Source organism: Ciconia boyciana, chromosome 1 (genome assembly GCF_034638445.1).
Source record: "Ciconia boyciana chromosome 1, ASM3463844v1, whole genome shotgun sequence".
In the NCBI taxonomy this organism is placed as follows: Eukaryota; Metazoa; Chordata; class Aves; order Ciconiiformes; family Ciconiidae; genus Ciconia; species Ciconia boyciana.
The window spans coordinates 56,076,785-56,357,276 of NC_132934.1; the positions used below are offsets into that span (position 1 = coordinate 56,076,785).

Sequence of the window (280,492 nt, forward strand, 5' to 3'; positions counted from 1 at the left end):
ACCGTACGCTGCAGAGTCGGGGGTTAGAGGAGTCAAAGAGATTGTGAATCCTCAGAGGTGCGTGTGTTGCCGCTGGCTGGCTTTCCAGCAATGGGGGATTGAGCTGGTCTCTGACAAGGCAGCAAATCCAGAGCTGCCGTGCTGGGGAATGCTCTGAAGCGTGCTCTGCAATCAGGCTCGTTGAGTTGCTGCAGCTCTTCTCTGCGCCAAGCGGTGTTTCTCTTTTGGATGGTGGTGGTGTTAAACGCTTCAGCAATAAAGAGGCTTTGTTGTGGTCTCTGCAGCATTGCTTTTGCCTTGGCTAGCAGCAGCCTTTTTGTTTGAATAAATGCTTTCCCTGGAGTTGGCTGTGGGGGCATGTGTGGGCACGTGTGTGTGTGCCTTTACTTGCGGGTGTACATTGGACACAGCTGTGAACAGGCAATTCTGGTAGGTTCAGCACTTGCCCAAACTTGTTGTTCGTGCGCGCCAGAACAATGTGCTTTTCCTCACAGTTGGGAATGCTGGCCACTGTTGCGGGCTTTTAACAGCGCTTGAGTGAAATTAATGGCCGCTTTCCAGCTACAAGCAGAAACTGTTGCTAGCACCTGGCCCAATCCTGTATTTAGTCTCGGGAAGTGATTAGCATTCGCTGCATCAAAGGAAGGACCAAGCCATACGAATCCTGGCCAGTCTGTGCTGTGGTGGGGCTACAGCTGGACAGGCAGTTCCCTCCTCGTCATGCTGCAGGGACCAGCTCACACGCAGCAGCGTACTGTATAATGCATGAGTGAAGGTCACACAGTGACCTATTCCTTTGGAGCTTTGTAATTTATTTCCTTTGGCACAGGTATCCTGGTTAGTTCCACCTAAGTTTCGGGGGGATCAGTTCAGCCCTGCTACAGGCTGGTAATAAAAACACACAACTCTCTAGCTTTTCCTCATCTTCCTCCCATTTATGTCTCCAGGGTTAAAACCCAGTCCAGAATCCCCAGACCAAATTGAATTAGAATTTAACATTCAAAGATTCAGGCTCCCTTTAGGCTCTAAGGAACAGAATGTCATCCTGTCTCGCAGTTAATAGCTGCTGGGTAGTCGTTTCAAAGCCATTTCTTTTCAGCAAGCTCTACCATAGCAAATTCCAGCAGTGAATGTATTTCTGGCCTGGCCGTGCCTCTAATCCCACAGCTGAGTCTTATGTGTGATCTCTTTTGAAATGCTAGATCTATATATATTTTTTTTTTTAAATTCCAGACAGTGATATTTCTAGGACTTGGCATTTAGAGTGGCAACAGGGTTGTTTATAGGAAGAGAAGGGAAAGGACGGAAGGAGGATGTTGACCTAGCACCCCTACAAACCTACCGCACTTAATCCACTTATCACTCTGAATTCTTGAAGCAGATAAATGCTGATAACAGTTAAAACACATCACTGACAGGAGCAGCATGTTCTGTCCTCTAGAAATACATCAATGCTCGAAATTGCAAAGCGGTGCGCTACCATGGGGATGAGTGTGATATAAGAGCTGAGGAAGCCCTCACAGTTCAGCAGAGTTCTTCCACAGGAGGGTAGTAAGCCCCTGCCCCCTTCTCCCTCCCTGCCCCAACTACCTTGAGATGCCATTCAGGCCTGAAAAATGCTGCCGAGCACTGTTGTAACCCCACAGCCCCCCAGAGCCACAGCTGCCTGATCTGTGCCTACATATCTGAAATACCAAGTGGGCCCCAAGTGTCTTGTTACCGCTCTTGATTGTCCTTGCTGCTCAGCGTTAAGACCTGCGAGGAGCGATTTCCAGCTGAGACCAGCCCCGTGCAGCTCATGTCAGCATGTCTTGGGGAGAGGAGTTAGTTTTGGCTAATCTGAGCTAAACCTTCCCTGGAGGAGTGCAGCTGCTGCACCAGCCTTGCAGAGCCACACAAAGCCACTTGCTCCTCTCCCCATCTGTCAGGGCTCTCAGCAAGGTACTGGAGCCATCCCTGGGCTCCGGGGGCCACAGCGGCCACAGCTGCGTGCCACCCCCTGTGTCAAGACTCCTTCCTCTTGAGGACCTGTCCCAGGCTGAACAGGAGGAAAAATGCTGTAAACCAAAGGCTGCTTTGGAGCAAACCTCTCTCCTACAAACTCTAGAGGGACGAAACAACCGATAGAGAGTGCTTTCGACTACGCGCAGTTTACAGGCTCATCTGCCTTCTTAGGTCTTTCCCAGCATGGTCATCCCACACCAGTCTACACAGCCCAGCACCCCGTGTGAGCAGGCACCCTTGAAATTGCAGCAAAGGGCTGTCTTGTGGACAGTGCAAATGTCTCGCAAGAAGTGCAAAAGGAGGAAGCTGCCTAGAGAGAAGTGAAGACCTCTCAGACATCGGGGGTTTTTTCTGAGTCAGATGCTGCTCAGCTGTTGCATTGCAGATGTCTTAGCTAAAAACAAGCTTTCATTGAAATCAAAGACTCTTCATGAGTATAGGCGGCAGGATCCTCCCACAGAGAGGGTTTTCTTCTTCAAAGGGCTCTCCTTAGATTTCCCTACAATAGGTTTCTTAAGGCTTGCCTGCATTGCGAAGCTGATTCAGAGCCAGCATCATGTGGATCTGAAACATCACAGCTGTTAGGGATGAATTTGCTGTCCGGTTGTTCTCACTTCTGGAATATGAGTGCCTTCCTCCAAAGTGACCTAGTGGAGGAGTTGACTGTGGAGGGAAGTTTTGTGCAGTTGGGAGGACAGTGGAGCTGTTCCTCTGTACTGACTGCTGGTGCGGGTACTTGTTTTTCATGTTGAAGGCAAAACAGGTGATCCCACACTTGAGTGTTCACATAAAGGAGGAGTTTGACGGTGCTACTCTGCCCTGAACCCGCACCCTGTGGCACTGCTCAGTAGCTTCCCCATGTGAACAAAGCACTCAATTAAGATAAAGTAAGGTGCCCTTGTTCCAAAACTTGGATGGTCCATGCAGTGAGATAATCAGGAATAGCTGTTCCAAAACAACTGTGTAAACAAATCCTTGCAAAATTATGGTAAAAATCCCACTGTGCCACTTTTAAGCTTGTCCATTGCTCCAGAGTCAGTTGAATCCTTCACAGAATTTGACCACATTCACCTCAAATGGCCTTGATCTGCATCAGTCAAAGCTCATTTTTTTCCATATTCCAACATGGGGCTTCAGTCACTGTGGAAGGTGACAAAGTTTGCTTTAAATGCATGTGATATTTTACAGTCATCAGGAGACAAAGTGTTAAAGAGCTTATGGTCTAATCTTTGGACACCCACTGGTAGGTGTAACACCATTGCAATAGTACAGAGAAATTAACCCTGGTGTGGGGAGGAGTCTGACCGAAAAGCAGAAGAGCCTGCATCTGCCAGGAACAGCTTGCCAAAAGCAGTGTGTGTCCATCCCGCCTGTCCCTTCGCAAATGGGAGGGGATCAATCAGCTGACTGGGCGTGGAAATACCTGACAAACCCCCATCTCTTATGCCTTTTGGATCTTCATATCTGGTTGCTTTCTTACAGCCTTTGACCCCCATCATGGCCTCTAATCTAAAAGTCATCTTCCTGTTTCTTTGGTTGCTTCAGTGTGAAGGTAAAAAAGTGTTTTTTAATTCCTTTTGTTTACTCTCATGTTTGTTCATATTGGAGCATTTCCAGCTGCTATCTTTTGCTAATTTCCAGAGATCCCCTCTAGGAATTTGCACGCTGCTGCTATTTCTGTCTTTTAAGCATTTCAAAGCTGAGAGAGAGAATCCTCAAGAAAGGGGGAACATGGGAGAAGGGTTAGATAACCTAAATAAAATGGTTTGGCTTTTTCCCTGGCATGTTCTTCTCAAGCTAATGGCTCCTGGGATACTGTAAGAAGATGGATCTCTCCTCTGTTTTGTTACAGCAGTGCTTAGCCATGTCTTGTATAGAAACTATATTCATGTGTGTTCTGCCGGGTAGAGATGAGGAGAAGGATGATGAATGATTTTAGAAAATAAGGCCCAGAAGAGACCACTCGGGTTATCACTCCCACCGTGTCTGCAGAATTTTCTGTTACTGTCTTTCCATAATATTGTATCTAGCATACACAGGACTGTGCACTCACAACGAATGAGCATGTCCCTTGGGACTGTACTGTATCTCAGTTGCTTTTACAGCTAGGAACCTTCTTTGAGTGATGTAACCTAAGCTCTTCCTTACTCTCAGGCTATTGTCCCTGGCTATGTCATCTGTAGAGGATTTTCCTTAACTGAGGTTACTTCCCAACAGTCCTTTCTGGACAGTGGCTGTGCCCTCCTGTTATTGCCCCCCACAACGCTTCCTCAGTGCTCGGCATTCAGTGGCGCTAAGTCTGAGTTGCCTTTTCCCATGCTAAGTCCCACTGTGCAGAGGTGATGCTGCTGTTGCGATGCAGTGTTAGCGCACAATGACAGGAAGCAAGCCTGGCTGTGATCTGGGACAGCTTTAATGCCTTGTTATGAGCCTGTTCATAGATGCAGAACCCCAGGGAATCCCATGAATGGAAAAACCTGCCCATCCCCTACTTTCTCTCTCTACTTTTTTTTTCCCTTTCTATTTTCATGTCTCTGAAAGAATCCTTCATTTTGTAAGAAGACTTGTGTGTAAGTTTCCAGTTCCCTTTTTTAAAGACAACAATGGTTTGCATGGGCCTCCTCTTAAGTTGCTTTATGTGTGGTGTTATGTCAGCTGCCAAACAAATAGATCCAGAGACTGCCTGATGTTAAACCCAGATTTGGCTGGGAAGCCAAAGAGGTCCTGTACCCCAGGCTCCTTACTAGCCCATGGCTTACTCTTAGCTTTTTTTATTTAAAAAAAAAAAAAACAGGGAGTGAAACACAGTATGGTTCCCCATCTGTGCTTATTCATCCTCTCTTGTAACTCCCGACATCATTGTCTACTGAATTGTAGCGATAGATCACTTTCAACAGCCCTGTCTGTGTAAGGAGGAAGCACATGAAGGGCATGATCTCCCATCTCTCTGCCTGACATACTGTCACGTATAGATACTTAAGATCTGCAGTCTTTTGCAGATAGTTCCCATATCTAGCATCGAGTCTTGCGCTTTGCTGCCCATTTATGGCAGCAACAGTTTGGAGTGATTAGGCTGTGCCTTATTTCTCATGGCCCCGGTGCTGGCCCCTGTGCAGAATATGCAATTTCCTTCCTCGCTCATGCTTCAGAAATACACAATCCCCCCGATAACACCTGCTTGTGTACAGCACCTTCACTGGTGCGGAGTCATCACACGGGCACACGTAGACACCCAAGCAGAGGTTTGTAACTCAGGAGTTTCAGGAGATGTCCAGCTAGCATTTGTCTTGGAAAATTGCTTTCTATTCATCTGCTGTAAATATAGTCTCACACCACTGCAAAATCAGTTCGCTTCCTCCTTCATTTCCTGTCTTTCTGTGTGCTGGTGTTGTACAGAGGAGCTCACAAGGGAAAAGGGGAAGCCTGTGAATGCAACAGGCTATCGCAAATCACACAGCAATTACCTAAGAGATGTGGCAAATCGCACAGGGCACATGCTCTGAATCACTCAATTTCTGACAAGGGCCAACACTGTATGCTAAGGGCATGCTTCCTGACATAGGGTTATTTTCACCATGTGATCCTGTGTTTGGGGCAGCAGTCCTCTCCTGACTTAGTGATGTTAGGTGACTGCTAACAATTATTACCCTTACAGGGGGAAATGTCGATGTACAGCAGACACCTCCCATCCAGGTTGCACTGCTCAAGGAAGGAATATCCATCCCCTGTACAGTCATCTTCCCTTACATGCCGCAATACACCAAATTTTCAATCTTCTATTACTGGATTAATTCACTGGGCCAGGAAACATCCATCTATAGTAGGTCGGAAAACGTAGTCATCCCTTCTGGAAAAGAGAATAAGAGTGCTGCCATACCTTACAACCACAGAATCATGCCACTTGAACACACCTCTTCTACTGGCACATACTACTGCAAGGTCAAATGGAATAACATCCAGAAAATGGGAAAGGGAGTGTTTGTCCTTGCTAGAGGTAAGTGAACAACCAGAAAGGAAGGGCAGGTAGGTAAAAATCAGCTGGATCTGGCTATGAGAAGATGATCTTTGCCCTTCTTTTCCTCTACCCAAACATGCTATAAAGTCAGGTGGGAACAATACTTTATGCCCAATACTTAATGCCATCAGAGTTGAATGTGTTTTACATAGGTGACTTGTGCTACTGTTCCCAATGCACCAATGGGGACATGAAGATGCAGTAATTTATATCTGCCCTGCCACAGCCTTCTGGGAACAGCAGGTGTAAAGTCAGGGTCTAACCAGGGAGCCTGGGCACTGGATCAGAGGATGCTTTTAGGTGTCAGTGCCCAGGACACAGTGTGGTTTGGCCTTTCGCAGTGTGACAGAGACGGTTGAACACAAGGTCAGTGGTTAGGGTGCTTGCTGTAATCAGATGTACAGGTTAGGCGCTCACCGTTAGGGGCTCACTGTAATCCCTCCCCCTTTTCCATGTGGTACAAGGGGTTGGTTGTACCGTTAGTGCGCAGACTGGAAAGCGAGGGAGAGCTTCAGGCCATGATAAGAGGAATATTATTAAGAAGTGATAAGGACATGCATGCTGCTGACTGGCTGGATTTGCATTACTGAATGCTAGATATGAAAAACTTCTCAGAAAGTGGAAATGCAAAGAGCTGTGATGAAAGAGCTTTGCTACACTGGTTAGAGGATGCCTACAGTACCTACCCCACTAGTTTGTGTGGCCTGTGTGCTTTCCACCATCTGTCTGTCTGCCCCTATCACTAAAGACCTTTGCCAGCCTCTAACTACCACCTTTCTTGGCTCTCATAGTTATGTCACTTCCCTCTAATCTACATGAAGTGCAGCTGCTTATATCCTGTCTCTTTTGTGTGATTCTTCAGCTGCACCCTGCTCTCCGTTCAGTCAGACTAGGTTTTGAAGGGTGTGTGCATCTGTGCCACCATATTCTGCACTGCTTCTGTATTTTAGTGCTCTCAAGGCTCTTTCCAGGGTTACATATGCAGCAGGATTGTAACTTCCACTCACACTGTGAATCTTTTGCTTTCTTTCTTACAGGTACAGGGTACGTAGAGACCTCTTATGGGTGGGAAATCCTTGTTACTCTTACCACTCTTCTTGCTGCATTGAGCATTACCGCAACAGGTCTGCTTCTGTGGAAAAGAAAGGCAAGTTATAACCAAATAAAAAGCAATACCTGACAGGACCTATTCTAGGAATTTATTTCACTTGCTTCTAACTTGGCTGGATTGGAAGTCCCCGTGCTGAAATTTTCCATGCTGGGTGACTGCCTCAGGTTCATTTTCTTTTTTTAAGTTCAGTCTCTCTGAGAAAAAAGATTACAGGAAAGACAAAACGAGTCATTGATTTGTCTATTAAAGAACTTCTGGTAATCATTTTGACTCTGGCATGCTCTGCTTTAGAGCAAAGATCTAACACAGGCCAAGAAGTCACACCAGCAGTGTGCTGGCCCTGAGAATATTCAAGGAGATGTAGGCTTGTGATGGGTCTTTGGAAGATTGTAGTTTGTGCATGCTCAGTCGTGGCTCTTGTCAGTTTAGCAGCTCACTTGTCTAAAGGAGCCCCTGTGAGGCTGCCTTTCCACACAGGTAACATCCTGTGCACCCAAGCAAGTCTGTTGCAGCCCTGGTGGCAGGAGGAGAGCAGGACTTTCCCTGTTTCTAATCCTCTTTCAAGATGAGGGCTATTCTGGTGCAAGGGCATGACCTGGTTGCAAGGAGACTGTGCAACGGCATTCCTGAGCCATGGCTCGGGCACCACAGAAGAAAACAATCTGCAGTGTGGAGGGGATGGGGACCAGAGCCTTGGGCATGTGTTTGGCAGAGAAAACATTGAGAGACAGAGTGAGAGGGGAAGGTCAGGACAAGGATCCCAAGGAAGCCTGCGTGGAAGTCCCAGCTAACTGGAAAAAAAGAGAGAGACAAGGACCTGAGGAGCAACCTGCTTTAGTTGACTCTGCTTTGAGCAGAGGAGGCTTGGACTAGACAATCTCCAGAGGCACCTTCCAACAGCAGTGATTCTGTGAGGCTGGAAGAAGGAGCCTCGGGAGGGAAACTGGGACTGGAATCTGGAGCGAGGAAGCACTGGAGCTTGGAGGAGGGTGTTTAAGACTGGACTGACAGGGCCTCTCAGGTGAGCAGACCAGTGGCACAGGTTGGGACCAGCTGGGTGAGGAAGTGGAAGCTGGGACGAGTAGCTGAGGGCAAAGGGGAAACCAGGAGTGGGGAAGAAAGGATGTAGAGAGCAAGAGAAGAAAAGCCAAAAGTAGGGCTGAAAGAGCTGGATGAGACAGGGGGCCTGTGGAAAAAACTGGAGTTGTAATACTGGAATCCCTGTTGTCTGGGGAAAACCTACTGCTCCTAGTCCTGCTACCCTCAGGTGTTCAAAATAACATCCTCTGCATTCTTCCAGAGATTTTAAGGCTGGCTTAAAGAAACCTGAATGTAATTTAGAATGTAATTTGGGGATTGTTGTTTTCTAGGTGGAGTATCCCCCATATTTACTCTTTCAACCTGCTCTCTGCCACCATGACAGCAGACTCCCTGCATGCATTGTTATGTGGAGGCTGTGCTGCTGGTACAGTCCTATGACTCCAAGGAGCATCAGGCTTCAGCACACACAGTCAGAGATCATGAGGTTGAAAACAGAATGGCAGCAGTTGGCAGACCTGCTAATCTCGTGAGACTTTCGTTGCAGGCACTCTGATGGAGGGGGAAGGAGTGTAAGCAGCAGAGTGACTAGGCTGGAGACAGGCCCCCATCTCTGCTTGCCTCGACAGTGTCTCCATGGGGATGAGGAGGGAGGCATTGTCACAACTTGCCGATTGGCATCTCTAGGTTTTGAGGTGGGCCAACAAGTCTCAGACCTGCGGGCTCCCCTTGGGGCCCGAAGAGATTGTGCAGTCATTACATTTGCCCTCCTGCAGAACACAGCCCATATTTCTCACCACAGCTTGCTCAGACCTGCTGGTTTAAAAATGTTTATCTTTAAGAGAAGCTATTTAGCATCCTCCTTAGTTACTAATGGACTGGAAAGCAGTTCATCGTTTTCATGTGATGTGAATATAATCATCCCACTTCTTTCCGAATTAGAACAGAGATACTTAGCAAAGCCTTCTGCCGTTTCTGCCTCCTCTCTTGCTTGCTGAGCAGGGCTAACCCTTATCTGTGCATGAATGGAGCGTGTTCAAGGAGAACTCATCCGATGCAAGAAACGTTTCAGAGGAAGAGACCTGCTTCCTTCAACTCCATGCTGGACTTGCACATTAGTGTATCACTGACTACATGTCATCATTAATGGTTGTCTGGTTCTCTTCTCTAGACTCTATGTATTAGCAAAAGCTTCCCAGCCAAATCCTGACAAGAGTCACTGCATTTTGCTTCTGTGAAATTCCCACACACACTTTGAACAGGGCCCTGCTTTACTCCCTGTCCTACAGCACTGTTGTGTGCTGTTAAATGCTTACACCCTCCATCCAGCTAAGTTTCAGTGGTTGTCGTGGTTTAACCCCAGCCGGCAACTAAGCCCCACACAGTCGCTCATTCACTCCCCCCAGCTGGGATGGGGAAGAGAATCAGAAGAGTAAAAGTGAGAAAACTCGTGGGTTGAGATAAAGACAGTTTAATAGGTAAAGCAAAAGCCACGCAAGCAATGCAAAGCAAGGAATTCATTCACTACTTCTGATCGGCAGGCAGGTATTCAGCCATCTCGAGGAAAGCAGGGCTCTATCACAAGTAACAGTTACTTGGGAAGACAAAATGCTATAACTCTAAACATGCCCTCCTTTCTTCTTCGTCCCCCAGCTTTATATGCTGAGCATGGCGTCATATGGTATGGAATACCCCTTTGGCCAGTTTGGGTCAGCTGTTCCAGCTGTGTTCCCTCCCAACTTCTTGTGCACCCCCAGCCTCCTCGGTGGTGGGATAGTGTGAGAAGCAGAAAAGGCCTTGACTCTGTGTAAGCACTGCTCAGCAGTAACTAAAACATCCCTGAATTATCAATGCCGTTTTCAGCACAAATCGAAAACATAGCTCCATACTAGCTACTATGAAGAAAATTAACTCTATCCCAGCCAAAACCAGCACAGTGGTGGAAGTGATTTCTGTGTACACACAGAAGCCAGTTTCTCCTTTCCACTGCTCCAGTGTAAGTCATCAGACTCCTCCATTTTGCCCTGCGGTGAGGAAAAGGACCAGCCCATGTTGTGCAGAGAGTGCCAGCACTCTGCTGTGGAAACACTCAGGGGTTGTGTGAGCAGCTGGCTTTGACATGACATTGGTGTTCACTTCATCTTTGGGGAGATGGTGTTTTCTCCAAATATGTCATTTGGTGCCTTGTCCTCAGCAGGTGTTGTGCCCTAGAAGGAACCAGCTAAATATCCTGAGACAGAAGGTGGAAACACAGCCCCCTTCAGCCAGCCCACCACCACCATCTCCCGTCTATGACGTGAGTACCAGAATCGCCCTCCATCCCTTCTGTCCGCATCATGGTACAACCCTTCCTTTCCCTGCCCTGCTGTGGTACAGACAATGCCAGTATCATGATGTGAAACATGAGCAATACCTGCGTACCAGCCTGGTACTGGTGACCTTGCTTCTGTGCTCTGCCCTGCTTAGCTCCTCTCAGGACTGTGCATGTTGCATGTCTCCATCCTGGTCCCACTCATGGCCTCCCCAGTGCCAAAGCCTTGCACCGTGCCCTGCTGGGCAGCACCCTTCCCTCTGCCAGCAGTGTGGCAGCACAGAGTAGCAAGTATGGGGCCAGAGAGGGTTCCTGGTGGTAGAGATAGAATGGTCTCCAGGAGTCAGGAAGGAAGAAGGGATCTCAGCCCCACTTTGTACTGCAGAGTGTCTCAAGGACATGCCCTCCCCAGCTGGAGAATGATGGATCAGGAAAGGGGCAGAAAGAAGTGCTCCCCACAACAACCCCAGCTGTTTAGAGCTCCTGCTGTGACACCTTCACCGGTGTCAGTGTCACAGACCACTACAGACCTGAGCAGGCTGACTAGCTCTCGGGGGGGGGGAAGGGCAGGAAGAAAGCAAAGGGAGTCTCTTTTTTGGAACATTTCCCTATTCATTGCATAGGATCTCCTTTTTCCATTTCCCAAACTGGGGAATGCTGACTGCTCGCACTCCCTGAGCCCAGTAGCGGCAGCGTCATAGGTAATAGGATTGGAGTGGCTCTCCTGAAATGTCAGGCCCAGACCTCAGCTACCTCAAGTAACCATGACCCCTAATCCCATTTACAACCCATCCAGCTCCATTTAAAATGGATTCCTTTTTCTCCTTTTACTCCCATGGGAGGGCTGCTCCACTAAGAAGGGAAGGGGTTTTTTTTCCCCATGATCTGTGGGACAAACGAGGAAGAATAAAATGAAAAGTGAGTAGAGAAGGATGTTGCCTGAATATTAGGAAACCTTTCTGACTGCGAGGTCTATAAAGGCTGGAAAAGTCTCTCCGAGGAAAACCTGTAAGCTTTGCTGCATTAATCATTTAAACTAAACAAAACGAAGCTCTGGAGAATGTAGCTCCAGACACAAAATGAAGCTCCTCTGCAGAGAGGAGCCAAGCTCTGCCAGGGAGGCAGGAGACCTGATGGGGGCAGATATGAAAAAGAGGATGGGCCTGCTCCCTTCTCATTCTCACTTCGGGGAGGGGGGCACCGTTTTGTGGCCCTTTCATCTTTGGAGTAGAGGTTTAAAAGAAAGCACTATATATTGTAAGTGACATTTATTCTGGGCAAAAAGCAATGCTTTGGGTAAAGGAGGTTGCAGGTTATAAACTTTTTCATGGGTACCAAATAATTTCTTTTTAATTTGGGCTTATAAAAATCTGAATGGGTAGTTTCCTGCTGAAGTGGATGATTTCTGCAAGGAGACAAAAAAAAAATCAAATCCATTTCTCGCTCAGTCGGCCTCGTCATGCATCCTTAGCTCTATCTTAATTACATGTTTCATCATGTTGTTCTGTTCAGGAGGCCCCACTAAGGCTAATATCGCAAGCCAGCAGAGCCAGCCTTAGGCACAGGCAGTCCCGGGAGCTGGCTGGGCCCCTTGCTTGCAGGAGCCCTATGGACCTGGCCCAGCTGGCCTTCCCCCCAAGCCCATTCACTACACACCAGCTGTGTGGGGCTCTCAGCCAGCCCGGTGTGCAGGGCAGGTGGCTCAGCCCTCTTTGGCAGAGCTGCAAGCAGCCTCAGACCGTCTCCTGCGTGCTGGGGGGTACCAGCCCGCCCACCAGAGGTTACTTTACTGTGAAGCAGCTGCTGCAGGGTGACTCGTTCAGACGTGAAGCAGCAACTCCCACCGCAGACACCGCACGTGGTGAGAGCAGGGCTGCAAGGTGAGGAGGGGGAGCACAGCGGGGCTGCGAGGTGTAACAGGGAATTTAATGGGGGAGAGAGGGCGAGGGCCCTGGGATGGAGACCCTGCATTGGATGGGTGAAGGGAGTGGAAACTCAACAAACCTTATTTCCTTTGAAAGATGACTCTGGTGCCCTGCTGCTAAATTTTGTTGGGACTCTGCATGGTGTAAACCCAGCCCTGCAAACTGCGTTTGAAATTAGGTGTGTTGTGAAAAGCCGTTGGTGTTAAATCGGGTGTTGAACACTTAGTACTTAATTCACGAGGAGGGCAGAAATCTGTAGTCAGCATGGGGGTAAGCTAAGGCAAGGAAATGGAAAGGACAAGTGAGAAGCAATTCCAAGCAATGAGACAAAGAAGGAGATCAGAGATTAGGGGATGGGACAGGAGGCCAGCACGTGCCAGATGTGCTATCTGTGGGGGAAAGCAAGAAGTCAGAGTCTGGAAAAAAATCAGCTCAGAGAACCACAGTGTCCTTGCAGGCCTGGAGCTGAGAGCAGGAGCAACAGGAGGCAGCACTGGACATCAAAGTAAGGGCTTTGAACTGGCTGGTGCAGCTCATTAAATGTTCTGTGTTACCTGACACGGCAGCAAGGCTCACCCCTGGTGTGGGAAGGGTCCTAGCACACCTTCCGCAAAGCCATCCTGCTGAGCATCCCTAGGAGCAAATGCCTTCCCCACTGGCTTTTTCAGGTGCCACCGTTTACCTTGTGGTCCCTGGGGGTGGGTGTATGCAGTGAAAAGCAGCAGGTAGCAAAAAGTCCTGGTAATAAGGGGGCAGCTGGGCACCCACTTTGCTCCCACTACACTGCCAGGTGTTCTAGACCTCTTTGTCCTCCTGCAGCCCCGGAGCAGCTCTACCTCACTGCACTGCCCAGACCCAAACCTGTATTTTCCTCTGTCTTCCAGTTTAGCTGCCTAGTTAACAAGCAGCTTGGAAATAACAGTCCGAGGGACTCGCTTCATCCACTTTACACTTCAAGCAAGCTTTTTTGAGTAGCAAACAGAACTCCTGTGGTGCAGGCAGGTTCCAGAGCAAAGGAGCTTTTCCTGGTGCGAGGCAGAGAAGGAGGCTGCTTGGGGATGGGAAGGCATCTGCCAGCAGGGAGGAGAGAGGCCTTTGTGCCTCTGCTGTGACAGTAGCAGGTGGTCAGTGACCAAGTGAAAGTAAGTAATTTGCAAATGGCGGTTGGAGACACCAGCTTTCCAACTGGCCAGCAAAGGACCAGCATTGTCAACAGCCTCCATGGGAAGAGGGCTTGTGGAGGGAGGGAATCTTTTTTGGAGGTTAAACACCAAAAGGATCCTTCTTGCTTGCGAGTGGCTTCAGACTAGAGCAGTGAAAGAGGCTGTCTGTCCTGCCAAGGGGACATGGAGCCAGGCTGCGAGCATCACAAAGAGAATTGAAAATGAGGACAGGGAAATGGGATTTTCCGTGTGCGCATGTGCACATGTGAGTAGTTGGGAATGTCGGTGTGGGCAAGTGGGTTGTTGGGACTGGGAAGCAGACAGGTGAAATAATTTGACTGTTCTGGAGGAGGAGTGGGAATGGGAGAGCCGTGTGGTGCTCCATTCCCTGCGGCCCCCTCCTGTCTGAGTGCCTGTTTGTTGCAAGCCCCGCTCCCAAATGCTGCTCCTCTGTCATCTGGTCCTGTTCAAACCACCGTCCTGCTGACTATGAACCTGAAAGATGCTGAGCGTTTGCAACTCCGGATGAAATGATGGGCGTTCAGGTGACTGGCAGCCCCAGAATCAAGCCTCCATGTTTGGCTCGTCCTCCTCGCTGTGTTGCAGGGCGCCTCGCTCCCTTTGCAGTCTCTCCACTAATACCATCTGCCCCTCTTGCGGCCGGAGCTCCTCCCATCTTCCTGTTGCCAGAGAAACAGCCACCTTGGCAACCTGCTGTCATCCTTGAAACACACATGGAAAAGTCCTCCTGATTGTTATGTTTGATCCTTCAGGCAGATCTGGAACATCACTCAAACTGACACACATCTCCTGTGACATGATTACCTGGGGGACCAGCGGGTGCATACACATGTAGGGCGTGTGTGTGTTTTTCTGTGTAGCTGTGTGGGACCATGGATATGTTTGAGGGCCTGGGAGTGTATTGATTTTTTTTATTATTCTTTGCTCACTCTAAGAAGAAAGGAGAGTTCTGGGTTGGGAAAAAAACCCAGAAAATAAATAGAAATCATGCCCAATATAGGGTTTCCCATTTTTGACAGCCCCTGTGCTTCTGGACCTCAGCCTCGCCTCTCTTCTCACCCTTGTGTGCCCAGAATAATCGTGAGCAAGAGCTTGTGGATTTCAGGCACCTAAAGAGTCTTGGGCAATGCAGAGCACTGCTGGTTACCTGCAGTCCCCATGGTGCACAATATCCTTTCATGTGGCAGAGGGGTCTTTATTCTGCATTCTGGGACAATTTGGAGTGGAGGGAGGCAGGGGCATTGGCATTGTTCTCCACTGCCTTACACAGGGTAGGTAACATCAAAGCCCATCTCTGTGAGCCTGAAAAAGGAAGATGATGCAGCTGCACCGTAAAGATTTCAGGGGAAAAGGATTTTCTTTTTCCTGAAGTTCAGGTCAGGAACTTCAACATTTTGGAGATGGCAGGGGTTTCTAAAAAATGTCAGGCATGAGATGGGGAACAACCCAGTGAGCAATTAGTTGTCTTAAACTGAAGTAATTTATTTGACCCCTGCTCTCTTCTCTCTTCCCTGTGCAGTGCCTGGATTTGCAGCAAGTTGATGTCTATTCTACCCTCGAGAACAACACAAACAACCCATCACCCAGAAAGAGTCCTCCAAGAAAGGTAAGGGCTGGGACCCTGTTCTTGGAGAGTTCCCTTATGCACTGGGCACATGGAGAAAGAAAACCCACAGAGTCGCCATGGCCCTAGCAGGCAGTAAGTGTATCTCCAGTCCCACCAAAAGGGGAAAATGGGATGTGGCATCCACTTGCCAGCTAGGCTGCACATGTAGCCTATCTTCCCTCTTCCAGCAGAACCCTTGCTCCTGCAGCTCTACCAGTTCAGGCAGTCCCGGTTTCATGCAGATGCTTTGCTGTGTGACGTATGCTGAAAGGCATTGAGGGGTTTGGCGTCGCTGCTCCCTCTGAATGGGACGGACATTCATGGAGAGTTGGCCAGATGCTGATCCCCACTATTGCCCTTTCCAGATTATTTAGGCAGCTGAGAAGTCCTCTGGGGTAGAGGAATCTGTGCACTGGGGGCAGACCCTGGACACAGCTTTGCTGTCACCGGCATTAAGCATCTGAGAGACATTTCATCGTAGCAGAAGCTAAGATGGTCTGAACAGAGGCTGAACTAATACAGTCTCTGTCAGCTCTGGGGCTCAGGAAAAGGCAGCGTGGGTACATTTTGGGTTTGGATCTTCTTGCTGGGCTGGGAGTTACGAGTTAGAGACAAGGAACTAAATCCACTCATAGTGAAAGTAGCTGCAACTTGGAATATGCAGGTGCAGATCAGTTGTGGGGGCCACATGAAGCAGACCAGAAGCCCACACAGCCCTCTACCCTGCCTTTGGCAGGCATCAGCTGTTTCATAGGGACAAAACTTGCATCAGGCACACCAGGGAACATTTCCTTCATGTCCTCAGAACTTCGTTGTTCTTTTCCCCTGCAGACCTCTTATCTGCTTAAAAAATACATTCACTCTTCTAACGTTGGAAAATGTTCCTGAAAAATGTCTCCTGCTTCCTCCCACTGATGTCCTGTTGGGGAGAGTTCCCCAGGTTGCCTGTGCAGTGTGGAGCATGCCGCCAGCTTCAGCTGGCACCAGCCCTCTGTTTCATGAAGGACAGTATTTTCCAGTGTCTGAGGCATTTTCACAACTTCCACCTTTTAGGAAAAGGTGGTCTAAAATCAAGCAGCCTCCTCTGTGCCAGACCTACTTGCCATGTGGTCTGGTCCCAAGGCTACTGGCCTCCTGCAGTTACTGCAGTGGCACCACAGTGGTTGGTGGTAGCAAAGGCTACCTGATTGGTAGCCTTTGTTGGTAGCAAAGGTATCTGATTATTGAGGGGAAGGATGGGTTGTTTTATATAAGCTGTTTTATACCCCAGTGCATCATCTGCACTGGAAAAGACAGCATCCCTGGTTTTGTGTTCTTGCTGCACTTGGAATTAGTTGGATAGGGAGAACAGTAGGTCCTGATCCCTCTTCCCTGTCCTATTTATTCTTCTGTATACCTTTACCAGCTGCCCCCTTAGAAATTATTCAGTCTGGATGATGAGATGTAGTATGTGTGGGGTTTTTTCCCTCCTGTGGAGCTGTCTGGGCTGTGCTGAATTGCTTGTGTGTGGCCCACACCACTCAACCGCTGCTTGGGGGGGCAGCGGGTCTGTAAAACAGAGCAGGAGCAAAGCAACAAAGCAGGAGCAAAGGAGCATCTGTGTATGAGTGGTTCTGGTGATGGTAGTCTCAGACAGGTAAAGGTCAAAGCAGAGATGGGAGAAACAAAGGAGAAGAAAGCAAAGAGAGGGGATGGGATGAGCTCTCGCACCAAGAGCAGACACCACCAAATGTCCTCCGTTCTTGTGCTGGACAGAAGGAAGCGTGAGTGGCAGGGCCCCATGATCGCAGCACAGCAGAATTTGACTGCGCTTTCCACTACTGTTGCAAGCATCTTGATCAGCTTCCCTCTCAGTCATCCTGGGCTGTGACCGCCTGGGACACTCGTCCTCCAGCTGGCTGTGCCAGAGTATAACAGGGTGTTTTCCCTAAGAGTGAGACTTGTGGGCCAGTGGGTTTGGCCTGTGAGTGGGAGCTGGGATTGCTGAACAGTGGCTGACTCTGCTGCAGAGGGTCCAGGACAGCCCTTGCTGTGGGATCCTGCACATAGAGGGGGAGCTGTAAAGAGAAGCAGAGCAGAGAGCCCCTCAAACAAGAGCCTGCTGTCGTGCTGGACTGTCGGCCAGCTTGGGTAGCGAGGGGTTAATCCTGTATGCTTTGGAGGTGCCCACACTCAGCATTTTTGTAAAATGTTTCCCTTTGGTGGTGGCAACAGAGAAAATGCTAGTGTAGGTAGGGCTTCATTCACCCGGTGGCATTTCAGCTACTTGCTGTGTAACCTTGCTTACAGCAGGCCTGTGCCACACAGCGCTTAAAATATCAGTCTGTCAGCGCCTTGTCTACACAAGGAACGGTTGTGAGGAATAGACTCAACTGTTGAAGAAACAGGATTGAGGAGGTCAGGGAATTCCTCCTTCACAGAATCCAAAGTGATTTATTTTTTTACCAAGTCCAATTTTCCCTCCCCTCCCTGTCTGACAGCTTTTTGGGGGAAGAGTGACAAGTAAAGGAGGCATCTTTATCCCTTGGGCTGGATTAGTCACGTTCGTCTCTGGCGGAGCAACATTTCTCACTGTAGTGGCTTCCGTTTCAGTGGATCACTTATAGCCGTTTCTAACAGAACAAATGTCAGCGTCTGCTTATTAAGAATTAATTCATCTTCTTTTGAATAATTTTCCTCCATTTCTTTTTTCTCCTTTTCATCATTCTGCAGACACCTAAGAAGCAAGCAACTCTAGAAGAATCCTCTGATACATTGTATGAGAATATCTAACAGGGAAAATCTGACCCTGTGTGGACCAGACATCTTTCTATATGGCAGAACTACTCTATTACATCACTAGTTCTCTGCAGAGATCCACAGCGACTTCAGGGGGCAGCCACGAGGGACTTGTGAACCCCTGGCTCCTTCTAAACTGCCCTTCATTAACAACAGAATGCATCTGTTCAAATCCCACCGGGGCTCAGTCTGCATTGATGCAGCAAAGCTATTTTGCAGCAAAGCCGTTTGATGCAAAAGAAAAGCTGCTTTTGTCGAGCACTCACATGTATCTTAGAAATGGTGCAGATGGGATCTGTGCAGGTTTCTCTCACCTGGCCTGGCTGAAATACTTAAACCTCAATCCTCTGTTAATGATAGGACAATCCAGAGACCTCCCTGCTTGCTGGCTTGATCTTCCAATCCTGACCTGCAGCAGTCCTGATCCTGTGCCTACAGCTTTCCTGACATGGCCATCAGGCCTTCATGCATAGTTTAACGGAGATCCAAGCATCCACCTGCCCATTTTTCCTTTCTCAGGAACCCCACAGTGAAACATGCTTTTTCATAATCTGCTAATCCCATCAAGTAGTCACAGATGCCTGCTGTGATCATACTCAGTCGACTCAAATCAGTGCCTCCGAGTAAATGCTTTCCCTTCAGCAGTATCAGCAGTATACGGTGAGGACTGGATGCACAGACAGAGATAAAGATGGAGAAAAGGAAAACAGAGAAAATATCCCTGCCTGGCAACATGTCTCAGTGGCAGTGCCCTTTCCAGAACAAGGAAGAGGAACAAGGAGGTGGGAACCCAAGGAAACTCCCTTGCTAGGGCTGCGTAAGCCAAGTGGATCTGGGGCCAGGTTCCAGCCCAGAGAAGTTCAAGCCAAGCTCCCCAGTTTCCTGTTCTTCTGGGCAATGGGCATTATTATTGCTTGGGATTTTGAGCCTCTGTGGGAGCAGGCATGGCACCTCTGCCCCACCAAAACCAATAGGTTTGCCTTTGTTTCAGCTGGCTGGTATTTCCCAACAAGGGTGTAAGGCTCCTTTACCCCCATCCCCATATGTTATTTGGCCAGGTAGACCAGTTCTGAAACTTAGAACAACTGGAGGGAGGAGGGAGGCCCTAGAGGTGAATTTTCTATCCAAGCTCTTCTCTCTCCTGTCAGCTGGAACTTACCTACCATTTGTGCTGATGCATATTCTAGTTCTGATAGGGAAGAGGTTACATTAAATATCCATATAACATGATCAAACCAGTGGATCAAAAAGCTGAGGCTGTTTTATCTCAGATTAAAAAACAACAACAAAATAAGAACCAAACAAAACCAACCCAAAATAAGAATATGCAGCATAACTTGAGAGGAATCATAGAAACCTCTTTAAAGAAGAAGATCAAATTAAAATTGAGCTCCAGGGTCATAGGACCCTCTCTAGTTGAAGATAATGTTGCTATGCATCAGAGATAGAGGCTATGGAAAATGTCTCCGGGGCCTCCAGCCTTCCTATACTATGTTTAAAGAGATAATCCGCTTATTGCTTTGCTCTTTTTATTAGAAGAGATTTCAAACATGCAATTTGGACTTTCTTTAACCACAGGAAAATGCTTTTTCTCTTCCCAGTGTGGAGGAATTCATTTCAGAAAGAGCAATGAATAGACAGCGTGGCTTATTAGACCTGTTTTCCCTTTGTTAAGTGATCGTGACAATTATAAATAAATATTTTTGAAGTCTACAATTTTAGTGTTTACTAATATGACCAGAAAACATTTGTGTTCACAGAACACAACAAATTTCAAGAAATGAAATTTCTTCCTTTCCTTAACAAATTTGAAGAAATGATGAGGTGAATTATAAATATGTTGCAGTATGGCAATAAAATATTCAGCAGAAGCTGGTGAATTAGATGAAAAGTGAAAACTTGCAAAATAATGCTGCTTAGTTTTTGTGGTTTGCTTTTTAAATTTTATAAATGCTAAAAATACTGGGTGCTACTGGAAATTTCCTGGCAAGGATCTCACTTTACAGTGAATTGATTTGTCTTGTTTTTCTGTTACCTTTTTAAACAGTGTGTTTCTTACATTTATGCCTGAACTATTCTATATAATAGGTAGCTGAAGCTGTTTAAAATGAAACGTGAGAGGAAGCACGGTATTTGGAATAGAAAAGGCTATTCTAGAACAGTCAGTGCTAAAGTACTGGAAGAATCACACCAGGTTGTGATCAATTAAGTGAAAAAGTAAAAATTTCCAAGAAACACTGGCAAGTCTGGGGATTTGGGCTGTGTGCCAAAGCTTGCCAAAGTCGGGGGGAGTCGCTGTGTTGATTTCAATGGGTTTTGGATTGGCCCTGCAAGGGTAAACGGCTGCTGCATGAGAAAAAGGAAGTTTTGAAGCTATGTGGCCACAAGCTAATATAACTTCTTTAGCATCGTGCACCATGGGCAGCCGCAGTAGCATCAGAGTGTGTGAGAGAGAAGGTATAAAGCAGAAGACTGTGAGAGCATATTTTTAAATGGTATGGAGTTTTCCAAGGAGGTATGAGGAAATGCCTTCAGGCACAGGTAGGAGAGACTAGGAAATATAATTTATATAATATTGGTATAGCTACTTTGTAGCAGAGATTTGTTCAGGAAAAAAAGGCAGTCATTTAGTCTTTTTGTCTTACCTGACTCTATGGTCCATGAGGTTAGATGCAGAAAATGAGTACTACTAGCAAGAGGAAAGGAGTTCATTTTTAAGTGTTGAGCAATTGAAAAAAAAAAAAAAGAGAGAAATTAAGGATCGGCTCCCCCAGCTCCACAAAGGTGAGAAGTGATGACTGGCTTGCTGTGTTCACTCTAGATGTTTAGCTTTAAAATGAATGTTGAGAATGGATTTATCTTAAAAACTGTGTCCCTAAGGGCCTCAGCTCCACTTGCTTCCCGCAGCATGGTGCTGTTATGCACAGAGCATGCTCTCAGGTTATGGTGGTATAATCTTTGATTCCCAGGTGTTGAATTACCCCTTTGTATTGACAGGATTTCAGGGAAGTGGAGACCCATTATCAGTAAAGTAAGCAGAGGTGTGAGGTGGAAATGTGCTGCCTGTCTTCTTCTAAAGGAGGTGCTGTGTTAGCACTAGGATCCTTTGCCCTCTGCACCAGGTGTGAGCCTTTGGTCTTGAGAGATGCGGTCTCTCACCATGATCATCCTCAATGTGTTGTCTTAGCTGGCATTGCTGCAAAGGGTGTTGCTGACACTGAGGTCATCTAGTCCCTTTAAAACAACTCCTTCACAATGCTTTACAGCAAATCGTAATTTGAGAAGGCAAAAACTGGGATGAACTTGAGTGGTCCATTGGTTTATTGGTTTCATCCTTTTCTGCAGAGGACAAGCTCTTGCATGGGTATTGTTCTGTTGTATGAAACACGCCAACTATATTTTGCCTTTATCTGTAGATAAGAAAGACCTTGTTGTGGTGGATAACAACAATGAAATGTGTGTCCAAGGTGTAGTCCAAGGTGTTCTCCTTCATCGCTCTTGTCTTCTACTCCTCTTCTTTTTCCTTGTCAGGGGTGTCACTACTGTAAATCATATCTAAATACCTAGCTAGGGCTGGTTCTTTATCAAGGGAGGTGCTTGACTGAACAGCACCCAAGTGAAGTGGTTATTACTGCTCTGGTGTGCACCGCTGTCCCACCCAGCAGTGCGCTAAGGGTGTGCAAGTCTGGGCCAAGGGCAGGGGTCTCTTCTTCCTGCTGGCCTGTCTCTTGGAAAGACCTGGTGTTTCTTCAGCCCTTGGCCATGCAATACTGTGACCCTGTGAGACAGGTATTTAGGGAAGGCAGTGAGCGAAGCCACCAGATGGTGCCCTAGGTCCTCTCTGTTCCCTTTCCTGTCCCCTGCCTGCCCACATCCCCCTGCCGGCTCCCCTGGTAGCCCCCAGACCACAGACTCCCGGGGATGGGCGCCTAGAGCCATGCAGAACGTCCCCAGCCATGACTGCCTTCTACCCCTGGGGTTGGTGCCTCTGACACCCTTCACAGCTCTGCGCTATGGCCCAGGTGCCACCAGTACCTGTGAAGAGATGGGGACAGGACAGGTTCCCCTTCTTTGCATCCATGAAGTCTGGAGAAATAGCTTCATCGGATACCAGCGTCTTGGCATGGGGCTGCCCATGTGAGGGACAGGAGAGTGGCTGCTGACACCATCATTGGGTCACACTGGCATCTGAAATGCAAAATTGGCCAGATGTTGGGGGCTGTTTGGAGCTGCCGCCACTTTCTTTTACTGTTTGGAAATGGCATCTTATCTTGGGTTTGGGAAAATTTACTGTGTGTCCATGGTGAAAAAATCCTTTGCAGCATATGCTGCTCCTCTTCTTTGTTGTGTCAGGAAGCTGATGAAGGCTCAGGTACTGCTGTTTCTGTGTTTTGGGATTCTGTGGTGGTCAAGATTTGCTATGCACAGTGAAGTATCATTAAGAGTTTATAAATAAAAAAGAAGGTCAGAGAGCACCAGTGACTGCCTGATGTCCAAGGGAAGAGGAGAATGTGAACCTTCAACATCTTCTCTTGTTTGATTCTAGGGCAAGCCAGTCTCCACTTACTGTCAGGGATAAAATGTTTTTCCTTGTTAATGATAAAATAGAAATGCAGGTTACTATTAGTAACTAGTATATTACTAGGTACTTCACTATTAATAACCAGGCCTTTAAGCTGCTAAACTGTGTTATGAGCTGTGGATCTGCAAGGTTCACAGCACCAGTGCTGCAATGACACAGCCACCTGGGCACAAAGCGTGATGGCGCTTTGACAATACCAGGCAGGTTCCCATGAGAAGTGACACAGGAGGGCAACTTGTCAGCTCCTGAGGCAAGGACTCTTTAGGCAGGAGGGGAGGGCTCCCATTCTGGGAGGGAGTCTTTCTCCCCACCAGCCAATGAACCTCTCCTGAAGCTCCTCTTTCCCTTCAGCTCTTTGAAATATGTGAGTTGTGTTGTATTGCTCTGGGCCACATGAAGATTCGGATATACAGCTGGTAGGGCCAGGCAGGTCAGCCACCCTGCTTTAAGGAGTCAGAATGTAATTATCCAAATTGGAACAGGGTGAACATGGAAAAGCTAACATATGGGCTTCTTCAAAATGTTACGTTTTTTAATAACCAGTCAGGGCCTCTGGTTTCTATCCTATCTGAAAGATTTGTCTGCCTACAATTTTATGCAATGATATCTGAGCACTTCCAGGGGTAATAATGGTACCCAAAATATCTGTACCACATTGAGCACATTGAGCTTCCCTCCCTTGTGAGGGAATTAGCCCTGTAATGCTGCTAACGGTACTTTTGGCATTGACATGTGCCATTAAAACCAAAGATTTGAGAAGTCCTTGCAAGGCTCAGTACGACATTTCAACTTCATACATGGCAAAAATGGAGACTCAGGAGGTTAAATGACTTTTCCACAATTGCAGAGGGTCAGGGGTGAAGTCGGGAACAGAATTCAGGTTCCTATGTTCTTATTTGTATCAGGTTGTCCAGGTAGGAGCCAGTAGCTGGGTAAGTAGGGGCTGCTGAGCTCCTTATAGTTTAGGGGAAAAAAAAGGTTTCTTCCTGAGTCATCGGCACCAGTTTCTGCAGCACTTTGCTTTTCATTTTTGATTTCTCGTGCAGGTATTGATCAGGCTCATGTCTGCCTGGCTGGGGTCTGTTTGCTGAGATAGCAGAGCTGCAGGAGAAGTTACTGCTCTCTTTTATGGAGGTATCCACCATTTTGGCAATCAGGAAAGCTTGTCAGAGCCAAATTACCATGGAAAGCCCAAATATGTATGCTGCAATTCCCCAAATAAATGTGTTTATGGAGGGAATGTGCTGAGTTGCTGCTCATCCACCCAATAAAGTCTTCCTGACTGCTGAAGAAGTTCCTGAGCTTGTTGAGAGGGTTTAGACAAGGAAGAGCAAATGGCTGAAGCTGAGTCGCAAAGGCGCTCTCTGCTTGCACGGAAAGGAGGCAGGGAAGTCCCTACCATCCCAACAGTTAGATGCTGGAGAAGAAGGAGGTGTGAGGAGAGGTGATAATGCTGATAATTACGTGAATGGAAATGCTTGCCATTCTTTTTAATGTTTAAAGGAAACCACAGTTTTGAGGTGATGTAATTCCTGCTCGGTTGGGTTGTTTATTCAAGCAGTGCAGCGCTGCACTAGCACATGGGGAAGAGAAAGTAAAACTTCAGCTCGGCTTTTGCTCTCTTGGGATTTCTGTACGCTTTCAGACTCATTCAGGGCAAGGCAGGGTGTGAATGTGAAGCACAGCAGCTCTTCCGGCATGGCCCTCTGTACAGACTGGCCCTTTGCTAAGGAATGTGTAAAACGCAGATGGGGGTTTTGAAGAAACCAGTTTAATAGAAGGAGCTGTAACTCTTCTTCTTCTCCTCCCCAAAAGATTTAAAATAATCTTGCTGTCCATAAAAATCAGGTTAGCTATTTTGGGTTCTTGCAGAGCTAAAATGAATGCAGTGTCTCATTTCCAGTCACGATAAGTCACTAGATATCAATTCTTAATTGCTTGATTAATCTTGAATTTTCAGAGCTGACAGTGCCTGCCCTAGCACTTAGACAAGAGCTACATTTAAAAGAAAGGAGAAAACACTTCCTTTTTTTTGTTGTTGTTCTTTAAACATAGCCTGCAAGGTAAGAGCATGAAGTTACAGAGGTTTGTAACATACGTTGTCCTGAGAAAGATGGGCCATTAAGCAGAGTGCAAGTGAAACGGTCAGAGGTTCATGATAAACTAGGGGGTGTGATGAATTAATTTTAGCATATGCTTCAGCAATTCATTATAAGACTATCTCAAACCCAAATGTTAGTACACTTATATTTGCTGTATGCTCGTGTGTGTTAGGCCATGTTTTTCATTTAAATAAAAAAGCAGAAAGGTTTCCTTCATGAAGATCGTGACATTTCTATGTAGAGAAAGGCCATTTAAGGTCAAGAGTTATGGGGGACTATACCTTTGTGTGCTTTGTGTATGGTTGGACTGATAATTATCACTGCACATGCCTCCCTAAGGGGTGTTGTTAAAAATATAGAGACCAAATAAGAAAGACATTTAAACTCCTTCTAGAACATCTATGAAATTGTTTGGGCTTTTTTTTTTGTTCTTTTTCCCCCAGCAACGTGTGTCTGGCACATCCAGGATGAGCAGCAACATGGTATATCAGCCGTTGCTTGGGAGGAACATATTATACTGTCAGGTCTCCTTTTCTGTATGACAGGCAGGCCAGAATATATGATGGCACAGTGCGATGTAAAGGTGTTATGGGTACAAGTTCAAGTTGGCTTTCCTATGTTAGTAAAAGGACTTATCTTGATCTCATCCCTTTAACTGAGGAATACTAAAGCCTCTGATTTTTTTCATTCCATTTAAGTGCTGTATCTGGATGCCACAGACTTCTTGGGAGAGGTAAGTGCTGTCCAGGACATCTACTCAAAGGTCTGTGTAATCCAAGGGAATGTTAAGGTGACAATATTAAAACACAGGAGTGCCATTGCCGCTGTTCTTACCAGATGATGAGCCAGTGACCTCTCAAGAAAATCCCAGTGGTAAAAGGGAAAAATTCTGACAATACACACCCCCCACACCCCCCCAACCTCTCTGAGTACAGCAGTCCCTCCATGGTTACCTGCTGGAACTAAGCATGGTTATTTTGGTCTACAAGTGTCTCCAGCAATGGTGTAGAGAAGGGAAAGTTTCCACCGTGTACTGGGCTGAGACCTATTGCTCTGCAGATGTCCCAGTTAGTGGGCAGTTAAACGGTCCCAAAGGCATATTATGCTCATCTAATCCCTTCCTACAGTCAGGGTTTCTTAAGTGGTTTCTTGTGCGCTTTGCTCCATCCAGTCTTGTGTGAATCAGGTGATGGGAGCTCCTCTGGGATGGTGTCTTGCAGTCTTGTAGATTAATGTTTCCTTCGCTTAATTTAATTTACATTTATACCACTTATACTCCCTCAGACAACCCTAAACAGTCTGTCTCGCTCCCTGGTGCTTCTGCACCCCTGAAGTTCTCGTACGCAATTCCCGTGATGCTCTTCACAGTTGTTATTTGGCCAACCTACACACGCTGTAATCCCTTCCAGCTTTTTTATCATTTTATGTTCCCCCTTTTTTTTATTTCCCTCCAAGTTGTTGACATCTAGCTAGCACGGAGTTGTCCAGAACTAAACATGTCTTCAAACAGCGGTCTCACCACTATATTAAAAAATGGGACTATTGCCTATATCTCTGAGAAGAGGTCTCTGCCTTTACAACCCCAAATTAAATTAACTGCATGATTTTTGCTGCCATATCACATTGCAAAAACATATTAAATCTGCTGTCTACTGTCTCCCTGCGGTCTTCTGGTATTTCTGCTTTCAGTGCTTGAGCACAGATGATTCCTCTCTTCACCTCAGTTTCTATCTTTCAGTAGCTCGTATGTTGTACCTACTGCCTTTTTAGACACGTGGGATCATTCAGGGTTCCTCTTTGAGGAACAGCAGTGTGATTCCTTACACATAAGTAAATTCTCTCTACTTTTTAGCATGAAATAGTCTGTCTTCACCATTTCCCCTCCAAGCTGTCCTATGATAGTCTGCCTCAGTGCAATTAAAAGGCATGTTACTCTTTTTGGTTTCCAGATTTTCCTATTTATAACTGTATAGAATGCTGGCCTGTATGTTAATAATCTGCAACAATCTGTTTGAACATCACATACTGGGGATCACGGGTTGAAACTCTTTTTCTGGAGAAAGGGAAATGCTGTTCTTTCCTTAGGAAGTTTCTGTCCCAAATGTCAAGAATATGGCTTAGCTTTTCTTTGGTGGGGAATGACATATTAAAACATCTTTCTACAGGTGGCTCAATGCTCTGAAATTAACTTCCCTGGGAAATAACGTCTATCACAGAAATTGCCATCATCTTAATTTTCTGTGTTATAAACGCAGAGCAACAAGAATAGAGGAAAGGAAAAAACCATCTCTCAAACCCAAAACACTTTGCTCCATGCATCATTTTTTTCCTGGGGAGAGAACAAGAACAAGAAAAACAAACCCTCCCTGTGACAGATGTTAGTCAGATCAGCTAATATAGTCCTAGAAGGTACTTGGATATTATGTTTATGAAAACAGTATAAGAATTGATACAGAACAGAATACATTTTATCATATTCTATTTCACAGATAAGAGAATCTGGAAGAATTGGTTAAAGCAGGCAAGACATTAAAAGTAAAAGTGTTGTTGTAGCCGTGATGGTCTAAAGATCCTAGGGAAGCAAGGTTTGCGGTGAAAGGCAATATCTTTTATTAGATCAACTGATAGAGCTGGAAAAAGCAAACAAGCTTTTGGGCTCAGGGTCTCTTTATCAGATCTGACAGAAAGCAGCAAAATTCAAGCTAACTACAGGTTAGATGCAATTGCTCTTAGTTTAATCTAATTATATTAATCAATTTGACCACTTTAGAAAAAAAAGGATCACCTATGGAGCGGAAAGGGGTGTGAGCAGAAGTGACTGACAGGCTGCTGGTTCTCTGCTGGACCCCTAGCGAAAAAGGCTTGGTTGTGCTGGTGACAAAGGGAGAGGTCAGCAGGGAGGCCGTAATGGGCTAGGAAGGCAACATCTCTGTTAAATCCACGAGCTTTAGTGTCTAAGGATTATAAGTTTTAGCTCTGAGCTTTATCTTTTGGGAATATTTCGTAGGTCTCCTTTGGGATAAGGATTGAGGGGTTCGAGTTGTTGCTGTCTGACAAATATTCTAATGATGAGTACGTGTTTCTGTCCTTTATTGGCTGGCTGTATGTGCTCGTTCAAGACAGTAATTATTTAGTTTCATTCACATGGTTTCTGTGGGGGTATCTCATGTGCTGGATGAAGTGATGAACTGTAGAGATTTGGGACGAGCACACACAGGAACAAAGAATTTTGGCGGTTTTGCTGTGGGAGGAAGGGCATTGATTATGCTGTCTGTGGAGCGGTACTGGCGTATTTCATGTTTGATGCTCTGGTGGTGTCTGGTTCTATTTCATGTGTTTTCATCTGCGGATTTGCTTCCTGTAATGAGCTGGGAAAGGCAGAGCCTGAAGGTTAGGAGAAGAGGCACTGGGAAAAAAAAATCTTTCAGAGACAGTAATTTAAAATATTATTTTATGTGTGGATTTTAGTGTGGAATATTATTGCTGTCAGGGGCACGTGGTTGCAGGAGGGAATGTTACAGTAGAGACTCTAAAATAAAAAGCAGAAAAACAAATTTGCAGAAAGCTAATGTGGTGAGAGACTTTGCCAGTCCTTGTTAATTTTGGTTGCACTAGACAAACACCAAATAAACCTTGATCCCTTGAAAACTGATTTTCTAAAATTGCTGTTGTTGCTGTCCTATCTTTATTGTAGTAAATTTGTATCTATTTTGCTGGAAGAGTGACCTTGTTGGATAAAGCAGATCACCAGTGTTCCTCTCAGAGCAGGTGCAACAATATCTGCAGGGCTGGCTGAATCTCACAGCTTCTTGGTGCACTTTGGATGGCTGCTGGTCTTATTGCATCCGCTTTATAGAGGAAGTTTTATGGTCTGTAGGTTCTTGTGTATGTGCTAGCTTGCAGGGTGCCATTTATTAATGTCAATTGTGGTGTCTAGAAAGCTGATGCCAGTGTAGGCACAATCTTGGGACTGACTAGAGCAGCAGGGAAGCTGCTCATTGAATTTGCGGTTGTATTTGATGAAGGAGTCCAAGGTTTTCTGAGCTGTCTGCATTTCTAATAGAAGTGTCATCTATGTTTCCTATATACGGCCTGGCTTGGTGGTGTAATGTTTTTCAGACTTGGCTTGTGAAGAAAAATGGCATATTGGGGCATTAAAGAGCTGCAGAAAGGTGATCTTTCTCTGCCCCCCACTTAGAGCTTGGCAAACAAAAGGAGATGACTAAATGCTGTCTGAAGAAGAGAGCTGGATGCTTGCTGCATGATGTAGCAGATACGAAAATTTCACATGGTTCAAAAAAAAAAAAAAGGGTGAATGCATTGAAGAAAAATCCTTTGGAAGCTGTTAAATACGAAGACCCCAGCTGTGGGTCGGGAAGTGCCTGACTGCAGGATCACTAGGTCATGGGGGATTCTTCTGGGGCAGTGTCGCGGTCCGCGTGTTGGAGCTGACAGTCTGTCTTACGGTTTGTCTGTTCAGCACTCTCAGAAGCAGGATGCTGATCTGACTCAGTACTGCTATTTCTCTGATCTCTTCTAGAGAAAACGAGGGGTTTTCCTCTCTTCTATTGCGAGCCCCAACTAGAACGCACATAATTACATTTTTATTTACTTTCCAGACTGCTGCGGCAGGCCCAGGCCTATGCATCAGGGCCCGAAGTGCAGCAATAGCAGCCTCAGGAGGGGAACAAACGCACTGTTCAGGGGTCCGTTTTATCCGCTGCTCCCCCACGCTGAAGGAGGCCGGCGAAGCCCCTGCCTACCTGAGTCCCCTGCGGCCCCCGTAACACCCCACTGGCCGTGAGGCGGCCGCCGGCCGTTCCTCTAGGAAAGCCGGCGCCTGCCCCGAGGCCCACCGCCGCTCTGTTTCCCCCGCCGCAGCGGACGGGCGGCGGGGCCTTACCGCCCCGGAGCGGGGCCTGCCGGGCCGGGGCAGAGGCCGATCCCACCGAGGCCCCGGGGGAGGACGGGCCCGCGGCGCCGCCTCCTCTCAGGAAACGGGGGCGAGGGCGGGAGCGGGGGCGGGGGAGACGACACACGACGGGGCGCAGGGGCCTGGGGCAGTGTCCTCCCCCGCCGCCTCCCCCTCCAGGCAGCGCTGTGAGATGCCAGAGCCCTCCTCCGCGCCCGGCCCTGCCGAGGGAGCCCGCCCCGCCGGCGGCTCCTCCTCCTCCTCCCCCGCCGCCGCCGCTCTGCCAGCAGCCAGTCGGGCCTGAGACCCGCGCCCAGCTGCGGGGTCTGCCCTGAGCGCCGGCGGAGGGCGGGCAGGGGAGAGTGGAGGAAAAACCAGCAAGGAAAAGCCCCGGAGACCGAGCCCACCGCGTCACATGAGCTGACAGGATCCGTACCCGCTCCCCTCCGCGCAACAAAGAATCGGGAGCCCCTCTGCCCGCCGCGAGACGGGACGGGGCTGCCATGAGACCCTGAGGGCCGGCCCCCACAGGTAAGCGGCGGCCGTTACGGCGGTTGCCCGCCCGCCTCACCTTGCGCGCGAGGGCGCCCCCCCCACCTCGCGGGAGGGGCGGGGGGGCAGGTGAGGCTGGGGGCGGGGCGGGGGTCTGACCCTGACGGGGGCGGCCCGCCTCGGCGGTGTGGGGGGGCTGGCACCCCCCTTCGCCTCTTCCCCCCCCGGTTGCTCTGAGGTGACTTTTTTAATCTCTTGGGTTTTGTGTCGTGTCCCCCCCTCCCCGGCGTGCGCGGCGTTTACTGGGGGTTTTATTTGTTTTTAAGCGGGCCGTAACCCGAGCTGTCCCCGCGCCCCCCGGGGACGCGGCGCTGCGGGAGGGGGACCCGCCGCCCTCGCGTCTCGCGTTCCTCAGCCGCCTTCCCCGCCTGTGAAGGGCAGGCGCCTCCACGCCGGTGCGCGGGGGGCTCCGGCAGCCGGGCCTGCCGGCGGCGGGGAGAGCGGGCCAGTCTCTCTGGGGCCGCTGAGAGCGGGGGAAAGCGCTGATGCTTCCCGCAGGCTGCCGCTCATCCCCTCGCGTGAGTTTCTGTCCGGCTGTCTGTGTGCAGCCGTCGTTAATCTCCCATTCCTTCATATTATTTTCTTTTTATGGCGAACAAACAGTTAACGCCCCGCAGTTTTGTGCATTGCCTCCCCCCTCCTTCCCCTCCCTTCGCCCATCTTCCACCCCCCCACTCATGGACCACCATGTCGTGACCTTTCTGGCTGTTAAGAAGAATATTAAGGTGATCTTTATTTTTGTTAAAGCACCATCCCGCTTACGAGCTGCCTTTCCCAAGCCAGATTACTGCTGGCGGTGGTAGGCAGCCCCTCGCCCACCCGGAACTTGCCCACCTGGACCGTGACTGGAAGTTGTTGACAGTGGCGGGGGCGTGCACATGTGCCACAAGCTCCTCGAGTGAGCGGCCTCGCAGCCACCGAGGTTTACGGCTGGAAACTCCTGGTGGGAGCCCCGGCAGTGGTGTGGCGAGACCTGCCGCCGGGTGAAAAATACCCCAGCAAGGCTGGCGTCTGAAGCCTCTTCTCATTTGGGAAGCGCTCTCCCCCGGTTTTGCTGCGTGTAGGTGCTGAGAGTGTGATGCTGGCAGGGGTTTAGGGGGTGTAGAGGTCAGGGGAAGTTTGTAGGTAGGGGAAGAGGGTCCTGGAGAGGTGGGCTAGGGGTGCAGGAGGGGCTTGCAGGGAGCTGGGGTGGCGCGGGGACACACTGGAGGTCAGGGAAGAGCGGACAAGGGGAGAGCACGAGTGATGGGAACAGGGGGCAGTGGGCAGCCTGGGCGGGGGGCTCGGCCCTGTGAGCGCTCTCCCCTCTTTGTGTGTATGGTGCAGTGTGATGCTGCTGAAGGGAATGGTTTTATGTATGAGGGTTTGGGTTTTTTTCCTTTCATTTTTTTTAATTTTATTTTTGACCCGTGACCCTGTCTGCTGTGATACGAAAATAATCTGGTCCTGGGCATGGCTAACATCTTCCTTCATATGCCAAGCAGCCGCCTAGCTTGAGTCTTCACTCAAGGGCCCGTTAGCCCTGGCTCTGTCCAACTGGGAGTGTCCCTGGGAAGGAGTCTTCCCCTGCGCGGTTATCTTGGCTTGTGGGGGGACAGAGAAGAAACCACAGTTCCTTTCAGAGGGAGGTGCTAGGCCGGCCTCGATAATTGTGTTAAATCTCTTCTCTTAAGTCAAAATTAAACATAAGTAAAGCTACGAGGTGAGGAGAAACAAGCCACCCAATGCCCCCTGGGTGCCCGGTGCCTGTGAGGGCAGAAACAGCCCTGGTGAAGCCATTTGTGTTCAGGTGGTGGGGCAGGGCTGTGGTTGAAGCAGCAGGAAGCCGACTGCATGCCAGGGAAGGCAGTGGGGAGAGGGAAGCTGAGGGTGTGTAGCACCTTCCAGTGCAGCTAATGTGTCCCGAAATGTTTCACATCTCCTCTCGCTGCAAGCTTTGGAAAGAAAGGGGGTGCGTGAGCGAGGAGGTTGGGCAGATACCACTGTCAGCCTCAACCGTTCAAAGACTATGAGTTAGCCCGCTTGTGCCACCCCCACCCCGGCGTTTTTAAGGAGTGGTGTTGGGGTCCTTGTTGGCGTCCTTCAGGGTGAACCAGATTTGCAAGTTCATGCATATCTTCATACAGACTTGGACCTGGAATTTATTTTTAATGAAATCCACGAATCTTACGTATTGTGCCTTCAGTTAAAGCAGCAAATGCTCCAAAATACAGGGCAAGACTGTGAAAGCAGGCAATACTGATTTTAATTGCTCATTTTTCCCCAACCCCTTCTTTTTCTAAGATTTCTGTCCTGACTCCCCTCCCTTTGCAGGGTGTTTCTTGGTTGTGATGGGGAATAGAAGATAACTTGTCAATAGCCAGCTCAAATTCTGCTGATTAGTGCTGAAAGTATGACTGATTTTTAATGTAACCAGCTGTGTCATGAGGGCCTGGACTGGGACCCTGGCTGTTTCGTGTGTGTCATTAGCTGCAGTGGAAGACTAATGACTGTGGCTGACAACTTGTGTCTTCACAAAACAGGAGAAAAGGTTGGCTTTTCCCCTAGAGTGGACAGGAGGTTTGAAGTGAAAGTTAGTTTGTCTGTCCCTTCCCTTCAAAAAAATGTACAGCACATTTTTGAAACTGAGTCATCAGGGACAATTTATGTCAAGTATTTTTAAGCTATTGTGAATTTGATGCACTTTGGCCACATGCTCACTGGAAATTGTAAGGCAGTCTTGCTCAGATTTGCCCTGGCTGGGCTCGAAAAGGTGATGAGGGAGTTTACTTGCTGTGGCCCTTTTAGATCCAAGCAGAGCACAAGTGTCTTAAGGGCAGGATGAGCGCCACACAATATGCTCTCTACAGAGGTGGTATAGGAGCAACATAAACTATCCAGTGCCATCTTTCTGGGCAGCCTTTGCTGACAGGGGTGAGCTGGCAGCAGGTGAGGTCGGAAGCAGGAAGGGGTGGAATATTTTGATGCCCTGTGTTCTGGACAAACTGGGAAGGCTCTTGTCCATCAGCCAAGCTTGTGCCGAGGGTCCTGCTACCTCCCTGACCGACCAGCGTTACCTTTCGGCTCTCTCTGAGCTGTGCACCTTGAGAGGTGTAGCACAGGGTCGGATACATGGTGTGCGGGGGGGCAAATCCTGCCCCCTCCACCCCCCCCAAGTCACTTGTCATGGAAGTCATAACAGGGATGCACAGCTTCAGGAATGATTATTAGTGTCTGATGACCTGGCCAGGATTGTGTAATGACACAGAGTGAGAGATAAAAGGTTTTATATCCCATAAACTTGGTTCTCGCTTCAGGGTCAACCGCAAGGCTTTTGAAAATGTGTGAGTTTGACGGCTTTCTGGTAACTGCAAATAGGTGCAAACCTTAATCACTTGAAAAAAGTCCTTAAACATAAGAACAGACACAGATGCAGGCTATAGGCAGGAAACTGAAAGAAGAGCTAATTGCTGGTTTTTTTGGTGTATTTTTAAAATCACGTTTAATCCTGCATATATGATTCTGTGAGTGACCCAGCAGCTCCAGCAGTTTATTCATTTATTTAAAACAGCTTTGTAGTTCACCTTGAAAACCACTTCCTGCCATATGGTTATATTATTTCCCTATGCCACGTTTTTTGCTAATTATCAAGACCATTTGCTTTAAAATAGGTGTTTTTAATTTCACAGCCTTGTCTGCCTCTCCTGCTTGATCCTGCCCTGGAGTCAAGAGGCTGTGTCTGTTCATTCTCCATGGCAACAGGCTGTGATTTACTTATTTCAATTTAATTAAAAAGCAGCTATCAAATTCTAGGCATCTTATATGTTCCTTATATTAGAAAAATATCAGTGGATCAGTCTCCACAACAGATCTACCAACCTCAAAAATAAAATTCTCAGCCTGAGACACTGGTTTCTTTCCCAGTCCATCCCATTTAGAAGAGTTTAGGAGGGGGAGGACTGTGGCCTGTCCTCAGGTGGAGCGGATGGTGGCTGCTGGACTGGGGTCATGGTAGGAGTTAAGTTCTGGACTCCCGTAGCATTGCTGATAACATTGGGGTGCCAGTTTAAACTGCAGGACTACCTATTCAAGCCCATTAGGTTGCCTCTCTCCTCCTGCTGTTGTTGTGCAGCTGTTCGGAGGTTTAGGGACTTGATGGGTTGGCAGGAACACCCCAGACCTTGCCTGGAAAGGGGAGCGTGGGTTGCGTGCTCTGTGCATGGACTCCTGCTTGCTGGGGCAGGTGCCTTCTGCAGCAGCTACATCTGCTGAGCTATTTTTGGGGCTAGTGTGAGGTTGTGATGCCATTGCAGGCTTGGGTGAAAAGGGCACAAGTATCAGTGGGCACAAACATCTGTACTTGCTGCAGTGAAAATGCAGAAAATGGCAGTTCTGCTAGAAATGTTATTGTGTTTATCAGCTCTCCCTATGTGAGAGGTTTTACAAGTCCAAATCCTTTGTGTTGTGTTTGGTTTTTTGGTCCACCTTGAAGCCTATCTGTTTTTTGACGCGTGCATGATACGGCTTTTGGTTTTAAGCTAGTCACAGCACAGAAGCCCACAACGCCCTGTTGGTTTAAGCATGCCTGGTATTTGTATGCAGGCTAGAAATGAAGGCCTTAATCCTAAATTAGTTTTCCAAGCGCTGTGGTTGTACAAATACTAGTTTGTGTTAGTCAGGGATAAGGAAACATACGGGCAATGACAGGTGATTGTTGGCTAAAGAGGGGACAGCATCAGGAAAGCATCTTGGGGATGGATGGAGGAGCGTGGTGAATTTACTAACCTACAGATGTTAGGTTCGGTAGTAAATGGATGGAGTGGAACCAGTGTAATTAAGGGGTGCCAAAATTAACACTCCTTTTTGTCTTTAATACCAACACCCCAATTCCTAATAGGATTATTTCCCCTTCAAGGGACTGTTTGGATGACTCAGCCTTCAGAGTACCTGCATGCTGGTAGTGTTTTCTTCCTGGGAGAAGCTGGGCCTGCTGAGTTGTGTAACTAGACTCAGGTGCTATTTCTGAGCTCTACTAATGTGTGGAAGAAGAAACGTTGGCCATGCATTTTTATTAAGCCTTAAGGAGCGGTTATCATCAGAAGAGTGCCTGTACAAAACTGCACTTCCCCCCCCCCCCCCGCCTTTAGCGTTGCTACTCCTGGTGCTTTTTCAAAGTCACCGCTGGCAATTTTAACAACAGACGTAGGTTTTTGCTCCTCCTTGCCAAGCCAAAGCCAGTGAGGCTGTGGCAGAAAACATTGGACTCTCTTCTGGTTTACTTATCTTCATCAATTAAAATTATGTGTAGAGTTTCTAGCTGCAGATTCCTGGTGATCATGCACCAACTGGGAAGACCCAGTCCCCTTTGAGTCTGTGAGGTTAGCAGTTAAGCATGTGTTTACTAGTAAAGCAAGCATGTTTGGTTTATGGGATGCTGAGCAGTAAATCTGAAATCTCATGATGTTGTTCCCAATAAAAATAGAATAAAAACAAGCAAAACCTCAAAGGAAACTTTTGTTTGTTACTGTATTTAAGGAGATACATTCATGGAATTTATATCCAACTGGTAACATCCTTAATTCTTTATTACTGGTTTTACTAGAGTACAGGCATGATCTGTATTCTTTAAGAGTTCATCTGTTCCTCTTGCTTATCCAGCTTTGAAGTAGACCTCGCTGATATTAATTTCTGTATAGCCTGTAACCTCATCTATAAAATGAAGGGAATACTTCATACAGGCAGCTGTGAAGTTACATTTATTGTCTGTAAATTGCTTTTAGTAATTGAGCAGAGGAGGTGGAGAGGAATAAAGACAGTGGAGTAATACGGGCTTGGGTTTGGTTTTTTTTTTTAATCTAAAAGAACTGCATTATTTTTGTTCATCTGATGATGTAGAAGGTGATGGGGAAAGGAAAATGCTTTTATCAAGAGCACCCTGAAACTAACTCTGAAGTTTATAATGAAAAAGACATTTCTGAGCATAGTGATGAAGGCAGCCATCTTGTTTGATAATAACAGAGTCCAATTTAGAAATAGGCACGATTATTACTGGAAATCCTGCAGTATGTCTTATGTTTCTCTCTGGTTTGGGTCTGCTCAGTTTTAGTGTCAGTCTTTACCTACATGGCTGCCTTCATCATCCAGTTCAGAAATGCTATTGATAGGTAGAGCCTAATAATAGGTAAAACTCCCTGTTTTAAGATTATTAACAAACACCTCTGTTGCAGGCTTTTCAGATAGGCCCCTTTTGTGCTGACCGGTATACTTGCTGGGTGAAACCACAGTTTCATGTGGGTAAAGATGGATTTTCTTGCTGTGGCTGAACCAATCTAACCACTTGCTCCTTCTAAGAGGGGTGGTCATGCCTCGCTCGTGGCTCTGTGGCCGTATTCCTTGCCTTGTGCCCACTCTGGTGCTAAACGGATCCAGCTTGTTCAGCTTTCAGAAAACTGACTTGCCCCAAAATATAAGAGAGTGAATAGTTTTCTCCTGGGACAGAGAGCTGAACCTGCTCACCGGGTTCAGGCTAGTATCAGAGCTGCTGTGCAGGAGGGGCAAGATTTGTTTTGCCAGCAGTGAAAGGTAGGGAATGAAAGAAAGGTGGAAGTGGGGCCCCCCTTTTTTGGCAGCAGTGAACTATTAGCCTGGTTCAGCTGTAATGTGAAACCTCACCCTCAGCCTTCATTTTCAGGTCCCTCCCTTCCCCTCCGCTCCTCTCATTCTTTCCCCGGGATATACTTGTGTGTGTCTAGATGCTGACTCCATTCCCAAGCAGTATTTTCAAAAGGGGAAAAAAAGGGAAAACGTTGAGTTTCAGTGCCTCTGCAGTAAGAGACATACTGTAGTTCCTGAGAGCCCATTGCTAACAGCCCATTGCAATAAGCCCAAGAATTATTATTATTAGGCTCATATATTATTATTAAAGGGCTCAAAAAATAGTAGCCATAAACCTCCCCTATGAGAGGGCAAAAGGAGACTCCTTGAGGAGATAGCTGTAGGGTGAGTTTGTGAAAGAGCTTCACCATGGTGGTGGCGGCCGTTTGGACTGAGGCCTCGGAGTTGGTGGGACCAGGTGGTCCCTGAGGCCTGGGATAAATGGCAAGGGCAGGGAAATGTCTGGAGAATTGTCTGCACGCCTGTGGTGAGCCAAGCCTGAAGCTGGGTACCACAGCACCAGGAGGAAGTCTCTCCATCTCTGAACTCTGACTTACAGTTGCCCCAGGTGTTACTGCCTAACTAATTTTCCAGCACCAGCAGAAATTGGGAAGGCCTTGTGCAACCTGCTGTGGTATTGCAGAACGGTGCCGTCTTGCTATGGGGATGCAATGAAGCCAGGGGTGTGCTGAAGCTCAGACTCCGTGGGAGCTGGCCAAGGCGAACTTTGCTTCTGCTGACCAGCGTGAACAGTGTTTCTGCCTCAGCTTTGCTGTTGGTGTATTGGTGTATCTGTATTAGCCCTTGCTGACGGTGGGGAAGGAGGGATGTGTCACCTAAGTAGACGCTGGGGCATGCATCTCGTTAGCAGGGGCACGGTGCAGGTCAGAGTGTGCATTTGGGAGACTAGATGGAGGCGTCTGTTGGCCTACAGTGATTGCTTTATGGCTAAAGGAGCAGATACTGTGTCTGTCTGGTGAATGAGGGTGAAGATGATGTCAGTGAAGAGTAGTGTGCCAGAGGCAGCAGGATGCAGTGAGCCTATGCATGTGTGGACCGACTTGAGCGGCCGTACCTGGCGGGAGGGGCAGGTTGTAATTGGTGTGGTGCACAAATTAGAAATGTTTGTGCAGCTATTTTCAAATAAGGAAAGTAGGGAGGGCTGAGGGAATTTGCTCCAACTTGAGAGTTGTTAGAGATTTGTTTCATGCTGTACTGCAGTTGGTTGGGGGTTTTTTTTAAGCATTTAAGCCTAAATTCTTCTTGTTGGTATGTGAAGACATTATGGCAGGAGAAAGATTATTGTAGGGTTGTGTTGCTTTGCATGGTAAGATTATACACTGGGTGGCTGTTACAGTGGCGTTGTGTTCCAAGGATGGAGTGAATAAAGGAAGGAACCAGTGTATTGATATTAAATAATGGTGCCACTGGATATGCTGAGCACAAAGTGTCTTTGTTTTCAAGGATATATATATATTTTTTTAAATCTGACACACTTAGAAGCCAGCTGCAATATTTTTTTTTAAAAGACACATTTATAAGAGAGGGGGCAATATAGAAAATGCTGTAAGTAATCTCACTTCTGTTTTTCTTCCATCCCCTTGCACATGCGTGCAGCCTCTGGGGAAGATGTTAGTGAAGAAGCTGGATAATCGGGGTCTTCTCCAGAGCTGCCATTGTTCTGATTGATGTAGTGGGTATTAGCTGGGGGATGTGTACAGATGCAGGGGCTGTCTGGGGTTTCATCTCTGCAGTCTCCCTTTTTTTTTCCACTCCTTCTGGATAGAGATATGTATCCTGGCACTTTTGTCTTCCACCTACATCTCTTTCTCATCTCCTGTAAATACTTGCTGATTTTTTTTCTGTTGTTCTTCTGGCAAATCTTCAATTGTGCTTGTAATGGGTGACTCTCCTCCTGCGCTGCTTAACCTGGCTCATGATGATGGGTGTTCCTGTAAGCCAGTCTTTTCCTGGATCTCTTTGCTGAATTTTCATGCAATCTGCCCAGTCTGGGGCCTTCTCTGCCATTGCTTTGGTCGCTCTAGTGAAGATCAAGGTAGCGTAGCTGACTCTAGCAATGCTCCAGCTGCTCTGTGGAGTGCGAAGGAACGCAGTGAAAGCAGCAGCCGTTCCAGGGCCCTGTTTGTCCTCAGACTGTAAATGCTGAGGGCACGTTAGAGTTCCCGGGTAGCACTGCAATAATTAAATAGTGCTGGGGGAGAGGGGGGAGGAGAGCATGTGATGGTCACTTCAGATATATTAACAAAGAGGGGCTATTACGGTGCCAGCAGAAGACATCCTTCTGTGGAAGTTCCTATCCAGGAAATATTTTAAAAAGCTGTCCCAGAGAGTGAGAGGAAAGCCTGATAGGTCTGTGCTATAATTAATTGCCCAGATACCACTGGAGGAGCAGTTTGGAGAAGGGAACTCATACGTGAGCCGGGTGTGGTGTAGAGAGGGAAACGGGAATTTCCTGACTTTTGTTTGCAAAGCTCAAGCATACAAGGAATTTTAGACATAATAGGTGGAAAGAAGGACTAAAATTAATAGGTAGTTCCTTTTTTTTTTTTTTTGCAGTGCGTGCTCCTGGCTAGTGTTAGTTGAACATCAATTGAAGCAGTACAGAGCATGCTTGGGAACTGGAAACATGAAGCAGAAAGAGAGAGTGAATCTGATTAGCTCTGCTTTTCGTGCATTAAGCAGAAAGACGGGCTGAAATGTGATTGCAAACAGATAATAGCAGCAGGCTCCTGAGGCACCACCACGACCCAGCATATGGGGTGATGGATCTAACCATGCCATAGAGCCGTTTCTTGTAATAGAAGCCGCTTGTTTTTATGTTGCGGTTTCTGTTGTACTTTCTAATTATCCTATTCATCGCTGTCTGCCATTTTGAGCCTGGCCACACGGGATGGCTCAGCCCCCTGGAATGTGTGCCCTGCTGAGCACTTCTGCCCTGAATAGTAACCGTAGCTCTGGTAGCCAAACGGTGGGAGGGAAGAGGTGCCAAGGCTCAAGAGTCCTAGCTATTTCCCTCCTTATTTCCAAGAATAATGGAAGTAACAGCTGCTGCTTTTGCCATGCTGTGAAAGATGAGTGCTGGTGTTGCGTGTAAAGCTCTTAACTTCCCTCTGAAAGTATTGGAGTTTGCTGGGAGAAGGTTCCTAGTGACTTGAAAAAAAGGTGCATCTATCAGGACTACTTATAAATAATAAATAAAAGCTGGCTTTGCTACACCAGCCACTTTCTCAGCAAAGTAGTAGAGATCCCAGAGCCACTTCCAGTCCGTGGCCTCTCCTCCACACGGAGCAAAGGCAGCAGAGAAAACAGGCTGGCAGAGGCTTGGCCAGTGCAGGCTGGAATTGGCACTGCTGATAGAGCATCCAGCGTCCCTGCATGCTGCTAGGGGAGTTTTCTGTGTCAATGTGGTGACTCCTTCCCTGAAACAAGCTGCTCTCCTTTCTCTCCACCCGAGGTTTTCATTGATGGAAAGCCTAAATAACCATTTCCAGAACTGGTGTGGATTGGAGGAATGCCAAGGGAGTGGGAAGAGCAGAGCTCTCCTTAAAATGTCTGAACAAAGCAGAGTAGTAAGAAGCTCACACATGTGTGTGTATATATGTATTTTAAGGCCAGAAGGGGCGGGTCAGACTAGTGTTTCTGTGACCTTTTCTCAGCTGTGTCTTGCCTTTCCTGCCTGCTGCCTCTCCTTGCCTGTCAGGGGACTTCCACTTCCTTCCCGCTGACCTGCAGGGCTGCAGGCAGCCTCCCTGCCCTTGTGGCAGCTCCCAGCTCTGGCTCTGAGCCCAAGCTAATAATCCCGACAGATTTTACTGGCTTGTGCTCTGCTCCATGCCTTGCTGTAGGGGAGATGATGTGCGAGGTTGTGGTTTGCATGACTTTCGGCATCACGCTGGCCCTGGGATTCCATCCGGCAGCATCCGTGTGAAACCCAAACCTTGTAATAAGCACCGGCTGAGCCTCTGGTAGAACCTGGCTTTGCTCAGCAAGGCCTCTTGCTTCCCCTACCTGCAGATGACTGGCTAGCATAGATGTCATCCAAACACACCTCCTAATTGTCTCTGGCTGTCCAGATGATTGCCAGCAGTATGGGGTTCGGGTGGAAGTAGGAGGTGTTGATAGCCAGGAAAGGAAAAATTCATCAGGTATCAGAGAGGGTAATGAAGATCTCCTCTCACCACTCTCCCCATGCATCAAAGCACACTTTAAAAAAATAGAGCGTTCATCTTTGACCCCCATTAATGGCTGGCTTGGTCTGTGTAAGAGTTTTATGAGTCTGCTGCTGCTCCCACAGAGTTTAATTATTTAGAGCATGAGGTGGAGGTTTGTGCTTTCACTGCTGATGGTCCAGGGTTCAGGCCCTCCTGACGGGCCGGGGGGGTTGGTTACAAAGGCAGTCTGGCTGGGTATGCAACCGCGTGCTCTGAGGAGCCTAAAGGAAGCGCAAGCTGCAGCTGTGCAGTCTTTGGCAGGGCTGGGAGCGTATCCTTCTCTCATTGTGCGAACTCCAAGTGACCGCGTCGAACTCAAGGTCTGTGTCCTTATCTTCAGGGTACTTAATGGTCTGGACCTGAGATCTCTTGAATGACTACCTGAAGCGGCTGGGTGGGCACGCTTGTGGCAGATCCTGCTTGTTGCTGAGCCTGGAGCCCCCTGGTCAGCAGTAGAGGCTTTAAGGGCTGGTGTAAGACTTTGGCAGTGATACCTGATTTATCAGACCTGGGCTACATGCCCTTCCTGCTCCCTGTGGTGGCGTGCCTTCGCCTGCCTTCTTTCTGCTAACAGCCCCCTCCTGTTTCCCCCAGCTCCTGCTCCGCACTGTAGCAACCACTTTTCCTACTGCAAGATCCCATCTTCAGCCTGCTGCTCCCTTCCCTTTGCAGTACATCAGCTTGTTCTTGCCTTCCCTACTTTTCCCCATCCAGCTCTTCTCTGCTGCTAATCCTCCCAAGACTTGGGAACACAGAACAGATGTAAGGAACAACTGGGCGACTGACTGATGTGCCCGGAGACCTTTGTGCAGCTCGTATTCCCAAACAGGCGGCTGGCCAGCTAGACCAGGGGTATTTCCCAGCTGTCCTGCTGACTATTCAGCCATGTTTCCACTTCTAGTGGGAAGGTGCCTGGCTCCAGGTCAGTTGACTGGGACATGGGCTGGTCTGACGCATCAGCTGGCCTGCTGGAAGGGTCACACTGACGATGCTGGCTTTCTGGCCATGGCTGGAATGTGTCAATTCTTCTTGGGGTTGTGCTGCTTCTTACATTGGCGGGTCCTGAGGGCTTGCAGTGCTCATCAGTGCTGAAATGAAACAGCGGCAACTGTTCAGTGCAAGACTGTAAGTGGAGGCTTGTTTCAGAGCAAAAGTGGTTGATATTGGTGGATCTGGATTTGGCTGATAGCAAAATGAATTTATGGGCAGACTGGGAACCCTTGTTTAACGTGGAAGGTTCACGCTATATTTCTCGTACCATGCCTGTCGATAATGAAAATGCCTATCACAGCAGACACCAAGCTAGTGGGTCACCTGGTGTGTTGCTGCTTCTGAAGGCTGAGCTCGTTGTGCATGCTGGGTCTCACTTCTGTACTCTGCCTGCTGCCATTTCTTACCCCCTGAGCTCAGGGACCACTTGAACCTTCACCTTCTCACATCTGCTCTCCTGCCATCTCCTCATATGTGCCTGATCTCCTGTTTTCTGCCGTAGCAAGAGCCTGTGCAGGCTCTTGGTTGCATGCCAATGGGCTCTTTATGCTGCCCCTATTTACCCTGGTTTATCTCTTCCCACTCCTTTCCCTATTCCTGTTTAATTTCCTCTGGTATGGGACTAATGTTCCAGGTTGTGCTGGGAGACTGCGTTGAGCTGAGATGGCAGAAAGAGGGTGGAGGGGAGGAAGGGACTTATACTGGTAGATGTGAGTTTCTGCCATCAGTCTTTAATCTGTTGATTATTATGAACCTAGCTAAATCAGCTGGATCTGCTAGACAAACATCAGGTGCTCTGTGTCCTGCCTCCATATTCTACTCTGTTTTTCTATTTTTTTTTTTTCTGAAAATTAATAGGATTCTGCCCATTGATGATTAAAACATCGCCTGGAGTTTTGGAATGGATCAGATGCGTCAATCAAATGTTACCACATTGCATCCAAAGAGAGGAATGCCATCCAGCTGGGGGTAGGGTCTGTTTTTTCTTTGCCCCCATCAGTGTCTAGAGTTATTGGAAACCTTTTTGTTTTTTTTAAATGCAAGAATTTTTAATAGAAAGTACTAGTTTTCAAAATTAATTGCTTTATTGTGTGAAAATTTGACTGCTTTCTTTTTTTTTTATTGGTATAGAGCAATATTGTACCTCTTTATATTCAGAATGTTATTAATAATCTTGAGACTTTGCAGGGCTTTGGTAAAGAAAACATTTCAGTAACTACTTCAAATATTTTGGGAGGGAAATTTGGTGTTTTAAATGAAAAGTAAATCTATTCTGATTACTAAGAAAGATTAAAATAATTTAACTTTTTTCAGAAATGTCAAAGTTCAGGTCATTTGTCCCAGTTCTAGAAATTAATGTAAAGCAGATTAATACCCCTGCATAAACTGTTCCTTTTGCAACAGGAGAAAGAAAGCAAATAGATCAGTAGAAAGCCACATCTCTTTGTGTGCTGCTTACGGGTACTTGGCTACTGTGGCAGCAGGTATAGCATGAGACCTGGAATTAAATAAAAGGTTGGAGGGAATGTGAATCCAGAGCCTCTCACGGGCTTAAAGCACAGGTTGCAGCCCAACCGTCAAACTGAAGTGGCTTTTTGGCTCCCTTCCACTTGCTAGTGCACGGCTACCCATTATTCTCTCACTGGTATGCCACCCGGCTGTTTCAGCAGAGAGGCTGCAGAGACAAAACACTTATCTGGCTCTCAGAAGTGGGATGGACTTTCCAGGTGTTGTGATTTAACCCCAGCTGGCAACTAAGCCCCACACAGCCGCTTGCTCACTCCCCCCAGCTGGGATGGGGGAGAGAATCAGAAGAGTAAAAGTGAGAAAACTTGTGGGTTGAGATAAAGACAGTTTAATAGGTAAAGCAAAAACTGTGTGCACAAGCAAAGCAAACGGAGGAGTTCATTCACTACTTCCCATTGGCAGGCAGGTGTTCAGCCATCTCCAGGAAAGCAGGGCTCCATCACGAGTAATGGTTACTTGGGAAGACAAAACACCATAACTCTGAATGTCCCCCCCTTCCTCCTTCTTCCCCCAGCTTTATATGCTGAGCATGATGTCATATGGTATGGAATATTCCTTCAGCTGTGTCTCCTCCCAACTTCTTGTGCACCCCCAGCCTCCTTGCTGGTGGGATGGTGTGAGAAGCAGAAAAGGCCTTGACTCTGTGTAAGCACTACTCAGCAGTAATGAAAACATCCTTGAATTATCAGCACAGCACAAATCGAAAACATAGCCCCATACTAGCTACTATGAAGAAAATTAACTCTATCCCAGCCAAAACCAGCACACCAGATCAGGCATGAGAAGAGGTGTGTTAGGGTTTGTGTCCGGAAGTAATGCTGTTCCAGTGTTGCTCACTTGAAATCCGAAGTGCCTTATGCTTCATGTCGATTTCCTGTTCTTGTTAAAATTGCTTTTGCTTTAGAAATGAAGGGTCTTAACGCTGAGGGGTTTGACAGAGCATGCTGCAGAATGATTCTTTTCTCCTCAGTGTGTAAGTTTCCTGAATGAATGATTTTGAAGTAAAGTAATATTTCCCTGCAGAGCCTGCCTCTGTTAAGTTTTCAGACTGTCACAGCAACAGCGAGACTACTAGTGCAATATTAATAATTTATGTGTGTCCCTCATTTTGGACCTTTGTCAGTCATTTCAGCCGCGGCAGGCTGGGAGAGATGAGAAAAGCACGTATGTGTTTTGCTGCTGTTCTCTCTGCATATCTTCTCAGGGTAGGCAAAGGATTTTGGTCTCCAGAGAATGTCTATCTGGAACCTTTTAGCAGTGCTAAATTTACAGAAATAATACCAGAAAATAGCGTAACGGTGTCACATTTCAGTCAGCTCTGCATAGGGTTGTACTGCTTTCATTGGACGTCTGCAACAAGTGTGGTTCAGATGTTTGTGAGCTTTGCCTGGCTGCAGTAGGTGAGGGAGAGGTGAACCTTTTATGGGTCCCTTCTGTGGGATGAGTCCAGCCAGGGTGTTGCTGTGTGTGTATAATCAGCCCCAAATGTTTCTGTGCTGCTGCAGCTGCACATAGCTTTCTTCAAAACTGGGCTTCATGTCCTCGATTCTCTCCCTCACCCTCTTCTAAAGGGAGAGAGATGGTCAGGTAATTTGTGTGTTTCCTGAGTGGGTCTTGCTTGAGATGAGGAGCAGAAGACTCTAAGCCAAATGAAAATGGGTCTTCAGAAGTGAGGCTGATGAGAGGATGTCACCAGAGAATTCAGCTGGTTTAAATACAAAGTGTTAGTGAATTCTGGAGTTAACTGTTGCAGGCTTGCACTTGGTGTTAGCAATCATCTGAACACCTTCCAGCTTGGCTGTCTACTAGATACTTCTCCTTCAAATCCTGTTGGAAGCACGGCACTGCATTTCGGGAAGTTTTGAAGAGCCACTAGGGTAGCATGCATGAACTAGTTGACGTGTTTCAGCGAGTCTGTGTTCTTGCAGGCAGGTACTGAACAGTTTGAGTCAGATTGGTCTACTTCAAGTGGTATTTAGCAAGTGGGTGAGTAGTTTGCAGGAAGTTGGAGAGTTAGCTCCCATATGTTGCTCATGGTCCAAAGTGGTTGATTCACCCCAGGCAATGGGGAACCTACAGGTTCTGTGCTGCTGGGTCACGGATGGATGGATGGGACCGTCTAGGAGAGGAGAATGTTCTGCAAATAATTTAATCTGTATATTAAACCTGAAATAGCTTTACTGAGGAAAGACAGATTTCTAGAATCATTGTTGGGGGAAACTAATGTTTTTTTAAAACTGGATTACATTGTTTCAAATTCCATTTTTGAACATCTTGGCTTGGAAAAAAGTTTGGCTCAAAAATTGCTGTGTGTGTGCAGAAGGATCTGAAGAAAGATTAACGGATAAGATGAAACTTGGTCTAATTGTTTTGTGTTGCACTCATTAAAAGATCTTTTCATTTGAGACTGAATTTTTTGCCATGGTTTGTACCTTTGTAGTTCAAACATATTCTCCTCCCGGATTCTCTGTTTTGTTAAGTCTCCCTGAAAGCTTGTATGTACAGTTTGAAGAAAACAAGATGTAACAGAGTTAAGATTTCTTGAACTTAATACTTAAATTGCATAGCCAAATGGCTTGGCTGCTGGTGAATGGTTATAGTTCAGAAAGAAACTAAGATGCCTTGTTGGACTTCAGATGTCTTGGTTGCAGCAATGAGATTTTTTTTTCTTTTTCTTTTTTTTGGACTGAGAAGGGGCTAGAGTCTTACTCCTGGCTCTGCACTTGCGTGCTTCGTCTAATATACATATACATTTCTAACAAAACGCTTCTTGCAAAGCAGCACTGATTTCGTCTGCGAAACAGAATTGGGAAGCTCAGTTGGAAGACTCTCCTTTTTTTTTTTTTTCTTCTTCACCCCCTCCCCCCCTCTTTACAAGAAGTTACTTTAAATAGGGAGCTGTTCAGCAGGTTGCAACCAGAATTCTATAATAAGATCTCTGTTCGCTCTCCCTACTTTTTCACATGCAAAGTTGTGGCTGTAATTATATGACAGCTGCCCTCTTGGCTGACATGCAGCAGATTGAACTGGGGATCTCCAGAGCTAAAAGTGTGAGCTGCTACTCTGTGAGCTAAAGCTCTATAGCTGGAGGCTGTAATGATCTATATCCTTCATGACTGAGTGTAGAAGGGAGCTGCAAAAAGCACTTGCTGAGTTATGGTGTGTACAGGGTACTACTCGCTGTGTACATGGTTACTTCCCGGGTGTACTGGAAGCTTTCTTTTGGTGGTTTGTGATAATTGTACAAACTGTTGTCAACTCACAGGTGCTTTAAAATGACACTCCATTTTGAAGCCTTTCTACCTTAAATAAAATAACTTTACTAGCCTGTTAGTCAGGCACAGATGTTTGTTGCTGTATGTGTACGTTGTGCTGAGCATGAGGGACCCTGATGTTACTGAAGTCCTCCAACTCTAATGCAATGTAAGGAATTGTTACCACTACTAAGCGCAATATGAAAAATTCTACAGCACCAGTGATGTTCAGACAAATTTGTCTTTATGCTTTGCCATTACAATAGTTTTTTTAGAAATGGCACCATGGGAGCTTTGTAAAAGCAAAGGAAGGAGAAGCTGGAATTGTTGGAATCTCTCCTGTTTCTTAAGGACCAGGAAAACCTGAGCAGTGCCAAAGTTTGTCAGGCTGAAGAAAAATGAAGGGAAGCAGAACCATATGGAGCTTCATGAGTAGTGTCAGCCGTGGGTAGCTTCTGCAACCAGTGTTGCGGGAGAGGGGGAAGTGTGTTACAAGTTGAGACACTAAGTTTGAACTTTGTGATGTTCTTAACACCTCCTTTCTTCCCATCCCCAAACCAAAAAAATAACAAACCCAAAAAGGGAGGTAGGTGTCTGCTAGCTTTAAATGGGGCAAAGTATGCGTTCCTGTCGATCTGCACACTTCAAAACCAAGCTGATCTTTCCCCCATTCAAAAAATATAAAAAGGAAACGTTTAAGGGAGGCAATTAAACATTAAATAAAGTCAAAACTGAGACAGTCTTTCAGACCTGAAACACTAAGTTAGTGCCAGCTCAGTGTGTCAGAAACTTACTTGATACCGTATATATTATTAACAGGGACATTCTCTGCTGTAAATGAAGATATTTTCCATGTATGTTAGGTCATGTCCAATTACACAAGTCTGACCGTACTAAATCATGGTTTAGTTAACGCCCTCCACCCTAGTTGCATTCTCCACTGCCTTTCCTTGCATGAATTCATGCACACAGGGTTAGTATAAAAATACCTGTAGCACGGCCTAAGAAATTCCTATTTCCTCACCTACCACCTCACGTTCCTGTCCTGTACCACCACTGTCATCCCATTGGTTGTGTGGATGCAACCATTGGTAAGACCATGGTGTAAAATGCATCAGTGACCTGCTGTGGGTCAAAAGCCCCCTCCCTCCAAATAACGTGAAATGACCCAGGCTACAGTCATCTAGTCCATGGTGCTGCCTTGCAAGCAGCAGTGTTGGCAGAACTGGGGAGGACATGTTGCAGGAGGGGCAGAGGGAATTTCTTAAGTTGGTCTTACTCCTGAAAGGGGCGTCTTGTGGGACTGGCCCCATCAGGCCGTGTCACCAGTCCTGGGGCTCGATTCTCTACTGCCTGCCCCATCGCTCTGTACAGAGACAGTGGGATGAGGCTTCCCCCGCTTCCTGTGGGAGCCTGTTCCACAGCCTAATAGACTTCACAGTCAGGAAACATTTCTTGATTATGCTTTAATCATGGGTGTCAAACTCCTGGTCCCTGGGATGACCTTAGCCTGCATCAATACAAGTGCCTTCCTTGCACGTGCTGCCTAAAGCCTGCCCCCCCTTCTCTTCTGGCATTTATTGCAGGCCTGTTTCAGCTGCAGGCAGCTGTACCTTGGCTCAAACTCTGCTGTCCTTAGCACTGCTGTTGGAGGCCATTGGAGAAGTACAGATCTGGTAGCCCACATCAAGGGCGTGAGTTGCGATCTGAGATGGGCTAGTCACTTGGAGCAGGTTTTCAAGAATCCAGGCTGCTGGCAAGTGAGCAGATACAAGCTGAAGCAGCATTTGTGTGCATGTCTACCTTGGATAGAGCCAAGTCTGAGGAATCCGTTAACAGCACAGCTATCCCCTGACCTAATTACATTGCTGTCAAACTTGGGAGTGCAGGTAAGGCTCCAGTATATTCCTGCAATCGGTTTAAAGCAGGTCTCAGTTTCTTTTACATGACAGAGTTTGGGCCATCTGTGTTGAAGTGGGTAGGGAGAGCAACCCAGCCAAGCCGTTTGTCTGTGAGCCTGTGGAAATACCAACCATGAGGCTCCTCAGTGAAGACTCTGCGTGCAGTGTATCCAGTTTGGCAGGTGTGGGGAAAGAGTCTGCCTTGCTATCTGTTCAAGGGATGGCTCTCTCCCATGCCTGATGGCAATTACTGCCAGGTTGCGGTGGCTGGCGGTGAGAGGATGGATGGGTTTCCTGGGGAGAGCAGCGTGCACCCACTGTGTCGCAGCCCTGGTACACAGTAATAGTCTGGTTGCACTAGAAGACTTTTTCCCCCCCCTAGGACATAGCTGTTGTTCTGCACGTGTGTACTTCACGTAAGCATTTGCTGTCTTCCAAGTCTTTTCTCTTTGTTGCCACTTGCTGAACCCCCTCAGTTCCTTCTATTCCCTTTCCAAGGTGAGTTGAGCAGGTTTCAGTGCTGCAGAGATGAATATATCTTTTGACTTGTATCATATCATTATGAAATCAGCACTATTTTTCTGGTCTGTTCCTAGTATGGTCAGACATTTTGCTTACTCTCCCATCCGCTTCTGTGATATTGGTAGACCTCATTATGTGATGTCTTTTTACAGAATGGATGTAATTACTCCAGAACCAGGGGGTGTATGAACTGTTCAGATAATGACCTGTTAAACTCTTCACAACGGGAATGGTTGTGACACCGGAGATCTGAAGTAGCTTCCTTAGTGTTTCTCCTGATCCCCTCCTCTGTGCCCAGGGTGGACCCCTCAACATCCGCATCCTGCCTCTGTGTAATGCAGTTCATGTCCTGGCTTCCTTCTGCTCCTCACTGCTCTGCCAGGGAGCTATTTCTGTGGTGTCCTCACACAGTTTCCACTCCTCACCGGCCATGGGTTCTCATCCTCCTCCTTGCTCCTCAGAGGTCCTTGTCCACCTTTCATTGGTGCTTTGCCATGGTCAGCTCTTCTGCAGAGCTCTGCCTTTCCTGACTGTACTGCCTGCTTCACAAGGGCGAGCTTTTTGCTTTCCCCCATTTCCATGGGAGAAATAAAACTTATGTCTCATCTAGAGGTGCATAAAACATGGCCACACTGTCACCAGATTTTTCTTTTTCTACGTCCTATTTGGCTCAGGTCATCTCTTTCCAGTTAGCTGTGCATGAAGTATCCCTCTTCCCTTGTCTTTGTTTTCATGGGGTTTGCATGCAGCATCTTGCTCTCCTGGGGCTAAGTGCCATGCCTCTTGAATCCGAGGGTGTAGTTTTACGAGCGTTGTTTTCTGCAGCCGCTGCTGCTGCTGCTCCTGAGCTGCTTGTTCAGCTGTGCCAGTGCAGCTGAACGTGCTGCTGCACACTGAACTGGATCAGGGAATTGATCTGGATTAAAGTAGCCAGGGTGGAGAGGAAAGCTGCTTGACCCAGCGATTTGCCCAAAGAAATACTTGAGAAACTACAGTTTAAGGGCACTTTGACTTGATAGCCCTTTGACTAACACTCCCCTGGTATAGAAATCCCTTGTTTAAATGTAGAGTTGCTGCCTCCTGCCTTTCAAACCCTCCTCCCAAACTAGTAACACCAGCAGCCACCTGCTTCAGGCATAGAGCAGCTGCTGCAGGTTAAGAAGTGCTGTGCAGCTGCTCTGGGAAGCGTGGGCCATGATGCTGTTCAGAAGGGTCGAGGACCCCCTGGAGTAAAAACGGATGTGTGTCAAAACCATCCTTGTTGTGCAACATCTTAGAAAAAGCCTCTTGCTTATCGTAGTTGCTGGTCTAGTTTTACCCTAAGCCTTATTAATGTTCCAGGATGTTGCTGTGTCACTAAGTTTCTGGGAAATACAGCATACCTCTGGATGCTGGCTTGAAACTTTGAAAATACTTGCCCCTGCCCCGCTCTGCATGACATGTTTAACCTGCCCCATCCCTCCCGAGCTGCTTGAGTGGAGCCCTGTCTGGTGGCTCTGCTCCTGCTCTTCCACTCAGCTTTCACGCACCCTTCCCTGCCTTATCTGTTTGTGTGCTCCCAACTTCATGCTGTCCTGGGTTTAATTTTTGTTTAAGATCTTCGTTCCTTTAATGACAGCAGGAACCGAAGGCTGTTCTCTGTGGGGGCTGTGGTGCGCGGCTGTGCTTGAGGTAATGAGACTTGATGAAAACCTCTTGTTACTGTGGCAAGATTTCTTCCCTCTCTGTGTTGGGGGGGGGGAGGGAGGAAGAGAAAAAGTGACAGACCCTGCTGGGTATGTTAATATATTTTTAATGGCTTGCATGTGGCTAGCTGAAGACTTACTTGTCCAGCCCCTGAGAAAAGTGGAGCAGCGTGTTATTCTTGTACACCTTTGACTGAGCTTAGCCAGGAGTTGAAATGGGAGAGAGGGAGAGTTGGGTGAAAATTTCACAGAAATCCTGATGATACAAATGAAATCTGCTGGAGATGGAGGGGGGTTGGCAGGGAAAGGAAGAAGATTGGATCCCAGATACCTCCTCCCCTCCCCCTCCCCAAATCTTCCTCTTTTTCTGGAATATTCTACCGTCTGCGATCATCAAGAGAGCTTCTGTCTCAGACTGTGGTATTTCTACCAGTGGTGAGGGGAGAGATTTTTCTGAAATAATTGCCATATTTCTCACGAGAAACAAAAGGGTTTATGCTACGGTGGCGAGCTGGGGAGGGGAGGGAGCTGGCGGGGTTGCAGAGGGAGGTGTGGGTGGTGGGGTGCTGGGTATTTTCCCCATCCAGCCTTAACGTGCTAGTTAAGCTGCAGGCAGGATGAGGCTGGCGGTCTGAGCTGGCTCCCCAGGGCGATGGGGGGGTTTGCTGCTTTCTTGTTCCAAACGCACACAGAGTGCCACCGGGGCTGGGGGGCAGCTGGGCTGGGGCAGCTGTGGGTCCTGGGGGTCAGGAGCCCGGTGGCCGGGGCTGCGGGTCAGAGCAGAGGTGTGCTTGATGGAGCCGTGAGGAGAAACATGCACGAGGAGAGCGAGAAAATTAATGCTGCATAGCCCTGGTGAGAGGGGGAGAGAGCAAGCAGCGAGGAGCCCTGGCACTGGTGCATGCCAATTAGATAGAACAGCCGGGAGAGGATGGCCCTAACATCTTTGACAGGTTGGCTGGAAGGGGTTGTGGTATGGACCGGTACGATGGACTGAGGACACCCCCAGCTGCCTCCCAATGCAAGAGGGTTGGGGGAGCAGTGGCATCTCTCTTCCATCCTTGCACTTTCATTCTTATAAAATCCCAATCAAGGGTGATGTAACCCTGGGGCAGGAAGGACAGAAAATCTGGTAAACTATAAAACAGCATTTTTCTTGGTGCCAGCAACTTGTTGTTCCTCAGGAAACAGCTACTGTGCCAGCTCTGTATTTCCCCTGTATTCAGCGATGAGCTCTGACCCCTGTGTCTACTCACAGGAGGTCTGTCCACCCAGTGTTGAGCCTGCGTGGTTTGGGGGGCCTCCTCCAAGTGAGGAAGCCAACACGAGAGGCATCTTCTCGTCAAGGCAATAAAGGCATGCTAGCATCTCTTGAGGCAGGGGCACAGCTGGGGTCACTGTTGGGAGGAGGTTGGGAAATCATTCTCTTGAGTCCCTGCCCAGTCCTGGAGTAACGTGCGTGAGAGTTGCCAACAGCCCTCGCCTGGCTTCTTGTTTCTGTCAAGTGACTGTGGTGCTGGAAAATGTCCTGCTGCAGATGAATACCCCTTCTTGGTGGCAACATCTCTGGGTGTTCCTGAGGCAGCATCCCAGCAGGGTCAAAGCTTTCTGTCTTTTTTTAGGAAAATTAAAAGTTTGACTGTCTATTTAATTTTGGAGCTGAGGAACAGTGCTAGACTGGCAACTCTAGGGACATCCTTTGTAGCATGCCCCTGCCAACGTACCAGATTGCTGACTCCCAGCCAAACTGTCCCCTCTGATTTTTAAGTAGCACAAAAACAGTTTGTGGGAGATTTCTTTGAGGATACTGTAAGTTTCTTTGCGTTACAGAAGACTGGAAGCACATATGGTGAGTTACCGATATCTAACTGAAAGGACGGCAACTTGTTAGCCTGCACTGACTGGATTGCTTGGCTGATCTGACCATACCCTTATTTAGATTTAAATTAACTTTCAGCTGATTTAGTAAAAATCGGTTTAGTAGTGAAGCAGGCAAATCAGGGACACATTTGCATTCTGTGTAAATCTCTCCACACAGGGGTTTAATGCCATTTTACCCATCTGCTTAAAGTGCTCCAGCTTGCCTCTCCTGTGTGTCCCCGTGCAGGCAAGCCCTAGTTTTCGGTGAGCGTCCACTGCTTTCTTAACCCAGTTTTCCAGCTGGGCTGAAGTTGCTGACGGCATCATGACTTATCCAGGAGCATAAGTGAATGTGAATTGGCACAAAATCAAAACCAGAGACCCACCAGGCTCCCAGTCCTGTAAATTCTGGGTTGTTGAAGCCCTACTTTGCTTGAGTAGCCAACAATAACAGTCAGCTAATACCGTCATATAGTATTATTTTTACTCGGGCGTCTTCCACTGATAGTATGCTTATAAAACAATTGGAAGGTTTTTGTTTGTCTTCTTAAGTGTGCTTTCTAGTGTCATGTCCAGATTAGTTTTAAAGATGACCCAAAGGGAATGCTTGTTTCACACTGGGCTTGTACCAATTTATCTCCCCCCTCCACTCCGCCATGATGGATTTAAAAAATGGTACTGTCATCAACCCTGATATAGCTAAGGCTACAATAAAGAGTAATGCGTGCTCTGTGTTTTAATTTTTTGGGGGCTTAGTTAGAGAACTGCTGCTGAGGTATAACGGATGTTTCTGTGAGCTCTAGTACTTTAATTGTAGGTAGGAGAATTTTTAGTCTACTGGCTGTCTTCAGCTTAAAACAACTGAATAAATACAAGTCTTGGTATAGACAGTAGCAAAAGCAAGTGCAGACCAACCAGAATTTGACATAGGCTGAGTAAAATCTCATTCCCTTTTAACATCACAGCTTTCAGCTTCTCGCTGTTCAGGAGGACGTAATTTTCTTGGTCCGCTGATTGTCATAGTCTTTCAGCCTAGAAAAAACTTTTGTTGCTAGATGGGGAAGATGGGGGAGGTAAAGGAAATGGCCAGAATTTTTGTGTTGATGTTCTTTGTGTAGTACGTTTTAAAAAATAAAATAAAATCCCCAAACTAAAACAAAAAACAAACCACAAAGTCACATGCACCTGTCTATTTTTAATTTTAAAGATTATTTTAAGGTCATCTCTAGCAATCTCATGCCATAAGACACTTGCTGTACCATCACCTCTGCTAAGATGTATTGTCATAGCCCTGCTTTTCTGTAGGCTTTACAAGCACAAGGCTGTGCAACATGGTTTTCTTGCTTTCTGGTTGTTTACTAAGGCAGAGCTGAAGACATTGATTTGATTTCATAAAAGGAAGCCATTGGGGAGTGTCTCAGAAGACCATGGAGTATCTTGCTGATGTTGCATGCAGGTAAAAAGTGGGCATGTTATTTCTGGGAGGGGAAAGGAGTCTTCTGACTGCGGTGTTTAATTCCCTTACGCAGGAGGGGGAACACACAAGGCTGGGGGAAGGCAGCTGACATGGGTGCCCATCGGGGTCCAACAAGGGTGTCCCAATGAAGTGGCAGTGACATTTGTTCACTAATTTAATAATCCTGCACCCCAAGCGTGCCCCTGCGCCTCTTCTCTCACTCCCGTTAGCCCTTCCCCCTCCTTGGGAATCTGCAGTCCCGTTGGGGGGAGTAGGGAATTGCAGCCTGTGAACTGCACCCAGCAGCTCGTGGTGACGGTTGCGGCTGCTGCTAAATCAGACAGCTGAGCACCTGCTGTCTGCCAGCTAAGGGAACTGAGCAGCCAGCTATTTGTTGTTAAAGTGACATTGTCAAAATAAAAATCCTATTTTAAGCAGCCTCTTCCTTGCGTTCCTGAATAATGCACTGGAGTATTAAACTAAATGAAATTTAAGAAATCGCATTGGTCTCCCATTTGTAGCCAGAGGGGATGGCCTTGAGCATCAGGTATGAATTACCTACACGCCCTGCAACCACAACTTTGAATCCCAGCAGGCTTGACTTAGCCCTGTGTGCCGAGGTCGATAAATTGACTTCCATGCAGCTTATTATGTGGGGCTCTTTCAGATGTGACCTTATTAAAACCTGGAGTCCTCTCTGGACATTAACAATCCCATGGCTGTTTCCCTAAGTATAGGGGAGGGTGTTGCTGCAGTGTCCTTGACAAAAATCTCTTCCTTCCCCAAAATCTCTGCTGAGACTGGCACGTGCTGGTCATTCGCCGATCCTCAGACTTGACTGCAGCATGTTGCTGAGTGAACGGATTCTTCTGTGAGGGGCATCAAAAGCAGGTGTCAGCCTCATGCTAGTGTAAGGGCTAGAGCTACTATCAGGGAGGCTCTTCCCTGAACTGGTAGTTGCGTACTACACTTGATTACATTGTATTGTTGGTGAGATTCCTGTTTGTCATTTAAAAAAAAACAAAACCAAAAAAACCAAAAAACCAAAACCCCAGCTCTAGTCAGCTGTTGTATCATTTCGTAACCTCAGACTGTTTCCTTCCCTTCTCCTGACCTATCAGTTCGTTTTTGTAGTGCCCTCAGAGCCGCTGCCTTCTCGGTCTCCTCTTGAACTTCCTACCCCCATTCTTCATATGCTTGGCCACAAGTCAACATCAAAACGCCTGTGTGCTCAGATGGGAGTTTAAACTGCTCTGAGATATTTAATATGTGGAAGACAAAACTGACTTGCCACAGACATGTGGGAAAGAGAAGGGAGTGACCCAGCATCCTAGGCTGAGGATCGAGCTAGCGCCTGCTCTTTTCTCCCCTGCCTCCCAGCCTCCTGAGAAAGTTGGAGGTTTCTGCCAGTGTGTCATGTCTTTGCTCCTGCTTATCTTCCAGAGCTCTTTTTTCCTGGCCCTTTTCATCCTTGCTCAGAGCATCTTGGGTGGCACGCAAGTAGAGAACAGGCCTTTGTACCTGACGCTGGCTCTTTTGTCAGGAGGGAAAGAGGAGCACCGTGGTTAGGGCACTGTCCCTGGCTTTGGTTCCCCTGTTCAAATGCTCTGCTATCTGCAAAATGGGGCTGTTGCAGCCCACAGGGCTGGAGGATGTGCATGCTTACAGGCTGCGAAGCACTCGACAGCAGGAGAGGGGAAGGCTGGGGATCAACAGCTGCAGAGCTGCCCCTGTCCTGCGGTAGCAAAGTGGAATTGGCACCTTGGGCTTCGCTGGGAAACAGAGGGTGAGAGCTAATAAAAGATCAGTTTCTAATCTTCTGTTTTGGGGGAAACGCTGAGCAGCAGCAGAAGTGCTGGAGCTGCTGATCTACAGATTGCAGTGGCTTGGCTTAGTCTTGTTTCACATTATAATGATTTTCTACGAGCTCGTGTGTGTGTGTGTGTGTGTGTTAATTAAGGCTTTGGTTCAGTACAAGTTGTTATTACTGGACCACGATTTCTTGGTCTCTTTCACAAGCAAGTGAATTTTCCCAACGTCCTGCCTCTCTGTATGCACATGCATGCACATGTGTGTGCACTTGGGGATCTTTCAGGATGGAAAGTGCAGTGGAAATGTAAAATACTATAATTACGTGCAGCGTTCATTTCTATTTTTGCTCTGCAGTCAGCTTGGCAAGTGGAACTCTGTGTCTGGGCAGTCTCATATCTGATCTGATCTATTTGTCTGTGCTTTTTTGCATTGTGGTTTACAAGCCCTGCAATTGAAACCTTCAAGATTACTTAAAGATGGAATGAGAGTGTGCTTCCATTGAGCTTTGTAAAGGCCATTTCTTCTAGTGCAAAATAATGGGCCTAAATAACTTGACAGTGCTCCTTTTAAATCCACCACTTGGTTCCTGAGGGGGCGGGGGCGAGGAGGTAATGTATAGGTCTTACAGGAATAAAGCCAGTGTTTTGTGCTCCCCTGCGGCTCTGCAGCAGTAGCTCACTGACTGACCCTATTAGCAGAGCCGTGCTGTCATTGCGGGTGAGTCCGGTGTGCGGACGGGGAACTGAACTAAACACATAGCATGAAGTTAGGGGATGCGGTGAGGCTACGACAGTGACGGCCAAGTGGGGAACAAATGAAATGCTGGTGGGGAGGAAGGGATGCTCCCTTATAGCTCAGTAGTAAAAAAATATCCAAGTCTTTCCTTCTGTCCAGTTTCTTTTGGAGGTGCAGCCATGGGAATGACAAGTCCGAGGCGTTCCAGTGCAGGCAATGCCACGCAGTGCTGTAGAAAGGCAGGTGGGAGGGTACCAGAGGGGTGCATTTCTTTCTGAGCTGCTCCTGAGCCCGTGCACCAGCATCGTTCTTGGAGAAGCTGCAACTATTGCTGGAACCTCTTATGGATGAGAGGTAGAGCCGAGGCCTTGATCAATCGATTGTTAAAGATCCCACCGCACTTTTCATGAGATGAGGGGGCAATAACCTCTGTGTCCTGGCCAGATTCCAGTTCATTACTTTCTGCCCGTCTAAAATTTCCCCTTCCCCTCCCCCTGCCGTTTATCCTGGAGAAGTTATCATTTGCTTCCTCTCCTAATGACTCACGGGTAATGCTGCTGGCACACAACTGATGCTTTATTTCATCCTGGTGATGAGGGAGTGATCCCTGTGATTTGGGGTCTTTGGGCTGAAAGAGGTGCTATGGAAACACAAAGATGTTTGGAGTGTACACATATATGCAAAAGTGCTGTTCCCTTCAGCTGCCGTTTCGAAACAGGTAAACAGGTTTTCCAGCTGCATCTTCCAGCTAAATCCAAATCATAAATGTGCGTGTGTCTTCAGTGTATGTGTGTGCGCAAGCCTGTCTCTTCCCCCCCTTCCGTCTTGGAACAAGAAGAATGTGTCAAGCCCTCTGGCTGCAATCCAGGACTCTCCGTGGAACTATAAATCGACCCGTCAGGGAGGGGGAAAGAGATTAACGTTGGCCGTCTTCATTAGTGAGTCCCCAGAGGAAACTGGGTCTGCCATGAGCTGTGAATGAGACCAGCTGAGAGAGGAGGGGGAGAATTTGCGGTTTTTATCACTGCCTCCAGAGACCCTGGAGGAGTGGAGGAAAAGAGTGTGATAGGGATGGGAGGATGTAAAATGAAGGAAGCTGGAGCTTTCCAGCACATTGCTCGCTCCCTCATTGGAGGGCAGGTAGCTGGTTGCTGCTCCTCCGCGCCAATCCCTGACCCGTGAGCCCATGTGTGTGGCTGGAGTACTTGGCATGCTAATTGGGAGCAGAGAGGAGTGAGCCCAGTGGCAGTGCAATGCCCTGCCACGCTAAACAAGTGCTGGTAATTGCATTCAAGGTACTTTCATTATGTCAGATTTTTCACAGAACCAGAAAAGTGCATTTATCACGAGCGGCGTAATTCTTCCTGGGCATTGCTCCGGGTGTGTGTGTGCTTAATTCCCTGCCCCCCTCTCCCTCCCAGAAAGATGAAAGTAATTCTTGCCTGTGTTTCATTCTCACTTGCACACTGATTTTTACAAATAGCTTCTTTGAGCTTCAAACAACAATCTCTTTCTTCCTCACTCTGTTTATTGTATATGTTTGCACTGCAGGCTCATGCAAACACATGCATGCACTAACGCACACGTGTGCTAACTGTTGTTTTTCCAGGCTGAAGGAGGGTACGGAGGCTGCAACTGCAGCTGGTAACGTTTCAGGTTCCCTTGTAAAGTCCCTGAGAGCCTGGATTGTGGTGGTGCTCCTACCAGTAAAATCTGGTTTAAGCTGGTAGTTGTCTCCCCCCCCCGCCCCCCCCGCTTCTTGCAGTGAGTGACGCAGGCTCGACAGCTCCAGATAGTGATGCTCTTTATTCACGGAGCAAGCATCACACACATTGTGGCAATACCAGCTATGCACACACACCATTCCTACCTGGGTACCTAGCCGTGACCTGAGGGGACCGGGGAGAGGGAGGCTTCTTGTCTGTGCCCATGTGGTCCTTGTCACCTCTGCAGCATGACAACAAGAGAACCAATTAGTGTCAGTTGTGGTGGCTGTTCTTACTGATAGGGACACGGACCCAGCTAAAATGTGAACTGAGACATCATATGTCTTCCTGCTCTGCCTCCCCATGGGTCTCTGGGGTGGGGGAGTCGCACTTGGGAGCAAGGGAGCTCCTGGGAAATACAGCCAGTGCCTGCAGCCACTCTGCTTGCTGGAGGTGTGAGAGACCTTTGCAGGCGGTTGCGGTTACCAGTCTGCCTGGCACAGATTCCCTGCTAAAACTTGTTGTCCTCTTCTCCCTCCCCTCCTCACCGCTGCATTTTTATTCTCTTGCTGTTTTCCCCTTAGACAACTTACTGCCCTCAATACGTGCACAGCTTCCCTTCTCCGCTCTACCTTGATATCTGCAGTCCTTTGTAAAATACAGTGCAAGGCTTCGCCTTTGCCTTTACACGCCCCGCTGGTGCGTAGACACCTCTGCTGTGGAATTTGTCAGCTTCTTGAAATTGTTTTCTAACTAGCATTTGCAACACAGCTGTGACTTGTGGTTCTAAGCAGTTAATATTTACTAAGTTAAATGATGCTCCTTGGTAGTAAGTAAATGTAATAATCCATTTTTCTGATATTTATAAATTTTTTAAATGTTTTGTTTCATAAAGACCAACCCATAGCTTATAGGTCCCTAGCTTCAGGTGTTTGCAGGCAGAACTGGAAAAACAACTACTAATATTTGGAGTAGAAATGTGGGCAGGAAGGAGAACAGAAAGCTGGGGGGAAGGAGCTGCTGTTGATGTGAAAGGAGAGTACTACTGGTGCTAAAAAGTGGCATTTCAGGTGAGTCAGCCCCAGAGTTGGTCTAAAAGCCAGGAATCCTGCTGCTTCCTAGTTCCCGTTTACACCTCTCACTGTTCCCAGGTGAGGAGCACGCACTGATGTTTTGCCATACCTTGGAAGGAGAAGAAATAAATGATGATGAGTAGAAGGGTAACTGCACTATGGTGTGTCATAACACAACACCAGCTACAGTGTCACTAATGAACAAGCTGATGGATGAGTTATTTACTCCACGGTCCAGAGGGAAGAGGCCACCTTTGCGGACACCCACCTCTGAGCAGCGTGAGGGCTCTGCACTGAGAGTAGTACTGTAATCTGCAGCAGCAAAATCCCCCTTTTCCTTGTGCAGCTGGATGCCCTTTGGAAACCTCCAGTTCAAGCCTGATCCTGCTTAGCTTGTGGTGTGGTGTGAGGTGGTTTGGCCTGCGAGGCAACCTGCTGCCAGCCAGGGTACAGCTCTCTGCTGCTGGGGGACTTCTGTCCTGGTGGAAGAGTGCAGGAGGGACAAGGGGAACACAGCCTGCTGTGGGGGAGAAGTGCTGCGGTAGATTAAAGCAGCTGCTGAGGGACTACTCCAGTGAAGCTTGAAATCAGATTGTTTGACAAACATCATGTTAGAAGCACCTGGCTGGTTCTGTTTGCCCCACAGCTCCCTACCTCAGAGAGAAAACAAGGATTTTCACTGCTCCAGAATTACTTTACTCTTCCCTCTTCCCTTCTTTCGCTATGCCCCAGAGGGCAGATTGCCTGCCTGCAGTGAGCCACGGGTGTCTGCTGCAGATGGAGGGTGGTAGAAGGCTTTGGGAACCCCTCACCCTGATGGCATCCCCCTGTCTGAGAGACAGAGAGCTTATGGAGAGGTAGGTTTGTTTGGTGTGATTTTATTTTTTCCAGCTCTGATTTTTGTTCTGCCTCATTTGCATATTGTGGTTTTTTTTCCCAAGCCTCTGCATCTCCTTTCTTCCTTTTTTTCTTTTTTTTTTTTTAAATTCTCTTCTCTCTGCTAAAGATTGCTCCCTAACTCTCAAATGTCCCTCCCCCGCCTCACTCCCCCCCACTGCATTTTTCTTTCATCCTTTGTTCTTGATTGCTTGTGCCCGGGAGCAAAGAAAGGAAAAGGAAAGGATACCATCTCTCTGTGAAATACAGGAGAGAGAGAAAGGCAGGCAGGCAAAGTTGTCAGCCTGGCAGAGTGAGACTGAATCCATCTCAGGAACACGCCGCGCGCCTTGAACACACAGGATTCACCTCCTCCATTACATTTGCCGTGCCATGCCATGTGATGAGCCTCTGGTCCTGCCAGCCCTGGATGGGACTCCCCTGCAGAAATGTTGCTTTTGGCATCTGCTGCCCCAGGGGAATGAAATGGGGATCAGGGATGGACCAAAACCACCTGCTCTGCCAGCCTAGATTACTGACAGGGTCCCATGCACAGTCCCCTCCCAGTCCTGGTCTCACTGTGAATCCACTGTGTCTCTCTCACACAGGAGTGTAGGTATTCATCTGAAATGTGTGCGCACACTGGCTGATACATCACATCGTCTCTTTCCTTCCATCTCCTCTCCCCCTGCATCAGCAGCGCTGCCGTAATCTCTCAAAATCAACAGGCCATTACAGTCTGATGTAACTCAATGAGTACTCTGAGACAGAAATCCTGCAGTGTACTTAAAAATCCTAAGGTAGAAACACAGCGCTGTCCTGCATTCTCCCTCCACCTTGTTTCCTGGTTTCTAGTGTAAAATCAGCATTGTTCTGTGCCTGCACATAGGGTTTTTAGCAGAGTGGATTGCTAAGGCTTCAACTAGCCTTTTATTCTCTTTCAGCTCCCAGAATCTCAAATACAGAGTCTGATCTCTTCCCTCCACCCCAACAGTCTCCCTTTTTTCCATTAGGTTTTTGGAGTGATGACTTTCAGCTCGTGCCTTGGGAGAGCGGAGGTCACAGACACCTCGCAGAGGCCCTCTGTTTTGTCCGTCTTTACCCATCTGGCCTGTCCCTCGCCAGTGGAACATGTGCTTTTGTTGATTAGACCCTGTGGGTGGGCAGTTCAGGTGAAGATGGGCCATGCTGGGTTTTGCACAGCAGAAATGTCTTTCTGCTATTTGCCTTGTTTCTCTAAAAGAGCTTTATCTTAGATGTAGCCCTACATTTCAATCCTTCTTCTTAGTCCCCTCCCCCAAGTTTTTGTTGTGAGCCACGTTTCTGCCCGAGAGGACTGTGATCTGTAAGCCTTATTGGGAAGGAACATCTGCTTTCCTGATATTTGCAGGTTATTCCTATTTCTCATAGGACTCTTTTGTATCTGAGACCTAGGTTGCAGGTCAATGCAATGGGGTAGCCCAAACATCAATGTCATATCCCACAGAACTGAATTTTTCATGATTCTTTTGGTTACATAAGATAAACATGAATGATGGACAAAATTGAGCGAGATGCTTGCTGTATGAATCACGTCTACTGTCAACTGTTCTTCCAAGCCTCTTACTGTGGATGGGAGGACTGAGGTATCACAGTTCGTGTGTCGCTGCTCTATCAGTGATGAGATGCTGTTAGTTCTCCTTTCTGACCTGGCCTGAGAAGGAGCATAAATGAGTTGCCTGAGGTGGAATTCCAAAACTGGATGCCAGAAGATACCTTACCCCATAGCTCCTCTCCAGCCTGCCTGAGGTCTGAAGACAGGCATCGAACTGCTTATCAAAACCTGTAAGGTAAGGTACATCCTGAGATGTAGAGAAAACAGTTGGTTTTGCTGTCTAGGATCCTGTGCATGATGCTGGTGACTTGGTCCCCTTCAAGAGCAGTCTCTCTTTTGCTGCTGTGGTCCTCTGATGTTGACTAACTGCAAGCAGATGACCAATACAAAAGAGCTGGCAGAGATGCATGATTTTCATTAGCTGTCAAAAAGAGATGAGCAATTAGCAGAGTCTCTTACCTCTTCTGCCTCCAGGCCTAATCCAAAACTCTCCTTCATGACAAGAGTGAAAATGGTAGATTAGTGATGTGGTCCTCTTGTTCAAAGGAAGTATTTGGGGTTCTTACCAGTAGCAAAAACATCTGTTTTAACCAGGTAGTTCACCACCCAAAACTTTCTGTGATGGGGTGGGTGCTTGGTTATCTCAGTGGAACCGAAGAAGCATGGTCTTTGCTTCGTGCCCATGTTAGCATAAGGTGCCAGAGGCACACCGTCATGCTGCTTGGACCACTCACCCGTTTGGTCTGATATGCTGTCCTGGATGCTGGAGCTGGCTGTGATGCTGGAGCTGAGACGAACTGTTGGTTGGAAAGTGAAGAGCAACTCCACTGTGGTTAGTTTGGAGCAACAAACCGGAGACAGAAGCTGCTGCTTTATGTCTCTTTTGGTTGGCTTTATTATACTTTGAAATGCAAGGGTCTGTACTAGTTTATAACTGATTTCCTATCTGATACCACTGTGGATGTTTTCATTATCCTTAGAAAAGTCTAATTGAATTAAGATACTGGCCATTTTTTTCTGGACTGTCTAAGCAACTTTATCACTCCATGTGCATCTATCCTGTGGCTGCAGAGGCTGTGATTTGGCAAGACCACCTCTCAGGTGGTGCCTTCATCTAAGAACCTTCACTTGTCCTCCATGTCCAAGTATCCAGGGAGCCTCATGCCAGAACTGCAGGCACTGGCGATGAAAATGAGGGACCCCTCTGTTTGTGCTTATCCATACATCCAGCCAATGTGTTTTACAGCTTATTGTCCACTGGTCCCAGTCACAGCATTACAGCTGCTTGAGCAGCTTGAACTTCCCTTTTCTTTTACTTTCCCTTCTCTTCACCCCCCTACCTTGCACTCCTTTAGAGCAGCTTCTTCTCTGGCTTGCTATAAAATCTGTCCTCTGGTACAGAAAGCTCCTATACAGCTGCATGACTCTGGAAAAGACTTGCTGACCATATCTGTTTTGTCAGTTCTCTCTCACATTCCCCATTTCATCTGAAAACACTCTCCTTTCCCTCTCTTGTCCCTCTTAGCATTTCTCTTCTCCTTCCGTTGTAGATATGAGCGCTTGAGCCAGTTGGGAATATTGATTAAATGTTTTTTTTTCTCTTTTGGAAAGTGTAAGTTTAAACAGTAATAAGTGTCTGTCTAAGACACAGCATTTCATACAAGTTTCACAGGGAAAGGAATGCGGTGTTGTCCGGCTGCCCAGAATATCCCCTAGCCTGCTGGCTTAAAGGCCCTCCTCTGAGCTAGAGCAAGGCTTTGCGCCTGAGGTGGTCGGCAGAGTGGTTTTTTGGTGGTTGTCCTTACCGAAACAGATCCTGCTTCCCAGTCACGCCTGGGGACAGTGCGAGGGGATGGAGGGAGCACCAGTGGCTTCGTAAACCGGCTTTGTCACCAGCAGCCAGGATCCAGCTGTGCCTCCGGGCCCTTCTGTTAGGAGGGGGAGGAGAGGCTTGTTTTGTTTTGTGTTTTGTTTCCTTAAGGCTTTGAAAAGGTGTGTGATCTACTGCAGCATAATTAAGGCATTCTTACATCTGTTTGAGTTTGGAAGTTGGTGTGCAATAAGTTTTTCCTGGAAAATGCCGTCAAAAGGTGTTGGAGGGTGAAAGGACAGGATTGGGTGGCAAGTTATGATCCAGGTACTTGTTGATATGATGCACTAAGCAATTGCTTGTCAAGCTGCAGGTTTGTATTAAGTTGTACTGGCAGTGCCGTGGATGCGGTATCGTTTACAACACATGCAGCTCAAGGAAAGGAGAGAAGGTATGCCATAACACTGGAGGGAAGGTGCTGGACGAGGACTCAACATGCCATGGTTCAAACCCAAGCTTGCCTCTGCTGACGACGTCGTTTAGCTTCTCTGCATCTCCAGAGGAGGATGTGCCGGAGGGCTCCCCTTTGTAAGCTGTGGCTGTGGGCGTCTGACAAGGAAAGCAGAAATTAGGCTTGAACCCCTTCCGACTGAGCTGGGGGAAGGGAAGCAGACAGACAAACCCGAATGGAAGCAGACTTGCGTTTGATCTGTACCGTTCACGATTTGGAGCTGAAATCTACGACTCAGAGATGAGGCAGTATTGGGGTTTGGGTTGCAGGTTTCAGGGTGTTTATAAGGGCATGGTTTGTGGTGGGTTGAAGTAGATACAGATCAGCATGGTTGCCAAATAGAATGGACCCAGTTGCCTCCCACGTTCCTGGTTACTGCTGCAAGTGTTCTGTGGTAAACTAACCTAGTAAAAACATCATTTTTCAGCCAGATCTAGTCAGGGAAATGTGCTGGGGGAGGGAGGGAAGAGGCAGGAGGGGCTTGATTGCCCCTCTCAGGAGAAGTAAGGACTTGGATTGTCTCGAGGTGTTATCTGACAACTTGTTTTCAGATTATTTAGATAACTCGCCTGCCTCTACCCTTTGCCCTCTTCTGTTATCCCCATTTAATAGTATTTCCCAGCTTCACGAGGGCGTGATGAGGGTATCGCAGGCTGTGAAGTGATCAGATGCAACATGCGCGTGTGTGTATACGTGTGCGAGAGGGAGAGAGACCTAAGATAATGATCTCCTCTGGCAAAACCTCTGCGGGGCAAGAAATGGCATTGGCAAGGGCTGCTGACGGGAGGGAGCGGGCTGCCTTGGCATGGCCAGGTCTGCGCAGAGCTTTCCAACACACGGCCTGGCCCGGTTGTGTTGTGCTGACCGTGCGTGACTCAGCCGAGCGCTCGCATGCCTCGGTGGCATTTTGCAGTTTGTCTGTAACACAATAGCGCCGGAGCGCTGCCGCCCATCAATTCTGAAACTAAAGGGGGTGGCAGCAGTGGGCAGAAACCTATTGATTGTGCTGTAAATCAGAAGGCTAAGGGAAAAAGTCCGATTCCCAGGAAAATTGCAGGTCCGTCTCTCACCTGCTGCAGGCAGAAGAGTCTTTCTGCCACCTCGTCTGGGCACATGCCACATCAGTACTTAAATCTTTTGTGTACAGGGACAATTGGTAGTCCAGGGTCTAAGATCAGTGCTAATTCTTTCCATGTTTTGTGCAGGCAAAGGATGGGATTTCAGCAGGGCTGAATTAGGTCTGATAACGATGCTAGAAGGTTCAGCCTTGCTTGAAAAGTAACCCCGAAAAGAAATGGGACAAGTGAGCTACTGGAGCTAGTGTGAGCCAGTGTAGAAAGGAGGCAGAACTTGATGTCTCTGCTTTTGGGATTGATGCCTGTTTTTGCAGCAGAAGACAAAGGTCTGTGCCATAGGATTGCCCCTCTCCCTTTTGCAAGCAGTGGGCTCTGCCCCTTTGTGCCCTGGGTACCACCTGGCTTTTGGAATGGAAAAATGGAGAATTTCCCTGGTGTCAGTCTGTGAAAGGAGACAAGAGAGCTCCAGGAAGAACAAAGATGTTGCTCTAGGGTGGGATGTGACCGGATTAACGTGGGACGGAGATGGGAGCCAATGTCGGGGCTGGAGAACGCAGTAGAGTTAGAGATTTGGGGGACACGAATTGCTGGGCAGGAGATGGACAGATGGAGAGAGATCTTGGAGGAGGTCCCAAAATTGCCCTATTTAGTACATTTGGGAGAGTCATCACTCTTCTCATCACACATATGTTTTGGGAATGGGCCAGGGGAGGTTTCAACAGAATCGGAATCACAATCTCAGCTTTTTTTTTTTTAAAAAAAAACCCAAACAAAACCAGACTCATTATTTTGGGGTCATTTTTATAATCATTTAGAAGCTTTTTTTTTTTTAAAAAAAAAATCTGTTAACTGTTAATACCTCTTGGTTTTCCTACCCTTCCATTCTAAGAGGGAATTTTTGCCACGCTCTGGATAGAGTATAAACAGGACTTTCATATAGATTCATGACAGATGTAGAGGCAACCTGGGAAAAGTGGAATGGCAGGAAATTATGTTGGTCACAACTGAAATGCTCAGCACAGCCAAAGCACTTGAGCTAGTGAACCTTTTTTACAGCACGTCTTGCCCCTGTGCCATAGATTGTTAATTTTTTTTACTGGGAGCAGATGGAGAAAACCTCTGGGGATGGGATATTTCTCCTGTGACTGGAGAAGAGTCTGCGTGTGCTCCAGAGAGAGGAGTCGCACCTCTTGCTTTGCATACATCTGGGTTAGCAGGAAAGCTCTGTGAGGATCACGGCTGTACCGGATCCGTGTTTGCTTAAGGTGCTGAGGGATGCTGAGGTCAGACGAGCTTCCTCTGCTGCAGTGGGGAACTGTTATAATAACTGCTGTTTCTGCTGTTACAGGCCACACAACGATGAGATATTTATTAGGCTAATGAGCAAATTATGATTCAAAGCTTCAGGATGAACAAAAAAAGAAATGTATGTTAGCTCCCAACTGGTAATGGTTGTAGGATCAGAGTCACAGAATCCTTGAATTTCAAAGTTTTCCCAAGTGACCAGCGCTTGGATGAGATGCAGCTATATACGAGTATGCGGTTATATTCTTAAACTTAGAAATGTGTGTGTGCGTTGTGGTCACAATATAGAGAATGAGGGAAAAAGCAACCTTACCTCATTTCCTGCCTTTTTCTGTGTGAATTCTCATTCATAAAGCACAGAGAAGGGATATTTTTATACAGTGTTTCCTAGGGGGATTTTCCCCCCCCCTGCTAAAAGAAAATGCAGAAAACTTTGGTCATGCATTCAAATGCAGCTGTGTTTGGTTTGTGGTGTAGAGGTCTAAGCGTGCATTAGGACACGACCTGCCTAGTGTACCTGTTTTGTATCACCTCCGTACACAGAGAGGGGTTTTGTGTAAACTATATTGACCTGCTATCCAAAGGCAGTTTTGGATTACAGTTTGTCTGGGCTGGATTCAAATGGTGGCCTCAAGGAGAAAAGCTCTTTAATCATTTGAGCTGGATGCTGCCTGAGTTTTGGAATCTTGCAAATATGTTGGCATTTATGTAATAAATACAAACTTTAAGAGTATTTCTTTTCCTTGAGGAACTCTTGACTTCATAAGCTTTTATTGTGAGCTGGTTGTTAGGGCTGAGAATTTGCCAGTGGCTCCCTCTCCCCACCCCAAAACAAACAAATAAATAGAGCCATATGTAGTTGACTTCATCCTCCAAACAGCCTCTTAGGCTACTTCCCTATGAAATCAGCAGCTTTTTTTTTTTTTTTTCTTTCAAGTTTTGAGACATGCCAGACCACTGTAGGCTGTGCGGAGAAGGAAGGTGTTAGCCCTAGCGATGACTCTTAAGTCAGCTGTCAGCTCAATCCAAAGTATCAGTCATTTTCCCATAGCTAAAGTCACTGCAACATGTTTTTCTTGCCTTGTTCCCTGTGTGAAATGAGCTGCTGTAGCAAAGGGGTTTTAAAGACATTCTTTGTTGTTTGTTTTTTGGGTTATTTTTTTCCAAAATAGAAACATTTAATCATCTTTTTAATCATACTTCTCGATGTACAGCCAACAGACATTATTTTTTTCAGTGGCTGTTTCTGGTTTAGACTCGGCATAAATCTGTTTCGATTTGTCAATTGTGCGATCCGGTTCTAGATGATGAAGTGACCCAAGTACAGATCGGCCTGATTCTGTGTTTTATTCCGGCCGATACTACTGACTTCCCATGTGGTCTTTGCTCAGTCACTCACAAATTTATCTTTTATTTCCATTAGCTTTGAAATCAGGGTAGCTCCTGGTAAACTCTCAAAGGTTTTGTGGCTCTTTAATTCAGTTGATATTGGTAGAGTGTGCACTGGATCCTAATATTAGAGAAGGAGGGAAGCACCCTGTGACCCAGCAGAATTAGGGTGAGAGCATGAAGGAACAGAAAGGGACCAGTGACGGAAAAAAAGGAAGAGGAAGTTCAGACCAAGGGGTACTGGAGGGAGGCTGGTGTTGAGCTGTGGGGAGTGTGGAGGATTATGCAGAAGGGTGACAAGAAGGGAGATGCTGCAGATCAAAGAAGGAAAGGAAGTGGAGCACAAATGAAAGCAGTGGTTTGGAGAAAGGTGGGTTGAGTCAAGGAGCTGGTAGAAAGAAAAAGGAGGAAATAAGGAAAAAGGTTCATTTGGGTCAATTAGCTTTATAGATTACATTTATTTGATTTTTACTTTTGAGGCACTACCCTATGTTTCTAAACTTTGCTTTAATGATGCTTTCTTTTGTTTTAAGCATCTGACCACTCTAAGTTATCATGTTAAATAATTTTGAGTAGGAAGACCTCTAAAATTTGCTCCTGAGGTCATATGGTGTCTGATACCACCCTTCTTTCCCTAGGAAATAGCCCCTTGAATTCTTGAAAGTTTTAATGGCTTGGCACGGTCACCTGCCAATTTGTCCTGGTGGCTTTCAAATTGTTGTCCTGTGTTGTAGATGAGAACTTCCTAACCTGTAAAGCATTTAAGAACGTCAACAAAAAGTAACTACGGAAAGATTCTTGTGTGTGGATTTTTTTTCCTTTTACTTTTCAGGGAATAATGTGCCTGGTTTACAACTGTGCCCGATAACGCCTCTGGTTTTGTTTGTTTGGGTCTCAGTGGTGGTTGTCCTCTTTTTCCTACTGCCAGCTGTGAGGAAGGAGGGGTGAGGAGAAGGGATGCAGCTGGGATGGTTTGCAGTGACTTGTTTCGGGAAATAAGAGGGGGGTGGCTGATGCTGGTCTGAAACAGGGGGGCTGGGGGGTGCTGCTGTTCCTATTGTTCTGCCAGACCACGGGGTTCAGCCACAAAGCAGCTGATTTTCAAAATTAAATCTTTAAACTTTCCATTTTGAAAGATACCAATTTAAAAAATAATGAAGCACAATAAGAAATGTTAAGACCAGTACTTTCAAATGACCTGAGGATAGATGAATCACTTGAAAATTCTCCCAGTAAAAATATTTGTATTTTCTCTCACTGGACCAGTATGTTGAAGCATAACCTTTGGGTCTCACAGAAGCTTCTGCAGTGACTAATTAGGCAGCGGAAAAGCAGAGAAATCACCTCACCTCTGACTGCAGCACTAGTTAAAAAAGTTGTGGAAAATATAGGCAACTGCTGCAATCCCAGCCTGTAAGAGGGGGTGGAGATAGAGGGGCTGTCTTCCCCAGGGCTCGGGTTGGTGTTGCACTGACTAGCAGCACTCATAACTGCTGCTTCCAAGACTGATAGGGAGGAGAGAGACTGTTCCTTAATGCACGATGGTCATCTGTAGGAGCCAAAGGAGGCTCCTTGGGGGTCCTGCTGCCACCCATCAACAGTGGCACGGGATGGGGCAGGTGCCTTGTGCTGTCAGCGGTGTTGGGCAGCAGCCGCCTGCGGGACACGGTGGGACGTGGCGTCCCGGGCAGGACGGACCAAAGGCCTCACTGGAAACAGCAGCTCCCGTGTTGGCCTTTTATCTCCTCCTTCGCCGTTGGCTTGTCTCCTTCAGATGGTGACAGCCCTGTGAAATCTTCCAGGAGCCGCAGCATCTGTCTCCCTTGAAACTTGGGAGGGCAGGGGATTGGGGGGGGGGGGGAGAGGATGGGGGCTTTTTTTTCTTGTTTTAGGCTTTTATTTACCTGTTTTTTTTCCCCTGGAGAGCCCACAGCTCAGTATTTCAGGCTGGTTTTTGCCTTCAAGAAATTCCTGTGAAATGATCAGAGGATTTGAGGTTCTGTGAGATGCTTCTGTATTTTGAGTCCTAATCACTTAGGTGAAAAAGAATAAGTAAATTATATATTGAACCGCTAACTGGTGCTGAGGCCTGGTGGTTTCCATGGCAACCGGGCTGGAAATAGCAGCCTGTGACGTCACCAGCACGGCACAGGTAGAGTCGGATCCCGCCGCTGTCTCCCCCCTGAAGAAGTGAGCGTAGCAGGCACAAACACCTTGACATTGGAATTAACATATGCAAATATCCCAGCCACCCCAGAGTACCTGTCCATCGCCAAGGATAACCGAGTTCGCCTCATGCACAGCAGAAGTGTCCAGGCCCTCTTGCAGGTACTAAGGGAGGCCGGAACCCCCCATCCCACACCTGCCCTCTCTGCCTTGCCTGCGTTGGGGTGCGGAGCCACAGGGTGAGGCCTTTCAGCCCATGCCAGCAGCCCTGTGTCTGTGTTGAGGAGCTCAGGTCTTCTCCTCCAGTGCCCTGTGATGCCCCAGTTGCCCGAGTTGCTCCTCTAATTCATCTTCCAGCTGCAGTATTGCACGTGAGAGGGGAGAGGTTTCTAAACAGCTCGGCTTGGACACCATTTCTTCTTTCTGGAGATGGATAAAAGACCTGGTATGTTTGGTTTTGGTCTATTTTTTTTTATTTGATTGGTGTGTTTTGTTTTGTTTTGTTGTTTTCTGGAGGATTTGGTTTTATTTTCCCTTTCTCTTTTATCTTTGAGATGCCAAGAATGTAAACTCTGCTCTTTTCTGGCATTGCTGAAGGACAAGTAGGAGGTGTAAATGAATCTAGGAATGTGAACATTTAAAACCTTAATTGAAGGGGTGAATATGGTGAATCTTTAACAAAGGCCTTCTCTACTCAAAATATTTTAATTACTTGTTGAAGTAAATACGTTTTGAGCAAAACAAACAACCAGCCTGATTCAGCATGGTTATTTGATTATCCTTGTAGAGTCAAGAATGGAGGTTCTGCCTGAAGCCTCTTGCACTGTACTGTATAGTAGGTAAAGGTGTGTCCCACTCCGTGTGACAGGGACCGTCCCAAACTGGAGCCTGGGTAGACAATGGCAAGGTGGAAGTGAAGAGTAAGTCACTGTTGATCTGTGGAATTGAATATCCTTTAGCCAGCAACAACAAAAAAACCCACCCCACTGATCTGATTACCTAACTCTACACATGATCAAAACACAGTAGATGTGATACTTCCTTCCGTGCGTTTTCTGGTGTTTGCATTCAATTTAGTTTGAGCTGTCCTGAGTGATTGCATTTCCAACATTTTCCTGAGAAGACGAGACCATATGCCTCCCTGTTAAGGTGATTTGTCCTCTTTTCCCCATGCAGCAACAATCCTGTATTTTTCCTTTCTTGGTTTCCACTGGACCTAAGCACAGTCCAGGTAGCTTTGAACGATTCCCGCTTTTGTTTGTGCCTGTCAGAGGTTTGTAGACAGTTCAGTTCCCAGCTCACTGGCCGTTGCTTAGCAAACTCTCATATTTAGTCCTTGTGTTTGTAAATTGATTTCTGGTTCTTGGTAATGTACTTGTTGCTCTTCTGCAACCTTCTGCTTTGTCATGAGCTTTTTGAACAGGTTTAGCCCAGAATTAAATACCAGCTTTCAGGTATGGTTACAACCAATACAATTTGAGGCTTGTCAGCTCTAGAGACTGCTAATAATACTGCAAGCACGTGCAGCAAGTGCAGCTATTTGCTTGCAGCAGTGCCCACCTGTACATAGAATTAGCTCTGTTACAACAGTCTTCTCCAGGAGACCGCCCACCAATGCATCCTGCATCTCCTATGCCTGCATCATTGCAATGACTGTGAGTAGAAAATGCTGGTGTTTCAGTGATGATGGCTGGCTCTCTCAGGAAGGGTCTCATACTGTCTCTTCCCTTTGGTCAAAATAGATGCACTCTGGATGGTGTTTTACATTTAGATGTAAATGCTTATCTGTCATACAGGCATAAAAACATTCAGTGTTTATAATGAGAAAAATGACACAGGGCAATGGATGGGGAGTTTTATTAGGTGCTGTGGCTCACTGAGTGTTGTTTGCAGATAGCGTGCTGCATGGACCACCTATTGTTTCACAGGTCAGCAGTGACCTGTGGACCACAGTTTGGGTGATGCTGTTCTAGGGCCTTATCTATACTAGGAAAAGGAAGACAAATGATGCATGGTTTATCATCTCATTGTAAAGCTAAATGACATTGTGGGGTGGTGTTTTTTTTTTTTTTTTTAATATCAGGAGTTGATTCTTGAGTGTGCTGCAGCTGTGTTTCTGCTGCCAGAGGTGAAATAACTGTCCTGATTTCATCAGTGTAGGCGCAGATAAATGTGGAACTACAGAAGACTCCTACCTTTATCATGTACCTCCTTTTGGAAGCATCTCCAAGTATTAGTAGCTCCTTTTTCCTTCTTTGGATGGACTACTTTAAATCATTCATATTGTGGTGACTTCCAAGGGTTTTTTCTTCCCTAGATACTTGGTTTGTAGGCAGTGCCACCAAGAAGTGAACAGATATGAATATGAAAAATATGAAGATCTCCAAAAACTTACTGACAAAAGGGAAACCTTGCAATGCATTTCACTGCTGCCATGCCTAGTTAGCTGTGCTACCACTAGTGATGAGGCAGAGGAGTTTGAGATCATCTGTGGCTCATTAGAGGCAACAGAATTTAGAAGAAGTAAACACCTACTGCTCATGGCTCCTGAGCGGTTGTGAAAACCTGGTCTTTGTTTAGACACCTTAGTGTTAGCTGAGCTTTTAGAAGATGCTTTCCCTATTTAGACCTGCAGTGATCTGGTATGGTAGGATGCGTGAAGGACTACCTTAAGGTAGTTCTTACTTCTACCTTAAGGTACCTGCTGCTATTAACACTTGTAGCATTCCTCAGGGTTTCCTAATGCCTCCTATCTTTTATGCACCTTCTGTCTTTCAGAAGGTGAAATCTTTGGACCAAAACCGGACACAGTTTTGTCATAGAGGCATATTGATAAGATGAGAAAGAACAGCACTGCTGAATGTTCCCATCAGTGTCACTGGCAAATGCATCCATCAGGAAGGATTTGGTGATGGGTATTAGGATAATGAGCCACAGGGAGGTGGACTGACTTTTCACTCCTTGTCGCCTCTACTTTTCTCCCAGTTCATAAGGTCTTCACAAAAAGGAGAAGCTGTTACTACTTCTGGCTGCTCAACACGTAGTTCTTGGTCTCTGCAGATGCTGTGTATAATACCTGTGCACTGCTTGGAAAGGGTGAAAGCTGAGAAGATAGGAGTTTATTGTCTTCTACGCTGAGGCTTGCTCCAGTCTCAGTGGCTGCAGTCTCCAGCATTAGATGGTTTCTGTTTGGAGTTAGGATATCATCAGTGGGGCCTACTGAGGTGAACCAGCTGTTTATGCACCCTAAAAACACCACTTTGTCTTTCCTCTGCCACAGGGTGGACGGGAGGGGGAACAGGACCGAGTGCGGGGCTCAGGGAGTGAGAGGGACAGAGGGTGGGTGGGGGACGAACTTCCAGGAGTGAGTCTGGCGGCTGGAAGGAGTTGGGCCCAGTTTAAAATGGCTGCCGCCGCATTCAAGGGGCCATTTTAAGTGCCTGTTATCCTACTCTCGCTTAAGGGTGTAATTTGAATGAATGCGAAGCCAACAAAAATGTTAGATTCCAGTACAAATCTGTTCTGATTTGGGGATTCATCTGAGTCCCAACAATGCGTAAAGTACTGTGGGATGAGAGGTGATATATTGTGGAAATGTAAGATATGGATTTTATATTTATTACTGACTTGGCAGGGTGCTTTTCACGTCACCATTCTGGTACAATTTTGATTAGATTTTTATGCTGAGCATCGGAGAAACACTGCTTGTGTGTACGTAATTCTCTCTCCCTTTTGTGCTTCTCTTCTCTGATAAGGAGAACTCTGTGCTGATGAAAGAGACAGGGTTGACAGTCCTTGCACTGTAACGATACAGTTTAGACAATGCCAGTAAAAACTTTCTCTGCCAGAATGGAGGACGTGTGTTGACACGGAGCAGAGTGCCGCTAGCAGCGGGAGGACAGGTAAGTTTCTGTCTTGCCCAATTCCTGACGTCTGCAAGAGTTCAGAAGGGTGATGGTAGCTTCCCTGATGTTGATGTGTATGGGGACTTGTTCAGCGGTCCTCAGTCCATGTGTTGCTCTCATTTGTCACAAATTGTTGTCTCGTAACGGATTTTGTTTACTCCCAGCATGTGCTGGCTCTGAACTAGCATTGAAAGCAGATAAAATTCATCTGCAGATGGAGTGCTGTCTGTTCTCTCACAGGTACTTGTTTTCATTAAATGGGTAAGCATCAGGAAAATAACCCTTCTCTACAGACTACCTTACAAAGTCAGAGTTCTGAGGCAGTCTGAGGTAAATCTGTTGTGTATATTTATATTTAGTTATTTATACAACCCTTGTCTTTTGTACAGAGCTTTCTACAAGCATTGATGCATGTATTCTACCTTGCTTTGTGTCAAAACTAGTAGCATCCCCATTTTATAGCCTCATAAAGAATTGTGTTGTGTGGTTCAAGATGGTGCAGAAGGTCTGCATCAAAACTGGGAACTGAACCCAGACTTCTGGGATTCTTGCTTCGGTGTCCAATACCCAGGAAGAATGCGGGAGGAGGCAGGATGATTTTTGTGCTTACTTAAAGATATACTTACATATGTTTGTGTTGAATCTGCTTCTGGAGATGAACAGCTTTGGTGTGGCACTTAGAATAATTGTCTTGAGAAGGGGCTTAAAAGGATACAAATGTAGTACATTTTTGCATCTTCACCACAAACAGCATTGCAATTGTACTGCAGAAATGCATTTGGCTTGTGGCATTTGGTGGAACCAAAACATTTGACTCAGTCTGATATTGGCAGAGCAAAATGTATGAACAGACGATTGCCAGCAAGGTGGTTTACCATGATGAGATTGTAAGTTGTCATGTGGGCTATAGTAGTTGACTCTGTGATCCTTCTTCATTGCAATAAGAAGTAAAATGCTTGCTTAAACCATCAGGAGGTTGGTTGGTTCCATGTTACTGTGACTCAGCTGGCAAATGGTAACTTGTTAGTCATGGTAACTCAGTTGCTTACTTCTGTGTTTGCATCTCTTGGACTGATTTTGGTGGGTAGCCATTGTCAGTGGAAGGCAAGTGACAGGAAAAGCCTGGGAGTTACCTGGTTGTAATCACTCTCCTCACCACTAGCCTGGATAGAAGCAAATCTGCCTGCAGAGCTGCTGGCTGGTTGGAGAAAAGAAACGGAAAAAGATTTGTCTGGGTCTAAGTTGCTGGCCTACTAAAGTAAATTTGTCACCCTTATCAGAGCTGTGAATTCTTATATTTTAAGTTTTGGCAGCAAATGGACAAGGCTTAAGGTGGTGTCACAGGGGGTAGTAGTTCAGTCCCTGCCCTCCCATAGCTGGAAGACTGACTCTTTGCAGCAAAGGTGGAGAACTTTTCCCCTGTTGAGAGCCAAGCTGGCCTTTTGGGCAGCCACGCGTTAGCCCGTACCTTCATGTGAAGTGATGTGTGAAGTCAGGAGGCTCCAGCCTATGCAAAATGAACCTGTGGACTGTGCTCAGCCCCTGGGCTGCGGATCTTCTACCCGAGGTCTAAAACCTTAAATAGCCCATGATGAGGGCCGCCTCTCCAGGCGGAAACCTTGCTTGCAGCGTAAAACCACTACGCACTTAAGCCTGTTTATGCAGAGAAGTTAGCATGCAGTAAGCTGGGGTGTGAGTTTATAGCTCCCTAGCTGTTCCGGACTATTTTGTGTGGGCATCGTTCATACGCAATTAAGAACTGAGCTGCTAGCTCCAGTGGCATCGAGTAAGAGTGGCTACGGCGTGAGCTGATGTGCAGTGCTCAGCATGCTGTCTGTTCAGAGCCTGGCTTATTGCCCCCTTCCCAGGGCGAACAACCCCTTGGATAACTTTTGGTTTTTACAGGAGGCTGCACAGGATCAGAGCAGCAGCGAGGTGATGGGGTGGGACCAAGGAACTGTGTGACCAGCAGGGCTGCGCGCACCGCACCAGACACAGCTGGGACAAGGCTGGCTTAAGCGTGCCATGCACAAGGCATGAACATCGGTAATGCAAGTGGAAAGCGCCTGTATGGGGAAGGCGGCAGCGTCCCAGAGAGCGGAAGGAAGGGGAGCCCCCGGATCCCACTGGCTGCAGGTTGTGCCGGTGGGACCCTGCCTCTCCCCTGCCTTTGCCCCGTACTGGCCTCGGCAGAGCCCACCAGCAGGCCGCTGGTGCTTGGCGGAGGAAGGAGAGGAGCAAGCGTTTCTTGTGGTGGAGCGTGAGCTGGCATCTGAGCAGCCTCCCCTCTGCCCCGCTGGCTCTCGCCGGCCCTTCCTGGCTGCCTGCCGCCTCTCCCTGGCTGCCAGCCCCCTGCCCACCGGCAGACACCCCATCCCCTGCCCGGCCTGGGAGTGGGGAGGTGAGAGATGGGCTGCAGAGAGGACCAGCTCCCTCGGGTCCCCGATCCGCCCCAGCAGAGCAGCCGGCCTCCCCCTGGCTCCCCGTGTCAAGCGCGTGTTTAAGCTTGTGCTAGTCTCCTGGACACCTTCCCGGTGAGTTTTCCAGAGAATGACTACAGATGAAATGCAATTAGACACAGATGGACGGGGGGTGGGGGAGGGGTGGGAGACGAGCCGAGTTTGAAAATGGGGGGAGGGGAGCGATTAATTGCGAGGCCGTGAGGCAGACCGGCGCGTGCAAGAGAGAGATGTGCACGAGGATCAGAGGTCCCCACTGGGAGATGCTCGCTGGGCCGGGGCCGGGAACCTGAGGAGGTCTCTCTGCTCTCAACTGCTGCCGCCGCCGCTGTTGTGGTTGTTGGAGAGCCAGAGGGAAGCAGCAGGCGTGTCTCAGGGATGATTAATCATGTATGGCAGCAGCGAGGAAGGAGGACGCGGTGCGCACACGGAGACCAGCACCTCCCCTACCCCTGCGCGCCTTTGGCTCGCTGACAGCAATCTCTTCTGCTCTGAAATCCAGCCCTGGAGGAGGGCAGGCAGAGGGGGACCGAGTTTCGCCTGAGCCAAGAGACGGCTCCATACCCACCCCATCCTCCGGGAGCTTTGAGTCTCGAGAAACTTAAATCTCCTGGGTCTGAGGAAGAATGAAAAAAATGTGAAAGCAGGGAGTTGAGCTAGTCCAGGTGGGAGGAGAAGCAGACCTGACTGAAGGTTTAATTAGCGAGGAGCATGGAAAAAATAAAAGGGGGTTTGGCAACAGCAGGCTGCGAGTGCTTCCCAGTTGGAGAGGTGGGGACAGGGCACAGAGCAGTCCAGATTGGTGCAGGTGTCCCTTTGCCTCAGGACTTGTCAGCCTCCACACCCTGGCACTACCTGAAAAAAAAGAGATTTAAACATAAATTGGTTTCTGGTTGGGGGAAGGAGTTTGGTTTTAAGTCTCCAGGATTCGACTTCTTACTGCTTTGAAGAAAAGCTTAAGAACCAGAACCCTGCTTTTTTTTTGTGTGTGTGCAATTTTTTGAGAGGTCAGAGTCCTGCACAAGGAGAGAACCAGAAGATGAGAATATCAGAAGCTTCCGAAGTAGGAGACTTTGGTTAAACCGGGACAGCTGGCAGGCCTGCAACTTTTAGCCAGGCTTCCCAGCCTAATGGCCATTACCTGCAGTGGTCTGCACACACATCTTCCCCTTGCAAATTCCCCTCACAATTTCTCCTGCAAGTAGCTGACAGCGTCCCCTTTTCTCTGCATCCCCCATCAAAGCTAAGGCAATATTCTTCCCACTGTGACTATTATTTACAGTGGAATGTGTCAAAGTGTTCATACTTTTTCCCCTTAACCTCAAAGACTCCCGTTTCACGGTCTGTAACAGTTCTTTTTGGGACCTTTGGACTGAAGGCAGGTGTTTGATCATATTTTTCTGCCCCTTATTTCCCTGTGCTCAAGACTTGCTCAGACACCCTTAACTACAGTGCTGTCTTCTGTCACTGAGGTGGGATCTCTGGGCTAATTTTTGTAGAGTTGCTTGGGCGCGCTGCCTTTACGTTTGTCCCTGCAAGCCTGCTAGAGAGTGTTATTTAATGCTTATAAACAGCTCCACATTTTCCATGTGCCACTTCCTCATGCTATGCAGAGTAGTGGCCAGAATATGGAATGTACTAATTTCTTTAATGTTCCTCCTTTTTTTTCTTAATTCTGCTAAGTGTAGCTAAGTATTTCACAATGCTAAATATTATCACAAAATAAGAGAGGAGTAGGGCATACAAATTGTTCAGAGGCAGGACCGGAGTGGGTCTCTCCAGGCAGAGTTCAGTTTGTTGTGAAACATGTGCTGCAGAGCTATGGAAAGCTAGGGTACTGCTGATGAGGTTGGAGGTACCTTTGCAGGGTTGTTTTGGGATCCCTGGATTAAAAAAAAGCCATGTAGTTTTCCAAGCAGAATCGAAACACGTTGGTGGCATCAGAAGCTGACAAAACTGAGAGCTGGAATAAATACTTAATGCTCCTCCCTGTGAGACCTCTGCTCACAGCCAGTAGTCATGGAAAACAGGACAAAACAGATGTGGATGCCCGAGTGAGTGAATAGTGCTCCTTTATTCGTCGCTGTTGTGAAGCGAGGTGTTTTCCTCTCCTCACCAATTTGGCGAGCCTCCTTTGTGGTGTTGGTGGCTTGGGGTGGTGGCGGGAGGAAGGTGCTGGAAGCAGCTGGCACATTGTACCCGCAGCAGCCCAGCGGATTTAATTTTGGGATCTGGGCAGCATAACGAGCTCCTCTGCTGAGGCTGTGTGGAGGGACGTCTCTGCCTTGCCTGAAAGGACTGTCTACCTGTTTTGAACGGAGGGACCAAGAGCAGGCGGAGGGGCGGGAGGGTGTCCGTGCACTTGAGGCCGGTACAACATCAATGTTTTCATTTGGAGCTCTTCCTGAGACAGCTTTCTCTAAGGGTGAGCAGCAAAGGACAGGGCAGCTTGTCCTCTGTCTCCTCTCCCACGTCCACCAAGGGGGCAATGGGAGCGGGGTGCTCACGCTAAGGCTTACCTCGTGGCGTACGTGATTTAAGAGAAAGGAAGAAAACCAGGGACAAGAGGACATAATTTGCTTGCTCAGCTGGCGGATGGGCAGCAAGAGGAGTGTGTTGCTAATTAATGTGAACTATTGATCATGTTTGGACAGAGGGGATGCTGTGATGGGGAGTAGCATTCACCTTTGCACCGTTGGACCATCCCAGGGGGTTATTTAGTCCTTTCCCAGTCCAGGGATCGTTTTGGTGAGCTCTCCAGCTTTGTGTTGCCCTCCAGCACCAGCACCGGTGGCAGTGGTGGTGTCCCTGGCTCCCTGGGGACCACAGCTTGCCAGAGTGGGGACAGACAGTACTCCCCCCATCTCAGGTGGCACCTTGGGGGTCATCTGGCCCCCTTCCCTGCCTGGGGGTGCTTTCTGACAGTGTAAGGGGAGCTTTTTGAGGAGCCGGGGGCTGGCTGCCAGGCTGCCTTTAATTCCCCCAGCTGGCAAACAGGAGGCCTGTGTCGGTTGCTGGGGCAATGGCGGGAAGCTGTGTTAGTTTAATGAAGCATTGGGAAGGCTGCTGTTTATTTGAGGGGAGCGGGGGCTCTCTTGCCTGCGAGGATGCTCCCCCGGGGCAGAGGGGCGGCTGCCACAGGGCTCCTAGGCCACGGGCACCATGCTCTTCCCCTGGACTGCCGCCCTCAGCCCTTCCCGGGGTGCGGAGGCCGGCCTCGGGCCATCCCTCAACACAACATGTCTGCCTGCTCCCCTTCCACCCGAGCCCAGCGTGTTTGGTGCCGTGCCCTCAAACTTGTCCTCCTCCAAAAGTGCCTGCCCCTTCCCAGGGAAGCCCCCCCTGCCCCACTCATGCGTCGGAGGACCTGGTCCTTGCCCCATGCAGGTTGCCTCCTTCCCTGGCACCGGGATGCTGGGATGGATGCCCCTTCCCTTTTGTTGCCCACCTGGGATATGGCAGTTACCTGATTGGGGTGTTGAACTTACTCTTGATTTACGCAAATGAAGACTTGAAGCATCAATGTCTTCATAGTAAAGGTGACCTACAAAGGAGAAGGGCGGGGGGGGGGAAGCCTTGCATTTATGCCCCTTTTCCAGTGTCTCTTTATGATTTAAAAAGGACCGAATGTGGGGCTTGGGCTTTTATATCCTTCTTCGCTTCTTTTCTTCCCAGTGTGTTATTTCAAGTACAAAAGGATTTCTGGTCTTGTTTAACCTCTGGGGGGGAGGGGGAATTCGATGGACAACTCAAGCACTAATAGGCTTATGACTATTCAGCTAAAACTTCATAAGCGATTGTTTAAAAAAATAAGCCTTATTCAGACCTTAAAAATCAAGGAAGTGTAAATGGGTGTGAACAAACAAATACTAGGTGGAGAGCTTGTTTGAAAGTTCAGTAAGCCGTGTCCATTTAGGCTAAGAAAAAGCCTCTCAGGCCACAGACCCATGAATTTTCAGCAAAAAAATGGCAAAATAAGACTATTGTCTTGCAAAGAAAAAGCAGGCCTTTTCATATGTGAAAAGAGAGATGTATTTGGTAAAGATGTACAAACAGAAATGCACCTGATTTTTTCCCCTTTCCCCTCCCCCCCCTTTTTTCTTGTTCCCATTTCAAATGCCATATAAACAGACGCTGTCCTGGATGGTGCCTTCTCAGCTGGTGTAGCAGAGCCACCCCTTGTCCTGCAGGAGCAGCTTTCCGCATCAGCTCTTGCAGGACTGAATCACCCCCCTTTCCCCAAACACAGCGGTCACCCGCCCTGCACCTGCCAGCGTGCCTGTGCTCGCTGCCAGGGCAGCAGCATCCCGACGGGGTTTGCAGGTTGCCTGTGCCAGCCCTGCCATGTGGATGGAGGACAAGGAGCCCATCCCTCGGCTGAAGCCCGCATCAGCCCAAACTCTCTGACCCCCTGTTGCAAGCCTCCCTCTCCGGCCCGTTTCTCTCTGTACGTGCGAGTCTCGCGCCCTGTGCACGGCTGGTAATTAAAAAATCTTGGAGGGAGATATTATTGAGTTAACAGTAGTTATTTGTCAGGCTGCTGGAGGGGGGGGAGAGTGATCTATCCCCAGGGAAAGCGGCACTGACGAGGGGTGGGGGGGAGCAGGAGGGAGGAGGAAGTGGGGGCGAGATTGGCAGGTGACTGCCAGCTCTGAGGAGATGACAGCGGCAGCAGCTCCGCCAGTCCCACTTGAACACTGCACTGCAGGTACTGGGTTAATGGGTGGGAAGTGGTGAAGAAGAATATCAGGGTGGGTGGCTGGAGGGGAGGGTGTTGGCGTGGGGGAGTTGATTTCTGCTAAACGCCAAGATAGAGATGACACTCTCTATATACATGTAATCATTAGACTTTTCATTCCCAAGAATATTTTCCTTCATATAATTTTTTAAAATGCAGAGAAAGCTTTCCCCAAACCTGACAGTATTCTACCTACAATCACTTCCCCCTTGCCAATATTACCATGCTCTACAAAAATGGTCTGAAATGCTGTACTATTTTTGACCATTTCTTTAGGATATTTGTAGTGAAATTTTAATTTTTAAGGTGCTAGGAATAGGCTCCTCAGTCCCACATCATCTCCATGTAGCAAGGCCTTTTTACTGAACGTGAGACTGCATTACAATCTAAACCTCACAATTTTCTTGTTTGATGATACTGACTATCCAACTAGAAAATTCATGTATCCTCCTTTTGCAGGACTGGCAGGTTAGACCTAGACTGAAGTCCTGATTGACATCTGCAGACAGCATTCTTGCTCATGCTCTCTCTCTCCCCCCTGCCCCCCCCCCCCCCCCCCCCCCCGTGCTCGCACTCTCTCTCTCTCTCCCCCCCCCTCTTTTCCCTTTCGGAGGGCAAAACATCTGTTTGCAAAGGGCTGAGGACATGCACTGCACAGGGAGATAAAAGCAAAGAGCCCTCATCCCATGTAAGAGTTCATAGATCTGTAACTCAGGGGCTGGCGACAGGGTTTGGCAAGGGTTGAAATCCTTCTGTCTTTCTCCCTTCTCATATGTTTGAGTTTGAAAAACAACAACCAGGGTTATCTCAGATGTGCAATAGTGAGGATTTAGATGTCAGTTTCGCTATCAGCTTCATTCTTTGTGTACAAAGAGAGAAAGAGGATCACAGATTTGCACCTAAGCTACACAGAGCGATGCTTGGGTTTATCACAGCGAAGGAAGCCCATGCCTCTCCCCTTCCACTACAGCAGAGTTAAGCCCCAAGGGCCTTATGCAGGCGGTGCCTGGGTTGGAGTCCCATCCTCCCCCTCCCTGCAGCAGGAGCCAAGTTTAAGGAATCGGTTGAGAGTTCAAGGCACACGTGTGATTGTAGACCTGCATGATATATAGCAGATAGAGGAAGCTTCAAAAATGTCTCTGTTCTAATGTGTCTCCCTCCTACTGCCAACAGCCTTCTGTAAACTGTTTAGCCATAAAAATGTTGCAATTTCTCTTTGACCTGTCATGACTGTGGAGAGGGCCACCACCTATGCACCCGTGGTGTTACATACAGGTTTTAGTCCAGAGACTAGGTAAGATGTTCTGAGCTGTGAAAACAGCTGGTCTATACATCCGAATTAACCTATGGCTCAGGTACCATACTGGTGCACTTATCAGAAACGCCTGCAACAAAAGTGGCAAACTCCCTTTTATTTTCCAGCGCTGACATAGGCCTGCTGATTTATATTACATGGACATACATATTTTGACTGCTTGACAAAGAAAATCATGCCCACGACAGCTTATTTTCATGCAAGTAATACTGCTAAATGGAAGCATGACCAGCGTCATCCGTTTTGAGGTGTCTTCTGTGTGGTGGTTTCCACAGTCCTGGTGTGGCCAGTTTCAGGGAACTGTTTTAGCCTGGCGACTGCCTGCAGTCTTCACTGAACAGCACTAGGAGCTTTGGGCATTTAGGAGCTTTGAAAATTACATCATAGGCATCTTAAATGGTACTTTTCAAGTGTGCATTGGTTTTAAAGCTTAGCAGCTGGCCTTTTGGCCATATATATAGATCACACACACACTGAACTGCTTACTAGGAACGGCAGTTATTTGAATTCAGAGAGAAATTACACGTTTCTCTCCTGCCTTCATCCTTCCTTTTTCTGTCTTCCCTGTGGAACGAGTATCCCGGGGGTGCACCTTCTGGTCCCTGACATGCAGTGAGACCTTGAGCTGGACCGTGAACCTACTGACCTGTCAGTTTTGCTAGGCGTAGAAGGGGGTTGCTGTGTAAAGCGCTACCTGCTCTTTGGATGCTTGCACTACAACCTGCTATATTTTCACTGTTACTAGTGCGTGCAGCAAGAGTTCAGATGCGTGCAGCCTTGCTTGGGGGTGAAGGGGGCTGGGGGAAGACACCAGCAGAAGACACAAACGAAACCCCTAGTTCAGAGCTCACAACTAATAGGACTGAAATTTTGGGCAGGTCTCAGGGTAGCAGGAGCGGGTAACACAAAGCCAGCATTGGGAGCTCATTTTAATTTCAACCATCTTGTGCGTGTGTAGTTGGCTGTCTTTGTTTAAAGAACTTGGCCTTCAGGTAGATTTTATTTGGACGGCTTGCTTATCCAAAGAACATTAATGACTTTCCTTGAGGAGTTCCAGCCAGTACCTTTGCACCCCCGTTCTCCTCTAGCCCTGTTTTCTCTTTTCCATAATCTCCCGGTGCCCGGCAGCAAGCCTTTAGGGTACATGCGCAAGCGAAAGGAGCTTGAGTTGGGGAATTAATATTCCTGGAACATAACACCAGCAGCATGCACACGCTGAGGAGAATATTAGAGCTATTAGCGGTGGGAGTTTGGAGTGCATGCAATATCTAGATGGAGAATTCAGTGTGATTAATCTGCCTCTAAGCAGCAGCCTCCGGGCTCTGGGAATTCTGTGGCACGTTTGAAATCAGAACTTTTTTTAATTACCTTTCTGCATCAACAAAACAATCGCAGTTGTGTGAAAATAAGCCCATTCAGTCCCTGCCCTGTCTCTTTTTTTTTTTTCTTTCTCCTTTTTGGATGAGATGTGCTGCCGAAGCCCTAACTATTCGTGGTCCCAGCAGCTCTGACAGCACTTTGCACAAGTGCAGAGGGACTTAGCCTGGGAGCCTTGGCCAGCCTCCAAGTCAGGTAATTGCGTCGTGGGCCAAGTTGGAGCAAGCCCATGCTAGTCGGCGTGCGCGTGTTAGATTCCTTCCTCTTCCCCATTTCTTTATTCCGCTTCCCAACAAATGCCCGTGCCTCCCTCTCTCCCCCCTTCACCTCCTCGCCTTGCTGGCATCCTGGCGCGCTGGCAGCCATGTTGCCTCCCCGCCACGGGCTGGTTGAGAGAGATTCCCCGAGAGAGAAGGAGTGGGATAAATGTGGAGGTTTCTCTCATGCAGTCAGCAGGGTGGAAAAAAATAATTTCAAAAGATGAAAGGAGATTCAGTCAGTATAAAAATGGTAGCAAAGTTGTGGCCAAACAAGGAGCAAGACTTGCTGAAGGATACGAGATCGGATGGAGACCTCCCTGCTTGCAATTCATACATTTTCCCTCTCTCTCACAAGCGGAGGCAGAAGGAGAGTTTATTCCTTCCATTGCAGCCTGGTTTATTGCTGTACTGGCACAGAGAAGCTGTAAAATGACAGGGGAAATCTTCCCTGGTGCCGTGGCCGTGCCAGGGCTGGGGCGATGCCCCAAGGCGCTGGGATTCAGAGTTGGTGCAGGAACGGAGGCTTCAGCCATGGAGGAGCTCCCACCTGGAAGAGCGTCTTCTGGCCACCTAGGTTTTACACTGGAAGCACGAAGAGCTGCCGGGGTACAAAAGTTTCCAACAACCTCCTCTCGCCCCTGTGTGCTGCCGGGCTTCCAGCTCCGCTGCACATGCTGCTAGCCCTCTGGGGCACCTCGGGCACTCGTGGGGTGCTCCTGCCGTCCGGCAGCAGCAAGCCGGGAACGTATCTGCCAGCCGGTTCGTGGCAGGGATCTGGATCGTTTCCTCCTCGCTTCTCGCTCGCTCCACGTACAGATTTCCCTCCTGCCGCACTGGCAGGTTGCGGGAAGGGCAGGCTGCAATGGCAGTGCTGTTTTCTCCTCCCTTCCAGGTCAGCGCGGTGGTGGGGAATGCTTTGCAGGTCTCGGCGAGGGCAGGGATGGAGGCTGGAGTGAGGAGTGGACACACTGTGAGGAGCAGAAGCTGTCTCCCCTTTGGCTCTGCAGTTCAAATAACTTTATAAATATAACGTCCGCAATTAGCACTGTTTGATTTTTTAAAAATTTTTTTTATTTCACTTGGCTGTGGCTGTGCCCTTGGCTTATCCCTCTGAATTCCTGGCCTTCAGGCATGATTAACACAGTGCAAGTGTTTGAGCTGCCTTGCTTCAAAAGGAGAATAAAAATATTCCATTTTAAACACAACAGATTTTTTTTTTTTTGGCTTATTTACCAACATGTTTGAGGTTGTGTTAAATTTTGAGAAATTGATGTTAAAAAAAAATCCTCCAGCTGAATAAACATAAAAACCCCCAAACCTTACAACTTTCCAGGTCACATTAAGCCAATAGCTACTTAATAACCCTTTTTTTTTCTATTAGGGTTTATTTCAGAAATTACCACAGAAGTCTATATCATCAGCTTTTGCTCCCAGAGCAACATCCAAGCATTGCCTTGTATTGGGAGTCCATCAAAGCCTCCTGGCCTTTCTTTCACCTACCCCAGCCTCCCTGCCCCTCCCCAGGGCACCTACAACCTAAAAATATGCTAGGGAACCAAAAACCTCACTCTTTAACCCTATTGCCTTGCTTAGGCCTCACATACAACTCTGTTACCTTAACCCTGACCTTTAATACCTCTTTTACTCCGGTTATAGTTTAAAAGTGGTTTTGGATCGTCAGGTGGGGAAAAAAACCCCCAAGTGCACACTCATGAGCGTTACCTCAGCCCAGCTCACGGCTCCCAGACCTCTGCCACCGAGCTTCGGTCGCACCGCGCAGCCCCGCTTGCCCGGCGGCTCTCAGCGCCTGCCTTCCTAGGCATCACCCGCAGCATCCGCCTGTTTCGGCCCTTTCCCCTCCATCCCCCTCCGCCGTCCCCCCCAGAGCCTCTCCCGTGGCTGCCAGCACTCCTCGATTTTTACCCCAGCACCTCGTCCTACTCCAGCCCCGGCAGGTCCAGCGTGGCCGCAGCGAGTGGCTCTGTCCCAAAAGGGCTGCGGGAGGATGTGCTGCGCTGGAGGATGACGCCTGGGCTGGCGCTTGCTGTCTGTCCTGCCCAGACCACTTTCGAAAGGTATTTCCATCGTGGTCACAAACTTTATTTAGGAAAAAAAACCCCCACAAAATAACACAACAAGAAAAGAGAGTATGTTTTATACCAAAAAAAAGCCATTTTCTTGGCCAGCCATTTCCTGAGTTCCCTTTGTTACTACTGCAGATATGTGTTTGAATAAGAGCCTTTTCCCCTCCCCTCTCCTATTCCTGCCTGTTCTACCCTGCAGTGAAGTCACAATCCGGCGTTTGTGGGCTCCGTGTGATGTCAGAGACTCAGCCTTGTGACTTCACCGGCGGGCTCAGGCAGAAGGTGCAGACGGGGCTGAGAGAAGAGAAAAAAAGCCCCCTCCTCTTCCCTTCCCCCCCCCCCCCCTCGGTTTATAAAACCAGTAGCTGAGATAAATCGGAAGGGGGTGGGGAGAAGCAGCAGGGAAAGCTGAGAAAGATGCCAGAAAGGTACAGTAAATGGGCTTTATCTCTCTCTCCCTCTCCCTGAAAGTTGAGAGTGGAAAATTGCCCTGCAGAGGCCAGCTCTCGCCGACCACGCGTGCGGCGGCGGCGGCGGCCGTGTGTCTGCGGCGCCCTGTGCGTGTCACCCGCCCAAGTGATGCCGCCGTGCTCGCCCGGGGTGCCCGCGGGTGGGGGCGTCTGGGGTGGGGTGACAGGCAGGCGGGTGGGTGCGTGGGTGGGCGGCGAGGGCCGGGGGCGGCTGGGCGGCGTGGCGGCGGGGGGCAGCCGGAGTCCGGCGTGGCCAGGCGCGGGGAGCCGCTCGCCTTGTCCCTTTTCAAAGGCCCCAGCTGTTGGCTGCTCGCTGCAGTCTGTCTCCTGCTCCGAGACCGACGTAAATAGGTTATGGGGTTTATGTATGTGCGGGGGGGGAGGGGGGCTTTTTCCCCCCCTTCCTTCCTCCTGCATCTCTCCTTGACGATGGTTTTGGTTTTTTTTATTTTGTTTTGGTTTTGGATGCGTTTTTATTTTTTTTCTCGCTCTGCAGGTTCGGAGTAGCGCGGGGGTGGATGGGGTGGGGGCCTGCCATTTCCCCGTGATGGGTGGGTACATCAGGAGGGAGAAGGGCAGGGCCTCAGGGTCACATTCTCAAGGGCTGTGAGATAGGATTTCTTCTTTAATATCTCCATCGGTTTTGGTTGTTGTTTTTTTTTAACTGACAACCGCACAATAGCAATGTGGGTGCACCAGCGAAGAGCAACCTCAAAAAAAAGGGGGGGGGGAGGGGGGGAGGAGGAAGGGGGGGGTTAGCTTGCCCCTCCCTTCTTCCTCAGCAATTTTTTTTTCCTGTGTCCAATTTACCGTTCACTTGAGATTTTGGACAAAGACAGGGGCAGTGGGTGGGCTGCTTTGAGTTTTGTGATATAATATGACTGGAGAGAGAGAGAGTAAAGCGCAGACAATTAAGGACCGGCGCGAGGGCTTTGCTCATTCAGTCTGTTGAGGAAGCCGTCATTTTGTGTTAGTGTGTGTGTCTGGAGGAGGAAGGATAGTGGAGAGTGACAGTGGAAGGATGCCTAACGTTGTGGTATATTTATACTTGCTAAACGCCTGCTCCAGGAAAGGGGGGGCTTTGAAAGAAAGGGATGAGGGAAAGGGGGTCCTTCTGAATTTGCCCCTGCAGTGAAGCCACTTCGGACCAGACTCTCACTGCTGGGAACGTGATGTTTTGTTGCTTCCTCGAAAGGGGAGGGCTGAGGAAGGAAAAGTGCATGCAGGTGTCAGGCAGGCTCCTTGCTGTCACAGCTCTGCCTACGCACCTCACCCCGGTGACTGGTGGCTTCTCCACCACTCTGGTTCACGAAGCTCCTGGGCAAAGCACTGCATCCCGACCAGCTGCAGCGCCAGGCTCCTCTCTGCTCCCGGGTCACTTGGGTCCCGCCGCTGCACTTCACTCCTAACGACCCCAGAGCGCATCCTGCTTTTGTAGTTATTTATTTCTTTATTTCAACTACTGGACCCTGGCTGTCCTCTGCCAATGCGTTTCAAGGCTGATGAATAGCACCCCCTGCAGTTATAGAGCTGATCTTTTGTAGCACAGATGTATAATTAATTGTGCGGCACTTTTGCAGTCTGAACAGGCAAGTGGATTCTTGGAAGACACCCATGTACTGGCGCCTGCTTCTCAGACCCCCAAATCCATGGCCCTCGGGAAAGGGACCTGCTGGCCACGGCTTGAGAGCCTCTGTCCTACCGTACCATCCGTAGTGATCTGAAACAGGATTTGAGTCTTTGGTGTAAAAGCCAAAAATACCACCAAAAAACCCGTACCCAAACCACTGCTGCACAGCAGGACTTCTCTGCCCCTGCTCTGACATGAAAGGACTTTTGGGGTTATTTGTACCTCTGCTCCATCATGGTGGTGATGTTTAGGGATTTTTCTTTCTTTCTTTCTTTCTTTCTTTCTTTCTTCTCTCAGAGGGGAAGTAAGGATTTGTTACTTTGTAAAGCACTTTGAAGATAAAAATCATTGTCTGCGCTGAGTGGTGTCTGTTTGCTCGTCTGAGTCACGACCCAGGCTTGGCTGGGAAGGGAAGCCTGGAATCAGCCTGCAGCCCCTTCGGAGGATTAAGTCAAACGAGCCCGTGGATGGGTCCTCCTTTGGACCTGTGGCCCCGGGGAAGGGCAGAAGTTGGGGTGACCAGGTGGGACTGGACGCTGCGAGTGAGCATAGGAAGTGGGGGACGATGAGTGAAATGCACCCTGCGAAACTGAGGGTAGAGGACGTCGGGGATGTGATTTAGCTAAGATTAGATACGGAAGAGATTTTAAGCCTCATCATCTTGTTTGGGTACAGGAGGATTGTCCCCTATGGGGTTTTCCTTGGTTCTTTATCTACACCTGCTTTTAAATGACTTCTGAAAGAGCAGAAAACAGTGGAGGAAACCCTTTCCTTTGATTTCTCTTCAGCCGGGGACATCCGTTGCCCAGGACTGTAGCCATAGGTGTTCGGGGAGGGGGGAGGCGTGCATCACTTCAGCTCCACGCTAGGATATGAAAGGATTAAATCTCTTTCCTAAGCAAAGTGGAAGGTCCCCAGGTGTCTTCTCTCAGGATCACAGATTGCAGTGGGAGAAGGAGGCAGGATCCAGCTGGGTAAGAGACCTCATCAAGAGGATAAAAGCATTTAGGGTAAAGGACAGTCTGTCTCCCTGAGTAGGGGAAGTAATCAGTGAGGATATGCAGGGGTCTCTCAAAAAGCCCTAGGCAGGCAATGCTTATATCAGAGGAGAATTTCCAGGCAGTGGTGAAGGGGAAGGAGCTGAAAGTGTTAATTGTTCCCTCCCCCCCCCCCCCCTTTCTGTTAAGATACTCCCTTTCTTGTAACCACCACAACCACCACTGCTTTTTTCTTCTTTTTTTTTTTTTTTTTTTTAAACTTCTCTTCAATCTTAGTGAAGAGGACTGTTAAGGAAACCCCCTACTTTTCACCTAAGGCTAGCTGCTGACTTACTGTTTCTTGAGATGAGATAATGCTAGCTGATTATAAATAGGGTGACTACCCTTTTTCATCAATATTAGGAGTAAGCCGACACCTTGATCTTCAGCCCGTGGAATGAATCACATTGTAAGAGTTTGAAGCATTGCTGGTTTCGGAGAAGAGTAGTCATCACTTCTCTCACCCCCCACTCCCTGCTGTGGAAAGGCTTGGCCCTGATGGGGAGATCTCTGAGCTGTGGGCAGGTACCCCAGGGAATGTGAAATTTCACCCCCAGTGAAATGCTTTCTCTCCACCAACGTAAGCAGTGTCTCTTCATTAGACCTGCGTTCAGCCAGGGTTATTAGGGGACCACCTTGAGGACTGCAGCCCCCCCCAAATGCTGCTGCTTCTCGTGAAAGTGTTGTGTTGTGTTTTCTTATTTGTGGGTTTGGGCTATTTCTAAAACTTGCTAAAACCAGTGGAGACTTATTGACTTGGTAGGTTGACATGAATTATGCTTGCTGAGGCTTCTGTTCTTGCTTCTGTGCTCACTGGTGATGTCCTAAGAAGAAGTGCCTATCTTATTTTCAGAGCCCTGATAGAACCAACAGTATTTTTTTTAGGTCTAATTACTCTGAGCACGTTTACAGAAAAGTTAAATGGGGGGCCTTCAGTCCTAATGACCTCCCAGGACAAATGTGAGTGCCAGCAGGATTCCTAGCTGCAGAAGATAATCTCTTCAAGAGGGATGATGAAAGCCACGATATATAAGCAGAGGTTTTGTTAGGTTGAACCTGAACTTCAGCAGGCAACTGGAAGAGTCCCTTGAATTCTGAAACAGAAACAAGTTACTTAAGATTTTACTGCATGCCTTGGACTGTATAAAGATAGGTCTGTCCAGTCTTTACAAAATTAAATGCTGATTTTCTTAACCCAGGACGGTTACCTCTATTACCTGATAGCTTTTAAGGCATTGTCATCAAGGTTAGGTGACCTGAATGAAAATATGCTTCTTTCCCTCACCCCCCAACATGTCAGTAGTGTTCATAAATAGTTGAATATGTTGTGTTTAAAGTCGTAAGTTCTGTATGTTCTCGTGTGCCCTATCCTGACTTGGATTTGAGTGCAACTTTAAAGTAATGCAGGGTACTAAAATAAGACATTAATGTCTTTTGAAATGTAGAATTAGAGGGTTTGAGCATTGAATGTACTTTTATGAGTCTCGAGATACAAAGTAATTAAAGTGGTTGTGTTTGAAGTAGGTTTTTTTCCTCATGTTTTGTTAACAATAGGAGATACATAAGAAACTGTGGTGGAACTTTAAAAATATTTTTAATAAACCAATCTCTCTGATGAATCGGGACCAGAGAACATCACCATACATAACAGAAAAAGCAGAAGTCCGTTTCTGTGACAAGAAGTTAATGAGATTTCATGCAAAGTATATCTTCACTGGACCCTTAGATTACTACTACCCAATATAAATACAGCCTTCTTACCAGATTAACATAGAAGACCTCTTGGTTTTGGTCCAGTCTGATGCCCTCTGCTTTTGCCTCTTGCTGCTGCAAGCCCTTCTCATGTGCTGAATTCTGGAGTGTGGTAGCAGCAAGGTGGCTGGAAGTACTAACACTGTTCCTTCGGGGACCTTTTTTTTTTTCTTCTGTTGGAACAGCTGAGATTCAAAACAGCTATTGCATGCATCAGGGAGAAAACCAACAGGGAGCGAAATAAGAATCAAAATCTTAGTTGCCTCTAAAATTTGGGACTATATGTCATGGGGATTTAAGCTTGTTAAGCCTGGAAATTCCCACTTCCCTGTAGGCAGAAAAAAACCCCCAGCAAATAAAACCTCTGTAAAAGGCCAGCAGAAGTAAAAGAAAAAAAACCCAAACCCTTTCTGTAAAGCATGTTCAGGCAAGGAAGAGTTGGTTTTATATAAGACCATTTAAAAAGATGAGTTCTAATATTTGAATTTCTCCTTTTATTTAGATATGTTTAGCAATTCAGATAATGAAGATTTATTGATGGCCTTTTCTGGCTTGCTGGAGACAGTCTTGCTAGAGAATCATATTTGTGTGGCTTTCTATTTTAATTTCCACCTTTATTACTTTGGACATCTGCATGGAAATGCGATCCGCTTTTCCTCGGAAGTCCAGCTTCTGTTGTTTCTCGCTTTTTTTACTGGACTCAGATTCTTTTGTCTGCAGCATCACAGTCACTTTCACAGCAACAAATTCTGATTCTGCCAGAAGCAGCGTTTTGGCAGGAGGTAAAAGGAATAAGCAGAAGAAGCTGAGCAGGTCTTAAGGTACAAAGATCTTATTTTCATGAATCAGCTCCTTGTAACGGGAGGATGAGAGGACAGAAGTGTTGCAGTATTAAAAGATGGAGCAGAATTGTCTCCCATATAGGTGATTTAATTTTTTTCCTGCTGTGATTCACGCTACCTACCTTCAGCTGCTTTATCACTTTCCTTCCTTTGAGATGCTCCAAAGTCTTTCAATCCAGTTGTTGCTCTGTTGCAGGAATTGGGCTGTAGGACTTAACACTACAGCTTATGGAGACGCTTCGTGTGTCTGGAGGAGAGAGGCTTCCAAGTGATGCACCCAAGACATGACAGTCAGTATGTTGAGAATCTGTGCTCGTCCAAAATACTTTCCAGCAAGCACACAGATCCTTTGGCTGTCTCAAGGGGAAAAGTTCAATATCAGTGAATTAATGAGAGGAGAGCCCTCCCTGTCTTTGCTGCAGTTCCTTGGGAGACGTCTGATACTGCTTCTCCCTTGTGTAGGGTCAGATGTAACACTTTTTATCTGAAGTAAGCGTAAAAGAAATAGGAGGAAGGTATGGGAAATCCTGGGGCTAGATAGGAAGAGAGGTAGGAAATGTTAATGAATGCAGCCATGCTGATGTCTTTCTTGGAGAAACAGGCTAGCTGCCCTTGCTTTACACTTGCTTAAAGATGTAGCTGTCCCACCGTGAATATAAGTTTCAGTCCCTGGTTGTGTGACCTGTAGGTGCCCGATCTTGCTGTCATCTTTTGTATTATCTGTCTTCAAGCTAGTCTCTAATGCCCATTCCCATAGCATCTAAGTGCCTCTAGATGAAAGCTGTAAAAGTGCAGTGGCGAGCCTGTGCATGACATGAAATTGTGTAACAGGGGAAAGGATTAGGATAAGGGTAATACTTTGAGGGGACAGGTGCCGTGCCTGTGAGAAATCTGCGTGCCTGACTCTGCGGAGACTTCAGCCTCCTGGTGCTGCTAGTTCAGTGCTTTTCATCAGCAATGAAACCTTTGTAAAGAAGAAGAAATCTCTCAGAGGACCCCACCAGCTGCATTCAGGAATCGTCTTTCCTGTAACAAACACTGAGGCGCTCAGAGCCTTTCCAGCGTATGTTACCTGCAAATTTGTTCTCGATCCCCCAAGCTGCATCACTTGCTGTCCTCCCTTCTTCCAGACAGTGGGAGCTCAGAGGGTGCGTAGAGATGAGACGTGGTTGAGGTCAGGAATGCTGTCATCCTTCTGCTCCCCCCTCCCTCCCCAAGCTAATGTATGCTTCTGGAGAGCCACACGAACCGAGTAATTACTGAATTACAGTTAGATCAGAAGTGGTGACCTCAGAGACAGAAGGAGACTCTCCATCTCCATTTGTCAGTCCTCTCAGGGTCAGAAGGACCTTTTTTCTCCGGGATCTGTAGGAGAGGGGAAAAGGATGTGCAAGGTAAGCCTTACATTAAGGCATAACGGGAAAAAATGTTTGCTTTTGCCATTGCAGAGTTCATGTGCAGTGAAAGAGTCAGCATTGCTGGCATGTGTGCTGTGACAGCAGCACTGGTAGGAGCAATAGCACTAACCCTGAGGGCTACTCAGGGGGCTTTATTTTGCCCAGAATCTCCCATCCGTGGTAGAGGAGTGTTCCAAGTCTTGAGGCCATTTTCCTGCCTGTCTCTGCCTTGTTTGTGCCTCTGTGCTCAGAAGCACTTTGATTAGGAGGTGGGGGGAGGGTGTCTGGGAGGAAATGGGTAGGATTTGGAAGGTTTCTCTTGTGGTAGTACCGTAGTGGCTCTGTACAATTATGGCTGAGCTCATTTTCTTGCACTAAAAGCAGAGACTTTGGTCTTTCTTTTGACTGTGGTGTAGTGCATCTGCTCGATTTATAGCACTTACTCTCCAATGATGGAATGTATTTGCTGGAAATTTACATGCAAACCTGTTTAGTTTGTTGCATTGATTTTAAAATTGATCCTTTAAGGGTTTATTTTGGTAAGTAACCATTTTTGGCCTTAAATCCCTGGATTTTATCTTCTTTTCAGAATTGAAGGGTGATCTGCTTATAGGTTGTTTTAAGAGCGTATAGACACTACTGATGACTTTACCCTGAACTAGAACTGCTTGCATGGATGTTAGATTCCCGCCCTATCATGTGTTTGCAGGATCAGAGCCCTAGTAGCATGATGGGGTTACTTTCTTCATTAGTCCTAACAATGTTTTATTTATAACAATTTTTTTTGTGTAACTGATGGTAGTCAAGTAGTTGTCACTGAACGGCCAAGTCAGAAGGTTGAATTTCTTTCTTCTGGAAAGAAAGTGAAATGTTCAGTGGCAAAGAAAAACTCAGCGATGTGAACAAGGTGTACTAATGACAGTGGTTTTTCATCTGGAGTCTGCAGACAGCCAAAAATTAGTTTCTGAGAGAATTAAATTCTCCATTAAGCTCAGTGGAGTTGTACGTTAAAGCCTGATACATCACTTCAAAAGCTGTAAAGGATATGGCGTCTCTGCTCGTGTGATGTTTCACTAATATAGTTTGGTAACTTTGTTTTCATTCTGCACTTTTAATGACCCTGTATATTGCCAGTGATGCCGACTGTAGTGCAACAGCTGATGATGGTGTGGCATTTGCCTGTATTTATAGCATGAGTTTTTTTTAAAGTTCATTTCATCCTTTAAAATCAGCCGTATAGTTTTGAGCTTTTAAATATTTTAAAAAGCAACTCCTCTTGTACTTCCCTTGTTAACACCTATTAGCGGAGATGGGAAATGCTGCTGTGCAGCAGACTAGAGATCCAGGTATTTAAGTATGCAAATTCACTTATTTTTGGTCCTTTGAGAAATGTTTGACTTGTGAATGTTAGCTGTCCTTATAGTTTTATAGTGCCGTTTTGAGCATTTTACAAAACTTTTTCTATTTATGCTGCAACTTCATTTTGCACATTAGGTAAAAAATACCTCGATATACCAAGCTTATATAGATAAGCTATGTTCTCATGTATTTGTATATACAAAAGGGTTTTACCTTAAGGTAAGTTTAACTTGAGGTGGAGCACTCTAAGCACTCCTACCTTATAAATCTACATAAAGGATTGACCTCAATTGATGGTTCGCTTCAAAATCAGAAAACAGATAATGGAAAATCAAATTATAAAAACCTTATCGAGTTCCCCCACCCCATTATGGCTTTTATCACAGTCCTGGATCCCCAGAGGGAATGCTGCTCTAAGCAAGCTCTTAGCATGCCGTGGCAGTCAACAAGATTAAGGCTGTTTGCGACTAGAGCAACCTCACGGTTTGTCACGGCGAATGTGCTGTCGGAGCCTCTTCTTCAGGCAAAGGAAGCAGTGACCTCCACCTCCCATAAGTGAAGCACCGTGCCTTAAACGCTACTCACAAATGGGCAACAAGTGCTGAGGGGAGCAGGGGCGTACTGTACTGCGAGAGGGAAAGAATGCAATAAGACAGCGCCTGCGTGCTCCAGCTGCGATTCCCAGGTAGCTGATGCAGAGCACATTGCAGTAATCTCATCTGAAGGAGATAACGCATAGATCACAGCAGAAGGCTTGCCTCCGAAAGGAGCCGTCACCTATCGAGTCCAAAGAGGAGCGGAGGAGCAGATGAGTCCTTCCTGGATGCTCCTGCTGCACGATTGCCCGGCTGGCAGCTGGGGAGTCCCCAACACCCGCGAATTGTTAACTTGAAAGACAAATGGTAGGAGCACATGTAATTGTTGTCTGCTCCGGTTGTTTTCCCCAGACTATTGCTGTCGTTGCAGTCTTATCTAGATGGAATTTCAGCTAGTCTCCGAATTATTTTTGACAGATAATGCATGGTACAAGATGTGGTGGTTTGTATTTATTTTTCATAAAGAGCAAGTCACCTGTGGAGGAGCCATCAGTGAAGTTGTCAACTGGCTGTGCTTACAACACAGTCCTCCTAAGCAGTTCATTGCTTTTTGGGATGAGCTATAAGCAGGGGCCTTCTCTCAGAATAAGGCTTGCAGAGGATCTGGGGAACAAAGCTTGGGAAACAGGGCAGTTATTGAAACTGTCATATCTGCTCAGTAAAGTTCCTGGCAAAGCAAGTTTCAAATGATGCTCGAGCTTTCTCTGCCCAGCACTTAGAGCTGCTCAGGCTGCCAGCCTCCTGCGTTTTCACGTGAATTGCTCTGAGTGGCAGATGGAGGAAGCTGTAGTGTCATACAGAGCTTCCTTTGCTGGCATGCAGGCTTAAATGAAGGAGACGATGATTTGACAGGCGCTGCATCCTCGCGCTCAAGCTGCCCCCTCCACCAGTCTCCTTGCCCCCCTCGCTCTCAAAAATTAAAACCAAAAACTAGTGAATATTCTTAAAAAAGCTTAATCGTTTCTCCAGTGCAGAAGTACAATTGGGCATACTTAACTCCCAAATTTAAGGCTTACAGGGGACTCGGGAGGGCTGAGAGCCCTGTTTTTAATTGTCCAAGCGGCGCTGGACTCGCGGGGCACTCCGAGCAGGGAGGAGAGCCCCCGCACCGCCGGTGCCCCGCGCCTGGCACCGCGCACCGAGCCGCCCGCAGCCTCCATGTTGTTTCCCGAGCTCCCCGCGGCTCCGCTAAGGCACCTCCGGTTGGGGGCCGGTTCGGGACCGCCCAGCCCCGGTGTGCGGCCTGGCCGCCGACTCAGGGTGTGCTCTGGGGCTGCGGGCCGGGGAAGGGGCTACCCCGCCCCCCGGCCCGGCCACAGCTGCCTGCCTCCTGCCTGGGAGGAGGCCGGGCGGGGAGGGAGAAGTGGCCAAACGGAATAAATCCGGTTCTTAAAATAACTTGGCGGGGGGGCGGAATAGGCAAATTTTTAAAAACAAGTATGTGTGTGTTACCGGTATTGATTTATGAGAAGATTAAAATGGAAACTGCCACGGTCCCTCCCCCGAAAAGGCCGAAGGAGGCCCGGCAGCTGCTCGGAGGGCCCGGCGCCCTGCCCCGCTCTGCCTCCGCGCCGTCCGGGCCCGATCCGCCGGCCTCCCTCACCCGGCGGCGGCCGCGCCGCCTTCGCCCTGAGAGGCCGCCGGGCGGGGGTCTCGGTGCCCGACGCTTGGGGGGGAGGGGGGGGACGGGCGGGGGTGACACGCGCGCCGGGCGTGCCTCGCCCACGTGCGGCGGCACCGCCCGCTCCCAGCCGACGGGACGGGACGGGACGGGACGGGACGGACCTGCCCCTGCCCCTGCCCCTGTCGCCGCCCTCCCCCGTCCCCGCGGCGGGGAGGCGGCACCAACCGCCCCCTCCCCGAGGCGGCGGCGCGCGGCCCCTTTAAGCGGGCGCGTGGTGGGAGGGGAGGCGGCTCCGTCACGGGCCCCCCCCCGCCCGCTGCCGCGCTCGCGCGCGCACGCAGACACATACATGTACACAGGCGCGCGCGCACGCGCCGCTCCCCCTCCCCGCTCCCTCGCCCGGCCGGGACCCGCCGCCTCGCGCCGTTCCCGCTGGCGCGCGCTGCTCCCCAGCGCCCGCCGCTATTGGCTGGCGGGGGTCAGCTGACCCCGTGTTATTTCCTGTGTGTGTGTGTGCGCCCCTGCGTGTGTGAGGGGAGAATGGAGCGAGACGCCCCCGGGCCCCCGCGGTCCCCCCGGACCGGCCCCCGGCCTGCAGCCGCGCCCCGCCGCCCGCGCTGCTGAGCCGCCCCCGCCCCGCCCGCACCTCCCGCGGCGGCGGGGGGCGCTGGGGAAGGCGGCGGGGGGACGGGTCGCAGGTAAGGGTCACCCGCGCTCGGGCCGGGCCGGGGGGTGTCGGGGTGTGGGGGAGGCCTGGGGAGGGGAAGGCTCCCCGCGGGGTCCGCCAGCCCTCCGCTGGGGAGGCCGAGGCCCCCTCGGTAGTTGCGGGAGGTTGTGTGGGAGAGGGCGTGGGGGGTCTCATCCGTGAGCCGGAGGGCGAGTGTTGGGTGTGAGGAGGACTTGTGAAAGGGCTCTTGGGAAGTTCTCTTCTTACCGCATTTAACCCTACCCCCCTTGTTTTTTTTCCTTTAAATAAAAAATTGCTGTGTTTATGCGTGTTTAAAGAGGCCCTCGTGCTCCGTGGTGAGGTCCCCACCTGTTTTCCTGTCCCAAAAGAACGGTCTCTTGCAAGAATAGTGAAGTTTTTACGGGGCTGTGAGGATTGGTGCTTCCGTTGAAGGGGTAAATGATTAAAAATGCTGGAGAAGATGGGTGCACCCCGTGCACAAATTGCAGTAGGCGGACAGACTGTGTTGTGAACGCTTGAGGTTCGTAGTGCTTTTTTCTTTCTGGAGGGTTAACCTAGTGTAGTTAATTTGCAGAGATAATCAGAATATAATGTGTTTGTGTTTGGGCTGCTGTGAGGATCAGGTTGTCTTTTGTAACGCTGCTTACTTTGCTGGAAGTTGTGTTTAGGACTGCAGTTGGGAGTTCATTTTCCTTACCTTCAAGGAAGGAATAAGAGAAAGTTATGTAACCTAAGTGTTTTAACCTATGTATCAGAGCTGTCTGATGATACTGGGACTCTGTTATTGAGAATAGGAGCACATTTGTATGTGAATCAACAAGTGATTGTCTCTGTGGGTAGATTTGGCACCGTCAGAATCCTTTATTTCTGTGTTCATGCTGTCTTATCCATGACATTCCCCCCTTCATTAAAAGGGCAGGCAGTTTGATTAAATTGCAGCAGTTTCCTGTACCATTCCTTTTTTTTTTTAATCCTCCTTTGAAAACAAAAGGAAAAATACCTGTGAGGGGATTGAGGATCAGTTACAGAGCTTTCTGTGTTTAGGTTAGCATTTTGAAAGCTATTCACATTTGTATCACTTGTTGCCATCTGTTGATTCATCCATGGGTAATTCTTTGGAGTGTTTCATTCTTTTAGCGTGCTTCCTGATCAATAGGTGTGCATGTAGCAGTTGGCTCACCTTTACCCAGTCTTTGTAGAACAATAAAGTGGCTGGATGATGGAGGTGCAGCAACCTCTGAGTTAGAGTTACAGCATATCAGCTGAATTCAATTCAGGAAGAGCTGGGTTTTTGCACTTATTTTCTAGGCTGCTTTTTGGTTAGATAACTTGGTTTCTGAGGTTTATAGATGGGTATTGTGTAGCATAACTAAATCCATTTGGTTAAGTGTATGTGATAAATACTTCTTAATCTTGTTACTTGTGAATTTTCACTTGGTTGAAATGTGTTTGTTGGGTTTTTTTTCTTAAATCTACATCTTTAAATAGAGTTCCATATTGGTTTACTTTAACTTGAGTTGTTTGAAGCTGTATTTTTTTAATCTGTTATCTCTGCATTAGGTTCCGTTGGCATATAAAAAGGCAGCTGCATTAGCGTACTGCAGAGAGAATTACTGTAAAAAAAAAAAAAGGAAAGGTACTTACTAGTTTAGTCATCTGTGTCTTAAACTTTGTTAATGTTATGAGGAGAATAGTATTTGCTCATTTCTGTAAATTGCTGGTACATGAAATGTATATTTTTGTGTTTTCTGGTTAAATTAGCAAGCAAACTACTATGCTTTCTGAGTGGGAGTATGACAACACCTTTTATATGAAAAAATATGACTTGCTACTGTACATTTTTATTGCTTATAGCTTTGGGAATGACCTTAGACAAGCAGATAGCTTTTGGGCTTTGTATTAATAAGCTTAAATGTCTAGGGGAGGTTTTTGGAGCTTCTTGCAAGTTTGGTATTCTTTTGACTACTTAGCTTTAAATCTGTTAGCATCCTTTCTAGTGGAATAGTATGTGTTTTGACACAGTTTGGGCTTTGATCTCTAAATCAGATTTCAGAGGCTTTGGGATTGATGAAACCTGCGTTTTTGCTGAAATGTATTCTTTAATATATCTTTGCAGCCTGGGGCAGGTTAAGCCTGGTTCCCTATATTAAAGCACTAGGAGCAACGTGGTTGTGAGTGTCTTTAACAGGAGATCAGGAAATTTTTTTTTGTCATTTTCTTAATTGCTAATGCTTCATAAAGAAGGCTTGGGGTGAATTTTTATTAAAGGGCTAAATCTGTTTCTATAATGCATAAATAAGATCTGAAGGTTATTCAAATGAAGCAGAAAACTTGTTTGTGTATTAGTTGTAAAGGAGACTTTTTTTTTGGTCAGAAGTTTCCTTAACCTTCAACTGAAGAACTGGGGAGATACTAACCTCTTCTTTACTACATTTTAAAGGATACTTGGATTAAATTTAAAGACTTAAAGCAGTATAAGTAAAAACGTTCTTAATATGGTTCTGTCTATGATTGATATGTGCATAAAGTCTGTAGGAAAAAGTGAAATGTGTAGGTTTTGGGGTTTCCCCCCCCCCCCTCCCTCTTCCTGTTGTGGAAATGTGTGCAAAGAAGTCCTTTTGGGCTCTTGGTACAATGTTAAAAAGAAAATCATTGCATACCCCCTTTCTCCCTTCCTTTTTAGGTCATGTTTAACTAAACCACCCATGAAGCACAGCAAAATGGCAATAATGCTGCTCTTGGAAGGGTCCCTTCACAGGAATTGTACTGCACAATTCCTGTTGCTACTCTACCAGCTTGGCAGGTCGCTATCTGGAATGAGGGCATAATATGTAATAAACTTGAGTAATTTCATGCTGCTTACTTGGCTTCCCTATAATTTGAGATAAGGGTATATTTAAGAGTTTATAGCTGGCTTATGCGTATCTTGCCTTTTGACACAGGGTATGCCAGATCTCCGTTTGGGTGGAGTAGCTTTTTAATTAAAACATACATTTATTTTTTCATACCCTATTCAATTATATTTTATACTTATGAAGGGTGTTAGACTAATGTTTTTGGAACCTGAGTTCTTACAGCTCTCAAAGATTCAGAAATGTTTTTGGCAGTGCTAGCTTCTCAGGCTTCAAGTGTACCTTAACTGGCTGTGTGAGAATTTGTGTTACTTAATCCCGTGATTGGCCTCTGAGACAGGAAAGATTATGCACAACAGTTTCTGAAGAGCCAACTAACATGCTGATTTGGTTGGTCTCAGTCCGGTCTCTACCAACAACTCTTCCCATTCAAGTCATTAAACTTGTCCAATAGCAAAAGGTGTTTTGTCTTGACTGTTTTTGGTGAGATCTCTCTCCAAAAAATCTTAATTTCTGGTTTACCTTTTGGACTTAAAGGTAGTCTTAAGTATTTTTAACCACTTCTAATAGTGTTGATGTGATATGTAAAACTTTTTTTGTAGAAAACTGTTTAGTACTGCTGATAGGGCACACAAACACAATGTAAGTGCAGAGGTTTGTACTTCTCTAAAATCATACAGGAGAGGCTATTGTATTCTGGTAATGGGATCCTAATGTGCAATTCTGTTTCTATCAAACTCTTTTCTTATTAAAAAAAAGTTGGTACTGTTATTCTTCTGACATGGGTCCCCTCCCTTACAGTTCTTGACTACGGTCTCGACTGACTGGAAAAATGGAAGATCTATCTTACAGCCATGTACAGCAGTGATGATACATCTGTGTCACACTAGTGTCTAGCTACACCACTCCTTGATTTCTTCAGCTGAGCCTTTCTGCTACTGCTTACCACTAAGTTATGTATTGGTTTATTTTGGGACACTTGGAAAAGCTTATGATTTTCTTCACTATGCTTATACATGGGTTTCCTGCCATTTTAAAAAAGGAGAGGGGGAAAAAAAAGTCAAACCCAAAGACTCGAAAGTTGAGGCTGACGTGTAATCAAAAGTGGATTCTGTTTAGCCCTGTTGGAGGATAAGATCAGTTCAGGATGTTCTAGAGTCTATGATATGCTGCCTATTTGCCTTTGAAGACAAAAAAATGTGAAAATTAAATTTTACCAACTCTTGAACTTGTTTGTGCTGCATTTGTGAACAACAGCACAAGCAGTCAAACTTCCAGGTTTTGACCTGGATACAACAAAGCATTCATGTTGCAGTAAAACTCCTGGTTTTTTTTCCTGCTTCTTGTCTAGTGATTCCTCAAGAACAGAGTTAAGAAGTGGTAGAAGAAAGCACAAGCATCCTCTTGTCGGCTTGATCTGGTGACAGGGAACATGCATGTGCTTTTCCCAGTGCTCTTTGTGTTTCTTCTTTTTACCACAATGTTTATAACTGGTGATAATATTGGAAGAGTGGAAAAAGTGTTACCAGGTTCTTTGTCTGGAAGTCCTGGCTTGAGTCCCTTTGAGACTTCATCTGTTCTGCATTTGAGAAGCCCGTTATTTCTTGCCTGCGTTGTGATGCAACAAATACAAAAAAGCTAGGAAAATTACTTTTTTTTTCTCTTCTTTGTAAGCACGCAGCATGTCTATGTTCATACCAATAACTGCATATGGAATTATTGTGTATTCTGTGCTGGAATATGATTATTTATTTTGGAGTATTTTACTAGTATGAACTCAGTCATCTAATTGCTAGTAAATTGCAAGTCGTAAACAGAACCCTCCGATGAGTTCTGATAAGAGCTCAGTACTTAGCTAGAAATTGTATGGGGAGCTACTATGCTAGAAGCTTTAACACAGTTTATTGGGAGTATTGTTCATATCACTTTTCCTGTAAAAAATACGTGCTGCGAACTGTCTTGGTAATGCCTTTTAACGGAACTAGAGACTAGGTATTAGTAGAGCTGACTATAGATGGCTTGTGTCCATATACAACATTGCTAATGACTATGAAAAACATACCTAAAACTTATTAGCTGAAAGAAAAATATGTGCTGTCACACCTGCCAGAATTTAAAGCAATAAACCATTGTATACCGTAATGAAATATTGTTAATCAGCTTCCAATTCAATATCTGCAATTTGCTGTTACCTTTGGTCAAATGCCTGGATACACTTGAGTTTCTATGAGATTTGATTTGGCCAACAATATTTCCTGTGAGTAGAAGTTCTGGAATAGTGGGAACACTGTATGTGACTTTTTCTTTTTAATTAACATACGTGGTTATCTGATAAATGTAGTGAATGCTGCATGATCAGCATTATATTGTCTGCTGGAAATACAATACAGCAGAGAGGAAACTGTCTAGGAGGTTCCTGGAGCGTGTGGAGTATAACTTCCTGACACAGCTGGTGAGTGAGCCAACTAGGGAATGCGCCCCGCTGGACCTGTTGTTTGCAAACAGAGGAGGACTTGTGGGTGATGTGATGATTGGAGGCTGTCTTGGGCATAGCGATCATGAAGTCATAAGAGTTTTCAATTCTTGGAGAAGTAAGGAGGGGGGTCAGCAGAACTGCCACCTTGGACTTCCGGAGGGCAGGCTTTGGCCTGGCCAGGAAGGCTGGACATTCTTCAAGAAGGAAATCTTAAAGGCACAGGAGCAGGCCATCCCCATGTGCTGAAAGATGAGCTGGCAGGGAAGACCACTGGCCTGGCTGAACAGAGAACTTTGGCTGCAGCTGAGGAAAAAAAGGAGAGTTTATGACCTTTGGAGGAAGGGGCAGGCAACTCAGGAGGACTACAAGGATGTCGTGAGGTTATGCAGGGAGAAAATTAGAAGGGCCAAAGCCCAGCTAGAACTTAATCTGGCTACTGCTGTAAAAGACAATAAAAAATGTTTCTATAAATACATTAGCAGCAAAAGGAGAGCTAAGAAGAATCTCCAGCCCCTAGTAGATGGGGGAGGGACCACAGTGACAAAGGAAGAGGAAAAGGCTGAGATACTTAATGTGTTCTTTGCCTCAGTCTTTAATAGTAAGATCAGTTGTTCTCTGGGTACCCAGCCCCCCGAGTCGGAAGATAGGGACAGGGACCAGAATCGAGCCCCCATAATCCAGGGGGAAATGGTTAGTGACCTGCTGCACCACTTAGACGCACACAAGTCTATGGGGCCAGATGGGATCCACCCAAGGGTACTGAGGGAGCTGGTGGAAGTGCTCACCAAGCCCCTTCACATCATTTACCAGCAGTCCTGGCTAACTGGGGAGGTCTCAGTTGACTGGAGGTTTGCAAATGTGACACCCATCTACAAGAAGGGCCGGAAGGAGGACCCAGGGAACTACAGGCCTGTCAGTCTGACCTCGGTGCCAGGGAAGGTTATGGAGCAGATCATCCTGAGTGCCATCGTGTGGCATGTACGGGACAACCAAGGGATCAGGCCCAGTCAGCATGGGTTTATGAAAGGCAGGTCCTGCTTGACTAATCTGATCTCCTTCTATGACAAGGTGACCTGCTCTAGTGGATGAGGGAAAGGCTGTGGATGTTGTCTATCTAGACTTCAGTAAAGCCTTTGACACTGTTTCCCCCAGCATTCTCCTGGAGAAACTGGCTGCTCATGGCTTGGACAGGTGTACTCTTCGCTGGGTAAAAAACTGGCTGGATGGCCGGGCCCAAAGAGTTGTGGTGAATGGAGTTTACTCCAGTTGGCAGCCGGTCACAAGTGGTGTTCCCAGGGCTCTGTGTTGGGGCCACTTCTGTTTAATACCATTATCAGTGATCTGGACAAGGAGATCAAGTGCACCCTCAGTAAGTTTGCAGCTGACACCAAGCTGGGCAGGAGTGTCAATCTTCTTGAGGCAAGGAAGGCTCTACAGAGGGACCTGGACAGGCTGGATCAATGGGCTGGGGCCAATTGTATGAGGTTCAACAAGGCCAAGTGCAAGGTCCTGCACTTGGGCCACAGCAACCCCATGCAATGCTACAGGCTTGGGGAAGAGTGGCTGGAAAGCTGCCTGGCAGAAAGGGACCTGGGGGTGTTGGTTGCCAGGTGGCTGAATATGAGCCAGCAGTGTGCCCAGGTGGCCAAGAAAGCCAATGGCATCCTGGCTTGTAGGAGAAACAGTGTGGCCAGCAGGACTAGGGAAGTGATCATGCCCCTGTGCTCAGCACTGGCGAGGCCGCACCTTGAATACTGTGTTCAGTTTTGGGCCCCTCACTACAAGAGAGACATTGAGGGGCTGGAGCGTGTCCAGAGAAGGGCAATGAAGCTGGTGAAGGGTCTAGAGCACAAGTCTTCTGAGGAGCGGCTGAGGGATCTGGGGTTGTTTAGCCTGGAGAAAAAAGGAGGCTGAGGGGAGACCTTATGGCTCTCTACAACTACCTGAAAGGAGGTTGTAGAGAGGTGGATGTTGGTCTCTTCTCCCAAGTAACAAATGATAGGACGAGAGGAAATGGCCTCAAGTTGTGCCAGGGGAGGTTTAGACTGGATATTAGGAAATTTTACTTTACCGAAAGGGTTGTCAAGCATTGGAACAGGCTGCCCAGGGAAGTGGTTGAGTTGCCATCGTTGGAGGTATTTAAATATGTGTAGATGTGGTGCTTAGGGACATGGCTTAGTGGGACTTGGCAATGTTAGGTTAATGGTTGGACTTGATCTTAAGGGTCTTTTCCAATGTAAATGATTCTATATTATCATGTCTTTTCCTTTTGTTTCTTATCTTGAATTCAAGGAAAAAAAAGAGTGAAGTCAACAGTGTTCTGTCATATGGTGTACATTTTAGTTTGCCACTGTAAGTTTTCCCTGTCTCTCTTCATGCATATGAAGTGGGGAAGTTTCCCTTCTCCCCCTTGTTCAACGTATTTTCATGAGATGTGCTCATCAGATTTTCTGATGTTCTTGATCCTGACCATACCTTGTGTACATTGCTACATAAAAATGGTCTTTTAGATAGGTCTTGAAAAGTATGATAGACACATAGAAGGCAGTGAATTAAGTGAGTTGGGCAAAATTGTTACAGAAGGTGGTAGCAGATTGTCTTTGTATTGCAGGGCATCGCTGAGTGAGTGGCAGATTCTCTTCTGTAGTACTGGAGAGCAGAAGTAGCAGGGGCATAATTGAGAATTGCTCCAAAGTGATGATATTTATTTTGCATGAAAAAACCTGAACTGTGCTATTGTTATCCTCCTTCCCTCCAAATCACTGCATGGTAATGGAGAAACGTCGTTCCTTTTCCTTTCTTAGTCTCCCGCTTACTGTGAGAGTGCATACAGAGAACTTTACTGATGCAGAATTGTTTGGTTGCCAGCTGTGGTAGGGGATTGGCTTTGGTGATGACCCAGGGAGGTCCACTGCAGTGTGGTATTCTGCATCTCTGCACTTCTGACTTCAGTCAGTATCATGTTTGCTGCAGTTTTGGGGAGCAAGGGGTGATTCTTGCCTTCCGGTCTTTTTCCCTTTTGTTCTGGGGTACTTTTCTACATTTGGTATCTTACGCCTCTTCTGCGTTTGGTATCATCTTGTATTCCAGTTATCAGAGACAAAACTGTTTTCTTTCTTGAGAGTTGCTCAGTTGAGTACCTGTTTTTTTGAATTATGGTAGTATCCCGCAATTAGGATATAGAAATTTGACTTGTCGTGTTCATTTTGTTTGTTTTCTTGTCTTTTTGCCTTGCAGAAATACAGCTTGCTGTATGTCTGAAAGGTGGAATTTGTGGAAAACCAAAGGGGTGTCTGTATATAATAGAGCTGCTGGAAGTTGCAAGGGGAGAAGAGGTTAACTATATGTATTCTCTACAGCCTAATCAAAAGCCTTTTGAAGTTGGTGGAAAAAGATGACTTAAGTGAATCTGGATCAGGCGTACCAGGGAAAGCACATATCTTAGCTCAACGAGATACAGGATCAGGAAGCTCCTAAATGTGGACGGGAGGAGGAATTAGGAAATAAACTTCCTTGCTCATCCACAGAACTGTAGTGTTTATAAAGACTTTGTTAGGCTATGTTTACTCATTAAATTTTTTCTGATTAGCTCCATGTATACGTTGCCCTTCTGAAATAAGCTAAGGAGTAAGAACCTTTTGCCCAGTTGGTTAACAAGACATAAAAAATGAAATCAGGAGCAATTCTCAAGGTAAAAGTCAATGACTTGTTTTTGTTGTCATCTTTCTAGCTGAAACAAGGTAGCAAACTTTTCAGTTTTTCATTGAATGTTTGGATGTTTTAGAGCAAGGGAGGAAACAGCATCTCGTCTTTATGTTCCTGTAATAGAACTCTAGGAATACATTAGCATTATGGAATGTTTATATATAATCCATCATGTATGGTTTATGTTAATTGTCCCTCTTTATTTAGCCTCCTCTTGAGGGGAGGCAGGATGGAGAAAGAAACAGTGGAGACTTCTGGTTTTGTTTTTTCTCTTCTCTCCAGTGTACAGGAATGAATGACTGCAGGAGCTCAAGTTTAACAGAATGGTGGGGCTGATTCTCAGACTAGTGGACTAAAGCTCCCTCTGTCTTACTTTGGAATCTTAACTCTAGCATTTCTGAAAATAATGCTCAGAGTGCAGCGTCTTTGTTATCCTCCACTAATCTGTATTTATAGAGGTGTTCTTTCTTCTCTGGTGATGAATTTATCCGTGCTCTTTGTTTTCAGTTGTTGACTTTCTTCAGGATATATGCTCTAGGATACAAGATGGAATACATGCAGTGGAAGCTTCATCCATCAACTTTCCAAGTGTGTCTCCATCAACAACCTCAAACACTGCACGACACTATCACTGTGGTGATACTGAAATCTGCTGGGGGAGGAGAAAGCTTTACACCCCAGTTGTGAGAGGATCTGCAGTTGTAGCTTGTTCACTTCTGTGAACTGCTTATGCTCATTAGAGTTAATTTTTTGTCTGTGGTGTGGTCTGACTACTGTTGTCACTCGCCATGCCTTCGGCTGGAGTAGCAGAACTTAGAAGCATGGAGTTAAGTGTCTGCAATTTAAAGTAGCAGGGTATGGTATCTTGTTTGGTTATGGTGTCCTGAGATTATATGTATAATTTCAGACATTTAACTGAGGTATATTAGAAGTTTAATCACCTTATAAAATTGATGTGGAAAGAGACCTTCTGGAAGGCTTTTGTTGACTCCATGGGGAAGCTGGTGAGAGTGAACCAATTTAAGTGCTTTAGGCTAAGGCTTTTAGTGATACAGGAATTTCAAAAAGTACAAACTTAAGGAGTTCTTAACTGTTTGCTCCAACACTGCAGTGTGCTGCCTCCTCTCTGTCATCTGTCTGTTGGTTACACCAGTATAACTACAGTGGGGATGCACAATGAGATGGTTCAAGAAACTAGTCCAATCTGAAAAATCCAAAGAAAGCCTGCAGTGCTGGGGTGGGAATGAGAGTCTTGGGGATGGGAAGGTAGGAGGGGGGAGGAACTCCTTAAAATAGCGCTGCCACTGAAGTAATCTTTTTGTTGAATCACTTAAGTGTTTGCAGTTATTTTGTGTTAATCTGAACTGTTTCTCCTGTTTCCCTGTAACTGTGGCTGTAGTCTTGGTTCTCTCCCTGTTAGTCTTTCTCAGGAGACAACACTTAAATTGTAGGAACGGATCTGCTTCAACTTTTGGCTCCAGCATGAGGCAGATGCTGTGGAACCCAGAGGGTGGAGGAATGAGCAGAGTGATGTTTAGAGGACATAGATTGCAGGAGACAAGGAAAGATGTTGGGGAAAGAAAAGTTGTTGGCTTTTTTAGTGTGAAAATCTTAAAAATGCTTGGAACCTTTTTTTGAGGGAAGTTCAACCCCTTCTTTCTTATGTTAGGGGAAAAGAAGGTTTTTCTCTAACATTTTATCAGTAAGCATCATACAGCCTTGACTATATTTTTGTCTCAAGTCTTCCATAGCAGGAGTATTTGCAGATCTTCCACACCCAAATTGCACTTAAATCTTCCTCACTTCAGGGGGATGAAGTGCTAAATTGATAGGAAGAATGATAACCTTGGCTAGTGAAACTTGAAAGTGGTATAGTGCATAGCTAAATTTCTTGTGTTATCTTAAAGGAACAAAAATTATCTGTAAGAAGTTTGGAGGATATAAATTTGAGTACAGCTTTTCTGCAATTGGACAGTAATTCTTTAATTTGTTAGTTTAAGTAGATTGAGGTTATATTTCTACCTGATTTTAATGTTATTGCATATAATGTAACTAGGTGGTATTATCCTCAACAATGGTTTTATCCTAATCAATGGATTTAATTCTTGTATACAGTGCGTAACCTGTATTGTAATAATACTTGCACATAACTGATAGAGACTTTGTGTTAATTTACTTCATTTGCCTTGAGGAGTTCCCAGGAGTCTTAGTTACAGGCTCATTGCACCACGCATTGTAAAACACAATAAAAAGACTTAATTGTGTAGACTACATTGAATAGAAAAGACAGACATGTATTACAGGTAATATTCAATATGACCTAAGTATTCATCTTGGCAACTTGTCATAATTTGAAGAGATAATGCATTTAAGACTTTAAAGGCAGGGGCTAGTACTTAGTATGAACAATTTATAAAAGTTAATTAAAATAATATGGGGTTTTTTACTGCTGTGTAGTTCTGAGTATTTGTAGTACTGGATTCATTTCTGCAATGAAAGTAGGAGCTTGGACAGGTAGAACCTAGCAACCCTGCTCACTCTTTTCTGCTTTCCTCTTGCAATTAATAATTGACTTCTTTTCACTGTCTTCAATTTTGTAACTGAAAGGGGAAGGTTTGGTGAGAGTTGTAATTCCTTTGCTGAACCTTCTGTCTTGCATGACTCAGGAGGTGAAGCGCAGATCAGGAGCTGTCCTTGAGATGGTAATGGTTGCTTGGATTTTGCTGTATTGTGGAAGCAGACATGATATTTGACTGTATGGAGACACTGGAGATATGGACACAGGTGAATTTGCAATAAGAGGCATGTAATGAGTTGTCAAACTTCTCAGAGGACTAGTGAATTGGGTTAGGATGTGCAAACAGCTGATCTGCAGCTTGGAGAAAATAAATGAGGAGCTGAGGGTTCAGTATTATTTTCATTTTGATGGTGGGAGGGGTGGTTTGTTGTGTAAAGATGAAGAGCCTTTTAAATATGAACTTCTGATTTCAAGTGCACTTCAGTAGCCATGCCACTTAAGCAGTTCCTGCTGTGTCCGTTTTGCTGGTACAGATGTTTGTGTGACGGTACAGTGAATGGATCAGTCAGTTCAGAAATGGCTTTTCTCTCTTGCAGAATTGTTTCTCAACCATATCAGTTCCCTGGTCTGGCTTGCTGTATGAATGGCTGTGTTAGCACCATGGAGGAGGTGGGATCTCTTAAGCTAGGGCATAGAGGACTGACCCTGTATGTGAAACCAGAATTGTTTTAATCTTTGACATAAAATGGAATCTGACTGATTTGCACAGGTTCTTTTTAAAATAGCAGTATCTGTTAAAAATTTAGATGTATAACTTTCAGCAGTCTGTTGGTAGATTTTTAAAAGCTATTTCAGTGCATCTGTGCTGTTAATTGAGACCGAGAACCAGTGACATAATAATAAAATCAGATATATAAAATCACATAAAATTCTGCTGAACTTTTATTACTTATATTTCTAGAAATACATGTTGTCATAGCACCACAACTTTAATACCAACTTACAACAACATTTTGTTCATGTCAAATTTCTTCTTTCTTCATGTTTAGGAATATGAATTTAACATACACTTAAAGTGCAGAGTTAAACTGGAGATGGTATTTTGGTTCTGTTCCTGTAGTGAGTAAGGAAGACTTGCAGCTGCAAAAAATCTAGTTGGATATTTTTAATTTGATGTATCCAAATATTTTTTGAAAAAAAAAAAAAATTCAGAAAAAATATTTCGAGGGTGGGGGAAGAAATCAGCAGTCAAATAATATCCACATGCAAAATTCTGATTATTTTATATGGTGCCTTTTATTATACCAGTTGAATACACTGAATATGTCTGTTCACGTCTCCCCTGTGAGATAGGAAGATGCAATGACTCAGGCTTAGTAAAATTTTCTGTGGCCACTTAGGGAAATATATGAAATAAGAAGTGAATGTAGATCTTATCTAGCACAATAATCCCCAGAGCATTCCCCTCTCTCAACTGACAAAGCTCACTGTGTTCCTTCTGCCACGCTCATCTGTTCTTCACCCATTCTGTGAAAAACATCTCCTTAATTGTTTGGATTTAAGCTCACACATACTGACTTTCTAAAAAGCTATACCAACATTTTGATAAAGAAGGCATAGTGTCTCTGTGAGATGATGGAAACTAGTTACAATCTACTTGGCCACGCTTTAACTTATTTGAGGAATCTTTTGATTAAGTTTTTCATTAGGCAGGACAAAATGTAGGTTTTATGTCAAGGCCAGTATTAGCAATGATTTGCAAGGCATGTTGCTAATATGTATTATTATTAGACACTTAAGCATGTGTAATAACTACATATGGGTGTTTTTAAGACATAATGTTGTGATTTTTTTGGAATGTAAAATTCAGTTTTCAGTAATACAGCATTCTGGTTTTAAAGTCAATTTTTATATACTTTCCAAGATACTTTATCTACTTCAGTTTATCTACTTCAACAGGTTCTGGCACTCTCAGTGAAAATTAATTGTATACTGTTTAAAGTTTGAGTGGTGTAGTAAGGCTTCTTTGATAGAATAAATTATGATGGCTTGGTGAGAGCCAGATCTGACTGCTGTTTTCTCTAGTGTGGTGGTGAATAAGACAATACGAGAGTTTCCTATGCCTTATATAATTCTGTTTATTTGTAGTATGCAAAAGTAACTCTTGGAGCAGGAACTGAAACAGCTTTATAGAAAGGTATGAAGAAAATCTGTTTGCAGTTCAGGGTAACACAACTTTTTGAAAGAAGTGAGCAGTGAGTATTATTGCTTGGACAAACTGACCTTTTGAAGTGCTGGTTGTCTTGGTTTACTTCCATATCACACTGAAGGTTAAAAACTAAAACTGGTTTCCCTTTTATTTTAAAAAGGCATCAAATGTAGAAGAAATAAGTTAGATCTGTTACTTTGTTAAATGCAGTCTTAGGTTTGATCCTTGAGTTAATCTACTTGTGGCATAGCTGATTTGCCTTTTCTTAAAAGCAGTAGACAGGGTAATGGTCCTCCAGAACTGAATCAAGATCAGTCTATTCCCAGCCATTGCTCAGATGTGCAAGTAATAACTGTGTACCTGCAGAAATGAGGGTTAGCAACTTGGCTTTGACAATGGAAATGATAGTCAGTACATGGAAATTTTTTTTTTCCTCTATGTTTCAGGCTTAATTCAGATCCTGGGGATTGTTTACTTACAAATTATGCCACTGAATTGCTCATACTCAAGTTCTGGCTTGGTGGGGCTTTTTTTGGTTGTGGATGTGCTCTGCTACTTTAAGAAGTTACAGTGAGGAAGGAAAAAAATGGTAACTTTTGCATTTTGTATGGGTTGTGACTAGAAATGGCTATGGACATGTATGTATATCTGTTATTTGCACAGCATTTAGCAAATAAGTCTTTTAATCAGAAGCCTGGACACTCTATAAAAAATCCACTTGTTTGTGTACATTTTTGACTATGGAAAATGCTATCTTACTCTGTCACCTGCCTGTAACTACATTTTCTTTCCTGATAAGCATGCTAAGAAGTGAGAGGTCTTTGACAGATCACTGAAAATATATTGCATTTGACTGCTGCCTGAGACTTCTCTGCACAGATGGGTCGCAGTAGTCAACCCAAATCTAAAGAAAACTTAACGAAGCAGAAAGACCTCACTTACCTCCTACAGAATTAAGTGATGCTGGTTTCGTTTGCTCCTTTATACGCTTTTTGTTAAGAATTAAGCATATCCCCGCTTAGCTCACTTGTTTTGAGTTGTCTCTCTGTAGTGCTGCACTACTATGCTGGCATCAGTGTTACGTGGGAAAATCTGGGCAGCTGTCCTGTATTTGTCCAGTCTTTGATAACTGGGACAAAAAAGTTTTAAAGATTTATATGGATTTTAAAAACCTAGCACAGTATGTTGCAGAAGATCATTTCACACAGTAATCTTGGTGTGGGAGGACTGATGAACCCTGTTAATCAGCAATGGTTGGGGGCAGTGTCATATACATGCAGGAACTGTTGAAGGAGGCTTACGTGCTGTTGACTACCATTTAATAATCTTGCTCACAGTAGGATCAGAATGCAGTAGCTCCATATTTTGAGGAACTCCTATGTTAACAAAGTTGTTCTACAAGGCTGTTTCGGACGATTAAACAAGAAACAATCTGCATTGTAGATGTGCTTAAATATAAGTTCACATGGAGAAGGCAGGTTGAAAGACTGCCTGAAATAACTTCAGATGTTTCACAAATAAGTCTGAGATATGGATAAGAGGACCTACTGCTTTTCTCTATTTGTGACTTATGTGCAGTGATTTTGTCACTGGGGTTGTTTCTTTATTAGCCACACAAACTTGTAATATGCTTCCTTTGTTCCTACCAGGTTGAAGGCAAATTTTGATTACTGGGCTATTGGGGAAGAAACAAAAGTGTTGGAGCAGAGTGAAACTGCTTAGCTTAGTGAATGTAGTCTGTAATATCTAGATAGATATGCTTAGATGGCTCTACAGCTACAGGCTATAAATACTTGAGAAGAATCATGAAGCTTTATTGATAGAGCTGGGTGCACATGTAGTGAGAGTGTAGGTGTGACACTGGAGTAGTAAAAGCTGTGCCAGAATCTTACCTTTCCTTTGAATAAATGGGGAGGGCTTTGGATGTGTGTGTTGGAAAACACTGCAAATGTGTGTAATTTGTGGATGTTAATGGAGCACATTTTTGGAGTGAGACTTTGCCCCTTCTGCTGGGGATGGGATTACAGATGTGTACCACCATTATGGAGTTTTATATGATTATGTTGTAATCTCTAGTCAGCAGCTAGTGTATAATTCTCTTGAGTTTTGCATGTGGAGGAGTATGTACCAGCTGAAAATGTTTTCTTTAAAGGCTTCCAGTAAAAAATTTAATCAAATAAATATATTTTTTTCCTGTGGATCTAGGTAGACTTTGAAGGCCTCATCTGTCGAATGTATTTTATTAACAAGGCTTGCCCATGGAATTATTCTTAGTGGTTTTGTTGAGAACACAGCATTTGGATCTATGCACTTTACAGTGCTGTTATTATTAAGAAAGATTATTACAATAGTAATTGTAATAGTCCTGTATTTATAGTACATTAATGACAGGAAATGTGCTATATGTCTTAAGTTATCAATGATGTAATGGATTGAAGCACCTCCTATCTTTTCTTACTCCTGTTATTAATGCTTTTTTTTTTTTTGGCTGCTATTCTACTGGTTGTGTTACTCAAGCACCTTGTGAGATATTAAAAGGAAGTGTTCTGTAGGAGACTTGAAAACAGAAAGCATTTGCTTAGGGCACCAGCAGTTTAAGTTCTCCTGATGAAAACTTTATTTATTTGTCAGGATAAAATCGAAGATTAAGAAGAATACTAAATTGAAGGCGAAAAACATGTTCTTCCTGTTTTGAGTTAGTGTATGTATCTTTTGGACTAACTAAATATTACATGATTGCATGAGATTATGGAGGATAGGAATTTGTGCCTCTGGTTGACCTTTACTAGATCTCTGTTCCTAAAGGTATTTTACGGCATCTTGTCCTATTTCTGTTCCATTATGTAATTAAAGTGATTATTTTTTAATAGTGAGGAGGTCTTAAGAATGTTTCCTAGCATTGTTAGTGTATGTTAGCAGTTTTCAAGCCTGTGTTAGTAGTATTATAGGAGAATGAATATCATCAGTGATGAAAGTTTTTGTATGATGTAATACAAAACAGGTTTTCTGAGACCTTGTTCAGACTACACAAAGTAAGCTGTATTAAAGTCATGTTTAAAAATTAGTCTGAGATTCCGTTAGAGATTGAGCCTGTGATGAGGATGGAAATGTTGCTTTCATGAGAAGAGGATGCAAAGCACGTGACTGCCAGGGTGTGCATGCAATCTCCATACCACATGAATGTTGCTGATTGCAGAGCTCTAAACTGCTTATCTAGAGAAGCTGCTTTCTAACATCTGCCAGTTACAGTAGATGTTCTCTTACCTTTAGTTTGATAACTTCCTTCTATTTCTATGTATATTTTATTTCCTGCCTTTTTTGGTCCAATTTTTCACCTTAACAGCAAGTCATATGAAAAGGGAGAAAGGTTATATTAGGTATCCCAATTTTGAGGGCAGGAGCTTCAATCTGATGAAACATCAAAGGCAATAATTCAGAAAAGGGAGGGTTTTATCCATAAGAAGCCCAAACTGGACAGATTGGCACAGTGTGGCATTCATAGAAGTGTTCTTCATATGATATATGTAGTCTCTAAAATGCTAAAAAAGTGGCAGTTCAGCAGAACAGCAGATCTCTCTTACAGTATGACACTTAAAATATTAGAGTATAAGATTAAAACAGCAGTAAAGTTGACTTCCTAGAAGGGGAGAGACCAAACTGGAAGTATCAACAATTTGAAAGTTCCCTTCTGATTCTAGTAAATGTTTCACTGATACTCGTGTGAACATCAAGCGGGATGAACCAGGGCTGCAACACAAAGATGCCCTTGAGTTAGCAGAGAGAGATTGCGGAGATGTGCATTGCAGTGGGGGTCTTTGTGTGTGTTCTGTAGCCTGCATGCACAAACAGATGGTGGAAACCCAAATATAACTAGGATGCCTTTCTGAAAGACCCTAATGGTGGAGTTAGAGCCTTCTTTATATAACATACATATTAGTAAAAAAAAAAATAAATCCTGAGAGGCAGATGGGAAAAGAGCATGATGCCAGACATCACCTGCATCTCCTCATTTGTATGCCTGTTTTCTTGGGACTCTGGTGATCTTCTACTTGAACAAAACTTTTAAGTGTAAAACTAGACTTTAATTTTGTGCGGGTTCAATTGAATGTGGCAACAAAACAAATATAAAAAATATATAAAAGTTCTAAGGGATGAAGTTGTAGACCCTTTTGCTCAAATAGAGTGGACTTGTCCATCTTCTGAAACAAAGCAGATGGGGAAAAAATACCATGTGTTGTCTTGCTGTGTTGGTTTTCAGCTAAAAGTGTCACTGAACAGAACATGGAGCAGATGTCTTTGAGCATGCTGGTGCCAGTTCTTTCACAGATTCCCATAGATCCTTTTCACTGGAGTATCTTGGTTTGAGCTTTGGTCAATTGTATCTTGAGTGTTTTCTAACAGATCTTTCCCAGAGTGAAATATGGGCCTTGGATATCATTCCTACAGTAGATCCAAGATTTGTTTGAGAGTGTTGCAGGCTTCTCATTGTTGCATCTTTTAACATGGTAGGAAAATACTTGATTACTCCCAGTATTTGCCATAGAGAATAGCTGAAGGGTGAGGATTGTTCTCCTTTGCTTTGCAAAATATTGTTGGAAGTTTGTTTCTTCAGGGGTACATAAACAGACCCAGTTAGTAAATGACTGCAGGGAAATATTAATGCTGAAAATGCACTCCAGCTGGTAGTAGGCTACTGACTTGTATTTTCTTGGAAGCGAGTGATTCGTCTTACTTGCACTACCTAGAAGGTTGGAAAGTTGCAAGGAGAGGGGATATACATTGATGTACCAGAAAGTAGGAGACAAATACTAAATTTTAATTGCTATTAAAACAGTGAAATTGAGCAGTGGTATTGGTGTGACTGGGAGATGTGGATGCTATACCTTTTTTTTTTTCCCTCTTTCTTTTTTTCCCCTTTTAGGAGGGCTTTCGAGCTGCCGCTCTGCTGCTGAACAGCATGCAGTCCTTTCGGGAGCAAAGTAGTTACCACGGAAACCAGCAGAGCTACCCGCAGGAAGTGCACGGTTCATCCCGACTGGAAGAGTTCAGCCCGCGCCAGCAGGCCCAGATGTTCCAGAGCTTTGGAGGAGGTGCTGGCAGTGGACGTCGTGGAGCAACAGGAGCCCCTACAGCAATGCCTGGTGAGAGCTCTGGCCATCAGAGCTACCAAGGTTTCAGAAAAGAAGCAGGAGAGTTTTACTATATGGCTGCCAACAAAGATCCAGTGGCATCAGGAGGGCAGCAGCCACCTCAGCGCAGGCCTTCTGGACCAGTACAGAGCTATGGGCCCCCTCAAGGGAGTAGCTTTGGGAGTCAGTATGGGAGTGAGGGACATGTGGGCCAGTTTCAAACACAGCACTCGACCCTTGGGGGTGTATCCCACTATCAACAGGATTATACTGGTCCTTTTTCTCCAGGGAGTGCCCAGTATCAGCAGCAGGCTTCAAGCCAGCAGCAGCAGGTGCAGCAGCTGAGACAGCAGATCTATCAATCTCATCAGCCTTTACCCCAGGCTTCCAGCCAGTCTGCTTCTAGCACCTCACACTTGCAGCCAATGCAGCGTCCATCCACCCTGCCTTCCTCTGCTTCTGGGTACCAGTTACGAGTGGGTCAGTTCAGCCAACACTATCAGCCACCTTCGTCGTCCTCCTCCTCTTCTTTCCCCTCCCCACAGCGTTTTGGCCAGTCAGGACAGAATTACGATGGAAGCTACAGTGTGAATTCTGGGTCGCAGTATGAAGGCCATGCTGTGGGTTCTAATGCACAGGCATATGGGACCCAGTCAAACTACAGCTTTCAGACTCAACCAATGAAAAGCTTTGAGCAGTCTAAGCTGCCCCAAAGTGGGCAGCAGGGGCAGCAGCAACAGCACCCACCTCAGCATGTAATGCAGTATTCAAATGCTGCCAGCAAGCTCTCTCTTCAAAGTCAAGTGGGACAGTACAGCCAGACTGAAGTTCCTGTAAGGTCACCGATGCAGTTCCACCAAAACTTCAGTCCAATCTCTAATCCATCTCCTGCTGCATCTGTGGTTCAGTCTCCAAGCTGCAGCTCTACCCCTTCTCCACTCATGCCAGGTGGAGAAAATCTCCAGTGTGGGCAAGGCAACATGTCCATGGGTTCTAGAAACCGAATCCTGCAGATGATGCCTCAGCTTAGTCCTACACCATCTATGATGCCAAGCCCCAATGCTCATGCAGGGGGATTCAAGGGGTTTGGGCTGGAAGGACTGCAGGAAAAAAGGCTCACAGATCCAGGGCTGAGCAGCCTGAGTGCTCTAAGTTCTCAAGTGGCCAATCTACCCAACACAGTCCAGCACATGTTGCTCTCGGATGCCTTGGCACCTCAGAAAAAAAGTTCCAAAAGGTCATCCTCTTCAAAGAAGGCAGACAGCTGCACCAACTCAGAAGGCTCCTCCCAGGCAGAGGAGCAACTCAAGTCTCCCCTGGCAGAGTCGCTTGATGGTGGCTGTTCCAGTAGTTCAGAGGACCATGGGGAAAGGGTGAGACAGCTGAGTGGCCAGAGCACCAGCTCAGACACCACTTACAAAGGGGGTAACTTAGAGAGATCCAACTCCTCACCAGCACAAGGCTCTCAGAATGAGCCATCAAAACTCAGCAGCAGCCCTGCAGCTAGGGAAGATGTGACCTCCCCTGATGGGAAGGAAGCTGTGGTGGCTGTGGAAAATGCCCCAAAAGTGAATGAAAAGGCAGTTGGGGTGATTGTCTCCCGGGAAGCCATGGCAGGAAGAGTAGAAAAGTCAGGTGGACAAGATAAACCTGCACAAGATGATGCTTCCACAGCCACTCAGGCACCAGCTAGTGCTAGTGGAGCGAAAGAAGCTGGGCATGCAGGGACGCAGCCAGAAACTCAAGGAGGAAGTAAAGGGAGCAAAAGCGGAGATAACACTAACCATAATGGAGAGGGGAACAGCCAGCCTGGTCATGCAGTTGTTGGGCCAAATTTTCCTGCAAGAACAGAACCTTCCAAATCTCCTGGCAGTTTAAGATACAGTTACAAGGATAATATAGCAGCTGGTATACAGAGAAATATTGGTGGCTTTCCACAGTATCCTTCTGGTCAAGAAAAAGGGGATTTTCCAGGGCACAGTGAGCGCAAAGGCCGGAATGAGAAGTTTCCTAGCCTCCTACAGGAGGTCTTACAGGGGTATCACCATCATCCAGACAGAAGGTATTCTAGGAACGCACAGGAGCATTCTGGGATGGCTGGGAGTTTGGAGGGAGCCATGAGGCCCAATATCTTAATTAGTCAAACCAATGAATTGACCAATAGAGGCCTCTTAAATAAAACCATGGGGTCTCTCCTGGAAGGCCCTCACTGGGGTCCCTGGGATAGGAAGTCTAGCAGCGCGGCTCCTGACATGAAGCAGATAAATCTAGCTGATTACCCTATTGCTAGAAAGTTTGATGTGGAGTCTCAGTCTTCTGCCCATGAAGGGGGAGCACTCTCAGAGAGGAGATCAGTGATCTGTGACATATCTCCATTAAGGCAACTTGTTAGAGATCCTGGCCCTCACCCAATGGGTCACATGGGTCCTGAGGCCAGAAGTGGAAGGAGTGAACGTCTTGCCCCTGGCTTGAGCCAGTCAGTAATACTCCCTGGTGGTTTAGTATCTATGGAAACAAAGATGAAGGCTCACAGTGGGCAAATAAAAGAGGAAGATTTTGAACAGTCAAAGAGCTCAGCTAGTCTCAATAATAAAAAAACAGGAGACCATTGTCATCCTGCTGGCATCAAGCATGAATCTTTCCGAGGCAACGCTAGCCCTGGAGCTGCAGTCTCCGATGCTGCTCCAGACTACATTTCCCAGCAGGACAGCAGATCAACACAGATGAGACGAGCAACTGGCAGAACTGGAAGCAGCAGGGGTAAATCACCTTCTCAGTTTCAGGATCTTGCTGATAAGCTGAAAATGTCACCAGGCAGAAGCCGAGGCCCAGGGACAGATCTGCATCACATGAACCCACACATGACACTATCTGAAAGAGTTAACAGGGGTTCCTTGCATTCTGCTTACTCTCAGAATTCAGAAGGCCCATCTTTGGCTTCAGCATATCACACAAATACTAGGCCTCATGCTTTTGGTGACCCTAACCAGAGTTTAAATTCCCAGTATCATTACAAGAGGCAGATATACCAGCAACAGCAAGAAGAATACAAAGATTGGGCAAGCAGCACTGCTCAGGGTGTGATTGCTGCAGCTCAGCACAGGCAGGAAGGAGCAAGGAAAAGCCCAAGACAACAACAGTTTCTGGAAAGAGTAAGGAGTCCCTTAAAAAATGACAAAGATGGAATGATGTACCTTCAAGGTAGCTCTTATCACGATACTGGAAGCCAGGAAGCTGGGCGCTGCATTATGGGGAGTGACAGTACTCAGAGCAAATGCACCGAACTGAAACACGGCAACCAGAAGCTGCAGCATCACGAATCTGGTTGGGACCTCTCTCGGCAAACTTCTCCTGCCAAAAGCAGTGGCCCTCTTGGAGCAGCCAACCAAAAAAGATTTTGCCCTCAAGAAAGTGATGGGCATCGACGAGAGGAATCTACAGATTTGCCCAAGCCTAGTAATGCCATGCTCAGGCTCCCTGGCCAGGAAGACCAGTCTCCTCAAAATCCATTAATTATGAGGAGGAGAGTCCGTTCTTTCATCTCGCCCATCCCTACCAAAAGACAGCCACAGGATATGAAGAACAGTGGCAGTGAAGATAAAGGGCGACTGATGACTTCAGCAAAAGAAGGAGCTGATAAAACATACAATTCCTATGCCCATTCATCTCAAAGCCAAGATGTTGGCAAGTCAGTTGCAAAGGGAGATTCCTTCAAGGACCTGCCAAGTCCTGATAATAGGAATTGCCCTGCTGTTTCCCTCACGAGCCCGGCTAAGACCAAAATATTGCCCCCAAGAAAGGGGCGAGGATTAAAACTGGAAGCTATTGTTCAAAAAATTACATCTCCTAATATTAGGAGGAGTGTTTCTACCAACAGTGCTGAAACTGGTGCAGATACTGTCACTCTTGATGACATCCTGTCCCTTAAGAGTGGACCTGAAGGAGGAAATGTGGCTGGACATGGACCAGAGGCTGAGAAGAGAAAAGGAGAGATGTCAGATCAAGTGGGGCCAGCAAGCCAGGATACAACTGGTGAAATAACTCTTCCAAGATCTTCAGAAGAGTGGCAAAGCAGTGAGGATGATAAAACCAAGAAAGAGGTCCCTGAAACTGCAAGCGTTGGTAAAGAAGGAGCAGGACCCAGTGCAGCACCACCACCTTCTCAGAAGTCAGGTGGTCAGGGAAGGTCTGATGGATCTGTAAGCGGAGCTGGAACTCTGACCTTTTCTGACTCAAAAACAATTTCCCCTTCCAGTGTGTTTACTTCTGAACCAAATCTGAAGTCTGAGGAAAAAGATGGAGATGTGACAAACATTTCACCCAAGCCAGATGGTTTCCCTCCAAAGGGATATTTTCCCTCTGGAAAGAAAAAGGGGAGGCCAATTGGGAGCGTGAACAAGCAGAAGAAGCAGCAGCAGCAACAGCAGCAGCAACTGCCACCGCCCCCACCACCCCCACCAGTACCTTCACAGTCTTCAGAAGGGGTAGGTGGTGGTGAGCCAAAACCGAAGAGGCAAAGGAGGGAGAGGCGAAAACCTGCAGCGCAGCCACGGAAGCGGAAGCCTAGACGGGCTGCTCCGATTGTGGAGCCTCAAGAACCAGAGATCAAGCTTAAATATGCTACCCAATCTGTAGATAAAACTGACTCCAAGAATAAGTCCTTTTTCCCTTATATTCATGTGGTAAACAAGTGTGAATTAGGCGCTGTGTGCACAATCATTAATGCGGAGGAAGAGGAGCAGAACAAATTGGTGAGGGGTCGGAAAGGACAGAGGTCTTCAACACCCCCTCCTAGCAATGCGGAGAGCAAAGTGCTGCCCACCTCAACTTTCATGCTGCAGGGCCCTGTAGTAACAGAGTCTTCTGTCTTAGGGCATCTGGTTTGCTGCCTGTGTGGCAAATGGGCCAGCTATCGTAACATGGGTGACCTCTTTGGTCCTTTCTACCCCCAGGATTATGCAGCCACCTTGCCCAAGAACCCACCTCCAAAGAGGGCCACAGAAATGCAGAGCAAGGTCAAGGTACGGCACAAAAGTGCTTCTAATGGTTCCAAGACAGATACGGAAGAGGAGGAGGAACAGCAACAACAGAAGGAACAAAGAAGCCTAGCTGCTCATCCCCGCTTTAAGAGGCGGCACCGCTCTGAGGACTGTAGTGGAGCCTCTCGGTCACTTTCAAGGGGAGCTTCTTGTAAAAAAACAACCACTGACGGTGGCAGTGGTGGTGAAAAGACTCCTTTGGACTCAAAACCCTCTATGCCCACTTCAGAAGGTGGCACTGAGCTGGAGTTACAAATTCCTGAACTACCTCTTGACAGCAATGAATTTTGGGTCCATGAGGGTTGTATTCTCTGGGCCAATGGGATCTACCTGGTCTGTGGCAGGCTCTATGGGCTGCAGGAAGCTGTGGAGATTGCAAGAGAGATGGTGAGTGCCTAACCTTGCTATACAAAATTACTTGTTTTCATTTGCAATATGTATATCACTTGGAATACCATTTTTCCTTGTTCTTCTCTCATGTCTTAAGCGATCATCTTTCATCTTAAATCTCTAGTGATGTCCTTTTGATGGCCTGGTTTAGATCTCTGCCACATCTGGTCAGACAGATTTTTCAGGCATCAAAAAGCTGGATACTCATTACCTACTAAAAGTTCTGGATGTCCAAAGGCTTTCTCATGACTACAGTGATCTCTTTTTCTCCTCCTTATTCTGTGCTATCAGATACTGAATATTCTCTAGGGCTGCTCTTGGAGGCATACAGTGAAAGGACAAGTGGCAGCAGACACAAATTGCAACAAAGAAAATTCCAATGCAGTATTAGGCAAAAAATCTGACAGTGAGGATGGTCAAACATTGAATTGAGGGAGGGGGAAAGACAGAGCAGCTGTGGAATAGCTGTTCTTGGAGACGCACAAATGTGACTGGGCAAGGCCCTAAGCAACCCACTTTACCTCTGAAGTTGGATATAGCTTCAAAGTTGTCTCTGCTTTCAGCAGGGGTCCCTTCCAACCTACGTTATTCTGTGACTGTAATACGTATTACACAACTGCAAGAGAATTTGCAGTCCTTAAAAAATAAGGTGGATAGAGTAGAATCACACAGAGGTTTGTAAGCTTTAAGTGAAACGTGGATGGGTTTAGTATTGATGAATTCAATACGAATTATGCCACAAATCATACTGATAATTGACTTTCTCCAAAGTGTGGGTATACAATGAGTGAGAAGAAATATGTAAAATTAAAGCAGGGACAAAGGGAGAACTTTATTCACAACCACCTGGTTGTGGATGGAGACACTCGCTATTCTTGATTTTTTTGAGACATAAGCTGACACTTTAAAACCACAGTTATGCGGCTTGCTTTGCCATCATCAGTATGCTGCATCCCTTTATTTATGGTTACCTTTTGTATTATGCTTTCTGTCCTGGGCCAGACCATAGAAGAGGCACTAGACTACTTTTTCTGTTGCCTTCAGATTCTTCCTTTTCTAAAGAGTGTTGGGATCCAGTTTTTATCTTCTCTTTGCTCTGTATTGTTACATACAGTGTGCTTCTTTCGTCCCCATGAGCTTTTCTCTTCAGGTTTGATTCCTGGCTTGTTCTGCATTTTCACTCACTGTGCTTTGACAGTAATTACATGCTTCTTTGCCCTAACTTGATTTGGCCTGCGTTCTTGTTTCTAGCCTCTCATTAAACAAAGTCAGTTAATTTCATTTGGTTTTCATCGAGCCGTGCCAGCATGCTTGTTCTGATGCAACTGCTGAGTTTCTTATCTCTGATAATTGCAAGGTTTCTTTTGGGATCTCCACCACCGTTTGGATTCTACTCACAATGTGGCCATGCTTTCATGTGTCTTGTAGTTCACCAGTATTTTGAAATTGGATCACTCCAGCCTAATTTTCCCTTTTTCCTGTTTTCAGGGTGTGTCTTTTATTTATGATCCTTGCTCTCCCAATAGCAAATGCCTTCCCTGCAAGTTCTCAAACCACTTGAGTTTGTCCTCCAGCAATCCTTTTTGTGTTCCTGTACCTGCAAAGGGGGTATGCCCAGCAGAAACATGCTATGCTGATAGGCTCTAATCAGACTTGACAAATAGTAGCCCATTATCCACAACATTTTTATATGGGTTTTGCATGTTGTTTGACGTCTAGTTCTTTCTCTGCATGGGGTCTTGATGACTTTCTGACTGAATGCACTTTGGCCTACCCTTTACCACTTTCTTCCAACCATTATGATCATCTCCTTGTCAAAAATAGAATTTATTTTTTTCTCCTCTTAACCCTTTCATCTGCCCTTATGGCACCGTACATGAACATCTCTTTATCTCCCTTGAACCTTGTGTCCTTTCTCTCTACCTCTTTCCTTTAATCACTTGCTCAACTCCTAGCTTTTCTTTTCCCTCATAGTGCCTGTAGACATGACTGTTTTTCTTTTTTAAAAAAAAAGGTGTACAAAATGCCTCTCTTGCCTTTGCAGCTACCTCTTAATTTCCTTTCCCTTTTTTTCATCTGAAAATTCTTTGAGTGCATTGTCTGGAGCTCTTGTCCTCCACTGTGGCTTCGATTGTGCTCTACTACAATTGCAATGAGTGTTTACGGTGATCTCTTCGTAGCTAAGGTTCAGATCCAGTACTTAATTTTCCTTTCCCTGTCAGCTACATTTGTCACTATCAGCTGTGCTACTCTTGAAGTGTTGTTCCACCGTTGTTTCCTGTCTGTGTCCTCTTTTGATTACCTCCTTTCTTTCCACTATTTTTTGCAGAGGCTGTTGTTCATTATTCCCAGCTTTTTGTGAGGGTTTCACTGAAGTTCTGCTTGTGCTTTCCTTCCCTTTATCCTGGAATACCATGCCTTTGGGTAGCTTTTGGTAACCTGGTCACTTTTTTCCAGAGTCTTGTAGAGCTTCCTTTTTGCTCCAGGTTCATGTTCTTCTGCCACAAACTTAAAAATTGTTCTTGAGTTCATGGTGAGTTCTCAGACTCTCACTTCAAAACATGGCTTTTAACCTACATCATCCTTAATCCATTGTCTGCCATCTTGTTCTGATTTTCTGTCACAATCTCCTAATTTGATTTTAAAATTATTTCTTCCTAATCATTCCTATTTAAGGCTGTAAGAAATACTGCTTACTTTCTGTGTATGAGAAGTAATATGTAGCCTTTCAGTGCTCTCCACTGTTCTGTCTGGGTCTGCTTTTAATCTAGGTATAAAACTGAACTTTCAGAGGCAGGGACCATTTTCTTGTGTGCTTTGTTTCGTTATGTCTTACACAAACACAGTAACAGGTGTCCTAGCTGAATGCTGGGCTCTTCTGCATTACATCCATAAGAGTAATCCATCTTTCTCTTTTACCTCTGTCACAAATAATAGAATAGGTTTTCTCCTAGCATTATCTTTTCCTTAACCTTTTTATACTATTGTAGCAAATTGTAGTGCTGTATTCTTCTCTGGAAGCAGTATATCCTCCCCCCTTCAGTTAGGAGAGGGTTACGTGCAACACGAAGATGGCAGTCAGGGTATTCAGAGATGTACGTGCCAGAAGCCATCCTCAGGCAATGGAAAGGTTCTGTTGAACTAGACTCTGTTGCCCTGCTGCCTGAGGATAGCCTTCTGGCTCAGACAGCTGATTTCCTATGCTTGTTGTATATGCTCTTTCTTTACCTCCTCCTTGCTTTGCAAGTGCATTTTCTTTTTGTTCCCTCTGACATGCAGTTCATCAGGGTTAGTGTCTTGGAAAAGCAGATGTGCAAACCATGTAGCTGCTTGCTAGCAGGAGAGAGTAGACAGATGTGTGCACAAGCATACAGGAATCTAGGTCTTAAATTTGGTCTAGGATAAGAAAAGACATTAGTTTATGTCATATGAGGGGTCATGAGCCTGGAAGTGAATAATCCATGTATGTAACGCATTCTGTGCAAATGAAATACTGCCACAATTCAAAATCTATGTAAACTGTTTGTAATACCCACAAAGGGCAAATGCGCACCAGGTTTAAGCTAAATCCATAACATTGAGTTGAAATATTTTCTTTAGAGATCTGGCTCTATTGTTGTTGCTTATGCAGCATCCTAGTATAGAAATAAGAAACTTAAACTTCTAGTCAAAGGCCATAAACCATTGAACCATGATGTAGAGGTAGTGGCATAAGCAACCCACCCCGCATTTCTTCTTCTCACACAAGCTCACCTCTTTTTTTTCTCTGGCATGGAAGCTTATTATATATTCCCCCCCTCCCCAATACCTCTGTTTCTTGTTTGCCTTCCAGAATCAGGAAGGAATTTGAAGCATTTTTCTTGCTGTGTTAAGTTTTCTGTTCCTTCTATGAATAAATGCGTGTGTCTTACTGCAGTTTTTTTGAGAACAGCCCCATAGTCGATCTCAAGGAAGGCTTAGAACGTATGTGAGGTTGCTCAAAGATTGGCTTGTACCAGATGCTCTAGAAGAATTTGAGATAAGGTATTATCTTAAAAAGGTTTATCAAACTGTGAAGTGACTCTCCTGAGCTTTGAGCTTTCCTTAAAGTTTGATTTCACCCTAGACTGAAAATGGTGTGGATGTATTAACTTCCAAGCAGCCATCTAGCTGGTTTCCAAAGTGCTAGAATCTGCCTTTCTTGAAGGCAAAAAGGTGTTTCTCTTGCTGTGGCCGCTCTAGAGGGCTTCTTGGTTCCGAGAATGTGAATAGCTAATCAGATGAATTGGGCTGCTTCACATGCAGAATGGCTTAATCCTCCTTATTTTGAGGTTTAAAGTAGATAACCCAGCAGATGGACCTACCTGCCAAGTAGTCTGATTTTCTCTCTTAAACTGCTTATTAAACCATAGTAAGGGTGCTAACTGGCCTTCTTGCAGTTGGACATTTTTGGTTTAAGGCTAATGAAATCTTGAACTATAAAAATGCTGTCTCCCTAGTGCTGGATGATCCTGTTGCCTATAGAATGCTTTCTTTCAGATATTGAAGGTGACCATGTTTTGGACTAGGTAGAGCAGATTATAAGTGATTTGGCATAAGATCTTTGCCTTATGATTCTAGGAATCTTACAGCAGGTCTTCCTGCAACAAGTTTGCAAAAAATACCCATATTCTTCCTGTGGAAATTTTTTGGTCTCTCTTCTTACAGTCATGTCAACCATTTCTTTGCATTTATAGATTTGGAAAACTAACAGTTGTGTGCAGTTTGCTATAAATACCTTTAAGGAAACAGTTTCCTACCTTGTTTATCTTCTCATTGTTTTCCTATTCATGAGAAACTCATTTTCATGCAAGATGAAATCTTGGTTACCCTTGAAACTGGCAAAATTATGAAGTCACTTCGGTAGTTGTCAGCAGATTTAATATTCAAAATAATTTATGGTCTTTATTCTCAGTATTAAATTTAAGAAGCTGTAAGTGAAGAGAAGAACAATGCAGAGAACATTCTTTGTGTTAGGTTGAGTTGCAGAATCCAAGAAGATAGTTCTACTATTGTTTTCTAAAAAGCTGTTCACTAGGAAGTGGTATGCTGTTTCTTGGAAATTTTTTTATAAAACACTTTTTTTTTTTTTTTCCCCAAGGCAGAGGCTCTGGCCTAGCACAGGTATTACTTCTGGGGGTTTTTTTGTGGTGGTGGGGTTTTTTTTGTGTGTGTGTCCCCACTCCTGTCAGAATTGACCTTGCTGAAGGTAAATCTCGCTCTTGTTTCTGCTGACAGTGCTCTGTGAAAGGAAAACTTGTTTATCCCCCCTTTAAAGATCTCTATTAAAAGGTCTGAAGAATTTAATGCTTTTCTCATCAATCTCTGCTTCGTTCCCAGCTCGAGAAATCTTTTAATCCTTATACATGGAAATAAGTCCTTGGAACCTGCTTCCTTTGTTGCTTCTTATTGAAAGCAACATCAAGGATCATCTTGGGTTTCAGTCAGGAGAACTTCAGAGTAACAAACAGTGAAGGGTAAAATCTGCCCATCATCTGCAGTATAATGGAAGGACATTCTGGGCTTTCTGTCACCAATCTGGAATTTTGTCTGTCCGACTCTCCATGGATTATCTTTCAAAGCCTGCTGGTTACCTGAAGAGGAGAAATCTACCTGCTTTAGGACTGTTAACAAGCCTGTTCAGAAGGTCAGACTGACTTTGGAGAAAGTTCTTAAGAACCACATATGGGCTCACAGAAGTTCAGAACCTAAATGCATGTCTCTTTGCAAATTGATACTTAGATATTTGAATTTTTCATTACTGTGGGGCAGTGGCAGCCTTCTGGCTCATGTTGAGTGTGCCTTTGTTAGTTTGTAGGGCTGGAGGTAGGTTTACACATGCTATCCAATTTCACAGAGAACGACTTCTGGTTTTGCGCAGAAAAGTTGTCCTTGACCACTTAAGACTCCTGCTAGTTGATCTCCCAGAGTATCTTGTCTGTGGAAATCTGTATTGTAGTGGAAATAAGGATTGCCTATCTATAATACTTTTACTCTGTTGCTTTCATAGAACTATTTTCTTTTGTTTACCTCTACCATTCTGGACCCTAGCTGAAAATTGGGTAAAGAAAGGTGCCTAGAGGGATCACTAGGAATTAAGCTATTTATATTCTCAGATTTGGGAAATCAAAGCCTAACAAAAATGCTCCTACATGCTGTAAGTAATTGCTTTTAAAAGGTTCCTAACTGTGTGGCTAATCAAATGCGTAAGCTAGGGGATCAGTATGAACTAAGAAAATTGTGGAAGGTTAGCTACCTCTGGCAAAACAAAGCAAAACAGTTTCTAGCCCCAGAAACCTGAGTAGTGTAGTGCCATGAGTCTGAAGGTGTCAGTTTATTCTGAATGTCTCATTTGGCACAGGTGTCCTTTGTTATCCCTAAGCCAGGCTGGGAGTGAGTTGCTGTCAAGAGAGGTGATCCTACTTTATCCTCTTTGCAAGCTGCTTGCTCCCACTGTTTCCCTTGTGCTAGATCTACTGACTGTGCATTTGCACAGTGGGTTGAATTTTAGCTAGCTAATCCGTCAGAAGACTAGCTTGGAGTGGGGTATCTTTGTGCCAGATCAGCCATCTGAATCCGCTTACTCTCTGAACCATGTTTGCTGTGTCTGACAGGGAGGGCCCTTCCACTGGTAATTATAACCATTAGATCAAGTTAGCCATAACACAAAATTGTGCCCAGGTGACACCACCACTTGAAAGTGTTTTAGGCCCACAGTGCTACTGTTTCTAAGTGTTGGGAGATGAATGCTGACCTTTTATTCATTATCCTTCTTTTTAGAGAAGAAAAATGTGCAGAACCTGACTTCTTTTTTTCCATCTCCAAAAAGCCCCTCAAGTGAAGTTCTGCATCAGGTCAGGGTTCAGCTGAAATAATAATCTGCTGCTTCAAAGACCACATGCCTGACAAACACAGGAAGGAAAACCTGTGTTTCTTACACCCAGACTTGTAATAGTAGGGAGAAATTTCCAGAGTAGGAAGAAGTGACACTGGAGCTTGTTAATTTTTCACTGTGGGGAAAGGGAAACCAGTAATGAATTTAAAAACTGCCTGTTAGCAGTGGTTGAAAAAAGGTTGTATTGAGAACATTGTCTGCTTATTTTTATCTCTGGCAACAGCTTTTGGTATGCTTTAACCCCTCAAGTAAGGAGTGCCACAGAATCTCGAGGCACCTTCTACAATTACCCTTAAAGTGGTTGAGTATCTTTGTTTTCATTGACGGACTGTGTCCAAACACCTAGTTGTCTGAGATGGAAATGTGCTTTTTCTTTCTTGAATATAGTCCTTAGTACAATTAGTTTAACATTCATTTCCATTCCTCAGGAAATGGCAGCATTTTAATACTCTTCCGCAGTGTTAGAAATATAAGGAAGCATGAAATTTTGGGTGGAGAAGAAATTCTGAAAGACAGGCTGAATAATGAACTTCAGATTTGGTTTTCTCAGAAAAGCATTGCCATCTGCTGTGCTACTGAAACACTCTGTGCTGTCATGGCTCCTGGTCTGTCAAAGTGTGCCACCACAGAGATGAGAACCTGGTAGTAGCCCCTGTTGTATCTCAGTTCATTGCCTTCCTCTGGGAGGGACCTAGAAGTGTGAATGACTAGTGCTACAGCACTTTGCAGCTCATAGCAGCTCTGTATATTGGTATCACAAGCCTCAAACGCTGAAGAGGTGAGCAGACAGAATCCACATCTACATTTCTGATGCATATATTTCAGTATCTTGGGTGATTGGAAGCCATTAATTACATCTGTGAAATGAAACTGGCTTTTCTTGGCTTTATTGTGAGTAGAAATCAGGTAAAACTGATGCAGCATATTGATGATCGTGGATTGTAGATGGCAGGAAGTACAGTTTGGTTGAGGTCTCAAACATAAAGGTGATATTGGGAAAAGAGAAAAGACTTCTCCAGTATTGACCTTTTGGATGGGGGCAGAGAGAAGATGAAGGGTAGGCAGGGAAGTAGTTTCTGTGCATCTTTATTAGCAGACTCCTTTGCCATTAGTTTATCCCAAAGTACGGGCATTATGTCTGCTCTTGCATGTGGTTTTGTATTTTACTGTTTGTCTAGCATGTGGAGTGAGGAAAGCGGAAAATAGATCTACTGACAATAGAATGTTGGGAAAGAATAGGATGTTTAACCACTTACATTAGTTGTAGCCAAGAGCACTGGAAACTTGTATGTAAAAAGGAGCTTGCTCATTCCACAGTTGTGGCCTTTCTATAAAGCATCAGGGATCCTTGAAATCTATGTACAATTCTCATTTAAAAATACATTTAAGTAACTTTAATTTCAAAGAAGCTCTTCCAAATTTGAATGGGGCCTTCTCTGTGCAGGAGATTTCTAAACAAAGCTTTAGAGCTTTTTGTCTGCTATCCACAAGCTCACACAATCCTTTTTTTAGGATTTAAGTTGCCTGTTACTGTAGAGATGCCAAACTCTTGCTAAATTCTTAATAGTGAATGAATACAATCCATTTATGTATCATTTTAGCTTGAATCTTTTTAAGCTGTGCTGGCAAAAAGGTTGTTAAGATTCCCCAAAAGTGGGGAGGAGGGTTGTTGTGCTGTTTGTGTTTTGTTTTGTTAACTTAAACTGAACTAACTTTTTTTAACTTGGTCCAATTCCAGATGGTAGTCACTTGAGCTATATCCCCTTAACTTCGTTAGAAGAATGCTACTAACAAATAAGTGTTGAAGGACATTCAAGAACTTCAGAAGTTTATTCTGCTCCACACCTCTGTGTTTAAAATGGCCTGTATTTGATTACAGCTAGGCAAAAATGAAAATGTTTAAAAATATTTTCCCTGATTTTGAAAAAATTACTACTACTTAATTTTTCTTTGCTTGTTCAGTTTGATAAGAGGTTAATTTCTGGAGGTAATAATTCATTACTTTCTGTTATATAATATTGTATGGATTATCAGAATTACATTCTATCTTTTGTAAGACTTTTTAAACAAAGATTTACAGTTTCTCCATTTTATTTTTAAAATAAAAGTTATCCTGAATCCTTTGATCACTGAATAAGCAAAAATAATGCTTCAATATACTAATGTTCTACCATTCATAATAAAGGAAAGCTCTTCAAAGGCTGCAAACCAAGTTCATAAAAAGCTATGTAAGCATAGTGCTTTGTGCAGTAGCCAGACTGGGGTAGGAATGGTGCGGGCAAAACTGAGACACTTACTGATGGTGGTGTAAGATTTTGTTAAAATATAACACAGAGAGCAGTTTTTAAACTTTTTCTTTTCAAAAGTAAATTTTCATCTATCTGCCCATTATAAACCTAGTTATATAACCCCAATATATATTTTTTTAATTAGAGAAATATGTTCTGAAAGAGGTTAATTTCCCTAGATTTGGAAAGAGGAGTAAAAATAAAACTGAAGTGTGATGAGTATTCATGTAATAATTTTAGAAACTACAGTGAAATGAAAACTCAGTCTTTTACCTTGAAGAATGTTACTCTGCAGATACAAGAATTGGAGAAAAGAGGTTCTGTCTGTGCTGCACACTTTGCCTGAGGTTATGGAAGAAGCTAGGAACTGAGTTTGAGTTCCCTGAATCTTAAAACCATCCTTTTCAGCTAATCTAAACCATGCTACTCTTACACTGTTGTGCTCTGGGTAGTTTTTCTTTCTTTCTTGGCAGAGGAGATATTTTTCAAACAATTTCATACACTTAGCTGGACTCTGTGTGAAGTATAGGATAGTCTTCATGGATAGAGCACTTCGGAAAAAAGTTATTAATGAACCTTCATTGTTACGGATTGGATCTCAGCCAGCTGCTTAGTGATTAAAGTTTAATTGCATGATGATTAGTTTTCATTAGTAAGCAATTAGCATTTAACAGCAGTCTTGTATTGCTAAAGCTAGGGGCGAGCATAAGTGGCTTGAGCCATGTGGAGAAGGTATGTAGCTGGAGATGTGGGTATGAAGTTGTTTGGGGAATATGGGGATGGGAATTCTGACATTAGTTGCCCTCAACAGCTCACTCCTGCTACAGCATTGAGCCAGGAATGGAGATAGAAGTGGGAAATGGAGCAAATGGCCAGAGCAGCACAGCCTGGATATAGGGCACAGAGGCTGGCTGTGGATTAGCCCTCATGTAGGGAGTTATCAAAAATAATTGTCTTCCTCAAAGGGCCCTTTGAAGTTCCGAGTTGTTCTCACAGTAATGCTGGTTTTCATAGTCTTATCCCACTCCTTGCTGCAACTAAAACTCTGTTTTCAGAATCCCCTCCTGAACTTGATGAAATTCTCACTTTTACTGTGATAGCAATCCTTGATTGCTTTGTGCCACAGTGGGGTAAATTAGGGGAAAGATTAGTGAAAGGGCTGGGGGAAGTGGAATAAGATGAAGGTAGAGGGAGGCAGGGATATAGCAAAAGGTCAAGGCTCCTTTGCTGTTAAAGGTACAAAAGTGAAGAGTGTCCCTTGAGGGATGATATGCCACGGTTAGAGGGAACGGGTGCCAGCGAGGGCACTCAGCCTGTGTCTCTGAGATGTGCTGGGTACACTGGTGCACAGTTGAAGTCGAACAGAGTTGAGCTAGGGGATACTGAGGCAATAGGAGCCGAGAGGCAAACGCCAGTGAAACACCTCAAAGTATATAAGGGGTGTTCCTCTATGAAGGAGACATGGATGACAGCCCAGCTGAAGTGCCTCTACACCAATGCACACTGCATGGGCGCAACAAGCAGGAGGAGTTGGAAGCCGTTGTACATCAGGAAAACTATGATATGGTTGCCATCACGGAAGCATGGTGGGATGACTCGCACAACTGGAGTGTGGCGGTGGATGGCTATAAACTCTTCAGGAGGGATAGGAGAGGCAGTGGGGTAGCCCTGTACGTTAGGGAGTGTCTGGATAGTTTAGAGCTTAATGATGGTGATGATAGGGTGGAGTGCCTATGGGTAAGAATCGGGGAAGGCCAACAAGGCAGATATTGTGGTGGGAGTCTGTTACAGACCACCCAACCAGGATGAGGAGACGGATGAACTATTCCATAAGCAGCTGGGAGAAGCCTCACGATCGCTAGCCCTTGTTCTTGTGGGGGACTTCAACCTACCGGATGTCTGCTGGAAATACAATACAGCAGAGAGGAAACAGTCTTGGAGGTTCCTGGAGTGTGTGGAGTATAACTTCCTGACACAGCTGGTAGTGAGCCAACTAGGGAAGGTGCCCCACTGGACCTCTTGTTCACAAACAGAGAAGGACTTGTGAGCGATGTGATGGTTGGAGGCGGTCTTGGGCAGAGTGATCACGAAATGATAGTTTTTGAGATGTGGAGGAGCGGCTAGGGAGGTCAGCAAAACTGCCACCTTGGACTTCCAGAGGGCAGACTTTGGCCTGTTTAGGAGACTGGTTGACAGAGTCCCCTGGGAGGCAGCCCTAAAGGGCAGAGAAGTCCAGGAAGGCTGGACATTCTTTAAGGAGGAAGTCCTAAAGGCACAAGAGCAGGCTGTCCCCAGGTGTCAAAAGATGAGCCAGCGGGGAAGAAGACCAGCCTGGCTGAATAGAGAGCTTTGGCTAGAACTCAGAAAAAAGAGGAGAGTTTACGACCTTTGGAGGAAGGGGCAGGCAAGTCGAGGACTACAAAGGTGTAGCAAGGTTGTGCAGGGAGAAAATTAGAAGGGCCAAAGCTGAGTTAGAGCTCAATCTGGCTACTGTCGTAAAAGACAACAAAAAATACTTCTTAAAATACATTAGCAGCAAAAGGAGAGCTAAGAAGAATCTCCAGCCCCTAGTAGATGGGGGAGGGACCACAGTGACAAAGGAAGAGGAAAAGGCTGAGATACTTAATGTGTTCTTTGCCTCAGTCTTTAATAGTAGGGCCAATTGTTCTCCGGGTACCCAGCCCCCCGAGTCGGAAGATAGGGACAGGGACCAGAATCGAGCCCCCATAATCCAGGGGGAAATGGTTAGTGACCTGCTGCACCACTTAGACGCACACAAGTCTATGGGGCCAGATGGGATCCACCCGAGAGTACTGAAGGAACTGGCAGAAGTGCTCACCAAGCCCCTTCACATCATTTACCAGCAGTCCTGGCTAACTGGGGAGGTCTCAGTTGACTGGAGGTTTGCAAATGTGACACCCATCTACAAGAAGGGCCGGAAGGAGGACCCAGGGAACTACAGGCCTGTCAGCCTGACCTCGGTACCGGGGAGGCTGATGGAGCAGATCATCCTGAGTGCCATCGTGTGGCACGTACGGGACAACCAAGGGATCAGGCCCAGTCAGCATGGGTTTATGAAAGGCAGGTCCTGCTTGACTAATCTGATCTCCTTCTATGACAAGGTGACCTGCTCTAGTGGATGAGGGAAAGGCTGGGGATGTTGTCTATCTAGACTTCAGTAAAGCCTTTGACACTGTTTCCCCCAGCATTCTCCTGGAGAAACTGGCTGCTCATGGCTTGGACAGGTGTACTCTTCGCTGGGTAAAAAACTGGCTGGATGGCCGGGCCCAAAGAGTTGTGGTGAATGGAGTTTACTCCAGTTGGCAGCCGGTCACAAGTGGTGTTCCCAGGGCTCTGTGTTGGGGCCACTTCTGTTTAATACCATTATCAGTGATCTGGACAAGGAGATCAAGTGCACCCTCAGTAAGTTTGCAGCTGACACCAAGCTGGGCAGGAGTGTCAATCTTCTTGAGGCAAGGAAGGCTCTACAGAGGGACCTGGACAGGCTGGATCAATGGGCTGGGGCCAATTGTATGAGGTTCAACAAGGCCAAGTGCAAGGTCCTGCACTTGGGCCACAGCAACCCCATGCAATGCTACAGGCTTGGGGAAGAGTGGCTGGAAAGCTGCCTGGCAGAAAGGGACCTGGGGGTGTTGGTTGCCAGGTGGCTGAATATGAGCCAGCAGTGTGCCCAGGTGGCCAAGAAAGCCAATGGCATCCTGGCTTGTAGGAGAAACAGTGTGGCCAGCAGGACTAGGGAAGTGATCATGCCCCTGTGCTCAGCACTGGCGAGGCCGCACCTTGAATACTGTGTTCAGTTTTGGGCCCCTCACTACAAGAGAGACATTGAGGGGCTGGAGCGTGTCCAGAGAAGGGCAATGAAGCTGGTGAAGGGTCTAGAGCACAAGTCTTCTGAGGAGCGGCTGAGGGATCTGGGGTTGTTTAGCCTGGAGAAAAAAGGAGGCTGAGGGGAGACCTTATGGCTCTCTACAACTACCTGAAAGGAGGTTGTAGAGAGGTGGATGTTGGTCTCTTCTCCCAAGTAACAAATGATAGGACGAGAGGAAATGGCCTCAAGTTGTGCCAGGGGAGGTTTAGACTGGATATTAGGAAATTTTACTTTACCGAAAGGGTTGTCAAGCATTGGAACAGGCTGCCCAGGGAAGTGGTTGAGTTGCCATCGTTGGAGGTATTTAAAAGACGTTTGGATGAGGTGCTTAGGGACATGGTGTAGTGGTAGTCTTGGTAGCGTTAGGTTTACGGTTGGACTCGATGATCTTAAAGGTCTTTTCCAACCTATACGATTCTGTGATTCTGTAAACCACTTCTGCTCCCCTAAGGAGTCTGTTGTGAAGATGAAATATGATGGTAACTTCATCTAGGCTAAGTTAGGGTTGTTAGAAGCCATTCTTCTCCTCCACACCTCCACTTCTGCCAGCACTACTGCTCTGTGACTGAACCAAGTCAGGTAGCTGATCTTGTCAGCTAATTCCCCCCCCACCCTTTTATCAAGCTAATTTTTTTGGCTGGACCGGCTTTCTTGACTGATTGGTACTGACTGTGTTGACTTCTTGGTACTGATACAAGGTACTGATACAAGACAGTCAGTTGGTACTGACTGTCTTGACTGTGTTGGTACTGATACAGAGAAATGCCCCAGCTAGAGATAGGAGGGGGCAGCAGGTTGTGCAAGTACAAACTCATGTCTTAAAATGGTCTGGAAGTGAGTGGACTGGTCAAGACCATGACTTCAAATAGAAAGTTTTCCCAGAATGATATTACTAATTACACAAACTAGTAAATAAAGGTACAATTTAGTCAATACTAAACAAACTAGTCAATAAAAGGTACATTTTTAAATTTGTGTAAGGTGGTTCTCAAACGTATATAGCTTTGCAGCATTTATTACTGATGTCAGGTGCAACCATCTAGTTGTCTAGACACATGAAAAGGTAGGGTTTTTCTTTATTATTATCCCATGATCTAGAAGCACTAGGGACTGGATGCTCCGTCCCCTCCTCTGGCCTAATTTACTAGCCAGAGTAACCTAAAGCAGGCATTTATTTCTCTTCAGTTAAAAGGACTAAAATAGCTGCAGTTTCTTTTGAGAAATTCTAGCAGTGCTCAGGGTGTGACTTTAATCATATAGATTTACTTAAGTTGTCTTCAGACTTGCTGAACTCTTGGTAAGAGTAGACATAACAGCGTAGGACTTAGTGCAAAATACTAACCCTACTCAAGACACAAAGAATGTGGTGAGTGGCAAAGCCCACCCAGGGCTCTGCGTGCTGCAGCTGCACTGTTTGTCAGTACCTGAGCTTCCAGTGGTAAAAATAGATTGCATATGTCTTCCTGAGGTCTGGTTGCACAACTGATCATAGCATAGATACACTTAAGTCTTATCTCAACCAGCTAATTGTTGTCTGTGTCCTAAGCTTTCCTTCTGTTTAGGAAAATATTAAAGGGTGATGTTAAAAACTGGTTGTGCAGTCTTCACTTCCTAGTGATTTTTTTTTTCTGTTTCTAGCTCCTTGCATGTTTTCTTTTGAGTTATGCTTAGGTCCCTTAGTTCTAACTCAGCTGTATGTTTGTCTTTTTCTCATGGCTTATTTCACAAAATGTGGTTTTGTTGGTACTTTGCACTATACTCCTGTTAATTGCAGCTTTTCTTGCACCTCTGACTCCTTTATTCTTACTGAGAACTCAGACTTGCTAAGTTTCAGAAAGTTATTGATGATTAAAGGAGACTGTCCAGCTTCATAAAAGACTTAGTAGTAAGGGAGGGGAAAAAGGAAGAGGGTGTCCTGGCATGAATCTCTGAAGCGGGGACTTTCTCTAAAGGACACTGCTGCTCAATGTGAAACTTAAAAGGAGAAAAAAAAAAAGGGGGGGGGGGGGTGGGAATGGGAGGGAAAGGCAACTTCGTGTACTTGACTTCAGGTTTGAGAGCTGTGAACTTCTCAGACTTTGTGCCTGCGCCGTCAAAAATTCCCTGCATGGCCTTTGACAAGTCAGTTAATTATTCTGTAAAGTAGGCTTTAAAAACGCTTATTTTGTGGCCATTAAGACAAATTTGTAGGGTGCTTTGAAAATTGAAAGTACAGTATGTGTTTAAATTGTCATATGTTCTTAATTAAATTGGAAGATTAAGGAGGTGATACAACGTTGCATGTTCTAGTTGCATAGATGTAATGGGAGAAAGCTAAGTTTAAAGTTTGTTCATGTATTATTTAGAGTCAGGTCCACAGATGATAATAAAAACGTTTTGTTATGTATTCATCTGATGTTAGCTTTCTCTTTTCTTGTAGAAAGTTAAAATGCTGAAGATCCTAACTTGAATGTACTGGTACCATATGTATATTCATTATTATATTTGATTAAGTGTTTTCTGGGGGAATAACTCTTCAAGTTAAATGTGTCAACCTTGAAATTTTAGTGATTACAATGCATAACCAATGCTTTCCAGGAAATCAACAAATTTTTTTTAGATGTTAATTTTAGGAAATTGTTTAGGTTAGATTAGAAAAATTCCAGTACCCACATTATAGGTACATAAAACTATTTTATGAGGTTTTAATGCAGTCTTAACTCCTATACTTAAATTTAATTATTCGTCCTTTGAAGTGTCACACATTATCATTGGGGAGAATAAGGATTCTTTAGCGATGCCACATGGTACTATTCCTCTAAGCAGAAATCTGTAGAGGCAGTTCCTGGGGAACAGGAGATTTGAATAGTTACCAATAAATTCAGTTTTCTGGACAAATAGCTTCAAGGGTAATGCCAAAAGAAGAATTTCCTGTTCTGAGTCTCTGAAGCTGTCTAACAAAGAAGACTTTACTGCTGACTTACACTTCTGCTTTTGGGCTAGAGCCTTCAGAAGATGGAGGAATAAGAAGTGAGAAGAGGGTGTGCCTGTGTAAAATAAATGAAAAACAAAACAAAAATGCCTGTATCCTTCAATTTCTGCCTCAGGTGAAAAAAAGATTGACATTTCTCTTTGGTCTTGCGCAGTGACTTATTTCTAGTAGTCTATGGCTCATACCAGTCCTTTTTATCTTAGTATAGATTGATCTAGATTTATAAAAACTGAAGATGTGGCTTGCAAATAGTTAGATAATATTATTGCCTTTACTACAATTCAGCAGTGTTCTGAGCCGACAGGTCTTCATTATTTTTTTTCCCTTCAGATCGGGGGAGAACCACACAGCTCCTTAATGCTTAAGATGGAGGAAGTTCTTCCCCCAGGAGAACAACACTAAGTCTGTCCTTTAAGGAAACTACCTCAGCTGCTTAGTAATATCCAGCCGGAATGCCATCCGGCCTTGGACTTCTGCTGCTATTTATATTTACTACCACTCCTAAACTGCTGCTAGCTCACACGAAGTTTTCCTGTGTCGTGCGTCTCTGGCAAGCCTACTGACCCTAGGTATTTCTGAATAAATTCAGTTTAGAATTCATGAAAAGTAGCTATTATTGTAATGGGCAGTTTAAGCAGCACGTATATCATTATGGTTTGTAGGTTTTTTCCTGATGATTATTGAATAGTGAAATAACATATTCCTCTTTAAACCCATTCAGATTTTTGGCCAGCAAACATTATTTTCCATAGAGCACCTCCTCTGTGTCTGAAGTCATTTCATCAATGTGTGTTACTAATTTGTTTAGTAACTCAACTATGATTGATTATTTATTGCTGTAGTTCATGAGCTTGTATCTTCTTTTCAATTATTTTTTTTAACACTGTGTTACTTGACAGGTTATCACTAAAGAGAGGTGTACTGACTCGCAGGCGTTTCTCCTTCTACAAGCATTGCACCTTTACCTCTTCTCTTGGATTCATTTGACCTGCTGTTGTTGCTCATCTTTGGCTGCTTTTCTAGAGTGGTAGCAGCAGCTACCAGTGACCTCAGGAATACTTGTGTGCACTTTGCTACTCCTTATTATAGCTCTGCCACCAACTACGGCTTCAGCAGCCTTCTGGAGGAGCCATCTTCTTCTTGTCATTCTCTCTTTAACAGTATTGAGTAGTATTTTTATTTGCTACCCTTTTTCTAGAGACACAAGTTGTTCATTTTCCAGTAAGATGAGCATTGTACCTTTTTCACCTATCCTTACTTGCAGTGGAATATGTTTTGACTGTGCAATAGGAGTGGCTCTTCAGACATTAATTTAAGAATTGGTATTCTTATTAATAAGTAAATGTCCATTTGGAATACCGTTACAGAATAATTTTTTCTAAACTATGATTTCCACATACCTTCTTTCACATTCATCTGCCGGCTTCCTCTTTTCTTATGTCTCAAACATAAGTTACCTGTCATTATTTTATCTGCCTTCATCCTGCTTCTTTTTCTTCTTTCAGTTTCAAGAACTTAGGATCTACTTCCAATCAGTGAATCCTGGCTAATTTTATAATTTCCTAAATGAAGTGCCTCACTTTCAAAACCCTCCACATTTACCTTTGTTTTCCTTCACACATTTCTTCAAAGCCCCTCTTGTCTGGGATTTCTGCTGAGCAATTGGATATGCTTAGCCTGCTGCTGTGATGGACTCTGCCCAACGCTGCTGGCTCAGTCTCACCATTCCTGTTTCATCCCTTTGCATCCACCAACGCTTTGTTCTGTATTACCAAAATGTCTTGCACAGTGGGGCTCTGTTCATGATGAGGGCTTGCACAGATTATTACAAATAATGACAAATGGTTTATTTCTGTCCAATGTTAGAAGTCTTTGAGTTGTTGGCAGGGGTGGATTTGTGCTGCACCCTTTTTCCTGCCAGGTTGCATAGGTATTTAATATCTTGTCAAAATCTTTTCCGTTTACAGTTTGCCTTGCTCAAAAGCATTTCCTTATTTTTAAGCCTTTACAAAGGTTTTGTTTCTGTTGAATCCACTGCCAGTAATAACATAGTGATTGTATCCTTAATGAACTAGACCTTTTTTCTTCGAGCCTTTTAGTAAATACTAAGCATCGTCTCCCTTTTTTTTTCCGTCATGCAGTTTGCCTCTTGAAAACAAATTCCTTGAGTTGAATTTATTGCATTTTCTTGCTTATGTCAGTTTTTTCCTTTTTTATGTCACTCCAGTCATTGATATTCAAAGGTATTGCTTTACAGGGGAGAGCTTTTGGTAATTATTTAATTCATCAAAAAACTCTTCCCTTGTGGTGGTGATGTTGCTTTGTTTTAAGACAACTGCATGCTGTTGTTTTATACTGCACTTGGTAGACCTTGTGCTAAATAGAAATTCGCCATATATTTGGATATTTCCTGTAATCGGTACCCAAGATGGTTGGGGAAAAAAATCTAGTACTGGCAGAAAATCCAACTGGAGTAAGTCCTCTCTCTTGCTGACTGTGCTGTTCCTGCAACTCTGTATGTCCTTATCACATAATCGTTGCTTGAAAATTTGAATTTCTTTTTCCTCTTAAGTCTGCTCTTCTATCTTTCAGAGTTTTTCGTAACTAAATTGCACTTATTGTTGCACATTTAATTCCCCAAATGAATAGCCAAGATAACATAAACTGAATAATTTTTTCTGCTAGACTTGCATACTTTAGCAAATTCAAATCCCTATACTTGTAAGTGGTTGTCTGAAATGTTTCTCTTTGTCATCAAAGGAAACAAGATTTATGCATTTCTTGTCATCTTGGACTTGGTAGTCTATGTATTATTTTAATATTCCTTTTAAAATATTGAATGAATACATAGGTGTGTACTTAGCCTGCTTAATTTGAAATTAAACATGCTTTTTCATTACCATTTAAAGTTACTATTTTTTGTCAATTCTGCTAAACCTGTTTTAGTTGACCATTAGTTTACTCTTAAAGTATCTAACCTCTGTTCTGGTTCAGTTATGCTTGGTCCTTATTTCATTTGTGTTTTTTTCTCTTTCCATTGTTTGAGGGGGAGGGTTCATCCTCCTCCATGACTTTCTCAGCTTTTCACCAGTCTCTTCTGGAATATGTTCACGCACATTTAGGCCTTTGATCACTCCACCGAGTGAATGAAACACTTAGGCTTGTATGGAGTAGTGAACATGAATTTATCACTTAGATCAAATTTCAACCCTTTTATATAGTATTACAGTTTAGCTTAGCCTTCCTGTTATGGAGGTAAGACTGAAGAGTCTTAAAAACTTGTAACTGAACAGTATAATTCCTGGGTGCCTACATTCTTTTCAGTAATCATGGGGGTTTTTTGTTGTTCATTGTGGAATTTCACAATCAAATCTCTTGGTCTACAAAAGAACTGCTATTCCAGGCAGGTGCGAAAGTGTGTTTTGTTGTGGTGTCCTGTCTCCAGCAACAGCCAGGAGCAGTTATCGTCAGAGATGTGTAGTAAACCAGGCACATAGAGAGTGATACTTGCATATTTTCTCCCTCCTTTCAGCAGTCACAGCCTTAGAGAAGTCTCTTTCGCATCACTGTGTTTAACAGGCAGTGGCATACCTATCCTTGATGAATTTGTCTAATCTGTTTTTGAACTCACTTATCTTTTGGCCAGTGCAGCATTCTTTGGCAGTGACTTTTATAGTTTATTTGTTGTGTGGAAAAAAGTGGATTTATTTTAAATGTAAACCTGTTATTTGCTCTTCCTTCTTGGAAATGGCTAAGAATCATTCCCTTACGCACACCGTATTTGATTTTGTAGATCTCAATCCCCCTTCGGTTACCTCTTCCAAAATACTTAGTCTTTTCTCATATGGAAGCTTTTTATCTTCCTAGTTATCTCCGTGGGCTGTCTGTTTTTTTTCTGATCTGTTGTATTCCGTTAGAAATAGGGTGACCAGAACCACACACAATATTCAGATGTCAGGATACTACAAGAGTAACAGATAGACATAATGAAGATTTGGGTTTCATTATCGATTTATTTTCCTAATAATGTCTTACGTTCTGGCTGTCTTTTTTTGCGGTTGCAGGGACTGCATGATGTTTCTGTCCAGGATGACTACTAATACCTTCCCATGAGTAGTAAAAGCTAATTTAGAGTCTGTCATCATGTATATGCATAGGTGAAAATATTTTCCCCATGTGCATCACTTTGCACTTAACAACATTCATTTTCATCTCCATTTTATCATATAGTCATCCAGGATTGTGACATGTTTTTGCAGCTCTTTACCATCAGTTTGAGATCTGACTACTCTGGATAATTTTACTAACTTCACAAGTTTTCACACCTTGTTGTTCACCCCCCTTTTCGAGAGTCTCTGTAAGTACAGTTGAATAACTTAAGTGTCTGCACAGGACCTTAGAAATTTTTGCTGGCAAACCATTCCTTGTTAAAACTAACCATTTATTTCTGTTCTTGTTACTTTCTCTTTTTCCTTCAAGTTGAGGGAAATAGAATGCTCTGTTCTTCATTTCAAGTGCTTCCGTGGTACTTTAATCAGCTTTGTATGTATTGAATAGGATTTCCCTTTTTTAAGGCATTTTTCAGTTCTTGTATTTCTTCTGGGTTTTTTTTCCATGCCATCCATTTTGAGCTGCAGCTTTCCTTTGTGCTTCAGCAGCCCGTGCAGCACTGCAGTTCTGACTTTTTACTGTTTCCTAATGCAGCTTTATTAGCATAGCATCTTCCAGATCATTGATTTGTCTGTTTGCTGAAATCTTGGAATCTAAATTTGCCCATAGTTTCTTGACTTGAAGGTAGCTGCCCAATTTTACTATTTTCCTTTATTATCACTCTATTTGCTTGCTATAGGAGTGTATCATCATTGGCAAGAGATACCTTTTAATAATGCAAGTTTAAAGGATTTTTATCTTTTTAATTGTGGGGTTCATTTTTCTGATATTCTGTGCCTGTTTTTTGGAGAACTTAAATTGTTTGACAGGAAATGGAAACAAATAATTCTGCCGCCTTCAGTACTGGTTGTTATCTTTAGCTGCAGTCACATAAGCAAATTTTTTCATTAACCAGTATCTGCATGTCAGAGTGAAAGTGCTGCTTTCCTCTCCTATTTCCTAAAAACGTCTGCTCACCCTCTCTTTTTTCATCTCAATCCCTTTTTGCAGCAGTCTTCCAAAATCACTTATTCCTTTCTCCTACAGCAAATGCTACAAACATTTTTTTGTTTTTTGTTTTTTTTTTTTAGTTTTCCTCATAGCTTGGTGGAGTAAGTTGTCTCTCTGCATCCTGCTTTCCAGGAAAGAGAATGCGGCTGCCTGCTGCTTCTGTTGCCCTTTCGCCTGGATATTCAATCTGAGCTTCTGCCCAGCCTGCCAACTCTCTAATCAGAAATAGTCAGAAGGCCCTCCTTCCTAATATTGCAGCTGACTCTGAAATCCTCGTTATCTTACATCTGCATTTGTGCAGTGCACTTACACAGAAGCAATTATTTTCCTAAAAGCTTATAATTTAAACAGATGAAGGAGAGAGTATGAAAAATGCATATAACTTGTAAAGTGAAGACTTGTACCTGTATCATTAACGCCACATACATTTAATTTTTTGCTTGCTTTTCTTTTTTAGTAACCTTCAGTTGTTGCTTTCCATTTTATTCCGTCTGTGCATTCTTGACACTGATATGCAAGAAGGGGAAAAACAAGGAGATACCTAGAAAGCAAAGCAAAGGAAAAGGGAAGAAGACAGAGAGCAAAGGAAAAACTGGGGCTTTGAAGAGAGGAAGTTAGAATGAGGCCTGCCTGGGTGTGGGGCACAGGTGAGCAAACTGAAAGAAGCAACCCATCAGCAAGAAGAGACTCTTTGGATTATAGACAGTAGAAAATATGATACAGTTATATCTGTTGTGAGTGTCCTTGCTTAAACTGCTTTGGTAATTGTTCCACAAGAAAGATAGTGGGGGAATCATCTGAAGACATCTTGTATTAGTGTTAGGCAGAAGCAGTTTATTTCTGCTTCTAAGCAACTGTTCCTGCTGCTGCCCAGAATGTGTTGGAAGGGCTAGTCCAGCGGCTCCTGTCCTTCCACCAGCAAAACCCTGTCCACTGTGGGATTCCAGTACTCCTAGACAATGGCATTATCTCTGTCAGTGCAGAGCCAAAGGGAAAAGTTCAGGTGTGTGTTTTACTTGAGCGTCTTGGAGCTGCTTTTTTCACAAGCCTAAGAGCTTGTGCTTGGTTGGGAGGAGGAAGGTGGGTAGCTCAGGACATATTTATGTTATAACACCTATGTGGAGTTGGGTACAAATCTGAGGCAGGTAAAAAAAGGTATCCAAAACCCACACCCCTATTTATTACATTTTAGAGCAGTGTGCTGTCAGAAGAGTTTACTCTTGTAGTAATGAAGGAATACCAGTTGCAGTGAAAAAAAGCCCTTAAAGCAAAAGAAATATAGCTAGTGAATGTTTTAGTATTTTGAATGAATTGGAACAGCTTTGCTGCTGCTGTGGTAGCTGTCCCCCAACTGTTCACACTTCCAGGTCGGGTGTTACTTCATTTTGGTAGACAGAGAATGATGAGCTGTAGCAAAGAAGAAATGGGCTGCTAATAGCGTGGAGAGGTAGAGACAATGTATCTGGCTTTAATACTATTGATAATTTAGTTCAAGGGATGGAGTGTCTCTTCTAAATGGCACTTTTCAGTCTCTCCAGCCTATTCTAAGTGAGATATATGTGCCTTGTGGCCAGAGATGGATTGTGGAGATAGGACCTCTGAATCAATCTTCACTGTGTGGTCTTTTTTTTGTTGTTATTCGTGGTTTTTTTTCTCCTTTTTTCCCTTTTTTAATGTAAGCCAGGAGTTGATTAGATGCCTGGCAATGATTACTGTCCATTGGCACCTCCCGTTGGGAGCACACTCCAAGTATCAGCCTTCAGCTCTTTCAAGCAGGGGAGGTTAAGCAGGCTGCTTACTGAGCAAAAGGAATTTCTTTTCCCATGAGAGCTTGAGTGCTGTTTCCCTGGCTAAGAATGCTATAATTCCTTTACAAGTGACAAGCAGGCTGCTACCATCTGCTGGTGAATGGCTGCAGGATGGTGGAGTTTGAGTGAAAATTTGCTCATGGACCAAAGAGAACAATTAGTGGTTATTAAGCTGAATTCACACATTTCCTGTGTGAAGTTCTGTGATTTTATTTTGGGTTTAGAATGTTTTCTAGTTGTAGTGTACATCTTTTTTCTTTTTTTTTGAAACATAAATATATAAGGATAAGGATTCTGACCAAAGCCACAAAAAGTACTAGTAGGACCTATGCATCTTTTAATCTTTTAAGGCACAGCAGTGATGTCTTGCAAAAGAAGACTGAGACCATCCAGAAATTTTTTAATCACTTTGTTCTGTCTTTCTAGAAACACCTGGATATATTTGGAAACCACGTGGCAGTACATGATGATAGTCTTTTTCAAAGATAGTGATAGACTCGTAAGTTGTTTTAGAACCATACGGCTTTGTAGGGTGTCTGCTTTGTTCAGTCACTCTGTGGTGTGTCAAGAAGGAAGAACTCGAAAGAAAAGAGTAGTTATTGTGTATGTGGTTCCCCCAGCTTCCCCTGAAAGAAGCAGATGGTCGGGGGTCCCAGGAGGTAGAAGAAATGGGGCCATTAGACTGTCAGTGGCTTGTGAAAAGCAGAAGCATCTGCCAGAATGGAGACTTGTTCAGCAGCAGGGGAGCCAGCAGCAGCAGATGATCTCTGCCTTGAGCAGTCAATGGTATTGTAGTCCACTGGGGAATTGCTGTTGTGGGCGTAGCTGCAGGTAACATTGGTAAAATCTAGTTGGTCTGGCAGACAAAAAAAAAAGGGAAATGAAGGCTTGATGCTCATGCTCTGGCATCTTAACTACTCACTTTTCCTAATCAGTCCTAACTACAACTGATTTGAAAGTATTCTGTACCCATTCTCAGCTGAGCACTACAGGCACACTTCAAATTCGTTAAAGTGCCTGTCGTGTTTCTGCTGCAAGTTTCAGAATAGCAAGATGAACCATGCTAGATGCAACAAAGAATAAGTTCAAAAACTAAATTAACATTTGGAAAAAGTATCAAAAATTTTGCTAGGGGTCGTCTTGTTTTCAGTTGTATCGTACAGTGCACTCTTTTAAGACATGCCTTTTTAGTGTTAAGAAATATTTTACACAGCTGCAGTTTAATCTCTACTGCTGTAGTTCTTATGCTTTTATTGACTGCTCTGTACAGGACACAGTGTTCCAGGGAAGAATGACCTCTTCTGTTGCAACAGTGTGATGGTACTTCAAAGACGAGATAAAGTGGGGAGGACAGAATGCCTCTGAGGAACAAAACTAGAAATTCATATCTGTGTTTGAAAAGAATAGTCAATTTGGGTTCTGTCCTGTTAGAATAATTAATCTGTCAGCCACATCTAAAAGCTAGAATAAAGCACACAGGTAAAGAGCTCTGGTTCAGAGGTCTTCAAGCTGCACTTTGTGAATACTTGGCATAGGTGAATCTGGGACTATTGCCAGTACATAATATTCTTCTAGGGTTGACTTCATAGCCAGGAAAAGACATTTTCTATGCATGAAACTTGGTTTTACTCCCATGAGAGAGTGAATTACATTACAGTTTGGCTAGAGGTCCATACATTTTAGTGTGCATTTAAATATTGGGTTAGATTTTTTTTTTACCTTTGGAAACTAGTGTTCGTGTTCTGACAGGCAAAAATAAGCTGCTTGGGTGTCTCTTTCTAGGCCTCGGGAATGCTTTCCTTATATCATAAATACTGCAATAGTTTGTCATGATACACATCCACTGCTTAGAAGATAGACATGATTTAATAGGGAACACTGAAGTTCAGGCTCAGGATGGTTTGGCATAACCGAAAAGAGAAGGCAGTATTCGAAGGCAGTATTCGAAACTGCAGTTGTAGATGTCATGAGAACTGACGTCTCACAAGCTTTTCTGTTAGTTGCATCTGCTTTGATTTGGAGAGGGCCACCTGCTTTATGGCTGGAGCTAGTTTTGCTTTCATCCTCGTTCAATCATTTAAATACAAACTATAGTCGTCTCTGCATAGCATAGAATAGTAGGAAGAGCAATGCGTGTCACATTCTTAGTGTTTTTTGAAATGTTGTAACCAAAACCCTGTTTACTATGCAGAGCAAGGAACTTCACTGTGGCTGTTGTCTTTGGCCACATCTATTCTGCAGACCTCCACTGCCACATGCATGTTATTCAGGGATGTGAAGAAGTGTGGTCTAGCTGATGTAGCTATCTTGGCATATGAGCCTCCCTGTATGATAAAAAAACCCCCATGCTTTTGTCCAATGCCAGGTGCACTGCTGGTTCAAGCACATCTGTTCTGTGCGCTGTACAAGGTATAGCTTGCTGATAGTGTTAATAGAGCACGTGTAGTTTGACACTAGCTTTTCCGATAGAAAAAGAGTTTTTAGATCATGTCATCATCTCTCTGTGTGGAGTCAGTGACCAAAGGAAACTTCTTATAGCCTAAACTCAAGGTGAATTGTACCAGTTATACAAGGCCTTATTGTGGTGTTGGTTGTGTTTATCAGCAAAAACCAGAATTCCTGTGTTTCTTAAGTATAACTCAAAAGTTATTGTAGGTCGTCATTTCTTTTTCTGTCAGTAGTCTATTCGCATTTTAATTTTTAAATAGTAGTGGTCTCTTAGCCTTTGGTGGTTTCTGCCATACGTGCTTTGTTTTCTTTTTAGAAGGGAAAAATGTCAACCTATCAGAAATCAGCTTTCACCAGAATGTTAGAAATAAAGTTGTGTGTCTGAAAGTTGCTGTCTGAATGAGATGCACGATAGGCTTACTTCCTTAGGTCATTCCTTAAGTCATTCAGGATAAAGTAAATGGTGAGTGGCTTCATTCTGCTGCATTCGCATTTGTCTGGTAATGTGGTTAAATACATCATTGACCAGTTGAGATAATAGGATTTAAGAAAAATGAAAATTGAATGTGGTCATCAGATGAGTCTTACTACTTTGCAAATAAATGTATGAGCACCTTTCTAGCACTGCACGTGTTTCTTCTGGAGATGGGCCATTTCCGTGATGGTGAGGTATTTTCCTTTGATGACATCTTCTCCTGCTCCCAGTAAGCATTTTTTTATCACCTGTGAAAAAATGTTCAACTTGGCCTTGATCTTCTTGGACTGCTAGTGATAATGAAAATGATGTAACCAAATTACTTTTACGCTAATGGTATCTTCTAAATCATTCTTTGTCATGCTAATTCTCATTTTAAAGCTGCTATGGATTCAAAAAAGCTCTTTTCCTCCAATTTTAACACTGATGTCATTGTCAGGTACTGAAACGTAGGCCAGTGAAACAGATTTGAGAAGTGTTTCAAGTTCTTTCTGAATGGTTGGTTTGAACATTTGGTATCACTTGCCTGGTTAGCACAGCTGAAAAGTTTGTTGTTTGAAAGAGCTTATGTCATTAACTGTTCAAAAGGCCTTTCTTTGTATGGTGTGGAAAGATACAGTCTAACATTGTGATACTTGAGAAAACTGTGCTGGAATGCAGTTGACTAAATTCCCAGGAAAATACAGATATTTGGAAAGATGATTGCAGTCTTCATTGCCATTTCTTGATTTCCCTTTCAGAAATGTTCCCATTGCCAGGAACCGGGAGCCACCTTAGGCTGCTACAACAAAGGCTGCTCCTTCCGATACCATTACCCATGTGCCATCGATGCAGGTAAGAACAAATGACATTACATGGCATTCAAAACATATGACACTAAATAATTCCAAGGTACTCTACAAATTTATTCCCTCTCAGTTTCTCACCTACTATGAAGATACAATAATACAAATGGTGAGAAATGGCATCAGATAAACAGTGTACAGTAACGCGTTGGGATAAGATGGAACTTGTAATGAAAGAGAATCCACCTGAAAATGGAGAAAAAACCTGGGGGAATGCAGCTACAGTGACAGAAATTTGGCTGCAATACAAGAACTGACCCCTCTTTTCTTGCAAAAAATAGAAACCCTTTGTTAAAAGGGTGCAAGTAACCAGGAATGCGTTTCCTCTTTCAGGGTTACACTCTTATGGATAGTCATAGTAACGATTTCAAGTGCAAAGTGTTTGTATAATCATCAGTACCACTTGCAGCACACCCTTCCTTCTCCCTCCTTAGAAGCATTTCAGCCAGTCTCTTGACTAGGTCCAATTTTCATAATTGGACAAGCTAATGGTTTGGATAGTATTATCTCCAGCTATGAGCCTGGGGTTGTGAGTTGGTGTTTTGTGTACAATAGTGAAAGTTTTTCATGGAGATAAACTTTATTCTTGGGTAAAAAAATCCCAGCTTAGAATGAATAATGTCCCACTATTCCAGTACACTGTAACTCACTTCTCCTATCATACAAAACTTAGTCTGATAACAAGCAGGTAAGGATTCAAGATTACAACTCTTGACTGGCAAATAATTGTAAGCTTCTTGTTTGTTATCCCACTTCCACAGCAGCCCACTTGTTTTACCACCTATTTTATGATGTTTTTCAAATGTTACAGTATTTGAAGTACACATGCTCATTTCTGAATGACTGCATTGCATTCTCACTGTGAAATCCCACCCTATTGGAGCACCACATTTTATTCTAATAGAAATGTTTTTAATGAAATTAATATTGCAGTTGAATACTACTAGTACCACAGTATAGATGGAGAATCCTTGATTTTACATGAAATAAGGTGTTAAAGAAATAGTATTCAGGTTGCAAACATGACACGCTCAAAAAATTGCCAGAAATAAGGGTGTCCCTGTAAGTTTAATTTTGGACTCTTATGAATGTATTGTGTAGTAATTGCCTTATTAAAGACAGTCTTTTTCCATAAGGTCCTACCTCAGCCTGTAGGATGAAAGGGTACTCATTCATGAACATACGTTGTCCTCACTGATTCTGTATGTCGTTTACTGCATATGATTCCATCTCAGTTCTGAAAGTGGAACTGTGGAATTTTCTGTCATGTTCATCTCTGTCATGCCTAAGAGTTTCATGAACAAACTTTTTATATACAGTACATTTGAGACACAATCATCAGATTTGCATTCATATTGCGTTTAGTAATTTGTTTCTGGTTTGTGACTGGCCCTTTTTAATACCATGAAAAAACCAAAATAATTTATAATTAATGTTCCTAATAGTTTGGGGTGCTTAATTTGAATTCTTGTGTTACTAGGTACAGTATGTAGCATTTTCTATGTTCTAAGCCCAGGTATCAAAATTAAGATACTGTCCTTTTTCTTCAGATACACCTTCCTCATTAACTCTACTCCACTTCAGCAAATGCGGTAGGATCATCCAGATGACAAATTTACTGAACAATCATGACTGATTCCCAAAAACAGTTCTGTGTTGTGCATGGAAGAGGCAGTGTCCTGTACAAAACCTAGTATATAATCATACTATTTAGTCCATATTAAATGTAATATAATATGTCTACCATATAATATGTGGAAGTGGGCTACATTAAATTTGGCTTTTCCTCACATTTGTCTTGACTTTGCAGCCTTTGAGGTTTTTTTTTAGAGTAGCTCTTTGTGTTCAAGTTGCAAGGCTATGCTTGCTTCATTTTCTTTTAATCTTATGAGACATCAAGTTGTCATGTGGCCATCTGTCAGAGTGCACCATTCCAAGCTAACTTCCTTCCTTTGAGTAATACAGCAGTAATAAATTGCAAGCCACTCAGTAGGCTAGAGCTGTATGGAGATGGGATACTTCATGAGTTTCACAAACATATTTAAATAGTAGCAGAGGAGGGGTATAACTGGTGAATCTCTGGTTTCACTGCAAGCAGAGTATGATTTAGTGAGAACAAAGACTTCTCTTTGTTTCTTTATACCTTTTCCTTTCTGTTTCTTCCTCTTCCGTCTGTGTGTGCCTGATATATTCTCCACTCCAGCTCTTCATACCAACCACAGGCTCTTTATCTAGTTGGTCTCAGGTTCCTCTTCTCAAATTTCTTATCCCCGTCTCTTTGTAAGACCCAATTCTCCTTACTCCTTTCCAGCTTCTCCTTTGCCCAGTTTTTTCTAGCTGTCATTCTGGCTTCTTCCTGTCTGCCCTTATATCACCACCGCCTCTCCTTTCTTGCTCCTAGTTCTTTCATCTCTAGGCTTCTTACTCCCCTTTGGTTCTCCTAACTTAGCTCCTTGTCACACTTAACCCTGCTAGTCCCTGTTTGTTCTTGTATATCGCCCTTGATCTTCTTCACCTTTCTCTGCCTTGTCCCACTAGTTCTTAGTCTCCAGTCTTCTGGCTGAATCAATCCTGATTCAGTCTTAGCCTCCTTCTGCTGGCACTCATCCTTAATTCCCTGCTTCTAACTTCTACTATCACTAGTCTCCTCATCCTGTTAGCGTCCACTCTTCCTCCAGTTCCAGATTCCCTTTCTCAGTAACCTTTTTACTTCTGCTGCCTTCTGGACCTGTGCCTTTGCATTTTGCAGTGTTGAAATGGTCACCTTCTTCCTTCAGGCTGCCTGAGCCTTACAAGTGTTCCCTGACAGCTTCAGTTCTGGTGCCTAAATCTCAGGCCAGAGGTTTGTTTGCAAGAAAGACCTGCTCACCCCCAAACAAAAGCTTATTTGTTAGAATTTTCAAATTATCTAGCTACTAAATATCTAAGAAACCTTTTCTGAGGATGTGCAGATTAAAATCCCTTTCCCTCTTTGCAAAGAGTTGTATTTGCTGATTTTGTGGTAAGCTGGCAAGGACATGCTTTAGCTAAAATTCAGGTCCTACTGCAAATCAGGATATGTTAGAGTGTTTCAGAGAAAACTTGCTGGGATGTTTAACATGGGCAGAATAACTTTTTCCAAGAAAGAGTTTTAAGGAAATGGTTAGGCTGCTTTAGCTGAAGTTTTCAACCAAAACAAAAGAGCTCAGCTTGGAGTACATTCTCAGCATTCAAAATTTCAGCCTGATGGTATGATAGTAAAAGACTTTCTTTGCAGTTGGTTTTATCTGTGGGTGTAATCAAGCTGTCTTTAATCTATAGCTCCTCTTCCAATAAATCTGTATAAAAGAAATAAGCAAGCTATATGGAATAGGACTTGATTTTCATTTATGCCCAAGCAGAAAATATAGGCTTCCTTGAGAAGCAAATAAGTATTCTTTTCTCTTTCCTCAGCCTGCTGCCTGCCTATAAACCCTTTTTATTGGTTATGCAGTGCTGCTGTCTTTCCTGTAGTGAATCAGATACAGATATTTCTCAAGTTCCTTGAGCTCTGTGGTAGTTCTATTTGAAGCTGACTGTCCTGCTTTGAAGGATGGTGCCACCTTGCTTTATTGAGGATTTGCGACAGATCCTGAATCCTCAGAAGTTTGTGCTGATGTTTACAAGGGCTCTCAGGCTTTTGGAATATGTATGACTGGTTTTGTATCTTAAAAAAACCCCCAAACTAGAAAACACTTGCTGGAGTGTTTTTTAGGGTATGTCAAGCCATAAACACTTGGTGTTTGACTGAGTTACTCTGACATCCCTGGAAGTGACCATGCCTTAGCTGGGATGAAGCATGCATGTTGTACTCCTAGGCAGTTGCGCTGTGAGCATGTTTTTACCTTTGTATTGGTGTGGATTAGAAGTTAGTACCCTGTCAGTTACTGTGCCTCATTTGAAAGGTAGTGCATTTTTGGTGAGGGACTGGAGGGTGAAATATCTCAAAACAGCTTCAGTTAGTTACAGCGCTGAAGGCTGGCCCTGCGGTGCGACCTGGGCTCTGGCTTCTGCGCCGATGCTCGGCTTCCAATCCCACCCTGGTGAGGAGCCAGGTTTTGCACCGCTGTTGCTAATTGGCTGCTATGCAAGGCACGTGGCTTCAGAAGCTGCCAGTTCATACATATGGATGCTTTTATATAGCCTAATTCAGCCTTCCTTTAGATCTCCTTTCACAGAAAGTAATCTTCGGCAATATAGGGTGCAAGAGAGCTGAACTCCTCTTAGCCATTTGCATAAAAATCAGGATCAGTAGTGCCACTTAAGTAATTTTTATACGGAAATGACTGTGGTTAACATTGTCTGTGTTTGGCTTGCATCTGTCCAAATTTATGAAGAGCCTCTGATGTCTCAAGATAACTTAGTCCTGGGGACGTCTCCATGGAAACAGGATCTTTGTTTTCTGAAATTTTTTATCTGCTTCCTCTGCTTGTTCCTCCCCACCTGGAGTCAGATCCTGATTGTTGCAGCACACTTGTCCCCACAACATGTATTGTAGGCAGTTTCACATACAAAAGATTTTTGACTGTAAATTAGGAAAAGATTAGCAGCAAAATAAAACAAATTTTCAGAGAACAGAAATCCTGTGTCTTCACAAGTATCGTTAAAGATGAGTAACAAGCAGAACACAGAGGGTGAGACAAAGCGTGAAGCTTACAAAAGAATAATTGCTTCTATTAAAAATGTTTTAGGTTTTTCCTGACTACTTTATGGAGAAAAATCTGTACAAACAAGGACGAGTATCGGTTCTTTTTCCCTTTCTGCCACAATGAACTGATCGTAGCTATGTGTCTGGTGACTTCATGATGAATTGTAATCTGTGATATAAAATACTTGGAACTGCTAACTGAAATCCAGGCCAGCTTTGTAATGATGAACAAGTTTTGCCTTATTGGTATTCGGCTGATTTTCTACAGTGAGATGATGAAATTTTTCACAGTTGTCCCTTAAGAGAAACAAAAATTGCTATTAATTGGATCTGCTATTAGTATTTGCAACAAAAATGCCAACCTGAGTAAGAAATTGAGCTCCATGTGCAGATCAGGCACGAGGTATGAGGTTTTTCCACAGTTCCTCCTGATCCTTGTACGATCTTCCTTTCTGATGTACTAGCTAGAGAAGTGCATTCATTACCAATGTTGGGTTTCCAAGAAAGAAAACTCCATCCTGTTCTAACATACTGTGTATGTTTTTGATGATTGCTCTGTATATTTTTGATGATTGCTGTATTATGCAGTGATAATTCATGCTGCAGTCTAAATGTACAATTCCTGCCCTTATAATGAGACATTTATTTCCTGTTATTTGCTAATACCACATTTGAAACTGTGATCTGTGTCAGGATTAAGGGTTTTACTCCCCTTTGCTAAAATCTCTCAAGTAACTTAGCCTATTGCCTGCCGTTTCCCTTTGATTCAGGCCAGGGGCATTCATGTTGAAACATAAGCGTTTCATAGCAGAGGGATGCTCTGCCAAAGCTTGGGTGTCTAGAAAGCTTTTCCCTCAAGCTTTAGTTGCAGTCTCCTGCTGTCTGCTAAACTCTTCCAGCAGATTGAAACAGCAGGTAGCGCTGGTTATGCTACATACTTAAGAGCGTTTTAAATTAGCACATTTTATTTACCATTGTGCTTCTTTACTTGGTAGCTATTTGGGTAGGTAGGAGCAGACAGGAGGTCATAAGCACCTTGCTGAATTCTCACGGTGTCGGTCACACTGAGGTGGTGATGGTGCTCAGTCAGCCTGCCTTTGGTGCATGAAGCAATTGGAAAGAACGATGTCAGAAGTTTGGGCAGGCTGAGAGGTGGCCGTGCAGTTCAGGATGCCCAGGGGAGGCAGCTGAATTCTCTTGGGAGAGTGCTGCTTTTTCACTTGGCTGTGAGGGTGAAATACAGGGTATCTGGAAGGTACAAATGGAGGGCAGAGAGCTGGCTGCTGGTGCTCCTGGTGTGGGCATAGTGCTGAAGTTCTGGGAGCTGCCGACTCCGCATCCCTTAAAGGCATCATCTGGGAGGGAGGGTGAAAGGCAAAGCAACACTTACACTGGCAGCGCCACTAAAGAAATGCTCTTCAAACGACAGTATTGCTTAATTTGTTCCTAAATAAGCAGTTCTATGTAGGTGCCCCACTTTCTGCGATAGGTTTAAATCATTAATTAAATGATTTCTTAGATCATAGAAGCTTCACATATATGAATCATGGAAGCAAATTCAAGAGCAGCATGAGTGACCTGACTACCAGACATAGTGTCAAAGTGTAAAGTGATCACCAGGATTTGAGATTGCAAATAAACTGTCATATACACCCATACCTAGAGACACACACCTCTTCTCCCCATGATGTTGGCAGGGCCTTGGGGTAAGGATAAAAGGCAGCGATTTTCCCATCAAGTATAAAGCAGGGATCGTCTGTTCAGATGGGATGAATGCATCCATCTTCCTTGTGCTGTAGCAAGGAAGGCTGGAATAGCTGAAGGGGGTTAGGATGTAGGATTTGTAGACTTGCTGTTGTGATTCTTACTCTATAGAGAGGACTGGGGAGTCTGGGGATGCTTGGACTTGGCTTGGTAATCCAGGCCACGTTGTCACTTGGGGTGTTTAGTAATTTCATTTGCTAAAACTTTGGGGGTGGAAGGGATGAACCTGCTAATAAGGTAGTATTCCTATAAGAGATCTTTGAATGAAAAATATATACCTGTGAGGCAACATTAACACATGTGATGTATTATTCAGGTTGTTTTTTAAATAAAAAAGTAATAAATTGCTGTCTTCTTCTCTAGATTGTTTACTAAACGAAGAGAATTTCTCAGTGAGGTGCCCCAAGCACAAGGTAAGAATCCTCTCCTGGATTAGACCTGTTTTTTGCTGCCCTCTTCTGGTATCTAAATTTGGATTAGTAATTTTATACCTGGATAACATCTGTAGTCAGAGATGCTTTTAGATGAATTCTTCTGTGATGTGTGTTTGTGGTATATTCTGGGGGCAAACATCGACTTGAGAAGAATACAGAGTTTAAGAAGATAAAATAAGTTTTTGCCCTATCTGTTCAGTTGTTCTTTAGAGCCTTGATGACTCTTTAGAAAGCCCAGCTTCATTTCCTGTCTTCTGTGATAGAATCAGTACATTGCTCGCTGTTTCTGTTTGAGTGCTACATTGAAACTGGCGATGGTTTTTCTTGGATTTACTGAGGATGCAAGGAGGAAGAAAAACGGCTCATGGAAAAGTTTCAGCCAGTTTTTGGAAACATTTAGACTATGTCATGAACCACTGTAGTGATGAACCTGAAACACCTTGTTCTAGTTTAAGTGGTAGTAACTAGACTGAGTCCTACTACTCAGCCTTCAATATATCTGTTTAGTTGTTCTGTAGATCTTTGACTCTTCAGAAGACCCATCATCGTTTTCAGTTTTTGGTGATGGATTCAGCATGCTGCTTCTGCCTAGGGTTTGGGCATCCTTAACAATGTCCCTGGAGCCTGCAAACACAGTGGTGCTAAGAGCTGGACTGCTGTTGCTCTGTCCATATGGAAAGAGGAGACAAGGCAGACAGTACATATTCTCTTGTACATATAAGCAATGTGATACAGTGCTGGGAATACCCCTCCCAGCCCTTAAGGGAGGATACATCTCTGGGAGGCTGTGGATACCAGTCCACCAGTTTTAAATGCTCAGAAGTGTCCAGAAAAATGGCTATTCTTGTGGCCAGTTGGATACAACAGGAATTGCACAAGAGTGTGGATGGCATATGCTGGAAAGTAAATAATAACAGGGAAGAATTGTGTTGCTTTCTAGCAGGGATTAGTCTCCATTTAGTCCTTGTCTGCAGATCTCTTCTCTGCCTAGAATTAGACTGACATCTGGTGGTCTTTTGTCTAAACAGATTATCTTTAATCTGTCTTTTGTAAACATACAAGAATTAGTCTCATGTTTCTTTCTGGATGTTCTACCACAATATGATGTATTTATACACACGTATTTAAAATGCGCTTGAAGATTCTGGGGGCATTCAGGCTGTGATCCAGAACTGGCCTACTTTTCATCATATAAAAGAAAATTAATTATTCTGCACAATTGTGGAATAATGTTGAAAACGTACAGCAAGCTTAAACTGATGCATTAATGCTACACAAACCTGCAGATGTTGCCAAACAAAAACGGGAAGGATGAGCTCCCCTTACTGTGGAATGCAACTACCTAAGTGCCACTCTCTGCCCAACTTTGGATACTTGACTAAAGAGAATAGGAAGGTTATGTCTTTGAAGGCTGTGTTATTTTTGCTACACATTGCCTGAAGTGTTACAGCAAAACAAAGTGTTAAAGCTTTTCATAGCTGGCTTCGGTCACTGCTGCTGTATATGAGTACTTGCAGTGATGGTGCTCAAACTGTGAAAGGAAACAACCATTTTACAGAATCCAGCCTCCTGGAGAAGATACTGGGCAGGCACATTGGTTTCTAAAGTAATCTTGGGGGTTGGGAGGGGGAAAACTGCCAATTAAGTTGATAAAGATACTTCATGAGGCAATAGAATTTTGAATGTTATTCAAAACTATCCCACTGCAGATCACTTTCTGTGTTACGTCAAAAATGGAAATTCAACACCAGCAGCCTTTCTTTGACACTGAAGTGTATTGGCTTTTGCTTAGTAAAGACATGAATCATTTGTTTGAAGTCAAGCAGAGTTTTCTTTGCTTGACTGTGACTCTTCCCTTGCCCCGTGGTTCACTGATCACTAGTGGTTTGTTCCAAATCCTTCTGCAGGGCAGAATAGGATCACCCTGCTCCTTCTGTTGTAGTGGCTGGAAAGGGGAGTTCCAGCCATTTGCGAGGCAGGAACAGGAAGGTTGAAAACCATTGCTCTAGAGTGACTGGAGAACAAATTGCATCAATTTTTTGCATGATGTGAACATGAGCAATTGAGAGGAAGAAAGACTTCAGATTAGACCATTTAAAACTATGCTTTTAGGTAACACCAGTTTAACATTAGTAGCTAATTAGTAGCTGTCTAATACCTCATTCTTCTGTTCTGTAGTTAATGGGTGGAAGAACTAACTTCATAAATCTGCTAACACTGAGTAAGTCCCCCAGTATAGTGCCTCTTACCCTTTTTCAGTCCATGCCTCGCATCGGTAAATACACCTCATCATAATAAGTGGCTACTGGAGAGCAAAGGTGCTTCTTGCCTCATTAACTGCACTTGACACTTCAGGCATAAGCAAGCTAAGTCCAGCGGGACTAGTCCTGCCTTTCCCTGTGCTCCCCAGTGAGCTTTCCCATTTCCTTCTGTCAGCACTGATGCTTCAACCATCCATGTCCTGAATGTGCTACTTTTGCAAAATAGCAGCTTTTATCACAGGGAAAACGCTGTCTGAAAACTAATCATCTTTTGAAGGGTTAGCTTCCTCTCACAAATCCAACTAGCTGTGTGTCTGCATCGCAGCAAGTGCTGTTGCAACAGAACTGATGAGGATGCCGAGGCACTGGGGAGGATATAAAGGGGATGGGATACCTCACCTTTTGGTGGCACTGCAGTCTTAGATTGTCTTAAGCCATCTGTGGGGCAATTTTAAGTGATGTTTCTCAGCTTGTTCTACATTTTTGTGTTAAATTCTGTGTTTCTTAAAATTAACCAGGCTTTCATATCCCAAACTCTTTACTTTTGAGGAATTGCCTGCTTTTATCATAGGGAAAACTCTGTCTGAAAAATCTATGTCTGGTTCCAATACTGACTTCTCTTTCTCTCTCTCACTTTCTGTATGTTTACTTTCCCTACCCCTGTCTTCCTTTTCTCCCTCATTTTCTTTTTCCTCCTCCTTTTGGCTTGCTGGTTCGTCAGCCCCTCCTTCCTTGCTCTCTTCCCTCCTTGCAGAACAAGATGGTGAAAGGCAGCCTCAGCACAGAGCAGTCGGAGCGGGGGTGAGGGGGGAAGTGTACTCCTGGGAATGGAAATAAAAGCAAGCACAGGTGAGTTGGGGAGAGTTTCCAGTTTCCACCTGCTGCCTTCTGTGGCTCCTTACCTCCAGTGCCCTCCCCATTTCTATGAGAAATCAAGGTGCTCTGGTGTATATTCAGAAAATTTGTAATAACTGTTTGTTTTTTTTTTTCCCCTGCTACCATTCTGTTCAGGCTAGTGATTTCACTTTTTTTGTATTTCCGCAGCAGTTCCTTCTGTTTAGCGGTGAGAGGCAAAGCTTGTTAGCTGTTACAACTGCCTGATTACTCTCCCAGCTAAACCAGTGGCAGAAATCTCCTTTCATATTGCCATGATCATGTCCATAAGGATCTGAAAGTTTTTTTCCGTAAGTCTCAGAGTAGTTAATAGTAAGCTTCCATATAAACAAATTCATCAAAGTCTCTTAAATTTTGTATGTAAGGAAGAATTAATAATACTGATGAGTTCAAGATTATTGTAATCTTGATTCCCTTTTTTCTGGAAATGTAAATACAGGGATAAGTAAATTAATCTTACCAGGAGCCCATTACATTCCTTTCAGACCAGCATTTTCCTCTATTTTGCAAACAGACATGGGTGATAGAAGGTGGAACTCTATCCACAAGTGGCCACGATTTCATAAGTTTGTAATGTTTACTCTGGTCCCTTACCTCCCCTCACTCTGGATCCAGGGTGGGCTGTAGTTGCCATAAGTCAGCAGTGCTGTGGAAAGCAGCAGTTGTGCTCTCGCGCCGCAACTCCCCCTCTGCTCTTCCTTCCTTCCTGCCTCCTCCTTTGTCTAGTTCCAGCATTCATACAGCCATGTGTAAACTTGGCGGGGAATTCAATTTGTCTGAAACTCCGTTTTGTCATGTTAGCATCTGAGTTGGGTCATTTTCCTTATCTGGTTCACTCTGTAGCTGGGCAAGTATCCTGGCACAAGGAGGGAGTAGCACAGAGGTGGGAGTTAGCACCCAGGGAGTGGGATGAGGTTGGAGTTTCTTATTTCATTTCCACCAAGTGCATTGCCATTCGGTGGCAACAGGGAGGTCTAAAAGAAATAAGTGGTTTCAAATTAATACTTATTGGCACCCTTTTGCATAAACTGCAGTCCAAGAAGGTCTTCTGCCTTCATTTCACCGCCGAGTTGCATTTCTTACTCAAGCTAGTTGCTTCTCTTTTTCTTGCAGTCATGCAGGTGAAGTTGCTCTTTCATGTCTGTTCTCTGAGCTGATTATAACAATCCCCTTCCCTCACTGCCGTTCCCTTGCTTCCCAGGCACCTCCATTACCCTAAAATCTTACCTATTTCTCGAGTTAAGTAATTGTGAAGTGCTTTTAATGGTGTTCTCTGTGAAGGATGAGAGATTAATCAGAGAATTCTGTTTTTTAGTGCAGTAGCAGAAGACAGGTAGTGTTTCATATAAACACTTTGAGACTAACTGCTGACTTAGTTTAGCTCTGCTGTGTTCTGTGATTTTTTTTTTTTCATTTTTAACAGCATTCTTTCTTGGCTTTGGAGTGTTGTTAAAAAAATTACCATGCAAACAGTATTTAAAGTTCATTATTTGAGTAACTTTTTCCTTCTATGGTAAAGGTCATGGGGATTCTTTTAAGCTTTTCTCTTTCCTTAAAGTGTAAAAGGCAATATAATTCATAATGCTAAAACAGGATGATAGTCTCACAGACAGGACGTCTGTTACAACTGTTTAACACTAGAGAAGTCTTCTCAGTGATTATGTTTTGGGCCATTTCTTTAAGGCGCTAGTGAACATTACTATGTCCGAGAAACTTTTACACAGCTTTGTCTCCTGCATTATTGTCCAGTGCTAACTCTTTGTTTATATATCATAGGAATGTATTGGCTTAAGACCTTACAGGCTGTGGAATCTCTGCACCATGTTCACTGTGTGCTCTAGATATCTCTCTAAGGCATCATTTCTTTCCAAGTCCACTTTTGCCTCAAGTAGTTCTTATGTGAAGGTCCTATTTAGCCTTCCCCTTTTGTTGCTGAGAATGTCTTGAAGATGAAGTTCTCCAACCTGACTTTGACTCCCAAAGTAAAAACCATGCAAATCTAAAAGATCCAATTATTTTGTTAAAAATAAAATTTAAAAATTGCTGCATTACTGTGGTAATTAAAGAAGTTTAGAGGAATTCTGTAGCAGTGCTGGTAGTATAGGAGCTGCCCTTCTGCTGGCCTTAGTGTAAGATAGAATGGGCACTCAGCTGTTAGATCATTGGGCTGGTTTAGTCCTGGTTCACTCCTAGGCCCAGCAAGTTAGGAAAAATCCTGCATGTTGGATAACATCCAGGCAAGTCAGTGTATTCTGTCTCTGTTGCTTCTCTCTCCCTGAGCCAGTTGCCTCTAGAACATTTGGATCAAATCCAGATCTGGAGAGTGACTGTGAGAGTGAGTCTGGTGCTCTGAATCTTGTCCAGGAACGGGGAAGGACTCTCTCTGTGTGGTGAGTCTGTTTCCTCCCTGAGGCAGTGCCTAATGCTCTGGACTGATTCCAGGCATGGGCAAGCTGCAGTTGTACAGGAGCCAGAGACAGCAACACAGCCTTGACACCCCTTCAGCGAGGGCTCACAGTTGTACAGTAATGAATACCACAAAGGTCGGCTGCCTGAACTCTCTAGGAACCTCCCTCCCTTCCTCTTTAGCTGTAGTTCCATGGCTTGCCCTTCTGTTTTTCATACATACTCGCCTGACTCTTTCTTCACTCTTAGCCTGGCACCCCTGTATGAGGGGATATTTGCAGCCAAGAGGTAGGCTTGCTGGGATGTAATCTAATTGGTGTGCCGATAATCAGAACAGCATTGACTTCTGTATCACACTTAGTTAGGGTTCCTGGAGTTTAATTGCCAGCTATGAATAAACATGGGTGTTACTTCATTCCCAGGCACACCTCTAATGCCGTTAACCGCTCTCCATATGTGTCACTTATGTTACGGGCTTCTTTCCTTTTCCCAAGCTCACTAGCTGGTGGGGAGGGATTTATCCAAGTTATATCAAAGGGTTAACCTTACTAAATAAACAAATTGCTTCTGGGCTTACGTGTGTTATGGGAGAAGGGAAGAAAGGAATGTATTATTTCAAGCTTTGCTTTCTCGGCTGTGCAGATTAAGAATGAGAACCGTGGCTTAGAGAAATGAAATTTTAACTTTGTCTGCAGTTTCTCTTTTGAACTGAGCCTCCACCAACTCAGCAAACCCCTGAAGTTAATTTTCTCACCTCAGAGAATTTCTGGACAGGGAGAATGAGTGTGCCAAGCATTTGGACATTTCCACATTTGTCTTGAAAGACATCACAAGCTTAGTCCTTCCATGAACTGTCACCCCCACCATAATGTGATAATTAGAAAAGGCAACGGAAAGAAACCTTACCCGACCTCCAATTAGTTTAACTGCAGCTTTACCTTTAGCTTGTGAAATCTAGCCGTTCCTTAAATTTGGTTCCTGCAGCTGAACTCCTGTAACTTTGTTACCAGTTTCACTATCTGCTACATATTCACTGAAAACTACTGTTGGATGGTAGCGTGGTGACCTGTATGAAAATACTTGGGTCCAGTCCCTGAGGGGCAGCGTGGCATCCCAGAAGCTGTCATCGCATTTGAACATGCTTGGTCCCTCTGTTTCCAGTTTTCATAGTCAAGATGAGGAACTAACATGAGGCAGACGAGCTCCTTTCTGGCTGCTGGAGGTAGCTGTTCTGTACAAGTGCTGTGCCGTTGTCGTGGCACAGATTGTCCTGTCATCCTGGAACTCCTCCATAGCTGGGCTTATTTAGTTTTCTGCTGGTCGTTAAACTAATACTTTTTATCACATGGATTTGCCTTTATGAACTACTCACTGTTGTGCTTCCATCCATTTTTAGTCCACAAAACTAAAGAGCTCTTGGTGTTACTGCTGTGGTAGGCTGCTGAGTGGGTTTTTCCGAAGCCTGGGGGGCATGTTGGCAGGTGGAGGGAAGGAACCATGCCAATACTACTGTTTCACTTTGTTTTTCAGGTTAGGCTGTTGAGATAAAAAGCGGTGGACATTCGTGACTGAATGGAATCTCTCCCACTGTGCAGCCATGCCCCCTCTCGACGTGCCTGCCAATGCCAGCACTTCCTTCATAAATTCTTACATCACACTCAAGACTGATGACATCACAGAATCTGACCAAGGAGTCTGAACCAGCTGTTTCCATGGACACAATCTCCATAGTGACAGTGGGAAGGGGAGGGGGAAAAAGGAAACAGGTGGGGGGAATTAAAGAGGGAGGGATAAATATATATATATATAAAGATCTATTTTTTAGTCTTGAAAGACTTTGTTTTAAATGAAAGGTGCGCTATATCCCTTTTGATGCTTTTGATTAAAATTTTAAAAACCCCATATAAATTAAAGAAAACTGTAGCTAAAGTAAATATTAAATCCAAAATCAAAGCAAGGCTCGTGGAGCCTAACGTTTTGTGGGAAAGAATAGCAGAACTGGGAGTACTCCAAACAGGACTTGTCTCCCTTCCTCTTCCTTTCTCACAACATCCAAGGAAGTTCAATTTTAAAAGGCAAATAAAATCATGATAAATTGTTTGTAGGGTGTGGGAGGAAGGCTTGGATGGTTGCAGGTGATGGGGTGTCAGTACTTGTGTATGCGGGGTAGGGAGGTTGTTGGTTTTGAGAAACACTATATATTAACAGTGAAAGCTTGAAAAACATCTGAAGACTCTTAGGACATGAGACTCATTAAGTAAGAGGTAGCTGCTGCTTGCTAGATCCCGTACACCTTGTTCATGTGGGAACGTCTACCATGCGGGAGAAAGGAGTATCTGCCCTTTGTGGCAACAACATGCACCCCCAAGTCATTCCAAGAAGCTGCCTTCAGTTTTGAAGGCAGGTGAGAGGAAGATACGGTTTACCTGCCAGATTGGGGAACTGGAAAGGAAGTCTGAATGTTGGTGGAGTCAATGTATCTTCAAACTGATCAGGAAAATCCACATAGCCCTTTTTTATTTTACCTTTTGCTTTTCCTAAGGAAGGAAGAGGGAATGTCAGTGTAACAGCCTACACTATATGGTTATTTGGGGTAGATTTTTTTTGTAAATTATGTAATTTTAAAACATTTGGGTTTAAGGAACAACAACAAAAAAAACCAACAACCCGTAATTTTTTCTTGTTAAGGCCTTAAGAAAGGGGTTAGTGCATCTTTCAGGGGTCACTCTGCCATGGGAATAAAATAGCTGTTTCACAAACAGTTTTATATAAAAAAAGCTTAAAAAAACCAAAAAAACTAATAAACTTCATTTTAACCTTGTCTCCTTTTGTTTTGTGCGAACTTGATTTGTTTAAAAGGACAGAGAGACAGTACTATCTGCTGCTTTTTGGTTTCTTTGCCTTCATCAGTTCTGCCTTCAGTGATGACCTTCTGAACTGGCCCAGCAAGAGGAAGACCACAAAAGCTTTTAAAAACTAAAGCTTAGAATTTGTTTGCTGTTCAGAGATAACGAGCCAATGACTGGATGAATTTTCTGTTCGTGTGAGTTGGTGGTATTTCACCAGGTCACTGACTTCGTTCACTCATAGGATGGTAGCATATCCTAGTGATATCAAACAGCGTGGTGTTTACTGGGAAGTCACTAGAGATAGGGATCTAACCAGCATGACTTGGATTAAAAAATGGGGTTGATATTGTGGGGAGGGAAGAACTATTTTAAAAAGTTATGTACTGGATGCTTGCTCAACTACTCGCATTTTGTGGAGTATTCAGCACATAAAAAAAAATCTATGATAGCTCATATTAAGATATCTATTTTAACTCTATTTTTAAAAGATCGATTTAAAGATTTGGGAGATAATTTGGCAGTTATTTATTTCTAGAAGTTGCTACTCTCACTGATAAGTATTTGGAAAGAAAGAGCAGTCTTCTGCTTACTCCTTTCCCAGTAGCAGCTACTGAAGTTAGTATGTCCTTCTACATTAAGAAATAGACCTGTTGTGATAAATGTCACTAATGTGTCCTGAATTGGTGCTGAAAATATTTAACTGCTGGTGTAGTCAGAAAAAAAATCATTTTTAGCATAGTTAATGTGATTGAGTAAATGACTTCTTTTCAACTGAATAAAAATTGTTTTTTTTTTTTTCCTAGTGTCTGTTCTATTCTGCCTGTTCTGGAAAAAAAAAAAGGAGTTACTGTTACTACATTGATTTATTTTGATTAAGAATCAGCTTTGTAGTAGTATGACAGCAGCGGACTCTGGTGAAACTGCTGAATTTGATACTTTTGGCTCTTCAGGGTGGCATCATGCAGCGGAGGGAGAAGGTTTTTGGGTAGCTGGGAGGGAATCTCGGAGGTTTTCCTTGTGGGTGCTCATGGCAATTGTGGAGATTCAATAGCTCCTCATGCACTGTGGTTGGAAAGTAGTGGGAGTCATGTAGAGCAAATAAATAAATGGTACCACACTTGACTCCATGAGAAATATTTCTCAGTGGGGAGTGCTTAAAACGCTTCAAATGAGCTGCTGCTTAGCCCCTCATCAGTGCTGTTGTCGGATGTAAGGGGTGTGCTCTCTAGTAGAGAGAAGTGTTGTGAGTTGGTCATCTTTGTTGGTCAAGTCTTTACGGAAACCAGAGCTACCATGATTCTCTAAAACCAAGTCAGGAGGAGTCTAAAACAATGTCTAATGGCTTCTTGGGAGAACCTGGAAATGATCTGGAGCACTCATAAAATCCAGTTGGAAATAAATTTTATTTTCGCTCAGAAGTTACAAAGTGCTGAAAGCTTTTGTAAAAACGTTCACCAGCTCCATCCTGCAAAAGCAATTAACAGCTTGATATCATGGATACCCCAAACTTGAAAGAAAGAAAAGGTTTGGAAATCTTGGCTAATTTGGAATTTGTGGAGCAGAAGTGACCCACAGCAGAACATTAAAACACGGAGATTGTGTCAAGAAGAAAATGAGTGGCCCGCCAGCCACTTGGGAACTAGTCATTTGGATGAGGAATGAACTAATGAGAGTTTGCATTAGGCAGCTTATTTTCAAAGTGTTTGTCCACACTGTCTGACTCCTATCAGGATCTCTGAAAGGAAAGAGACTTAACCTCTTTCCCAGGAAACTTACATGATGGTTTAATGGTATTTCCCAAGTGTGTGATTGCCATTTAGAAAGGAAGCTCCAACAGCTAACCTGAGTGAGTCAACGCTGCTGAACGTCAAAGAAAAAGATGACTTTTTTTCCATAAAGGATATGCAATGGATTCAATATGCAAAGGGTGTATATCAATAGGAGCTGATCAGTGTTCAGCTGGAGATGAGGATAAAGGAACTCCTCCCGCAGGAACTGCTGGAGGCCCTGGGATAAGTACAGCAAGCATATCTCGATACCAGGAGCTGCTGACTGATACAGTCATCATGGATTTTTATTGCATGTGAAATCAACACTTGGAAATCCAAGGCATAGACTACTGTGGAGTTTATAGCAAGATTGTGCAGCACAGAAAGCAGTCTCAGCTGCCACTGCAGAAGGTGGTGGCCATCCTCACTAATCTGTGTATCACATAGGTATGGGGGGGGATTTTACCTGGGTTTGTGATGTTCTTGAACCTTTTGAACTGGTCTTAGAACAAGATAAACTGGCGATGTGTAACAGCATTGAAATAAAAAAAAGTTAAGGGGTTCAGGGCAGAGCATCTGGCAAAGAATGTTGTACATCTAGTTCATGGAGTCCAGCTAATGCCAAGCTAAAGAAAAACATTTTTGGTGGGACATGCATTTAAAAAAAAATAGTTTGTAAAGATACGGGCAATTAAATGACAGCTCTGGTATTTTGGCTGTTTAATGTGTAGTATGAACTGTAATGTATATAAGAAGGTATGTGAGGAAAGTTAATACCTTTAATTAAACTGGTACAGTTTACAGAGAACATTTGGGGGCTGAGTTGGATATAAACTTTCTAAATTATCATGTCTAATAACAGTATTATTAGATCAGTAATTACCTATGCCATCTTGAGTGCAGTGGTTGTCCTGGACATGGTAAAACTACTTGGTACAGGGACACAGAACCACTTTGTCTGACTTAGTCCCTGGCTTATCAGAATGACTGGAAGAAGCAGTCCTCTATGTAAAAATGTAGAAAATTGAGTTTAAATATCAGACCTTTGGAAGTGCAACAGGATACCTGGATGGTTGACGATGAATACATCCTCATTGGTCTGGATTTTTTTTTTTTTTGTGATTAAAAGTTGTGTGAAAAAGAACAGAAAGAGTACAGGTAATCCAGGTTCAGTTACAGATCTAGCAAATACAAATATGTGGCAAATATTTTGTGGCTCTGCTGACTTTCCTATGTGAAGTTGAAAGTGTAGTTACAATATTAGTTTTGGGTTATAAATTTCTCTCTTGTGAAACAGGATGAGATTCTTGTTTGTCTGTGGAATATTTCTAACACGTTTGGTTTTGTTGGGGTTTTTGTTTGTGGGGTTTTTTTGTTGTTGTTGGGTTTTTTTAGATAGACCTACTGCAGTATATTATGAGTCAGAGAATTTATTCAATAAAGGTAGAGGGCAAAAGTAATTATTAGAAAATTGTGGGAGACCAATAACTCTCCGGTACTTTCTCTATGGCATTGCTGCATTGCCAAAGAGAGTTTGGCTAATGCACATCACGGGAAAAATCACCTCCATACGGATACCCTGCACTATCAGCTCCCAAACTGACTTGTGCTGTTCAGCTACAGATTATTATGTAAAGCTGTAAAGGAAAGAATGAGGTTTTCCTTTCAGTGTAAAGGTCAGTGAAATATCATTGCTGTCATTATCTCTAACATGAGTGTTTAGGTTTTTGCTCTGCCTGTACTTTTGGTTGCATCCAAAGGTTCGCTCTGTCATCCATCTGAAAAGTGAACAGGGTGCTGCTTACAGAGTCTTTTTGTAGGATTTAATTTCTTAAGTGGGACCCATATCCTAGTTAGTACCTCTGCAGAAGAGAGCCTGAATTAGAGGGAAAACATTGCTTGTTTGCTGGCTTCTTTCATGAGGCTATATTGAGAGCCAAGATTGCTTGCTTTTCCTCCTCGTCCTCTAGAGGTTTCTTGTAATTTATTGCTTAACTCGGTTTTAATGCTATGGTTTCAGAGTTTCAGGTTTTTTACCTTACCTGGCTAGCTTTAGAAATGCTGATATTTCTTAGCAGCCCTAGAGAGAGTTATCTCCCATCCAAATAATTTGGAAAATACTCTTAGCTCATAGCAAACGTCCTGTGAAGGAAATCTTCCACTCTAGCTGGGGATCAGGATTCAGACTGACTGTGTACTCTTCTGTGTGATAAAACCTGCATGCACATATTACTGAATGTGAACATATCAAGGTCATCTGCAAATACTACCTGCATCACATTAGTGGCTTTTGGGTTGTAGCTAGACCTGCTAACAACGAAACTTGGAGGTTGCAGTGGGTTTGGAGGTCAGTGCTCCCTGGCTTTGAGGTACATCGTGACAATGGTTTTTCTGAGTTTTACTGAAATTATTTATTTTCAGTGGCAGATCTTTTAGTGGGGAGCAGCAAAAAATGGCAGAGAAATTTTCAGGGGAGGAGCTGGGAGGCACTCTGCATTTACACTAAAGATAAGTATAGAGTTGTAAAGATAAGGCTGCATTGTATAGTGAGAGTCCCGTGAGCTGAAGTCAATTTATCAAAGAAGCGTCACCACATCTAATTGTTTTATTAAAAAGGGAGAAGTCCGTACATTTTACAGCATTTGTATTAGGAAAACTTAATTGGACTTCCACCTGAGTTCCTGCTCCTGAGCCATGTTTCCCTCTCAGAAGAGAGGTTGAATCATTAGATTCTTATAAATTGCAGATTATTTTGAGAACATTATTTTGGGGACTGTTGGAATTTCCATGAATAGGTATTTGACCTGGATTATGGGGCATAACAGTATCTACTTCATGTGCACTTTTTAATCAGCTGGTGTCAAAGTACCTTACAAGTAAGACAAATCTCACGGTTCCCATTTGTAGTTGGAAGAAATACATAAAAGCAGACAAATTATTGTTCAGTGTTGTATGAAAAGATGAAATTAGGAATTGGCAGGTGGTAATGGATCTCAAAGAGGCAAGAAAGGACTGTGTGTATAAGCAGAAGAAAGACTGCAATTTAATGTAACGCTTCTGGTTTTTGAAGATCTTTGCTGCTTTGGAAACCAAGATGAGGAGGTTACTGTATAAAATGGATGTTGCAGTCTGTCCGTTCAGCTGGTGTCCTGCTGTGGCTAGAACTTCTGAGGAGGAATTGCTACCTGTACAAGTGATAGATGGCAAAACTATAAGTGACCATTTGGAAATGAAACCAAAGAGCTGCACTCCGCAAGAAAATAAGCAAAGCTTGTGAAACACCGCTGATGAAAACATTTCCAGCAACCAAAAGCAGAGGCCATACAGAATGGACCAATTTTACAGACTCTAAGCAGATTTCCAGGGTTGTGTTCGGTTCTGCTCCAAGTATGAAACATTCTTGGCTTCACAGGACAGGAAAAGGTGCTGGGAGAAGAAACATTTTCCAGAGCCATAAGATGGAAGTGGGCATTTGCAGCCTTAAAGAGGGCATTGATGGCTGCAGTCATCATGGCCTACTTCAGCCACACAACTCATTTTTATTAAAAGCAATAGCAGCATGTTGCCACAGGAACACAAAAGACTTAGAAAAGATGCTGTTACAGCAGAAATGTAAGCATTCCTTATGATAAATGTGAAAGACGGACATAGCAAACATTGAGTTTGTGGTTTGTTGCTTCAGAAGAAGAGGGAAAGAAGGTGCATCTTTTGGACTGTACAGAATTGTTGCAGTCTAGAAGATGAACAAATTCAAAGATGAACAAATTACAAGCGGAAATCACTAAGACTAATCCCTGTCTCTAATAATCGGCAATAGTGACTGTAGACTGCCAGCAACTGGGATGAATTCTGCTTTGGAGTGTGGCCCATTGGCCTCAAACACTGCCCATCACCCACATTTGATGGATTCACCCCTGAGCTGAGGGTCAGCAGTGCAGCTTTATGGTCCAAAGTTCCTCTCGAAAATAAGGAGAAGTGAGAAAACCTTTTACAAGTGGCCTAATCATGTGACAGAGCCATGGAGAAATAACAGGTCGGTAGAAAAAGTCACAGAAGGTTTGTTCTTGGGGCTCCTTTTAGGGAGTGCTAAGACATGAGAAGAGGAGACCTGAGACCAGCGGAAAGGTACTTGAAGGCCTGGAGTCCTCACTGATGGAAGTGGCTGTTCCTGCTGACCTTTTCTGTGTGAAGTTGCATGTGTGTGAGTTTTGGAAGAACAGTCTAGGTAGGTACCATACCAAACTCGTTCTGTGCCATTTATTAGACTACACAGCAACAGGCCCTGAAATCAACTCTTTAACGTAGGACAACGTTTTTGCATCCAAAGAGAGGATAGTCTCTGTTGTGCTTAAAAAGGGAATGTTGGCCAGGTCACCTGGCTTGGTTTGTCCCTCTTCAAAGCACACATACTTCATCTTGGTTTTCTACCTCCAGTCAGTAGCAGAAACTGTGGAACACAAAGGCTGATGTTCGTTTTCTAGGGTTTCATTTGAGCTAATTAAAAGAGCTGCTTGAGACAGGGAGACACCAGAAGTCTGTGCAACCTGTATTTACCATTTCTGCAGAGAGAGAGAGATACTCACCCCTTATTTTTAGCGTTTATTGGTGTTTACTTGGACTTTGAGAGTAGCTGATCAAAAACCTAAACAACCCTTCTCATTCTGCAGTCAAGTATTCAGTGAAGAGTCTGGTGGAACTTTCCTTTCTTGGCCTTCACAATGCAAGAGAAAGAACCAGTCTGGGGCTTGTCTGAAAAGCCTTTTCATCTGGCTATTTGCAACAGCCCTCTGACCTACCTTTTTCTTCACTAGGTGCATTAAGGATATACCGATTAGCGGTTTTTAAGAATACATGTACTTATCTTTTTTATTTGTAAGCGTATACATATGTCTGGAAACATACGAGTACAAGGGTTCCATAGCTGAGAAAAAATGTTTACGTTCATTGACCAGCTTGCATGATGTTGGGTGGGAGTGGTAAAAACCACAGCTAAGGTCTGTCATGAGTTCAGGGGGCACTTCGGCAACTTAAATGTCACGATTCAAAGTCTCCCACAAGGCACTGTGCCTCTGCAAAAGCAAACAGGCAACGTTCATGAAAGAATAAAATCCTTCCTTGCAGTAAGCAGGCTTTGTACCTTCAGGCCACAACTTCCTAAGTGCCCGTCCTTGAAATAAGCTTCTGACAGCCACACAACGTGGCAACTCATGTTAGAGGACAGAGAAACCACTAACTTCTGTATTTCCCCTTTGTTTTCACTTCTGCCGCAACTGACAGCAAGTGTTTGAGCTTGATTTCTACTGCAACTTGTGCAGCCTGGGCTGCTGTAATTGCCAGAGCAGATAAGTATCCCTAGTCGTTCTGAAAAGCCTTGTGGTGCTACGATTCAAAAAGCACCTGAGAGTTCGTTACAGGTGTGAACAGGCCAAGACATTTTCATTCTCGTTTCCATTGATTACAGGAGTCTTTGTGAGACTATCGTTGCATTCTCCATCTTTTACATTACTTTCAGGTAATTTGTGTATTGCACGTCTGCGTTGCTTGCAGGTAACTCATTCTGTTTTTCATAATTCATCTTGGGTTGTGTTTTGGAGTTATAGCCCAAAGGATTTGGGATGCAGGAGCTCACATTTTCCAGCCCTCCCTCTTACCCTGAGGTGCGACGAAAGGCATCTGTAGCTGGTCTCTGTTCCTCAGACAGCACAGAAAGCTCCAGCACCTCCAGGCTCACCCAGAGGTTACTCCCCTGGTATCTGGTGGCTATTTCAGTGCTGTTACACTTCAGCAACTTCTCCAACTGGTTTTTGGCCTATCACATGTCCTCATCATCCGGGCAGGTCAGAAGTCCTGAAATTCTGCCTTTTTCTTTCCCCCCCTTTTTTATTTTTTTAATAGAATCAGTAAGTTTATTCCAGACTTCTTCAGCTTTGCTTTTTTATTTTCCAAAACTGAGGAAATCATCTCCATTGGTCACAAAGGTATACCTGCTCTAGATCAAGAGTTAAATAAGAATTCAAATTGTGTCTATGATCAGGAATCCCGGTCCAGCAACCATGACTATTACACAAAGGACACACATGAACTTTTTACCTGTCATCCACATTCACGTTTTAAAGCTATCTGGAAATCCTGTTCTATAACAGACTGGAAGAGGGACCTCTTGAGGTCTCTGGTCCAACCTCATGGCTCGGTGAAGGCCAGCCTCAGAACTATACCAGGTTTGGACAGTCAAGTTTTGAAAACTTTCAGGGTGGAGACTCCACACCCTCTCTGGGCCCCCGTTCCTGTGCTGAGCTGTTCTCCTGGAGCAGCAATTCCTCCTTGTATCTAGTCACAATTCCCATTGCTGCAGCTTGTGACTTGCCTCTTGTCCTGTCACCATGCAGTTTGGAGAAGAATCTGACTCCATCCTGCTTATAAATGCAGCAGTTGACGGTGGTATGACAAGTTAGGGCAGTCAGGCTGCGTGGATCCCTGAATATATTTAGCAGTGGTTTTAATCCCAAAATCCAGCACACCTGTGGGGCTTTGGTGTAGCTGTCCAGAGCAGCTCAGGGAGTTGCGGCAGCAGCGGGTGGATATTCTGGACCTCGTTCCTGCAGGGAACTGTGCCGTGATCTCTCCCTCTGCAGAAGGAGGAAAGGGGAGCGTGGACCGCTGCCTGCATGAAGCCTTTGGAAAAGAGTTATCAGAGGCTCCGTCGTCAAAGCCTTAATTCTTCTAATTAAAACTTCTTTCTAATTGAAACTCCCCGCTTGTTCCCCGCTTGCTTTTTTCCTGCTTTCTAGCAAGCCTGACGTTGGGGTTGGTACTCTGGAGACCAGAGGTCTTCAGCCTGACTTCAGTCAAGCCTAGCCTGCTTGAGGGAAGTGGGACTGAAGCCCCAGGCCATGTACACCATGGAGTACGTCAGGTGGCAGCGGCTTTCCATCACTGCTAGCACGGGCACTCCTCAGGCTGGTGAACCATCTCAACCTTGCGTAGAAACTGCAGGTCCCAGACCACCTCACCTAATCCTATGCGGTGCAAAATTCACCCAGGCCTGTTGGGTGTGAAGGAGTTTACCTTTTTTTCTTATAGCCCCGACCTCTCTCCACACCCTCCTCTGCCTGCCTGCTCACCTGCCGACTCTTGAATCGCTCTTGTCTCCCACCTTTGGTCTTTGGTCTTTGGTCTTTCTGCCTTTGGTCTTTCTGCCTCTGCCGACCACCTGGCCCAGCCCAGGGCTGCGCTGCGGGCGTGAGGGCTGTCTGGTGCTGCCACCTTAAGGCTTTCTGAATTCATACCGCAGCAAAACCCATGCACAAATTAAGCTGGGGGACAGAGAGTGAGGAGCTGGGGACCGACCAAAGGCTGTTCGTAGCAGTTTGAGGGTGGCATAGAGCGGTTGCCTTGCTCTCGCTGAGCCCTGTGGCTGCTCCACTGGCGCTCATGGAAAAATATAGAGGAATTTCAGCCAAGGTCTTTGCGTGCACCTCTTGATTTTGCAGGCTGATGAGAAACCACCCTTTGTAATCTGCAGGGCAGAGTCGGAGCAGATGAGGCAGAAGATTAAAGTTCCTCTCTCAGAGGAGATTTTTACAGCACCAGTTTCTGGCAGGGGTGGGTGCAGAGGTGGGTGGCAGCACTGCTGCCTGTCTGCTGCCCCCAGCCGCGCCCCAAAGCTCAGGGCTTGACGCTTGTTTTCATCGGCTCTCAGCAACATATAAGAGGTGCAAATGAGTTTGCACATTGCATTTGCACTCTGAATGCTTTTCGGTGGCAAATTTTGTTGTTCATTGACTTCTCGTGTGATCTGCAGCCTTTCCCTCCCTATTGCGCTCCTGGCTGAAAACTCCTGCGCTGTGTGACCCTGAGAGTGGGCACCACTGGCCTGAGGGTCTGAAGCTGCTTCCCTGGAGCAACCAGCCAGGAGAAGACAGCATGGTCAGTGGTGGCTCTCACCCTCGCACCAGAGAACGCAGAAGACAGCTTGGCCAGTGTTGGCAGCTTTTTCCTCTGCTGCTGTTCCCTCTAGGTACCACGAGCAGCAAGGTGTGCTTGTACGGACCCACGTGGACTCTGTTTCCACAGGTGCGCTCGGATGGTGGGATCCACTTGCCACGAAGCTGTCATCACTGGAGGTGCCATTCGCTATCAAATTTATAAGACTTGCACAGGAAAACAGGTAACGTTAGAAATAGTAGTTGAATTTTTAATCCTGAGTACAAAGGCTATCCCAGATATTAGGCCTTAGTTCAAAACACAGTGAAGACAAATCAAAAAGCCTTGGACTTTGGAATAGGCAATAAAGAGTACAAAGTAATTAAGGATTTGTCTTAGGCCTTTCCCTCTTTCTGGATATGAACTAATATGTCTTACCCTGAAGTAATACAAATCAGAAGGGAGCTGCAGAAAGACGTTAATTCACATACATAGTGCCTGTATTCAGTACATAGAAGGACTAAGGTTTGTCATCTCCATATGTGGCATGGTTTTCACAATTTCCAAGTTTCTGTTTTTTTAAGCAACCCAACATTTTTTGAAGTGTCATACCCACAAAACCATTCATTTTTCCGGACTAGCTCAGCAAGAGCCTGCACATTGCTGGTGCTCAGCGATGCCTCGCTCTGAGCTGTGAGCGTGTGCCCATGCAGCCGTCCCTGTGGGACCTGGGAACCGGCAGGTTTAGGAAGCTGCTGTTTCTCTGCAGGTGAGGAGGTGTCACTTATGCCGAGGAGCTTGGTGTTTTGCCGTTGGGAGGGGGGGAGCAGGTTCAGTCCACTGGAGGCCCCGACGCTTCCCATGTCGTTTCTCTCCCACTCACGACCCACAGCATGGCAGCCTCATGTCTTTAGGTATCCGTTCAGTCTTTTGGCCAGCTTAAAAAACACAGAGAAAATACTTTCCTTTTCAGTTTTCCTTGCAGCCACTACCTCTGGTCCTTCCTCCTTCCTGTGGAAAGATCACTGCTTATGGATAACTCCTGGGTAAAAGAGTGAGGGTATATTTTGTTGATGCAATTTTTGTTAACACAAAACCACAATTACATAGCTGTAGAAAATATAAAACTGAACACAGAAAAATCAGCTTGTTATGTACAGTTGCTATGAGAATGTAGCAACTATTATCAGCAAAAGTAACCTACAGATCATTTGGGATGGAATACCAAAGGTAACCGACTAGCTAAACACTCCATAGTAAGATTTTGCCTGCATTTTCATCATTTCTAATTTCTGTTTCACTCCATATGCTCCCACTGTTATTAATCAAACTGTGAGCATGACTGAGCCAATGTTTCAAACCAAAACAGTTATTTGTGGATTTCCTATTCATAAAAAAATAAAATATACATTCTGATTTCCAATGCACATTTGGATTTGTGAAGCATAAACTATCATTAGGAGCATCACACAGAAATCAAACATAAACAACCTGTTTCACTGTCATAGTAACACACAACAATCTTCTGTTTCCAGCACACTGATAAAAACTTCTAAATGCTGACTTGTATTCAAGCCATTGTTTATACTGACAGAAAAAGTGCAGATAAAACCATGAAAAATTGCTAACGAGAGCTTGACACTGTGTTATTCATGAAAATAGCGAAATAATAAACTCTGTACTCTAACAACAAGCACACTATGCTCTCAGAAATTATGAACAGAGGTTTTGGATCATCAAAATTGTATGTTTGAGTATTTTCATTTTAAGTGGATTAATAATCATTTGGGCAAAAAGTGCTGGGACAAATGCACATTTTATTTTTGCTGTTAAAGTTATTTAGTTTCCTAATAGAATCGCTGTAAGTTCTTCAGCTCATCATCTGCTGCTGCCTTAATGGACTGCTGAACAAAGGGCAGAATTCAGGAGATCATGAATTGCTTGACAGAACAATCATCAATTTGTACCCAGTGAGCAGCAGTCACATTTTCTTCTGCAGTTAAGCCTGACCTGCCAGTACACGTGCCTTTGCCAGCGACAGTCTGCTCTCCAGACCGTGCTGTCTTTTCCATTGCTCCCCTTCTCTCCTTGGATTTCCCTATCAGTCACTATTTTTTCTCTATCTTATCATTAATTCCTGCCCCTTGAAGCTCCTCAGGTGCCTGGGAGTAAGACAGGAGCGTTGAGATTGTTGGGATTTGTGCCGGTTTGTTAGTGAGTAAAGCCACACACAGAAGTATCTTTTGGTTTTCGTGGATTGCCAGGAGAAGCCACCTGGTTTTTAGTGGTTGGAGGAGGATCTGCTGGCAGCCTGCTGTCAGCTCGTTGCAGGGATGGAAAACTCTCCAGTTGGGACCCCCCGTGGGGTACCAGCTGGGCTTATGTCGCTTTTACTGTGGCAGTGGGAACCACGTCCCCAACGCTGTCCCTACCATGCGATTCACAGGTGCCCATGACGTGCCCAACCTGCAGGTACTTCCCACCGCCTGCAAGGCGCAGGCTCAGCCACACAGCAGTGAATGCCTGCACTTGGTGCTATGTAAGGTTAATAAATAGCTATATTAAACATCCAAGTTCATGCAAATGCACTGGGCCTGCGTTCACTGTCCCTTAAACCTGGGAAAAATTGCAGTGTCGCTTCTGCTTGCAACTTTTTTGCTGGTGCCATGGAGGGTGGTCTGCACCCCTCGCATTGGCGGTCTGAGCCCAGACTGGCAAAAGTGACTGGACTTGGTTCGCTCAGGCGTTTACTTGTGTTTGATGACCTGCGTTTTAGTTCCCCTGCAGTTTAGTCTTAGTTTAAGTCCTGGGGAGCAGATACCTGCTATCGGCCCTCTGTAGAGACCAGCACAGCAGGGCCCCGAACTAGGTATGGCTCTACTGTTTCTGTAGGATCCGCTGTATCTACCAGAACTAGCCTAAGGCAAACACACAAAAAGACCATGTTTTAGAGGCTAATGTCTGCACACCTTATCGTACAGTGACAGGTCAGCCAACACAAGCTTCCCTATACAAAACAGCTGTGCAAATGTGGCAACACAGGGGGAGAAAAGGGATCCCGAGCTGAGCGGCAGCATATGCTCACAATGTTGAAAATGGCTGCGTAACTTAAATGAGGCAGGAGCTAACAGCATGCACCAAAATAAACGCTGTGGCATCGCTCTGAGCACACGCTTAAATGGACGAAGTAGATAATGCGCCACTTTACCAGAACAAGAATATTTTTACTTTCACCATTGGAGTAATCACAGCCACCAAGCCAGGAGGAAGGTGGTGTGAACAGAGACAGTCACTTCTACCTTTATCGACTCTAAGGAAATTGTAACAGCAAGTATGTTTTAGAAGTAATGCCTCTCTTCAACTCTTCTTTCTGAGATGTGCTGAGCACATGCAGCTCTGAACGCTTTCCTGGGAAGCCAGGGATGTTCAGGAGCAATCAGAAACAGGCTAATGAGCCTGGAGTGAAAAGAGAGAGAATTACCACTGAAACCTGAAATCTGACTTACCTACTAGGAGACAGCATCACCCAAGGTTATTCTGTCTGCTCCCGAGTTCCATAAGCACAGGAGAAAAATGCAATTGTCTTTTTAGCTAGATTAGCTTCCCTTTTTATTTTGATTCATAAATAACTGAATTGAGGACCTAACTATGAAAAAACAGCAACCCCAGCTATCCTTCCAACACACAGAAACAGCAGCAAAATGCTCCCTGTGAAATACTCTCTCTACCAGAAGAAAAAGATCAGTTAGATGTTTCCTGGAACAAGCGCGAGTCTTCAAATTAAGTTTTTATCTTTTGTAACCTCTATTCTGAAATCTTTGGCAACCCGCCTCTTTGCTATCTAATAATTACAGTATCAGTCTTCATTAATATACTTTGTACCTAGATTTGTAGATGCTTTATCACAACTGGGTAAACAGCCCCATTAAACACATTTTACAAGCAAGGAAACTGAGCTAGCAGCCAGCTGAGTGCTTGCCTCTTAACTCACAGGGCAAATCAATGGCAGAAGCTAAACTGAGATGCTTTTGTCTCTTTGGCTTCCAAACCTGGATTTAATCACCTCATTATTTTCAAAGGTGTCTCACTGATCTCACACTTCAGGAAAGCAGGATGAGTTTCCCCATACGGATTTAAGTGCATCTCTTATGGGGGAAAAAAAAAAAAGAAAAACCCACCGGGTTTTTAACCAGTACCTCTGTCCAAAATTCCCCTGGATGCTCCCATTACAGCAAAGAAAAACCCCATGGTATCAGTACTAAACCAAAAATGAAAAGAAAAGCAATATATTCACAGCTCTCAAGAAGCTTAAAGAACAAGAAACCAAAACCAGCAGCTGAGACAAATCAACAGCCTATGGTATCGGGGGCGTAAGCCATATTTTTCTGACAGTTTCACAGGAGAGTGTGAGTCAAGGCAACTGCTGCCAGTCATTTTTTGAAGGAGCAGGTGTCTTCCCAGAGCTCAGCCACATCACAGAGGTTTAACAGTATCTTTAGGAGGCATTTTAGACTAGTCCTGCTACCACAGCCCGTGCAAAGCAGCACTTTGATTCATTATCTCTCCATCCTAGGGTTAGAAATTGTACATGCTGAGCTCTGTTTGGCTAACTCAGGTTAAAGTAATGGTGCAAACATCTTAGTGTGAGGAATTAAGGCCTGTAGGAGAATCTGAACTTGAATTCGGCAATGAGCCGAGTTAAAACTGAGCCAGCTTGTTTTGATTTCTGCTTTAACCCCAGTTAACATCATGAAGATACCAGGGTTAGGGCCCATAGCTACCACGATCTAGTCATTTGCTGAACTGGTGAAACCCTCACTGGGCAGTGTTAACGTGTATGTGTGAGATCAGTTCAATATAATCTCAAGCTATGTGAAGTACCAAGTCAAGATAAAGCCATTCTGCTCTTTCAGTTTGCCTTTAGTATCCGAGGCTTGTCTGGGGGTAACTTGTTTCAGAAAACAAACTTGATCTCAGCGGCTGCTTTATTCATCCGGATGCTGATGCCTGCAGCGACTACACAGCTCACACTGCCAAGCTGTTTGCAGCAGTCGCTAGAGCCTGACTCCTCGACATCGTGCAGCACCAGCGTAAAGTTGTCTCTCTGGGGTGAAAAATGAGGCCCAAGACCCATCTCGCTTTCGATATCAAGTTCAGAGTCGTGGCTCTTTAACAGCAAGGAATGTGTTATGGGGATGGGATGGGACGGGATGGGATGGGATGGGATGGGATGGGGTGGGTGAAAGAAGCAACGTCCAACTAAGCCTCGCTTTGGAGATAGGTGAGCTGCTGTGATTGATATAGCAAAAAGAGTAGGAAGCCACAGGAAATTTAAAGAAAAGCCTGAAGAACAGATTTCCTTGCAACGTGGGAAGGCTGGCAGTAAGTCATAGTAACAGTAACTATGAAAGAATTGGCTATTTCAGTTCTGCTGACTGCTTTATTGTGAACAAGCTGTTAGCACAGTCCATCTTAAGGCTGTAGAAGTACTTCCAATACATAAAACCCCATCTGAAGGCCAAGAAAGTCACAATGAACTGGCTGAGACCAAAATTTCCCAAGTTGGGGTTGTGCCTCAGGCTAAATTTGTTTGGGAACGTTCAGCCAAAAATTTTTTAATCCCTTTCTAATGGCTGACATCATTCTTAGAAATCCATTGTTTATCTGACCTTCTCCTAACTCGTTAGAAAAATTTCTGGCGATATTTTCCTTTCTCAGTTTAATGCTTTGAAGAATTACACGCGAAATTTGGCAGGCGGCAGCTTTCTGTTAGGAAGACACATTGCACCAGCTCTCTAAAACTGTGCTCAAACTTGGCCACGTTACAAGCACTTGAAAACCCGGTTTACGTGCGCTTGATCGAGTTCTCAGTTTTTCAGCTAAAATTCCCCAGAGACGCATGAACGGAGCAGGTGGTGGTTATTGCCAGCTGCTGGAGGCTAACAAGGGTGAATGACAAGTGTGAAGCTGGTTTTCTCTGCGCTCCCCTTGCCCCCTTCCAGCACTGAAACAGTCAGGAGGAGAGGCCGCCCGAGTGAAGGCAAAACAGGCAAAAGATAGATGGTGGGCTGAAAAAAGGAGGTGAAGGACCAAAAAAGTCTGGGACCGGGCGGGAGACCATCTTTTCTAGGCTTAGAAGAGGTGACCAAAGAGCAAAGGTTTCTGGGGTCTCCACCAGCCCCAGCTCTGCTGTAGCCTGGGAGGTGGACAGCCAGGGAACGAAAGCTGCAGGCTTCAATCTGATCATTTGTGCTCTTGCAAGAGGCTTTGCTCCTCCAGAATGAAACATTGCTGAGGCTTGGATCCATCTAACGGTGCTAGGGGGAAAGCAGACAGCCTGCTGGGATTTGGATGAAAAATTTCTGAAAATTCAAGGAAATATTCATATTATGTGACCAGTGCTTCCTGGCTGGCTCCAGTATTGAAGCAGAGAGAGAGAAGGAAGAGTGTTTCTTTGGCCATTGAAAGATTTTCACCACACATCTGCGAAGGAAGGAGTATGTGATACTGGGTAATTACTGAAACAGCAGTTTTCATAAACAGGCAGTAATCTGTGACCTTCATGTCCAGGGTGCCAAACTTGTGATCCTGCAGGAAGATCTGCAGAAGCCGCTTGCAACTCCAGCTGGGAGCTGGGCACGGGTCCTGGAGAGCTGTGTGTGGCAGTCAGGAGCAATCAAACCCAGCTTCTAGGCTTTTCCTATTAGGTACCAACACTTAGAAGGTCATTTGGACTTAACGTTTCCATTTTCTCCATTGGTGGCACCTCAGAGGGATGCTGTGAGTACAAAAGACTGCCTGCTCTGAACCCACGCAGTCACTGCTGACCACTGTGGAAAAGTCCAGCTAAAACACCCTTCTGGGCAGGGTGCAAACAGCAGGTGGCAAAATAGGCTTTGAAGCCAAATACTATAATTATAACAGGATTAGTAAATGATCATCATCTATCCCGTGCACTGAATGAAGGGAGGGTCCGTCAGAAAGGAAAAATAGCACGAGACAGTAATTAAAGATTATCTTATGGAACATACGGACAAAAAGGCTCAATTAAAATTGTGCAGGCAGCTCTTGCATTACCTTACTTCTGGATGATTCGTTTTGCAATATTAATAAGCTTTTTCTTAAAGCTGCCTTTCTGTTTGTATCGCAGGTTGTCCAGTCAAAGAACAGTAATGTCTGCATGTAACTTCATTTAGCTCATCTCTTAACTGACTGTGCACAAAGACATGCACCCAGCACAGCAGGGCTGCAGCTAGCTAAAATTAATATGTATGGATTCTGAGGTTTTTTTTCTCTGACTTGAAAATCGCTCAAAATATTACTGTATTGAAAAGAAATGCAAATGAACGTTTTTCATTCTTCAGAAGGATAATTACCCTTTTCTCTTTCTCTCCCTCAGAAAGAGATTTGTTGTCTATTGTTTCTTTGCTTGCTTTGAAAACTGTTCTTTTGAAATTACCTAAGCTATAACACTTGCTCCAGTTCTTTGCAGGAATGGCAGTCCAAGCTACTAACCAGAAGTGGAGGAGTTGTCTAGTTCACAGCCTGAAGGGGACAGAGGAAAACAACATTTGTCCAGAGACCTTTTAGAGAGGTGTATGGGGCAAGAAGGGGGGAGAAAGTATTTTTGTTCTTAGGCTGGTGCATTTCTTAGGTTGCAGCTTTGTCGCCTTATGTCAAGGCCAAGCCCCAGGAAGAAGAGCAGCTGGAGAGTTACTCTTCCAATGGCCTTTCAGGGCAATGTTCATTAAAAGTAAGTCCACTTCCCAAATTCCAATCAGCTATCCTTCTGACAGCCCGGAGGTGAGTGATGGGAGTCCGACAGCCTTTGGCTCTAGCTCAGATGAGCAAAAAGGAAAGAACCCAGGTGGATATTTTTCAGCTGAACTTTGTAAAGTTGGAGCTCAAAATAAATTGAAACCAGCAGGGTAACATCCTTTTACCAGTGGGGTGATCAGGAAATGTCCACTGTCGTTCTTGGGACCACATTTCCCATCTTTTCACTTGTCATCTGAGTGCGTAGGTCATGAAAATTGGTGTGAGAGGAACCCCTTGATCACCTTTTAGCATCCAGCCATCTCCTGCTCAAGCCAGTCCACTGAGTACAGGACTGTCACAGCTCTGTCTCCTGAGACCTCGCAGTAGAGCTCTTCGAAATGTGGTGGGTACTTAGAAGCCAACAAACTCCCAAACTACTCTGCAAACATACTTCAGCTCTCGTCAGCCCTCCCAGGCTGTACTTGCTGAGTGCTCTCTGTCCCATCATCCAGCTTGTTAATAAATAAGCTAAACTTTATGAGCCCCATATGGATACCTAAGGGACGTCAATAGTGACCAGCCACCAGCTGGACTCTGTATCGCTGATCCCAACTCGTTGAGCCCCATGGTCTGAACAATCTTCCACCCACTTTATCATCTACCTTGCCAGTCTGTATCTCATTGATTTAGCTACAAGGATACTGTGGGAGATGGTGTCAAAGGCTTTGCCAAAGTCAAGGTCAATGACATGCACTGCTTTCATGCTTTGAGGAGACTGCCCTTGAAGAACAAACAGCTCTCCTGGGCCCCTTTGCTCTCCAGGACAGCTCCCTTTGGGATACTACCAAGCAGATTCCTGAACAAGGTGAAATCTTCCCTCCTGAAGGCAAGGGCAGTAATGCTGTTTGTCCTGCTGACTTCTTGCAGGATTTAATATTCCACGGTCTCATGGTTGCTTAAGGCAAACTTACCCTTGACCATCACGTCCAGGACCAATTCTTCCTTGTTTCTGAATAGCAAACCCAGAGCATCTCCCCTAGTTGTCTTATCAATCGCCTGTGTCAAGAAGTTGTCTTCAGCACACTCCAGAAACCACCTGGATTGTGCCCAATCATATAGCCCTTCCAGTTAAAGTACACCCGTGAGTCCCAAGGCCTGTAATTGTGTGAGATGGTTTCATTGACTTGCTCTCCTTGATCAGCTAGTCTGTAGTGAGTGCCTATCACAACATTGCCCATGTTTCTTTGCCGCCTTCTCCTTGCCCAGAAGCACTCGACTGGCTCAGCACCTGTCCCATGGCACAGCCCTGGGCACTCCTCTGCATAAAACACAACCACTCCTCACCCTTTCCCACCTGGCTTTCCTGAAAAGCCTATGTCCATCTGTGGCAGCTCTCCAGTCATGTGAACTATCCATCCCACATCATGCCTCTGTAATCCAAAAGAAATCATAACTCTGCAGTTGTGTGGGGGCTAGTAATTCCCCCAATTGTTTCCCGTGCTGCATACGTTTGTTTACAGATACTGGAGATGAACCCTGAGTCACCCTGAGTCACAAGGGGCACACAGGATCACGCTGTGGAGACTCCAGTGAGGAGACCTCTGCACACAGATAATAAGCGTTTAGGTGCCTTTTTGGACAAGGGGCATTTTGATGCCCTGGCTGCATACCAGAGCTGACTGCACAGTCTTTGCAGGTGCATCACTTTGCAGTCTGAGGTCTCCATCACTGTTGCAGCAATTGCTCCATTAGGAGGTTTTCTCTGATCACACTGAGATCACAGATCAAACCGTGATGGGTTTACTGCTTCTTTTTAGCTAGAACTAACTGTCATGAGAGTGAGCTTTATTGATCTCCGATGGCAGCAATGCCGGGAGGACATAGCTGTGCTGTTTTAGGAAATACTTTGACTATCTCCGTAATTGTGTTTGCATTACTGCTGCCCCAAAGGCTGGAAATTCAAGGCTTCTTGCAATACATGTGCTTTCTCCCTTGTAGCTGAGCTGTATTCTACAAAAAATCAAGGTCATCGTGCTGACTGATATTTGGAGTTGGATAAAGATTGTTATTCCCAGAAACATTTTTAAGGTCTCAGGTCACCGTTTTAGGCTAATTTCTGTGACAAGTGCTTTCTGTAAGGGGAAGCTTGACCTAACCTGAGCTTTCTCAAGCTCCAATGGAACAAATACTCAGTCTTGCAAACAGAAACCTGGATGTTTTTTTTGTTTAGGAGCTGCTTCTCCCTTGTCTTGTCTGTACAAACAAGAAGGCGACACAGATTTAAACAAACTAACTTTCAAAATCACCCCAGGGCATGCAGCAAGACTGGACTGCTTGTTGTGAACTGCGATCCCACCTCAGCTGTGGGAGAGGGCACCCAAACACCTGGACCTCACCCAGCCCTGCCCCACGGAGAGCACCACTGCAGGAGCTGCCACCGGCAGCAGCGACAAAGCAGCCTCTGAGCTCTGGCTTTGGAGGAGGAGGAGGAGGAGGGATGACCCTCATCACCACTCCCCCAAGGCTGAGCTGAGCAGCGGAGGAGCTTCGGGTCTGAGACAAGTCCTACATATCACAGGCCAGCAACTACAGGGAGAGAGGAGCAGGGAGACAGAAAAAGAGAGTGTGGGGAAGAGGAGAAAGCAAGGAAAAGAGGACAGCTGCCTGGGGAAAGGAGTGAAAGAGGAGGAGAGGAGAGGAGAGGAGAGGAGAGGAGAGGAGAGGAGAGGAGAGGAGAGGAGAGGAGAGGAGAGGAGAGGAGAGGAGAGGAGAGGAGAGGAGAGGGAGAGGAGAGGAGAGGAGAGGAGAGGAGAGGAGAGGAGAGGAGAGGAGAGGAGAGGAGAGGAGAGGAGAGGAGAGGAGAGGAGAGAGAGAGAAGAGAGGAGAAGAGAAGAGAAGAGAGAGAAGAGAAGAGAAGAGAAGAGAAGAGAAGAGAAGAGAAGAGAAGAGAAGAGAAGAGAAGAGAAGAGAAGAGAAGAGAAGAGAAGAGAAGAGAAGAGAAGAGAAGAGAAGAGAAGAGAAGAGAAGAGAAGAGGCAAAAGGAGGCAGAAACAGTCTTGGGTCAAAAGAGGAAGACCAAGGAGTAGACAGGCTATGAAATGGCATTGCTCCTGTGGCTGGGGTCCAAGCTGTCATCCTGGTGGAGCAACATCTCTATACTAGGAGTTTTTCTTGCAGTCTTTGCTTTACTTCTTGACTTCATGAAGCGCAGGAAGAAGGGGAGCCATTACCCCCCAGGCCCAGTGTCACTGCCGTTCATTGGGACCATGCTGCACATTGACTTCCGCAACCCCCACCGCTCCTTCAACCAGGTGAGTGCTGGCCCCTGTGACGAAACGCCCCTCGCACGACCGTGGGCCCAGGAGGGGTGGGGATGCCCTGGCACAATCTACCCTTGCACAAAGCCGAAGGGCAATGCCCTCTCCAAAGTCCAGGAATAAGCAAATCACTGCCTAAAGACACTGACCTGGCCCATACAGATAAATAGATAATCACACACCAACACTTGCCAGCCTCCATCTGCCGATCTCTGCATGAGCTCAGTGGGAGATGCTGTTGTGCCCCCAAAGTTAGATGATGCTTGCTCTGCTGTAGAGCTGGCCACCAACTTAACACGTGGGCAGGTGTGGGGGCAAGGGAACAGGGAGATGTACAAACAAGGGAAGACAAGCAAATACCTGTGGGCTGGGGATGTGGTTGCAGGAATTGCAGACTTCCCTGTGAGTTACTTAAGCATGCCTACAGGCATGTGACAGTTTCAGTTAAAGAGATAAGCTTGTGGGATTTGCCCCAGCAGCAATGCCCAAAATCTCGGTAGCGCTCCTATTCAAGGTCAGGGCTTAGCTTTTCTCAAAGGAAAAGCACAGCACAGCTTGCAGCAGATAAACCACAGGGGGTTTGTGCTTCAATCTGCAAACTCTAAAGGCCTTTTCTCTAGGACAGCACTGTTCAGCTGTCTGTCCAAAATCTGCCAAATGGAGAAACTAAATATAACATTTGTATTATTTGCTTGCATATAGTCCAAAACATTACCATTTTCAAATCACATCATGTCAGGGTCATGCTAACCACAATCTTGACCAGTAATTGCTTTTAATGATGTATTTCTAGTGCCAGTGAAGTGCTAATTCCCTTTCCCACCCCACTGCAAATACAGTCTTAAGTACTTAAATGCCTTGCATTCCTACAGTGCAGAAATGAAGACACTTAGCTTTTTAACAACAACAAAAAAAGACAACAGAGAAAAGAACAAGAAAACAAGGCACAGTCTGTGGGGCATTGCTACTATTGCACTGTCTTCTAGCAACATGCTCCCGAGTGCTTTGTCCAGTGTTACTGATTAGCAGGGGGGCTTCGACCTGCCTTCCTGGGAGTCTATGTCCAGTCAAAGGGCTTGTCTTCCTGGAGGAGACTTAGCTCCATGGCAAGCTCCCATGGTGAGTGTATGGCTGACAGGCTGACCTGTGCAGCCATCCTGCTGTCAGCATTCTGTCTCATAGATCACAACAGATGTAGGGTGTGTGCCAGTTACCAGTCTTACTAGATGTGTACGCTCCTTTTAGGGAGAAAGCTGACATGAAACTCCAGGGTGGAACTGCCTCTTCCAACCATGTTTCTGGGAACTGGGCTCTGGGTAGATCTTTAGGAACAAATGGATATTAAAAAAAAATATTACATATCAGCTTATCATCAATATTTCCTTCTAGCAGAAGCAGACTAACTCAAAACTTGCCTAGTCTTTCAGATCAAAATAAATACAAGTATTAGGAAATAATTCATTGTTGAGCATGCAGCCTTTGAAAATCCCCAGAAAGGTCCTTGACATTGTGTTGTCAGACAAAATCCAAAATACTTGCACAATGGTCATGGCAACAGTTTGGCCAGGATAGGCGTATTCTAAATCTTTCCACTCACAGAGCATTGATCCCTGATTCAGCTGTTGTTTGGCACCACTCTGAGCTGGTGCACTGCAAAGACAAAGGTCAAAGATCAGCCGAAGGTCTCCTAATAAAAGCACCTCAAAAATCACAAAATACTAAAGGCCCTAAGGAAGGATATGGTGATATTTTTGATGTGACATTCAGCTCATCTTCAGGGATGTACTTTCTTACCTTGGCAGCTTCACAAGAAGTTTGGAAACGTCTTCAATCTCCAGAACTGCTGGACCAACCTGGTAGTACTGAATGGGTATAAAACAGTGAAGGAAGCCCTGGTCCACAGATCGGAGGACTTTGCTGACCGGCCATACTTTCCAGTATATGAACTTCTGGGCTACGGAAATAAATCTGAAGGCAAGTCCCTTGGAAATGGACATTCCCTGCTGGCACTAGCACAAGGAGGACGGGGTAGATGGAAGATTTTCTGAGTACGGTGCCACCTTCTCATGTCCCTCTGGTCAATCTCCTTGTATGTCTGCCACCCTTTGATAGTGACAAAATCAGATTTGATGAAAAGGGGACTCCCCTTAGTGGCTGTAGTACAGCTCCAGGTGCTAGCACACACCTCTTCAGCAGTGTTAGGGCACTATTAGTGGTACAACTTTCCTGCCAGCGTTGGAGCTGGTAGCTCCTGACACACAGTGATTAGCGCTTATGCTCACACACTATGTGCGTGTCATTGTTGTCACAAAAAAAATGGTAACTTTCTTCCAAGACAGAGTATTATCCAGCATCCAGCCCACATCTCTCATCCTCAGCTCCTGTGTGGTGGCACAAGCTGCTACCGAGTTCACACAGGCTAAGGGTGCAATACTGAATGGTTTGGGGGAGTGATTCCTTTATCCTTAGCAGCACTTGTTGCTCCCATTGCATCCCCCCTCCACCTTCGCTAGCCATGCACATGCATTAGAAGGTGCAGTAATCCGTTTGTAGAATTACTGTATGAACAAGCTGTACAAGATCAGACTCTTTCCTCTATCCACACAGACCTGTACCTCCAAACTCACATTTGCTATTCTCTAGCGAACTTTGCTTGATATATGGGTCAGAGCTCCTGACATTTCTTGCTCATCCATAATTCCAGGGATTGTTATAGCGAGATACGGGCACGTCTGGAAGGAGCTAAGGAAATTCATGCTCTCTACCTTGAGGAACTTTGGGATGGGAAATAAATCCTTGGAGGAGCGAGTGACAGAAGAAGCGGGATTTCTGTGCTCTGCAGTCAGTTCTGAAGAAGGTTTGTTACATCCAGAAGGATGGGGAAATCATAGAAGAAGGCAATACTGTGATGCAGAGAGAGAAGTAATACTACAGCCATTCTTGTTTGCATGCAGCGCCCTCTTCCTAAGCAAATGCAGTGTTTCTAGTCTATATGTATTAGTGACCCTGCTCTGCCTTGAAGCCACTTCTACTTTACACAGTGGGGCTACTGTAACACTAATCCATTTGAAACAGGAAACAAATAGGAAATAAATAGAAATAAAGAGGTAAAATGCAATTATTCCCAGAGATGGGTAACTATTACCTTTATGAAGTTTAGTGGAACATATTGATATTATCACATGCAATAAAAGTGCAGCTGAGAGTTTTCACAGCACATCACCTGTCATCTAGACACAAAGCAAAGTGTTATCTGTGAAGTCACAGAACAACCCTGCAACTCAGCTTTTCTTGGGAGTTTTCTCCTTTAAACAAGGATCGACCAAATAGTAGTAGGAGATGAGAAAATCTTCACTCCCTAGTATGATGCATTTGTACTTTGAGTGGTTTGGGGGCTTTTTCTCTTGAAGGCATCAGGGAGGCATTTGTGTATTCTTGTTGCTGACGGCTGAGGTCCAACAGCTTGGTGTTGCTTAGCTTCATTGCTTGGTCTCCATTTCCATTTTTAGGTCGTCCTTTCGATTTACGTTTTCTTGTAAATAATGCAGTCTGCAACGTGATCTGCACCACCATCTATGGAGAGCGTTTCAACTACGGTGATGAGACATTCAAGAAGCTGTTACATTTGTTTGAAAACTCCCTGAATGAAGAAGTTGGATTCCTGCCTCAGGTAAACCAAGAGCGTAATATGTTCTGCAAGAAGCTGCCCTCTGTTGCTTGAGAGCATTGTTTTTTCATTATTTTTCTTTTTGCATCACATATTATCTTCTCTTTCTCTCTCTCTCTCTCTGGTTCTGACATCCCAGCTTCTTAACATGGTGCCCATTTTGTTGCGCATCCCCAGAGTGCCACAGAAAGTCTTCCATCGGCAAAAGGCATTCATGGACTTCATAGATGGGCTCATAGATAAGCACATAGAGACCTGGAACCCTGCTTACATCTGAGATTTCACTGATGCATTTTTAAAGGAAATGGAGAAGGTAGGGTGACACCAGCAGAATCTCAGGGTCCAGCAGCAATTCCTCTGCCTGTTTAAGCTTGTTGATAGAAGCTGACTTTCCTCATAAAGCTGTATAAAACCTCTTACTAATTTCCTACTTTTTCATTCCACATTGTATCTTGAGAAGAAAGGTGTTAACTTCTTCATGCTGTAACCTCCTTTATTGTCTTAAGAGACCATATTATCTGCTGATGTTCTTGTTCCCATTTTCTACCTTCACATTCCCCTCAGAGTCTAGCAACTCCCTTCTTTCCAGCCTACACCATTTTGAAGGCATTTAAAAGGCAATAATTGAGAATTCACTAATATTTCTAAGTTTGCGCTGGGGACAAGTCAACACGCAAGATTCTGTGTATGTCAGTGCCTTAATGACTGATGTCTCAAAATCAGTTACAAAACTGCAGCAACAGACTGGCTTTTTGGTGTCATTGCCCAGTTCGTAGCCTGCCTTTAAACCAAGTTATGACTTGGAAAGACAGCATCTCCTTCGCGATGTGCATCTTTGAATTGCTTGCTAAGAACTAGTTCCCTACAGATCAGATGAAGGCCTAAATCTGAACCTCACTGAAATTAAAAAGAGTCTTTCCTTTGATTCAGTCAGGCATGAAGTCAGTATAAAATCAAAGGTACTTGCATCAGTCCATCCATCCACCATATGTTTCTGCACATGGATTCACTAAATTTCAAGTGCCAGATGAACAATAGTAGCAAATTCTGCCTGCAAATTGCTTCCGCTATCCAAGTCCTCAGGCTGGACTGCTGCTCAGCATAACGAACCCTGCTGTGCTGCGGGCGCCGGGCACCTCCAGTCCATGTGTTAGCCCCCCCAGCTCACGCAGGCAGAGCAACGTGACCTACGTTACTCTGCACTGAGCAGTGCTATTTGGGGGTGGATGTGAGCTTGACCATGTTGCCGCTTGTCACATCTCTCTTCTGTTCGCTAAGGTCCCCTGATAAGCCAGTCTGATAAATCCCTCTACTGGGTTAACTTTGGTCAGTCAGCCCCATAGCTCCCTTGCCAGCAATCTTTTACTGGAATAACAGTTGAGTCTTAAATGCCTTATTATTGCTATCCATATTACAACAGCATCAAAATATACAGAATAACTTAACAGAAGCTAGTCCCTAGGAAAGAAAAGTATAAAGAGGATTAGAAAAGACAAGCAGATGAACTCATGCAGAGTGCTTGTCATATCTCATATGCTAACAAATTTGAGCTCAATTAGCATTTGGATGAGAGACCAGTTTTGCTGAAATTGGTGTTGCAGACTTAATAGGCAGCAATGATACCCTGATCTTTTTTTTTTTTCCCGATTGTAAAAAAATAGCAGGGCAGAAGCAGAGAGAATCTGTAATACATAGCTATAGATAACCCCTCAAAATACTGTTAATTTTCCATTTGCCACATCAATGCAGCCTCCTCTCTACTGCGTGGGTTTTATGATCTGATCAACCCTCAATAACTGTGTTCCACCTCCTCTGGGGGAGGACATTATGGCAAATGGCAGGGGCCTGCTGTCTGTTTGAGTTGAGAGCACAAGGCGTTCACTTCTGTCCTGAAAGCAGGTGTAGCATTCATCTCTCAGGATACAGGAGGTGACAACCTCCAAATACAGGAGGTAATGGGGTTACCAAAGCATATCAGTCACACACAGACCGTTGCCTGCATTAATGCTTTACTCTTCCAATGAACTTCTTGGTCAGCAAAAACAGATCTAGTGCTTCTCAGTACTGCTCTGGAACAACGGTCTTCTCACCCAGCAAGTAACCCAGCTCCAATCACACACTTGTTTCCTCTCTGCAGGGTAAAGAGGCTGAAGAGAATGGTTTCAACTATAACAGTCTTCGTCTGGTGACCGCAGACTTGTTTGCAGCTGGTTCTGAGACCACCTCCACCACTCTCCAGTGGGCATTTCTGTACATGCTTCTCCACCCAGAAATACAGAGTAAGTGAGAAGACAGGCAGAGGTGTGGCGTGTTCCCTTCAACCCTCATTTTTCTGTGAGGAGACTGAACATCTGCTCTCCATGGTTTGGGGATTTTGCAATGAGGAAAAGCTTTGGTGATGGTTGGTCTAGCAGAAACCAGGAGAAATACGTCCCAAACATAGCTGTTCTGGCAGGGCCTGGTGTCAGGGGGGAAACCCTAATGAAAAGAGTGGAGTCGGAAGGGCAAGTTCACTCTCTCCTTCATTTTGAAGGCTACTTGGGAACTTCTGGTGGCCAGAGTACCTGCCTTCCTGTATTCGGAATAGATCCTAATCTGTTTTAATTCTCTAATGCTGCATGCCCAGGTACCCTTTCAGCCACATAGAGGAGGGGTAAGGTAGCATGTCGAGTGACAAGACCTTTATTAAAGACACTGTGCATAAAGAATAGTTATACAGATGGCTCTGGGCAACTGAAAACAAATGCATTCCCCTCTAGTTTCTGTTCCTTTCTCTAATTGCTTGTGCTGCTTTCACCCAGTGTCTACCGATCTCATGCCACCAGCTTTCCTACAGCTTGTACCAGCCCCTTCTGCTTGTCTAAGGGCACTCGAGTTCCTTAGCTGTGCTGCTTTCAGGTAAGGTCCAAGCAGAGATTGATAAGGTGATTGGCAGAGAGAGATCACCCACCATGGAGGACCAAGTGAGCATGCCCTACACCAATGCTGTGATCCATGAAGTGCAACGCTACGGGGATGTCGTTCCTATTGGACTACCTCACATGACATACCGGGACACCAAGTTGCAAGGCTTCTTCATTCCCAAGGTGACCGCAGCCAGACAGGCAATGCAGCATCCTCTCCCTGTGCAGACGCCAGGCCTGGGGTGTGGGTGACCCCATGCAACTCTGCAGCATTGCACTTCCAGCCCCAAATCACAGTCACTGGCAAGCACTGACGTAGGACATTTTGAAATGCTAAGACCAGGCACACTATCACCTTTGTGCTCTAGGGTTGTGCTGGTTATGTGGGAACCCAACTGCAGCAGCAGCTCAGTGCAAAGGTTTGCTTTCCTCTCAATAAGCTGACATCCACTGCCCTGCCTGTGTTGGAAGGAGAAAGTAACAGCCTAACGGGCTCTCTGGAGGCACATGACACCAGCTTACAGGCTTTCCTAAGATGGTAGTGAAGCTATTCAAATGCCACTGGCATTCAGCCCACTGCCACTGTGACAGGCAGCTGCCCTGGCAGCACTGGTAGCAATGCCAGCCTGGGATTTATTTTTTTTTTTTTAGCCTTGCGATATCTCCTCTAGCTTAGAACATTGATGTGTGAAACAGGAAAGCTTTGCAATTTCCCATGGCCCCTGCAAAAGTTGGGTTTTGAAGTCTGTCAGTCAGCTTTTTCTCTCCAGCTATAAAACAAGTCCAGGAGGATCTGAGAAGCAGAGGCTGTTTCCACTGTGTAGCCATGAAATTGGCATTTGCATGCAATGGCCTTTGCAAGGAATCAAACTGCAAAAGTTCAGATGCTTCAGAGCATAGGGCAGGCACCATATGTCATTGGAAAAGTGCCCTGCTTTACCTCTGTTTTAAATAAGATACAGAAGAGGAGATCGGTGCCTTATTCTGAAGCACCAAATGATGGTTGCTATTAGACGGGAGACACGGACCAAAGAGTCCAGCACGGATCCGTTGTGCCAAGATAATGTTGCTGTTCTCATGTAAGTTGTTTCCTCTTGTGGAGGAGCACAGGGGACGACAATCATCACCAACTTGTCTTCCGTGCTGAAGGATGAGGCAGTCTGGGAGAAGCCAAACGAGTTTTACCCCGAACACTTCCTGGATGCAAACGGGAAGTTTGTGAAACCAGAGGCCTTCCTGCCTTTCTCCGCAGGTAAATCTGAGGGGAGAATCCAGCCGCAAGTCAGAGGCACAGCAAGACGGGTGATCTGCTCCTCCTGCAGCGATTCCAGCGTGGTTTAATGTCCTCTTTCACGGACACTTTCTACTCCCTCTCTTGCAGGTCGCCGTGCCTGCCTGGGGGAACAGCTGGCCAGGATGGAGCTCTTTATTTTCTTTACCACTCTCCTGCAGAAATTCACCTTCGTGCTCCCCGAGGACCAGCCCAGGCCACGGGAGGATGGTCGCTTTGCCCTCGTGAGCTCCCCACACCCATACCAGGTGCAATCTGTCCCAAGATAAGTGCACACCACTCTCCTTTCACTCAGAGACCACCACCAATGCAAACTCTGTCAGAAATGTTGCAGGTCTAGGCAGGATCATGCTGGGTTCCACTCAAGACCTCTCAAGTCTGTGCAGATGTCCCCAGCTGTGTAAAGTAAGGATCTGGCCCAATACATAGTTTATCATAATTCCAGTCCTGGATCTTGAATCAGACAGCCATAGCAAGTTATGAATGATGATCAAGTTTGCAAGTACATATATGCCTAATCAGCCAGCTCTGCTGTACTTTGGGCTCTCATCGGTTGCAGAAGCAGTTCACTGAGCACACAGCTACTGAAAGAATTATTAGTCCTGAATTAGTTTACTGAAATACAAGGGTATCCTGGGTAAAACACAACCCTGGGGTCTTGCCAATTCTAGGAGCAAAAAAACTTGGAAAAATTTGTAAGGTACTCCTGGCCCACTCCCTTCCTTGTTAGCCCCGCTGCATACCCAGCCATGCTCTGCCTCCCGTGCAGTGCTGTCCCACAGCAGCGTGTGCCTCTGCCTGGTGCTCAGCGGAGTCCAGCTCTGGCTTGGTTCCTGCAAAAACAATCCATGGCCTGTCAGCTGATTTGGCATGTGCTGCTGGTGGGCAGGGAGAGAACTTCAGCTCGGACACAAGGTGACATTTAAATGCAGTTTCAGAGCACTGCTCCTGAAAAATTTTACCATCCGATAAATACATACCCCCTTCATTCCTTCCTGTTTATTGCATACTCCTGTCTATTGCACACATATTACGTTGCCTTTATTTATAGCCCCAAAGAAAGTAAGTTTTAATCCAGAGAAATGCCTGACAGCCTGTACGTCACACTATCCCTCCAGTAGAAGTAAATACCAAGAAGGAGTACATAAATAATCTGTATGTTTCAGCCACAGAAGCAGGTCATTTGTGAAATACAGAAATTCCTATATTTTAAGAGGAATCCTGGTGTCTAGATTTACCCTCTCCTATCTAAATAGTTCCTGAAAACTGCTTTTTTCAGCATTACATAAAGTGAGCTCTTGGACAGGTTTGGAACTCACAAAGGGATGGAGTTATGCTGTTTGAAACAGTGCAGCTGTAGATTTCAGAGCTACCTTTCTTCCTGCAATATTCCTGACAAATTGTTTTGCAAGGTGCTAAGATATGTTGATATTTAGATTAGTAGTAACTACCTTTTAACTATGTGGCTGAAAAGACCACAGCATAAAGGAGCTTCTACGCATAATCACAACTAAAAAAAGTCTCTGAAACTGAGTGCATGTGTGTGCACACATTCATATCTATCCAGCTAATAGTAATTTTGGAAGCTATGAAAGCTATTGAATTATGCCAATACTTATTAATACCATTGTTAAGATTTTTACTTCAGCAGGAACTGCACATTTATGCTTTTAATCTACAAAAGAATACAAATAATATGAAAAGTCTTCTTTCTTGGCCCTCCTCTTTGTCTCACAGACCTGCCTCAGATACTTGACAATCCTCTCCTTAGAGCCAGCACCTCGCCTGTTTTTTTTCAAGACCTTTTCAGTGTTACTTTTCTGGTTGATTCAATGACACTGAACTGAACATGCTTGGGTTTATAGTTACCAGCAGACACATAAGTGTTTTTAAAAAGAAGCTGTCGGTGAACTAAACTTTAAACAGAAATGATTCCTGCAATCATGTATTTGGATACAAAGCATGGGTATACCTGGGGCAGGGACGGTCTTTCTAGCATGCAAGAACACACTGGAAGAAAGTCAGCCTGCCTGTGCAAACATCAGCTGGTGTAGCGCTTTGGAAGCAAAAGGGAACAAATAGATCATTGCAAAATACAGATCTAGCACTGATAATCGGGAAGGGGAAAGCATTTCCAAGCCAGAAATGGCCGTAAAAGCTAACCAGCTGGTGTTGGCAGCAGGGGGCCGGCGCTGCCGCACCACAGGTAGGAAGGAGGGGGTCCTTGCTGAGAAGCGTCCTGCTGCCTCCTGTCACCCACTGCCTCGGGGCCTGCACCTGAGGGTGACTCCGCGGCGGCAGGGACGGGGGGCTCACCAGGGGAGGGACGGGGATCTCACCAGGGGAGGGACGGAGGGCTCACTAGGGGCCTGCGGCAACTGCTGCGCCCTCCCCGGCCGCAGTCCCCTCCTCCAGGGAGGCTGTCATGAGGACGCGGCACCTTGAAGGCCACGCCTCGGTGAGCCTTGCGAGACAACCCGCCCCTCCTCGTATCGACCCCGTACCCCCGCTCCCCTTGCTCGGCTTTCCCTTCGCCTCCCGCCTTCCTCCGGGCCCCCGGCTCCCCCCGGCCCCAGCCTAGCCCCCCGGGCGGCGCAGGCCGTGAGAGGCGGTGCGGGCCCCATCGCCCCGGGAGGCGGGCCCCGCCACGGCCCCGCCCACCCGGTCTGTTCCTCCCCTCGCAGCCAGCGGTGATTGGCGTTTCTTCCGACCAATCTGATGGGAGGCCCAAAAAAAAAAAAAAAAAAGGCTGGAGTGGCAGCGTTGCCGGCCAATAGAGAGTCGCCGTGCCGGTGCGCGGTCCCACCGGCGGCGGGGAAGGGGCGGAACGGACTGCCCGGAGGGGTCGCCGCGGAGATGGCGGTGGCGGGCAAAGGAGCGGTGTCTGCCGCGGTGAAGCCGATCTTCAGCCGGGACCTGGGCGAGGCGAAGCGGCGCGTGAGGGAGCTGTACCGGGCCTGGTACCGCGAGGTGCCCAACACGGGTGAGGGGCGCGGAGCCAGCCACGCATGCGCGGGCGGGAGCGCGAGCTCAAGGTCGTAACGGCCGCCCCGCAGCCGTTGGACTCTTAAAGGGCTCGTCGAGGGGTTCCGGTTGTCCCCGGGTGCGAGGGGTCCTGCCTCAACCCGTCGCTGCCCTGCCCCGGCCTCTGCCGCAGCCCGTTCCCCGCCCTGGCCCGCTGCGGGTGGAGCGGGTGAACACGGTGGTTCGGGGCCTTGCGGGGCTGCGGGCTCTCGGCCGCTCCCTGGCGCGGGCACAGGCCCGCCGGCCCGGCCCAGCCGGGTTTGCCTTGCTCGCCCCGGCCCGGCTGCCTCCACTGCTGGAGGCTGAGGGAGGTCTGGACGGGGAACCCCGGTCTCCTCATGCCTTACTTGCCACTTGGTTTTCCTAGCTAAACAAAAGAGAAATCTAGCTTTCATTTTCCAGAACGGGGGTGTGTGGTGTTTATTCGCTTTAAATTAATCATATTAGTGAAGCTGGCAGACGTTGCAAGAACAAATGATCGTGTAGTGTTTTGTCGGCTTGAGTGGCACATTGTCAGTGGAAAAAATGAAAAGCAATATAGATTACCTCTGTGGGTGTTGTGTTTTTTGTAGTACACCTATACCAGCTGGACATCACGGTGAAACAGGGGCGGAACAAGGTGCGGGAGATGTTCATGAAGAATGCCCACATTACAGATCCACGGGTGATAGACATGCTGGTTATTAAGGTACAAACGAGCTATTCCTGTTTTGTTGAAGCTGCAGAGAATGTGAGAGTGGATAACTGGTGGTGAGTGTGATGGAGGAGAGGGGCAGTTTTATTCCAGCTTGCGCTGTGAAGGAGTTATCTCTTGCAATCCAGATTGGTTTATCTCTGTCAACAAACCTGTTGATAAGGGATCAAGCTGCTTTAGCATGCAGAGGAATAGGGTCTTAACTCACCTAAGTCAGAGTTGCTAGAATATGGATTTCTGTCACTCAATGTCCTGGCTCTTCCAGTTTGCAGATGTTTAAAAGAGGAATTGTATGGCAAACAAAATGGTAGTTTAAATATCACGTTTGTTGGTTTGATGGTGCGGGGTTTTTTTTGTTTGCGTTTGGTTTTTGATTTTGGTTTTTTTTTAGAAAACAATGGCAATCAAAGAAAGGGGGAAAAAGATGCTGCTAGCTAGTTTACCATTAAAAATGACCTTTCTACTCCCTACAGTGCTTTCTTAGATTGGGATGTGGTTTTCTTCACCGATTCTGAAACATACATTAGAGTGGCAGTACTTGGTGGGAGGCTGGCTTTGGGTGGCAAACACCCCAACTCTGTAACACATCTGGTTATGTCTCAGGCCTGAGAGACCTGTCTGGTTCAAAGCAATAATCGGCATACCAAGAGTAGGGCAAGGCTTCAAAATGGGTCTGAGCCACAGTAACTGACCTCTGCAGTTCTAATGCATGAGAAAGCTTCTGACCAAAGACTGCCGTGCTCACCTGTTGTATTTCTTGCATTTCAAGACAGTTAGTCTGTCTTTACGTGATGGAAAAAAATCTGGAAACAGAATCCTAGATAATACGGTAGGTGACAGCTCCGGGCAGTCTCATTTTGCCCTGTGCTGCCATCCTCCGAAACCAGTACAATAATTCATAGACTGGAGTCATGAAGAAGTTATGTTTAATATCTCTGTGGTAGTGATACTGGTGCAAAGCACTTAGCAGCAATTTTACTTAGTTTTACAGCTAACTTGCTGCTATAAAAAAAAATTAAATAGAAGTGCATGAAAGTTAAGTTAGGAACATTGCGTAGAATTTTATGGGGGTGCTGGTCATGAGAGAAACAAGGCAGGTTCTAAGAAGGGGGCAGGGTCCTTTGCCTTTTCCACAGGGCTGGAAAGCTGTGCTCTAGAGAGAAGAGACTTGTTAATATAGGACATGAAGCAATAAAGTCACAAGGCAGGAACAGTATATATATTTGTGTCACGGTATAGGTGATACAAGCAGTCTTTAGAAGTACAGAGTTGTTGATGCAGCTGTCTTAAGGGTGTTTCTAAGTGCATTCAAATAACTTCCACAATGCTGTGTAATTAGACTTGGGCTCTAACTGAGAACTAGTCTAAAATTCTTTTTCTGCGTGCAGGGAAAAATGGATCTTCAAGAAACCATTCAGGTATGGAAGCAGAGGACTCACATCATGAGGTATTTCCACGAGACGGAAACCCCACGGCCTAAAGACTTTCTGTCCAAATTCTATGCGGGCCACGATCCCTGAGAGATTGACTCTGTGTCTTCCTGCCTTGTATTACAAATAAGGTTCTATATAGTAGAAAAAATAAAATCTGTACAGAAAGATTGTATAATATACGAGGAGCCTAATGACTAACTCTGAGTGTGTGCAAGTCGTTATGATCTGTATGAAGAGCTGTAACTTCTGAGCTTTTGCCAATGTGTATTTTCAGTGGATGGAGTTTATCCCATCACTTGCCCTGGAGCATCTGCTGAATAACCACAACACAACCTGTCTGTGGGGCTTTCTGCCTAGCCTGGAGCCCTGGGCATAGGTCTTAGCTCTGTGGAAGAAAGAGCAGAAAAGCCAGTGTAGTTGCAGAAATATTCTTGTGCTTGAGGCCCATCTGTAGTCATGCAGTGTTTTGCAATTTCATGCTATGACTTTGTTGACCTTGTGTTTTTTAGTTGGATGCTATTCTGTGTTTACTTCCTCACAGAGAATGGCGTAAAATCCAATAGGCCAGTAAAGCCCTTTGTGCAATAAAAAGATCAGCAGAGTCTATTTCTCTGCTGCAGAATGAAATTACATGGAAAAATGGGGTTTTGTACTGTTGTCTAGAATAGGGAGGCTCTGTAAGAGCTTCTGATGCCTAGCAGAAGATGGTGTCCTACCATGACCTCCTTAATTGAATCAGGAATTACTAGCTCCCTTTTGAAAAGGGTAAGGAGAACTTGTTTTTTCACCAGTCAGAACGGGTTTTCAGCAGGTAACTCGGTGCTGGAGCTCCCCCATGCGTGATCAGCATTGAATCCTTGTAATACGCTCAAACTTCTTTTTATCTGGCGTCTTCTTCCCCATATGAGGACTGCAAAGGAGCACTCTTCAGGGATGTATACATACATGTACTTAGGAACTTTTGGAGTGGGGTGTTTTTAAGGACAGAGTCGAAGAAGGAACACAGCCATGAGAGATGGTGGGATAAAGCAGTGATAAAGAGTTCATCAGCATAGAAAACAAGCAGGGACACGTTTGGCTCCCAAGAACAGATGAACTGAGCAACCACTTCTCAGAAGGCCTTGCGGAAGGAGGGACAACTCTGATACCAAGTGTCTCAAGAACTTGCCAGCTGCCTTCAGCTCCAGCTGTGGTGGTTACTCAGATTGCAGGCTCCTTTTTCTCTCAACAGCTACACTGGAGAGTTACAGAGCAAACATCAAAGGCCGTGCCAAATAATAAGGGAGCAAATATGGCTGTTTGAACTATACACTGTGCTAATGTGTGTGACATTTAAAAAGTTTCTTTTACAACTACGTGAATACTGCAGGGAAAAGTGGGCAGTCAAGAGGCCAGATCTAGTGACCAGAAACCATGAGAGAGACACTGGGACAATGCTGGCTTAAAAAAAAAAAAAAAAAAATTTTTACTTTAACCTTTCAAGGTATTTGAGGAAACAGCTGGTCTAATGTGACTGAAGATACTCTACGCATGCCCTGGCAGTAGAGAAGACCTTTTAAGTCTATTATGCAAGGATTTAATTGCAATAGTAAACACTTCTATGAAAAGAAGAGTTGAAGTTTATACACAGTTAAGAAAATAAATATATTAGGGCTCATACAGAAGGAAGTACTGAACTACCTAGGAAATACTAGGTACTTGGAGCCAGAGTGTTCAGAGATTTTCACTCTTCATAGATTAAATGCAGTAACACACATCAGCAAGTCTTAACCTTTTACCAAACCTACCCAAAACTTTTAGCTCTGTGAAAATAATACTGTATTTAGTCCTCAGTGAGGTGAAATTAATGATAGTGTCCATCAGACACAAGTGTGTAGGCTAGGTTGTAAATCAATGTTATCTGAACTGCAGTGCCAGCGTCAATGTGATCTCCATTCTTTTAATGGGGCTGTGTTGTGGGGCTGCTCCTTCCTCTAGGACTCCTGTCATGTGCTGTAGATGAGTACAGAATGATTACAGAAGGGGCTCATAAAAGGAAATAAATATGAAGAGAGCCTCCGTACTGGAGCAGACATATGGAGGTAGAAAGGTTAAGACAGAAATGCTAGGTCACAGGCACATAATCTATAAAAACACAAGACCAAAGCCATACATCTTAATCTCTTCATCTTTAATTAAGTGTTTCCCATATTGCTAATAAAAGGCATCCCAAGCAGTCTTTGAGGTGAGTGTGTGTGTGCAAGGATGCAGGGCCTATCAAGCACTTCCTTCAACCCTGATCTACAGATTTCCGTCATACAGACAGGCGCAGGACACTCACTGGCAAAGGGGATGCAGAGCCCCCATCCTGTTTAGGAAGGACAAAACACAGGTGACAGATGTTGGAACCATTGCTTTGTCAATGGTTTTCTCCCTTCTGTTCTTCCATTACAGTTCTGCAAATAGAATAATAAGCTGTTACTCTTCAGATATACTGTACTGAGCGCCAGTCTGTACCCTCCCCCTGAACCACACGAGGTGGGGGTTTACATAAAAGGAGTTTCTAACAGGCCATTGCAGTCTTTACAACCTTTTAATTCTCTGGGTTTAGCTGCACAGTGCATGCTGGAAAATCTCTTTATCAAACAGAATACATACACCAAACTGATTACAAAACAACACTATTTACAACAACTTCTTTAAGACAACTTCTTTGTTCTCTAAAAAAAATCAAATACACCCAAACTCAAGTCTTTACACAAGGGCAAGCCAAATGCAATAACATAAAATGCAGGGAAGTGTAGTGTAATGTAGACAAAGGAAGAGCAGAAATCATTCACCTTTATCTGATGAGTCTGAATGGTCCAGCTACTCTAGAGATCAGTGTTGTAACACCCACCGGACAGTTTGTTCTGATGGGTTCTGCAGCTCTCTCAGATTGTGCACGTCTATATCAGAATTTTTCTCTTTTACAATAGCCATTCTGGGAGTTGGCAGAAGACTTAAACAGGTAAACGCGTAATAACGCTGAAGTCCCTCTTTTCTGTCTGCAGTATAAATGCTTCCTGACTACAGTTTATTTATGATTCAAATTACAAGATCTAAAACGCCATCCGCTTACTATGATCTCTAATGAATGTATGTTGTGGAGATTTCACATTCAGACACCAGTCTGGCCTACTCCAGTATAAAGGAACGGAAAAGTTTGTAGCCAGAGGCAATACAGCTGCAGGTGTCCATGTATTTCACTGCAAATGCATCTTTCAGAGCCGTTGCTGTCTGTACTTCCGAGGTTCTCCTCCTTGCTCCAAGCCAAACAGGAAGCACAAACAGTTAGATTGCTGGTGATATTAATGACATACCCTTTAATCATCATCGTCATCATCCTCTGGGACAAAGATATCATGTTCTTCAAGTAGGGCTGCGAAGTTCTTACTGATCTGCGTCCCGACATACAGGAAAGGGATCACAACGCTGAATACCCTCAGGAGGCCGAAGGGCGTCTGCAAGGAGTCGACTGGAGACGATTAATCTTTACCGGCAAGTTGCACCTTGGCTGAACCTACGTACCCCCGGCTCCACCGGCGCGCAGAGGGCCTGGGGAGCAGCGGGAAGCTCGGTTTGCTGTCCCTGGTGCCAAACCCGCAGCCACCGCACCGCACTTCATTATAAAAACTCCAGCGCCGGGAGAGCAGGAACCCGCGGGGAGCTCGGGACTTAGGAAGGGAGCGCGGTTGCCGGTGAGAAACGGCAGTGTACAGGCGGGTGCCCATCTCCTTACGGAGGGGACCACCGCCGGGTCAACGCCGCCTCGCTCGGAGGGAAACGGCCGGCCCCGGCCCCGGCCCCGGCCCCGGCCCCGGCCCCTCAGGGCCGCTCCCGCCACCCCCCCGCTGGCGAGCGCTTCCGCATCGCCGCCCCGCCCACAGCCTAGCTCATTAGCCTAGCGCCTGTCACTCAATCCCACCGGCCCCGCCCGCAGCAGATGCACCCGCACCGATTGGCCACCGCTCCCATCCGTTACGCCACGATTGGCTGCCGCTCCCACCCGCTCGTCCCTCACTCACCTTAACCGGCTTGGGCAAAATGGCGCCGCTGCGGGTGACGGTGGCGCTCCGGGAGGGCACAAGCGGCACGGCCGGGGTGCGGCGCGGCCTGCCCCAGCCCGCTCGCCCCGAGTAAGCCGCAGCCGCCGCCAGGAGCCGCCCGCCTGCCGCTGCCATCCTCCCTCCTGCCCCTCGCCGGGCTCCGGTAGCGGCCGAGCCGAGGCGTCACCCGGGGCGGCGGAGCCTCCGGCTCTCGCGAGGCTTGAGGGGGAGGGGCGAGATCGCCAGTGCGCATGCGTGGGGCGGGGCGGTGGCTTCCCCGCGGGTCTGCGCGCCACGGAGCGGCCTGCGGGGCCGTGGGCGGGGCCGCTGCCGCCGGGCGGCCTCTCTTGCTGCAACCGGGAGGCCTCCCGCCCAAGGGCCCGTTAAGGCTCGGCAGAGGAAAACCGGGCCGGGTGACCCTAAAAACGGGCAGGGCGGGAATCGCCAGGCCCTGCAGCCGCTTCCCGCGGGTGTTGGGGTTCACAGCTCCCTTGGCAACGCACGGGCTACAAATCAAAACGGTTTATTCGGCTTCACGGCATAAAATACAAACGTTAACAATGTCTTGAAATGCATAATACAAGCTCCACATGTAAGACAAAGGCGCATGCAAAATCGCCTCTTAAAAAAGACCACGTCGTCTACCTAAAATAGAAGCCCTTCAAAAGGCGGGAGTGTTTCCGCAGGTTGCTCGTAGTGTTGCCTGTGCAGATTATAAAGCACGCTTGGTGCCGGTGAAAGATGCTACTGGCATGGGAACTTCACACGTTCCCCATGCGTTTCACTGGGGGTTATTTAAGTTTCTCTACAAAGGCAGTTGAGAGGGGTAAGATTGGGGGGTTACCCACTCCCAAACTATTCATGTGGTAGCTATTGTAACAGAAAATGTCCAATCTTAGTTGTGAACGTCCACCAAATGGCTAGCGGTGGCCATGGGTAAAAATCTTAAGGTTATTCTTATCGCTAGGACCTGGATTCAGTGGAAAACATCACCACAGTTGTTTTATAAAAAGGTAAGTGTGCAGAAATAATACATTATGGGCCTCAATCTGAAATCCCAGCCTAAGAAAAATACAAGGATTTCATCAACTATTTTAGCAGGATTGGGAGCCCTTCTTGGCACAGCATACAAAGGCCATGTCAGAATCTCCCTCCCTCTTTCAGTCTTCAATTTCTTTTAAATTCAAGCATTCAGATTCAAGCATTTTTCTCTCACCACTTTTGCATTATTATGCTAAAGAAAACTCTTGGAAAAGGATTTGACTTCAGTACTTTAAGAAAAGTAGCCATACAGCTTTAGTGTTCAGCCCTCCCTTTGCTAGGGAACCTGTTTTGTGCTGCCCAGACATTTTTCTATTTTTAAAAAATAATAAGGGAAAGTGAAGGCAGGAGGTGAAACAGTCCAAACCTGAATGACCAGAGAAAAAACAGTGTGTGGCAATCAGTCTCATTTTGTTGTAGGGGACAATGAAAACTTTCTGCTTTTCCTGTAATGATCTCTGCCTGCAGACAGAAAGAGAGGACACTCCATCAGCCAGAGGCATGTGCAATCTCAGGAAGCTGAAATCCCAACCTTCTGCCTGGGGGCTGCTTCAAAGGTGCTGCCAGCACAACTGATCCTCAGCCCAGCTGGTTTAATAGCCTCCATCTCAGAGGAGGTGGCGGAGCACCCAGGTGCTTCCTGCCTAATGAAGCAAGCAGCAGTGGTCATTAAAAAAACTGTACTCCCATACAAATTTGGGCATGGCTCCAATTATGTCTCTTTTTAGTCACAAAAAGGCCATCCCTGCTATATGAGCGGGATGGTGAGGAAGCCCTGACCAAGCGCATCCAAAGTCATGCAGCGCTTTGGAGACCTAGCAAAGCCCAGGCACGGACAGCTGGGCCGAGCACAAATACTGTTCAGGATTCAGCCGTTTCTTGGCGCTGCAGAATAAAACACAAAATTATTCCAAATGCGATCAGACAGAAAGCAGAGCGCAGCTCCTCATTTGCCGGATTTAGGATTTAGTTGGGATATGTACTAACGCAAAGGCAGGTAGCATGGAAATTGTGCCATTTGAATGGGACAGATTAAAGCATTAAATATAAGCTCTTTAGTAGTGTTACTAGCACAATCCTGGCTTATTAAAGCAAACTAAGCTTCTTAAAAGTGAAACTGCCCTTAAATGAATAATACTGTTTCAGTTCCAGTTCTGACAGAACTGGCTTTGTTAATTTATTTTCCCTTTCAAGCCACTCCCGATTCTTGGGTCTCATGTAGGAACTGCCATTACATTTTGATTTAGTTTGGAAGTTAAATCTTTACCGTCAAACTGCCTTATGTAAGTCTGAGACATCAGGAATACTCTTCTCCCTGTATTACATTTAAAAAAAAAAAAAACAAAAACCAGAAAAATGCTTGCCAAATCTGACCCTGGCCCCAAAATACCCATGCTCAGAGGGAGGAGGCACCAGGTAGTGCCATCCCCTGATGCTGCTGCCCCGCCATGGGAAGGGGGACTGTCTCCCAGCCAGGAATGCTGCAGCACTGAACAATTTAAGCAGCAGGTAGGGAGGCAGAGCTGGCCCGTAAGTCCAGACAGCTGGGCTGCTGACAGAGCCTGGGCACTGGCCCGTGGCCACCTGCTCCTGGTTTTTCCAAACTGTTTTAACTTAAAGGAGAACAAAAAAAATCCTCCTGCACTCGAAGATCCCTACTGTGAAGAAATACAGACGCTAACTGGAGAGGACTGGATTGCATCACTTGTATGTGAAGGTTACACTCCCGCTGCCCAAAGTCATATTTGTAAGATCTGATTTAAGATCTGATTTCCTGTAATATACCATCGAGCTATAATTAGGCAGGAGGCTGGAAGCTTGTCATCCAAAACTACCAGAGATATATTTGCAAAGGCACCAAAAGTTAATGGAAGTCATTTGATTTCTCCATTGACAATCTCTACTGGCTATTGCAAAGTATTAAGCTGAGTGCGTTTAACTCCAGAAAGGCAAATAGGTTCCTACCAGTCATGACCTGGAATAGCCTCTTGCTTTTCTAGCAAGGCTCCTTAATAAAACAGGGCAATAAAAACAGGTTTAACACTGTTAGATATGAAGCACAAGACTGCTTCACATATTTTTTCTGCTTTGAAAAACAGCCCTTGCCAAGAGGCTAAGGGAGAAGATTTATCAACCCCGTCTCCAGGGTGCTGCAGCCCCTGGACTCAGCACCCACCTACTTGTACCATCTGCCTCGTGACCAAGGTTTCTGACCTGAGGAAGGACAAGTCCATTTCTGTAGCGAGGTGACAGGCGTGCCTCCCTGCAGCCCTCCTCACCCGCCGGGAGGATGGGACGTGCTACGGAGATCAGCCGAGTGATGCTGACATGAAATCAGAGGGAAGCACCAGCAGGTTAGGCGCTGGCTTTGGCAGAAGGCAGCGATATGGCTTTGATGCTAGAGGGGCAAGCCCAGACACTGCTGACACACTGTCAGTCAGTGCAACCTGTAACTCACCTCCACACCTTCACTTCTCCCGGGGCCAGCCCTTTCCTCCTCCCCGCTCCTCCACAGCCTCTCCTCCGACTGCGCAGTTCTGCCAGGAGCTGGGCAGAGCCACAACAGCGAGAGAGGTTCTGCAAGAGTACGGCTCTGGACACCATCTCGGGCAAGCTGCCCAACGAGCCGGCTGAGCCCTATATGGCACTTTGCAGGAGCTACAGTCTGCGCAGAAGCTGGTAAATTCACCCTTGGCAAGGCAAAGAAGCTTTAGCGTCCCTATTTTGGAACAGGGAAGGCTTGAGCTGGAGACATTAACAGGCTCGACAGAGTCCAGATCAGCCCTGGGGAGCTCCTAGTCCTTGCTGTTGCTTCAGACCAGGCTCGGTGCTTCCATTTCAGCCTCGCTGCTGAGCTCAGGCACCCAAAGAGATGGATGCAAGCCCATGAAATCCACATCCTGAGGGATTTAGCAGGGAGGAGGGTTAGTGCAGATGAAAGTGAAAAAAAAAAACGACGCAAGAGCCCGGTCCTTGTTGCCCTGGCTGCTGGGCCAGCCACAGCCATGGTGGCTCACGCGCGTCCTGTGGCAAGAGAGGCACAAGGCTGGAGGCACCCGCCAGGGCCAGTGGCCCATCGGAGACATTTTGTAAGAGCCCAGCCTTATCTACAGCAAAAGAGCAAAGGCAGAAGGACTTTGGCGCAAGACCACAGACAATAATAAATGCTGACCTGTGCAAACTTCCACGCTGAGAAACAAAACCAAAAAAAAGTGGTGAAGGAGAGGCGGGTGATGAAGCACCCAGAGCATCCACCATGCCAGGATGGCAAAGGAGCCAAGCCCACTGGGTGAGGTTCGTTGCATACGTGCCGATTTGGGCCCCCTCCACACCTTGTGTCACCAGCAGAGGAGAGTTCAAAGGCAGCTCCCCTGGTACTACACACTCTCCAGCTGTATAAAGCCTCATGGAAATGAAACGTGAGGTTTGGGAAAGACCTGGGTCCCTCCCACACACCCCGTGAAGCACACACGCACTGCACACTCGGCCACCGACCAGGGCAGGGGGCAAGCAGCGTCCCTCGCTTCGCTTTTCCTGCATGGGAGACAGGCTGCTGGGCATCAGCTGGCCGGTGGCTCGTGCCCCGTGCCCCTGGTCACGGGTGTCCTCTCTTCTGCCTCTCCTGCCACTCCCGTCTCAGCACCGCGATCTCCTGCCCGTACCAGCTGTGCAGCTTGGAGAAGCAGGCAGTCTCCGGTGACACCGGGCTCTCTGGCATGGCTGGCGAGAGGCCAGGCGCCGGGGACCCCGTGGCACTGCTGGCAGCCGAGCGCCGGCGCGGAGGCAGAGGTGGGGGCTTCACGTGCCCCCCGTCACGGTCAGGGCAGGCAGCCCCCCCGGGGACACCACCACCACTACCCCATGTGGAGTAACCGTTCTCCAGGATGGCGGGCTTCTCCTGGAGAGGCAGCAAGGCGGGGTTGGAGAGGTGCCTCTTCCTGCCGGAGGAGGAGGACCTCCGCGGAGACTTGTGGCAAGCGGCCAAGCTCTTGCAGGCCTCCTCCAGCTGCTTCTCCAGCTCCCTCACCACCAGCCGCATGTAGTCGAAGCTGGCCCGCGAGAGCGCCTTCACCCAGGCCTCCATGGCAGCTTGCCCGTCGGCCACCAGCACGTAAGCCCTGGCACCGGCATCGTCAAAGCGGATGGCGAAGGCAAACTCCTCGGTGGCCTCGCACAGCTCCACGGTGCAGCCCTCCAGCACCACCAGCCCCACGGGCTCCCGGCTCTCCCGCTCCTCAAAGTAGAAGAGGAGGTTGCCCTTGAGGACGAACCAGCGGCGCTGGTAGGAGGTGGCATGGTGGTGGTGGGCATGGTGGTGGTGCCGCTCCACCCGCTTGCGGAGGAAGCCGGCATGGTCGGCGGGCGAGTCGCAGGTGGCGTAGTGGGCCACGCTCCGCTCGTTCAGCTTCATCGCCCTGCCTAGGAGCAGAGGAAGAGAGGGGGAAGAAGTCAGCTCGGGGCAAGGAACATCTCACCCTCCCTGCCAGGAGAGGCCTGGTCCTGCCCCTAGCCTGCCACGGGGAAAAGCAGCCCCAACTCCAGCAGCCAGCACTGCAGGACAGCATGTAACCCAGCAAGTACCCCTGCAAACTGCAGCCTGGTTCCTCGCTGCTGCAGAGAGGAGGTCATCACCAGAGCCCCACCACCAAGACACCTGCCTTGTCCGGGGATGACAACACCGCTGCTTTGTTTCTTATTCCACGAGTGACCTACTTCGATGGTTTTTTATGGGGTACATCAAAGAAATTTGCCTGCGAGGCATTCATTTCCCTCTCTCCTCAATTATAGGGCAGGATAAGGAGGGTGTTTTCAGACCCAAGGGCTCTGGGACCTCTGTTTGAGCACCTTCTTCCTGCTCCCCGTCTCCACACAGGACCACCCATCCCCGCCAGCGCTCCCAGCAGCAGCACCCCCAGCCCCGGCAGGTTAACCGGCAGCAGGGTGCGAGGTGCCATACCGGCTGTGTGGGTCAGACCGCAACCCCTTGCTGTCTTCCTTGGGTGGGCTGCTCCCTTGCCGAGGGCCTCCGAAACTTCACCGTGCCGAGCCTCATCCCTGGTCAGAGGAAAGGTGGCAGAGCGGGAGTCACAAACCAGAACAGCTTGGGACTGAAAGAGCAAAGAGCTGCATCGCTCCCACCCCAGAAAGCCAGGGCCCTCGGTGCACAGGAGTGGCCAGGACCGGGCACTGCAGGCGGGCGGCTCCGGAAACCGGGGTGGCGAAACTGATGGCACTTGCGTTGGCTTCAAAGCCAGAGCCCCATCCCAGCTCAGGCCAGTGCTCCTGGAGGTTTGGTTTTTGGCTCCTGTGGGTTTGTTTTGGTTTTATTAAAAATAAAAAAAAGAGCTTTTGTAGAAGCACGTTACTGCACCATCTGCGGAGGCCCCGCGGCAGGCGATTCGGCAAGCTGGCAGGTCCCACAGAAGGACGCAGCAAGCGCAGCCTTTGCGCTTCTACAGCTGCAAATGGATGTCCAACCGCTAAAACTCCACATAAAGAAATATGCAGAAAACAAGCCATAGCCGCCACTCCCTGGCCAGATCCAGGCGGGGGAAGCTCCCCACTGCTGAGCAACCTCCACCATCCCTCCCGGAGCCCTTCTCCCCCATCCGGGCTTGTGGGGCAGGACTCTGAGGACAAGGGGGCATGGGCCCCTGTTGGAAAATGGACAAAAATCCCATCAGACATAAGGAAACGCTGTTCACCGGGGGTGCTTTGCCCTTGGCACACCACCCTGAGGAATCTCCAGCCTTGCACTCAGGCTGAGGACAGCTGGGGTGGCCACACCAACCCTGACGTGAGGGGGCTGGGGGGGTCCCGGGGTCCGAATAGGCAGCGTGTGTGTGTGTGCGTGCAATGCTGGGCTCTGTGTGTGTGTGTGTGTGTGTGTGCGCAATGCTGGGCTCTGTGTGTGTGTGTGTGCAATTGGGCTCTGTGTGTGTGTGCGTGTGCAACTGGGCTCTGTGTCTTTGTGCGTGTGTGTGCACGCGTGTGCAGTGGGGCTGCGTGTCTTTGTGTGCGTGTGTGCAACTCTGGGCTGCGTGTCTTTGTGTGTGCAGTGCCGGGCTGGCAGTGTCTGTGTCTCCGTGTGTGCCTGCCCTGTGCCTGCCGGCCCCCGCGGCCTCGGCCCGGCCTCGCCGCCCGCTCCCGCCCCGCCGCCGCCGCCGCCGCCCCGGCCCCGCCGCCCGCCGGCCCTTGCCCAGCGCCTCGTCCCGGCGGCGGGACCGCGGGCCCCGGCCCGTCCCGGCTCACCTCGGGCCCTTCCTGCTCGTCGGTGCTCCCGGCGCGGCCGGGCGGTGCGGGGCAGCCGGGGCCGGCCGCGGCCGGGCGGGGGAGGGCTCCTGCGGCCTCCGGGGCCGTCCCGCCGCGCCGGCAGCACCGCCCCGCCGGCGGCGGCGGCAGCGGGGGGCGGGGGGGGGCCGGCGGGCACGGCAGCCTGCCGGGAGCTGCTTTCTCCCGGACCTCTTCGCTCCGCCCGACACCCCTTCGGGTACCCCTGGGGTCCCATCCGGGGGGACCTAAAGTCCCCTTCTCCTCCCAGTGTAACTATTGGGGTGCAGCAGCCGTGTGGTGCGGCGGTGATAGGGTGCCAGTAATAGGGAGCAGCAGCAGTGGGGTGCAATGGCAATGGGGTGCAATAGCCGTGGGGTGCAATACCGACTGGGCGCAGTGCTGACGGGGTGCAACACTGATGAGGTGCGGCAGCTGTGGGGCGCAGCAGCAATGGGTGTAAATTGCTGTGGGGTTCAATGGGTCTGTTACTGACGGGGTGCAGCAGCGCAGGGGGGCGATACCAATGGGGTGCCAGGGCTGTGGGGCGCCGCACCCGTACGATGCAACGGCCGTGGGGTGCAGCAGCAAGGCGGTGCGGTACCGGCGGGGTCGGTGGCCGTGGGGCGCAGCGGGGCTGGGTGCAATGCCGCGCCCCGCCGGGCCGGGCGGGAGGGAGGCGGGCGGTCAGGTGATGCGGGCGGTATCATGTGAGCGGGGCCGGGCCGGGGCGGGGAGAGACGCTCGGTGCTCCGGCGGCGGCGGGGACGATGGGGCCGGTGGTGCTGAGCGGGCTGGCCCTGGCCCTGGCGCTGCCCGCCCTGGCCCTGGAGAACGGGCTGGCGCTCACCCCCCCCATGGGCTGGCTGGCCTGGGAGAGGTTCCGCTGCAACGTGGACTGCCGGGCGGACCCCCGCAACTGCATCAGGTCAGCGGGGCGGGGAGCGGAGGGGGGAGGCCCCCCCCCCGCCCCGGGGCTCCCTGCCAAGGAGGGGCTCGGCATCCCCCCCTCGCTGCAAGGAGGAGCGGGCCTGCGTGTCCCCTGCCCGAGGGAACCAGCTCGGAAAGGCCGGGCTGGTGTCTGGGGTCTGCCCCGGGAGGGTGCATGGGTGGACGGGGCGATGGCAGGGCAGGGGAGGGCGGATGGACGGGTCGGGTCGGGCACCAGGCCCGGGATGGCTCTGGCACCCTCTGTGTCCCTGGGGCGAGCCCTGCAGCAGCGGGATCTCGAGGAGCATGGTGCGTGGGAGGCAGGGGGCTTGGGCCCCCCCGGGGCTGGGGTTGGAGAGCCCCCGGCGCTGAAGGAGGTGGCCGGGCTTTGCGGGTGTTGGGGAAACGCTTCCCCTAGGTGAGATCAACGAACGGGACATGGATGGGGTTTAAATGGGAACCCATATGGTCCAGGCCAGCCCTGTGGTGACCGACCCTCCAGAGCCCCCACTTAGCCCCAAAGTCCCGCTGGCTGCCTGCAGCTGGTGGGGCGTGGAGGTCGCAGGGGCTCAGCCTGCCATGTCCCTGTCCCCCCGACCCACAGCGAGACACTCTTCTTCGAGATGGCAGACCGCCTGGCAGAGGACGGCTGGAGGGAGCTGGGCTACAAGTACATCAACATCGATGACTGCTGGTCTGCCAAGCAGCGGGATGCGGCAGGACGGCTGGTTGCTGACCCCGAGAGGTTTCCCAGGGGGATTAAGGCCCTGGCTGACTATGTGAGTGCCTGCTGGGGATGGTGGGGGGGGCCTCCATGTCCCCATGCCGCCTGGTTCCCGGGAGGCACCTCAGACCCTCTCGTCCCCTCCTTGCAGCTCTCCTCTCCTCGCAGGTCCATGCCCGGGGCCTGAAGCTGGGGATTTATGGCGACCTGGGCACCCTCACCTGCGGGGGCTACCCAGGCACCACGCTGGGCTATGTGGAGCAGGATGCCCAGACCTTTGCGGAGTGGGGTGTGGACATGCTGAAGCTGGATGGGTGCTACTCGTCGAGGGAGGAGCAGGCGGAGGGTAAAGGCTCCCCAGCTGGCTGGCGTTTTTCCCCTTGCTGCTTCGGTCAGGGCGGCTGGCCATCTGCAGAAACGCTTGGCCAGCTTCGGTTCTTCCCTTGCATCTCCTGTTGCAGCTCTTGGGCAAAGAGGAGGGAGTTTGGGTGCCCTAGAGCCGCTGTAAGGCAGGAGGCCAGGCTGGCCTGGGGTACCCCTGAGCGGGTGGGCTGTGGACACAAGCTGCTGCCAGCCATCTCCTTCACCAGTTGTCTTCTCCTCTCCCCAAGGCTACCCAGAAATGGCGAGGGCCTTGAACTCCACAGGCCGCCCCATCGTCTACTCCTGCAGCTGGCCAGCATATCAGGGGGGGCTCCCCCCCAAGGTGAGGGTTGTCCCATCTGGTGGCTGTTTCCCGTGTCCCCTGTGCCCTGGGGGAGCTCTTGTTGGAGCTGCAGGAGCCGGGTGCTACACCCTGCTTATTGCTCTGCCCCTGGTAGGATGGGGCTGCAGGTCCCTGGAGGGGATGTGGCCTCCCTGCCAGGCATCTGGGGACGCTTGGGGTTCCCAGCATGACTAGGTGATGGGAGTTTGGGGGAAGAAGGCCCTGGGGCATGCCCTCTCCACCCCACTCAGCTGGTGTGGGGTTGATCCTGGCAGTCTGTCCTTCTGAGATGGGTCCTGTCTGGTTTAAGTGCTTGAAATAGGGTGTTCCTCCTAGTAATATTTCTTGAGAATTGATTGCATTTATTTATTTCCTCTTCCACCTTCTGAGTCACCCTCATTCCACCCTCATTCTTGCAGCTGATCATATTTCCCCATGGCCTCTGCAGTAGTTTTGCCAGACATCCTATCATACTGAGGTGTGCCCAGTCATATTGGGGTATGACTCTGTCCTCCTTCATTACGTGATGCTGCCCTTCTACACATCCCTGTGTTTTGCAAACACCAACCATCTTCTGGATGCTGCAGCTCTCAACAAGTCTGGTTGCCCCTTCTCCCCCAGCTTGCAGACCCTGTCCTTTCTCCCTCCTGCCTGACCCTGTGCTCCTCTCCAGGTGAACTACACCGTCCTGGCAGAGGTCTGCAACCTGTGGCGTAACTACGATGACATCCAGGACTCCTGGGACAGTGTGCTTTCCATCCTGGACTGGTTCTCCGCAAACCAGGATGTGCTGCAGCCGGTGGCTGGCCCTGGCCACTGGAATGACCCAGACATGGTGCGGCTGGGTGGTGGGTGCACTGACCCTGGCCGGGGATGGGGATTCTCCAGGGATCCCCTTCTAGGGGCAGGGTGAAGGAAAAGTGCCAGGAGTAGGAGCCCTCTTGCTGCAGAGAGGCAACGCTCGTGTTGCCCTTGGCTAAGCTGTGGGAAAAGCCTATGGTTGCAACGAACCCTTCACCGCTCAAGTTTACCTGTCCTGTTGTCCAGGTGTCCCTGTCCTTCCCTGCACAGCCTGAGGGGGGATAGTGGTGAAGCGAAGGGTGTTAGTGAATGCGTTTGAATGTGTGCTGATGGCTCAGCACCTAGCAGGGGTGGGATGTCCCAGCAGTGGTAGGCTGCTCAAGGGAAAGCAAAAGCATGTCTGAGCTTTCTCATGTGTGCTTCCCCCCAGCAAGCTGCAGCATCACCAAGTGTGGCAACGGACCAGTTTCTAACCCTTTTCTGCCCTCCTGTCTTTTCCCCCTCTCCCCTCCAGCTCATCATTGGAAACTTTGGCCTTAGCTATGAGCAGTCCCGCTCCCAAATGGCCTTGTGGACAGTGATGGCAGCTCCGCTCCTCATGTCCACGGATCTCCGCACCATCTCCCCGAGCGCCAAGGAGATCCTGCAGAACCGCCTGATGATCCAGATCAACCAGGACCCCCTGGGAATCCAGGGGCGCAGGATTGTCAAGGTTAGGGGGACGGCAGACGTGTTTGGGAGAGCAGACAGGAGCAGCACAGGGGGTCACAATAAGGAGGGAGAGGGAGGCGACGCAGAGAAACATGAGCAGGAGAGCTGTGGGAGCTGGCGACCTGCTGGCACAGCAGCTCCACAGGGCAAGGTCAGAAGTTATGGGCCAGCACTGGTCCCAGCAGCTCTGGCTTACCCACCCATCCCCACCCCTAGGAGAAATCCCACATTGAGGTGTTCCTGCGCCCACTGTCCCACGCCGCCAGCGCCCTCGTCTTCTTCAGCCGGAGGACGGATATGCCCTTCCTCTACACCACCAGCCTGGCCAAGCTCCACTTCCCCGAGGATGCGGTGTATGAGGTGAGCCCTACTGGCACGCTGCATGGTGGGGTAGCCCCACAGCACTTGGATCCCCCTCTTCCCAGTTTCCCCTGTTGACACCCTGTGCATTTTTGGGTGGGGAAGGACTCCCACTCCCTGCCTCCAGGATGAAGGGGCAGCCACCCGTTGGGTTGCTCTCCTGTTGCCCACTGCTGTGCCCCATCCCACCACGCCATGTCAGTGACCATGGCTGGACCTCAGGGTGAAAGGTCTGTGGAAATCCTGGTAGCCACGGTCTCTCTCTTCCAGGTACAAGATGTGTACAGTGGGAAGATCATCAGCGGCTTAAAGACGGGAGACAGCTTCTCGGTCGTTATTAACCCCTCAGGGGTGGTGATGTGGTATCTCTATCCCATGGCGCTGCCAGCGCAGCCCTGGCATGTTGTCAGACAGCAAGCCCCCAGTGAGGGTTTCCACCCAGTCCTCCTGTGACGAGGCTCAGCAGATGGGGGTGTGGGTCAGTGCCAGGGTGAGCTGCGAGACCCTGGGGCACATGGCTCTTCACTGCACAAGTGCCTTTTGCTGGCATGCCCAGCAGTGCTGGGGAGTGACCATCAGGTCATTCCTCCGGTACCAGCTTGGTGATGTCTACTTGGTCTGCGTAAAGCAGGAATTCTTGTTACCCACCTCCTAAGGGTGTGCAGAGCGTGATTCCTCGGTGATTGCAAAGCGCTTTGAGATCCTCCTGTGGAAGATGCCATACGAGCAGAGTTCAGCCACTGTTGGAGTTTGTCAGCTCTGACACCTGAGCATTTTACCACTTTGAACTGAGCATCAACTGCTGCAGGGGCTGTTTGAACTATGCCTGTAGAAAGGCCTTGGATGCTTTAGTATCTTCTAGGATGGTGACACTCCTCCCCCCCCCCGCAATGTGTGATGGTGGATCAGACTTGGCCACCTTCTTTCCTCTGCTATAATCAGCTTGGCTTAGAATAAGGGGCTGTCAATAGGGCTGCACCCTTCCCATGTAACCTCCCCAGGACCAAGAGCTCCTGGAGGCATGATGGTCCTGTGCAGAGAGGCTTTGCTTGCAGGTCTGATACTGCTGCCAGGATCCTGGAGGCCAGCATTACTACAGCCTAGCATGCATGCTAGCACTGGATTAAAGCCCTTCTGGTTTTACAGTTTACAGCAGAGCAGAGCAAACACCTGAATTGGCCATGCACAACCCCAGCAGTCTTGCTGTGGTATAGCACCAAAAACTGCAGAGCCGTAGTGTGTTGTGCACGAGTGGTGTCGGGAAGATGCCGATGCTTGGTTGAGGTCTTTTGAGTTGGGAGATGGTCACAGGTGCCTCTGAGCTGCAAGCTCCACCTTGTTCTTGCTCTAGCAGGAAATTCCAGCTGAAAGGGGGCTCAGGCCCTCCTCCAGTGGGCTGAACCCTCAGGGATTCTCAGGGAGAGGCTCCTCCTTCTCCCAAGGGCAGCTACATCCACAGCCCCATCCTGAAGAGGAGCCTGCACTAATAAACTAGAAGTGAGCAGCAGGACAGACTCGAGCCCTCAACTGATCCACCTTCATACAGCACATCCTACAGAGGAGTTTTAGGTGAGACATGGTCCACCTCAACTGTCCCAGAGAGGGTGCAGCATTTGTGAAGATTGCCTCTGAAGACCGTAGCCCAGAGAGACCGACAAGATTAAGCCTCAAACCAGAGAAATACCACATTTTAGATTAGCCCACCCCCCAAAAAAAGTTTCCTTTTTCTATTCAGATGACAAAGGAAGGTTGGGAGCCCACACCGGTTCCTGCAGGACCAAATGGCTGATTCTGGCCACTTCCAGAAACTTTCTGTGAGTGCAGCAGCAAGATACTCAACACAATACTTGCAGTGCTAATAGGGAAGTACAAATGCACTTCATGTCTGTATACAGGAGCTGGCTTTGTTCTTGGGGAGTGATTAAGACAATTTAACTGAAATAAAAGGGAAGCAGGTCACAGGCTCTGTTTCATGTTTATTCAGTGTTGCTAGTTATAGCTACTTGGTTAATGTAGGATTACAGGGTCAGTACCTCAAAACAGGAACAACTATGGTAAGAAACAGAACTGGTTTCCTGTCAGAGGCTGGACTGATGCAGAGTAGAAAACTGCTTTCCAGTAGTTACACCATGTTCAGCAGGGCACCAGCTTTCCTTGGCACAAGGGGAAACTCAGATTTTAGGTCCCCAGTTAAATGCCATTTTCCTTTACCATGTATTTGTTTTTCCCTCACTGGAAAAAAATTAGCTAGAGAGGAGTTCCTCTTAAAGACAGGCCTTCTTACTGCCTAAAGATAGGCAGTAAATGTAAATGGACGCAGGAGAGCTGCTAAGAATACAGCCTTAGGGAGTGGCAGGGTGGTGACAGTGTTGTGCCTGCCCCGAGGACATGAACACGTGCCAGTTCAGGATATCTGGGTGAGAGCAAAGGCGCAAACCAGCCTTGCCACCCTCCCCAGGCAGCAAGAGGATGAGCCCCACCTTCCTCTCTCCCCCCAGTTACTTGATTCCAGATCCAGCTTAGCCATGCACCAGGGAGAGAGGAGGAGTGGCCCACAGCCCACCCCAGAACACCACCAGTGGCTGTTGGTTGTTCCAGCCTTCATGCAGTAGGCAGGAATGAAGGTCAACACAACACACACGCAACACTGAAGAGGGAGCTAAAGGTATCAACACGCCTGTATTAAAGTGCAATTCAAAAATTACAAACATTCATGGTTGATTTTTTTTTTTAAATACAGAGTTATTAGAATATCTCTAACTTAGACTTAAACAGTGTTTATAGATAAGGAAATTTACTTCCCCCCATGCGGGGCTGCTTTAGGAATTCACACTTGCAAGTTGTGCAAGCCCGACTTACAGGAGAGCCCTGGCACACAGGGAAGTAAGAGTAAAACACTCCTTCCCCTTCACTGTGAAGGTAGGAAAGGTGTAGGAAGAAGTACGATCACCCCATATGTAAAGGATCACAAGGGTCTCCACCAGACTAGAGAGACTCTCTTCAGAGCAGGTTTAATGGCACTATGTCCTAAGGAAGAAGGAAAGGTTGTGGCTGAGCAGCCAGAGTCTCTGCAAGAGAGCCAAGTGTTAGTAACATCTGCACCAGACAGCGGTTCCCAGCTGAGAGAGGGCACTGCACCCCTAAGCAACCCAACTCCGGTATTACAGCGCCCACCCGCCCACGTTGCTCAGATGTGGGCATACACACCCTGGCTGCAGCATCTGAAGGAAAAGTTGAAGGCCAGTTTTCCCCTGCGGAGCTAGCACACAGCGCAAGCTTGCTCAGCAGAGGGAGCCAGGGCTGCGGGACCTGTCTACTGACAAGGCTAGTGCCAGGTCATCTTCCTAATGTAACATATTTTGCTCCAAGGCAAGCAGGCTCCTGTGCAGCACTTGACTCCATTACGCTTGAAGAACAGCTGCTTGACACAGGATCATTGCACAGATATGGGACCTGCTTCTAAGAGAGGGAAAGGAAGACTGATTCGCACGCCTGCCAGTCTACCAGCTCACTGCCCTGCAGCACATCTTTGTTTGCTTTTCTATTCAATGCCTACAAAGGCAGGCTGATTGGGGCCCATCCTCTTCCCTCTTGCATAGCCAAATGCTTCAATGTCTCTTAGGACGCACTTCTGAAGTTAGTCACCCCATGACTGTTAATCCAGGACATGAAACACACGCTTCCAGCACGATACAGGATTTCCAGAGTCCCATCTCACGCTGAATTGTGCCAGAATTTAAGGAAATTTAACACCCTTCTGGGGCACCCAAGGGTCTGTGCAAGGAACCTCATGGCTCTCTATACCTTTCCTCTTGGATGGTGCTTCAGAAGTCAAAAGTTTGGCATTCCAAGTAGTTTTACTCCAAGATCCCAGAGCCTTTGCATTTTAGTCCTAGATCAGTAATGTGGTCTACTGGTGGTTTAATAAGAAGTCCATCTCTCTCCTCAAGCCAATGGCAGAGCAAAAGGTTAGTGCTTCGACCCCATGAGATAAAGCAAATAAGCAGGAAAGTGCTGTTGTTCCACCCTGTATTGCCACTGACTTAATGTTTAAGGAGGGCAGGTGCTCAGCTGCCCAGCACTACATATATTGTATATATACAAAGAGACCTAGAGAGATGCTAACCCGAGGGGTGGTAACAGCCAAGTTGTCTTCAGGGAGAGAGTGTGGGAGGCTGGTTGCAGTTTCCTTCTGTTAGTTGTTCTTCTTATCCTCAGGGGGTGCATAAGGAGGTGGCTGATCCTGGAAGGAGATACAGTAGAGTCAACAACCCTGCTCGTTTTATGATGAGCTCTTCCCAGGCTTGGCTTACAAGAAATGACTGCTCTTCAGTGAGCTACAGACAGAACCAGGTGCTGTTTTAAGCTGTCATTTCATCACACCATTCCTCTCTAGTATCAGTTACATGCCAGAATATATGCTGCCTCCCATAACATTTCTAGTGAAGGTCCCCTCAAAGCCAGGTAACAAATGGTCTATTGCAAATAGACCATTTAATCTGTTTTAATCAACATCCTCGCTTCACTTCCAGGGCTTTGTCTCTGTCGATGTTCATAGCTCTGACCCAGCAGATGGCAAGCCCCTGGGCTGAGGGCCAGCTTTGCTGCTCCATCCGTCTCCAGCCCACCACAGAGCCAAGCGAGGCAGTGAAGGGCACAGCCGACTGGCTGTCACATACCAGACACAGGCTACAGCCTACCTACTCGCTGCCACTGACTGAACAGTAAGAGACTTCCCCATCTCCGTGCAGCCCAGAAAAAAATGAAAACGAAACCCACATGCTCTCATCCTTCAGTGACCTGCTCTTCTTTAACTCTCCCCGCTTTCAGGCCCAACAGAAGCAGACACCTTGTCGTACTGAATGGCTGCTACTGGATGAATCTTAAGGCCCTCCTTCTGTCCTGACTGAGGCTTTAACAAGCCTTCTTCATGGCACTATCATCCACACCTCCCAGGAAAATGCATATTTTCTGTGCATTTTCAAAATGAAGGCATGCTAGGCTTTGCTAGGAAAGCAAACTGCTGTCTCTAGTAGTGACGGAAGAGGGAGCAGGCACACGCGGGCCACAGGCGCAGTACTCACCATGGGCATGTATACATTGTGTGGGTTGGCAGGGTTGTAATATGCACTGGAAGCGGCTTCCATAGCCTTACTGTCACCTAGACAGGAAAGAGAAGAAGCAAGCGTAGGACACACTCACCTACATGCCTTAGGCAGTAGCCCCAGCCCCAGAGCCTTCTCCCCAGCCTTCTCCCCAGCCATAGCTCTTTTGAAGAGTCAATAAATGTCCAAAGAGCTAGCAGCAACCGCAGCAAGCTGGGTTTGAATTCAGAGCAGTTCAGGAAAGCTGGAAGCTGGCTAGAGCTGACCACAAGCTGTGCGATGCAGAGCTGAGCAGCTCCCCCCACACTCTGTTATCTCAAATAATAGATCAGGATGACTTTGACCTCCTGCAAACAGCTTCCCCAGCCCACGCTGCGCCTACAACGCCACCCACAGCCCAAGCCCCCATGCACCCTTTTGCACCTGGATGCTGGCAGCCCCCCAGGCCCATTACCTGGCATCCCTGGGCCCACCCAAGCTGGGGGAGCTGAGGGTCCCGCAGGAGACGGCCCAGAGTACGGGGGAGGAGGTGGCACATACATGGGGTTCATGTTTGGAAGTGGTGGGTAAATACCTGAAAAAGATGACACCGGATCGATGCTTTGGACCATGGCAATGGGACAGAGGGCAAGAGAGCTCACAAGCCCAGCAGCACATTAGCCCTGGACAGTTGGGGAAGCTCTGCAGGCTTGGCAGGGATGCAGACAGCAAGGATTTGACATTTTGCTAATATCTGTCATGCCAGCAGGCAACAATTCTCTGCCAAGCAGCAGCACAATTTACAAACCACATTTTCACCGCCCATCCAGCTGCAACTATAGACACACACAGGTGTGATCAACAGCACGCACAGATTTTTGCAAGGACAAGGATCCTTGATGGGAGACAAAACTACAGTAACCCTCACCGTATCATTGTGATTTCTTTACAACTAACACCAAACACACCCTGCCAGTCATCATTACACAACTTCCAAACCTGGAGTCTGGGCATATGGATATCCCATGGGCTGTGGAGCAGGTCCATAGGCATTCATTGGAGGTGGTGTATAAGGATATGGTCCGTTTGGTGGTGGAGGGGCAGCATAGCCCCCCGGCGCAGGTGAATACCCCCCTGGAGCAGGCGGGGCGGGTGCATACCCTCCGGGCACAGGTGTATAGCCATAGCCAGGGTTCTGGAGAGGAACACCACTGGAAGCTAAGGAGCACATGTTTAGTAAGCCAGACATCCTTTTGTTACAATTAAACATATAGAATAGTCTTGTTCATGCAGCACCACTTCCAATCATCTAAATTCACTATACAGTCTGGCAAAGTACTGTGCTTGAAAATCATTAGCCTCCTCGCTGCAACTTCACAGGGTGCTAAAGGAAATCAGCTGCAAAAATACCAGCTATCAGGTACCTGTTCAATCACAGAGCTTCTGCTGCTGGAAGAAAACACCATTCTAAAGCAAGTATCAGTAGGGTGGTTTTTACTTATTTTTAAACTTTCTTATCAGAAAAAAATGTACATTTTCCCCCCCATTTGAAAGTTTTAAATAGAAGTTATTATTTTAAATTTATTTTTCCCTCCTCCAAATGTGGACATGTTAACTTCCCCCTTCTTACTCCGCTGTTATAGAACTGAGCTGAGGGTAGATAAGTGAATCAATTTTTCACCACTGCATACTTCAACTTTACTCCAGGAGGAATAAGGTTCTGTAGAAAAAGCTGGTCCACCTCAGCAGCACAAACACCAGAATATTCTGATTACACAAAGTGTTACCATGAAATAAAGAAAAAGGATTGCAAGGAAAAACAAAAGTTCCCCTGGAAAAAAACCCCACAACGTTGCTGTGGAAGAGTGCATAGAGTACCCCTCTTCCCCCAGCCCGTGAAGTTCAAAAACAGCACTATTCTCTAACTAGCTCAGCCAATCATGGGGGAACTGCAGGCTCTGAAGATCCCTTACCATTAGAGGCAGCTTTGAACATCAACTGTCCAAACTCAATGGCTCCTCCACTGTTGAAAGTCAGTTTAAATGTCCCTTGCCCTTCCCAGCCACCTAGGAGAGAGAGAATTAGAACTGAAACAGACTATTAACCTCCTCAGTAGCAGTCAAGCCAGCAAAACAGTTAATACTCCAATTAATTTTTTCTTCTTTATTTCAAAACTATTTTGCGTCATATTGCCGGGGGAAGGAATCATGGCACTGCTATCAGATGTCCCCCAAAATAATATCTCAAGAAGATCAGGAATTTATTTCTTTACCCTTTAAAAGACGATCCCCACTATAGTTACGTAGAAGCAGCCTACTCTAGATACTAGGATGTTTTGTCCTTTCCCAAAAGGTTTAACAGAAACTAATAATGAACACAGTGTAAAGCAAGAACACTTAATTCACTGAGGATTTTAATTGAAAGTCCTCAAATGAAGTTTTATTGCTGACCTCAATGGACTACAGATCAGGATCTGCAACTCAAGCTAGGATTTAAATCAAATGCAACATTTTTAATCTCTTTGACCCACAGAAACTCAGATAGATTATAAATGCTTAGGTATAATAACACTTTTCAGAAAAAAAAGCAAGCAGGTGATGACATTGCAGGATAAGAATGTTTTGTAAAGGGTTTTTGGTGTTGTGTTTGGGGCTGGGGGGGTGGTTTGGGGGATTTTTTTTTAGAAAATAAGATGTCTTTTAAATAAAAGATTTCATAAAATAAGTTTTATCTTCCTTGTCTGACTAACAATGACATTAGTAGAAGTAGAGAGAATCTCTTGGGGACAAAGTAGAAATAAAGGGCAGAAATATAACAAAGCAATCCACCATGGATAAAGTCATCGTCTTGGAGATTCACCGCTTTAAAGTCACTGTCTTAGTACGATTTCAACGCGAGAAAGTGGGATGATCCACAATCCAGAGGACTCAGCCACTTTAAGACATTGTTAGGAACAGGAAGTAAAAGCATAAGCTCTCCAGATGTCATCAAAATCCACATAAACTAGTTCTAGGGCTGAAGAGGGAAGAAATTTGAACCAGAAGCCTTGTTTTTAATCCCTGGTTCCCTTCTGCAATTCCCTATGTTTGGTCATGACCATGACTAAGTCTTATCACAGTTTCATCATCAAATTGGGAACAAAGCTAAATCAATGATATACAGCAGCATCCGAGATGCATGCAAACGTACCCAATCTGGTAAGTGATTAACGACCTCCAGAAAACAAAAGTGGTTGCTAATTCTGTCTATCAATACCAATGACCGGTGACTTGGTCACTTACCCACCCTTCCAGGTCAAAGATGGGAAAACAAGCACATGGGGAAGCCAAGTAAACGTGACATACACAGCAAGACAGAAGTTACAGGATTAAACAAAAGCCATCCTGTGAAAGTCAGTTATTAGCTTTGGGGGCAGAAAGTAACACTGAAGCAGTGCCTTAAAGTTCAGAAGACACAGGTTACCTTAGCATGGACATGCTAGCTATACTGCTGTAGCTACGCTGTCCGTCTTTCCTGTGCACATAAGCCATCTATCTGATGTTCAGCAGAAGATAGAAGGACTTGTGACACTTGGGAAGAGTTCAGTCAACAAAGCACGGGCACATACCTCCTGCCTCGGCCTGAATCTGTCCTTTGATGTAATTGGCAGAGAAAACAGGCTGCTCAATTGAGCATCCTTTCACCAAATAAAATGGCATCATGAAAGACAGCATAGGATCCTTGCCCTTCGACACAAAGATCATCTGCAAGACAGGAGGGAACGCCTCTGAATTACTTGAATTAGATACAAAGGGTGGTCACGGAGTTCTAGTTGTAGCAGCATCCAAAAAGAGGATAACTTAACTCCTAGTATCAGTATGCATTGTGTTATTTCACAGCTTTAATGCTGCGGGATCCCAAACAGATTGATGGCACGTGGCTCACTCGCCTGAAGCACGTCTGTTGCAAAATAATATACCACTTAAAACACACATGCACAGAGTTTTATTGTTCTGCTTTTTAAGGATAAGCTATGACAGTTTTCAAAGAAAGTAATATTGACTGGCGCATGATATGAAATATATTCTCTAGACAGTGATTTCCAGGACTGCATGTGCCTTTGTAGGGAATTGGGATTGTGACACAGGCACCAACTATCCTATTTCCACACTCCCTTCTCCTACCTAGTACTCTCAGTGGTTCCTCCCATAACAAAAATAACTTATTCTATCACCTAGGTTTCTGGTCTAAAGTCTACAAGATCCCTTGAGAAAGAAGAAGTCCTGCTGGCATCAGACTTACCCGGTAAGGGGTGAGATATAACATCCCTTTCTTGGTGCCTTTGAAGGCTTCAGGCTTGCCCGTCACGTCACTGAAGGAGAGCTCCACATCTTTACAATGTTTGAGAACACTACAGGAGGAAATCAGACAAATTGGAGAGACAAACTCAGCAACAGGTCTGACACGCACAAACCCATCACACAGGGAGGGGGATAGCACACCAGAAGCTCTGAATATTATCCCAAAAGACTCAGTTCTGATGTGGGCCCTGCCGTTTTTTCTTTGAACAGAGAGGGATGATTTATGCAGAGCAGAAGAATTCATCCTCTAACCTGTGACAACCCCTGCTCCTCCTCCACAAAGCTTTAAGTGACAGTTTCTCTTTCTGTCTCCAAAACCATCAGGCTGAGGAATTCCTCTCTCCACATGAGAAGAGCCTCAGCCCAAAGGTCAGGGCACAGAAAGGGGTGAGGTGTCTGAAACCACCCCCCTTGAAGCCAAGATATCACCTCAGAGCAAGCCCCTCTCTCCAAGTCCATGCTCAAATCCAGGACCAGCCACCACACGGGAAAACAGCACTGCTGTAACACCGCACCCACTGTGCAAACAGAGGAAGCTGCTTCACTGCTGACCCTCTTTCACATGATTTAATTAAATATTTGTAATAAGCAGCACCATGCTAAGGAACAAAACGAGGAGCCAGTAATGTCAGCAATAAGGTTATTATTGTTGGATATCTGTGAGAACATTAGTGAAGTTTGTTAATGACACCAAAGCCAGATGGGAACTGTGAACATTGCAGGGTCAGGGGTATGGAGGTGACTGAAAAATTAAATATATTTTTAGGAAAAATGGAAGAGTCACCTTGGGAAAGCGTGTCACTGAATCTACAGGGCAGACCCTAAACATACCACCTAGTAAGAAAATTTGCACAATAAACAAAAGAGACTTGGGGGTGACAAGTTTGCAGTGTGCTACAGTGCCAGAAGAATCCGAGGCCTTTTATTGTTCAAGAGCATAGAAAAAGAAAAACCAAAATCCTAACCCAACACAAGCCTGAAGAGGCCACATCTAAAATGATCCTTATATATTCTGATCAGCCTATAGTAGAAGTCAGATCAAGTAAGGATTCAGGAAATTGCAAAATTATTGGGGGAAGGGAAGGAGTCAGCAGGGCCAGCATACGGGAAAACAACAAAAAGCCCTGTAGTTTCCGGTTGTGGGCTCTGAGGGAAGAAAAAAAGTAACAGTATAGATGTATCTGAAAGACATAGCTACCCAAGGAGGAAGACATTAAAAAGGTCTAGCTTTAATGTGAAAAAAAAAAATCCTAACCAAGAAATTCTACTGGGACATTACTTCATAGCTGACCTAGTTGCAGACTCTCAGACTGGCTGAGGCTGACAAACTGACAAGGCAGCAGAGCTCTTTCCATTTCCAAGATGCAAAGGGGAAACGTTTCTTCTAAGCTAAATAAAACCAACTCCTTGACAGTCTGGATCTTACCAGAACACTTCCTCAACTGTACCAGTGTTTCGTGTCAGTTTGCCTCACTGGGAAGAATTTCTACATAGTCCCTTTAATGTTTACTCCCTCCCAGATACTCACACAAGCAAGTAACACGCAGCCACCACGACTGGGGGTAATTAGGCTGCTGAACTGGTTTGCATCTGCATGCCCATCCAGAGCTGTCACGGGAGGGCTGTGCACCCCACGCAGCACCCACCTGTGACTAAGCAGCACCTCGAAGAATGGCTTGAGGTCAAGGTTAGAGAGATCTCCTTTAAACCAGCAAAAGCTCTACATGTCAAAGGACTTCCCTGACCGAAGCATTAGCATTCAGTTACAAACTCAACATTATACGGAGCATATTTTTGGAGGGTATTTTTCCTATTGCTTACCAGCCCCAAACCAACTCGATGATCCTTTACCAGGCCTCTGGTTTCTAGGATTTCTCTAGCCAAGGCCAGGATGCCGGGAGCACCTGAGTACAACCAAAGCGAAGCCCAAGCCTGTCAAGCTGGTCTGTCAATCCCCACTCGGGGCGAGGGCAGACATCGAGTGGCCGGCTGTGCTTTCACGAAGAGAGGAGGGGACCTGCTCTGCCCAGGCCTCACCTCCGACAGCGAGTTTTCCTTACTTTGAACTCAAGCGATTAAGACTCCTACCTTACGTGGTCTCTTCTTCTCTGACATCACTAACTAATTGCATGACACTAAAAAAAGCCAATTCCTTCTCTTTTACAGGCGATGGCAGCTCACTCCTCCCCCAGGAGGCCCGCTGGAGCGGCACTAAGGACCGCCGAGCTTCAGTAGCGACGACGGGGCAGCTCTGTCGGCTCCAGCCAGGCCTGCTCCCCACTGCCACCCCAGCCCCTTCCCACGCTGCCAGGGAGGGCTTTAATAACACGGCCCCCGGGTCGGGGCTGGGAGGGGACGCGGGGCCGCCCCAGCGGGGCCGCCCGCCTCCCACCACCGGGCCCCGCCGGCCCCCGGCCCGGCCCTGCGGCGAGGACAGGGGGTGAGGGGGAACCCCCCAGCGCAGCGCGGCCCCTGCCCCGCAGGCCCCACGGCCCCGCGGCCGCCCGCCGGTACCTCTCGGCGTTGGGGATGACGACACCGCCCTCCTGCGAGTGGTTCCTGTTCAGCGCCATCTTGCCCCCGCTAGCCCCGCCCCTGACCCTGTGACGTCCGCCCCCGAGAGCCCCGCCGCGCTCCGCCCCGGCAACGCCCCGCCCTGGCAACGCCCCGCCCCCCGTGACGTCCCGCCCTCCCCCGTGACGCCTCCCGGCAGGCGGCGGGCGCGAGGCGGAAATGAGGCGGCGGCGGTCGCGAGGCGAGGCTGGTTTAATGGCCGCCGGCGGAGGGAACGCTACAGCGGGCGGCACCGCCCGGCCCGCCCCGGCCACCGCGTCTTCCCCGCGACGGGCCGCGGAGCAGCCCCGGTGTTCGGTGTGCCCAAGGCCAGCTGGCGGACGCCGAGGAGGGCCGCGGCCCGGCCCCTCCCCTCCCGCCCTGGCGGCGGCACCGCGGGCCTGCGGCTGGCCTGCAGTTGGGCCCGAGGCGGCCGGGGAAGGCGCTTTCCCTGAAGCCTCGGTCCGGTGTCTGGGTGAAGCGCGGTTTTTGCCGTCTTCTGTTCCTGTAGCCCTCGCAGCGCCGCTTTCCAAGACCTCTGCTGGGGTGGGGAAGGTGCTGGCATCGCGTCTTAGGCAGCCTGTCCCCCGCGCCGCCCGCTTACAAACCATAGTGAACCGTAACTAACTTGTCCTCACAACTAACGACAAAAACTAGTGCCTACACGTAGTACTGCTTGCTCTTCTTGCTCTCTTTGCTCACAGCGTAACCGCACCTGCCGTGATGTTTGTTACCATCTTAGCCTAAATGGAATTTGTCCAGCGTAAAAAAAAAAAGACCTTTAGGATTTACCATACATTGCAAAATTTTCTGGTGAATGGCTTACATGGTGAAGAGTTCATGAGTCTCTGAACGCATCGAGAGGGTACCTCCAGTGTAAAATTTAGCCCCTGCTCCCCCATCATATCGTTCAAGCGATATCTCTGAGGGGAACATCTGATGTGCTGTGGTCATCCTGGGACTCAGCTGGTGGCACACAAGAGCTAGGATCTGTTCGGGCTTTTCCCAGCTTATCCATCGGCAGAGGCTTTTTCCCAACAGTATCTCCCGCTGTCGCCCAACATGGGAAATTTTTTATATTTGCTATTTGTAGACTTCCTGGTAGATATGCAGATACCGGTAGGATATTTGCATGAGCAGATGGCAGTGAGGAGTACCTGAGCTTGCTTTTCTGAGTGAGCTTTTATGGATCCTTTAGAAGTAGTCCATGATCCGACAGGAAATTACAGAGCAGAGCTTAAAAACCACCTTATTACAACAAAACAAAAATTCCTAAACATATAGGGCAAAACATACAGCCTTGTCCTTGCAATCCACGTTACAGGCAAAGGAAAATCTCTCTCTTCTGTCGCGTGAGGTCTGTTTTGCTTTCCTGAAGCAGGGCAGTGTTGGCTCTCTGCTATGACCCTTGTTTGGGCCCAAAAACTGTAGAAATGACCACACCGCAGCCCAGGGTGATGCAGCCCAGTGGCAAGAGAGTTCCTCTAGAGCAGTCGCATGGCCACCAAAGAGCTGTGTGAGAAAGCAAGTGCAGGGAACACCTCCGCACACCCCTGCTAAAGACAACGGAGCATGGCTTCGTGCTTCAGTGCAGTGAAGAGGAGCCCTGGGTGAGTCTTTCCTATTGCGCTGGGTTTAAAACATTATGTAGAGGCTAGGCAGGAGCAGCCACAGCAGAGTAGCCTGAGAAGATGCTCCTGGTAGCCAGTGATGCTGGGGACACCTCCACGCCAGGCTGGCCAGTGGAGACGAGCTGGGAGGAGACTTTGACCCCACATTGGGCTGTGGACGGCCAGTGTGGGTGGTGGGATGGGTAGCAGCGTAGCAGGATGGTTTCTGCAGGGTTGGTGGTACGGCTGCTGGCACTGGCAACGAGGCTTTTGTTCTCTGCGGGGCTGAGGAGGCCTGGTGCAGGTGGGAAGGCGGGTGCAAGGCTATATGCACATGCTGCATATAGGAACGCCAGGAGCCGTGAACGTGGGTGGTAAAAGGACCGCGAAGGGCTGGTATGGCCCTCATGTCCTAGCGGTGCTGCGAATGGCTGATTTGTATGGACAGGTGGGAGCGAGAGTGAAGAGACCTTTGCTTTGCAGTGACAGCACCAGAGAAAGCCACAAGATGGACATACACTCTTAGACGGTTTTGCTAAGGCTTGGAGCACCCTCTTCCCAGCCCTGGCCCCTGTACAGCTCTGTCAACCAACCTCAGTCCTGGCTTCAGTCCTTCTCTGCTGTTCCCTCGCTGGGACCTCTTCCTCCCTCCCGCGCTAGCCTTTCCAACCCCCCTCCCAAACCCACCGCACTTCCCCTTACTCGCAGCACTGCCATCCCGTGCCATGGCATTCTGAACATGCATTTTAAGTGCAACCTGCTATTCTCCTGGAGGTGACAACCCCTGCCAGCCATGTGACATGCTAGGTGACAGGCAGACCCTGCCAAACTCAGGACATCTGTGATTTTCTCCCCTCCTCCCTTCTGCCCAGCCAGCCCTGATGCTTTCCACCTGGCTCAGGGACATTCAGAAAAGAGCTGACACCAGCTAGACACAAGCATATAGTCTTCAGTAAAGCTGTGCCTCTTTCTTCTCCTGGGTCTTTACCTTCCCTCCCCATCCCCTCCAGGGGAAGGTAAAACAACAGCTTCTCAACAGGACACAAAAGCACATTGATGAGGAGGTGTGAGAGCTTGGGAGAGGGAGACGGAGGAAAAAGCTTGGAGAAGAGGAGGATTCAAGTACTTGGAGAAATGAAGGAGAGACAGAAAGGGTCAAGAGCAGAGAAAGTGAGATAGAGAAAGAAAGGAAGGAAGAAAGCTATGGAGGGCTAAAAGGGAATGACAATAAAAGCACAGGCGAGGAGGACATGGAAGCTGGGAGGGCAGTAGGAGGGCAGAGGAGCAGCACAAGCTGAGACTGCAGGAGTAGCAAACACAGTCATTTCAGTGAGGAGGAGGTATCTCTTGTGTTCCCACCATCAGTGGAGACCCAGGGAACACCCTGGCCCAGTGCTTTTCAATCCATGGCTCTTTGCACTCCTCCAAGATCCTGAAGGCCCTGTGCCGAGCAGGGCTGTCCCTGGGGGAGCTCCCAGCAGGGACACCCTGTGGCACTGTGTTCCCTGCGCTCTCACAGCAGAAGGGCCATGTTGTGGGGGGAAGGTTTGGCTGGTGGAGAGAAATGGCTGCAATGCGGGATGAGGTGGGGTGACCTCAGGACAGCTTGGTCTGGTCTGCACAGGATGTAAAGCCTGTGACACAAGCGTGGCTTTTGATCTTAGCGCTGGGCAGGGCAAATGCACCCTCTGGAGCAGGAACATGTTCTTTACCTCTGGATTTTGCTTCTTTTGGAAAATATGGCTATTTTCCTTAAGTACTTTGATGCTTCTCAAATAGACACTATAGCCCAAGAACTAATTCTGTCTCTTCCCACTGGTCACTTCCCCTGAACCACAAAACATGTCAGTCTGTCACTTCTCCCATCTATCCACTTCCAAGCTGCTGTTTCCCCTTGGGAAGCCACAGCAAGAAATGGGGATAAAATGCTGGGCCACCATGCCCTCAGACCAACCAGCTGCCTTCCCACCCACCAAGGACCCAAGAGAAATCTCTGCTGCCATCACTTGAAGACACTGCATGCACCGACTCCACCATCTCTCCTGCAGTCTCTCCTTGCCATGTCTCCAAGTGATAAAAACAGGACCAACGCATGCCCCACACCTCCCACCTCCAAAGCCCTCCTGCCCCCAGAAATCCTTCCCCCTCATCCCTGTTTCCCCCAGGCAAGACACACAGCTGAGACACAGAAACAAGAAAAAGGAAGATGACGGACAGTCCGCTGTGCAAAAAACAAACCGAGAATGAGGACACTCTGGGAAGGATGGGGGAGATGCCTTTGGTCCCTCTCTGGCACACAGGTAGGCACACACCCACACTCATGCACTCATGCTCACGTCCTCTCGCACACGGAGGATGCACCACATGCTTCAGAGACAGGCCCATGGTAGAGTCAAGGGTAGCAGGGGGGGGTTGTCGTATCCAGAGACACCAGGTGACAGCGGGGGGGATGTCATTCACAGGTTACTTTCGTGGTTTTCCTCTGTCTCGACAGTCATGGGGGGCAGCCCTCCGTTGTCATTCAGCCGCTTGGCCCTGTAGGTCTCATAGTGGATGTTGTGGGTCACTTCTTTTAGGTCCTGAAGGTGGGTCCTGCAGGGGCGCAAAGTGAAGATGGAGTCGGAAAGAGGATATGATAACCAATATCAGTGCAGTCAGTATTAATCTTCTGATGATCATTTTATTCCCCGAGATAAATGGAAGATTTCTTCAGTCAGTCTGGCTAAAGAGCGTACCCCTCTTTCTGCATGGATAGCATGGGTGCCATCATACACAACTGAGAATGCTGGAGCATCAGCATTCAAGAGCACATACGCAGGATGCAGGATATGGGCTGAAATCCCTGGCTGTGCTTGCCGGTGACCTGCCTCTCTCACACCTGTGCCAGCCACTGGCCGTCCTGGTGTGTCAGAGCAGACATGGGCTTATCTCATCTGAGGCGGTGGTGAGACAAGGAAGCACCAGGACGGTGTATCAGGTCCACTGCAGACCATAACCTGCAGGACACTGCTGTGAGCATTGTCCCTAACCTCCATAGAAAGCCTGTGGGCTTGGATTGCTATATGCTTTGTGATGATCACTTGGTTAAGATGTTTTTACTGGAAGACTTAGGGAAAGCACGTCTGCTGCAGAACGTATTGCAGAACAAAAAGAGGGCAGTAGGGTGATGTCAAAGCATTGTACCTGGCCAAGTGTCTCAATACTACCATACCCACAGGTGGAATGAGCCACAGGGCTCTGGCTTTGAAGTGTTTTTCCCTTATTTTCTTTTTTTTGGTGTTGTTTTAAACCTTATGTATTTATAGGGAACAGAGATGACCGTGGATCTGCAGCTCTTCTACAGAATTTGGGGCAGATATCACTTGTGCTGAGACAACTTCATGCAACAAAGTAGAAATAAGACAGGACAACGAAAGCTGAATGAAATATGGAGCTTTTCACTTCCAGATCATATGTTCCAGCACATCCCTCAGCCTGATAGGACACATGGTCTAGGATGTGGTAGTGGCCTCTTTCTCACTGACTCCAGCCCAGACCTGTTGTCAGCAACAAATAGAAGTTGTTGCAACCTAATATCCTTAATGGGATATAAGGGGGGTGGTAGTACCCTGCTTTTCTCCAGGCGTCCAGCCCATACATGAAAACTAGCACCTACTTGACATAGTGGTCATGTCACTAAGAAAGGCACTAGCATATCTACCCCTTAACTCAATCCAGCCGTACCCCACATAAGCTTTCACTGCCTGAAATGTACTTTATTTTCCTTTCCATAGAGGCTATTTCACTCTATGAGGGTCTCAGGAAGACTCCCTGCTCATCAAGAGCAAACTGGTGCATGACCATGGCCTTACCTGATAACAAAATCTCGAAGTAGGGCAAATTCACAGTGAGTGAGGTTTTCCACTGAAAAGAAAGCAAGCAACTGTTACATTTGATTTTTTTAACAACCTCTTTGTGCTTACAGAGCATGGGAAGGTCATTGCCATGGGGCAGGTTCCAGGTGGGCAGAGCCTGCCTACTTCAGAAAGGACAGACAGTTGTCTGAACGCCACACTGTCAGGCATTGAGGAGACAGGCTAAGAGGTGCTGAGCAGTCACATGAGAATTTTCATTTGAAAACCAAGGCAACCTCAGGAACTCAGCTTCATACACTGTGGCATTGAGTGGCTCCAGCTTCTGCCAGTTGGCGGTAGTGGTACTGCGTTGACCGTGGCAGTTCCCTCCCAGCAGAGCTATTTGAGAATTCTCCTCTTGATTGGTTTCAAAAAGTTTGTCGCAAAAGGGATAGGAAGGTAGCCATGGGATATGTGATCTGGACCCTTGTCTGTTACTGGGGCCTACAGAGATACTTTCAGCTCCCAGAAGCAAGGGGTTTTTTACCTTCAATGATTCCCCAGGGTGTTTTCCTGCCCAGGACTCTTTTGCCATTCACTTGGTACTCCTTGTCGCTGCCCACTACTGCGAAGGGCATGCTTTCCTGCTGGGGAGAGACATGTGGAGAGACCTATTGAACCCATTCCAGAGAGCAGCACCATCACTGTTCCCCATCCACCTTTCCTCCTCAAACACAAAACACCACTCACAGCTCACCAAACACAAGGCCTTCTCCAAGGGAAGAGGTTCTCCAGAGCAACACTTCACTGGCTGTCCTCTTCACCTGTCAGTGCTATCCCTAGCATTTTGGGCCCTTGCTTTATAGGTGTCCTTGCATCCCCTGAGCTTAGTGGGTAGCCTGCAGCAGTGCCAAGGGCTCTGGAGTAGGGGGCAGAGCTTTTCTGCCCCCTTTTCCAGCATTTCCGAAGAGGGGGATGACCAGAGAAGTACCTTGGTGTAACCAGGAGAGGGTCTGTCAGCCCAGGGCTGCTCATACGGATAGTTTGCGGTGAGTATTTCTGACCAAGTTTGTAGTTCTTCACCAGAAGAAGGAGAGGAATCAAAATAATCCTCCCCAACAAGACACATGAACATTCAACAAGTTTAATGGCTGAAGTGGTTGTACTGAGGAAGGCCAGAAATGGGGTAGGGGTGCAGCTTTCCTGGGAAGTGGGACAGTAGGTGACTCTGTTGGGGACCCAGATATCTCTAAGCACGGGGACAAACCATCCAGAGCACAGGGTGCAGGAGACCCTGCTGTCCATAAGGTTGTGCAGATGTCCATAGATTTACTCTGCTTTATAGATGTCCCTGGGCCTGGGAAGGGACTGCGATTACCACAGGGATGGAGATTAAAATGCAGTTTATTTCTTATGTGTGAGACTATCCAAACCTAGGGCAATGATGCTGAAGTGCAGAACAAAATGCAGTGCCCTCCTCAAAACCAGTAAAAATTTGGAGAAGAAGCAAAACCCATCTAGTCTTCTCCAGAATGTGTGATGTATTGCCAAAGGGGAAATGATTAATTAAGATGGGGAAGGTGGGAATTTCTGTTGGGGCTGTGACAGCTGGGGGAATTGAAAGGGCAAGTGTCAGGCTGCAATGCAAGACTCCTGGAGTTTCTTGAGGACTGCCACGGAGGCCAATCTATTTTCATTAATGGCCTAGCCACAAAGATGATGAGTGGGATAATTAAATGCACTAGCATCACAAGGCCAAGAGGTGTTGTCAGTACAAAGGCAGACTGGGTTATTATCCGGGAAGATGTAAGTTTGAAGCGCGAAGAGCAGCATTTAGGGAATAACATCAAGAATTTCTGCTGTGACTTCGGAGCTCATGAACAAGCAGCGACTGAAGGAGTGGAAGGACCCCACATGCTAGTCAGTTGCAAGATGACCATGAGCCTCCAGTGTGATGCAGTTGTTTAAAAAGCACATGTGGTCCATGGGCTTAGCAGTTCAGCTCTCAGAAGAGATGGGGGACCATGAGGTACCAGCACCAGTGCTAGAAAATCAAATCAAACTGGAGCAGGCATGGAAAAAAGTGACTAGGAGCATGGACTACTGAGGAATGTGAAGCTCTTCCAAAGGAGCTTGTCTCCTTTAGCTGACCAGAAGGTCAGCAAAGGATAATATTGTTCTTTATAAATGTCTTGAGTGGTGGAGGGGACCACTAGGTAGAAGAACTGCTTGAGTCAGTGTTGGCACAAGAACACAGATATAATCCTGGGTACAATCTGGCCATGAACAAACACAGGCTGGAAATTAGGAGACAGTTTCTAACGCTCTGAGGAGGGAAGGATGGGACAAGCCTTCTCACAGGGGCTGTGGGAGCAAAGAACTGAACTGCTTTTCAGGTCAAGTTTGGTCAACAGACGAGAGGGCTCGTGGGGCAGTTGTTTGGGACAGAGGCTGGACATCAGCCACACACCAGGCCTCTTTGGTCCTTAACAGTGGCCAAACAGAGCATTCAGAAGAGGAGGTGAAACATAGTCCTTCCTCACTCAGCCCTTGTAGCAGCCTGTAGTAGCGACAGGGGCAAATAAAGCTGGGAAGGAGGAATGACCATCCCTTACATCCATTGCATCTTTCATTCAGGGACCATGAAGCACTTAAAACCTTCTAGTGACATGTCTGTTTTACACTCATTCAATATGACCAGCCCTCATCCCCCCTTCCCCTCCCACAATAAAATGTTTCCTACCCTGATTTTGTCATTCTCCGTTTTATCCTCCAAGTCCTCATCAAATTCTTTCTGGGGGTAAAACTCGATCCCATTTACTTCTAGCTCTTTGCGCACCTGGGCAGAGAGACATTTTGGAGCACAGAGCAACACAAACCTGAAGGGAGGGCAGGTGGGACGGCTGGGTAAAGACATCTGGGACATCCTTCCAGTGGGCAGGGGCTGGAGGGATTGTCCCCAGGGAAGCGTGAAGCGTGCAGCAAAGTGAGGACACACGGCAGCAATGATGAGTCTTTCTTCCCCAACCCCAGTTACTTTTCTGCCTCTGTAGTTCCCGTGACAGAGCATATCACAAGATGTCACAGGATTACACACGTTTCTTCCCCCTTTAACAGATGCCCTCAGAGCCATGAACAGCTGCATCTTCAGGACTTACCCACCAACCCAGCATTGGACTCTGTGCATGCCCTGGGGACTGTGCTGGCCCTTACATCACCAGGAAAAAGGATACTGCTCATTTCTCCCACCTCCAAGCTGGGGCAGGGAAGGATCCCATGCAGGAGAGGAGATACTCACTCTTTGTTTGAATTCGGTCTTCTCCTCCAAGGTCATGGTGTCAGCCTTGGCAATAACCGGGATGATGTTCACTACCTTGCTGAGATGTTTCATGAACTCCAGGTCCAAAGGCCGCAGGCTGCAGCCCAAGAGGGAACAACATGGAAGGTGTCACTTTACCCTCCTTGCCTTTCATCCTAGTGACTCTCCCAGCATCAGGGCATCAATGAAACCTGCCTTGTACATACCCTGCTTGCTGCCACCATGCTCTCTTCTCCTTCTTCCCATCCATCCTGCCCTCTCCCAAAAAACACAGTGGCGTTTCTCCTGCCCTTCTTATCCTAAACCTTTTCAAGCCCCGCAGCACTCGAAGTTAAGCTAAACAGTGGCCAGCCCCGTAGGCAGGACCCCTGGGTCCGTGGCTGAGACGGAGCAGTGCAGGGTAAATATCTGGCACGGAGGCACCAAGGGCTTGAGGAAGGACAAGGGACTGTGTACGTACGAGTGGCCCGTGGGTGAGATGAAGTAGAGGCAGCAGTGCACTCGTGTGTCTGGAATTCGTTTCTTCCTTGCAATATTCACCTCCTCTTTCAAAAATTTTTCATATTGCTCGTTGATGTATTTCTCAATAGGCTCCCAGCTGTTAAGGTGGGAGAGAGAGATGAATAGACAGGTACAAATCTCCTCATGTTCCTGCCTACAGTGTTCCCGGCTCTGACAGCAGCAAAGCAGGCTCAGGCATAAAAAATATCCACCACAAGCATCTCGCCATCAGCAGAGATGTTTAAGAGTTTCTGTAACTAAGCACAGAAATAGGCACTTGCTATGTAATGTGTGCCTACCCCCGAGCATGCACACAGACCCATGGCGTTCGCAATTCCACATCCCCATTACCAGCCCCCTGAGTGCAATAGGACACCAGACACTTTCCAGGACAAGTAGATGAGAGTCACTCCATATACCATCTTAACTCCATCCCTTTCTGGGACACAAGGCCTTGACCATGTAAAACTCACCAGTTCTCGTTGTTGATCTGGTCCCCAAATCCTGGGGTATCGATCACTGTCAGCTTCATTTTGACACCACCTTCTTCAATGACTGGGGAAGAAATTGCAAACAGTCATACGCCTCCCTGCAGACCTGCTCCATCATGAAACACATCTCTCTGCCCTACAAGGGAACAAGAGCACTCTGCCCTCATCCCTGCCCAGCAAGCATGACCAGACCAGGCTGGGTCATGCCTCAACAGTTGTGACCCCCACTTGCATTTCTGACCCCAAATTTTGGTATCCTCTGCACCAAAGCCACCTTCTACCACTCTGCCACAGGAAAATGGATTTGTGCTCAGTCTGTGACCCAGAGGTAGTACCTACCTTACACAACTTGTTGTCCCCTCCAACGCATCATCCTGAATCTGAGATGATGCTCATTACTCTGCACTGCTGTAGAAGCTGTGCTGATGCTTTGCCATGAGGAGATGTGCTCTACCAGGCTTGGGATGGGACCCACCAATGCAATTTGTATAGATCATTAAGCGTCTGCAGGTGGCAATGACTTACAGCAAGGTTTAATCCACACATGCACACTAATGTCTTGGCAGAAAAAATATCTGTAACTCTTTTTCTACCCCTCACTTTTGGCTGTGAGATCAGTGGCATTGCTGTTTAAGAAACACCTTGGCTGGGTCTGAGGCCATCTAAAACTGGCACTTGTCCTTTAGCTTCCCATGGAGAAAGGGCTGCCTAACAGCAAAGAACTATTTGCATAGACTACTGGGATCTTCTGCAAGACTGTGCTGAAGCATCAGTACTGCCTCCGCCCCAGCAGCCTGGCTCTTACCGTGCCCGATGGCTTTGATCTCCACTGTCTTGGGGATCTTCTCCTCCCGGTTCCAGCCCGAAGATTTGCGGCTCACCTGGGATTTGAAGAGGGTGTTCACCAACGTCGACTTCCCCAGTCCACTTTGACCTGAGGATTGCAAAGAGGAAGCTCGTGACATCTGCCACAGCCTGGCGATGACAGCAGGCCCAGGGGACAGAGCCAGGATGGCAGGGGAAGGGGCAGTAGGTGTCTCCTTGCCTTGTGCAGGCTCTCCTTTCCCCCAGAGCAAGCACTGTCTGCTCCCTCCTGCCCTCCCTGCAGGGCTTGCTGGGCTCATAGGACAGTCCCTGGCCATGGTTCCCAGTACCTCAGCTGGTCCCTGCCTACCTACAACCATGATGTTGAAGTCGAAACCTGTCTTCATGGTTTTCTTGCGCATCTGCTCAATGATGGTGTCAATACCGATGTAGCCCAGCAAGTTGGCATTAATGCCCATGGGTTTCATCGGTACGACTGGCTTTTGTCGCGGCTCAGGGACCAGCTCAGACATGGCTGCTTCGTTTTTGCTCTCCACTGGCCCTGCATGGGGAGAAAGATTGAAAAATCATCATTGAGGTGTAATGAGGACCTCCCTGCTGACCTGTCACAGGGGCTGAGGGCAACTTTGAGCATCCATTCCAAGGGCTACTGAGGATGACTGAACGGCAAGATTTTAGCAGTATGGCTCTTCGTGGAGGAACATCTACTTGAGTTTCCAGCACACTCGTCTATGTATCATTCCAGATGAAGAGGTGGAGAAGTGGGGTTCATTGAGCATGCAACGTATTGATGGCTACCTCCAAGCAGCAGGAGCAGACCCAATGAAGCTGGCTGGGCTCCTAATCGGGTGCCCAAAGCTCTGTGTGTCTCCTCATTTTTCTCTCCCAGTTCTCACCAGGATCACCAGTGTTTTGCCCCTCCAACTTTAGCATGAAATTTGTGATGGAACAGACTTTCAAAAATTATCATGTGTCAAGTCCCGGCATTGAAACAGAGTTTGGGATTTACCATGAGGACTTGCAAGCTTGCCCCTTGCCAGGGGTGGCTGCATGACTGGCTGTGCTGTGCAGGCTGAGCTCCTCAGAGGAAGGCAGTGGTGGAAGTGCAAAGCGTGGCCACAGCCTCTGCTCTTGCCTCCTGCCCATAGATCGATGGTTTTTGTCACGCTCAAGAACCTAATCATCGTCATCAATAAACAAATCAGCTGCACCTTTCCCCCTCGCCTCCCCCTCCTCGCTTCTTCCACAGGCAAAAAGAAAAGCCCTGCAGGCTTTCTGGCCTCCCCAACTCTTTTTCGGGTGATGGCACACACTGCTTGGGGCGGGCCTCGTCCATCTATCTCCGTCTCTTGTCTCATTAGTGAGCAGCTCCCACCCGCTGGGAGGAAGATGGAGGCTGGGAGAGGAGAGGGCACGGAAGAAAAGCTGTAATTGGTGGGGAAGGGAGGCGTGAGGGATGAATCTAGAAAGGAAGATGAAGGGGATGGGAATTAAATACTTTTCATATACAAACCAGCTGCAAACTAGAGCCTCTCCCACTCTAATTACTTGACTCCCCCATGCTTTGTCTCATTAGATGGTTATTTTTCCAGGACAGGGGCAGCATGTGTTTTTGCTTGGTAAGCACTCTGCTTGTTTTGGATGCCACTTCAGTTCAAGTATCTCACTCTAAATTATCCCTTTCCATCATTTTGGCAGAGTTTTTTGCTCCTCTCAGCAGAACCCACTGGCTGCAGAGGAGCACATGAGCGGCAGGGCAGGCAACTTCCATTTGGTGGGTGACACATGCCTCTTGGAGAGGAAGACGACGCAGAGGTCACGGGGCTGGGGACACTGAGAGCACCAGTCTGGGGTCCCTGTGACAGCTCAGCCAGGCCAGGCAGAGGTAGGGGTTGGGGGGAGGTCAGAAAGATTTTGTTCAAGGAGAAGGTTAGGCTGCAACAGGCTGCATGGCTGGCTGGCGACCCTGCCTAGAGTTCCCACATGAAAGCTCCTGTGCAGACACAAAGCGCTGCTCAACACAGGGAAAAATTTACATTTTATAGATAAGCTTTAATAACCCACTGTGCTGGGTTATAGGGGTAGACCTTGTGGAAGGGCCGCCCTTGGCAAGGCTGGGTGCCTTCACCTAGCTCCTTTTACACCAGTTGGGAAGTCTTTTATGTTAAACTGGGAGAAGGGATCTTCCCTCCGCGTGTGAGGACGGCAGCGCAGCCACTGTGTACAGCACCGTGGGTAATGACCAAAGGGTCTTGTACCACCTCCATTCCACCTTGCCCGCAGGGGAGAGGTCTGCCAGAGGATGCTCCCCCCCCCTCCCCAGTTCTTCCCCATGGAGCAGGGGCACTCTGAGCTATCATCAACCTCTCCTGAAGCAGTGAGCAACACCCTGGGGGGACCAGAGCCCAAGACGGACCATTGGCTTGAGCCAGGCTGGCAATTCGGAGCACCTCATGCTGCCGGGCAGCTGCCGGAGGAGGCAGCCTGCCGAGCCGAGCGCTCCTCAGCTGCAATCCACTCTTACACCCGTCACAGCTAGTCTGTGCCTTTCCTGCTGACAAAGCATCCCCTGAGGCTCCTGTTGTCTTTTTCCAGCTTTCTCAAAGCTGCTGCCAGCCAGGAAAGCCCATCTCTCTGGCACAGCATGGAGTGCCAAGCCAGGTGGCTCTCCTGCGCCCTATCCTTCGGTCGTCCTCTCCCGGTCTGGCCCACGCCACCTGTACCGTAGTCGCGTGGCTGTGCCGTGCCCCTCGTCCCGCTGCGGCATCCTCCAGTGCGCACCCCACACAGCCCTGCTGGGGTCCCACCTACCACAGAGAGAGGGAGAAGAGAGAGGGAGACAGGGAATGATGAGGGGACATGGGGCAGGGGGCTGTGGCCCCAGTGAGGCACTTGGCTACTGCAGTAATTGGGGCAAATAAAACCCAGAGGTGGACAGGGAACAGGCTGAGGTAGGAAGAAAGCCCAGCTGAGCCGCTGCAGGGGATGGGCGCAGGACCTGGGCCATGCGGGCTGCGATCCCTTTGCTGCCCGGGCAGTAGCTACCAGTAGTCCTCAGGTAGTCTGTTGCCCTCTCCTTTATTCCTTCAACTCCTTGTTCTTACACAGGGAGGAGGAAGGAGAGAAGTTGCTGGCAGCCAACCTCAGGGCTCACAAAGATGTTTGTAACTCATCCCCCAGTCTCAGGGAGGGATGCTTTGCCCAGAGCCAGCAAATGTTGCTAACTCTGCTGTGGACATCGCAATACGTGGCCATCCCTTTGCAGGCTTCGCTGCTGGAGCCAGGAGCTTGCAGTGGCTGGAGCAGGTATTTCAGAGTCATGTTCCTGAGCACCTATAAAAAGCCCTGAGACCAGGAGAAAAGATCTCCAGAAGTCTCCTTAAATATTTCCTGGATGTTATATCAGTGATACCACCCTGGGCATTTTGGTTTTGGACATTCAAGGTCTCGGGAGAAAAACTCCCTTTTTCCTCTCGGTCACTTGCCTTCCTCTCTGTGTGGGGTGCCTTCCCATACAGCCTCAGGAAGGGAAGCCCCCATTTTGCAAAGAGGTCCCCAAGGGCTCAGCTTTCTGCACACGATCTTCCACCTCTTGACTCCCACAGAGGAATCCAAGGAGCCAACTGAGGAACAGCCTGCCGGGGAGGTCAGGGTGTGCCAAACCAGGGCCAGAGCTATGAGATGCACCTTGAGACGTGAAACGTGCCTCCCTGGTCTCCTGGGAATGGCTCTGTTTTACGTGCAGTAACGCTAATGCTGCTATGAAGCCCCATTAGCGCTCTGACTGACGGGTCAAGGGGGAGCATTATGCATCCTAGGCACATCCCGTAGCCCCTCCAGCTGTCCCCTGTAATGAATACATGATAGGGCACTATGGCCAGTACAGCTGATAATGAACAGAGGGTTAGCCAAGGTTAAACACTTACATCCGCCGTTTGCATTGCCACCCTTTTCCCTGCTGCTTTGTTCTGTGTGCTAAGCAAAGCTCATTTAAGAGGGCAGTTGCTGGTGATAACTCTGCTGCCCGGTTCCCGGTGGGAGGTGGCCTGGGCTGGGCTGCCGGCGGATAATCTCTGGCTCACACGAGATGCTCCGCTCAGCTCCGGAGCAGGGAGAGGTGCAGCACCTGGGGCTGGGGCAGGCAGGGCCAGAAGGGCAACGGGTGCCTGGAGAGGTCCCAGCAGTCCCAGCTAGCTCCTGCTTCTGACACGCACTGATCTCCCCCAAATCCGCTCCCTGGAAGGCCGGCGTACGTGGCCAGCAGCACACACCACTACCGCAGCTCGCCCTTCATGTCCGCCTGCCTCTGACGTTCGCAGCAGCTAGCTGGGTGGCCCTGCAGGTCCCTTAGGGGCTCAGGTAGTGGGGAGTAACATCTACTCTGTCCCGATAACCCAGATACAGTCGCATCCCCTCCCCCTGCCTTCCCGTCCTTTGTCTGAGTGGCAAGAGGGAGGGAGGGCTGCCAACAGTCGCTCACCACAACCCAGCTTCCAGCAAGGAAAGGCTATTTAACCCCCACGTAACACATGGACGGCCTCGCCGTGGCTCTCCTCCCATGCGGCACGAGGCCGTCCCGCTCTGGCTGGAGGCAGCGATCCACACACACCTCTCGTCCCAGCCCCCTCCACCCGCGTGGCCCCGGACCCACGGTCCCACTCCCTGCAGACGTGGAACAGGGAGGAGGGGTGGGTTCAGAGCCTGAAGGCAGCTGGCAGGAGCAGGCCCTCAGGCAGGAGCAGGCCCTCGGCGGGCGATGCCAGGTCCCTAGGAAGGAAAGCAAGCAGCTGCTTCAGTAGCACAGCCTCCCTGGGGCTTGCAGGCGTTAGGATCTGCTCCTTGCTTCAGATCTGCAGAGGTGCTGGGCTGAGCATCTCTCCACTGGAGAAAATCCCTTTCCCCCTCAGCTTCCGTGGTGACCCCGGGGCATTTCTCCCAGCCGTGCAGGACAAAGGCCGAGCCCTGCCGGATGCACCGCCTGACCTCAGGGTGCAGAACAGAGCCATCCTTCTTACCAGATCTTTTTGCCTGGTCTGAAGATCACCGGGCATTTCGAGTGAGGCAGGGAAACTCATCCCTTTGGGCTGCTGCAGCCTTCCCGGCAGCAACCTTCCTTCCCCTCAGCGCTCCGCAGAGGGCTTGGGCAGGAGCCCGGCTCTGCCAGGGCCACAGTGAAATCTAGGGCAGTGTGTGCCGAAGCCTCTCTGGAGATGCAGGAGCTGGAGGTGAAGGGGCTGGGCACGTCCCCAGCCCGGCCGCTGCAGGGTTAGATGCTCACCTCAGCCCTGGCCGAACCCTCTGTGCCGCTCCCCAGCTGTGCAATCCTTACCCCGTACCCTGGCTTGCTGCCTGGGCGGCACGGCTGTATCACAAGGCGAGAGGATGCTGAGCACCCCTGGACCAGGGTACTCATGCCACCGCAGCTGTCTGTCCCCCTAACCGCCCGCCGGTGCCGGGGCTCCCTGCCCGCCCGCTGGCTCCTGCGCAGATGCCCAGGGAGCAGCACAGGACGTCCCCGCTGCCCCCACAGCGACTGCCTGTCACTGGCAAGGGACAAGCCAGTCGCCAAGCAGCTTGTGAGCTTTTCCCAGCCCTGGACCAGCTGGGATTATCTCTTTCTTTCAGAGCAGCCCCTGGCGCCAGCTACTCCCCATCAGCACCACAACCAGCCCCGCTTCATGCCAGGAAAAAAGGAAAAAAAAGAGAAAAGACAAAGCCAGGACCGATTTCCCCCGCTGCCCTTCGGGGTTATTCCTCCCCCATGGCCAGAGCTGGGCAGCGTGGGAGTACAGCGGAGGGTGCCTGCACAAAAAGCCCCAGCGGCGTCCCTCCGGCATCGCCCAGCCCTGCCAAGCCCAGAGCATCCTACCTTTGAACATGAAGCTTCCTTTGTCTCCGAATCCTCTCCCAAGGGGGTGGGTCTCCCCCCACTTTTCTAGCCTGACACTGACGCGGTGTGGTGGGCTACGAGGCTCTCCGCTTTTACCTCTCTCTTTCTTCCCTGTGTCCTCTTCTCCCCCCCTCTCCTTCCCCTCCTTCTCCAGTGGCTATTTCAGCGGAGCGGGGATGCTGGTGCTGCTCCTGCTGCCATCGTCATGTGACCTGAATATTAAACATCGCCGCAAAATCTCCCCCCGCACACCCTCCCCCGGCTCCATCCCAGGCCCCCGGCTCTATCCCAGGCCCCCGCCAGCCTCACCGCCTGGGTGGGCACGGACATGGGGGCGGAGGGGCTGCGGCCGATGGGCCCCCCGTGTCCCCCCTCATACACCCGCACCCCTCCTCCCGCCACACACCGTGCAGACCTTTTCTTGCCCCTTTCCCTCCCAATTCCCCAGCGGTTCAGCATCTCTGCTTGTTTAGGGAGGGGGATATTTAACCCGTTGTGGCTTCGCTCCGGCAGGGCTGAGAAAGGGCGCTCTCTCTCCCCCTAGGTATTTGTTTGGTTCAGGGGATTGCCAGGCCTCCTTCTGCTTTCCCAGAAGGAGGAAACTGGGAACATTTTGGCTCATCAAAAGCGATTTGCCCTTCAGCTCCGCTTGCGGAGGTGTGAGAAACCTTTTCTCCTCCGGCACCGCGATTCCTGGCTGTCAGCCCACGGTGCAGAGGCAGAGCGAGCGCCGTCCCCTCTGCGCGTGTGTGTGTACACACATGTGTGCATGCGTGTGCACGTGCATGTGCGTGCGTGCATGTGGGGAGCGGGGAGAGGTGCCGGCTGTGGGCCATCTTGGGGCACGCAGCTCACATCCCTGCCTGCCCCGGCAGGCGTCCGTGCCTGGCAGTGCCCACCTGCATGTGTCTGGTGGATGTGCCCACACCTGGAGAGCCGTGCGGATGCCGCTGGCTGCCGGTGCCTTTGGAGGGGGATGCCCCTTCCTCCCTCTGCTTTTCCTTCTCCTACAGTTGTGAGCCCCAGCCCCACCACACACCACGGCCCCGCCACGCCATGCTGGGGGATGAACATCTGGGACTGCTCTGATGTTCTGACGTCCTTTCAGGGCTGTCCCCATGTGTCCCCCCACCGCGCAGCAGCCCCCTGGGTGGGGGCCAGGCTGCGGGTGCCTGGCAGACTCGGGAAGGGTTTTGGGTGCCTCTTTTTGCAGTGCCCCGGGGCAAAAAGGAAACTGCACCCGCTGTGGGTTACAACCACCATGGGCGCTGAGAAGTTACCCAGGCTAGGCTGAGTGGTCGGACAAACCAGCTGTGTCGCGACAGACAGACAGACGGGCATCCCAGCACCCGCAACAGTTCCTGACATGGCACCGCAGCCGCCCATTTCCCCGCCGGGTGCTGGACTCCCAGCCACATGGGCTCACCTCCCACCCACCTTTGCCCACCAACTCCCAGTCCTCCCCCACATCCCCCCTGCCACTTCCGAAGGGCCCTGCCCCACGCCGAGCCCCATGGCACCGTCGGGGGACACCTTGGTGCCTCCCTCCTCCTGCCCAGCCCAGCCCATCCCGGCAGCGGAGACCCACCGGAGCGTGGCGGGGAGCAGGGCACCCCCATCTTCGCCGCCGGGGCGGCCTCGGCCCCGCCAGGGCTGCCATGTCGCTGGGGCCCCTCGGCCACCGTGGGACGGGGGCGAGGGGGGACAGGGGTGACCGGGGCCGGGCCCCGCAGCCGCTCCCAGGGGGGCCCCCCACCGCCCCCGCCGACCCGGCGCAGGGTGACCGAGAGGCAGCTCCGCTTCGTGGGGGCGGCGGGGGCGCTGAGGGGGCTGTCCCGCCGCGGCGGGGGGCCTGGGATGCGGCTGGGGCCGGTGGGGCCGCCCGGGGCGGGCAGGCGGCTGCGGCGAGGGGCGACGTCCTCCTCCATGGCGGGCGGCAGCGGGTTGGAAGGAGAGGTGCGAGGGCGGGGGGCAGGCCGGGCCGGGCCGGGCCGGGGGGGGCACAGGCCTTCCCCGCTGCCCGGGCCGCAGCGTCCTGGGCCGCAGCGCTCCCCGGAGCCGCCGTCATCCGTGGGCCCGAGCCCCCGCCGGCGGCCCTGCCAGGCCAACCAGCCCGCCTCCGGCCGGGACAATGGGGCGCTTGTGGCCTGCCCGGCAGGCTCCCACGCCTGGCGCCGCGGCCACTCCTGCCCCCTGCCCCAGCGCCTGCCTGGCCCCGCCACCGGCAGCCCCACAAGCACGGGCAGCCCCACAACCATGGGCAGCCCCATGCCACGGGCAGCCCCACGGCACGGCCCCCGGCCCCGCTCCCACGGTGGGAGGTGGAGGAGCGGTGCAGACCCGCCAGGTCAGGCCTGTGCCGCCTGCTCCTGAGGACAACGGGTGCAATTAAAAAAAAAACCAAACATTTAAAATCTCTGAATTTTCGAAATGTTTTCCCTTCCTCTCTTCTTTTTTTCCCTCAAATGGCAGATTCCAGTTCAACGATTTATGCCCCATTGAGGAAGTTCAGTGTTCGCTTGTCGGGTGTTCGTCCAGGTCGATGCTTCTTTCCCTTATTCTGATTTTCTTTTGCTTCTTCATTATTCTGGTGGTTTCTTAATTTTGCCAGCTTTGGGGCATTTTCAGGGTCAAGAGGGCATCCATTACAGAGAGCCAGCTTGCCGCTCTACGCCATCCTCACTATAACAGAGACTTTGAAGGGCAACGCCATAACTGAAGAGGAAAGGAAGAAAGTGTTTTGGTGGGGAGGGACAAGGATACGTGTGGTTTGGTGGGCAAACAGGAGCAAAGAGAAGGAGAGCCGGGCACCCATAGCACCCGCAGTGTGGCAGGGGCGATGCTCGCCTGCCTTCGGGTGGCCAGGGCTGAGGGGGAACCACTGTCCCGTGGCCTGCAGCAAGCCATGGGGAGTGCTGGGGGAAGGCAGGGCTCAGGGTGGTGTAACTTCTCTGCTTCTTTAAAGGCAAAGGGACAGAGAAGGTGGAAAAGACCAACCTGATGCTGTGCAGTATTTCTAGCACTAAGTATCTTCTCTGATGCAGTTTAATTCAGTATCTGTGACTATTTCCCTCTCCCCTGAGGTCTCTCTAGCTGCATAGGTCCCACAGGGGAGAAACAGTCTCAGTTTTCAGGCAGCGTTTGCCTTTGGCTTAATTATTCCCAGATAGCCCCGCAGCGTAGCCGGCACAGAAACCAGGCGGATGAAGACCTACGCTGCCGTAAAGGAAACCCCGCCGCAGACTGGTCCTTGCTGCCTGCCCCGAGCTGGAGGGAGGCAGCTCCCAAGGGGAACAGCAGGAAAATAAAGCATCAGCCACGTGGTTTGTCACACGCTTTTATTCCACTGGGGAGGGCTTTGACACCGTTGGCAATAAAGTCCTTCGTACCCATGGAAAATACCTGGCTTAATACTGATTGTGTCAGGACTAAACAGCGCAAAACATAAGCCAGAGGAGATGAATAACTAGTTTCTCTCTAGTCCAGCCCTGACCTGTTTGTCGTCTTATTTTTGCTCGGTTTCTGTGGCGAGTCGTGGGCAGAGCGGAGGTGAAAACAGGCAGGACGACACACAGAGAAGGACACAGAGGAGGGGAGAGGGGACCTCCGCGGGGAGCCCCATCACACCACAGATGCCAGCTGGCCGAGAGCAGCGGCGGCAGACCCAGCCTTTCGTTTTTAGCAGGCTGGTGGTTTTCTCTCTTCTCTTTTGACTCAGCAGGCGAAAATGGGTTTGGAGGAGATGTGATGGCAGAACAGCCTGCGCTGGTGCAGGCCGCGGGGACCAGGCTCCCCTTCCCACAGGAACGGTTTAACCTGTCCCTGACTGCTCCAAGCCCCTCAGCTCCTGTAAGAGGTTTTTATTGCTACCCCATGGCTCATCTGGGGTCTGTTCGCAGGGCAGTCCCAGCTACGAGGGAGTCAAGGCAAGGAAGCATGTTTCCAAGCTAGTGCTTGGAGATACGGCTGTGTTGTGCCGGAGGGCAGGGGATGTGAGCCATGCAGCCGAGGGCGGCACGTCAGACCATGCAGCCTAGCCCTGTGGCATTTCCCTTTTGCAGCCCCAAATCACCAAGGCACAAAAATACGTGGGATTTACCTGTTTCAGGTTGTGCTTTGAGCCTTTGCTTGCCAGAGCGAGCGTAATTTTGGGCGCAGGAGTAATCCTGCTCACTGCATTTCCCTGCCGAGCAAGACTCCCCAGTAGGGTACTCCCATCACGATCTCTTGTTTTGGGCTGACTGGAAGGACTCTTGACTTGTCCTCTGGCTGAAACTGAGCCAGAAAGCTCCTGCCTGTATGCCTGGTTTTGGTGTGGAAGATAATGGTGATTGGGAGAGGCTTATGTGATAAGTCTGGCAGCACCCCTTCATGGAGAGCTGCAGAATATTCTCAGCTTGACACAGGACTTGGACAAACCTCTTTACTAAAGATCTTTAATTTGAATGTAGTGCATCTGGAATGGATGGATGGGTGGACGGATGTTCTCCAGCTCCCAAACAGACACAGAGAAGCGGTGCACCTTTAGCAGGGATAAAGGCATTCAGTCTCTGGGGCTCGCTGATCCCTTGGCCCCTCTGCACAGAGCTTCAGCAAGCTTACCATCCCAGCACCAAGGGTGGGTGCTGTGAAGAGCTCAGCTGAAGCAACGATCTGGGTCAAAATCCCATTTATTTCCCCCAAAATACCCCCTGGACTTAAGCAGACTGGGTTAGATTTAACCCAGTTACTAGGAGTAAAAGGCTCTCTATCCCTTTGCAAGCCTGATACCCTTGCAGAGACCTTTCTTACTGAGGGTCCTGTCAAGATGCCAGGCAGCTCAAACTCAAGTGATTAACAAGGGACCTTTCACTTGAGTGATTCATCACACTCAGCCATGGGGAGGAGCAGAAGTCCTTGGCTGGTGAAGGGCTGTGAGCGCGTGGGAAGCCCTGAGTCTACAGTGCCACACAAACTTTTTACCTAAGAAGCAAAGGGGCAGAAAGGTGAGTGGTGAGGACGAGACTCAGATCAGCAAAGAGCGAAGCGACGATCAGCCCCACTTGTGCAGGGCAGGAGTGCCATCCCTACCGAGGCTTGTGGCCTGCTGCCCGCCCAGGAGAGGCTCTTCTGGACTCGATGGGCAGCATGTCAGACCTCGGGCACCCCGAAGGCCAGGTTGTCCCGAATCATCAGTGTCTTCCGAAGGTCCCGTTCCATGATCGGCCTCTGCGTTCGCCACTTATGGGCTTCCTGGAGTCCTGGCTCAAAGTAGTAAATGCAAGCTCCAAAGCCCACCAGGATGAGAATGGAGATCATCAGATACACCGGCACAAACCAATCCAAGAAGTGAGGCATGGCTGCCAGAGAAAAAGGGAGAAAGCTTGTGCAGTGGGAGCACCCAAAAAACACCTCCACTGGGCTTCATCACGAGACATCGGTCTCATCAGCAGTGCCCAGCCTCCCTGCACCCCTCCTCACAGCCCCACTGCACCCTGTTTTGTGCTTGGTTGCACCCCAAGGCACCTCAGCCTTCGGGAGCGGGCAATCCCCCTGGCTCGTCTCTGGGACCCCCTCACTGAGCAGCAGTCCTGCTCCCTCCCCACAGAGCTGGGTGAGCCCGCATGCCCCCAGCCCTGCTGGAGCGATTAAAGGTAGGCAGTGGGTGCCTGGCTAAGCCAAGCTCCTGCAGCGGGTAAATACAGCTGCTTCTCATCTCCCGCCTGGGGGAAAATCTGCTGCCCCTTCCCCTGACACTCCACGACCCCTTTGAATTCCCAGTCTGAGTTGGTCTAGCTTGGGGCTGAGCCCTCCCTTGCTGCACCCCTATTGAGCGTCCTGCTTTGCCGGGGCTTGGGGACCTTGCGGCTTTTGGCCTCTGCCTTGCCTGGCCTGGGCTTGCACCAGTTTCCCACATGCTCCTGAGCCTCCTAGGCTTTTCCCCAGCAATATTCAGGAGGCACTGGTTGGGTTTATCAGCCCTCCCCAGTAGGTATCGCTGCCTATGACATTTATTAGTTCTGCTGTGGGATCCTTTTGAGCAGGGTCTCCAGTTTGCCGGCTGCCGTGCACCAGAGCGGAGCCCAGATCCCCACCGCATCAGCCGCTGGGCAGCGGGAGCCACTTACCGGGAGCGGCCGATCTGCCTTGCCGGGAGCCCTTCGCCACCCAGGCGCAAGGTGCCGAGTCCGGAGCAGCACCGCCCTGGGGAACACAAAACAACGCGCCGCACGATCGCTGTCGACCCGGGGCTAAAAATGAGCAAGCAGGAAGGAGTAAATATGTCCCTGCCCAGCCGTCAGGGCTGAAGCTTTCTGGAGGGGCGGACAGACGGGGTCCCTGCTGGTGCCCTGGCCCACTCCCTCCCCACCGTTATGGCCCATCTGATGCCGTGCTCAGGGCATACGCCCTGACTCAGGGCCATTTAAAAGCTGTAATGGCACCACGTTTGTGCCCATCCCTTACCCCGTCCTTTGGGAGGGAGGGAGGAACACACATTGCAACCCACAGCAGTGCCCAACTTGTCTGACTCCCAGCTGCATGCTCTTACCGAAACACCTCACCCTGGGTCATGCAGGGGCAGAAAAGGGGATCGAGAAGCATCCCCCCCTAAAAAGCACAGCTACAGCCTCCCCTGGGCGCCAGGGCTGCTGGGTTTTGCACGGTGAGCATGCCACTTGTCACAGGCTTCAGTGGATTAAACCGGGGACCCTCAGGCTTGGGAAAGCACAATAGTGCTGGGCTCAGGCACAAAAAGCAGTCCTGAACAGAGGCTTTCCAAAACCCTCACCCCTTGGTGGGGGTGATGAAATGCCCCTTGACTTCAGCGGGGACGGAGTTAGGGTAGAGCTGCGCCTGCGTTGAGCTCCTGCTTTTCCAGACACCTGAAAGCTGCCACCTGCAACAGTCACCCCTCTGCTAATAACCACGTGTCCCCGGCCTCCCTTGTGTGGGGCAGTTAAGGGGAGGCTGGGGAGAGCTCTGAGCATCTCCATCCTCTTCCCCGCCCCTGGCCGGTAAGGCTGCTACCCTTTCCCACACCAGAGGCTGGACTATGTTGAGTTTGGGGTTTTTTTTAATACCACAGCCATCAGTTGATTCCAATGTGCCCAGCAACATTTATCGGCTGGACGCCTCTTGCAGCAGGAGAGCCCGTCCCTGCCTGCTCGCCCTGAGACTAGCAGCAGGAAGCATGAGGTTCATCTCTACCCTCTGAATAACACCTTTTTTGTCACAGGGTTAGATTTGAAATGAGCTGCAATTCTTGTCAACATAAGCAAGAAACTGCCAGCATTGGAGAAAACACCTGATTTCCTCCCACTTATTGGCATGGATGTTGATAATTATCTGTTCTCCTTGCATGTCAGGGGAGACCTCAGTGGATTTTGCCTCCTCCTACCATGCTCTTTGGCTTTCAGCAGTCCTTGGTTTTGCTACCCATGGTGCTGCCCCTACCATTGCCAAGTCCTACAGGACTTTTCCTGTCTCCCTCTCAATGATTCGCACCTCCCTTCTGCCGGGCCCCAGCTCCACCTGATTGAGAGCAATGGGACCGGGTGGCTCAGCATCGGCCACCATTTGGCTGGGAACAAAGGGGCAGTCTGGGCACTGCTCCGGCCTCTTCATGGCTGCTTCTGCCTTCCTCAGGTGAGTAACTTGAGAGGAAACCCACCGCCCCAGCCTGCAATAACATCGCAGACCTGTTGTGGGGAGCAGGGATCCCGCTGTGGGGTTTCCCTCGCTCAGGTCATCCTCAGGGACCGCGGAAGGAATTAGGCAGGAACCCCCCTCCCCGACAGAAGCTGGGTCTGAGGTCTGGGTTTGGCCAGAGGCCCCTCAGCACAGCTTTCCTACGTGCTCTGCAAAAGTAGCTCCTGTGCACCCCCTGCACCCCCCAGCTGCTACTGCAGCCAGGCTGGGGGGCCAAGGCTGCTGCAAACCCCTTCTCCAGAGGTGCCCCAGCAGCTGATACCAGTCCCCAGCTGGCAACAGCAATAGGCAGGGTTAGAGGGCCTGGGAAGGTGACTCCGGGGCGAGGGCGATGGGAGGAAAGCCAGAAACCTCATTTCCTTCCCTGATCATCTGTTTTCCAAACCTGGGAGTGAAGCTGCCATCCAAAAAGCACTGCAATAAAATGCAGCCCTACAGACTTCCCAATTTATCTTTCCTCCATGACTAGCAGAGCCAGCATTTCCCAGCTCCTCACCAGCAATCTATTATTCAGTCTACTTGCTATGCAGCCCTCACCTCGTGTGGCGTCCCCCCCACTTGCCCGTCCCTGCCCCCCCCAACGAAAGGTCCTTGCCATGGCCAAGCTGAGTGCTGGGTGAGGTGTCAGAGCCCCCCCCCAGCCTCTGCAGGGCCAGCCTGGCAAAGCACTTGCTCTCATCAGGTGGGTGAGCAGATTTTGGCTGCAAATGCTGAAAAGAGGGAGTTTTGTTCAAAGATGTCAGCTTTCCAGAGCAGCTCTGCAGATATTAAATGTGCCTTAACCCTTGCTGGACCGGTTGTTCTCAGCACCCCATTTTGCAGTGGGACATCCGTGTCCTCCCAAAGCCACAAAAGAGTCCCCGGTCTTTCAGCTGAGACAGCATCTCATAGAGGTAAGCTGACTGACCCTTTATAAATCCATGCTACACATGTCACTGCAGCTGCTCTCCTTCAATGTCACCCCCAGCTCCCCCGTGCCGCCTCCCGCTGCCCCCCAAGGTGCCGTGGGTACACTTGTGACGGGCATCCTGGGGGGCCCACTGCAAGTGACAGGGCAGAAACTGCTCGGGGGAGGCCAGGAGCAGGGAGAGGGGGTTTGCGGGAGACACGGAGACGCAGCGGTGACCGGGCAGGGCGTGAGTGAGGCAGGAGTGGTGCCCGTGCAGGGTGCCAGGACACGGGTGACTTTGGGCACAAAACCCTCCCGTGTGCATGGTCGGGAGTGCAAACCAGGTTGCAGCGTTACCAGCCACGGGCTCACCCTGACCACAGAAGATCCTCCCAGGACTGGGCACCCCGGGGCGGCTTGCGGCTTGCAGCTTGGGGCAAGGAGCTGCCGATGGCCGGGGACCCGGACATGACCCCGTTCCCACGCACTGCATCCCCGGCACGCACCCGCTACCTGCCCTGCAGCGTGCCACCTACCTCCTTCCACGGGCGCAGGGCGACGGGCTGAGGCTGCTCCCTCCGGCATCTGCCGGGGCCGGGCCGGGATGAATCCGGCTGCTTTCCCAGCCAGGCAGTGCCGGGGAGAAGGGACCCCGCTCCGGGAGAGCAGGGCGACAGCGAGAGGCGACAGGCGCGGGGCGGGCGGGAGGGACGGCGGGAGCAGCCGCGGCTGGCGGCAGCGTGCGGGGACGAGAGGCAGCCAGCGGCGCGGCCTCATTTCCCCCCGCCGGGGCTCCGGGGGGCTTCCCCCATCGCCTCCCCGGCAGAGCAGCCCCCCCCAGCCTCCCCAGGGCACCCCACCGCCGGCCTCCCCCCCGAAGGAGGGACCGTCTGCAACCAATTGCATCCCCGCGCGGGGGGGGGGCATTTTAGCAGCGGTCGTTATGGCAACGGGCCTCCCGAGCCCACCCGCACATGGTACCCGGGCGAGAGCCACGGGAGAGGCGGCCGAGGGATGCTCTCCCTCCTCCCGCATCATCCGCAGCCCGGCTGCAGCGCCGGAGGACCTGCTCTCCGCCGGGCTGATGGGGTTGGGGAGGAGGAGAAATGCTGGGGGAGACGTGTGTGAGCCCGGGCTGATGGAGATTCACGGGATTTTAAGGCTCCACAGATGTACTGGTGTGTCCACCCCAGGCTCTGGGGGCTGGCGGCTTGTCGGCAGCAGGATGGAGGCAGAGAGAGAGGGAGGGTGGAAGGGGGAGGGAGGTTAGTCCTCCCTTTAGGGGTTTTATGCAAAAATAAAATAATCAACACTTTGACCAAAAGTATCTTACAGCAGAAAACAGAAAAACGTTGCTGTCTGAAGTAATATTTTTGCTTTCAGTGAAATACCTTGTTGCCTGAATCCATACCTGGCTCTGTCATTGCTGCTGCTGCTGACGGAAGAGGTTTTGTTAAAACATTTGCAGCTTTTCAACGGCACAGAAACGGGAGCAAATAAACTGCTTTGGTATTTTGGTTGGGTTTTTTTTTTTGTACACAGGGAAATTTTCACCGTGAGCCACAAGTCATTTAATGCAAATATGGTTTAACAAAATCAATCAAACAACTGGCTCCAGCCCCAAGAGCTGCCTGCTCTCCTGCCTGCGCTCTCCAGCCCTGCCCGCTTAGTCTCTGACACCTACAGCCCTGCAGGTGCACCGCAGGGGGGTGGTTGTAAAGGCTTGCAGGGCTAATAATATCCACCAAACTGTCTGAGCCCCGAATTTGTGCCCTCTACACGCCTATGCCGCAGGAGCCACGAGATGTGAGGTTTGGCTTCCCAGTAGATTGTGTTTCAGGCACAAATGGGCTTGTCCCCTCCGCAAGCCAACCTGCGGACAGTGACAGAGTCCACGTGCGCTTGCTGGCTCCAAAGGTAATGCACCCAGGGGTCTGTCGCCTGGTCTGCGCCAGGGTTTCATCCATCAGTGCAGAGACAGGGCTGTGCTGGGAGCTGTGGGAGCTGGCTGGCATGCTCCGTCATTTCCTCCTCATCCTCCTTTTGTCTTCCTGAGCCCCACTTCTGCTTGACGTAACTTTGTCATAGCGCAGAAGCATTGAGTATAGGCTTGCGATCCCCTTGTACCTAGCAGAATATCTGCACGGAGGATCAGATCCATTAGGATCAGACAGGATCTTGGTTTGCTCCAGCAAGGTGGGCACTCCAGATGATTGCCATGTGCCTCCAGAGAGAAGCCTGCAATCGCACCTTAATTTTAACCTCACTGAAGTTCAGCCACGATGATCACCTTGACCATCAGTGCAGTAACTGCTTCACTAATCCCACTGCAGAGGGAGGAAAACACAAGCGTCACGGTTTTGACCATACTGGGAGAGAAACATGTGGCTTGGACAAACCAAAAGCCAAACAGATTTTAAAAAAATAACGTTGAAAGGATATTGTTTATTGTGTTCCCACAGCAAACCCTAAGGGCAGGCAAAGACACAGTACATTTGAGAGGGCAGATGGGAAACCACTTTCCAGGTATGCAAAGAAAATGAGAGGGAGATCAGTGGTGGCTGGCACAAGGCAGGAGACTATTCATTTCTCCAGGAGACTGGTCAGTGCTGGAGCCACAGGCCACCCCGGTAGGGCCTGCCGGGCCAGGCGTCCTCGAGGACATCGTGCTGAAACGTGTAAGATCCCTCCCCAGCCAACTGTCCCAGCTCTCTGTTGTAGGTCACCCCAGGGGGACACCAGAGCCAGTGTATGTCCATTGGGCTGCAACTTCTCCCTGGGTGTAAGCTCAGGTTTAATGCTAGCATGCTGCTCATGCAGCCAAAACCCCAGAACAGCAATAGTTTTGTCTCTATTGGGGTCATTTTTTCCCCTGCCATGCAAGCACTGGGAGGGCATGGTGAGGAGCAGGGATCAGCTCTTTCCGCAGCCGCCACCACACCAGTGGGTTTGTGCAAGTCACAACATGGCAGCCTCAATTGCTTCAAGCAGAAACCCCCCCAGCTGAGTTTGAAGCACACTTGGAGGTAGCAGGAAATGAGCATCGGGCTTTGTGCTGCCGGAGCTGGGACACGCTTGCAGACCCCCTGCCTCTGACGCCGTGGCAGCTGCTTGCTGCCTGTGACACGGCTCTCAGGTGCTGTCATATCCTTCGGTTTCCGACAAGAGCTGCAGCGCTGAGACGGCTCCAGGCATCGACGTGCCATCTACAGCTCGAACCATGTGGAAACGCTTCAGCTGCAGTTCAGCTTTCACTACGAATAAGGCTGCCGTGTGCCACTCAGTATCTTCCAGGCATAAGCACGTGCATATCATCCTGCCCAGTGCCTGGGGGGCTTCCAGCCCCTTCCACCTGGCTTGGAGGAAGCCCCATAGCAGCTGTGCACACATGAGCCCCCCAAAGCCATTCACCCCAGGATACGTGCCCACCACCAAGCCTCCGACTCCCTCCATATCTCTGGGCAACCACAAATTCACCTGCGCAATGAAGGCAAGTGCGGGGTCAGGTCTGATGTGAGAGGACCACCCAGCCAGAGCAGAAATCGTGAAACCCTTCTCAGACAAAAGCCCTGGCTGGAGAAAGAGGAGATGGTTGGGCAACCTCAGGCACACACTTCCTTCTTGTAACATGCCCATAAATCGCAGCATGAGTGACATACTGAGCTCAGCTTAATCCCAAGCCTGATTAAGTGTTATTCCAGTTTTTCCTAACAAGTTCCCTTGCTCTTCTTTAGTGTCCTTTAGGCTTTTATCAGCATCTTCTGAGATGATCAGACACAAGTCTCTGCCTGTCTTAAGGCAATACCAGTCCCCCAAATACTGCTCTTCCAAGGTAGGTAGAGGCATGGGAGAGGATGGACTTTATCAAACTAGCCTCCCCCAAGGTCCACAGTAGAGGACAAAACTCCAGCAAGAGTCACAGAAATACTTCCCTGCTCAGCTGCTGAGGGTGAGGGAGTTGCTGCAGGATGCAGAAGGCACCCTGGATGCATGACAGGACATCAGTCAGATACTTTGGTGGGAAAGCAGGGTAACCTGCCTTCTGGGTGATACTGCAGCTTCAAATAAGGAAACACATTTGAGAAGCTTGGCTGAGTTGATCAAAAAGCTAAGGAAATGTGTATGGTGAGTTAAATTAAAGAGCAGAATGGGAAAAGCTGACTTACTTGGGGTCTAACAATAGCTGGAGAGAGCCTTTGCCAAAGGAAGTTGAAGTTGCCAGCGACATATGTGGAAATGTCATTAGTTTCCCTAATAATTTGCACTTGCTGCAAATTATATCATTTTTGTCTATTAGTGAGAGAACAAGTGTAATCAAATACACACGAGTTTGTATTCTGCGCGCTTCCTGGGCAGCACTGCGAGTTCAGCCTGGAGCCAGTGACGCATGGCCAGGCAACATCTCACAAAACTTGTGCTGGACAGGGCTGGGATGAAGCCACCACTGCCAGGAGGTCTGGGAGTGGGTGCTGAGACAACTGGGACCATGCTGGGGTCAGCAGTGCTCCCGAGAACATCTCCAAAGCCTGTCTCCATCGCTCCTCTGGCTGCTCAGGGAGAACCAAGAGAGAAATCAGAGAGAAAATATCCCAAGATCCAGCCACCAACCTGCTGGATGAAGCACACAGCAAACTGGCCAAGGATATCCAAGGGCAATATGTGTTGTACAATATTTTCTGTAGCGGCTGGTCCTGTCCTGCTGCAGGAGCGACTGCATCATTCCCAGGGAGCACTGGTGATGGCCAGGCCAAGTCTCGCTGATGCTAATTGCTTTCATTGGCAGCACCAGAGCATCTTCACAGGGGCTACATTACACTTCTACTCATTTTTGGAATGGTTTGTGCTACCAGAGCAATGTACAATGGCTCACAGAGTAAAATCAGGAGCTCTCCCCTTCCGTATCATGCCCTGCTCTCGCCCCTTCTGCCTGCGCTGGGGGCCAGTGCACTGACACTCCTGCTTCAGCTCTCCTGCACCACTCGGAAGCAGAGATTGACTTATTATTCTCATTTTGCAAACTGGAAACAGGGCGGAGAGAGGTGAAACAGCCTGATATAGCCACGCAGTGATATGTAAAATACACCCCAGCCTCCAACATCAACCGTGTCTCATCCCTCTCCTCTCCTCTCCTCTCCTTGCCGAGCTACAGATCTCGACAAGAGCTGCAGGCATATTGCCAGCCTGAGTCTCCACCTCCTTATGACATCCTCTACCATGAAAAACAGTTTTTAAATGCTACCCTTTTACATTAGATCTGTTTTACACCCCTTGGGCCATGGGTAAATAGCTAACGAGGGTGCAGGACGATGACTCCTGTTCTCCCCCCTGCTTCCCCACAGAGCTGAGCTCGCTCTGCAGGCTTTGCATCCCCCCGTGGAGCATCCCTGCCTGCGTTTCAAAGAGGAAGGAAAGCAAAGTGAATCTGCCTGGCGCAGCTTGCCATGCCAGCTGTCGGGCAATGGCTTTGCATCCCAGGAGGAAACTGACTGTGCCAAAGCCTGGACTTTCAGGCAGGGACGATCAGCACTACCGCTGCCTCCCTCTGAGTCACCCTCAGGTGGGCCGTGCACCCAAGGGTCCTTTGTTATTAAGGGGCTAAGGGGGAGGCATCCCCCCAGGGAAAGGGTGCAGTGAAGGTGGGGCATGCAGAGGAGGGAGCAGGGCGAATCTCCGTGTCCCCACGGGAAGGTGGGGGTCAGCCCTGTGGAGGGAATTCTGCCAAGGGATGGCCAAGAAACCTGCTGGGGACAAGGAAAAATAACTGTGGGATCGGTGGTAGCTCATCTGGACACGCTGAACCTCAACAGGCACCAGTGTCACCAGAAGCCTGCAGTGACAGAGGGGACAGCGAGCATGTCCCCGACTGGACACTGAAGCCACTCAGGTCTTTCTGCAGGGCTGGAGAGCAGGCAACGGGGACTAGCAGGGGGATGAAAGAGAAGAAACACCTTTTAGGTGGGTGCTGCAGCTTTTAGCGTATTTCTACACCCTCAGCAGCCCAAAAGCAGCGTTGTCCAAATTGCTTTCTATGCCCCCCCGACCCGGGAGCTGGCTCTTGTTATTTATCGCATCTGCCTGCCTCCCATCTTTAGGACATGTCTGCCCTGGATTCATCCTCCCTCCGCCCCGCCAAACTCAACAACAACCAGAAATATCCTGTAATCTCTTCTGCTTCACCTGTAATCTGTCTCATGCTGGCAACGAGCGGAACCGTCTGCCTTTGTCAAGATCAAAAAAACCACGGCAGCCATGTGATGTCAGCTTACATTAAACCCCCTCCTCTCCCCCCTGCCTCCCCTTTCCAGCTCGCTGCAGAGGGGGAGATGCATCTTCGTCCTCCTGCGGCCTTCTTCCCCCCCCCGGCACGTCTCCTGCCATTCACAGGTGCCCTGGTTGAAGGGGCAGGGAGGGCCAGCCCCAGCAGGCAGCTGAGGGGGTCCTGGACCCTCCTCCACACCGAGCTGGAGCCGAACCCGCAAATGAAGCAAAGAGCAAGACATGCAGCAAGGTGCACCATAGGCCACTGAGGGACAGTGGACCACCGAGGGCTTTTACATCACTGCACGTCATCCTCCTGCTCTGACCTTGGAGGGAGAAAAGCTCAGCCTACATCCACAACTGCAGTGCTTCTGCACAGGCTGCCTCCTGCCTGTACCACGGGCAGGGGAGCGCCGGGCCGGGCAGAGGGCAGGCAGCCAGGCGAGGGGGCGAGGGGGCGAGGGGGCGAGGGGGCAGGTGCCCAGGAAGGGGCAGGACGGAGGCTGGGGCTGCTGGAGCTGCCGCAAAACCTCCCACAGAACCATTCGGCGTGCAAAGCCGGGCACTGCTGCTGTACGTGGTTAGGAATTCCCTTCCCTAGCTATTATAGCAAGCAGTCTTCATAGCATGAAAGTGTATTAACTTTGTTAACGTGTATTAGTCCACATTATACACTGCGATGGTAGCGGAATTTTACTGCAGCCTTTGGTATCGTTCAGGCTTGAGCCAACTATTGGACACCAGCTCATCGCAAGGACCAGGGGGACAGCCCAGCCCTGGAAATAACTTTGCTTCTCGGAGGCTTAGGGCTGCCCATGATACCCCTGGGCAGCCAAGGCGAGGCCAGCCTCCTACCCCTCTCACACGGCCCTGAAACCCTCGAGCATCGCCTGGCGCCACCGCTAAGTGCCTCGGGCACGACTGAGCCCCGGGACGCCTGGACGCTGCAGGAATACAGTTGCTTGCGGGGTGTCGCTGTGATGACTAGCAATCGGTAGCGCGGTTGCCAGCGGCCAGTCGAGCCGTGCGGTGCCCGAACGCTTGGAGGCTGCCACCGCCCCGCGCAGGCCCCACCCGCGGTGCCCCGCTGCGGCCGGGACACCCTCTGCGCATGACTGAAAGCCTCGGAGCGCCACCTTCCGCCCGCCCGCTCCCTGGTGGGCCCAATGCGCACGCGCGCCGGAAGCCCCTCCCCTCCCCTGAGGCCCCGCCCCCGACGTGCTACGTCAGCGCGACGCGTGGCGGCGGTTTGAATCTCGGCGGGCGGGCGGCGCTGTCTCCCGCGGGGATGGCGGTGCTGCGGCCCTTCGACAAGCTCCCGGCGCTCAACTCCGCCGTCTTACTGGTAGGTCCGGCGGCGCCGCACCCTGCCCCCGCCACCCCCTCCCGGGGCCCGGCCCTGCGGCCGGCGCCCGCCTGTCCCGCGCCCTCCGCCGCTGCGGGCCGCGCTGCAGGGGCAACGGCCCTGCCTCAGCAGCGGCGGCCGGGCTGGCCCCGCCCCCCGCGGGGATAGGCCGCCTGGCTGCGATATGCAAATGTAGCCGCCGGGGCTGGCCCCGCCCCCCGGCGCCGGTTCACGCGGGGCCCCGGCGCGGTGGCGGGGAGCGAGCCCCGGGCCGCGGGGCTGCCCCGGCTGGGAGCCGCCTCCGGGGCGGCCTCTGACCGTGCTTTTCCCTCCTGTCTGCGCAGCTGGTGGGTTCGGACGAAGGCCTCCAGCAGAAGCTGGCGGAGGCGATGCTCCGAGAGAAGAAGAACTTCAAGATCAATATGTGAGTGGTAGGGAGGGGGATGCGCCGCCTGCGGCCCCGGCCCCGGCCGCAGGACCGCAGCGGGGTCGTGCAGGGGCCCTCTGCCGCCTTGTCCAAGAGACGGAGCCAAAGCAGCCGCTGTGATGCGAATTCACGAAAAGTTTCTTCTTCAGAAGTGCACGCACTGAGATTGCTTATAAATGCAGCTTCTACCCAAGTGGCGGTAGTTGGAACTGCAGGGCGTTCGTTTCAAAGAGAACTGGCTCTTGTGAACGCGAGAGTGCGCTACTGCACAGATGTGGCTGGCATCTGCAGAAGGCAAACTGCTCTGTCTTCAGGGCAAGCAGTTCGGGCATGATTATACATGGTGGTGGAAATAATTCTCACATTCATCATGTTCACTATGCACATACCATTGCCCTTTGCATGTTGCACAGGTGTTTGATTAATAAATTGCAAGGGTATGAGAGGAGCACAGATTTTTTTTTTTTTTCTCCTGGGAGACAGACAAATACAGGAATTAAACATCCTGGGACAAACTGGGACAAGTACAATGCTTGTAACTACTTGCAAGCAAACAAGTTTTCCTGAAACATGTCCATTACTTTTGGTGCTCTTCATAACCATTTTCTGGTTTGTATGCACACACGTGCTTTTCCTCCTCAAGCTATTAAGATGCATTTGGAATTTTAACTTTAGCTGCATGACAAGTCCTGTCTTAAAAGCTTGATTAACTAACTTTTTATGATATAATGTCCTTGACAGCTCTCCTGCCAAGATCAAATGAGTTTAGTCAGCTCTTCAGAAGGCGTTTGTGTTATTTTGCGGCTGTAATCCAAGGCTATGCAGTAAAGGCAAACCTGAGCTAATGTTCTACTAGCCAGTTAGAGTGACTGTACTGCTCTGATCATGGCATCTTGTATGTTTGTGCTAACTAATAGTAAATTAATTACCCTATTCTCTTTGCAAATCCTGCAGCCTCTGCTGAGCTGTGGAGTGCCATAACTAGATGGCTACTGGTACTGCAGCTGAGTAACTACCCAAAGGCATGGAAACTTATGCTCTACCACAGAGCAAGAAAAGCCCCTGCGCTAGTATCACTAGGGAAGAGCAGAAGTCCATGAGGAAGCAGAAGTCCGTGACAGTTTTTTTCCCCACTGGGTTGCTTTGGGATTATACACATTACAAAGAAATATGGTATCTTGTCTGGCAAGTCTACCTGCCAGATACAGCTGTTGGGAGAAGAATTGCAGGGCTGGGGTTTTTGTCTCTTACCACTAGGGAAAAAAAAGCTTCTGCAGCGCATATCTGGAGGCTGCTCCATCTAGTGTCGCCATCTAGGCAACATCATCTAGTGATGTTGGTTTAAATATAGTAGAATTGCAAATCATGGAGGGTGGTGTGTTTGTTGTCTTTTGTTTTTTGTTCCTCCCCACCCCCGACAATGAGATCTGATACTTTCCTTTCACCACAACTTCTCCCTAAATTTCACCTTGAATTTATAAGCTTGTTTGTGTTGCAATGTGTCTTTCAAGTGCACTTTGCTCATATCTTTTGTTAGTTTCAGAATGTTTTTGTTAAATCATACCTTCCTTATTTATAGGAAACAAAACACCTTTATTTGGGGAGTGGCAGACAAAACTACAAACTGCATATGATTAATAGAAGGGAATGTGTACCGTGGTCTGTGGCCGCTGGGGAAAACTGTTAAGTCCTTAAGATTTAATTGCTAGAAGTAATATTCATATTCCCCAAGGAGACCAAAATCAGTGTTTCTCTCTCGGCTTCCAGAGAAGAAGTGGATTGTGAGAGAGACTGAAATTCTAGGATTTTTGTTTGTCCAATCTGTCTTTCAGGCAATCTTCCAAAAATATGGTGCTGATAATATCCTTCCCTGTGGAAGGCCCAGATATGGACTACTGAAGCCTTTTTTTTTTTTTTTAATTTGTAGTGGGAAGAGACACAAAAAATCCTCACCCTGTAATTCGTCTTCCAACAGCTTTATCAGCAGTGGTGGTATTGTGTAGAAGGACACCTAAACTAACCTAGTAACTCCTGACACAGTGAAAGGGATAAAAAGGGGGGTAGTATACCAAAAAATGGTATAATAGAAGCTCTTTCTGAGTTATAACTTCATCTATAAAGCTATACTAGTGATAAATTTCTAGTTTAAGGTTTTGCGAATACAACACACCTTTCTGTAACATGGACGCCTGAGAAGGTAGCCTTTCCTGTGTGAGCATATGAGCAGTATCTCTGGAACGTGACAGGAGAGCACTGACACATTTTAACTGAAACTTGGCAGTAAAATATACCAGTAAAGTATTGGGGTTTGCTTTGTTAGAAAGGACTCTTCTTCACAATTAAATAAAATGACTGCCACACAGATCTGTGTGGAGAAAATGTTTCTGTCAGTCTTGTTATGCTCTAATAAGCTTCCCATTATAAACAACCTTGTCTAGCAAGTATTGTTGTGGCTGTCAGCAACTATGAGTAGGCCTAACATACGAGAATACCACTTGGAGAATCACAGTGTCTCTTCAGTGCCTATGTGTTTAGTAATTAGCGGGCTTCCTGGTAACTTGCTACATGGTGAACTGCAATGGTTATGTGGTTATGGTTAGGTGGATACTGCTTTGCCAAGCTATTTGGTTAAACTGGCAAACTTATTATCTTTCAGTCACCTTGCTACATCCCTTCCCTTACCTTCAGAGAGGGATCACCTTCGGCCCAGGATAGATCTGATTGTGTTTATGATTGACATCAAGAGCAAATACAGGTAAAAGAAGGGCAAAAAGATGAGAGGGGAAACTGATATTTCTTGGATTGATGGCTAAATCTACATTTTTTTACTGTGTCGGAATCGCTGAATAGTGGATTTCAAACCCAAGACTTGCTGTGGTGGGAGAGCTCAGTAATACATACAGTGGTTTTCTGGCCTCCAGCAATGGATCAGAACTGAACCACTCTGTCCAATAACATGCTTGTTGTGCACTAAGTTGTCATAGCAGAGAAGGGGGAATTTATTCCTGGATCCAGACATGGGATGATATGAACTGAGCTTTGGAAAGATGCTGTCTGTAAAATTAGATGGAAACGATGGTGGTGCTGTGAAGTTCTGTAATATGCAGATGGCTGATGCGTGCTGGGCAGTGCTACCTGATAACCAGCCAGTTGCTGTGTCTGTGGCCCTAGTTCACCAATGCTGCTGGTCAAGTGGGATCAGCACTACGGATGTCTCTAGGCAAAAGAGAAAGGTCTGCAGGGATTGATCCCTTTTCTCTCATCTTGTGCTCATCTTTGTAGAAATGATATTTGTGTCCCCAGGCCATAAGTAAAGACTTGCTAAGGCACAAAAGTCAGCACTTTATTACTTGCTTAACTTGTGACTGATGATCCTGGGCTCTCATTTACCAAAAATGACAGGCCGGGCTGCATACTTACAGCACAGATGGTGCTACAGAAATGTGTGGACTAGCTCTTCAGAAAGAGCTGAAGTAGTGCTGAATTCTCATTGGATGCTAATGAATTTGGATGCTTAGTGTCTGCAGATCATGGAGGACACCGTTTAAACTAAGTCTAACTGTTGAGTCTTGGGTAGAAAGGGTATGTTATGTATTATTAAACAGCTGTGGGTATTACAGAGGCCTCTGCTGCCATGCTTTTAGCATAGAGCATAACTCTGCCGGCTCACGGATCAGCAGATGTTAACATCATTGGTTTTTTAATTGTGCTTCTGAAAGTTATTTCCTTTGTCCTTATGCTGCACTGGTTTTACCTCTCTGTCCAGCTGGGTTGTCTGTGCTTTTCTGACAGCTTGAAGAATGTTGAAGCTTCCCTAGCTCATGTGGATGCCAGCTTCTTCCTGGGGAAAGTGTGCTTTCTTGTCACTGGGGGTACGTATGGCACCTGCCCTCTTCCTCCTCCCTGAGCAGCACAACTCACCATTGCTTTCCTTAAAACAGTGCAGTGACTTAACTTGAAACAAAGGAAAGGAAACCAGCGGCTTTGCTGAAAGCTTTGTTTAAATTATATCTGAACTTATCTGCCTTTTTTTATTACTTTATTGGATAAAACATGGTTCTCTTCTCTCGTGCTCACTTGCACTCTCCCTTTTGTTTTTGCCAGTCAGACCTCTCTTCTTTGTCACTAATCCCTGAATATGATTTGTGTTATTGATTTTTATAGTTTTTTTCCTGTGGCATTGCAGAAGTCTGTTCTATCTGCTCTTGCAGATCTCTCTTAATGATAAACTTAATGAGCAGTGAGGAACATATGATACTGTGGTAATAAAATGAATCTAGATGGATGAGCTACTAAACTATTAAGTACAGTTTTAATACAAGACTGGTATCCCTGCTGTGTGCTGTCTGGCTCTGTTGAGCCTTTAACATCACTCCCCACCTCCCCTGTCCCCCAAAAGCGGAGAGGGCGCTTTCCTGCATAATCTCCCTACTTCAGCTCTGAGGAACAGGAGAGACCAGCCTATAGTGCTCAGTGTTGGAACAGTGGTGCTGTGTCCCTGGAATCTGGGGGTCAGGAGGCCTAATTTTGGGGTGGAAAAGAGTCTTGGCATTGTCTTGTGCTGTGGCTCTCCTGATGGAGTGAAGTCCTTGGAGACATCACCCTGTGATACCACATGAGCCAGGAGGGCTTCTGATTAATGAGTAGAAGATTCTGCCCCTGCTGATAGTGTACTGATCCCTTATCCAAAATGTTAATGTTACAGTACTCAGTAATGTGGCGATACTATTCCTGCTGCCAGTATTATGAACGACTTCTGTGCTAATTCAGTTGCGAATCTTGTACCATTCTGTTTGTACTGCTCACTGTTGCCTTACCTTCTATGGTGCTCTCAAAATTAGCTCTGGATCGTTTTGTGGATGTGGAATTTCCCACTACTTTTCTTCACTGAATGTTGATTATGGGGCTTGTAATGAGGGAAAACTTTTTCTGTAGTTGGCAGAGTGAATTACTGCAGTGTAGAGATGAATGCCATCTGGAAACTGGGAGAAGTCTACTGCAGTCCTGTGCTATTCTGTGAGCTGGAGGTAAGGTACTTATTTGGTGTCTGAAGGGATTTGTGAATTCCACTGCTCTCTGATCCTTAGGAACATGATTACATTAGCAATAAATACATGTACATATGCTACTGTCTGGCGTAAGTGCAGAGATCAGACTCTTTCTACAAGAACAGTAGAGCTACAGGAGTCTGACTGTCCTTGAAATGAGTCTTCTAGATTACTTGCTCCTTCCTGTGCTGCTTCAAAGCCTCAAGAAGCCAAGTCAAAATTAACAAAGCTTTCTCTGATATGCAAAGCCTTGGTACACTTGTTCCTTGAGGCATTTTCTCTTCCTGGGAGCTCCTGAGCTGTTATTTGCCATGTGACTCTCTTGCCCACGTAATGCTTCCTGTTAGCCAGGCTTTGTTGCTTCACAGACTGTTTTGCCATCTGATATGCCACTCTTTCCAATTACCTGCTTGGTCTGAAAAGCTAGAGGGAGAGTCTGGCATTCAGCAGTAGCACACTTCACTTTTCCATGTACCCATCATTCCACCCTCAGAGACTGCTTCCCTACCAGCAGGTAATATCTGTGCCTTTGGCAAGCCCTTCAGGGTTTTCAGCTGACAACACTGTACCTTCCTTAACATTAGGGGGGTAAATGGGCCTTTTTGAGGTTTTCTGTAGCTAGCCACTCTGAACCTTACTTAATGCCTGCTCCAGTTCTTTCTTTTATCACAGCTTAGCACTGCTTTTCTTCTTTTCTATTGATTAAATAATTTCTCCTTTTTTTTTTTTCCAGTTGGAAGGGATACGAGTTGCCACTGCTCAGCGACTTCTCCGGATGTTACAGATCTGTGCTGGTCACGTACCAGGAGTTTCTGCCTTGTCCTTTGGCTCACTGATGAGGAACTCTGCTGATGACTAGCTTCTCATTGTGAGAATTCAGTCACATTCATCAGTTTTTTCACTTCAGGCATTCAAGCTGCTGCAGTTGGAATCACATTGGGAAGCTTTTTTGCCTGACTTGTCAGGACCACTTATCCAGAGCTGTTCCTAGTTGCTAATCTCTCAAGAAAAGCTTGGTTCCTGTTCAGTGGATAACGTATAGGTGCTGGGGGGAGGGCAGTTTGAATTGGGGATTCCTATCCATTATTACATCTGAATCCCATTGCATGATCAAGTTTGAGTTCTACCCGCTTTGCCAGTGGCCAGGAGCTACATGTTTTACTGAGACAATATCAGAAGAACAGGCCACTATCCCAAATGCTGCCTGTCACGGTTGAGTATCTTAGTTTCAGTGTCCCCAGAGTACTAGAGAAGAGGCAGCAGGCTCCTGCTTCCTTTCAGTTAAAATATAGCACCTTGGACTAATGTGAAGCCTTGCTGCCAGGTTTTGTCTCCCCACCAAGAGAATAACGGGGAAGTAAGGCTGTCCTGCAGCTTCTAGATAGACCCAGTTGGCAGTTAATGATCCAGCTGTGTGAGCATCTGCCCAGTGAAGGGCTCAGTATTTCCATGCCTGATACCTAATTGCAGAGGAAGGGACTAAAGAAGATAATCTAGACCTTTAGCTTTCTTTTAGATCTTTAAAGAAAAAGGCTCCATCTATCAAGCCCAGGATAACCCTAGCAACCCAGCCTCCGGGGCTGACCAGAGGTGAAATACAGCAGACTGGACTACAGCAACATTCAGAAAACGCATGTTGTCTCTTGCAAGTTGGATGAATGCTGTGTATAATCCCTTAACTAACAGGTTCTTATCAGCAGTAATTCATGCCTTATTCTTACTGCAAGTCAGTAGTGTGTTTTGAGTTCTAAGTTAATAAAATGTGTAATATTTATAATTAGTTGTATGCTCTTTGTTTAGGTGCGTGGCACAGGCTCTAAAACCTACAAACATTTGCCCCAGTTTGTCCTGGCAGCGAGGCTGGTCCTTGCTGGCAGTTTGAAGTCCCAGTTAGTTGGTGGGCTGCAGTCATGGTTTCAGCCACGTGGTGGTGGCAAAAGCTTTCCAAATTCAATCCTTCCTGTCTACTGAGTTGAGCCACCTGCCAGAATAGAGTGTTTCTTCGAACGCTGGGATGTTTCTTACCCAGAATTGCATGCCAGGTAGAAATGAAGCCTAGAGAGAATGTGTTAAGCTCCCCTCTGGTTTAATTTATTTAATCCCAAATAGTCTGCTTTAATGTTCCTAGGTGCAGAGCTCTAGCTGTGTGTGCTGTTTTGGTTAGCTCGTTTCTGACATCTGTGAACAGGAAAAAGCAGAAAACAGCACTGCAGGCTTAATCAGCTGTGAGTGTTGGCAGTCCTTGCAAAGACAACTCGGCAAGGCACAAAGCCTGTATCCTTGCTCAGAGGACACGCAAATCCTAGCTCCAGTTGTATTGTTGCTGGCGGGGGAGGGCTAGGTTGTTTGTCAGCTGGAACAAAAGGAGCTAAACCATTCAGCTGTGTTATGGTGCCCAAAAGGGCTGGACTCTGGCTAAAACCCAAAGGAGAAAGACATGTGCAAACCCTCGTGGCTGTGTAAGAAGGATTGGAACCTTAATGGGCATGCCCTACTTTCAGCTAGCTTTGTGATCCTGAAGGTGCTAGCCAGGGCTTTGCCACCAGAGAGGGGCAATCATGCTGAGAAACAAGTTTCTCTGCTGGTTATGCTGTCTCAGCCTTGCTCTCACTTTGGGTCCCTCAAAATAAATGAGACCATGGTTTAGAATAGACTGGTTTCGATTTGCTCTTGATGTGCAGGTGCAGTCTGGGGGAGGGACGGAAGGGCTGCGGCATGAAATGAGCCAGTCTTTCATGTCCTCCACAACTGCTGTAAGGTAAGGAGACTCTTCCGTCTCCTAGGTCGCTCTCCAGTTGCCTCTAATAACTATTGGACTTGGGTAAAATCCCTTCGGCCTCAAGAGTAATTTCGCTGTGCTTTCTTAACTGGTGAAAACGAAACTTTCTTTGGTTCACCCAGAATGCTTTGTAGCAACCCACATGTGCTACTGTCCGTTCCTGCACCTTCAAGCATAGGGGTTTTTTCCACTGCTATGTTTCAGATGCAGTATTTCTTTCCTTCTACTACTTTCAAAGAAGAAAGATGCTGCTTGTACTTCCTACAGGTGGCCGAATCCCAGCTGGTACAAAATACAATCTAGTTCCTTAAGAGCATCATCTCACTTCACCTTGGGGCAAATATTTTTCTTACTCTTAGGAAAAAGTCTTTACTCGAACTGGCAGGGGAAGTGGAGCGTATCTAAGAATATGACACTGTGTCTCAGGTCCATCATGTTTTACAGCTGAAAGTAGTTGGGACATATCTAAAGCTACAGCTTCAGCTATGTAAATACCTCTAGGAACTGTCAGCTATTAGTTTAGACAGGCCGTAACACTGCCCCTGCCAGAGAAGACAAGGCAGCGGAGGATATCTTTCATCTGGATGGAGTAGCCAGGGCTAATGTTTGATAAAGGTCTTGTGAAAGTAGTACTTGGATTGGGATCAGAGGCATGGAAGGCCTGAAGCTGAATTAAGGCTAGTGACTCAGGTTCTGTTGTGTTTAAACATCATGAAAGAGCTTGCCAAGCTGGCTGAAATCTAAACTAACAGAAATATTTTGGAGTTACTTGCTTTCTGTTCTCTCTGTTGCCTCAGTTCCCTGTCCCTGTGGAGATCTACAAAGAGAAATCCCCCCTCTCTGTGGCAAAAGTACCCATGAGTGTTGCTGGTTTGACTGTTTCAGTTTGTGGACGTGTTTTTGTTTGTCAGCTATGTCAGCAAAATTAGCATAAAAGCAGTTTAATTAGTATAGAAGACCTTGCACCATTTACACTGGTATAAGCTTCGGTCATGCAGTGGTTTTTTTTGGGTGGAACTGAATGAGGCTGTAATAGAGTCTTTTCTGCTACAGCAGGTTGACCAGCAGGATTTTGCTTTCAGTTCAGTCACTTGAAGATTTTGTATCCTCAGCTGCTACCAAGCTGCTCACGGAGGTGCTCTGTGAGAGATTTCGGCACAAATCAGCTTGGTTGGCATTACCTGTTGGGATTATAGCTCTCTGCTGGCCCAGGTTTTCCAAGGGAAGGGGTTTTTTGCTGGCTTTGCCACAGCAGCAGCAGTTAAATCAGACCAACTTTTAAGCATGATAAGACATAATATGCTCGGTCTATACTAACAGGAGAGAAAGTCTGTGTACTGATATGGCGCCTATAGTAAAAGATATCTGTGTCCTGGAACACAAATCAGAGCTAATTCCAGCCCTGGGGATTTATCTGTCCCTCCAAACCTTGAAACTGCTGGTAGAGGTTTAGATTCAAGGCCACCTCTAATATTTGCTTTGGGGACTGGTTAAAACTGGATGTCTCTGCTTGCCAGGACCTGTAGTGTGAAGGGGCTGGCTGGGTTAGGTCAGCAGTGGTGCTCAGCAGCTGTGGTCACGCTGTAAGAGCTGCTTGGTAGCTCTCATCATGACCCCTGTCCACAGCACCGGTGGACAAGAAGGGACTCCTGCTCTGCTGCCTGGAGCTGGTCTGCAGAGCTGTGGCAGAGGTACCTGCTCTGCTGGCAAAAGCAAGGGAGATGCTTTCTCCTGTGGGGTTTTTAACTTGTCTTGATTTTGCAGGAGCACTGGGCTTTGCTCTGGCCAGATTCCAGCTGCTCTGTCTCCATTCAGCTGGCCCAGATCCTCTGGCAGTCTCCTCTGCACACTGAGTGTTCTCCACTTCCCACCCTAAGCTGGTGTGCAGCGTTGCTGTGGGCTGCTGAACAACTGCCACTCTCCATTCGGTGACCAGCTGCCCTTCACTGGTGGGGAAAAGTGATTTATATGCAAGAGAAAGCAATAGCTGGCACAGCCCAGAGCTGGGAGCCAGAAATGCTGGGCTCATTTCACCTCTGTGGCTGATTTCCTGCATGACCCTAGGCACGTGTGTTAAAATTCACTGTGCCTCGCTTGCTCTGCCCCCACAGCAGGAGCCCCCTCTGCTGGAGGGGTGTGATGAGGGCGAATTGACGTTGCTTTGGGGTCACAAATCTGGAATTGGGTAGAAACATACAGAAGAAACTATTTTTTCCTAATTAGCAGAGTTTGATTTTTATCTAAGCTTGAGTTTTACCTAGGAGGGTTTGGTGGGACCTGCCTGCCGGGCACCTCCAGAGATGGGCTGTGTTTTGTGCTGCTTACCTGCCTGACTGTGCTGCAGGCAGGGAGGCTGCCTGAAATTGGGCTATGATCCTTCTCATAAGGCGTTGTGGCATGGTTGGGTTCTGTTGTGAACTGGAACAAAACCACCCTCTGAAACGCTGAAATTCCCCCACAGTTCAATTATCCTTGAATCGGCCAGTGGGAGAAATCAAAGTCTCTGGATCTCTTCCTCACTGTTAAATATTAATACGGTGCGGCGATGCTAGGCAGGATGGCATTCCCTCGGGTCGGCTCTGCTCAGGAGGGGCCATCTTGGCTGTGAAGACCCAGTGCATGCGAGAGGTTGGGCGCAGGGGACTCGGGAGTGATGTGACTTGCTCAGACTCCTTGGCAGCTGAGTAGCGCGGGCTCCCAGCCCGTGCTGGGCCACGTTTCCCTTGCCATGGGCTCCTTCTGCGGGAGCTGACACGTGCCGCGATGCTGACATCCCTCGTCCTCCTCGGGCTCGCCGTGTGGTAGGGTGTTTTATGAGAAGCCAGGAAAGGCGCCGTGCCCGTCCCCCCGCCCCGCCGCCTCCTTTGCTGAGGGAAGTCAGCGGTGTGTGAAAGAGAGCCCGTGTTTTACATACGCGCAGGCTGCCTCCCCGCCGCTGGCCCAGGTGCAGCTGCGGGCTGGGTGCGAGAGCCCCGTGGGCTCTGCGCGTCACGGGAAGGAGCACCGAGGTGGGGCGAGGAAAAAAACAAAGAGAGAAGCCACCTCCCCTTGGGAAACCTGGCCCCGGTGCACAGAGGCTGCTCTGTCCTTCGGATCCTGCCACCCTCTCCGCACTACAACAAGCTGTGCCAGGGCCAGCTGAAGCACCTGTGCTCTAGAGTGGTCCGCAAGCAGGAGTGAGGAAGAGGCACACTGGTGAGCACTTGGAAAGACCTAAAAAGCCCAGCTAGCATTAAACATGCTGAGGAGGCTTCCCCTGTTTTCTGGCAGCATGGAGTATTTTCCTTTCTTGTCTTCCCATGGAAGCTGTCTGGTCCCACTGTGTGCCCACTCTGCAGTGATGGGGTGACGGTGCTGTGCTGTGGCTGGGCCTGCCTTGCTCCTGCCCTACTGCCTATGTCGTCGCGGCACTCGTTGGCAAAACACCTTGGGTGTTTGCTGAGGGTCGGCAGTCCTTGAGGCACTATCGCTGTCTGCACTGGTCAGCTCAAAGCTCTCCTGAACCTCTGTGCTGGCCGCTCTCCTAGGTTTGACGGCAGAGTTGGCATCACCCCAGTGTGAACATTCTCCACCCCCCTCCCCGCTACATTTCCTTTTCTTGCTCTTCCAGAGATGACGGATATGAAGCCAGGGCTGCATTTGACTCAGCTCGGTACGTAACAACCTGTGGCTCATGCTGCAGCGGAGCACCTCTCTTCAAAGCAATGTGCCAGCATCAACTAATTAATCCTCATTCCCCCGTGGGACGGAGGGGTGACTCAGTGCCTCGTGCTGTTATGCTGAGCAGCAGAGGATCAAAGGCATTGAAGCTGGGGAAGCCCTGGGATAGCGCAGTGTTGCTCTGTGCCAGCACACCGGGCACCTGTAGTCTCGGTCTCGCACACTTGTCTCCAGGGCTCTGCCCAGGCTCCTTTTAAGCCATGCAGCGAAGGACTGAAAGCCCTGTGCTACCTTAGAGTTGGGGCTGGAGCTGCCTTCACCTCACTTTGCAGGGAGTGTTTTTACTACCTGGTGTTGCCTTTTGATCTTTTCCATCCTGTTGCTCCTTCGTTATAACCCAACTTGGCCATCCTGAGCAATTCTCCCTCCTGTTCTCACCTACAGGTCCTTCACACCTCCCTGGCATCCCTGCTTGGCTGTGCTGAGTGGCAGGCGTGGGCGTCCGGGTGAAAAGCAGGGGCAGGGAAGCTTAGGCACCGTGGAAATAGAGCTGCCGTGTTGGTGCACATCCCCCTCGAGCTTCGTGACCCCCAACAAGCTGCACGCCAGGCTGTGCTGGCACAGCATGGTGGCCCTGAAGAAGTGCAAACAAACTCCAACACCTGGCCTTGGGCTGCCCTGGCATCCACTGTGCCGCCGCATGTGAGCTGCTCCTGGGGAAGGGAAGGGGAGTTGCTTGCGCACAGATGTTGCATAATACTGACCTAGTTCAAACACAAGTTTGTGGGCTGGGAAGTGTTTGCCTGGCCCGTGGGGAAAAGAAAACCTCTCCGGGGTGAGGGCTGCTGCACAGTGTCCTCTGCTCTGTGTTACAAAGGAGATGAAACGTGAAGTCTGTGCTCTCTCCAGAACCTGGCTCTTCCCTCTTGCCTAGGTTGCACGTGGAGCATCACCTGCGCCAGTCCCCTCTGCGTGTGCATGAGCCGTGGTTTGTCTGAGCTCAGCCACTGCATGGGACTAATACATAGTGATGGTGTCCTATAAATTATATAGTCGGTATGTTTGCCATCTGCTCTGCGCTGAAAGCTGAGTGTGATTGAGACCTTCCCCCCTTCCCAAAGCTTGACTCTCTTGCCAAGCTTGAAATGTGTGCGGATCTCCTGTAAGTGGTTCTGATTGAATCAGGTAAAGAGGGAATTTTTTAAGCAGGCTGCAATGTTCCTTGCACCCGAAGTAAGAGCTGAAGCATAGGCCAGCATCCTATTACCATGAGACTATGAGTAAAAAGCGAGTCTGATGTCATGCTAATTAGATTCTAAAGGGAGCAAATCTTGATTGCAGTGGTCATATCAAAGAATCAAAATAGTAATGCAAAAAGCAAAGGAAACCCCAGAGTGATTCATATGAGAAGGGGAAATAAAGACAGTCATGAAGGAAGAAGGAGTTTGAGGGGGACTGAATTACTCTGCTGCCCAAAAGCAGAGGGGATTTGAATCAGATTATCCTCATTAGATGTCTCTTTAAAGCATCATCAAGCCAAATGAATGGTCCGGGGGAGAGCTTGCAGGCATGGTGTCTGTGATTATCACCAGGGATTTACAGTCCTAGTTATCTAGTTTAGAGACAAGATTATTAGGGGGTATAGAGCTGTATCTGCCCTCAGCCTCTAATGTGTGTTTTTAGGTTGGGTGATGGGAGATGCTATGTTGCTGCACGGTCCCTCGGAAGCCTGCCTGCATCCTCTGGTGGTCCAGCCCTCCGTGGCACTGTGGGTGCAGCGTGGCGGGGGAAGGCAAGTGTGAGCCAGGGAGCTGTGGTGGTCAGGAGATGTTCCCTGGGGGCGGATGGGCAGCCTCCCCGGTGGGTGCTCTCACTGAGACACGGGAAATGGGGAAAGGGATCTCGGAGGGGAGATTATGTCCGCCTGCCTCAGCAGTACCGCTCACCCCCCCCAGCATCTCCCTTCCTGTGGCAGCCTGTGCCGGTGCAACTCATCCTTCTTCCAGCCAGAGCCTTTGTGGCCCCAAAGGCTCAGAAGTCGGTGGGGCTGTTACGGGGGGAGCCCCTGCGAGCTGTGGGGAGGACCCTCCCTTTGAAAGGGAATCGATGGACTTTGCCTGCAGGTCCCTTGGAGGCTGGGGGCTGAGCATGGCACAAGGCTGCTGGCAGTCCCTCTCCACCTCTCCAGCCCTGCATCCGCAGCAGCCCGTCACCCTTCCTTTCCTCTCCTTCCCACCCAGTGCATCGCTCCCCTGTTGCTTCTCTGGGCTTTGGCAGGATGGCTGAGGCATTGTGCCCAGATACCGGCCAGGAGAGGAGGGGTGCCAGCCAAATCCTCCCGTCAGCTCTCTCCTACATCACATCCTTAACGTGGCCATTGAAATTTGTGATGATATGTGGAGGTATTGGCAAGCGTGACGATGCCACCACAGACTAATGAAACGCTGTCAGCGCGGAGGTTCTTCGGCTGGAGAGGGAGGAGAGGGGAGGCTGTCAGCTGGAGCCTCGCAGCCGACAGCACGGCGGTGACGAGCTCGCTGCTGGAGGCAGCCGGCCGGCCGCAGGGCCCGCTTCGGCTCAGCGGAAACGTGCTTTCTTGCTTCTCATCCCAGATTGGGGCTGCACTCATGTCCAAACACGTGCCACTCGTTCTTCCTGCAGCGCTGCAGTCCCTCTCAATGCTCCGGGGCTAAAACCAGCTTGAGTTTGGCATCTGACCGGCCAAGCAGCCTACAGTCAAAATCCCGGTACTCCCTCGGCTCAGCCGCTCGCGGGGCATCGTCCAGCAGTGACAAACAGAAAAGTCTGAGCTCCCTGGCAGTGGGGGCGAGGGAGGCTGGCCTTGCACCTACCGCCACTGCCAGAGCCCGGGGTGGTGGGAGGCTGCAGGGCAGCCTCAAAAGCCAGCTCAGGGACTCGTTTCTGGAGCAGTGGTTAGTACTGGAAACCACGCAGGCTCTTGTACCCTTACTCCTGCTTAGACTGCTGCAATCTGCAGGTGTCACAGGAATTTGGGCGGCTTTTTTGGTGCATTCTGTTTGTTGTTTGAGCTGTGCTTGAAGTTATCCAGGCACGCTGGTGGTTTTTAGCATCTCCGGTAGGATGGCTCCTGTGGCCAGTGCTGAGGAGCGTGACTGTGGAGCAGCCGTGCTGGGGCTGGGCTCCAGTCGTGGGGGGCAGTGGGGTGTTATTTGTGTACAGGGAAGAAGAGTGGTTGGATGGCAGGCAGCAGAGTAAATTGCAACAAATGAGTGCAATCAGGACAAACATAATTTCTTCTGTGTTGGAGTCACTTGCAAGCACCTTCCTATTTTCTCCGGTTGCCTGCTTGGTCAAATGTATTCATCAAACCATTCCCGCACGTGAGCCGGAGCTGCAGCTCTCCTGCGAGGAGTTCATTTTAATGAAGTGCTATGCAAAATGCAGTCGGGGCTGCTTGGTTTAGTTTTGACTTCCAGGCTGACCCAACCAGTTTCCTGTCCCTTGCTGCTGGAGCAAGCTGCAAAGGGTGGGAGCTCAAAGGGAGACAGCCTGTTGCCTTCAGCAGACTTTGATTTTTGGCTCTGGAGTTGTCTGCTGGAGACCGCCGTGCCCCGAGAGCGCAGCGGTGGGGCTCCCCACTGCAAGTGCTGGGGAGGTTTCTGCCCTGGTGTACGCATGCCTGAACCAGCTGAACCCACCTGCTTGGAGGTTTGTAGTGCGGCGGTACATCACCCTCAGCCATTTGTTTCTGTTTCGGTGCTGGAGGTGCTGCCCGGCCCTGCCAGGGCACATGAACGCTCCCTAATCAGCCACAGGCGAAGCTGGGGGGGCACTTGGCCTCCACCCACCCAAGGGGGTCAGCACGAGCTCCCACCCATCCTTAGGGTGGGGATGGGGGCAGCATCCCTGCCACAGGCAGAGCGGGCAGGGGCATTTGCTCGCGGGGACGTTCAGGCAGAAGAGCTGGGCTCGGCTAATGGTGTGTCGCTCATGACATGGGGGGGCTTGTGAGAGCCCGGGCAGCGTCCGGGGATGCAAGCCTTGCTAAAAGAGTCCTGCCGCACTCTGCAGAGCAACAAGAGCAGCCAGCACACCGGCTGGAAACACCCCTCGCTCCCCCCACCGCCTGTTCCTGTCAGGAGAGGTCAGGGGCTCAGCTCCCCCAGGGCAGGATCGGGGAGGAGGGGTTCCCCCATGTCCTCAGCGCTGCTGTGTCCCGTTGGGCTCTCTGGAGCAGGAAGGGGGAATGGGCAGGGGGAGCTTGAGCCCAGGTAGTGCTGACCCACCGCTTTCCCTCTGCAACCCTGGAGGGGTCTTCAAAGGGCAGCCCACCGTAGAAGCCTGATTTGGGTGCTCAGCATCACCCCTGGAGGGTCCAAGTCCCCTTGCAGAGGGAGCCAAGGACACCTGCTCGTTTTTCCTTAACCTCACGGACAAGCACAGCTCCAGGGGCTTTTAAACAAGAAGGGGAGGAGACAAACGATCTTCAGCAGAGCCGCTGCCGCCGGGGCACTGCCCCACGCCACGCTCCTCGTGCAGGTGCAGAGCAGTGCCACAAAAATCCTCGGTAAGAAGCAGAGGGCCTATGGAGGGCTCTGGCTTTAGGGCGTCGGCGAATCTCTTGAAGCCTTCAGTTTCCCACCTTATTCCTAAAATCTTCCCAGATCTTGTCCCTAAGCCCGGCTGGCTTTGAGAAGGCAGAGCAAAGGGGGGGCTGGGCCGTGCTGGGGCGTCCTGGCAGATCCCAAGGAGGAGGTTTGTGCTGGAGCCCTAAGAAACCAGCTCCCGACAGCCATAGTGGGACCTTTCAGGAGGGGGTGCTTCCCGCCAGCTGGTGCGCTGGGAAGGGGCGCAGGGGTGAAGTGCCAAATGTGCTTTGGGGGTTGGCTCCAACCAAAGCCTTCCAGCGGCACCATCTGGATGCAGGGCAGACGTCAGGCTGTGCTGAGGCGCTCCCGGGGCATTGGGTGCATCCTGTCAGAGGTTTGTCCCAAGGTAACTGGGTCTGCTTGATAAACACCTCGCAGCTTCTCTGATCGACAAGCCTTCGGGTTTCCGGTGCACACGAGCACAAGGTGAACTTTCGGTGGATATTTTCTGCTGCAGGCAGTTCTGCAAGCATGTGCGTGAGTCACTTCATCCAACCCTGACACCAAAGGAACCGCTCGCACGAGTCTGGTCGCTCATGTGTGCACAAGCACTCGCAGGACGCTGCCATCCCTCCTCACTCCTGGGATCACCGGTGCTGCCCCGTCCCTGGCTGGGTTCTCCATGGGGATCCCAGCAGCCGACCTCGGCCGAAGCCGGCCCTCTCAATGCACGGTTGGAGCAAACAGCACTGGAAATTGAGCTCTCCGACTCCAGGATTAAGACATAATTTTTAAATAGCTCGTTTGATATCTTTGCTGGTTTATTTGTTTAATAAAAGCACTTAGTTAGCCGGAGTCCCAGGCTCCTGGGGCTTTCGTTTCTCTGCAGAGTAGATAAGAAAAGCGCATTTCCTTATCCAGTGAGTCATTTTTTCTGCTCTTTAATTATGCATTTGTGCTATTATCAAGCGTATTCAGCTCTTAGATGCAAACAGTTCAAACTACTCACCAAGCTTTAACTTTTGCTGCTCTGAAAACAATCAACAGCCGTTATGAAGGACAGGGGAGGCAAAGACGGGGGAGATGAAGAGGGGGACGGCTGATGCCTGGAGCCGGCCCGGCAGCCTGGGCCACGCTGGTGAGCAAGCACACGTGCGAGTGCCACTGGGGAAGTCAGCGGTGATTTTCTCCATGAGTAAGTGTTATCATGTGTGAACTCAAACATCGTTTTCTTGGCCCAGGAGGCAGCAGACGGGCTGGGAAGGGAGTGTGAGAGCTGTAGAGGGGGATAAAGAGGGCTTAGAAAATGGGAGGGAATAGGGTAAGATCAATCGTGGCGATGAGGCTGCAACATCCTTCCATGTAACAGGACCTGGAGCGCTTTATCTGCAGGAGGACATCACGGCTGCCATCCCTGGGCTCCCCACCATGCATTTGCAGCTTCAGGTTTTCACTCCAGGTACCAAAACGGGAGCCATCAGCTCCTGAGCTCTATTGTAAATCTCACCCTCTGTGTCAAAAGCAACATGTAGGTACCTTGGTTTGGGCTTTCCCTGGTGCATATATTTGACTGCAGGGGTCATAGAGTTAATCTGTAAGCGTGGTACAGCAGATGCCAGGACCCATTTCCCCAGCCCTGCATTAAGCCAAGCAGGGAGGGGAGAGGGGAGGGAGAGGGGCACGGTGACAGTGCTACAGCGGGACCCATGGGAACAGGGGCTGGGGGTCGCCGAGAGACGACTGACACAGGGGAAGCACAGCAGGGGCATTTCGGGGAGGGATGGTGAGAGGGGGATAGTGGAGGAGCATCCCCCTTTGGGAAAAGGAGACCAGCGGGTGGAAACACCCTGTGGTAAGAGGAACAGCAAAGCCTTTGGAGCAGGGAGGTGTTTCAGGGGCAGGTGTCCTGACAGAGTACTGGCTGTTTTGTTGGGGGTCCTCTGCCTCCGTGCACGGCTCCAGCCCCACCAGCCCACAAAGCAGGACGTTTTCTGCTCCCTAGTCCTTACCCTTATGCTTCTGTGAGCTGCCTGCCAGGGACAGCGAGTTCTCCGGGTGCCCTCTCCTCCCCGGGGCTCTCCGCTGTGGAGCTCACGTGTGGCCTGGAGTGAGCCTGAGCTTTTCTCCTGACCCCTCAGCCCTCCCTGCTGTGGCTTTCTGACTCCCAGAGGTGCTCCTGGTGCACCCTGCTGCTGGGCGCATGCCTCTCCTGCTCCCGTGCTTGCACCACAGCCCCTCTCCTCACCCGGGGCGCACGAGGGGCAGGGAGCCAGGTGAGGTGGGATACGGAGAGATGTCCTCCCCCAGCAGGTACCTGCGCAGAAGCGACCGCAGCCTGTTCAGCACAAGCATTGAGATGGAGGGTGCTGAGCTGGCCATGCCGCTCGTGGCTTTGGAGCTCAGGGCTGTGCCGAGAGAAGGAAGTGCTTGGCGTGCCCCCGCTCACTCGGGGAGTTTTACTTTGACTAAGATGGAGGGGGAATAACTGAGTCACAAGCGCAGGAATGGCGGCCGGGCTCTCACAGCTCCTCGGAGGAGCCCGCAGCTCGCCGGCCTTGGCACGGTCATCGCCGCCAGCGCAGCGCAGCCGGGCAGGGCGCTCCCCTGCAGCCAGGCACGTGTGCGAGGGGCGAGGGAGCGAGCGGCTGGGCACGCCGGCTGGAAAGGGAAGTGAAATCGCGGCAGGCGTGGAACCGGTGGGCAGTGACCGGTTTTGGTCGGGACTTTCACTCACCCGGGGCCCCGCAGCACCCAGCGGGGAGCGCTGAGATGGTGCTGGGGCTGCTTTGGCACTGCCCTGGTGCGAGCCACCCTCCGGGAATGCTGCCGGCAGGGAGGGAGACACGGCCGGGCGGCTGGGAGGTCCCTGCTGTAGGGCAGCTCCTGCCCGGCAGGGCATGGGGAGCTGGAGAGCTGTGCTTGGGCTGCAACCCAGTGTGGGGAGCTGGTACCTGCGTCCCACCTGGGGCTTCAGGGGGTGGGGTGTGGAGGCTATGGGCTCAGCTTGCCCAAAAGCCATTGGAGAGGGGCAGGCACATCCAGGGACCAAGTCCTCTGGCCTGTCTCAGAGGAGCTCAGTTGCCCAGTGGGGACGCCTGGTACTCTGTCACCTCAAGCCAGAGCGTCCTTTGGCTTTTCTCCTCCTCCCCTCCCAGCCTCGGTCCAGGACAGCGAGTGGCAGCTGCTGCAAGGATGGGACTCCAGTGGTGAAGCCCCATTAGGGGTCTCCTGGCCAGGGCAGGTCTCCTGCACTGCTTCCTTCAGCTGAGAGCAAACCAGCGACTGTGGCTGGTCCCTTTCTTTCCTACGGGGTGAAGAAAAAGGGGACGTGACTTTTGTTTGGTAAGGATGGAGAAGAGCCACCTACAGCACTGATAATCCATCACTTATCCACTTCAGATCTCAAGCATCGGGCTTTGATGTGTGGGTACCGGTGGCAGGACGTTTCTCCTGCTCCTGATCAGGAACACCTAAGACCATTTAGTCCCTTCCAAGGGTGTGAGGACCAGACTTGCTTGGTGTGACCTGCTTTGCCCGTGCCCTGGGCAGTTACTGAGCAGAGCCAGATCTGAATCCTGCAGAATGAGACATGGTGCCAAGGGGCTGGGAGGGTCCTTGCCATGGGTCTGGGTCTGGGATGGAGAGAGCAAGGTGATGGAGAGCACCATCATTAGTAGGGATGGAGAACACACACCAGTTGGCCTGCCCACGCAACAAGCACTAACAGCCCATGTCCTGGGGGCAGTGGGAGCTTGGAAAAGGGGAAACCTCAGTGCCCCTGCACTCTTTTTTCCGCCGGTCCATTTATGCATTTTCCATCCAAGCCGGATCTGTGGCCCTGGGATGGGGTCTTGTAAAGATCTGGGCACAGGAAAGGCTCCTGTAGGCACTGGAGGATGCTGAGGGGGCTTTTTGCCGGCCGGCGAGGGAGGGTGCGGGCTGGGGGACATGTCCGGGCTGGGGGCAACGTATGGGTGGGCTGGGGAAGGGTGAGGGCCGAGGACATGACACCGTCGGGCTGGGGTGCCGTGCCGCTGGGCAAGGGGTGCTGCATGGCTGGGGCACACCGGGGCTGCGGGGATTTTGGAAGCATATTTTGGAGGAGAGGGGTAGTTCGAGCGCGCGTTGCATGGGCAGGCAGGGGTAGGGCTTGGGCGCTCGCTCTCCTCCTCCCCGGTGAAGATCCGCCCCAGGGCAAGCGCAGCGATCTCAAGCCCCAAGGGAGACGACGCAGCTTGACAGACTGTATCTCCCTCTGACACGGGCCCCGGGGCGCTGCGATTTCACACTCGAGCGGCGCCTTTGCCGCCGCGCCATGCGGGAGCCGGGCTCTTACTCCCACTCCGCCATGTCCTCATCAGGAAAAGGCGCCGCTCCCTGCCTCTCCTCCCAGTGCTTCGACCTCCTGACCAGGTCCTGCGTCAAGTGCTCCGACTTATTCAAGGACAACACAAAGGACAACACAAGTAAGGGGACGAGGGCGTCCAGGGACCGAGCTCCCCAGGGCTGGGCGGTGGTGGGCCAAGGGGGCTGGGGGCACCCCAGGGGGTGGGCAGGTGGAGGGGACCTTCTCCTGCAGATGGTGATGGAGGTGGTGATGGAGGATGGAGCGCTGCCTTCACCTGGAGGAGGAAGAGGAGGAGAGAGGAAGAGGGCGGCGAGTTCCAGGGAGGGGAACGTGGTGCGGGGAGAAGAGGGATGATCCAGCCCGAAGCAGGGGTCACAGCCTGCCCCAGGGGTGACCGTGGGAAGAGCAGGATGCCCTCATCTCCCACCAGCCAGGAATGGCAGCGGGTGGGACGAGGGTCCCGTCGGGCAGGGGGATGGTTCGCTGGGGGTGGTGAGCGGGTAGCGGTGAAGAACCACTCTCCTTCCCCGCCACTGCAGCCCCAAGGCTGGCCAGATGGGTGGGTAACTCTGCTGCCCTCCTTCCCTTGCCCCAGCTCTCCCCCTCCTGACACTGCTGGCGTCTCGCCCCACAGCAGAGCCCACCCGCGTGGCACCCACCTCCGCCCTGGTGCCCACCCTCCCTGCGGTGGACCTGCCCAGCACCCTCCTGATCATCGGGGTCCCAGCGGTGGTGGGGCTCATCCTGGCTCTGGCCGCCCTCTGGGGCTTTCTGGCCTGCAAGGTGGGGAAGCGGAGGAGGAAGAGGAAGGCAGCAGACGAGGAGGCCGAAGGTAGGAGACCTCTTGCTCTCCCTGTCACAGCTCCCTGAGGACCCCGGGGCAGATGGGATCACTCGCCGCCAGCTCCCCTGAGGCATATCCCTGTCAAGGCCGGCTCCTCCACCTCGACACGGGCTCCATAGGCACCCCGGGGCATTTCGGGGCAGCTGAGCTGCCCCCTGAGTGACGGTGTCCCGCGTCCCCTGGGAATGCATGCCGGAACCTGACCGCCAGCGCAACCCTGCTGATCCGTCGCTCCATTTGCTGGGTCTCCCTGTGCCTTTGCTTGCTTAAAGCACCTGCTGGCACCGTCCCCTCTCCATGGGGACACGTACAGAGCACTGGTGAGGAGCCTCTCCCTCTCCCCCGGTAGCCGGAGGACCGTGGATGGAGCAGGGGTTGCAGGGGCAGCGGTGGACATCTGGGGACAGCTCCAGAGGGAGCCTCTGCCCGCTGTGCTGCAAATGGGGGTCCCGTGTTGACTGCCCAGCTTGCCATTCCCCCTTGGGATGCCCGGCGCCCTCCAACGCGCACCCCAAAGACCCCGACAGTGTCAGGGCCAGCCACATCGGCAGGACGCCGGAGCACCACACGGGGTCATCCCCAAAGGCATCGAAAATAGGGCTGGGGGGCAAGGGACGGGGCTGAGCGTTTCCTGGCGAGGTATT

At 47.8% G+C, this 280,492-nt stretch overlaps 12 protein-coding genes across 20 annotated transcripts in view; 7 read left to right on the forward strand and 5 right to left on the reverse strand.

The window, feature by feature from the left end:
• Window positions 1-3,344: 3,344 nt before the first annotated feature.
• Window positions 3,345-19,651, forward strand: NFAM1 (NFAT activating protein with ITAM motif 1). Its single transcript, XM_072845152.1, has 6 exons — window positions 3,345-3,556; window positions 5,660-5,998; window positions 7,057-7,166; window positions 10,366-10,464; window positions 15,108-15,194; window positions 17,907-19,651. Exons 1-6 carry the CDS (start codon window positions 3,448-3,450, stop codon window positions 17,964-17,966), a joined length of 804 nt encoding a protein of 267 aa, XP_072701253.1. The 5' UTR covers window positions 3,345-3,447; the 3' UTR covers window positions 17,967-19,651.
• Window positions 19,652-29,769: 10,118 nt separating this feature from the next.
• On the forward strand, window positions 29,770-164,127 carry TCF20 (transcription factor 20). Of its 6 annotated transcripts, XM_072867820.1 has the most exons (7): window positions 29,770-30,099; window positions 42,834-42,944; window positions 116,448-122,081; window positions 148,777-148,870; window positions 155,675-155,724; window positions 158,761-158,855; window positions 162,837-164,127. In XM_072867820.1, exons 3-6 carry the CDS (start codon window positions 116,484-116,486, stop codon window positions 158,809-158,811), a joined length of 5,793 nt encoding a protein of 1,930 aa, XP_072723921.1. In that variant the 5' UTR covers window positions 29,770-30,099; window positions 42,834-42,944; window positions 116,448-116,483; the 3' UTR covers window positions 158,812-158,855; window positions 162,837-164,127. The 6 variants fall into 6 exon arrangements, with proteins under 6 accessions (XP_072723921.1, XP_072723940.1, XP_072723949.1 ...); XM_072867839.1 differs by lacking the exon at window positions 42,834-42,944; XM_072867804.1 differs by lacking the exons at window positions 29,770-30,099; window positions 42,834-42,944 and adding an exon at window positions 54,088-54,180.
• Window positions 164,128-184,703: 20,576 nt separating this feature from the next.
• Window positions 184,704-193,195, forward strand: CYP2D6 (cytochrome P450 family 2 subfamily D member 6). The gene is given in 9 exon segments (XM_072867859.1): window positions 184,704-184,916; window positions 186,725-186,896; window positions 187,627-187,779; window positions 188,432-188,592; window positions 188,729-188,902; window positions 190,727-190,868; window positions 191,488-191,675; window positions 192,603-192,744; window positions 192,874-193,195. Coding segments are annotated over 9 exon segments (1,524 nt in total). The 3' UTR covers window positions 193,053-193,195.
• A 2,352-nt stretch (window positions 193,196-195,547) lies between these two features.
• On the forward strand, window positions 195,548-198,109 carry NDUFA6 (NADH:ubiquinone oxidoreductase subunit A6). Its single transcript, XM_072867872.1, has 3 exons — window positions 195,548-195,766; window positions 196,380-196,495; window positions 197,890-198,109. Exons 1-3 carry the CDS (start codon window positions 195,640-195,642, stop codon window positions 198,019-198,021), a joined length of 375 nt encoding a protein of 124 aa, XP_072723973.1. The 5' UTR covers window positions 195,548-195,639; the 3' UTR covers window positions 198,022-198,109.
• A 1,974-nt stretch (window positions 198,110-200,083) lies between these two features.
• On the reverse strand, window positions 200,084-202,239 carry SMDT1 (single-pass membrane protein with aspartate rich tail 1). Its single transcript, XM_072867954.1, has 3 exons — window positions 201,981-202,239; window positions 201,276-201,416; window positions 200,084-200,369 (listed from the first exon to the last, which is right to left on the reverse strand). Exons 1-2 carry the CDS (start codon window positions 202,134-202,136, stop codon window positions 201,279-201,281), a joined length of 294 nt encoding a protein of 97 aa, XP_072724055.1. The 5' UTR covers window positions 202,137-202,239; the 3' UTR covers window positions 200,084-200,369; window positions 201,276-201,278.
• Window positions 202,240-202,494: 255 nt separating this feature from the next.
• On the reverse strand, window positions 202,495-209,445 carry PHETA2 (PH domain containing endocytic trafficking adaptor 2). The gene is made up of 3 exons (XM_072867941.1): window positions 209,295-209,445; window positions 208,000-208,097; window positions 202,495-207,461 (listed from the first exon to the last, which is right to left on the reverse strand). Exon 3 carries the CDS (start codon window positions 207,451-207,453, stop codon window positions 206,638-206,640), a length of 816 nt encoding a protein of 271 aa, XP_072724042.1. The 5' UTR covers window positions 207,454-207,461; window positions 208,000-208,097; window positions 209,295-209,445; the 3' UTR covers window positions 202,495-206,637.
• Window positions 209,446-210,067: 622 nt separating this feature from the next.
• On the forward strand, window positions 210,068-215,506 carry NAGA (alpha-N-acetylgalactosaminidase). Of its 2 annotated transcripts, XM_072867887.1 has the most exons (8): window positions 210,068-210,240; window positions 210,847-211,021; window positions 211,135-211,312; window positions 211,578-211,672; window positions 212,346-212,507; window positions 212,988-213,185; window positions 213,401-213,544; window positions 213,815-215,506. In XM_072867887.1, exons 1-8 carry the CDS (start codon window positions 210,083-210,085, stop codon window positions 213,995-213,997), a joined length of 1,293 nt encoding a protein of 430 aa, XP_072723988.1. In that variant the 5' UTR covers window positions 210,068-210,082; the 3' UTR covers window positions 213,998-215,506. The 2 variants fall into 2 exon arrangements, with proteins under 2 accessions (XP_072723988.1, XP_072723999.1); XM_072867898.1 differs by lacking the exon at window positions 212,346-212,507.
• A 698-nt stretch (window positions 215,507-216,204) lies between these two features.
• On the reverse strand, window positions 216,205-225,560 carry WBP2NL (WBP2 N-terminal like). 2 transcript variants are annotated; one of them, XM_072867923.1, is made up of 8 exons: window positions 225,483-225,560; window positions 222,910-223,018; window positions 222,236-222,371; window positions 220,602-220,694; window positions 219,628-219,846; window positions 219,104-219,223; window positions 218,629-218,705; window positions 216,205-217,787 (listed from the first exon to the last, which is right to left on the reverse strand). In XM_072867923.1, the coding sequence occupies exons 1-8, from the start codon at window positions 225,539-225,541 to the stop codon at window positions 217,740-217,742; spliced, it is 861 nt and encodes a 286-aa protein (XP_072724024.1). In that variant the 5' UTR covers window positions 225,542-225,560; the 3' UTR covers window positions 216,205-217,739. The 2 variants fall into 2 exon arrangements, with proteins under 2 accessions (XP_072724024.1, XP_072724033.1); XM_072867932.1 differs by lacking the exon at window positions 225,483-225,560 and adding an exon at window positions 225,057-225,238.
• A 3,941-nt stretch (window positions 225,561-229,501) lies between these two features.
• On the reverse strand, window positions 229,502-241,979 carry SEPTIN3 (septin 3). The gene is made up of 10 exons (XM_072867911.1): window positions 241,970-241,979; window positions 236,450-236,641; window positions 236,081-236,209; window positions 235,258-235,339; window positions 234,744-234,881; window positions 234,263-234,380; window positions 233,708-233,803; window positions 231,512-231,611; window positions 230,983-231,034; window positions 229,502-229,723 (listed from the first exon to the last, which is right to left on the reverse strand). Exons 1-10 carry the CDS (start codon window positions 241,977-241,979, stop codon window positions 229,588-229,590), a joined length of 1,053 nt encoding a protein of 350 aa, XP_072724012.1. The 3' UTR covers window positions 229,502-229,587.
• Window positions 241,980-247,120: 5,141 nt separating this feature from the next.
• On the reverse strand, window positions 247,121-251,153 carry SMIM45 (small integral membrane protein 45). Its single transcript, XM_072845288.1, has 2 exons — window positions 251,105-251,153; window positions 247,121-247,329 (listed from the first exon to the last, which is right to left on the reverse strand). The coding sequence occupies exons 1-2, from the start codon at window positions 251,151-251,153 to the stop codon at window positions 247,121-247,123; spliced, it is 258 nt and encodes an 85-aa protein (XP_072701389.1).
• Window positions 251,154-258,039: 6,886 nt separating this feature from the next.
• On the forward strand, window positions 258,040-265,411 carry CENPM (centromere protein M). 2 transcript variants are annotated; one of them, XM_072867976.1, is made up of 7 exons: window positions 258,040-258,171; window positions 258,516-258,595; window positions 261,255-261,353; window positions 262,391-262,470; window positions 263,534-263,625; window positions 264,380-264,514; window positions 265,163-265,411. In XM_072867976.1, exons 1-6 carry the CDS (start codon window positions 258,115-258,117, stop codon window positions 264,503-264,505), a joined length of 534 nt encoding a protein of 177 aa, XP_072724077.1. In that variant the 5' UTR covers window positions 258,040-258,114; the 3' UTR covers window positions 264,506-264,514; window positions 265,163-265,411. The 2 variants fall into 2 exon arrangements, with proteins under 2 accessions (XP_072724077.1, XP_072724067.1); XM_072867966.1 differs by having other exon boundaries at window positions 264,380-265,411.
• A 13,560-nt stretch (window positions 265,412-278,971) lies between these two features.
• The window catches only part of TNFRSF13C (TNF receptor superfamily member 13C), a 2,822-nt gene continuing 1,301 nt past the window's right edge, over window positions 278,972-280,492 (forward strand). Inside the window, exons 1-2 of the mRNA XM_072845420.1 lie at window positions 278,972-279,122; window positions 279,600-279,836. Coding sequence (XP_072701521.1) covers window positions 278,972-279,122; window positions 279,600-279,836 — 388 coding nt within the window. The remainder of the gene's footprint in view (window positions 279,123-279,599; window positions 279,837-280,492) is intronic.

Excerpts from the sequence above, each read along its gene's own strand:
- SMIM45 (XM_072845288.1), bottom strand. The coding sequence starts at position 251,153 with ATGCCGGAGGGAGCAGCCTCAGCCCGTCGCCCTGCGCCCGTGGAAGGA. Across the intron at positions 247,330-251,104 it reads CCCTGCGCCCGTGGAAGGAG|CCATGCCTCACTTCTTGGAT; the intron begins GTAGGTGGCACG and ends TTTCTCTGGCAG.
- WBP2NL (XM_072867923.1), bottom strand. The coding sequence starts at position 225,541 with ATGGCGCTGAACAGGAACCACTCGCAGGAGGGCGGTGTCGTCATCCCC. Across the intron at positions 219,224-219,627 it reads TCCATATGCCCAGACTCCAG|GTATTTACCCACCACTTCCA; the intron begins GTTTGGAAGTTG and ends CATCTTTTTCAG. Across the intron at positions 217,788-218,628 it reads ACAATGTATACATGCCCATG|GATCAGCCACCTCCTTATGC; the intron begins GTGAGTACTGCG and ends ATCTCCTTCCAG.
- PHETA2 (XM_072867941.1), bottom strand. The coding sequence starts at position 207,453 with ATGAAGCTGAACGAGCGGAGCGTGGCCCACTACGCCACCTGCGACTCG.
- CENPM (XM_072867966.1), top strand. The coding sequence starts at position 258,115 with ATGGCGGTGCTGCGGCCCTTCGACAAGCTCCCGGCGCTCAACTCCGCC. Across the intron at positions 261,354-262,390 it reads GACATCAAGAGCAAATACAG|CTTGAAGAATGTTGAAGCTT; the intron begins GTAAAAGAAGGG and ends CTTTTCTGACAG. Across the intron at positions 263,626-264,379 it reads TGCTATTCTGTGAGCTGGAG|TTGGAAGGGATACGAGTTGC; the intron begins GTAAGGTACTTA and ends TTTTTTTTCCAG.
- NAGA (XM_072867887.1), top strand. The coding sequence starts at position 210,083 with ATGGGGCCGGTGGTGCTGAGCGGGCTGGCCCTGGCCCTGGCGCTGCCC. Across the intron at positions 210,241-210,846 it reads GACCCCCGCAACTGCATCAG|CGAGACACTCTTCTTCGAGA; the intron begins GTCAGCGGGGCG and ends CCCGACCCACAG. Across the intron at positions 211,673-212,345 it reads AGGGGGGGCTCCCCCCCAAG|GTGAACTACACCGTCCTGGC; the intron begins GTGAGGGTTGTC and ends GCTCCTCTCCAG.
- NDUFA6 (XM_072867872.1), top strand. The coding sequence starts at position 195,640 with ATGGCGGTGGCGGGCAAAGGAGCGGTGTCTGCCGCGGTGAAGCCGATC. Across the intron at positions 195,767-196,379 it reads CCGCGAGGTGCCCAACACGG|TACACCTATACCAGCTGGAC; the intron begins GTGAGGGGCGCG and ends TGTTTTTTGTAG. Across the intron at positions 196,496-197,889 it reads TAGACATGCTGGTTATTAAG|GGAAAAATGGATCTTCAAGA; the intron begins GTACAAACGAGC and ends TTCTGCGTGCAG.
- SEPTIN3 (XM_072867911.1), bottom strand. Across the intron at positions 236,210-236,449 it reads CTTCAACATCATGGTTGTAG|GTCAAAGTGGACTGGGGAAG; the intron begins GTAGGCAGGGAC and ends TGCAATCCTCAG. Across the intron at positions 234,882-235,257 it reads CAGATCAACAACGAGAACTG|CTGGGAGCCTATTGAGAAAT; the intron begins GTGAGTTTTACA and ends CCACCTTAACAG.
- NFAM1 (XM_072845152.1), top strand. The coding sequence starts at position 3,448 with ATGCCTTTTGGATCTTCATATCTGGTTGCTTTCTTACAGCCTTTGACC. Across the intron at positions 7,167-10,365 it reads TGCTTCTGTGGAAAAGAAAG|GTGTTGTGCCCTAGAAGGAA; the intron begins GCAAGTTATAAC and ends TGTCCTCAGCAG. Across the intron at positions 10,465-15,107 it reads CACCATCTCCCGTCTATGAC|TGCCTGGATTTGCAGCAAGT; the intron begins GTGAGTACCAGA and ends TTCCCTGTGCAG.
- SMDT1 (XM_072867954.1), bottom strand. The coding sequence starts at position 202,136 with ATGGCAGCGGCAGGCGGGCGGCTCCTGGCGGCGGCTGCGGCTTACTCG. Across the intron at positions 201,417-201,980 it reads TTTTGCCCAAGCCGGTTAAG|ACGCCCTTCGGCCTCCTGAG; the intron begins GTGAGTGAGGGA and ends GACTCCTTGCAG.
- TCF20 (XM_072867804.1), top strand. Across the intron at positions 122,082-148,776 it reads TGGAGATTGCAAGAGAGATG|AAATGTTCCCATTGCCAGGA; the intron begins GTGAGTGCCTAA and ends TTTCCCTTTCAG. Across the intron at positions 148,871-155,674 it reads CCCATGTGCCATCGATGCAG|ATTGTTTACTAAACGAAGAG; the intron begins GTAAGAACAAAT and ends CTTCTTCTCTAG.